This window comes from Pagrus pagrus, assembly GCF_965226575.1.
Source record: "Pagrus pagrus genome assembly, chromosome: 11".
In the NCBI taxonomy this organism is placed as follows: Eukaryota; Metazoa; Chordata; class Actinopteri; order Spariformes; family Sparidae; genus Pagrus; species Pagrus pagrus.
This window is the reverse complement of record NC_140195.1, coordinates 18,111,258-18,371,144: the sequence shown is the minus strand read 5'-3', so window position 1 is coordinate 18,371,144 and position 259,887 is coordinate 18,111,258. Positions and strand designations below refer to the sequence as shown.

At 42.8% G+C, this 259,887-nt stretch overlaps 6 protein-coding genes across 25 annotated transcripts; 2 read left to right on the top strand and 4 right to left on the bottom strand.

Moving 5' to 3' along the window:
• Window positions 1-55,099: 55,099 nt before the first annotated feature.
• Window positions 55,100-190,415, bottom strand: rerea (arginine-glutamic acid dipeptide (RE) repeats a). 4 transcript variants are annotated; one of them, XM_084365680.1, is made up of 23 exons: window positions 190,106-190,415; window positions 159,659-159,725; window positions 133,683-134,187; window positions 124,528-124,598; window positions 99,654-99,759; window positions 97,402-97,498; window positions 94,976-95,080; window positions 88,696-88,744; window positions 87,156-87,280; window positions 85,128-85,227; window positions 84,039-84,137; window positions 75,226-75,306; window positions 64,095-64,257; window positions 63,899-63,991; window positions 63,194-63,393; window positions 62,771-62,932; window positions 62,568-62,681; window positions 61,095-62,473; window positions 60,223-60,445; window positions 59,414-60,131; window positions 57,639-57,779; window positions 57,350-57,530; window positions 55,100-57,262 (listed from the first exon to the last, which is right to left on the bottom strand). In XM_084365680.1, the coding sequence occupies exons 3-23, from the start codon at window positions 134,041-134,043 to the stop codon at window positions 57,229-57,231; spliced, it is 4,602 nt and encodes a 1,533-aa protein (XP_084221806.1). In that variant the 5' UTR covers window positions 134,044-134,187; window positions 159,659-159,725; window positions 190,106-190,415; the 3' UTR covers window positions 55,100-57,228. The 4 variants fall into 4 exon arrangements, with proteins under 4 accessions (XP_084221806.1, XP_084221805.1, XP_084221808.1 ...); XM_084365679.1 differs by having other exon boundaries at window positions 57,639-57,809; window positions 190,106-190,414; XM_084365682.1 differs by lacking the exons at window positions 94,976-95,080; window positions 97,402-97,498; window positions 99,654-99,759; ... (2 more) ...; window positions 159,659-159,725; window positions 190,106-190,415 and adding an exon at window positions 91,295-91,490.
• Window positions 190,416-193,415: 3,000 nt separating this feature from the next.
• On the bottom strand, window positions 193,416-203,379 carry eno1a (enolase 1a, (alpha)). Of its 2 annotated transcripts, none has more exons than XM_084367386.1 (12): window positions 203,251-203,379; window positions 200,693-200,787; window positions 198,602-198,697; window positions 198,406-198,464; window positions 197,590-197,659; window positions 196,537-196,670; window positions 196,162-196,384; window positions 195,561-195,758; window positions 194,450-194,651; window positions 194,254-194,362; window positions 194,050-194,108; window positions 193,416-193,939 (listed from the first exon to the last, which is right to left on the bottom strand). In XM_084367386.1, exons 2-12 carry the CDS (start codon window positions 200,775-200,777, stop codon window positions 193,876-193,878), a joined length of 1,299 nt encoding a protein of 432 aa, XP_084223512.1. In that variant the 5' UTR covers window positions 200,778-200,787; window positions 203,251-203,379; the 3' UTR covers window positions 193,416-193,875. The 2 variants fall into 2 exon arrangements, with proteins under 2 accessions (XP_084223512.1, XP_084223511.1); XM_084367385.1 differs by lacking the exon at window positions 198,406-198,464 and adding an exon at window positions 198,087-198,145 and having other exon boundaries at window positions 203,251-203,314.
• Window positions 203,380-211,851: 8,472 nt separating this feature from the next.
• On the top strand, window positions 211,852-216,787 carry ca6 (carbonic anhydrase VI). Its single transcript, XM_084367735.1, has 10 exons — window positions 211,852-212,007; window positions 212,535-212,714; window positions 213,171-213,319; window positions 213,884-213,979; window positions 214,979-215,045; window positions 215,129-215,286; window positions 215,404-215,530; window positions 215,666-215,749; window positions 215,844-215,876; window positions 215,966-216,787. Exons 1-10 carry the CDS (start codon window positions 211,917-211,919, stop codon window positions 216,592-216,594), a joined length of 1,614 nt encoding a protein of 537 aa, XP_084223861.1. The 5' UTR covers window positions 211,852-211,916; the 3' UTR covers window positions 216,595-216,787.
• Window positions 216,788-216,871: 84 nt separating this feature from the next.
• slc2a5 (solute carrier family 2 member 5) lies at window positions 216,872-225,103 on the bottom strand. The gene is made up of 12 exons (XM_084367736.1): window positions 224,832-225,103; window positions 224,624-224,722; window positions 224,376-224,536; window positions 224,164-224,288; window positions 223,130-223,282; window positions 222,922-223,047; window positions 222,653-222,840; window positions 222,364-222,474; window positions 222,147-222,248; window positions 219,202-219,277; window positions 218,865-218,992; window positions 216,872-217,252 (listed from the first exon to the last, which is right to left on the bottom strand). The coding sequence occupies exons 1-12, from the start codon at window positions 224,877-224,879 to the stop codon at window positions 217,028-217,030; spliced, it is 1,542 nt and encodes a 513-aa protein (XP_084223862.1). The 5' UTR covers window positions 224,880-225,103; the 3' UTR covers window positions 216,872-217,027.
• A 3,601-nt stretch (window positions 225,104-228,704) lies between these two features.
• Window positions 228,705-236,606, bottom strand: gpr157 (G protein-coupled receptor 157). Its single transcript, XM_084367084.1, has 4 exons — window positions 235,994-236,606; window positions 232,723-232,936; window positions 231,148-231,342; window positions 228,705-230,655 (listed from the first exon to the last, which is right to left on the bottom strand). The coding sequence occupies exons 1-4, from the start codon at window positions 236,368-236,370 to the stop codon at window positions 230,437-230,439; spliced, it is 1,005 nt and encodes a 334-aa protein (XP_084223210.1). The 5' UTR covers window positions 236,371-236,606; the 3' UTR covers window positions 228,705-230,436.
• LOC311265434 (glycine N-acyltransferase-like protein 2) lies at window positions 235,974-255,925 on the top strand. 16 transcript variants are annotated; one of them, XR_014623588.1, is made up of 10 exons: window positions 236,180-236,269; window positions 236,659-236,745; window positions 239,552-239,781; window positions 240,313-240,563; window positions 244,217-244,479; window positions 245,042-245,193; window positions 253,174-253,281; window positions 253,358-253,492; window positions 255,224-255,345; window positions 255,475-255,925. XR_014623588.1 is itself a non-coding variant. In XM_084367085.1 (10 exons), the coding sequence occupies exons 2-5, from the start codon at window positions 236,676-236,678 to the stop codon at window positions 244,226-244,228; spliced, it is 414 nt and encodes a 137-aa protein (XP_084223211.1). In that variant the 5' UTR covers window positions 236,180-236,269; window positions 236,659-236,675; the 3' UTR covers window positions 244,229-244,479; window positions 245,042-245,193; window positions 253,174-253,281; window positions 253,358-253,492; window positions 255,224-255,345; window positions 255,475-255,925. The 16 variants fall into 16 exon arrangements, 11 of the variants coding, with proteins under 11 accessions (XP_084223217.1, XP_084223211.1, XP_084223216.1 ...); XM_084367085.1 differs by having other exon boundaries at window positions 239,626-239,781; window positions 240,313-240,488; XR_014623585.1 differs by lacking the exons at window positions 236,180-236,269; window positions 240,313-240,563 and adding an exon at window positions 235,974-236,064 and having other exon boundaries at window positions 236,656-236,745.
• The last annotated feature ends 3,962 nt before the right edge of the window (window positions 255,926-259,887 follow it).

Sequence of the window (259,887 nt, the reverse complement as noted above, 5' to 3'; positions counted from 1 at the left end):
ACACAAACAGTAGCAGCCTTAAATCAGACACACGGAGATGGTCAGGATCACGGACGTCACGGTCCACCAGGTCTACCCATGACATCACCGGCAGGTCCACGCACAGGCGGTTTTATGTTCTCCTTGTGTGTCTAAATTCAACCGTCTATTTGTCACACTCCACCTACAGTGACACCATCTCGCCCTCTCTCCCCGCAAACTTATACTCACCTGCTGCAGTCGCTTCAGTGAGCCAGAGCTAAAACTGTTCAACAGTGTGTGCACAGCCGTCGCTGTTAAAGCCATCCCCGAGATGTCACAAAACTTCTAGCAGCAGTTATATTTTGTTTTTTTGCATCTGTTCTTTAGAAGTACAGAGGTGAGCTGTGAAACCTGTTGATGACCCAGTTCAGTAGGTGTTAACCTTCTCAAGCTGCTAATCACAAACAACAGACAACAGAAGGAGGTGTGATGTTGTCTGCACAAACGTTACAAAAAGGAAGATGTCTACCTTTGAAACGTTGGACTCTTGTGACCTGGCTTAATCAAAGTGCTTTGGTTGTTAAACTCCTCCACTAAACTTTGTCAATGCTTCCTTGTTTTTTTATTTAATGTTTGGGTTGCGAGCAGGTGTACATGTGGAGAATTTCTAATGTAGTTATGTGCAGCAGTTGCTGTGAGCTTGTTGCTTTAAGTAAAGTCCTCCGCCTGGAAGCAGGTTTTCTGAAAGCACTTTCTCTCCACGCTGTCTGCAGGGCATGTTCCCCTGAGCTCCTGGAGCTCGTGAGCAGGACCACATCTGACCCCCATCAGTGGAGAACCACCCAGGTGGATGCACCACCAACACATGGGATAGCCATTCCAGCAGCAGAGGTGGGGTCCAGAGCGCTGTGTGTCAGGGGCCTATAAATCAGGCCAAACTGCCTCTGACACACACAGGAAGGAGGCACGCCACACCGCAGGCGGAAGCGGTGCACGGGAAGGCCAGAGACCACAGCCTGGCCAGAACTGGTGTATTGCCTGCAGCCAGGAGCAGGCAGGCAGTACACACGGCAGACAGTTACAAAAAAAAAACATGTAAGCTACCTCACCAAAGACCATCACAGATCAGAGACTGACATCTTTCCTTTTGGAGCTGTGCTGTCTGAGGGGATGTAGTGGAACAGATTTTGTTACAGAAAGTTTCCCTTTAAGCAGGACTTGAAACTAATGCGTCTCACTGTCTGGGACGATTGTCCCACTTAGCAAATTACAAACTGAACTGAGCACTGACTACATAAAGCAGGAGGAAAGCTAGTTCCTTGTTAGCTGTTAGCAGCCGATGAGCAGCAGAGTCTGCGGTATGTTTGGCTAGCGGCGCTAATAGCTAACAGAGTTAAATAGCCATAAGAGCTAGCAGTTTGCTAAACACACAAGACAGCTAACGGAGCTAATAGCTAATAGAGTTAAATAGCCATTAGAGCTAGCAGTTTGCTAAACACACAAGACAGCTAACGGAGCTAATAGCTAACGGAGTTAAATAGCCATAAGAGCTAGCAGTTTGCTAAACACACAAGACAGCTAACGGAGCTAATAGCTAACAGAGTTAAATAGCCATAAGAGCTAGCAGTTTGCTAAACACACAAGACAGCTAACGGAGCTAATAGCTAACGGAGTTAAATAGCCATAAGAGCTAGCCGTTTGCTAAACACACGAGACAGCCAACAGAGCTAATAGTTAACGGTGCTAAAAATAGCCATAAAGGCTAACAGTGCCAAACACACAGGACAGAGTTTCTGTCAGTTCAGTTTTTTGTGACATCACAACCAGTTTACAGTGAATAAATGTACTCAAGTACTTCGACAGTAGAGTACATTTTGGAGGTAAAAGTAGTGTAAATGCTAAAACTTTCAACCAACATACAAACAAAGGAGCCTAAAGAAAACAGTGTGGATTCACTCCAGGACGGCTGAAACAGTTTTTCAGGACAGTTCTCAGGTGGTGGTGAAAAAAGTCCGTTGGGAGCTCTGCTTTAAATCCAACACACTCTGAAAAATGAAATTGAAAGGCACCATTTGTCGACCAAGACTTCACTTTTAGTCACTTCCCGCAAGTAGGCGAGTACCCAAGAAGTAGCACTGACATAAATCACGAGCTCCTGACATTTATGTCGCATGTTTGCAAAGCTTTTCTAGTAAGTGGAAGACTACATTTCAGATGAGAAGCTCTTTGATTCCTTTTTTTTTTATCAAACCAGCCCTCACCACATGTCGAAATGTTTCGATGGAAACCTCTCTGGTACGTGCGTTGGTGATGGAGGTTGCACCATCGGGAGAGCCCTGGTGAAACCAGTCATAAAGGGGACACCCATGCCCACTCTAACGCCCACTCCAGGTCTCTGATCGTGACTCATTCTCAGCGGCTCATCACGGAGGGTTTCCCCAAACTTGTACAGTGACGACACTTTAACTTTCACATCTTCAAAAATCAGTTCGGTGTTAGCTGAGTCGATTTTTCCATCAGCCTTTGTGCCTGTTTTATAATAATGTTTGGTGTTATTGGGAAACCTTGTGTAACCTTTCTACCGGGGTTAACCTTTTCTGACTTCTTGATTATTTCACAACAGTGTGGAAGAGTTTTGTGATTGTGAAAAGGAAAGAAAATCCCGCCTCCACCACATCTGCTCTTGCACATCATGAATTTACAGTGAATAAGGAAATCCCAATATCAGTACATAGCTATATTACAGAAAACATGTATCTTGCTTATTCAAAAGCCAGTTACTTCTGTGTACATTATTTGTGTTCTCACCACACAACTTTGAAAGACTTTCAATTCTAGTCCAAGACTTCAGTTATCTTTTAGAGCAGAAAATAAAACTGCAGGCATGGATTCTGATAATCTAGCTGTAATATTTAACAGAATGATGATACCTCTTTTTAATAGTTAGAATAGCTGTGGTTTTAGATTTCACGAGAAAAATGATATGCCTAAAAGGACATGAACACATTACTCAAAATGCAAAAACACAAGCTAATCTTGAGGGAGACACCGGTGTCTCTTCCTCTTACAGTTTCTCTATTACTAAATGCTGCTTCAAGTGTGATTAGACGAGTGAGTCAACAACACAAAACCTCTGTGATTCTCAGTGTCTGGCACTGAATATCCACAGGAAGAAAATGAATCTATCAACGAACAAGACAAAGTAAATCTGGACGGAGGATCTTTTTAGGTGAGACACGCAATCAACATTGAAATACATCATAACCTGGTCCCTTGTGTTATTAATGATGTTACACTAATGTTATGTCATACAGACACTGTCAATGTCACAATGAAGTGTTTCTTCTATCTCCAGAAATTTAACTCCGTCGTTCTTTCTCTTTCTTTTCTTTCTTGCCAGTTTGTGTCTGTGTGACATCTGTATGAACTTGACTTCATGTTGCAGCAAGTGTACTGAAAAGTGGTCGAGCCACTTCACTGCTGCACACTTTTTCATCTCAGATGTCAGTAAAACTCAGGGAAAAAAAGTCAGAAAACATTTCATTCAAATAATAAATGATTGATTTCTGCTTTCTGATCAACCATTTTACCATTTTGATTGTAGCTTTTCCTTTTCGGCACACCGATGTGTATATAATGAAGATCAGCTCACATTAGGGGTGTCGCATTATTGCGATACTCACGATCATCGCGATATTAAAAAATTAAATATTGACATTGTGTTAATAATACACACATGATAATATCGTCTGAATAATCCAGCGAAGATGTTCAGCCATGTGCATCTTTTGTTTATGACTTCATCTGGTTGCCTTTTCACTCGCAATTAAGTGTATTGTTCTTTCTGTGCACTTTCAAAAGTTATGGTTACAGACTCTCGCCAGCTCCCTGCACTATTTTTGAGGGTAAAAAAGAGACAAAGCACACAATAAACAAAGTTAGACAGATTTGATTTCCAAATTTCTATAGATATCGCAATAATATTGTTATTGTGACTTGAAAATCTTACAGCCCTAGCTCACATGTAAACAATCTAGATGACTGTCTTGCAATATAATGTTATATTAATAATGATAAGCTGCATGTGTGGCGGTAGGTATCGTGGATCAGCACCACCATGGACAAACTATGGTGATTAACTATTATATGGTCATACAACTATGAATCATTTAGCCTCTGTAAAATGTCAATCACAATTTAGATTTCATAATTACTTCTTCAAATATCTTGTTTAATGTGTCCAAAACCCAAATATATTCGATTAAAAGTGATATAAAAAAGACACACATGCTTCCATTGAAAAGCACAGACCTGTGGATGATTGACATTTTCATTCATCGATGACTTAAACAATGACACAAGTACCAAAACTGTTGGAAATGATCGATTGACTCATTCTTTAATACAAACGATGATAGAAGGAGATTATGTGTTATTCTACATCCAGACTTCACTAGTTTTGGAAACACATTCACACCACTTCACTCTTGGCCTCACTGAGATCAGTCTTCAAGTCTACAAACTACAAAAGCTGTGCACTGAACACGTCGAGGCCGGCTGCTTAATAATAAGCCTGAAATTCTGTCCTTCCTCAAAATGCATTTCACGTCCATTCCGCTTCTCCTCATCGTCCGGCGAGAACCCCCTTGACGCGGCCCCCGCCTCTGCGCCGTTGTTGGCAGCGGCCCCGGAGCCGCAGCGCTGCCGGCGGGGGAGAGAGGTAATAAATAACCCGGGGAGAGGAGCGGAGACCGCCGGGCGGTGCACAGTCTGACCTGACAAATACTCACTGGAAAACCATCAGAGAGCGAGAGCCCACCCCTAGCGCTTGGAGCCAGCCTTTCAGACATGAGCTGCAAAATATATAGGCCTGCCCCTACTGGAAAAAAGAAAGGAAGACAGACAGGAGCCCCCCCCTCCCTCACATCCAGACACCACCGGAGACATGGCGAGAGTAATTAACTATTTAAAGAAGAGTATGCATTTCTTTAGAAAGCTATGCTGTATTGTCTTGTCTCCTATTTCCCCACAGAAATATAAGAAATGATCAACCTACTGGAGGAAGTTAAAGAAAAAGAAACTCGTGTTTTGCTTGAGCCAAAGACCCAATTACTGTAAATTTAACCAACAAGTGATTCATAGTCTCAATTTAAAAACTAACGCTTAAGGTGCCAGTTCACCTAAATTAGAAATTAACACTATTTCCCACCTTGCTCTGGATGCATCTTGAGGTGATAATCAGGAATATCGCTTAGCTGATTCTGATCACATCAAAGATTCGTAGTCATTGTGTAGTTTGATAACTTTCCTGAGGTAATCAGTCATATATGCGTTTAAAGTCACTTTGTATGTGTATAAGCTACAGCTGAACATTCCCATGAACGATTACATTGTTGTTTTGAACTAGAGTGTGTCCCCTCAGAGGTACTCATTAGCTTACCACTGTAGTCGCTGCCGTTTCCCACTGTCGCTCTGACCCACTGAAGTCACCCAGCCGACAAAACTAGCCCCCGACATCACCGACATACATCACGGTGCCAAGTTTAATAGGCTCTTCATCTCCGCACCACGTCTGTAACTTAGCTGTGTCAGCCTCAGAAGCTTAAAACAGTTCGCCGGCTAGCTATACTGAGGAAGGTAAGCTAAGAAAATGCAAGTAACAACAGAACAACTGAAAGAAACACTAACGGCGGCTGCCAGAAAAGAAAGACCGCTGCCACCAATGAGTGTCTTGGGTTGACCAAACAGGGCATGTTTAGTAAGAAGATAATAAACTGGACTTGGAGACATAACGTTAGCGCAATGAGCAGTGACAAACCACAAACAAACAAACCACAACTCTAAGGTAGCACACTCGTTTTTTTGCACTCACTGGTGAAGCACCTTTTAAATCACGATATTACGATAGGGCTCAGTGGTCGAGTTCAGCCATCAACGCTATTTTGTCTGAGAAATCTCCAGGGCTGACTGGCGATGGAGTCAGGCTGGCAGTCTGGCACCACAACAAATAATACCACTGAGAAAGGTTTGTGACGAAACGCAGACTGTTGTGTCTTGAACCAACTGGACGCGCTACACCAGCGTCCTTCATGGTTCACCATTTCATCTTTCTCTTTTCTTTATGCAACTTCTTATTTCTGTGCTATAAGAAAAAGCTAGAACACCTCTTGTTTCAGGTCAACCTTCTGTTGTAGTCGATACTGTTTGTTAAGTCTATTAGCCCCTTTAAAATTGTGCTCCCATTTCTCATTTTATTGAGACTTGAAACTTCTCTGGGGTCCTGGAGGGAGTTTAGCTCTCCTAAGTTGGAATTTGTGGAATTTAATATCAGAAAATGTTTCAGGGGATACAGTCTGTGGGCTTTGAGTGAACTATGTTAGCAGACATGAAGAAACATCACACATTAGAAGGGAAAAATGTGGATCAGAGCGCTGAATTTCTGACAAGAGTCTTTGGAAAGCACTAAATTTGGCGTTTCAATACCCTCCATCTGGTGGTAATGCTAAACACGACATCGTATTTCAAAACTTTTTTGTACTCGCTGTGTGTTTCTAATTGCTCACCAGGCGGTGTTTTTTGGCCACTGTGTGCAGTCTCACAACAGCAGCAACCGCAGCAGCCCCTTTTTCAATAAGGTTTAAGTTAAATTTCCCCTTCGTTTCGGGTTTCAAAACATTTTTAACAGTGTATGGCCCTGAAAGAGCAGAGAGACCCCAGTGCTATTTCTGTGGTGTAACCTAGGCCTTAAGCTAAATCTTCACAAACTGCTCGTCCAAAAACTCCCCCTAAAAAAAATCAGGTTTTAAACTGAACTAGTGTGGGACCGACACAGTCCTGCAACTCCAGAATTTCAGAGTTGGCAAGCAGGCAGGGTAACATTAGACCCTGGTGGGGAGGAGGAGGGCTGAGGGGGGGTTTATGCTGTCGTGCCGGCGCCCTTGGCCTCCCCCGGCGGATCTGGGGGGTCAGGCGGCTGTCTGTGATCCCACACAGCGGCTCTTCCACATGGGATTTATTTTCTTGCTGGATGGGCAGGCAGGCGGCCCAAGAGGATTCTCATTTTAGACCAGCGTCTGTAGCTGTCAACGCCAGCCGACAGAGGCGAGCGGACACCCGACCCCGAGTATCCTCCCTCAACACTCCCCTTTGGACTCCCTCCCCTCCTCCTTCTATTCCCTGTTCACACACAAGCACATGGACAGCGCGCGCACACACACACAGAAAATAATGATCTCACAGCTTCTTCTTTTGTCTAAATAAAACTTTCACTGACACAAAGATGGGGCTGGAAAATTACAAAATTAAAAACTCAGTGCGATTGTTTATTCAGTTTTCATTTCAGGAGTCCTTATCTCTGATTATAAAGCTCAGCGGTGAACTCAAAGCTCGAACGAGCAATGAGCCAGGTCTATCTAGCAAAAAAATGCACCGCGTCTCCCCTTCCTCCCCAGCGCCGTTAATAATTTGTGCAGTAAAAGATAGCGTGCCTCTCTGAGTTTGTGGGAGTTATTGGCACAGTATTCCCCACCATATTTGTGCGAGGCAGTGATAGGAACATAAATTATTTCTTATCTCTTCCGCAATCCATTTTTCAAAGGGCTCACTCTGTGTTTGAAGGGTAGCAGCACCAGCAGCCAAAGCCCAGATAGTAGGCTACATTAGCCTTCAAGAGATCCGACTTAATGATTTCAAACAATGCAATAAGAACAGAAACCCGTTGATATGGGCAGTGCCATATACGACCATAATTTAAGACCAAATTAGGGTCCTGGAATCCAACAAAAGATCAAAACAATGGCCAGCATTACCACCACTACAAAGGCAGACATTGTTGTGAGGTTATTTGGTTAAATGCATAGCAGTATAATAGAGGATGTAAGTGGTGAGAACTTGGATGTTAAATGATGTTTGAGAGATTCTACAGAGTTTTGTGGCAGACCGAAGTGGACTCGAACTTGGAGTTTTCAAGAATTTTCAAAGTATTATGTTCTTTTTGTTCTTGGATGTAAAAATATTCCTTCAATGAGAAAGGTTAAATTCTGTGTTCTGTCCACTGACCTGCAAAATAATCACCTACTACAAAATGCTACCACCAGTCTGCACTGAAATAAAAACAGTCTATAAGCACACTGATGACTTTGGAAAGAAGCAAGAGATTCATCCTACTGAACTGTGCGGTTCTGAAAGTCCTTGTAAATCACACGAGCCACTTTTCCATAACGAGGCCCCTTTGGTGCTCACCAGAGGTCAAAAGTGTTTCTGTCCGTTGAAAACATGCAAAAAGAAACACAGGAAAAGTTTTGAGGGAAACTGAAAAAGTCGCATAATGACTTGGCCCGGCAAGACCTGTGAACACAGTTCTGGATGTGGACACTCAAACCGCCACCATTGTTTGGTAACTCTTCACAAGCGCTGTCAGCTATCACTCTCAGTAATTTAGATATATTCTAAAGTTCAGGCCGATCTGCAGAGACAAAATGACAAATGATAAATATCAAACCCCCTCTGCAAAGCATTAACGTCTGCTTGCAAAGAATAAACTCTAGCTCTCCCAGCTACTATTGATTTTTTTTTCCCTGTGTGATGTGAAACCAGCAATCAGCACTGCGGTTCGAAATAGCCCTGAAACTGGAGCCGAGACGTCGATGAGTCGCCAACACATTTCAATTAGCGAGCCGCCCTGGCCGATCTCTCCCCCGGGGCACAGAGCACAGAGGGTCGGGCACACCCAGCCCAAGTCCACATATGGTCCTGCGTTGGCTCAAATGAATCTGATAAGACACAGAGGGAGGATTTATGCGTGCCACAGCCAGCTATCTGTCTATTTCTAAATCTTGTTCATTAAGTGCAAAAGACAAACTTATGTATTCGCAGGTCAAACCGACCTCAGCCTCTGAAGACCTCCAAAGAGTGCGGTTTGTTTGGGATGTTTCCGGTGGAAAGACGCAGGCGGAGCAGTGGGACAAGACTCCACTGCTGCAATATGAGCCAGTGGCTGCTCACATCACATGATTCTGAGATGTAAAATAATGGTTTGTCAACTGTTTAACTTTTATTTATTTGAACAGCCCATCCAGCAAATGGTTTTCATTTATAGTGTGCCTGTGGCAATACTATCTAGTGCCTGGAGGAGGAGTGACTATTCACAGCTTGATGTTCTGTACTTGTGCCGACTTTCAGTGTCGGCTACTTTTATGCAAAATGATTTTTTTGCTTCTCCGTTACTCTTTTTTATGAAGAACTTTGTTGTTTGACATAAGCATGCTGAGTATAGGGAAATCTCTGCTTTGTTTAAGTTAAAAAGGACAAAAGCCCAACAAATTGCATGCATGGGCTTCAAATACAGGTATGTTGTTCGAGGACATGAAAAAAAAAGTGAAATGATTGTTTTTCTAAAAAGGTAAAAATAACCAAAGGAAGGTGATTTTTGCAAGAAACTATTTTACTTAAATTTATAGGAAATGGACACAATTTGAAGGTAACTATCTTTGGCTGTAGCGACTACCTGCCATTGGCAAGTAGTTCAGTTAGCCATGAAGGAGGTGATTTACAGCGACTATGATTCTTTGCTAATTTTACATCTCTCAGCTGAATTTGAGTTGGCTATCAGATCTTCTCTTGCAGTACAAAGTGGTCTTATGTGACAGGGGCCGGGGCTAACTGGTTAGCATGCTAACTTCAGTAGACAGCTCTGCAACACAATAGATCTTTGACATTACGTGAACACTGCCGTTTCTTCACATTTGAACGTTTTAAATAAATTCTGACCATGTTTTACAAATTGCCTCTTTCAAGGTCAAGTGTGTAGGATTTAGTGCTGAGGCTGCAGATTGCAACCAACAGTAGAGGTAGCTGTTGAAAATACAAAAAACGCAAATATCTTTCTCTATAGAAGTATGTTTTTTGGTTTGTATGCCCTAGGCTACTGTAGTAACACGGCGGTGCAACATGGCAGACCAATTTGAAGAGGACCCACTATGAACAAAAGGCTCATTCTAAGGTAGCAAAAATATAACGATTCTTAGTTTCAGTAGATTACACACTAAAGAAACTACGATTATGAATATTATATCCCCCTAAATCCAACACACTTGACCTTTGAGCACCATATATAAACAAGTCAAAATGTTTTCAGTTCTCATTTTACTTAATTCTAATCAAGCTACATCGATCAGCTGTTTGTCAATCAACCCAGCATAGCATTCTAAAGCTTTATTGTTGTTTGTTGTTGAATAACATCATATTAAAGCAAATGCTCTGACTGTTGTAAAGTAACCAGGACTGGCTGTTTAATCTCAGTGCTTTTTTGGTACTGACTAAAATGTGTCTACAGTACAGAACAGTGAAAATTGTCGAGCACCGAAAGCTGGCAGGGAATATTCATTATCTTGTTTAAATGATTTATTTTTTTCACGATTGATTATGCTATTTTACTCAGGCAGCTGCTTGTGTTTAGACAACATTGGAGAACTTTAGCGTCTGTTGTAAGACAAAAAAAAGGTTTTGGGGCACAAAAACATGTTATACATAGATTTCTCTAAGTAAGATATTGTGGGAAGAAAATTTTATCGAACAATTTCAAATCATTCTAAATCTGAAGAGTAACACAAGATAACTGGATGAAAAAACGTCTTGTGTGTTTGCCTTGCTCTCTCTCTCTCTCTCTCTCTCTCACTCGTGGCCATGTTGTTTCATTCTCTGACAGCTCTCATCAACAACAGTCTGGTGCTGGCGTTGTGTGTGCATGCATGCGTGTTTGGGTGTGTGTACGTGCTGTACATTCTCCACTGAGGGGCCAGGGGGTTACGGTGGAGCCACGGGGCCACAGCGACAACCCGCTGCCCCCCCTCCTCTCTCTCAGCCTCCCCCCCTCACCCCTTCTGGCCCTTTGCTCCTCGCCTGGCTGGCAGCCCTGCATCAGGCAGACACACCACAGGCTCTGCCCCCCCACCAACACACACACACACACACACACACACACACAACACTCGCTCCACCAGCACCCCCCTCCGCGCTCTGGGCCGATCGATACAGCTCTTCGCCTTTCATCTGACCAGAGCTTTGGAGGAGCCGCACTTCCTGAAGAAAACCCAATACAGCACTCCCTCTCAGGCTGGCTTATTCTATGTGTGTGTAAATGTGTGTGTGTGTGTGTGTGTGTGTGTGAACTGATGCATGTCTACATGTACATGTGTTTGTGAATGAGGATGTGTGGGTATTAAAGGCAGAATCAAAGTTCACATGTGAGTTGGCAGATGTTGTGATATATCAATTAGATGAAAGAGACAAATATAGGTTTTGCTTGATTGGATAGGTGATGAAAAGACATATGATCAGCTGCTAAAATAGCAATGTTACACTGGAAGGAGAAGTATTGTTGCTTGATGAGAGCTGCTCTGTTGCACATTTTGACCAGGATGCAAGAAAATCGGAGAAAATCCTCCAAGCTCATTTTATGGGGTCAATTTTTGCTGCCCTTAATGTTATCGAAATATGAATTCCTTTAAGCTTCAGAGGGTGAAATAAAGTTCTACCTGAGCTGACACTCAAGTCTCTGAGAGGGAAGTTCAGTCTTAGTGGAAGATCCTTATAAATTCTTCAAAAGCAGGAGAGGCAACATTCATTTCTCTCTCTCAATTTCTCCTCTGCTTATCCGACAGCTTCCTGTGTTGTTTGAGGATTGGGAGTCTTAACTCTCTGTCTCTCTTCTCTGCTTATCCTACAGATCTCTGTGTTGTTTGTAGACAGGGAATCCTAACTTCCTGTGTAGAAGAGGGAGAGACCGAAACTCCTTGCTCAGCGCCCAGGTGTTAAACAAGGGAGGCTTCAGGTCACGTAGAGGTCAGGTGAAAACACCACCTCCCGGGATGAAAACATAACACATGTGGAAAACTGTTCAGGAGGGCTGGTAGTATTTTACAAAAAGACAAAAAAGCAGGTTTGACTGAGCTCTTCATGGGTTCAGAGAATTGTACCCAGTCTGAATGGAGATTTACCCAAAGTCGAGATGGATTCAGAAAAATAAACTCAAACAACCTGATTCAAATGGGACCCAAATCTGAACGAACTTCTGTTGAACTGGACTTCAGTTTGGGTCTTAACTTCAAGTCGAAGATGATTAAACACTCACCGCTCACTGGTGCACTGTCTCTCTGTAGCCCTTGTGTTTGTCCTCTACTTCATATCCTCCTCCAAACAGTACATCCCGGCATAAAAACAACAAACACTTGCAACCAGTAACTTCACAACATTTCCAGAATGTATTTCTGTATTACATGAGTTGCAAGACATTTTTCCCTTTGAAACAGAGGCAGTTTTATTCTTCTGTGGCACATGACAAAGACTTTATAATTCTCTATGTTTAAATATAAAGCACAGTGAACTTTATTGGGAATGGTTACATGTACACTGTTTCTATGTACTCATGTTAATAAAACTAACCAGACTATGTCTATAAATTGCACTGCATGTTTTAGGTAAATAAACATATTTATAGTGCATATTAACTGAAATATTATTACAATTTATACAAAACCATCTTGTATAAAGTCATTGGTTGTTACTCAAGACTTGGTTTGGGTTTATTTGACCTTGAGAGAAAAAAAACAATAAAAAAAGAGGGTGGCAATAACTCCTAGGCCCCGATTACACAGAGACTCTCTGCTAAAGGCATGTCACTTCAAAAATGCCTTAGAATAGCCTGTTTGGGCGAAACAGCGTACTGTGTCTGTGGAGCCAGCCATCATATGTAATTAATGGTAAAAGCAGTGCCACTCTGTGCCTTGTGCTGAAAATATTTAAACGCTAGAAAAACATGTTGTACAAGCGCAAGAGAAGAGCGTATATAGTTTACCATAGGAAAACAATGGTTTTGCTGGAAATGCATTTCTAGCAAATCATCTCGGTGTTAAGATACACAAGACAAATCAAAAATTTAAACTTGCTCTGGCAAATGCTCAATTTGACAGAGATTTGGAGGCTCGCTCGAAGACCCATGTTTCCTTGGGTCATTTCTAAGCAGTTTTTGCAGTGAGGTTGGGGCGAATTGTCCTGCTGGTTGGGGCACTGCCATCGGGGAGTGCCGTCGCCATGACGGGGTGTACTTGGCCTTCAACGGTATTTGGTTGGGTGGTGCATGTAAAGTGGCATCTGCATGAATCCCAAGACCCAAGACTTCCAGAAAGAACGTTGCATTGTAATGAGACAATCGATGTTATTCACCTCACCTGTTAGTCCTTTTAATGTTCTGGCTGATCCATGTAAATATACAGACATAGATGTGGTAAGTAGAGGGACTCAGAGGGGAATACGTGAAACTAGAGTTCTTGGTAAGTTCGGAAATCAGTCTGAGCTGTCACACTCAGTCTGGGCTTATTGTCACCGCAGACTGTCAGTCAGGGAACCTCTGCATTCACTGCTCATGGCCAAAAGACAAAGGCTGCAAAACCACTTCAGCGGTCGAAGTGAGCCGAAAATCCACTTCACATCAAGTAGGATGAAGTCGACCGCTCAGAAACTCTGTTTGGGTGCCAATGACACTGCAATCCATTTCACAGCTCCATAACGCATTTAGTCAGGTTTTTCCCAATGTTACATATAATTTCACAATATACTGTTAAGCTCTGGTAGGATGTCTTTCAGAGATTAGTGTAACAGGATTTCATCAAATAAACTGTATAGATTTCATCATCTATACAGCTTATTTTTCTCTTTTAAGTAGTTCTTTAAGCAGTGGGACCCTTTCATGGTCCCACTGGTCTCTGTTGCTGAAGACAGAGCATCTGGGTCAACAATCATTTATCTATCTTATCTGTTAACTTTAGGCTTGTTGGGCTGCATAAAGATTTGTCACTTCATCATCAGCTATAGTTGTGAGTGAGTCATTAATCGACGGTTCTTGGCCTCTGCAGCAGTCTTTCAGAAGGGTTAGAGGTTAGGGACTCAAAAAGACACTGATTGTAGTGGACACAGTTTTAAGTACGTTGCCAGGTGTCTCTCTGTCTGTCTATGGCAGATTTTCTCAAGGGGAGATCAAAATTGTTTGGAGTTCGAAGATAGGTGTTGTCCGACCCACAAGTACCGACAACTCATGTACTGATGTAGTAATGGCTACTGAGTACTTAAAGTTTGGAACATAAAAATGTTGATGGGTGTCACGTCAGGTGTGATCCCACCACAAGACAGTGTCAAGTTTTTTTTTCCATGTAGCTAGGACAATAAAGGCTTTAGTTAAGTGAAGCAGTGTGCCTCAAACTTTTGGGAAATTTAACATACAACTTTTACATCCTGTTATACTGTGATTACAACCATGAATTATGTGTGTAACACAGTAAAGCTAGAGTATTAGGTTTAATTTCCTTTAGCCTTCGGTGATTTAAGGCTAGCAATGTGGGAAACCCTTTTGGATCAATGTGTCACAGTTCCCCAGTCGCAACCAGTAGGTAGGTTTTCGCATTCTTCCCACTCTGCTGACTTGGTGTGAATGCAATAAATAAAGTGATAAAAAGCCCTGAAATCCAACAGGTGTGAGAGTTTCCTCATCAGTTTTAAACTAAGAACAGAATCAAACTTTTCGTATCCAGAAAACTTTGATTTCCTTCTATTTTGTTGGAAACGGTAGGAGCCATTTTCATACAGGTACGTGTAGAGGCACATGCTTGCACACCACACACCCATCAGAAGAGCTCCAGTCAGGATGTTGTCCGAACAGATGTTTAGTCTGCACTGAGCAGTGCACTGCCCTCTGTTTTTATTGGCCCTCTGAATCAACTGGATTTCCACAGAAGCACCATTGCCTTGGTCAATACGTCCTCCCCAACCTGACCCACACAAACATACGCCGAACCTTTGAGGTAGAACCTTAAAGGTTGAAGGAGCAGGGAAGGGAACATAGGCTGGAAGCAGGCGAGCTGCTGCCAGATCCACGGGGCCGCGGACGGAGCCGTATAAACAAGTCTGAGTGTGGCCACCAGGGATTGGTACATTGTCCCAGTGGAAACGTCTGGCCCGAGATGACTCAGCCTCCGACACTGCATAGTAGGAGTGGAGAGACACTGCTCTGTCCCAAACAGTTTCCAGACTATCCAAAATAGGCCTGTTAATCCCTGCCTGATGGTAACCAAATGTCAAGTGAAGGATGAGAGTGTTTGTCGGTTCTAACATTATTTCCCAGTCAAGACAGAAAACTTCCAAACCAGTGGTCTGGGCTGCAGCTCATGACCGTAGAGGTTCTTCCTGTAGTTATTTACCATGTGTAAAGTTAGGTGAAAGCATGGCATCTGATTTATGCATGTGTTTAGTCTGCATGCGAGTTTGCAAAGACCAGTAGAATTTCTAAATTCTGCATTCCTCAGGATCAAATTCAACAAAATCAAATTATACTGTCTTGTGCTCATTTTGGTGTGCTTATAAAAATAATCTGGGAACTGCAACTTTTCACGAGCATTTACTTATTATACATGATAAATGAGTGCCAATCAGGCGCCCCAGCACTGAGTTAAATGCAGCCCTGCTCTCTGGTCTGTGTCAGGTGCGAGTTAAGGACACCCACTGCTATGTCCGCGGTCAGGGAGAGGGAGGACAGGAGGTGGGCCGGGAAGGAAAAGGGGATAGGATCCAGGAATGCACGGCAGGGCGGCTGCCTTGGCAGGTAGATGAAGTGAGGATCACACAGGCCGGCGTGGGGGTGATTAATGCGCGGGGGAACGCACGGGAAGGAAAACAAGGCCATAAATCAGCCCCTGGGCCTCCATGCTAATTGTAATTGAAATGAATTTGTCTGGCCCATAGTGCAGGGAATTGCAATTGCTATTGACCAATAGGGCCCAAGCGGTCCTAGGGAGATGAAAGGGGGAGTATGGTGTGTCCGTGCCAAGATCAATGCATAACCCAGCACTGGTATTTGTGTCCCGTAAATAAAGGTGGTTTGGGGGAGAAAACATGTAACAGGTGAGTTATTGTGTTGGCTCCTGTGCTAACTTTGGTCGATGTGATGATGGAGCTGTTACTCAGGGTATAGTTCTCTGACTTTTGGCCACAATTTAGATGCGAGTTGGAATTGTTTAAAAAATAATGTGAAACACACGGAGGTAAGGCTACAGAGGGGAATCACTCCTGAGATTGCTTTAGCCCGGCACATGTTTTTTTCTGTTTTTGCTATTGCCTCAAAATAAAGAGTGTGCAACATTGCCCTGTGAGTCTAAGAAAACTTTAGTGGTTGCTATATAGCCTCGATGTAGCCTACTGTATTCTAAGACCACAGTGCTGCAACACCTCATGCATGAAATGTCGAGGAGTCAGCCTTCTGGCCTGTTTTATTTAACCTCAATCCTCGGTCCACCTCCATCAGCTGAGCAGGTAGCTCCCCATTCATTAACGCAACCTCTCACTGACTAATTGGGACATGCTCAGACCTGTCTGTGTGTTTGTTTGTGCATGTAAAGTGTATTTGAGGATAGAGTATGACAGGCCTGCTAAAACAGGCACAACAAATGCAATAAAATACACTCTGGTGACTGTAAATGTAGCATTTCAGTATTCATTCCAAATTATGCCATTATAGGACATAAATAGTTAAATAGCTATTTTTTACAGACAGAATCATTTGTCTTTGAGGTAAAAATATATTTCTCCTGAAATAAAACTCTAAATGAACAACCTTGCTCAAAGCTAAAAGCAAAAGTAGTCTTGGATAAGAGGAATCCATGTTGCGTTGAGCACCCTGCAGAGTATTCCCTGCTCTACTCTCTCTGGGATTTGGTCTCCATGTTGTGATCCAATAACATTTCCCCATGAGACTGCGGATAGCATCCCAACCTCGCTGCAGGAAAATAACATCCTCTTCCATTCATACACAGAGGAATACTGAGTTTCATAACATACCCTCATCAGGACATGCTTTAATGACACTACGCAGGCTACTCATTCATACCTTTTTCACTATTGCATATGCAAACACTCTCACTGTGAGCAGGAACTACAGAGCGAATGTTGCGGTACATGTTAGGCGATTCTCGGCTACATGTTTGAAATTGCTCAGAAGATTTCACATGCTCTGCGACAAACTACACAAGCATTCACCCCCGCAATTTATAGCTCTTTGAACCTTGTGGGTGCAACGAACAATAAGAACAAAGCATTGTTTTTCAATTGTCTGTGACAGTGTGGGCTGCTCAGCGCAGAGGCCTTCGCCCTAACTACTGGGGCTGCGTTTGCTAAACGAGCCAGAGCAACACCGCGGAGCCCACAAGGCTCCACGCTCTCTGATACGACCAGGGGCTTTTCTCTGCCTGCACACTCCCTCCACCACCTTACCTCCTTCCCCCCATCCTTTCCCTCCGTCAGGAATCTATATTTCATAAGCGAGCTGTGGAGCTCCAGTGCCCAATTATCAGCAGATAAGGCGCAGGAAGCCCTGGAGCGCCGGCACGGCTATTTAGACGGGGAGGGGGGGAAGGAGCTGGAGAACGAAAGGCAGGCAGGCAGGCAGGCAGGCAGGCAGGCAGGCAGGGACCCAACCCCCCAGGGGCACTTCGCCCTCACCACGCTATTTTTTTCTCCTTCTCTTTTTTTTCTTTTCTCTCCCTCGTTGACAGCCTCCTCCTCCCCCCTTTACCTTAGCGGCAGGGTTCAATTAGTGCCGGCGGCGGCTAGAACCCGCAGCCCCGCTCAGCCCGGGAGCTGGAGCCTCTATCAGCACACCAACAAACACGCAAGACTGAGTCCAACTAGCAAACTGACGTCAAGGCAAGTTCTGTGTTACTCTCACAGGCACATGCACATAGACACACACACACAATCTGACAGGCTTTTAGTATCTCGGCTATGAGCACAACAGGGTCATCAAAATAAAATTTTTAGTAAAAACTGTAAACTTTTTTCTGCATTTTTTTTCCTGGAACCAGAACATGGCGGTGAGGATGCACTGCTGGCTGTAATACAATGACGTCTCCATAGAGATCTGTTACAGATATTTATTGTTGTGTTTGTCAGACTAATCTTTGGGGTAATTCTTTGACCAACTGTAAAATCATCTACAGCAAGTATTTCCTATTTTTTCACCATTTCTCAGATATGCTGCCTCTTAGACTGGCACATTTAAGTCAGGACTTTTCACGCTCTTCCGTGGCCCCAGACCTCTATTAGCGAGGGGGTAAAACTCGATGTGCCTCTCACATTTTCAGACCCCAACGAAAAAACTCGCTCAAACCACCAATGCTGAGCAAGGTCGGCCAGGGGTCAGGCACAGCTCATGGATACGAGACGGATATCGATTCGCTGGGACAGGCCGCGAGCACACATACACGCACTTTCTTTCCCCTCCTCTTTTTCTCTCTTTCTCTACAGTCACAGGGCAAGCAGCAGCCAATAGATCAGCCAGGGGCAGGAAACGGCCTGGGTCAGAGGGGACAGCGCGTGTGCGTGTGTGTATATGTGTGTGTGATGATAAGACTAACAGCCTGCTGAAAGCCGCTCTCACCCGAAGCTATCCAGGACCTTCAGGCTGTGCCGAATCACCTCGAAGCAGCAAAGGAAAAGAAAATAGTTCTGACTAAACAGTGATGGAGTATTCATCTTACTGCCACTGATAGACATGCATCTACATGCACAAGCTCTTCTCAACACGCTCTGGCCAGTGTTTCTGATCTCCTGTAATCGCTGTTTCAGAGTGCCACACGAGTCGTTGTTGTTTGTCGCTCTTTCAATCAGTTGGAAGTTGATATTATGGAACACTTGTCACTGCAGGAGGTTGTTGCTGTGCGCCGTTGTTGCTGTCGCCTAGTGGCCCGTGTTAGGGGATCCGCCAGTGGCAAAAAGACCCGAGCAAGGCTTCAGCAGCCCCGGGTAGACTGGAGGCTCAGCTGGAGTCATGCACATACAGCGTCATTGGTGCATGGGTCGTCGTGTGTGTGCACGTGCCATGTATGATTGCTGTGCATGAGTGAATAAGTTAAGTGTTTGTCAGAGTAAGTGTGTGTGTGCAATGTGTGCTTAAATGCGCACGTGTGTGTGTTTGTACTGTATATGTGAGAGAAAGTCAGGGGGCAGTGAAGCGGAGGAGGGCAGGCAATGCTCCCAGGCATAGAAAGCAGGCCAACTCCATCTCCCACTATGGAGAGCTTCAAAGAGATGGGGTAGTAAAGGAGGGATGGTAGAGTACGCCAGGTTTTATCAGTAGAGTTTTGTGAGATGAGCTCTTCTATTCAAACTACACCAACAACTGCAACACACACTCTTGAATATAATCTCATATTTTTGAAATTGTGCACACTGAAGTTTCTATTATCTCTGAATCCTTTTCTGCATTTCATTTCCACTTAAGTATGGAAGGTGTGCTCTTTCTTATGCAGGAAGTGCAAAAAGAAAAATAATAATTTTCTTTTCCTCATGGCTATTTTATTCATCTCCTGCTGCAGTCTTTCAGCCTCACTACAGATAAATCAGGTAGTTTAGACAGAGAGAAGGAAGGAAACAAGCCAAAGACTCAGAGATACAGACAGAAAGACAGTCAGGGGGAAGCGAACTTCCCCCGCTGACGCTCTTGTTCCACGGTGAGAATCCCCCGGCCAGTAGCCTCAAACATCTGGTTCCAGTTAGCTCTCAGCGCTTTGACGCGTTTCCTGTGCTGCTGCTCCACACAGCCACGGCCACGACGCAGCCCTCCCAACGCCACGACAGCCAAACACACAATCAACCCCACGTCTACTGTATGTTGAAACAAGCCAGAGGAGGTTCATGCCGTACTGTCGTTTAGTGTCGCTGAAAAGCTTTTCAGAGGCACCAGACAGTACGTTAACAAGATCTAAAAGTACAAGACGTGGGAGTATTGACATCATAACCAGAGTTACACTAATAATATGTGACATTTCCAAATGTCTGTTTTGATGCCATCACATATTTATACAACAGAAGAGTGATACTCAATTCATGAAACCTATTAGAGAGGCAACTGTTTCCATGTATGAATTCTCTGGAAGAGAGAAGTGACGTGTTTTATTTCAGCAGCTTCAACAGGAAAACAAGGACAGAGGAACAGATTGATGGTTCACAGCAAGCCTAGTGTACAGAGCATAGACAGTATAAATAGTAGACACTGAAGCCAATGCGAAAGCGCCTTCAATATGCATTCTTTCTAATGGCCAGCAGGGAGGCGACACCACTGGTTTCAAAAAGAAGTCTGATTGTATGTAAGCTTATGAGAAAATGACCCTACTTCTCACTTGATTTATTACCTCAGTGAACAGTTTCTTAATGAGTTTATGTTGTCAATCAGTAGTTTCAAGTCTTCTTCAATAAAGCATGACATTCATTCTGTAAATTATGGTCCCATTTAGAATAAGACAAACAGAAGCGCAGGGTCTGCTTAAAGGTGTGACTACCATGTGATGGACAAGTCGCTACCATGGCGTGTCCTCAGGTTCCCAGTCAGAGCTTCACACTGTCATCAAAATATTGTCACTTCTGGCTCCAAAAAAAGGCCAAAATGAGGCCAAACTCAAGGCTTCAAAACGGTAGTCCACAAACTAATGGGTGATGTCACGGTGGGTCAACACTTGCAGAGAAAGTGACAACTAAACTTAGACTGAGAGAAATAGACTGATAAGATGAAACTTTGCAAACTGATACAATTTGCTGTCAGTTATTAGTCTACATAAACCATTTTCGCAGCAGGTTTTCTGACCTGTCATAGCAGAAAAAGAACAGGTGTTACTAGTAACATTAACAATGGTCAGCTCAGTACCATTATGTGTCCCAGTAATCATAATAATGAGCAGGCATGCTCAATATCAAGACCCTGACACTGGGTCACCTTAATTAAATACAGTCGTTATTAATGATATTAATTACACCTGTGCTTTTCCTGCTACATGTCAAAATGTCTGTTGAAGAACTTACCACTATGGGCCAGTTCCCACACTGAAACTCACTTTGTTAGATGACTTTACAGTTTCAGGTCTTTTGTGTGTGTTTTGTTTACAACAAAAACTTTCTGGACTGATGTTAAGGTATTGTTTTAATCTTGTTTCTGCTTTTTTAGATGTTAAGATTTCTTGTGAAGCAATAAGATGCTTATAAATGAAGAAAGGCAATATTCCACTTTTAATATATGCATAACTGTGGAGCCCATTCTCACAGGATCTCACACCAACACCGTATGAAAAATAATGTAGATTGCATGGATTCAATCAGGAATCAGGATCGCCTAAACAATATGTCGGTTTGTCGATATTGGCCTCTCACAGATATATTGGTATCGGGGTATATGTTGTCCGATATGAGCCAGTATAAAAACTCCTCAGTGAAATTTTATGTTTCATTTCACTGATGCCATTTTGGACAATCCTGCCTTTTGATAACCACATTTGAGGGATCATCGCAAAAAATGTGTTACATGTTTACATTTTTATATTCTGTCTATACAAGAGTAATGGCACATAATACAATATCAGGATGTTTTTACTCCCTCAAATCGGTATTAGTATCAACATCGGGCCCAAAAATCCAGTATTGGTCAGAGTCTAATAAAGACTAAGGTCAAAGTATGTCCAATTATTAGGTCCAACCTTATCCAAAATAAAGCAAAAATGATCATTTAGAATCTGAACTTTCTAATATGAAAATGTCATAGTACTGTAATAAAAAACAGGCCATCAGTTATTCTAGGATACATAGAATAATAAGATATCTTACTATCGAATCTGTCTGTGACAGAAGCTGTGTGTGGCATTCTGCGGGAAATGTCTGCTACTGTTTACATTTTGGTACCTGAGCCGCACTGAGGCAAATTCCTGCCATCTACATTGATATGGCAATAAAGTACTGAAAGCTTGAGTCTGATGCACAGTAATAAGGACGCTCTGAGGCACACACTATATTTTGACCTGTCAGTTTTAGGAACTAACAGCACAGCATGTCTTGTCACTCATACTGCGGAAGACTGCAACGTTTCAGTGCAACTACCCACTAAATCAACCGCAGTGCCTTTCAGTGAGGTGATTCCCTGTGTGGGGGAGTGGAAAAGGGTGACCCCTGAATGGAAAATTGGTATGAGGGGTTGAAAAAAGAAATCATGAGCCCACACAGCCCTGCTGCTTAGGAGGAACACAGTAACCTCGTAGGCCGCGACGGGGATTACGGGTAGTGAAAGTGAGAATGAGGGGGTGAGAGGAGAGAGAGAAACAAAAGTGCAACGAAGAGGAGGTGAAGATACAGGAAGGAGCTTCTCAAAGGCTTTCCTGCGTTGGAGGGACTCCCTACACCACGCAGATTCTCTGTAAACAAAGTACAAAGAGGATTCTCTGAAATCATAGTGTGACTGGAAATTTACCAACGTCGTCTTCACCTACTTCAATACAAAGGCCATGCTCGTTCTCATCTAAATTTACTTGTGGTAAGCTGTAGACCAGAAATATTGACATACAGGAAATCTATAAATCGAATTTCTTATTAGTGAGTTTTAAGAGTTTTAACAGAAATGTATAGTGTATTCCTTAGCATCTCTCTCAACCAGCAGGAAATAATAACACACACCTCTCTATCCAAATTCAATTTAGGCTAAAAACATGTTTTTTTAGACTCCAAAAGCCCTGCTTTAATTGCTCCCAATCGGGGGTGAGCATGAGCAAACGAGGACAAATGAAAGTTTAAGGAGGCAGTATTGATTTGTGTGGAGGTCAGGGGTAGGTCAGCCCTATCAGAGAATCAACAAACAGCCGCCAGCACCTTCCTCAGCTAAGCCAATCACCTTATGACCTGGCCAAGCCGTTACCATGGCAAATGACCCTGAACCACACAGACCATACACTCAGCTCCGTACTGAGTGAAAGCAGCAAAGTAGAGCTCCGCAAAGATGGTGCAGCTACAGCAAATCCTCAACTAAAGGCTGTTAATTATGCTGTTGTGCTTGGCATAAGCCATGTCTTGTTTTAGTATCACCCTCCAGGGCTCAGAGATAATTCATCATTATTGTTCATTGACTTTCAGGGGTATCCAACCCAAAGATTTTGCGGTACAAATTAATGATTCCAACTAAACTGCAATTCAAAAATAACAAATTAGGGATTTAGGGTTTTGTTTTACACCTGAACAGAGTTTTTTAAATCATCAGAGTGGAAAAAACGAACAATTGAAATGTTTTACAAGGGATTTTGTATAAACATGTACTTTCACTTTCTGATTTACATAATAGGGCTGTGCTGGAGAGCTTTGAAGCTTAATTTACAACAGTAACATTCAATTTTTTCAATCAAAAATAATTCTTGCATGTCTACTCATTCTGTTTAAACCCCGTTTCACTGCACAGTTGCAGGTAAAGATTAAGCTACACAAGAGATGCAGATATGGATTTTTTTCAGCCAATACTGATAACCAATATTACCTGCTTCTCATGGCCGGTACTTGGAACATGCTTTGCAAACTGAAATGGTGTTTTCTTCCTCTGAAACTGTGAAAAACATTCATACCGGCAAGGACATGTTCGGCTCCTTCGTCTACACTGCGTCGCTCTACTCAGTCGTAGCAGTTTGACATCATGAGTGCTACTAAAGCCTACTGCACTTGTTCTTCTCCTCCTTCTTCTCATTCTTCTCTGTGTTTATTGCCGAATCATAAACCTATTTTTAAAAGGTGCATATGGCCACCAACTGTAACAGAGAGTGCTTGTTAAGTCCGCAATTTAGTTTCATATTATCAGCTCCATTTATCGGCTCTAATTTCATTATTGCCAGACGGCCGATAATATAAATTTCCCATTATCAGGCCAATCATTTCATCAGGGTAACTCCAGAGTATTGTAAGTACAAAAGTCAGAGTTTATTGGAAAACGATAGATATAATCATTTCATTAATCATTTATCTAACAAAAGTACCATAAACTACATTTATACAACCACAATAACAAATCATCTATTTTGACTCTTGTATTATCACAGTAAATTACTTAAATCGGTACAAAAAACGGGATCATATTATGTCTCCACATTCGCGTGGTGCTCATCGCTCCATCAAGACGTCATCTCTTTTCCTACAACTGAAAAAATTGCCAGTTTGATCATTTATTTACATTTTTATATTGTTCAAGGATTTTGGATGGCTGATGAATTTAAAAGAACAAAAAACAAACCATCATCGGAAAAAACATTCCTTTAAATATTTAGATACTGACAGCAACCATATAGCGCAGCCACATCACATGTCCAGCCCCTTCCTGGATGATCCATGATCATCCTTTTCTACCCATTTTGGAGGACGAAATTTAAGATTCTCGTCTTCACCCAGTCTTTCCATCTTTCCCTCCTACTCCTCCCTTCATCCCTCTCTCCCCTCTTATACCCCTCCTTTGCTCGGAGGCAGGCAGGCGGTGGTGGTAACCAAGCCTCTGGCAGTGTGTTCCTATCCTGCAGGAGCCCTCAGGTTCCAACCTGTCAATATCCCAGGCAGCGTCTTGGCTCTGCTGTGGCTCAGTTAACCTCCTCACCCACTGCAACCGCACGAGGGGCTCATGTCCCCTCTGCCAGCCCAGAGACAAGCATGATCTCCCCCAACCCTCCTGCCACCACTCCTCCTCCTCCTCCTCCTCCAATCCAGCTCCCAAACCACACACACCACCCTCACATCCGTAAAGGGCAGCACCCTGGCAGCAACAGCAACCAATATGGCAGCTGACGGCAGCTTTCTGCCCGCTGACGTCTCTTAGATGTTTTGGATGACGGTCTTGTTGGAAGCTCACAGAGGGTAAAGGAGGAGAAGATATTGGAGAGGGAAGCTTGGTGACTAAGGTCCCATCATCTCACCATCTGTATCAATTTCAGTGAGAGGAAGGGTCTGTGTGACAAAGAATCGATGTATTAACACGCTGCTGAGAGGAATTTTAGAGTGATGTAAGGAATGTAAGTGTGAAGTTGTGAAAAAGACAGAATGTCAAGGGGATGTCTTACTTTTGGTGTGTGTGTGTGTTTGAAATAAACACACAGGCCTGATCCCAAGCGTGGTAACAAGCGTGTGGCAGCATGTCACCGTCCCCCCCATACTAACACTGAAAAGGCACACACACACACACCCACACACACACGCACACACTCCTCCGTGCCTGACTGCGAGGCACCGCGGCTGTCTGCTGAGAGCTCAGGTTACGGCCAACCGGCGGGACAGACTTTATGGAAGCCTCTCTCCCACACCCACTCTCCCCCTCCGCAGGGCTCCGGAGGAGGTATCGGGTTGCCGGTTCAGCGCCGGCCAGGCTTGGTGCTGGCGGCGGCTTGTGATCTTGGGTGCCTGTGTGTATGCGTGTGTGTTTTATCTCCCACTCTTCGAGGGTATCGACACACAACGCTGCTGTCTCCTGCAGGTATGTAGGTGTGATTTACAGTGTAGACGCTTCACACTCATGCACGCACACGCAAAATCTGACCTCTTCTTCTGCTCCAAAGTGCCATCAATATTCTATACTGCATTACACAGTATATGTGTATGTGTATGACGAGTAGTTTATAGCCAAGTTAAAAAGAAAATGAGTTCTTGCTCACCTCTAGGTGTGTCTAGCAATGCAGTCACATGGGTACATCAGAGGTAAATTAAATTTTACTGCATTTTCTGAGACGCTAGCTATGTTTCCATTTAATTGTCAAGTGAATTTGAAAAAAAAAGAGAGAAAATAAAAAATTCCATCAACTGGTTTGAAGTGTATAATGCATAAAAGATGGTGGTATAGGATACGTTACACATGGCTGAAATTAAAGCAGCTCCTCGACACAGGAGTAGAGGTTGCAAACCATCAATAAACCTCAAAGAAGAAGAAACAAAACCAGTCGTCTTAGCCAGCTATGAGGAAAAAGTTTTGTCCTTGGGTGAATCATGGCCCACTAGGTTTGGGCACGAGGAGTGAGATTGCTAAGGGTTAGGGTAAAAATGTTGGGGTATGCCAATCAGAGGCAGAGTAGGACGGGTCATGCCTTCAACATAAAAAAACATAACGCACCTACAAGAGAATTTCCAAGAATCTTGTGGAAATATCCGGGAAGGCGATGATGGTGGACACACAGTGGAAACAGTTGATAAGTCATGTACGTTTTTTTCAAAAAAGGCAAACACCACCTCATGCTTGAGCTTGAAATTGACGATGTCTTTTTGAATTATGCCAGTTCCATTTACATTTTGTAATGCAATGTTTCAAAATGTAAATAAAATACATTGATGGAAACACCGCTAATGTCAGGGTCAGTCTAGATCATTTACAGACCTTGGAGTCAATGGTTGTTACTGGAACTACTAAATAATCAAATGTTTGGTTTATTTAGATTATCAGAGACGTTTTCTCTGGAAAGATATGTTGCCGCTGAATTTTGTCATTGCAATATTTCAACGCTGTGAGCACCATAAATAAAAATCCACCCACGTCCTTTGTAATCAATGAAAGCAGAAATCTCAGTGAAAGACAGAGGTAAATAAAAACTACAGTATGTGATATGGTAAATAAATATGTTTAGTGAACGGACCCTTTAAAAAGGAGCACTCCACTGAAGTAGTATTGAAGTGTAAATGAGACCCTGGGTCTCAATGAGATCTTACCTGTATAAATAAAGGTTAATAAAAAAAAATAAAAGTATTATACTGTATTTCCAGAAAGTTTGGGGGGTACGCAAGGGACACATTTTCTGAAAGAATGATCAGAATGGACAAACGCCCAACACTGGCTTCTACACTTCCCATAATGCTTTTTCAGATTGACAAACTTCACTTGAACCACAGAAGACATTATACAACTACAGTATTAGACAGCAGCACTGCCTCGGGCAAGTTAATTGACATGTAAAATTGATGAAGTGCCCCTTTAAAAAAAATATTCCTATGTTTCATTACCATCACAACTATACATACTAAACAGACAACCATCCACACAGCATCTATACAGCTTTCAAATCCCATGATGCTATCTGAGAGAAAAACATATCTAGAAAGCTCGCTGTTGTCCATTTGCAGGAAGGAGTTGTGAGGAAGGTGCACTCGCAGGTCAACATGGAAGCCGCCATCTATATGCAAGGACCTTGTGACGGTTCTGCCGCTGGCTCGCTTGCTAGCCCAGCATGGAACGGCACTCATGAATAATGCACGGGGACATCTGCCACCCCTGAATTATAGATCTGTGGAGGCCCAGCATATGGGAACAGCCCAGCAAGTGCTAATGGCTAACTCCCCATGACAAAATATGGGTTAGAGACACATGAATGATAGTCGGGTCATGCAACCTTTCAGTCATGAGAGTGTGAGGTGGATTGTAAATGTGATTATTTACATGTCTGCATGTGTGTGTTGATCTGGAATGAGGGAAGGCTCCAATGGATAAGCTCGTAGGATTTCGATGATATGACTAAACAACCATCCAAATCAGTGCGGTGAGCAAGGCACTAAACCCCAGTACGTTTCGGGCATGTGGCTCTATAGCTGATGGCGCACTCAAGACGTTCCCACAGAGGGAAAAAGTGACAAGAAAATTTCCATACAGGGTTCAAAAAAGTCTCTGTTACATTACAACACACCAACATGCTTTTTCTTAGCTAAATTCAGCCGAACCAGTGGATGTAGCTTTAAAAAAGCCTCAGAAACCCTCGGCCTAACAAGTGATGGCTAATGTCTTTGAGCCTTTTATGTAGGCCTCCTCCTGCTGAAGTGCAGCCTGCTTGAATATTCTATACTCTCTGGTTGCAAGTCCTGCTCTTTAAAGAAGCAGAGACGGGATGGGCAGTTGGAGGAGTGGGGGTGCATTTTCTTCCAGCCCAGTCGAGCGGGAGGCCCTGTCTACCGGGGACCAGTTCGATCTCCGCCTTTCTCTCCAGGATTATCCTCTTATCAGCGCCGCAAAAGCCAGGCTAAGAAGCGCCAGCAATTAGCCTATCTTTAATTAACGAGCACCTCGCTTCAAAACCACCCACGGTCCGTGTAGGCTCCCACTTGGAAGGCAGTCAGTGCGGCGTAAAGATGAGCAGACTTAATCTTGTTTTTGTCTGAGTAAGAGAGAGTGAGCGTGTAGAAAAGGGCAAAGTTCATCTTCAAGAGTCGCAGCATGCAGAGCGTCCCTCATGCATCCGCGCTCGCAAACAAGCCTTTCTACACCGCAGGTTTCAAAGGGAATCCTGCCACCCACCACTGTTCCACTTTGTTGTGCAAGTGTGTGTTTGTGATGTGTCTGTGTGTTCATTTGAGTGTATGCTGTAGTGTGTGGACGGATTACTGCACTCAAATTATGCTACCACTCACAATCAGTCACAAACTGAAATTTCCAGGCTTGCTGAAGCCTCCTTCAAATCGACAATGGAAACGTATGTAGGAGATGATGAGGGACAGAATTCCCCCCCATGAGCCTCAATGAAGTTTGGAAGGTCAAAGGTTCACAGCCTCACTCTGGCTTTTGGAGAAGCTTCTAGACTGGAGAGAGTAATATATACAGATGCAATAAAGTGACATGTTAATAAGAACACAAACTTTAGCAGCACTGGTTGAATTAGAGAAGACTGGGTCATCTGAAGGGGAACGGGAGCAAGATGACGGCCTGCATATGAAAAGAAAAACGGGGAGACAGGGAGAGAGAGCGCCAACGGTGCCCAGGACTGGCCTGGCTCTGGCACCACCAAGCAGGAGGGGCGGCGGCGGCGGCCCCAGCATGCATACATTAGCGGTGCTTAGGCGCACTAATTGCTTCTCACTTAGACAAATCTCCTGCAAATCACGGCTGCGCCGCCAGCACTGCCCGAGCCCCCCGGGAAGGAGAGACGGCAGGCAGGCGGACGGAGCGAGAGGCAGAGGAGGGGGGGGGGGGGGGTTGGCGAGTGGAGCGTGTGTACCAGAGGCGCCTCGGAGCAGGATGGAGGAGGAAGGAGAGATGGAGGAGGAGAAGCAGGACGAGGGGGGTGCTCCCATGAGAATAGAGAGAAACGAAGAGAGAGAGAGAAAAAAGCTCCAACACTTCAAGAGTGCCTCTCTCTCTCTTTCTCTCTGCTCATCCATAGTCCGGGCTGAGTGCCCCCCCCAACCTCTTACACCCCTACCCTCAGAAGCCCCACCGCTGCTCCGCTCCTTCGATGCTCCATCCCTCCATCCCCCCTCTTCTACCAGCTCTCAGATCTCTGCTCTGCCCCCTTGCTCGCCCCTCCTTTCTCTCCCGCGCTCCCTCCCTCTCCATCGCTCTACAGAAAAGTGGAGGAAAGATGAAACTCTACAAAGAGGGAAAAAAATCAATAACACAGATGGATAGCTGGATAACAGGGTCCGGCATGCTTCGGCGGTGAGGCAATCCAGAGGGTGCCCACACAACTTCCACACAGGCGGAGAGACGGGCAAAAACAAGGCGCTGGGATGAGGGTGGTAATCAGCCTCAGGAAGCCAACATCACCCACAACACACAAGTACACACTTGTTAACACACAGACACATACTACAATCTATGGTTATACCAACGCAAAAATCAGCCAAATCTGCACAACGGTACACGTAAGGTATAAACAAAAACAACCGCATGCACAGAAGTATACATCCTATCCTCAACCCACCACAGCTAATTGGAGGAAAGCTACAAAATAATAATAGTTATCAGGTAACCTGAGGTGAAAGCAAATAGCTGTCTGTAGCAGTAACATAGATATCATACAGAAGATCAATATTATTGCAGGTTCTACATTATTTTACTGGGGTTATTTGAGATATTGGGTGGCTCAAGGCAACATATCTGTTAGAGGTGGTTTAAGGTACCACTTGGCCCCATCAAGAACGATGTATATAATACTCCGCACAAACACTGCCTGCATTTTAGTATTCATTATCAAGAGAGGAAAGCAGGAAGCTGGAGCTAAGTCACCGGAGTACATTTATTTTGTACTTTTTATGAGCTTGGGTAGTTATTTCCTAAACTTTCTAGCCTGTCAGTGAGAAAGCACGGCTCTCTAGACAAAGATAGGTAGACAGGGAAGAGACACAGTGGTCAGCTGTCATACCTAAATAAAAATATATAGATGACAGTTTACACATGGAAACTTGCCTCTACTCAACCAGAAAACGATAGCAAAAACCTCAATTTCTCAGAAATGTCTACTTCACAGACAATCAGATAACTTCTTCAAGCTCTCCAAAGACAAAATTTACTCCAGTCACTCAGACCTCTGCAGCCTTGACGAGACAGATCTAGGTAGGTAAGATTAGTTAATTTCAAACCATTCTGGTTATGTGTGGTGAGTGATTATCCTTACTGCCTGTAGGGGGGCTACATGATTTTTGGACTCGGAATAGTTTCTCATTGTAAAAGGGGCTCTTTGCAACAATTTGTTGCAATTTACATGTATTAACCACTTTCTTATTGGCCCTATCTGAGCAGATTGTAATGTGACATGAAAAATTAGACCTACACTGTCTCTCTCGGTTGCCTGTACAAGCCTGTGGATGACATTTTTAAAGTTTTTTCATGCTGCTGGACTGTGGATTTCTTTGTGAAGGACTCAGGACGGATTTTCCATATCAGACCAAAGGTTGTGACCTTCTCAAGTGCCTCATCTCAGAGCCTTTCTCCGCTACGCTAACAGAGAGCAACAGTAGCTACCGTGAGTCTAGAAATGGAGTTTGCAAACATAAACTAACGACCAGCTTCCAGCACAACACAATGTTCCACAGAGCCCCTTTAAATTAGTATGATTGTTATCATTTTGTATACAGAAAAATGAAATCAAGCATTTATAGCCACACAATCATGTGTTGAATTTACCTGATATTAGCTTAATGTGAAAGCATGAACTTGCTTGGATGCATTTCTGGTTGTGATTAATAACTGATAAAGCAACTTAGGATTTACAGATTTTTCAGTTGACTTAATTCAAGGACTACTTGAGTGGCACCGTACAACACGGTAGCGAGTAAAGATCAAAAATGAAAATTGAAATCTTTCAAAAAATATACACAGGACAAAGAGGAGGAAGATATCATCTTGGCACAATAAAACGTCTACATGTCTGTAATTAAAATTGAACTTTAAAGTTCAGATTTAATGAAGCAAAATGTAGATATGGTGTTAATTTTGACTTTAAGCCTGCTTGGCATCAGGCATGTTATCAAAGACTTTACATTGATCATTGCAGACTTGCTTCATATAACCAAATCAAGTGAATTAGGCCATGATAACAGGTTATGAACATGAATTATCAAGTTAGATTTTGGCATTCACTGCAAAATGTAAAATGGAGGCCAACGATGTCTCTTAGTAAAGGTCTTGTTTATCTAGATAATCAGGTTGATAGCTCATAGTAACATTTAAATTCATCAAACTCTGGCATACTCTACCTTATGACGGCCATCTTGACATCTTCTGACAACTTTTGGTTGAGGTTTCAGGTGATGTGGATCTGCTTGGTCTTTCCTCCCACTGGAACCAGTTTAGATTGAGAGTTCGATGCTCATACCAACTGTGGGAGAGGTGAAAGGGCGAAGACTTCCATTATAATGAATGTCAATGATGACCCCCCATCCCCCATACACACACGACACATAAACATGCACATACACATTCCACCCCACTCTCCTCCTACAGTCCAATCTTTGTGGAAATGACTAAAATTACTATAATCCTCTCTTGGGCATGGTGGTGATATTTTCTGACTCGGCAAAGAGTCGTGACTGTGAGGTGGCCATTTTGAAATCCCCCCCTTAAAGCCAATGGAAGTGTTTTACAATGTGTTTAAGACAAATGTGTGACATTTGTTCGGTTATGAACTGGCCACTTTCTATTATATAATAATAATAGAATTTAAAGACGCCTTTCATTCAGTGAAAAGAACCAAAATGGGCTAATGTATTGAAATTGAATCACATTAATTAAAACCACGTTCAGGCTACATAATGTGGATGGGATGTCTTAAACTAACTGCTGGTCAGACGAACAGTTAAAATACAAGCGTGATTTATGTCCAGTAATAACAATACAAATTATCAACCTGCCACTACAATAAATCACACTGATGATGGAGGTGATTGTAAAATCAATTTAAACCACCAAATTATAGTTAATTAACAGGAATAATCAAAATATTGTAACTGTTTAGCTTATTCAAAGCTGAAGCCTCCAATTATGCTGTTTATTAGGTCTTTTCTGAGATGATAAATCACTAGCACCACCTGCTGTATACTATAATCCAGGATTAACTGTTTCCTGGGTTTTTATCAACACTGAAGTACAACAAGCTCCAACACATTAAAAACAAATTATTTGGTCACAGCTCCATCTTGTGGAGAGAAACAGACATCTCACCCCCGAGCTGTCACTTTGACAATATGCAATAGGTTATTAATGATCTGACCGGGGGGATTTTTAATAATACAATTGGTATATGCTCAGTTGTTATTATTATGCAGCTCAAACATTTACAGTAGATGGAAATATATACAGTAATAGAATAACAGACTATGATATAAACAATATGAATCCTGAAATTATTTTATTTTGGCGACCTATACGAAAAATGTAACTGATATACTGGTTAAATGGTGATAAATATTGTGAAAGCAATACAGTTAAACAGGCTTTGTTTAGGATTCTACAATGAATCCATTAAAACTGTTCGGGCTGGAAAATAAATATTGATGTGACTTAAAATAAAAGAGAAAGAAATGTGTCCAAAGCCAAAATATTGGACTGATGTTGAATATTTTATGGGGAAAAGACTTGCTGAACAATACAAGGTAGAAACATGTTCCTTTGTTTTACAAACTGTAGGATGGAAAAAGGTTTTTGTTATTGAATTACAACGATGGTGGGACAACCATGCCAATATTGATATTTCAGTATGTATGAGAGCTGTGAAAACATCCATTTGCTAAATTAATTTATGTGTTGAGCTGAGTGGAGCTGAGCCCTTACGAAAACTTAACTTATTGTAGATCGTGCCAACACTTTTATTTTTATACTCATGTAATTTTAGAGGAGTTAAATAAATATTGTGAGTTCACCTGGACTAAAAAAAAAATCCTAGAATTGGGACTGCTTATAGAAAGGCAGAGGGAGGATGGACAGATGGCTCTGCCAAATTATATGTGTTATCATTAGGCAGCCAAAATCCAAAAGCTGGTATTTGGGGTCCAGAGGGAGGTGGATAAAGAACCCCTGTCAAGGCCAAACACGGAGCAACACTCCTACACCCTGGTGTTACTGAGCTCTCTAATCAGTGCCCTGCTGCCACTGAGCAAGTGCTGTTTTATTAGCAACAGTGTTGTGTGTAGGGCTCATAACATTCTGAGCCAATTTAAGGTTGTAAACAGTTGTAAACAACTTTTTCAAGACTCCTGTTTGGGGTAATATTCAGTTCTCTGCCTCCCTCATTGATTTGGCTTCCCAACTGTGGGTTAGAAAAGGTGTGACATGTGTAAAGGCCCTCTTTAGAGAAAGTGGTTTTGTTTCACCCCCAAAACTGCCAGCAGAGTTTGGCATTTCCTTGTCTGACCTTTTCTGAGTTTGTAGGGAAAAAAAGTCTCCATCTTTCTGATGAAGACCTGCTGGAGAGTTGGACAGAAGAATGCTTGGAAAGTGAGCCATGGCTCCGACATCCAATGTCATATGTTTGGGTCCTGTCCATGGCTGAAGGGCCGGGGTTATTGATGGCCTTTTAAATGTATGTGGCAGAGTTATTGATCCCAAAACCTCTGATGACCACATGAAGGAGGTGGTCTCAGAGGACTTTAAGATCACTGCTAGCCAAGCTACAGTGACCTTCTCTACACTGCTAACTACTGACTTTCCTCAAATGGAAAAATAAAACCTATACCACCGTCTCATGAGCACTGGCTAGAGCAGATAATACAAACTGTATATGTACATCTATCAGGACACTGGACTTGTACCCTTTTAAGTTAAGTTATAGTACTTTCATGTAACTAAAGTGTCGTAGTCGCAAGCCATCTTTATTTCAAACTGAACATTTTAACACGTTTATATGATTAAAAGCCATCTTAGTTGTTTGTCCTGGGGTACCTCAAACAGCCAGTGTCAGGATATCCTGGACACCAGAGTGGGACCGAACACAGCCTTCGAGACAAACGGAGGTCAGTTAGACAACGATTTATAGTGGCTCTGACCAGGATTAATACTCGACAATGCTTCAAACTAAATCGCCCCTTTAAAGTATCACAGTCGCCTGTGTTACAGAATAACAGTGTTACACAGCTAATTTTATTTTGTATATTCTGTTGTATGGTAGTTTAAAGTACGGCAATACACCATATCTTTTAAGATCAACATATGTTTGTGGTGTGTGAATGTTCTGGGTGAGGAGCAGCCTTCTGTCCCGGGCCATGTACATCCCATACCAAGTTATAATGTTTCCACTCAGGGTGCTTTCTGTTGCGCCACTGTAAAAGCTGAGTCAAATCAAGTCAAATGTAACTAATGGCCAAATTTAGAGATAAATAAAATTACACTGGGCAGGAAGTTTACAAGAAACTGTGATCTGATGTGAAATAACTACAGGCTTCAGCTAATCTGACGGGAGCTATTCACAGCCAGGGATAGCAACAGCGAAGAGTGTAGTGAGCCCCTATATTTGTGTAGCTACCTTTGAATTCAGGATGTCTTAAAATTACACTACTTAAAATTAGTTAGGGATATTTTAGTGTTTCACTTATTTGTTTATTCTTTGACATTTATATTCTATCTATATGCCCAACTCATTTTTAATAAGTGTATATCTGTGAGTATAGTTTTTTTTATAATATTTACATAGTTTTGCTTAAGTAAGGTTCTGAATGCAGAGCTATTTTCACATTGTGGTATTGTTACTTCATTAAAGTAAAGTACAAAAGTACAAGATTTTCTTCTGAGATGTAGTGGAGCAGAAGTTTAAAGTGGCATGAAATGGAAATACTCATGTAATGTACAAGTACCTCTGATTTGGATTCAACTACAGTAACGTTACTTGAGTAAATGTACTTAACTTGTCTCCATCAGTTAGCGAGCTAGCTAAAGTAACTTATGGTCTACGATGGTCAACTAGCTGTGTAGCTAATTAACTAAGTTTTCAGGAATGTTGTTGAAGATTTAACTACAACATTAAAATGGCTACGTTGTGATGTGATGCCTGGTCCCATCGCCACGGCTGTGTTTCAGGAGCGACCGTTGAGAAAATGAAAGCAAGGTAGCTAACGTTAGCTAATGATGATGTCGGTTGTTAATGAGAAGACTCAACTAACTGTTAGCCTAACTAGTTACTTCTCTCCACTTAATGTTAGCATAATGTGTGTGACTACTACTTTTGAATGACTCTGATTATCGTGGTCACTTACCGACTGTTGATAAACTGCAATTCATTTTTTTCAGTCAGGAGACTTTTTTTTTCAGTAGGAGACCGTCTGTGCACCTGTTGTGATTAGCAATGTCATCCTGACAGAGAGGCAGCAGGAGATGGGTGAGTGTTTCTCATCACTAGTGTTGTTAAATGTAGGCTACACAGAAGTCACAGCCACTTGACTAAAAGTGAAGATATGGTAATGAATTATTACTTAAGGTCTTAAAGTATCTGATATTAAATGTACTAAAGTATTGAAAGTAGCCCAATTTTCTGGCAGTATATGGAAGTAAATGCACTGAGTTACATTCCATCCCTGCCTGTCACCACCCATTATAACCATAGACTGTAGAGCCTACTGCATAAATAATAGACTGAAAAACAAATAATTCAAACAAACCCTTCATTTAAGTTGTAGGCTCATGTTGTACTAGAGAAAAAGATGCACGTTTTCTGGAGAATGGACCCTTCTGTTTTTAACATTTAGCAGATATACCTGTAACTAACCTGAGCACATAGTCCACAACACTCATGTATTGGCTACTTCACACACTAGTCTGCTGCTGGGTGGGTTGATATTTACACATAAACTATAGTAAAGAGGTATGGTTGCTGGATTGAGTCTATTTATGTGCTTTTTACCGTGAGTCTCACAGGTATGAATGTTTTTCATGTTGTTCGAGCCCTAACCTAAGGTAATTTTCTGTCACTATGTGATAGACAATAAAGTTTCTTGAGTCTTGAATTTACTGGAGGGTGTTGAAATGCATTCTGTAGGGAAATGTCTTAAGAAATCATTAAATAAAAGCAAGAACTAACTCTTTGAATGCATTCGACACTAAAAAGATCTGTATAAATATATCAAATGTTAACTTTTCCATAAACATTTGCAATCAAAAGTGATTATTCATCATCATCTTCTCTCCCCTGTTTGTTAAATTAACGTCAAACTTCCCAAAAAATCATGTGTATTGCTGATTTTTTTTTCTCTCAGTTGCTCAGTGCATAACTATTTTTAATGAGGAGTCCGTACCAAAAAAAAGCATTTCCCCCATACCGAAAAATATTTTCTCCGTATACAGTAGGCTACAGCGAAATCACGCACATACCAGGCTGCCAAAATGGCATAAACATGACTCAAAACTTTAGAAATAATTGGCTGAGATACCAACTGCTTTCCCTACCAAGCTCAATGTTGAATGATACTCCTTCTAGTTAGTTATATTGCAACTGTGGAGCTGCCCAGTGCATCCAATAAAAATTGGGGTTTGTTAAGGAGTGCCCCGCTAAAATCCTGTACTTTCCATTGATTGTCCACTAATGAGCACACTCTAAAGCAGCAGGAGAAGACAGAAGAGTTTGAGATGGTGCTGCGGCACCCTCTGCTGGACCATCAACACTGACAACACACAATAACAACAGTGGAAACAACAAACATTGCACAATGTTTGGCAAATGATTTTCTGCAATCTGGCATTTGAGATTGAGGTAATAGAAAATATTTACTGTACATGTTTGTCTTAGGTGGAAAACTCTTTAAAGAAAGGCACTGAGTGTTATTGTCGACTGGAGGATGTAAATCCAAACAGTCAACACTGCCATAATCCTTATTCATCTGCAATATCTATTGTTTGTCTTTATTAATATAGAACTAACAAGTAAAAGTAATTTAGTCCAAGTCTAAACAAGTCCCAAGTAGTTTTTTCTTGATGAGTCAACTGAAGTAGGGTCCTTAGATAAGGTGTCCCAAGTCATGCAGTCGTACCTGCAGTATCCGGTCTTTATGAAGAGAAAAGAAAAGTGCCTGTCTTATAATGAAATTGGCCAGTTTAACTAACTTGTTAAAGGAGTACTGTATGTAACTAAAAACATGCAAAAATAAAATGAACACAGACAAGCAATTTGAGTCACAGGTCTCTAACTTCCAAGTTGAAGTTTAGTCTCAAGTCATTTGTTTTCTGTCAAGTCAAGTTGCAAGTCATTAAAACAGTGACTCAAGTCTAAGTAACGATGACTTCAGTCGACATCTCTAACAGAGCTATAACAGCCGTTCAGCCGCCAGATTACTCTTTTAATGTAAATATTTAATCAGAAATATTTTATGGTAATTCCAAACTCAATGACACAGTTAAAAACTTTTACATCATATTTATTTTGTAAATGGCGTCTCGTGACCCACCTGTAGTACCTTCACAGCCCTCACCGTACTGTAATACAGTAAAGCCATATATAACACGGGATGTCAGATATAGTGTAAGGTCAACTGTAGTATACAGTATAACATAGTATTTGGTACAGTACAGCAATATAACATATGAGATATGATGTAGTATATTATAGTATAATCCAGTTTTTTCCAAATTTCACTCAGTGTCTTAATTTGTCTTCTAAAACGTATCGATTCTTCTATGGAGTCTGGCAGGTGTCAGTTCCCCCAGTCTTGTGATCAACAGTTGTTCTTCTGGCAGTTGAGTCTTATAAGATGATTACAACATAAACTTATAAGCACATCCAGAATTACTCTTGATAAAATCTTTTAGGAATGCATTGCAATTAAAGGATAAGTCTGACAATACTCCATCTTTGATTATTATTGTAAATGAATCCAATGAAAAACCAGCAAAGACTTAATCCTACTAATAGCTCTCATCTTTATACCCAAAGCCTAATATATCTTATTCTAAAGTGCCATAGACCTCCACCATTATTTCAAAAATAACATGTTACGCTGGGTTCACATATAAGAAATACATTCTGTACTTCGCTTCCTGTCTACTTCCTGTTTTGCTAAAAACTACAGTACCCAGCTGCTTCAGGTTTTGGCATTTCACTCTGAGATAATAACAGAAATTAGTGTCACTCTTATCTTTTAGGCTAGTGGCTGAATAATATAATATTCATAAAGTTTAGTTTAGTGTTTATTACTTTTTTGATCTGAGGCGTAGTAAGTCGAGGTGTACTCAAAAAATAAAACATCTTATTCAGCAATTCAGCTTCCTCTTAACTGCCGCCCCCCCACACACAGTTATACAACACTGCAGTACAATAAATGAACATTGTACAATAAATGTGATCTCCTTTTCAGACACTTTTCCCAGATGCAGCCTCTTTCTCTTCAGCTGCACGCCATCTTGTTAGACTGTGCAGTAAGTGAGGCGCACACAGAGGCAGTGGAGCTGGTTGGTTGGTCGGTGTGGGGGCGAGAGGTTCGCAGACAAACAGAGTGTGACGGGTCCGCTCAGCCAAGTCGGGACAGAGGGTCACGCTTATAGCAGAGCTCGAGACAAGGTCAGCCATGATGAGACTGACAAGCAACACTGGTGGAGATTACACATGATAAGCCTTTGTTCACCCAGTGGCCTCTCGCCTGCTCTCATTTTCCCTTCCTTCCCCTTCACACACAGGCTGCCTTCATATCTCTTACACAATGTCAAGTGTTTACCATTTTATTTTTGTTCCGCTGAAAGCCATTTGCTTCGTTTAAACACCTCTGCCTCTCTGCAGCAAGAGCAAGGACATTTTTTGCTTTAATGAGGGCACACAGGCAGCACAAGAGACAGCTTTTACTACCTACTTTATTCAAACACACCACGCACCTACAGATGCACGCAAACACATCGAGAGCAGCATCTTGATTTAGAGAGCTTACACTGTACTGTTACGAGCACAGACAGTTAGCAAACCTGCCACACTTGACTCCCACACAGTCACTGAGCTGTTTCTGTCAGCAGTGAGTGGGAGAACATGGCACCACAGCGTGTTTGCTGACAGTTAGGGAAACACACACACACACTGCGCAAACACAACATTATCACTGTTTACACATACTGCCTGTTGAAGCTCATATATGCACAGAGCAACTGTGCAAACTGCAATAAAACTTACATCAGCCTGTGTGTGTCCACAACAGCTGGTAATTGTAGGGGGAACCAGACTGCGTGGGCCGGGTATATGTGTAGAGAAAGTGTCTGTGCAGTTTGTCGGGTTGTTGTTGAATGTACAGGAAATACTGTACGCAGTATTTAGAGGTGCAATATGTAAATAAAGGAATTATATATAGGAAAACAATAAGAATTGGCCACATGTCGAATTCCTACTTCAAACCAATAGGGGGCAGCATATCACCAGAGTTAACGTTAAATGCTGCTAGCTGTAGGTGCCATTAGCTAGTTAGCTCAGTTGGCCATGTAGCTAGTGGTCCGGACTGAGATCTGTAGCATCAGTGGAGTGTTGTTACACCGCTAGTTCAGCAGCTTTGGACTGCGACGGGATGGGGCTAGCTGGTTAGCATGCTAACTTGCAATGTCGTAACATGAAAACTTATATTGCAATGTCGTAACATGAAAACTTATATTTCTTTGCATTTTGTTGATCATTTTTGGTTGTTTTGAACTAAAATCCTTACATATTGCACCTTTAAAGCAGAATATTAATAGTAGGGAATCTTCCCGGCTCATTCTGCTCAATGGATCACATATATTTGCCAGAGTTAATTAGTTTTCAGCTAATAATCTGATCATATTTGCAGCCAGACAACAGTAGAGCACTTTGCCAACTCAGATAATGATGCTGCAGGCAGAAAATTCCAATTAGTTCAGTGTTCATCTGCCTGAAAAATAGACATTTGGTTCTAAAAATTAGTCAAACTTTGTGTTACCATTCATTTGATCCGCGTGTCAGCCAGGGCAAATGTTTGCATGTTGTATTATAAATAGACAAACTTTTCCATAGAGCCATTTATGTTTTTTTCCACTAGAGGACTCTCTGCACCACTTTCTATCCAAACAGCATCAGGAAGCACAGTGAAAGCAGGCGTGTTGGAGGGGTTACAGCTTGCCCTGAAGAGGGCGGCCTTGTCAAGAGCCGTTAAAGAACATTTGAAATACATCATCCTCTGCTCTCATTATGAATTAAACAGCACACACGCTCACTGTACAACCACAGTATAGAGAAAGTAAATGCTGCCATGCAAACAAATACCTAGAAGTACCGATTTTCTTTTTAACCTGAGCAGGAGATGATCAAAAACACTAATAATAGCACCCACAACTGAGAACAGCACATTAACAAAAAGTCAATCAAATAAAACTGAATGAAGACAAGCTGTAAAAACGGTTTAATGGTTGACTGCAGCCCCTGTGGCAGCGCTGTGTTGGGCTCACTCAGTTGTAACTCGTGTGGTGTGCTCGCTGCTCTTTGTTCTAACCAGAGCATATGCCACAAGCCCTCACTGCTTTTCCTCAACAGCTGCTAAGCCCATTAAATCTGCAGCCAGCCACCGGAGTGGAGGGCTTACAGGGAGGGAGGAGGGCTCCACTAAACCATGTACTGTTCCACCATAACCCCAGGGGCTGCACCAGAGAAATGTTCAACATGAACATAGATAATCAGGATGAGCCATACACTTCCCCTCTTGATGTGTCTGCTCTGCTTGCTATTATAGTAAACTGTTTTTCTGTTCAACAAATTCAATTTGAATCAGATTATTATACTGTAATGTCTGTTATATGTCTGGATCTCATGATTGGATGATTATTAAAGTGATATAGTCTGAAGCAAACGCAGGCAGTTTATTCTTCAAGGTGCCTCTGAAGGAGAATTTACGAGCAGTGTGGTGATTATCCAGCATCCATTCTGCATCATTTAGTGAACTAACACTGCCTGTTTGCTCTGCAGTCCTGCGCCTCAGGCTCTGGAGCTCAATGGCTCCCAGTGCTTCTATTTGCTGTGCTGCAGGATATCACAACACTATTCATTTCCAGGCTTCACATCACCTCATTAAACTGACCTGTCCCTCTGCACAGTACAAGGCTTTCCTTTTTGAATAATAAAAAAAAAACACTGTGTACACCTCTTTTATTCCATCTCAGTTTGGCTCATTTCGAGGCTCAGTGATTTGCCTGGATTTGCTTCACACCTCCATCTCGAGGGGGCTTCAGTTTGTCCATAACCTCGCTGCTCTCAGCTGGTGAAGAGCTCCACAGCCAAGGGATTAGCCACAGCCTGTGATTAGCAGCCCACTGCTGCACCCGAAGGAGGGTTTTAGACTCAAATCACAAACACTGCCTACAAGCCTGGCTCAAAAAAAGCTCAAAATACAACATATTCATTTGTATCATTACAGAGATATCAAACGTTTCATTACATTCCATAAAAAATACTTGCATGCAGTTTTATGATACAGCTGGATCAAATATTAAGCTCCTGAACTCAGTGTAAAACCACATGTTCTCTATACAGTGAACTTACAGTACTGTAGTATTCTGTGGTAAGAATAAACATGCAGGCCTGTAAAGGAACAAATTACCCATTGACGGATGCTTTTATCATAATCTGTCACAAATAAGTCATAAAAACTGTGTAACCATCAATGTTGTAAAAAGTACCTCACAGACAACTTTAAAATATCACTTTGGTTAAAGTAAAAGTCACCCAGACAGATAGTTCATGAGTGAAAGGATTAAAGGAGCTCTGTGGAAGTTCTGTGTTGTTCTGGAAGTTAGTTTATGCAACGTTAGTTACTGTCGCTCTCTGTTAGCGGAGTGGAGATGAGAACGTGCATAAAGTCACTTTCTTTGGACTGTCGCAGAAAATCTGACCCAAGTCCTTCACAAGGAAATCCACAGTCCAGCAGCATTAGAGATCATATTAATAAAAAAAAATCAAAATAAAACATCTACAGAGGTTGTAGAAAGTTGCAGAATAAAAGTATCTCTTTTTCTTGAAAACATTATTATGATTGTGAATTAATCATCTTAAAAATATCTGCTGGGTCCAAAATGATTGTTTTGTTTTTTGTTTACATTTTTATAAGAATTCTGATCGTTTGTTCCTGCATCATCATCCATCTAGAGTCTTGGTAATTGCTAATTTTTTGAAAAAATAGCCTGTATGAAAACTGCCCTAATGTTAGCTTGCATTAGCAACGTTAAAGTAAATTATACATATATTTGCATGTAATATATGCAATGGAATGGAATGGAATGGAATGGAATTAAGTCTTTTCTTTTAACATTTTAATATAAAAATGTTAAATATATGAACAAAATGTATTGTTTGGATTGTACAATATTGCGTTCTCCTTTGTTATTGAGCATCAAAAGCAGCTGTGCTCGTGTCCTTTGTTGAACCAATCCTCGTCACTTCAACGTGGCTAATGTGCAGGCTTCACACTGATGAGTTCAAACAGGATATAAAAAATAGCAGCACAGACACGTTGATTTGCTTTAAGCCATTTTAGCCCGCAGCCTTATTATCCTGTGAAATGGAGCAGAAGACATGTGATGAGCCAATAGGTGGAGAGAAACCAGGCCTCAGTGTAAAATATGTCATGGCGGCGGGGCTGCTGGAGAGGGTCTATTACCGCTGAATCTTCCCACAGATGCTATTTTCACCCAAGATAAATTGTACTCCTGAGCAGGGACAAATATTGTGCTCGCCGCCTCTGCTTTTGATAACCAAGGTGAGCGAGGAGGCCTGGAGCAGCATGCATTTAAACATCTTCCTCTGCCAGCTCCTCGGGTGGTGCTTGTCCTCAGGGCCTTGAAAGCTGCCCGCCGGTGAGTGTATCGGCCGGCAGCCCGCAGTCGCAGTGCACTCTCTTCCATGGACTCGAGCTGAAGATTAATTACATAGCGGAGGTGAGGGGAAAAACAAAGGCCAATCCATCTGCGTCAGGGCAAGTGGACAGCCCCCACGACGCAGCGGGTGAATGCACTGACAACAGCATCTATCACAGGGACGGCCATTACACAAACACAAGGTCAGGGTGCTACCTGTCTCCGAGCCCCCCAGGCCACAGCATGGCAACCCCACCTCTAAGCCTCTTGTGGCCCTCAGACCACCTTTTCTTTGCTGTTTTAGTTCTTAGATCAACAGGAGGGGAGGAGAACCACACTGCAGAGGAAGCCAATACCAGGCTACTCCGAGGTAGCAGGCGACTGACAGCATGTTATCAGTCCTGTCCCACAGACTGATGATAGCTGAGGAAATTGCTGAGGAGTAGAAGCCATTTACTGGCTGTGATTTATTTAGCGTTGGTGCTGTTGCTACCCTGAGACAGGCAGGCTTTATAAAGCCACCACAGCAAGTATGACAGGCCAGGGTCGAACCTGGTTTATCTGCCTGACAGGAGACTGTGTGGAGCTGTTAACCTAAAACATATTAGACCGGTCAGTTCATGGCAGTGGCATCTGATCCCCAAATCACATCTGCGGGGCTCGTCACTGAAACTGGTTGATTGGCAGAAAGTTAATTAAAATAAATGTTGAAGTAAGTGATTAAATATTCACTAGGACTAGACCTGCAACAATCAGTTGATTATATTTTAATTATGGTCAACTCTTTCGATATCAATCGGTTCAGGTCAATTTGATGAAGTACCCAAAACTCATACTTTGTGTGACTAATGGTCAGTTAAAATATTACTTTGGCAAAAAGGGGTCGGATAATCTGTATTTTTCTGATCATCTGAATCAGTGGGGTTTTAGTACAATACTAACCTATGAAATGGAGTGGAGTGGAAGTATAAAGTATGGAAATACTCAAGTGAAGTGCAAGTACTTCAAAATTCTACTTAACTACAGTACTTGAGTAAATGTACTTAGCTACACTGCATCACTGCTACCTTTGGGTCGTAGACAAAACGAGACATTTAAGGACGTCATCTTGGGCTTTGGGAAACACTGACCGACATTTTTCACCATTTGCAAACATTTTATGGATAAAACAACAAATCGATTAATCAACAGTGAAAATAATCTTTTGTTGCAGTCCTAACTAGAACCTGACTGAAATATTGTTTCCTATTAATAATACTTGTGGAGAATATCACACAGTTGTTGTCTTCAAACAGGATTTAAGTAAGTTAAAGTTTGGTCAGTCTCTCCGCCTCCTGCTCATGCAGTAAAAGAGAAAAGAAATGTTCTGGTATCCCTGCCTACTTTATCCAATCAGGACAGATAACTCCATAGAGAGGCGGTCCTGTCTGCTCGGGAAACACAGAGAGCAGGATCCTCCTGTTATTGTACCAACACCAGCAATGGTGGAACAAGGAAAGCTACCAATTCCAGCGGCCCCGATGACGGCTTAAACTACCAAACAGGCCGAGTGAAGAAAAACTCTTGAAAAAAAAGAAAGGAGACGAGCAAGTGTGGTGCTGTAGAGAGGAGGGAGGGATCGATAACTGCAACACAGACAAGAAGTGAGCTAAAATGACGACAATGCTTACAGCAGCTTCAACTAATGGATTATTTACATGTGAAGTACTGCTAAAAAGTTACTTCATTAAATGATTAGTTGATTTATCAGTGGACACAATAGTCATTGACAGTAGTTTTGTTGGCTGAGTCGTTTAAAGATATAATATGTAACATTTAAACATTCAAATGTTTAAAAACCAACTCAACCATTGTTGAACATTTTGTTGAGTTGTGTACTTATATAATCCAAAATGTGTCCCAACAATGTTCAAACCCAGAGAAATCATCTGGTCGCCTGTTGCTATAGCAGCCGGGGAAAGATCAGCTGATACGTCAGAGAGTGACGAAGGAATTCAGTGAACATGACGAAACATAATGCGAGCAAAAAGACATTACCTCAAGTTTCTACCTGAGTCACGTCAGATAAAAAAACATTTGCAATGGTGGTAATTTAACAGTGAAGACAACAACTCCCATGATCCCACGCTGCCTACATCTCTCTGATTGAGGGACTTCCTGTGGCAGAAATGACATACTATGCGTTTAAGATTTATTGCTTTGCTCTTTATACCGCTGCAAACTGAAAATCTTTGGACGAAAAAAGCTCTGTGAAGACGTCACCTCGGGCTCTGGGAAATTGTAATGACCATTTTTCACCATCCCGACATTAACACTAAATGTTTAATCAATAACAAAAATAATCGTTAGTTACAGCCCTAAGAAGGAGTATGGATGAAGATCATATTTGGCATCTAGATTATGAGATCATCACACACCAAGGTCAGCACAGCAGAGGCAATGATAAGAGACAGTAATGACATTAATAAACTTTCCTCCAGAGAAACTTAAACACAGCTCACCATGTTTCTCCTGCTGGACACCTCAGACTACGAGAGCAAAATGTTCTCAAGTACGCACGTCCTGTCTGTGAGCGTCAGCCGTGTCTAATCCCCAACAAACACACCTTCATTAGAGTGGAATAAACCAAGGAATCCACCTCCCAGGAAGCAGCAGGCGTGTTAAATTAACCCTAAAGAATTCATAGTTTGGAGCAAACAGTCTCCTTTATTCAATTTTATTGAAAAGCAACAAATGAGCATCAGTGTACATATTTATACAGTCAAGTTTGGCAATGAGCAAAGCAGAAGCATTCAGTGTTCAGAAGTTTGGATGTAATTATGATCTGAAGAAGAAGAATGAAGTAATTAGTCAAAGTCAGTGCTTTGATTGAAAGTTTTTTAATATACACGTGCGAAGAGGAAGTGTGAACAAGTCGATCTGGTGTTTGTTTAGTTTTTGAGAATGGGCTGCGTTCAGGACAAAAGATTCAACAGATACAGACACTCATTCATCCCCACAGCCACCACCCTCCTCAGTGCAGGGAAAAGGATGAAGCTGTCCATTATGAACATGTCGGCCCAGCTGAAGGACGATTTATGGCGATTTTTTATTACGTTGTCACTGGCACAGTTTGTTGATGTACGTTGAATGTAAATCTCTGCTGCTCATACGTTGTGCTTATTCATGTTGATTCTGATTCTGGTGATGTCGCTGGACAATTTTACTGAACACGATGATGTATTTTTAACTGGTCATATGTTATTTAGCAGGATGGCAGGAGCGTCATCGTTGTATTTTTTAAATGTTTGTCTTAATGATTTTGCTTGTTCATTGATGTAGTGCTGCTGAGCCTGTATGTTATTTAATGTTTGTTATTACTCTTTATGTTGTATTCTATGCGGTAAAACCAAGTGCTCTTCAGGGACAAATAAAGTTTAATAGTATAGTAATACATGTTATAGTATATATATAAATATCATAGCAGTTTATAAACTTCAACATCAGAAAATTGCTGGCAACTTCCCAAATAGACATCAACGTGTGTTGAGATATTCCTGGTGCACCCTTTCAATTTTTTAGTGAGCAGCTCCTCCATTACCTTTGTCTAAAGGTATACCATGCAGGATTTTCTTTACAACATGCTATGCATATATATACTGTATATGTCGCCGTTTAACAAGAATTGTCAATAAAGTGCTGAGCTTATGTATTTTTGTAGGCCAACCAGGAAGTTAGTATCACCCTGCTTCCTTGGACAAAAAGCCTTTGGGATTTTTCCCTTTGGTTTTGGATTAATACAGCAATTAAAGGGGCAATATGTAGCTTTGGAGAAGAAATTCAAACTTAGAAATGTAATATTTAAAATATTAATGAGGTAATAATACAAACTCAGAAATGTTTTCTATAACTGAATAAACAAGCTGTTCGTACTGTTTGAAGCGAGAAAGGTGGCAGGGTCCGCCAAATATAAACAAAGTAAAACAGTATGACATTGTGTTGTCAGTTTGTTAATTCAGTCGTTTAAACAAAGAGTGTGTTTATTTAGTGTGTTTAGGCATAAAAAGAAATCAGTCAATGAAGATCTTTTAAAATGTCTTACCCAAAACTACGTAGTGCACCTTTATGCTCTAAAGTTTATCATACCTACATGTTTTTTTCAGCAAGATAATCCTTACAGAGGAGCACCACTTTTTGGGGGGGCTGTACGTGAAATACACAGCGTTCACATGACTTCAATGGTTCCACCACAAAGCATCGACTACACTACACAATAAACTGATAAATCTACAAGTTGTAGAGTTTGAGTTTGAATAGTTTGCATTAAAGTCCTCCTTTAAAGGATATGGGATTTGGACATAACTCACAATATGCACATTAGCACATGCAGCACCACTTAGCTTAGCTTTGGTGAAGTGAAGCTGTGACCCTCGTCGTTTTAACAGAAAACCTCTCATGATGAAATGCTGTAGCAAGCCTTTCATCTGCAGTGGTACCAACAAGTGTGTGAGCAGAAGACAGAGTGAGGCTTTAATGGATTAAATAACCCTGGGAGAGTGGATGTAGCAGCACACCTCCAGTTGTGTGCCTGAACTAACAGGTTGGGGCATAAATGTGATTTTCAAAAAGCTCACAGGACTGAGGTTTGTTTTCTCCTCATAGAAAGTGGCTCACAAATCAGCTTTTTATCCGGTTTAAGTGACTTTAATTCTCTTGGCTACATCCGCTCTGAGTCTGAAGTCAATAAACCTGGTAGGAGGCGTTGTTTGTGAGCCACGTCTGACAGTACTGTCAGTTTTCTGTTTCTGGGAATGAGATTTTACGTGAACATTTCTCCTTAAAATATAGAGACCTTTAAGGTAGAACTGGAGATGATGAATAACATGATGTAGTTTTTCATCTACTCCATCTATTATTTAATGTGCTGTATCTATATTTAATTTTTTCTGAGTAAAAGTTGTATCACATTGAGACGTTTATTCAGAGGATCAGTTTTATATATATTCCCAGATATTTTTGTTTATAAGAATTTAAAAACATCCAAAAAATGACTTAATACTAGAATCTGTTTTTTGTTGTTTTTTTTTTGATAGATTTTCAGAATAATGTCTCTCAAAAAACCCCAAACAAATGAGAAAATATACAGAGGACCTAACCTTACCAGGGCGGTAATGCCTCTAGTTGTGGTAAAACAACATTTTGTTTGAATAATGTTGAATTCAAAGGTCAAAGATGTAGTTTTAATTCAAAAATGAGCATTTAAACTTGATGCAACAAGTAAGAAAGACAGTCTATGATACAGATATATATTCCAGTTTACTTGAAGCAAAACCAGTCTAAAACAGAATGAAATGCTACCACCTGCACAAAGGATCAGAGCAAACTGAAGTGAATCAGGAGTGAATAAGTGCTGGGTTGTGCTACTATTTTTTGTCATTAAGTCCGTAATGTCAAACAGGCCCTTGAATCGTACCATTAACCTTGTGTCTGTGCAACTTGGTTTGGGATTTATTATCTACTTTCTGGTTTAAGGACCAGCAGAATTTGTTTGTGAATGCAAGAGTAAAACAAATCTGTTTCTGCGTTACAGGAGGTTATGAAACCCTCATGACTGCACATTAAAGGGGTTGGGGGTAAGCCGCATGGCAGTATGCAGACTGTTTCTTAAAGCCACTCTGGGTTTCGTCTGCCTCCAAGCAGCGAAGTAAATCAGATGACAGCCTGAAGTCTTATTTTCATCTGAAAAATAAATTTGAAGGAGTGCGCTGCCAAAAGAACCAATATCTCCACTGTCCCAGTATTTTGAGATGACAGCGGAGGACATTTTTGTACACTGAAGCCCCAGCAGTCTCCTGATTTTTTTTTCACATTTTCCACTGGGTGAACAGTGAATTGAAACACTGTGAAGAAGCTGAAATGTCAGGTCTATGTGATTCTGACAGTGCGCAGACGCCGCGGAAAGAAACATGTACGAGGACAGTTGGAAGGGCAATACCCAGGGCTCAGTGTGCTGCAGAGTCCCACCGAACGTTAAGTCTCTGCCAGCTGCATGTTTTATGACAACACATTAAAGAGGAGCCTGGAAGTCTAGCGTGTGAGCCTTGCTTTGTCTATCCTCTGCCAGCGAGGAACCGAACCTGGCACGCTTTATTGAACAAAGAGTTCCTGCGACTCTGGCTACAGGCTGTTCCCTTGAAATCGAACTCAAGACAATAGAAACAGGAGGGAGAGTGAGTGTGGGAGAACGAGAGGCGGTGTGTGTGTGTGTGTGTGTGTGTGTGTGTGTGTGCGGTTTTGCGGTAGGCGTCTGCAAAGGCCTCCCGAGGGCGTGTGTGTTGGAAGTGAGGAATGCTCGGGCCGGGCCAGTGGCTGCACTGGGTTGATCCGCTGGTGCAGACAAGGGGGAATCCAGAGAGGCTATGACAGGAATGTGAGCGCAGGATATCATTAGAAGCATGGGAGCTGCAGCGCAGGCCTCAAACACACAGCAGGCTGCAACACAAACAGATACACACAGATAAAGTGATACGGACACACACACACTGGGAAAGTCATTACTGCACACACACATGGAGGGACTGAACATTAAGGGTGGATCAAAATGGCAGCCGACTCCTTGGACATGAAATATTACGCTGTGGTATGCAGAGCTGCAGTATCCTCCCCTGCTTCATGTGTTTCTTTTTCTTTTCACTGGTGTCCAACCATCATGTGATGCAGAGCTCCAGTGTTCTTATGAGGAAAACAAATTGAGAACTCCACCTCGACTCTCTACTCCCTCCTAAACGCTTCACTTAAAGTAGAACGCCCCCTCTTTTACACATCAAAGTGTGTTCACAGGTCGTGGGGAGTACTACTGTATATGTGAGGAAAGTTGCGTAAGGGCCCTGACACACAAAACCAACATCGAAGAGCTAGCAGTGAGGAGGGCTGACAGTTGCGTCGCCTCTGGTCGCCTGTGTTTGACCACTTGAACACACCGCAAGGACTAAAGCTGATGGACAACTAGCTTATGCAATCTGCGCCTGAACCAATGAGCTTGTGGTGGACTACTGCTGTATATCTATGTCAAATTCCTTGTGTGTGTGTGTGACGATGCTTTGAATAAGGATGTTGCTGCAAAGAAGCTATAAATGGTAAAAACGTGGATGCTTCACATACACACGTGTTCAACCTGGTGTCACAGAAGGTCTCAGTCACCACTGCTGGAGAATAGTGTCACCAATTCAGTGTCTGAGTTACTGTGAAATATGTTCACAATCTCCCCCTCGGTTCCTGAATAATCACCACGGTCGCCTGAATAAAATGTTAGCAGTTAACATTTCTGCAAACAAAGTACATGGTCAATTTATTTGTCTTTTTTTTCCTACAACACAAAAAACTAGGTTTGAGTCATTTTATGCTACTCTCACAGAAATAACAGTCTAAATTATAAAATGGAGTGCGGAGACTGAATTGAGGAGTCTCACAGTCTGAGGAAAGAAGCTGCTCTGTAGTCTGGTGGTACGGCAGCAGAAACTTCTGTATTTTCCAGATGGCAGCAGGGTGAACAGTAGGAGATTCAGCCTTTTTCCAATTATCGGTATCTGTGATTTTTCTGCCAGATTGCCGATAAAATAAACAAATTCAAAAATGTGCTACTTTGGCTCTGATGCAGTGTCTCACACAATGTCCCGCCCACAACAAAAACTGATTGGTAACACGTCACAATTAATAGCGATAAACACTGAATAATCAAAATCTGCAAAGCAACTACATGTATCAAATAACTGTAGTGGAGTGGAAGTATAAAGTAGCAGAAAAAGTAAGTAAAGTTCCTGAAAATTGTACATAGGAACAGTACTTGAGTAAATTGTGCTTTGATTTCATCACTGGTCGTTTGAAAGAGTTTGGATTCTACTCACATCACACATTACACTCACATTTATACAAGTTACAGGCTTCATACCAATGCTGCCATATCGGGAGGTGGAGCGGATGATGGTGGAGTTCAGCGAGGGGCTGCCAAGCCAGTGACCGCAGTACAGGAGACTGCATTTCAACACTTAGAAGTGTGAAACCACTGGATATTTCTGACAAAGGACCACAGCGTTTTCAACACTTGAAAAAAGGACACCACTGGATATTTTTAAGTTTGCGGCGACAAAAAATAAATAGCTGCTGTTAAGCAGGCATTGTGACATCTCCAGGCGTGTTTGTGGCGACCAAAGCAGGTATTTCAAGCCAAAACATGATCTTTTCCAAACCCTTACCAAGTGGGTTTTGGCCCTAAACCTAACAAGACCATAAGCACAGCGTTGTCACGACACAACTGAACATAAAGAAATGCAAAGCCTCAACATATGTGTGGTTTGCAGAAACATAAAACGTCACCACTTCATCATTTTATTTTATCAGACATTCATCGTGGCCCAAACCATGTTTTGTGAGGACGCAGTGACCTTTGACCTTCGACCCCCAAAATCAAATGAGTTCATCCTTGAGTCCAATCAGACGTCTGAAGCATTCACTCAAGGCTTTCCTGAGATATTGTGTTCCTGAGAATGGGACTGATGGACAGCCTGAAAACACAATGCCCAGATGCATATAAACTGTGGCTGATTCATGCATCAGAATGAACCGGACAGGAGCAGAAAGACTCATATATTGGATGATAACTCTAAATGTTTGCCAGAAGAGATCCCTAGACCGTGAAATATTTCCTGCCAGATCGTTCTGTCTGTTTCAATGCGTCAATTAAAAAAAGCGCATCATCCTCTCCTGTTTCCTTTTCTACTTAAAACCACAGTTAGCTTTTGACCTGGCGGACCACACACCAGTACACACATCTCACTATATGGACTTGTTTGGTGAGGAGGGAGATGATTACAGCCGGGGGAGAGGATGAGAGGGTCAGAGACACTGGACAAACAGCGGGGTCGGTTATCTGTAAACCTGAAGGATGTTTCTGTCTTTCATGAAGCAGCAGGTTCGTTTCCTCGGCTGCCTTTACTCTGACTTTACAGGGAAAGTGCTTGAAATCAGATGGCAACACCACAAGTATTTTACCATATAGCAGACTTTCAAAGTTTATCCTCCAGGTGTAGTTATCATTCCAGTGTTTTACAGGAAAACCTCGCTGTGACCTTTCCTTGGGAAATGAAGGCTGTCTCGTTGATATAAATATTCAGATGTCTGAAATGCAGGGACCAACCTTGTTTTAAATAAAATGCATGCATGCATATTTGAGATGGGCTCATTTGCATTTTAGATGTGTTTAATTACCTTTATTTGCATGCATCAAATTCCTACAGCTGTGCTCAATTCATTTAGTGGAGTTTTCACATAACCAAAGGTAGCTTGTTTTGTAAATGATTGAATGTCGATCCAGCATTCTTCATACGTGGAGTTATCCAGAGTCAAATGTTGCCGTTTCCATAAGTCTGGATCTTTTGGTTCTTTGCAGCTGGTTTAAAATTCACCTGTACCTGTTGTCATAGCAACAAATCCTCAAACCTTAACCTGCAGAAGTGCAGGATCATGACCAAGAAGTCCCATACATGAACCTGATTTCACATGCAAATAACCGGCTTTGTAAGATTTATAATGAAGGATGTTGATTTTAGATGAGACGATGCAGGTTATTGAGAAATCATGATGATCTGTTGGTGTGATTAGCAAAATAAATGTCCGTACAAACAACTCACTGCTGAACTCACCTTGCTGAAAATTGATCAGACAATTAAAGCTCATTCATAAGAGATTTAAGAAATGTTTCATTTCCATAGCAGGCTTGTGATTATCACTTAAAAGTCTCATTCTTGTCCATTGTGAACGCCCACCGGTCGTGCACCAACATCACCTGTCCTACCACAGTTATTACGTATTTTGGAGCCCAGTGTAGAACAAAATTACACCAGTAATAATGCAGGAACACATAAAATGAGACTTAGTGTATGGCCATGAATCTATTGCCCCAGTGCATGCTGGGCAGTGGAGGAGGAAGTAGTCAGACCCTTTATTAAGTAAAAGTACTAATACCACACTGTAAAGTCCTGCAATAATATGTTACTCAAGTAAAAGTACGATCAAAAAAATCTTCTTCAAGTATTAAACGTACTCACTCATTAGATTATTACTCATGCATTCATGTAAACTAGGATTTTGCTGGTTGAAGTGGAGCTCAGTTTGAACTATTTTATACAGCGCTGACACTGATCATTATTTTCATTATGGATTAATCTGCTGATTATTTTCTCCATTAATCGATTGTTTGGTTTGTAAAAATTCTGAGAATGGTGAGAAATGTCTTCAAACTTACCCAGAGCCTAAGCGACCGTGCTTGTTTTGTCCAAGAAACAGTTGAAACCTCAAAACTTTTTAAAAAATGCATAGAGATTGTTAAAAGTAATGGAGCAAATCTTTACATTTGAGAAGCTTGGATCTATGAAATCTCCGTCAGTCGACTAATCAATTTACAGATTAATCACTTCAGCTGTATTTGTACATTTTATGTGTTTGTTAGCAAACATCTAAGTTTATATAGTAACTAGTAGCTGTAGCTGCCAGATAATTGCAGTGGAGTAAAAAGCACAATAATGTCCCTCTGACACGTGGTGGAGTAGAAGCAGAATGTGGGGTGAGATTAAAGGATAAGTTCACCCAAAATGAAAATTCAGTCATTATCTACTCATCCCCATGCTGATGGAAAATGAAGTTTCTCAGTCCACAAAACATTTCTGGCCTCATACACTTCCCCGGAAGCCCTGCGATCCCAAATTGATTTAAAAAGACTTTATCTAAAGCCTCAATGCGTAATATTGTAAATATTAAAATTCTGAGTTTGGATTTCTTCTCCAAAACTACATAGTGCTGCTTTAACATGATTATTTCATCATGATAACTCAGCCTTTAAGCCACGTTTGAAGAACAGGGCCAAGATAAAACATGGAACCAGTGATTTCATTTCTGCGCCAAGCACATAAAACGTTGAACATGGTGGGTGTTTCTGGGAGAACACCAGACATATGAAATATCCAGTAGCCTATCATGTCTCTTGTATATCTAATTCAGCCGGTGGATGAGGAACAACACCAGCAGAAGATTTGCTTTCTGTGTCAACACGGCTCATTTTTACATAAACAGGGTCCGTGCTGCAGCCGCAGAGCGACCAGCCGAAGGAGCACAGCTACCTTCCGACTGAACGCACTAATGGCATGTAGGCTCCTCTCTGCCACTGAGCATCACACTCTGCAGCAGGCAGGCAGGCCCAGCGGAGCGAAAGGAAAAAGGCAGGAGGACAGAGGAGATGAGGAGGCTCTATGTCCGAGAGACCAGCTGCAACAGACACAATAACACTGCGAGAACAGCACAAGACATATTGCTATTCAGACAGAAGGAGCGGATTTTTTTTTCTGAGACTGTGCATCCCTGTGTGCATGCCTGAGGGGTACACACAGTATTATGAGAAGGATTTGAGTTGACACAAGTCACAGTCGCTCCATCGCCGGTGTGGAGGAGGAAGAGGAGGAGGAGGGGAGATGAATTATTCAACCAGCCAGTGCTGCTCGGCTCTGACGTCTTGTTGTGTCTTATGGGGAGGTGAGGCAACAACAAGCAGCACCTCCTCACAAGGCGGGCCGTCACATGACAGCCCCAGGATAGAGCATCCAAGGAACCTCGATTTTCCCGAGGACAGGGCATCATTTCAGAGAGCAGCAGTAGAATAATAGCTCCCTCTCAAAATGACAGCCCATCGCTTCGGCACAGCATCACAGATTGCTGGTCTATCACTCCACACACACACACAGGATGAAATGACAGCCATGCCCCGCTGATAGCAAGGCATCTCAGCCTGCGTAAGTGTTCCTTCTGGCTTAGCCAGGCTTTGATGTTATTATACCATAGCAGTGCAATATTCAGCTCTGAGATTCACTACCTGCTGCTGAGGTGATCTCTCAAAGCTCGGTGTTTGTGAAGCTGAGGAAAAACGGGGATGCTTGATCTGTTTCTTTAACACGTTTCTCCCATCGAGCAAAAATTCTATTATTCAAGAGCAAATGTAGGACATGAGTATTATCAAAACAGATCCACAACAGTCCCTCTGCTCAGCTGGAGAATCACATTCACAAATGTAAAAAAACAGATGGAGTTAGGAGTGTTTTTCTTTGCCAAATGAGCAGTGAGTAATCAAAATTGTTCACCGTTGAAAGGATTATTGTCTCGCTGCTGCTGGGATTCAGCAGTCTGCGTCTACAAAGGAATGAACAGGATTCATTGATGTATCAGAAGACACACAAAAAGAAAACAAGTCGTATCTTGTGGTGTAACTTAGTCGTTTATTTTAATTCCACAAATTTTTCAAAAAAATTACAAAATACTCAAATGGAGAGAACACAGGACTCACAATTTTTCTTATTATTTCTACTTTTTGTTTACATTGTGTCATCCCATGGCGACTACTCATATATACAATAAGCTTCAAGATACCAGTATATATATAAATCTTAGCAGTCAGAATTTACATTCTGCTATTGCCGCTTTGAAACGAGAAGCTAAACCATTGACAACACTTAACATCAAAGGTTTTGGAGACACAAAAAGAGGGAGTAAAAGGCAAGGGAATCGTCAGGAAACGAGGCAAAGATGATGATGATGATGAGGAGTTCGTCGTCAGGAGAGAAGACACAGGAAGATGGCGAGACAGAGAGACAGGTTGTTGTCAGGGACTTTTTTGGACTTTTTAAAAAAAAAAAAGGGGCTGTGAGTTTTGATGATGTTTACAAGTGTGTAAATGTAAATTATAGTGCTCCATGGGTAGATATGGTCACTTTTAAATGCAAGAACAGTTTCTTCATTTGGTTTAAAGAAAAAAACTCAGCCACAGTTTTCTAAGCGTCCACGACAGTTCAACAGTCTTAGTGCATGGAACAAAAGCAGAACTCATGTCATGGCTACAGCAATAAAAAAAAAACAAAAAGAAAAATTTGGGCTCATGTGCACTGGTACGACAGGTCAACACGACTTGTAACAGTCAGTGGCACGTACACACACAGCACTCCCGAGGCTCAGGAGGTTGTGTGTATCCCTAAGGAACCAAGGCAAAACATTGTGAGGAAAACACACACATTCATACGCACACACAGAATCATGGACCCTCTACCCTCCTGGTGGTCACGTGTTGGCAGGCCCCCCTCCTCTAGTGTCACAGTGAACATTATTACAGCCTAGTCGGAGGATGACTCGGTCGGATATGAGCCCTGCGACAAACGTCATTGACCGGACCAGGTGATGAAAAAGACAAAAAAACACAAAGCATTCACACATTTAAAACAATCCGTAAGTCCTGTTAAGCTCCCGTTGAGTGAAGTTAAAATTCAGGTCCCGATAATTTAAAAGAACTTTTCTTCAGGTCAGCCAAATAAGTTTCTGGTGTCCACATTTTTAAAATCCTTATCAAAATCATTCTCTATAAAAACAAAAGTAATGAAGTATACCTCCATTCTGTAGACTTAAATACTGATTTTAAGCAAAAAAAAAGGGTAAAACCAGTTGGGTGGAGCTCAACAATACTCTCTCAGTGCAAACATTTATCTTATTTTTTTATCTTTTAAATCCATGGCTTCAGTGTGCACTCCAAAGAAACCTCAGTGACTTACTGCATCACCTCTTCAAGTGTTTTAAATCATCAACTCAACACGTCGAGTTTACACATTCTGACAACCGTCTGCTTGTCGAAGGTGTGTGATGGATGGATGTGGGTGCGACAGGTTTACATAGTGTATGATGTGGGACTAAAATCTAACACACAGTGATGTCAGAGGAACGTCACAACTGAACCACAACTCTCTCGGAAACTGCTCATATAATAATGCCATGGTGCTCCCCTCTGAAACAAGGGATAATGCTTCAAAACAATTATATTGGAGGTTGAAACGACTTGGTTTGGAGTCCACACCTAGTAATAATAATAATTATAATAATAATTATATGTTTATATATACTATTTACAGACTCAAAAACGCCATGCTGTAGCTTTTCTTAAAATTATGAAAAACCTCCAACAATGTATTAAAATAAATGTTGAATTTAAGATAGCACTTGTTATTTTTCCATAAACGGCCTGACCAGTCTTGTCTTTTTTTTTCTTTTGTTGATAAGCACAGTGTCTTGTTCTAGCACCTACAAAAAAACGTCAGGGAAGCTTGTCATGCAGGAGTCTTGAGGACGTTGTCACTACTGGCTATATACCAAAGATGTCTTGAAATGTCAATGTCTTGAAAAAATAATAATTAAAAAAAAAAGGTCCTTGACAGGAACAGAAACCAAATATCAGAAGAATTCTCAGACGATCCACTTGGCCTTTTCTGTTCTTCGAAACTGAATGTAACGACTCTGTAACAACTTCCCGTGTCCTGCACCTGTCAGTCACTGCCTCCCTTGGCTGGTTACAGCTGCTTGTCACTCTCCTTCTTCAGCCGGCTGAAACAAAAACAACATTAAGCTTTAATACACATACACTCAGTTTATATAATGTTTTTTTAGTCTGATTGCTGTTGCTTATCTGACCTGTAGTAGTCCTCCTGGCCAGGCAGTGGTCCTCCGTGCATGTGATGGTGGCCGTGGAGCCACTGCTGCTCCATGGCCAGCCTCTGGAGCTCAGCTGACTGGGCATGCATGGCCTGCAGCTGGTGTGCTGCGGACATGGGCGGTGGCAGACCTCCTTGTAGTTCCCGAGGGTATGGAGTACCTGGAGGAGGCACAAACCAAAAGATTTGATCAGGAGGGTCTGGCTGATGATTGATAGATTGGATGTGATTTTACTGGTAATGAGTTTTGCAACTGGCAGAGAACTTACCGAAGACTGGGTGGCGCAGCATCTCGTGTTCATGCGGCTGGCCGAGGAGTGGGTTGGGGATGGCGCCGGGCGGGTAAGGGAAGCGGGCCAGGTGATGTCCAGGTGCCAAGGGATCTACTGCCAGGGGATGACCCCCCGAACCTGGAGGACACACAAGACATTCACCACCCCCTTCTGGCCGTCAGAGTCTTAGATTCAAGGTACACTCATTTTACATTTTCAGTGTATCACAGACAGTGCATGCTACAGGCATTAATGATACGCAGCTTCATGTAATGTTACTCCACTCAAGGCTGACCAAAAGAATTCAGGGACCACTTACTATATATATCTGTACAGCAACTGCTCGCCCTATCAGGAACTTAATGAGGATGTAACATACTTTTATCCAATCTCATGCCAACCGAGGGTATAAAATGTGAGGTGAACTTTCAGATCACATGGAAAAAATCTACTACTTAAAAAGATTTTAGTGGAACTATAATTAATTTTAAGTCCCTTTTTTCACTCTTCATGGATGCCCTCTGCTCCATACTAGAAAAGATCCTTAACTAATCTTAACCTCCTTAAAAAGGTCATATTTGTCTGTGTGTAGGTCGTTGTTGTGTATTATTTTACTTGCTTGGAATAAATCAGGTGAACCTCTTGTTATCTACTTTCATTTTAGCCAGTTTTTCCAAGATTCTTCAAATAAAACTTCTCTTCCTATAACCTTGAACTTCATCGAGTTAAAGAAAACAACATCCTGTAAGTGCAGATGTATTTCTAAATATATCGTAGAATTGGCACGGTTTCAATTAGATAGCAATATTTCTGCTGCCTCTGATCAAAAAAAACATTACATTTTTTCCAAAATATTTCACTGTTAAACACAATATTCTTTTCAGAATACTTTCAAAAGCTAACTTAAGTGGCTTGCTATCATTTTAAATAACAGAACAGCTTGTATCCTAAAACTGGTACATCTTAAATAGATAATTTATTTGTGGAGTACCCCAAGGGTCTATCCTTGGACATTTTTTAACTTTTTTCTAATGGTCATATATCTTATATTTGTTCTGATAATATAGATCCATGACAAAAATGTATAATTTCAAAATACGACACAATAACACCAATATCACACAACATTAAAAACATAAAGCTAAAATATCGATATATCCATATACAAATTTGATAGGAGTAACTATCAAAACATCCATGTATCACATGCTGAATACGTCATCAAAGGGATGTGGAAGAAATATAACTATAACTATATATACATATATATATATATATATATATATATGTACACACGAATGCAAAAATAAATATATACTATAAAAACATTGTCATGTAAGGTACATATTTCTTCCCATTTAAAAATATTCATATGACTGTTTCATGCATAAAGAGAAGAACAGACAGTGAAAATGTACTAAAATTCTGAATCATCCATTATAGGAAATATAAAAAACTACTCAGACAAAATGGTTGCTATCATAAAAATAAAACAAAAATCTTTACATTATTTGCCAATTTGCATCCCATAGTAACCAAATTCTCAAACATTTTGGGTAACACAACTGTGTTTGCCAAATAATGACCAATTAACAACAAATTATATATGTTTTAGAGTGCAACCATTCAAATTTGTTATAATTTGAACATATATATGAATACAATAATATATAGAATATTATAAAGTTTTTTTTTTTTTAAATCTATTGTGTAATTGTGTAATAGTGTTAAAGACATTTACATGTATGTAAACAAGTAGGGCTTTCTTTTACCTTGGTGAAGAGGATCTTGCTGGTGGAGGTGAAGGTGGGAGTGAATATGTGAGTGCTGGTGGTGGTGTGGCGTGACGTTGAACATCTGTAGACGAGCGATGGGGTCATTGGCCACTGTGGCCATCCTCTCAGCATGGAGTCTCTCTGCAGCCAACCTCTCTGGGTAGCTCATTTCTGGCCGCAGCTGGGGCCCAGCTAGGGCCAGCCGCTCACGCTCTAATGGGTTCAGGCCTGGATGCAAGGAGGCGAAAGGGTGAGGTCCAGCCATGGGGGGCAACGTGATGGCCCCATGCCGGGCAAAGTGCTCCATGGGATTCGTGGAAGGGTGGAGTGTGTCCATTTCTGGAGGCTTAACCTCGAAACCAGGTTTCATCCTCTCCCTCAGCTCCCTCTCACGAATCTCCCTCTCTCGCATCTCCCGCTCTCGTAGCTCGCGCTCCCGCATGGCCGGGTCAGCGTTGTACAGGCTGGGCATGTGATAGGCCAGAAGGGGGTCTGCGGGGTTGAGGGACACAAAGAACGGGTGGTTTCGATTGGTGGGGGACATGACGTGGGGTCGTGCGTACTCGCTGAGGGTGCGCAGGGCAGGGGTGTCGGGGCCGATGTACGGAGGCACAGCTGCAATCGTGGTGGGGGGACCGTCGTAGGGTGAACGCATGTGGGCGGGGCCGACCATCTGAGCTTCCATTCTGCCCTCATGAGAGGAACACGAAGCTTTCTGTGAGGGGACAAATTTCATGCTTAGTAAGACTTAAAAGAAAAAAAATTAACCACTGTCAAACAAAAGGGAGACAAACAAAACCACTCACCGCAGCTCGTTCTGCTTCCTTTTCTCGTTCCCGCTCTCTTTCTCGCTCTTTTTCCCTCTCCCTCTCTCTCTCCTTCTCTTCCCTCACTTTCTGCTCCGCTTCCCTCTTGGCTTTCTCCAGAGCTTCCTCTCGCTTCTTGGCCAGTTTAGATGAAGCCAGGGGAGTGAAGTATAAATCTGTCCTCGAACATGAGTTGTAACCCCGGTCCAGGTGCTTGTAGAACCTGCAGTCATGGTAGAGAACATTTAACACATTTACTCACAAAAAGGAATGATTATCTAGTTCATAAATTAATACTCGTTACAAAAATACATAAAAGGTTAGAGCCACAATGTTCATGTTTAATTTTAGATTCTGAATGGCAGGATAATGTCCCTTTAGATGGATAGACAGCTTGTATTAGCTCACACTGGTCCATTATTCAAAAGGAAATGAAAAACTCCCTCAGCATTCACTTTTGTGGCTATGTTGAGTATGTATTAAAATCCTCATTGCTATTCATTGGCAGTCTGAGAGCCACTTAAGCACAAGGCAACTACAGATACTCATATTCAGATGCCTCAGTTCACTCGCATCTCACTGTAATTAATCTCCCTGCTCTCCATCCCCGATAATTCTGAGCCATCAGCCACTCAGAGCTCAGGGCTAATTGTGGCCTTGGATGCCTGTTTTGCTGAGGACATTCGATTTGTTGCTTACATCAAAGCCTTAAAATCTGAAGGCAGGGACTCTTTGTTGTTGGATGTGTTTGAGAGCTAATCAGCATCCCCAGACAAGACAGTAAGCAGCTCAACAGACTACTGATGAATAACAGCGTGTGCAGGTGTATGTTCTCCTCTTTTTTGGGCACAGATCAGTGTTTGTAGACGTACCGTGCTGACTGGCTGGCATGGCTGGGGGTGTTGACGACAGTAGGCTCTGGGGAGGGGCTTCTCTGTGGGGGTGGAGGGCTCTCTGGCTCTTCCATCTCGTCCAGAGGCTCTTCTTTGATGTGTACAGGTGGGAGCACCGGGCCCGGGCCGGCACAAGTGACCGAGGCAGGCAGTGGCATAGAAATGGAGGAGGATGGAGCGGAGGAAGATGGAGGCTGTATGCCAGGCATAGAGTTTGATGAGGATGGGGGAGGGCCGGTTGGAGGTAGAACTGTATTGAAAGGATGAGACGAGAATGGCGGCTGCGGTGGCCCGTTTGGGTGTGAGGCTGCCGCAGAGGGCGGCAGAGGAGGAGCTGGAGGAGGTTGGTGGCTGGCTGCTGGCGGGAGGCTCTGGGACTGAGTGAGAACCGGAGGCTGAGCTGGAGGAGGCTGAAGCTGCTGCCCCTGCGGCATAAGCTGGAGGGGAGGTGGGTGTGCCGATGGAGGATGGTGGGTGGATAAAGAGCTGAGGGGCTTGAGGGCAGGAGGTGGAGGCAGGTTTGAAGGCATCTGAGGGAATGGAGGCGCTGACACGTGCGGTGGGTGTTTGTGGGACTGTGGGTTGGGTATCTGAGGGATGGGTGTGGTTGGCGGAGGCTTGATGTGAGGCATGGACATTGGGGCTGGAGGCAGGGGCTGCTCTCTGGGAGGCTGGCCTCCACTCTGAGCAGATGACTGGGACTGGGAAGGGGGCGTGTGTGGCCTCTGCTGTGATTGGCCAGAGATTGGCAGGGGTGGGACCTGAGACTGACCCACAGGGAAGCCCTGAGGGGGCATGGAGTGAGGATGAGGCATGTGTGAGGGGCCAGGCTGTAGTGGGTGTGGCATAGGAGGCATGGGCCCGTGATGCGAGCTGGGTAATGACTGAGGTGGGACTGGTGGGCCAGGAGGGGGAGCCTGAGTCATAGGTGAATGTGGAGAGGGAAGCCTTTGAGGGTGGAGCGACGCTCCTGACTGAATAAGAGACATCGGGCTTGCTTGGGGCAAAGGCTGGGGAGGTAGAGAGGTGGAGGCCGCTGTCGGGGAGACCTGTGGAGGCAGTGAGGGGGCTGAGGTTGTAGGCGGAGGGGGTGCCGAGGAGGCGGCTGAGGTGCCTGGCTGACACTGGATGACCGGAGGGTGCTGGCTCTGCAGGAGCTGCTGCTGCTGAGCGGAGGAGTCTGAGTCGCTCTCATTGTCACGTGGGCTGGGGATGCTCGGGGAGGAGCTCCGGTTGTCCTGGTCAATGTCTTTAGGATCGCTACTGAGCTCCTCGTTGATGCTGCGCCCATCAGAGCTCTCGCCCTCGCCTTCCCCTTCCCCCTCGCATTCTGAGGGCGAGTCTGGCCGACTCAGCTCCTGAGGGACAGAGAAGAGAGAGGCATGAGTATCATAACACCAAGTCAGTGCATTCCATTGAAACAGAACAACAAAACAAAGACCACAAACTCACTTGTGTCTTCGACTTTTTGGCGCTGGCCCTCTCGGGCTCCTCTGTGTCTGAGGCTCCCTTCTCTCGCTGCCGTTTGGCACTCTTCATAGGTGAAGGAGGTTCCTCTTTTATCTTCTGTGGAGTCAAAGCAGCAGAGCAATTAGGGTACATTTCACAGACAAACGTGCATAGAAAGACAAAGTTGGTGTCTATGCTGTGTTTACCTTGCTGGGCTTCTTCATGGAGTCTGTCTTGCTGTCAGTGCTGTCAGTACTTGCTGCGCTGGGTGAGGTACGTCCACTGGAGCGCAAATCCTCGTTGGTAGGCGAGGCTCTGCCATCGGGACTGGCTGTCTGCTTCTTTCGACCACTACGTAGCGTTGACATCTGTTAACAAAGAGAGTCAACATAAAGCACGGCGGCTAAATACAATTTTGATAGGAGAAATGAAGATCGACATAGACCATGCGCAAATCCAACCCGAGTTTATGGAACAATGCATGTCAGTCTGCCCCTGTTCTACTTGTCTAGAGAAGATTAGCCTCTTGCTTTGTAGTCTGCTCTACATTTCTGCAGGGATAACTCTGAAGCTATGGTGCCTGAAGGTGAAAATAGAGCAATAGATGGAGAGCCAGAGTGTGCGCGTACCGAGCCTCTGTTCCGTCGGGTCCTCATGCTATGCTTCCCGCTGAGTCCATCCTCTTCCTCTTTGACAGGTTTGAACATAAATGGCGGTGGGTCCACAGGCTTCTCGATGGGGGGCAGCTCACCGTACTTCTTGAAGTGAATGCGGCAGTCTGTGCACAGCAAGATGTTCTCCCGGCCCCCGTGGTGCCAGTCCTTGGAGGCTGAGGAAAGCCATTTACAGTTGTGAAATAACACACTCTCACAGGCAGCGAGAAACACAGAAATGATCTCTGAACCACTGCTATTGCAGAATAGAGAGAAAGTCCTTAAGTTACTTTGTAGTTCAACATCTAATGAGATAAATATTGTTTTTAATGTGTAACTCTGTCTTCTGCTACATTGTCAATCTTCATTTTCAGTCATGTACTAATCTCTACATGGGTTAGCACTATAAAACCAGAGTTATTAGCCACCCTTGTTGTGATGGCTGATCAGATGGGAGCCTGGCACTGAGAGCCAGCTGTGTGGAAAGAGGGGAAGGATAATGAGGTGGAGAGAGGGAACGAGCTGTGGGCTCATGTCTGATTTGATCAAATTAGTTCTGACATCTTCTGATGCCCATCTGTCACACAGTGCTGTGTTGTGCAGGCCCACACTGATCCTAATCAGGACAGGAATAGCCAAGCAAACCGTATCAGAGTGTCTGTAAAAGGAACGTGGTCTTACTGGTGGTGAAACAGTGGCGGCAGGCGTAGCCCTTCAGCTCCTGTTCGCTGTCTTCGCTGTCAAAGTCATCTTCGCTGGCTGAGCTGAGATCCACTGGAAGAGAGAAAACACTTCAAATACATCGCTCCGACACCAGAAAGTATCAGGTCTCCTCCTCTCCTCCCTGGCAGACAGTGAAGGGGTCAAATATACTCACAGAACTCGCTGGAGGGGGGGCGTGAGGGAGTGTTGACGGGAGTGGAAGCGGTTCGCGTCTTGATGCGGCGGAAGACGGGCTGACGGCGGTGTCTGCGGTGGGCTCGACAACTGGCTGCCTCGGGGGTCTTCTTCCAATAGTAGTAGAAGGTGATTAGCTCTCCCTGAAATGAAACACAAAAACAAATGCTGTAAAAATATGCAACAGAACACAACGTAAGGAAAGAGGCATCACGTTTGACTTCAAGGAGGTGACTGAATTTAAAAGGAATTAAGGTCTATTATCCAAAGTTGTTGAGAAAATTGGAAAAAAGTCAGTGAAATATGAGCAGTTAGGTTGAACAAAACATGTGGAAGGTACACATTAGCAGTCTGCTCAGTATTTCACAGTCAAAGGCCACAGAGCGGGTGAGTCCAGGCCAGGATTTGTGGCTGGCCGGGCATGTTTGTGCTGCGGCCCTGTCTGTCCCAGGATTAGGCGAGGAGGCTCACTGAATGCAGGGATATTAGGATCAGTGCATTGGTGGCTGCCTGGGTGGCAGGAGCTTGAATAGGAACAAAAGAACATGTCAGGCAGAGCTTTGGCGCTACAAATAGGGAGTGAAATGGCTCCTCGCCCCTTCACTGGAAGAGTCAATTGAACTTTAATCAAACATTCGGAGGGGCGCGCTTGCCAGCGAGTGAGGCGGATAAATCCACTGTACAAAAGGCCGCCAGGAAATCAATACCCAACTGAAACATTAACACATGCAATCATGGATCAGAAAGCACTTTGCTGAGGCAGCCTGTGCATATTAACCGCCGCTTTCCGGCCACGCTCATAATAAACAAGGCTTGAAAACTGGCAACAGGAGTCAGGGACAATTATGTAGTTTCCTGTTGGGCTTTGCCCTTTTCCTCCTCGCCATGAACTCTCACTTGTTAGTGGTCCACTGGCTCTATAACAAATTCATGAAGGTGTGGTGTGATTGCTGGCTGAGCAGTAAGTCACCTGTAATCTTTAAAGCCCAGAGGGCGCCCATCTACTGTTTAAGGTCTGTCAAACAGCTGTTCAACAAAGCTCCCAGAGTTTAATGGCTATCGATTGTTTGCCTTCTTTGCTTCAGCTGAGAAACTTGACATAAATTAGTCAGTGCATTTCTGTCTGAAATGCAATAACAGCTTTTCAGCAGCAGCTTAACATCTATCAAGAACAAACAATGGCAGGAAAGGATTTGATGAAATGGTGGAGTGTTTTAAACGGCTATAAAAAGCTTCTCACTCAACTCTGTTTTAACAATAAGAGAATAAAGCATTGAAACAAAGCCAGCAATAGAAAAGGCTGCTGTTAATGGAAAAGTAAAGGTTACTGCAGCTTTAATTTCTTTTATGTCATCTCATGAAATATAAAACTACTTGTTGGTATCTTGCTGTGAGAAAACACAGGTCAGAGACTGGCCGGTACGTGCCCTACTTTATCGCTTCAACAAATCGTGTGAGTATCTGACATTAAGTCTCTCTCAATCACTGCTTTGATTGGCAGAAAGTGCTTGACTCAGAGGGCTTAGGCCTGTTTAATAAGAGCTCCCTTTATGTGGCTCTTTGGGGGAAATTCATATCTAGCAGCGGCTGTAGCGCTCCGTCTTATCAAGCAAAGCAGTGCTGGGAACATTTACTGAGGGTGTCTGAGCTCAATGAAACCTTCTCACATTTCAGGGTAAATTAAGGTGCTGCGCTGTGTTATGGCAAAGCTCTGGCTGTCCCGAGCCACACAGCCTGACTAGGTTTTTATTTAGACCTCAAGACTGCTGCAGATGAGCACACCTGGAGAGCTGGGAACGATTCTACGTGTAGACAAATCAGTAGGGCTCCTAACTGAAATTTGAAAACCAGTTGGGTAAAGAAGGAAAGATTAACCTTCTACTTGTGTTTACAGTGTTCAAATGACCCCGACAGCGCAGCTAATATCACCAAAAAACGCTTGTTTATGTCGCCATGTGTTTGTGCATCTATGTCAGGCTGCTAACACAACTTTCTGCCCGTTTCCTGTGCGCCTCCCTCCCTCTCCAGCCTGGCCGGGCAGTTGGGAGGGCAGGGCGCAGGTGCTAACTGAGGGAAGGCAGGCGTCCTGATGTGAAATCTAATTGAAATGTGCAGATCAAAAGTGTCGAGTGGTGCCGAGCGCTGGCTTGGCTCTGTGCTTAATGACTGTTCTCAGCAGTGCCTCTCTGCCTCCTCGCTGCAGGCTGACAACCGCACGGCCTCGACAACAGCTTGGCAGACAAGGAGAAAGGTCACCCTGCCTCTCCATCACTTACACTGTGTCAAGTACCATTACATTAGGCAGGGGCTAATGAAAACATTAACTTGGGCTTTTGAATGGGAATAACAGGTGCACTGATGAGCCTGCCCGTAAATGGAAAGGGGGAAAACAAAAGAGGCGGCTCGACAAATTCAGAGTAAGCATGTTGAGTTTACAAGTTATTAAAAATCCATGGCAAAAGGTGCTCTGGGCTCTCATGCATAATGCAGAAAAGCTAGAACTTTTTGTAATGTTTGTTATACATTTTGCCTCGCTGACGAAAGAAAGATTGATGTCTGCAAGAAATCACAGGCGAGACTTTCAAAGTGGAGCTACATATGCTGTCTGTTGAAGATGAACGTGGCATTCCTGTGGTTGAGACAGGTTTTGTGCTGTAAATTAGTGTCAAAGGGAGATTGACAGATTACCTCTCAGCCTTCCTGCATGTCAAATTCTGCTCCCTTGAAGCCACATACGTCTGATCTCTCGTCTTATCTGTACTGTTCTCTATAAGAGTCACTTTGTCATGCTGCCATATGCCCACAGCAATGCTTAAACTTTCATTACCTTGTGTTTCTTTCTCTACGATTGTGTGTTTAGTGTGTAATTGTTGAAGCTTCCGAGTAAAGTTGCCAATCCTTCATAAAATAAAGACGACAGTAAAGAAGAAACTATTCCAGGAACCTGTCTCTAAAACGGTTCACCGGTGTCCAGTAAAAATTCATTGGAAATACTTGAAATAGAAATGTAGATTGGCCCTGGCCTCCGCACCATAATTTCTCCCCCAAGTCCACTAAATCACTGCAGAGCGGTACAGAGTGTGCTGCTGCCGCTCCACAGAACATGAGATAGTGACAACATAAGCTCTGTATTATAAGGCCTTTTAGACTGCTTCCATCTGCAGGAGCTTTCTGGCCGGTGGATTATCCGACAAGGAAAGGGCTTACCCTCCTATCACGACACTCAGGGCTTCCATTCCGGTTATTGCCACTTAAAATGGTCGTCTGCATACAAGTATGGATGTGTGAAATGGATGTGGGGTTCAAAGATTATGTATAGCGAAGGCTTCCTTCATGCTCAACCATCACTGAGAAACACGGTGAAGATAGTCTTTGGTTGAGCAAAGATTTTATTCTTCCTCAATTTGTTGAAATTTGAATTAAATAACTTTAAAAATAATCAGCTCTCTTAAGAGTTATAGCTGCAAAATTGTAGAATAATTGTATAAATCCTGTGCCGGCATATAAATACACTTAAAAAAAAAAAAAAAAAAAAAAAGAATATGCAATATTTAAAAATTGTTGAAATCATAATCAAAACAAATGGCCAGCACATCACCTGCGTAATCGCTAACTGCTGCTAACCTTAAATGTTGTTAGCTTGTTAGCTCGATTAGCTGTGCAGCTAGTGGTCCAGTCTGGTAGTTTGTAGCGACAATAGACTGTTGGTGTTTATATCGCTAGCATGGGATGTCTGACCTGAACGGGATGTTGCTAGCTTTTTATCATGCTAACATCAGTATATAGCTCTGCAAAACTATACATAAATGTATAAATAAAATATTGTCAAATACCGTTATTTCTCCACACTCTGGTGATAATTTTAGTTCATTTAAAAAAAATTAAAAAATCGACAAAAACTCAAAAAACATATTGCACCTTTAAGTCAACAGGTGGGTAGAGCTGCATTGATTTGTCAATTAATTGATCTAAAGAAAATAAGTTGTCAACTATTTTGATGATCAATTTACCGTTAAAGTAATTTTTCAAGAAAAGATCCCAAACATTTGCTGGATCCAGCTTCTTAAATGTAAGGTTTGTCTTGTCTTGTCATTTAATGATAGTAAATGAGGAGTCTTTGGGTTTTGGACTGTTGGCTGGACAAAAGAAGCGCTCTAAAGACGTCACTTTGGGCCCTGGGAAATTGTGATGAGCACTTTTCACATGTTTTTTTGAAATTTACAGACTAATAAAAAATAATCTGCAGATTTGCTGCTAAAATAACACTTATTTTCATAAGTGTTATTTGCAGCATTGCAGGTGAAAGAGTTAGAATTACCCTCCATCTCTAGATAAAAGCTATTTTACAAGTGTTGTGATGATGTTGTAATTCATAAAAAATAGTTTTGTATCAGTCTAAATCTGTTTGTAGGATATAGATTGAATGAGGTTAACAACGAAACCGCTGTAGATTACAGTGTAATAGTTGATGCAGGTTGGGACTGAGTGGGAGTGCAGGATCCTCCACTGGGGCTCGGTGGTCCTGTGTGCGCAGGCAGGGCCGAGGGCGAGGGCTAAACTCATGTATTTACACCCTCATCCCCTCTCAGGCCCAGGCCTGAACAGATGGTTTCTGTTTTTCCTGGCAGATTTGTGACAGAGCCACAAAAGGCCCCTGCTTTGACATGGAGCCAAACGGTTAAGGCCGTTACTGGCAAGAGCAGGGGAAGGAGGAGAGAACAGGGGAGAGCTGAGGAGGGGGAGGGCCGAATGTGGAGGAGAGCCGAGAGGGAGAGGGAGGAATAAAGAGCCAGCAGAGGATAACAATGGACAATCAGCATTCAGTCCGACCACAACCCTTCCTTAAAAAAAGTCTCCCAGCAAATAAAAATCTCTGGTAAAAACTTAACTGTGGCAGTGAGAGTGGGGTGAGCAGGGAACATGTGACTTCTGGGTTCTGGTGGCTGATAGTGAGTTGTGTAAACATCCATTAGTGCAGCATGAACCTGTGCTCCTCCTGCTCACTCCAGTCTGCAGCCCGAGGAGGGAGGACTGCTTCCTGATTCATTTCAGTGAGGTGAAGAGGGGGATGTGTTTCTCTGAGCTAAATCAAACCAGGGTTTAATTATGTATGTGCTCGACCCCTGGACTTGGTATTCTTCATCATCCATGACAGGTTGTACAGTGTATCGCTTCACCGAGTGGTGCTTGACTTCTCTATCATCCTCATGCTGACTGTAACTGTAGGGGGAACTTTGTAAACGCTCGTGTGGTTAAGCAGGTCAGAAGTGTACTTGTGATGACTAAAGGGCCATTTGACATCGTAAAAGTGCGTGTTTATTTATCTTGAGTCTTTTAAGTGCATTCCTGTTCAAGTATGTGTAAACTTTACACGATACAGATGCCGTAAATATGATGCTGTAAAACTTCACTATGAACTTGTCACATGATATACAGCAAGTTAGCTTCATGCTACAAGTTGATCTGGGATTTGCCATTTCATTTTCAATAAGTTAATGTTAATAAAATAACAAACACTAAAATATGACAGAGCATAAACATAATCTAATTATTGATAACTATTTTGATAATTGATTAATCATGTTTTTAATTTGTATGTATAAAAAGGAAGAAAATGCTGTTTTCAGCCTTTTCAATATGGAGATTTTCTGCTTTTCTTTTCTTCTTTATCATTAAACTGAATGTCTTTGGGTTTTGGACTGGAAAAAGAAACATTTAAAGACATAATCTTGGACTTTGGTAAAATGGGATGGACATGTTTCATTATTTTATAGATTAATCGACTGATCTAGAAAATAATTGGCCGAATAAAAATCAAAATAAGCGTTAGTTGCAGCCATAATATAAGAACAGTTCCTGCAACAAGGTGAAATAAAAATTGTTTTGTTGAATTTCAGAAGAAAGTTGTTTTGGATTTTCCCAATCTGAAATTAGTAAAATAAATTAAAGCATAACTAAAATAATAATAATAAAAGTTTTATTCCTAATGATACTAAAGCTGCACAATTCACCTGCGAGTTTGAGTGAAATAAAATCCAGGGTTCAACCATTAAAGCTCTCAGCCACATGCAATGTAGTAGATTCAAAAATAGACCTCCAGTGCAGCGATGCCTCGGAGCCCATTGGCAGACGGCGGAGACTGAATAGTAAAAGGACCTTGGCTGGTGGAGCAGTGTATGCGAAAGGCAGTTAAATAGACAGCCATTCCCTGCTGCGCTGAGCCTTTCTGCCGGAGAATGACTGAATAAGCTCTGCTTTCACAGGTCAGGGATGCACATGCTGAAGAATCAGCACTCGTGTTTTTCCTGCTGTAAGCGCTTTTGCCAATGAAAGCAGATTGGAAGGCAACAGTGCCTTTTCTGCTAGAGGGTCGATCCTGCGCGTTCTGCTGATAAGCCAGTTCCCCAAAAACCACAACATGAAGCCTAACCAAAGAACTCAATTACACAGGGAGCTCCGGCGCTCCGTGCGCCATCTATTAGGCTGAAAAAAGATTTTGCCTGCACTTGGCCGCGCTGTGGTCCGCTGAAAGAACATCAATACATGCTGGTTGAGCTTCCGTCAGCCTGACAGTGATTTCACTGCCTAAACAAGTTATATCATTTACCAAACACCAAAGCGGTTCTGTCACACGACTGACAGCTGCTGCCAACTGGACCTGGCCCCTGCAGTTTGGAGCTGGTTTAATTAGTGTTTCAACCAAAGTATTTATAATCACAGTCATCCCCAAGGTTCTGGCTGCTGAGCTAAGGACATGGCAATGAATTCAATTTGACGTTTGTACAGATTGTACCAGGGCAAACATCTGCTGTGAGGTTGTGTTGAGAGCACTGTTCTCCTGTTGGCCATCCTGTAAATGACAGGGCCTGAAGGGAGGGAGGGGAGGAGGGGGCTGAGTGCTCTCTTTTCTCAGAGAAAAAAAAAAGGATGCTGCCAGAGCTGCTCAGCACATCACAGCGACACCAACGAGGCAGGGTTTTGAAAATCAGATGCAGGTCGCACATATGCCCTGATAATTACAACATCCTCTACAGTCACAGTGACTTTGGTGCCCTTTAATGTTCCTTCACAATCAAAAGCTAAACGAGGGCACGCATAGTGCTGAAAGTTATGGCTATATTTTTTTTAATGATTGCTGCTTCTTGCCCTGCTGTTGTGGCTGTTAGCTGTTCTAACACACTGCCACTGCACCTTTCTGTCTTTTCCACCTCCGTGCCAAAACAAAGCAGGAACCGGCAGCATAAAAACATCTCCGTGAATCAGTTGTGCATTTTATTCTTTTTTTTTTGCCCCTGTCATGTAGCTTTACATGGTTTGCAGCTGATGCTTTGCTGCACCAGGCCCGGCTGACTGTATAACTAAAAAGTGCATTACATTACCGCATAAACTAATATGAATAAACTTATTATAATAAATGTTTAATATCTTAATTCTTCACATGATTTTTCACATAAACAGAAATGGTTAACTGTGTTGATGCTAATGGTAATTCTGTGCAGATACACTGTTTGAACTTTAATATTTAAACGCGGAGTAAAGGCGAGCAGTCACGAGAGAATAAACAACAGGATGCAGCCTCGAGGGAAACCTGAACTGATAAACATGCACACATAAACAAAGCTTTTGTTCTACGCTTGTAAATTGTTTTACAGCGCTTCATTGGGTTTATTAGATTATGGTTGTCCTCAGTTCTATTGTGAAACATTTTTTATGATCTATAAATACACAGCACACTCAGTATAAAGTCAATAAATTACTTAAAGGACAAAGCATATTTTACTTTGTTTCTTCATTACAGTGAAAAGACGTGTTATGTTATAATATATCTTTGCACATTATTATCTTGCTGTACCAGTGAAATGGTTCAGGCTGAGTTATGGATGGAAATAAACCAAAACTTGAGCCTCCTAATTTGATCTAATTTTCAACTGTCAGTTTCTCTGTTTGGCTGTACAGCAAACAGAGCTGTAGCTGATACAAATCTGTTCGGCAAATACTGTCTGTTGATATCCGCTAAAACCACGGTTTTATGAAAACCCCTCCAGTGCAAATATGAGGCGCGGAGTTATCTGTGATCTGCTGTTTCAGCATATTTAGCTGTTTAAACACTGGAAGCAGCAGCGAGCTCGTGTTCCATGACATCCTCTCAGTGGAGTGAAGGAAATGGTGGCAGCAAAGCCAGTTGCAGACGGTCAGACGACACACCCACTTCCCCCCTCTGGGCCTTTATGTGACTTTATATAAAGCATTCCTGAGTGTTAGTCAGGCCTGGTGTGTTTACACAGCGCTGGGTGCTTACCCTTGGCACTGGCTGTTTGAGCCGCGCTGGCGCTTCGGGGGCAGCGCGGCTAATAGGGGCTAGCGGGAGGAACAGCGAGGGGCAGAGGCACTGTGCTGGACCTCTGGATAGCAGCTCAAGAGCTTCATGCTCTGCAATCAGATCTCGAGGACAGTTGTCTGCTCACTTGAGGCACGGACGCCTTAATTTCGGCAACATTTTTCGATAGCTTGTCATCAATGCTAGAAATATGTGCCCTGAGATATTATTGTGCTCATGTTCTAGATTCAGGATTTGGGAATATAAATAACTGCAACTTTCCTGTAACGGGTATTGACTTGCACTCAGATCAGTCTTACAGCACAAAAGCAAGTTTAATCATAAGCAACTGTGCGAAAACAACCCAGGTTTTTCAGCGTCTATGTTCCACGCTACCCTTCCCCTATTCCTCCGGTTGCTGCTACCCTCCTCTTGCTCTCCCAGTCATTTTCTCCTCTTTTCATATGTTTAAAGGGCAGTTTATTTTCCATTTGCAGAGGGAAAATTAATCTGTCTCTGCTCTGTGGTGGTGGCAGGCCCAGATCCTGGAGGAGGTCTATTACCTTTCCTGCCAAGTAGACTCCCCCTCCAGGTTGAATTACATTAATACCTCCTTTATAGCCAATCAACTGGACGAGTCATATATTTCAAAACCAGTAAAAAATAATTGAAGAAACCTCTGTGAGGAAACTGTATTCATACACTTTAATCTCTTATTCAAGAGGGTCAAATTGGTTTGGAGGAATAAAAAATGTAGCATAAAGGAGGTGACGCTAAAGAGTTCTTGAGTAAAAATATTACATGATGTGTGTGTGTGTGTGTGTGTGTGCGTGTGTGTGTGTGTGTGTATGGGGGTGGTGGGTGTTTGAGAAGCAGGGCTGACATGTCCTCACAGCAGACGAGGAAATGAAGTGGCGAGAAGTATGACAGACACCTTTGATTTTCCTTTGATGTCTGTGTCAGCACTGCATCGGCACACTTCCAGCAGGAGCAGCCTCACAAAAAAACAGCAAGGCCTGCACTGCTTTGTGAATCAAATTGCATATCTAGGAATAATCTAACAGCTAGCACACACTTTGAAGCTACGTGTGCATGTACAACATGTTCTCTTTATTGCCGATTACAGCAGAGATAAAACTCTGCGCTTGTCATGCTCTTAAAGAGTTTTCCTTGCGCAGATATACGAGACAAAGATTACAGCAAAATACTGTAACTCAGCTTAAACTGGAACAACATGAACTCTGTGTGGCTGACATGTTTTGTGTTTAACATAATGATCACATTTAATAAGGTCAACTGTTGTTAATCATTGTTAGGCCGGGATTTGACCCATTAAATGAGGCACACAGTTGTTCGGTGCTGATTTACACATTGACGCGTGCGCACAAGCAAGCGCGCACGCACACACACACACACACAGAGGAGGGAAACTCTGACAGGAGGAACAACCTCCTGCTCGTGTTCGTAAACAACACAATTAGCAGAGCTCCTTAAAGCCTGACAGATATTTAATCACTTCGTCTCAGTCAATCCCAGTTCCCCCAAGTGACTGACAAACCTTAAAACTACAAGAACACAAGAAAAGTTATAATCTAATCCTCAAAATAATTAAAGGGACAATGATCTGTGTTCCTAATGTAAGCCAATTAATTCAAAGTACAAATCTGTGACCTACTTCCACTCACGCTGGACTGCAACAAATTGGAAATTAATATTTTCTGATGCTGTTAAAGGTTTGTTGACATCAGTCATGTTCGCAAACGAAGGGGCCAATATTTTCAGCTGCGATCAGTCGAAAAAGAAACAAAAAATTTCACATCTTAAACCCAAAATCTTTTTTGGGTATGTGAATTATCCTCTAATTTAAATGAGAAAATTAATTAAAAACAAAGTACAACATGCTGTAATCAAAGTTGTATCTTTTGAATCTATAATTTAACTTAAACATAAGTTATAATAACTGTTTCCTTTAAAAGCACAACTATCACATGTTTACATGAAAGGCTCCCATCATAAAAGTGCTTTTTAACTAGCGCGGAAGCCTTTAACGAACAGTTAAAGGTGCACTACGTAGTTTTGGGGAAGAAATTTTAACAATAACTGTTTTAGTTTGTTTATATGTGGCGGACCATGCCACCTTTCTAGCTTCAAACACAGTTCTGAAGACCTTATTTTCCCCTGAGAACAGCTTGTTTATTCAGTTAAGGAAAAAATAAATATTTCTTGAATTATTACGTCATTAATATTATAAATGCTACCATCCTGAATTTCTGAATTTTCCCAGTACGACAAAGTGTACCTTTAACTACTCTGAAAACAAAAAAAATATCTCGAGTGCCGCTTTAACACTCGAGCACAAACATGAGATAAAGACGTCTCCTCTTCAGCCCTGAGATGTGCTGTAAACACAGCGGCTCACATCACATCTGCACTGCTTGTTTACTACTTGCTAACAGAGGGTGCTAATTAATGTTCAGCATGTCACTTGTAAGTGTAACTGTCTGTAAAGTACATTTAACATTTTCCCCTCTGAGGTTTAACAAGTTGTTTTTTTTATTTTCCAGACTGTCTGAAGTGAATCTGACGATACTGCAGCAGTTGTTGGCAGGCAGCACTTACTTCTTATCAATAAGGCCTCTGGGTTAAAAACCAGCCACGCTCAAAATATCACACTAAAAATGTTTTACTGCTCAAGCAAACCACATGTACCTCATTTTATCCGTTTCTGTGCAATAAAACAAATGACACACACTGAAAAAAGTTCAGCAGTACAGAGAGAAACACATCGTCTTACCGTTTCTTTGTTGGGCAGCAGCTCTTTCCGGATCCTGAAGAAGTTTTTGCCAAACTGTCTCAACCCTTTAATGAAGCGCTTCTGCAATTTTTCACAGAGGAAGAGAGAAGAGAGAAAAAAAAAGAGACCCAGTTACTATCTGTGAAGTCAGCTAAACCGACCGCATAAAGTTACAGGCTCGCACCACGACAAAAAACACTGTTTTCATTTTGCTCGTCTGTGGTTGCAGAGGTTTGATGTGTATCTACAAAACCTCTGTAGTCGTTTAAACTCGGGAGAAAACACAGCCATGTCAGGGCAAAACGAGAGAGGAAATGACAAGTGAGGCAGGGAGAGACGCTGAGATTATGCTCGTCTTCTCACGTGCAAAGAAAATACGTACTGAAAAATATAATAAATTATAAAAAATACATTCAATAGGGTTCACGTTGAACATTTTGTTAATGAGACAAGAGAAAAGTTTAAAGTGAAAACCTGAACTTGAGAGTTAAAGAAACAAGAAAATGCCTCACAGTGCATGTTGGACAGTTTCTATTTTGTCTGTCCATTTTAAAAGCACAGAAAACATGTCAAAATGTAAAAAAATACATAAAAACCACCTCGTATGAAAACAAGGTTAACGGCACGATGACAGAAATTGCTACCTCATAACATCGGATTTAATCTGACATGAAAACTGAATGTGGTCACCTCACCTCTGTGGGCACGAAAACAACAAGAAACAGAAAAGGATAAAAAGCAAAAAGCTGAACAACCTAAATATATTCCTTCTCCTTTAAGAGGCACAGACTGCGAGCCATAAAAAGCGGAGGCTGAAAACATTCATAACCAGCGAAGCAGACAACCAACAGATTTACTTTCTTGTTCCAGAGGCGAGCCCCGTTCCTCAGTGATCTCAGCCAACCGTTTCCACCAAGTAACTCCAGCAAAAAGCAGGGAAAAGTCCTCAGGGAACGCAAGACAAATCTCTACATCCAGCCACAGGTAAAGGGAAAAATTAAGGGGGCAAATCCACAATGTCTCCGAAGGTACACTGCTTTTTTCCCCCTTTTTTTACAAGCAAGAAATAGCTTGTCACTCTCTGCTCTTCCACTACAAAGGGGAAGGCTTTACATGTGATCTTTCTGCAAGAGAGCCTCTGGTTCGCGGCAGGCTGGAAAACCCGGAGTGGAGTCCCGCGCTTCACGTTAGTGCCGCTCATTTCAGCCTGCTCTCTATCCTCTAACGCTGCATGAGCAGGCTTCATGTCTCTGTCCTCCCCCACACGGGATGAGCAAGGCCACTGATTGTTAGTAAAACTACACTACAGCAATCCTTTAAATGCGTTGGGTTAAACACGCACACAGAGGCACAAACTCAACTCGCTGGCAGCCCGAGAGGGGAGGCAGGCTGATTTGTGTGGAGAAAGGTTTTGGACATGGTGGAAGGAGACAAGTGAGAAGGAAAACCAGACATGGAGTCTCTGTCCCGAGTGTGAGGAGTTCATTTTCCATGCCATGTACAGTATATTATGTAACCACAGAGTGTTTACATACCCAGCTTTGGTGGGGAACAAAGGCCAAATTTGCAGAAGTAACACAGACAGCTGCAAAACACAACTGGAGGACAAATTACAGGCGAGAAAGAGAGACCTGTGTCAACAAAAGGAATGAATGACTGTCTTTATCTTCTTTACACAAACACAACTAATAGACTAAAGTTTGTGAGTTTAACTGTGTGATCATGAGGAACAAAATATGAAATTATAAGTTAAACCAGACTAAATAATCAATGTTAGAGACCTGATCAAAGGCGAGATGTGACAACTGAACAAAAAAGAAAAAAGAAAAAGAAAAGTGTCCCATCAGTGACTCATGAGACAGCAGCTCATTTGCATTAATCAGACTGAAGGTGTCGCGGTTGATTAGCCAGTAGATGGAGCCGTCTCCAACACAAGCGCTCCCCCACATCCGACACCCGTCTCTAACCACTCGAGGGGTTAAGAGCAGATTACCATTTGGAGGAATGGTAAATCAGTCAAACTTCCACAGAGCTACATATAACCACTGCAGAGGTTCAGAGGATCAACACTGAAGGGCTTGTTTGACAGACGATGACAAAACTGAGTAAATAATCTAAAGTTTCACAAAGGCTGCACAAATATTTGAATAATCCTGACGCGAGACGAGTTAGTCCTGGGGATACATTTCGTGGAGGTGTTTAATGTCTATTTTGCAGCGAGGCGAGAGTGCTGCATCTTCACCTGAACTTCTAGTCAATCAAGAAGTATTTGAGATAAAGCTCAACCTGACACAACATATGGCTGCAGGTGCACAAAGTAAAATGAGAGCATATTAGCAAAACATAAAAAAAGGCATTTATGGAACAAGAGAAAGAGTATTCTCAGAAGAGGAAGGTCTTTAACTGATTTTTGGAGCCAGAGGGATTCTGCTGACTGAATTGAGTTTGCTTACTCGTTTCCTAACGAGGCACCGTACAGTAGAAGAGTTGTGACGGTACGACTAGGCGACAATTAGACCTGCCCATGCAGCCTGCCCTAATTATGTCACCTTAATTATGTTCCCTCGCTGTACTATTTACACAGTCTGTCCGTCCGTCTCCATAGAGGAGCTGTGTGCATGCTCCCTCTCTCCTCTCCCTCCCTCCCTTCCGTTTTCTTTCTCTCGCTGGCTCCCTCCCTCCCTCCCTCCCTCCCCTGCACGTCGGCTCCAGTTTAAGGCTCCATTTCAGCTGCCTGGGCTCACTGCTCTCCAGCCCAGCTAATAAATCATCCGCCAATCTGCTCCCTGAATCGCTCTGCCCCTGCTCCGATTGCTCCAGCCCTCCGTTGCTAGGCGACGCCGTGACGGAGGAGGGGCTGAGAGAGCCCGAGCGAGCGAGAGAGCAATAGGAGGAGGAGGAGGAGGGGTGAGCTGGGTGGAAGCGCTACCAAATGGCCATCCGCTGTGCAGAAACAACAGGCTTCTCTCTCTGAGTGTGTTCCAGAGAGCTGGCGCTTTTCACCCGCCCCAAGTTTCCCCCTCGGCGGCTAACAGAGCGCCATTGTGAGGCTGGAGAGGAGTCATATAAAAGGAGGAGGAGAACGAGAAAAAATGATTCAATGGGCCATTGTTGTTCGTGCGCACTTCCTGCTTGAGAGTTGATTGTTGGGAGTTGTAAAACTGGTTAAGATAATTCAGACATATGCACAAAGATGGTATCGTGGTGACAAACAGAGCGCTGGCTCACGCATGGAACATAATTCCTGCTAAATGTCATTCCATGAAAACACTGACGCAAGACCGGCCAACAGCAAACAAAGCCACTTTCACTCAATATGGAGTCATTATAGTTGACTCGTTGTTTAAAGCTGACCTTTCAGAGCCTGCTGTGTATAAACCCAGAGGGCTGGGGACAGTCGGTCGGCTCGCCGAAAACCAAAAGGCTAAAAGCACTGCTGTCTGTTATGAAATAGCTGCAAGTAATAAGATTGGCTACAGGGTGCCGAGAGGAAATCACAACATGCTTGAAGAAGAGAGGGTGAGACCGCACTGACAGACTAGACTACCCACATCCTCTCTGCACTGACACCAAACATAAAGATAAACATCTATGTTTAGACATAATGAACTGTAAGTCGATGTTAATAGATATATATACGCTTTGATTAGAAGCTCTTCTTAAATCCAAAAAAATACTTTTCAGGAGCCTTACGCTGACGGACCACAAGGCCTGTTTTTATATTTGCCCAATAACATGAACATATTCTGCCAACTTTTAACATCCTCTGCTTCCTTTGGCTTGCACTGACACAAAAGGTGACAGGAAATTCCAGCGCACACCCATCCTGCCTGCTATTTAGTTTCTAAACAACCCTAAAAAGCATTGCTGGCACTGCACCATAATGGTGATAAATGCACTGTTGACACTAAATCTTTGGGTGTAGCAAACAGAGCCCCCCACCCCTGCTGAAGTAAAGCAGCTCATCTTGACTCTAAAATAATCTACAGCCTGCAGCAGGGGATGTTGTGTTTCATCTGCCTGTGGTGTTTTTGGTCGGGTGGTGCGTCTCAGGTCTGTAGGCTTGTGTTCAACCACTGGGGGGCCGCCGCTCTCTCCTCTCCCTAGTCTTCCTCCTCTCCTCCCTCCCCCTCCCACCCCGGTGCTGTCGGCGGCCCGCTCCAGTCATCCATCAGCTGAAGACACAGCCGGAGATAAGCCGCGGCACAGCGCAGCTGGCTGAGGAATAGACCTGCCGCCCCGCAGCAGTCATAGATCAGCCTCTGTGTCTCTGACATGGCGACACGCAGCACGACCACCGCTGCCGCTGCTGCCTCTGATTGTTTATATGGCACCTCCTGTTGGTCGATGCATTATTAGCAAGCATCTTCTTCTTCTTTCTTTCTTTTTTTCTTTTACAATCATGGGTGACTTCATGTGAGGAGACGATTTCATTTTGCCAATCGTCGAGGGCAAGAATCCTCTGATGCCCTTCACCAAGTGTGCAGTCAGGGCGTGTACAAAGGAATCAATGTGATGATGCAATTCTGACCTTACTTTGCAATTTATTGAGACACTACTGAATAAATAACTTTTAGAATAAAATCAATTCATTTGATGCTCTTGAGATGAATCACTATAGGTGCCTTGTCTTAGGCTGGGTGTGAATTTAATATTAAATTTTTATGCATCAGGAGAAAGATACCATATATCTGTATATAAGTATATTTAATTAGTTTTTTACCAAAATGTTACATGATTTATTCTAATAATAAATGAGGTAGCTTGGTAGCATATTATATATATTTTTAAGACTTTCTGACACATAATCCTGTTTAAAAAAACCTCTGTTAAAGATAAGATGGACAGTGGAGCTGAATTATGAGACACAATGACATCTTTACTGTATGATATAACACATTTCTTTACCTTTTTTAAAAAATCGGTTTTATTATTTTCACTTTTATTTACTCATTTTGACACTTTGTGTTTTGTGTTATTGTTTCATCTTCTCTTAAATCTGGGCTTCTTTCTGTTTGGCTTGACTGTTTATTTATTTGTCTTCGTGCATGTCCTGATTTTGCTTTGTCAGCCAAAGCACTTTTTAAACTCTGTTTTAAAAACTGCTATATAAATAAAGTCATTATTAAAATAAATATTATAAAGTCTATGGAGACTAATACTCTACATGCAACCAAAACCAATGTCCGTGTTCTCATTAGCTTCTATGATTTCCTTATACTGTCTGTCCAACTAATAAATGATTACATGGTAAATATTAACAATATTTAACAAACCTGTATTTGCCACTTTAACAACACGCAACTTTATCTCTTAACATGGAGCGTGCACATTTTAATCAAAAACCCACATCCGTACTCACCCATAAAGTGTCAACAGTGGCCACCTGCAGCCCAACATTCAGTCAATATAAACCTCGCCTTTAGTAACAATCTGTAACAGGAGTTTTCTGTTCTACAACGTAGATGTTGACAACCATTTCCTGTTAGCTAATTGTGGTTTCACACTTTAAAACAAGTGGTTATTTATACAGGAGACCTACTCAGTGCTGGAACACTACTTCTGTTTCACAACAGAGGGGAAACAGAAGGGAACAACCTGTGTGCTTTTCACTTGAAGTGCTTTCTGTTCCTGGTTTAAAAAGAGATTATTTTTGCTGTGGACACTCTCCCACAATACAAAAAAAGGATGAGAAGACAGCTGTGCGTGTGTGTGGGCAGTGAGGACTGATCTGGCTTCTGATAAAACACACATAAAGAAGTCTTGTAGTGGGATTGCCTCTCTCAGCGGAGGACTCCTCTGACTGTCTGAAACGCTTCAACCACCAATAATAACAGTAATTATATTAGCAATTACATTTTCCTTTTTCTTGGTGGTTAAATCAACCACTCTTTTACCCTCAGCACTCAACAGCCTGCTGAGTACATAAGCAAGAACTGAACAGTAGATGATTCTGGTGAAATATTTAGAGTTTTATATTTATTTTATGACGTTTGAGATTTTTCCTTGGTGAAATCTGTATTTATCACCTTTGAGCGGTGATGGATTTTCAGTTTGTGAAAGTTGTACTAATAGTCTCACAGTGAAAGATTGTTCAGGGGTTGACAGTAACAAATGTTATTGAAGTGAAATGATTTTCTCTGCCAGCCAGTAGAGAATAAAATGAGCAATGCAGCAATGAAACGGCTAACAAATGATCGTGGCAGCAGTGTCATCTTTCTGTGTGATGTGTGCGGGGAGAAATTATAAATATTATTCTACAGTAACAGAGTTGAGACAAGGTCCAGGACTATGTGGCAGCAGCTGCATGAGGAGAGACAAGAGGTGGGGTAAGGGAGGCAAGAGAAGTCAAAGGGGGGAGGGGAGGGTGACAAGTGACCCTGCAGACAGGCTGATTCTGTCATTCCAGCGGTCCCCGCTGTCACTTTTATTCACATCTCTAAAAGAATGTAGGGCTGGGGTGAAAAAAGAGCAGGCAGGAATAATGAAGCTCATCCTGGAGGGGGGATAAGATGGAAGAGGGGGGAGGAGAAGGAGAGGCAGAGCAAGGGGTGTTAAATAAATAAAGAGCAGCAGGACTGATTTCTCCGAGTGCGTCAAGGTTGGAGCTACATTTACACCTGTCCCTCAAGGCTGCAGGGCTGAAAAGGCACAACTGGTGCTCAGATCAGTGGGAGCCGTGTCCTCGGTCAGCCAGAGTCAAGATGCTGCTTCCTGCAGGCTGTGGACACTGTGGGGCAGGTGGAGCACAAACGGCTGCCTCCACCCGCAGACACAAAACACACAGAACTAGGCTGCCTGACAGCTCCTCCACTTCACTTACATAATGCTGTCTGAACATGATGAAACTCGGGCGTGAAACAGCGGTTGCCTTGACCGAGGTGACAGAATACATCAACTGGACGAAGGGTTCAAGGCAGAGCAAAGCTGCAATAAAATGCAATTTGATGTTTTGTAAGTGAAATTTTAGAGTAAAAAGTATGAGCAACTTAAAATCATGGTTTCTACAAACTAACAAAATAACCTGTAAAGGTTTTTGTTTTATATGTGTTAAGAGTTTTATCTGATGTAACAGTTAACATCATATAACATCAGTTTGATTATGTCTAGGGTTTAAAGGTGCAATGTGTTAGATTCTAGTGAAAAACAAACAAAAACTACCTAACATTATCACCAAATGTGAAGAAATACCAATTTTGACATGACATCTATGTATTGTCTGGACATGTGGCCAATTCAAACATACTGAAAAAATTCTGATTCAAAACTATCTTCATTTAAATGACTCAACACCAATTCATAAAATCCTGAGGTTGATCTTTTTTATATGCCTTTTCTGTAGGAAAAATAATTATATACAAACATCTACAACAATATATAATTAATTTCCTTATAGGCAGATTCTGACCGATATACTGGCCTAGCTTAGCTTTCATATCAGGGGATATAGCGGCTAATAACTAATAAGAAATACTAAAAGAGGTTTGAGATCAGTTAGAAACAGCCTGTCCTTTACAAGTTTATTTTTACGCTGAATGATGCTCTACTTTGTATACATCTTGGTCATAATTTAATAATAATTAAAATAAAAAATCCAGTTTAAGCTGGGCTATATTGTGCTATCATATGCTGTATCGTACGAGTATATAAGGCTCTATCATTACAGATAAATAAAAATAATAAAAATAAAAATAATGCAAATGTTTTTCCAGTTCAAAAAGCCAAAAGTGAATTACTGAAGTGAAGACTTTATTGTCTGAATCGGGGTATTTAGCTCTTACCGTCGAGCCCCGACTGTTCTACCTTCACAAGTGGTCTGTGGTAGACCTGCTGCGGTGGAGAGCGGCAGTAAAGCCTCCCCATCATCATGGCCGTACCCGGCTCTGATCATCTTCGTGCAGCAGTTTAGCTTGGCGCCGGCAAGCATACATAAATAAAGGCGAACTCGTAACCAGTCCACAAAAGGATGGCTGACTTAATTTGTTGTGATTCACTGTGGTCCTGCCGTGGGCTCTGGCTTTATTCAAATGTGCCCATCATGTTCAATTACAAGACAATTCAACCCATTCACTTCCACCGGATCTGAGCTACTGGACTCAGAGCTCGACAAAAGACTGCCATTACGAAACAATGTCAAAGTGGAAAAAGGGTGAATCACCCAGGAGAAGAAAAAACTAACAAAGTCATTTTTGGAGTGGAGACTTTTGTTTTCCTAACATCTCCAGACAGATCAGTCAGTGTTTGCTTTAAAGGAGAGCGGGTATACAAACATGTCTTGACTGTGTCATAAAGCATCAAGGTTTAACCCGCAGCCGTCTTTGACACGGTGTTACCCAGCTCTTTCATAACCCTGCTACCCCTTCATGATGTGGTGTTTGATCAGGCTGCCATTTTCTGACTCCAGCCCTTCAACAGCTGTGCTGAAATTCACATCTAAATTCAAATGGAGGCTAACATTAACAGCCCTCAGTCCTTTCCCCCCTTTCCAGACTTCCACGCTAAAGATTTATTCTGCGGCTGATAAACAGGATGCAGCTGCTCTCGGGCCTTGGAGGAGCTGGAAACTGACGAGTGTTTTTACTGATGTCTTGTGAGACCGGGCCAAGAAGAGGCTCGTTTTTAACTCTCTCTCAACAGCTCCCTCTTAAGACACAAACCGAGCTCTGACAGACAGCAGCTACACAAACAAGAAGTAACACCAAGAAAACTAGAGAATACGCTGAAATAACAGCAAAATCAATTTCTCATGTGTGCCGAGTTCAAGCATGATGCCTTTGTGAATGAGTTTTCAAAATAAAAGCATGTTCTCTTACCACTTCATCCTCAGACCAGCACTTCTCGATCAGTTTGGGGACAGGCTTCTTCACCAGGCGCTGGAGAGCTTTCCCTGCATCATAGCTGCTCTCGTGAAGCTGCGGACAATCACAACAAATATCAGCTTATAATTCCAATAATAAAACAATGCATATATATACACACTAAAAAAAGATACATTTACGCAGGTGCCAATTTTTTTTAAATGACATAAGGATGCAGAATGGTGCAGAAGGTGCATTTTGCGTGACAAAACACTGTTATAGTGAAGTACTGTAGTGCTGCAGAGATGACCTGGTCAACAAATATTGTTCTCGAGATGGAACAAATTATAACGCGAATGTCACATCATGATTTTTGTATATAAAATGAAAATTGAGATGAAAAAAATTATCTAATCATGAATCATGTCGCAGTTGTATTATCTGTCCAATTTATCACAATACCATTTTTTTTTTACCACATCGTCAGGCCTGCAATGACATCAGCTGCACTGAAACATTTTATCTGAGCTGACGATTTCAGACTGAACCTTTTTAACCAGAGATCTGGAAGACAACCAGCCTGGAAATAAACAACGCAGTGACAAAGGCAATCACCGTGCAGCTTTAAGCCCTGTGTCACATTCAAATGGGTGAAACAGGCAACGCTGGAGCTCTTCCTCTGAGAATAAACAAGCATTGCTCATTGGAATTGCAAATAGAGAAGAAGGTCGAGAGACAATGACCTGCCCGCTATGTTAATTTTCCAGTTTATAGAGTCGGAATATAAATGCCCTGTTTATGATGATTCTAATCTTTTTCTTGTGCTTGATTCCTCCGTATTCATTATCAATGTGACGGACAAATCTCTCATTATACCCTAATGTATTATGAGCCTCAGAGGCTGGGTTTACTACAGGGGGCTATTCTACTGGCTCGGGGGCTTTATCATTGCCCATCACTGTGGAGCTGCATCATAGCTAAAAAAACAAAAAAACACTGCAATTCAAACGCAGCGTTTTATTGTGAAACTCTGATGGACTGCCGTTTTTTTTCTGTGATGCACACTTCACTTCAAGTGTTTAAACTTGTTGCATGGTTACTTACAGTGTTAAGTGCATTTAATGTAGTGTCATCTCGAGAGGCTGCTAAACACCCGTCTTCTGTTGAGCCGCCGTCACACATCCCTGCAAAGGCAGCCATGCTCCTGTAGACACAACACACATGAAATCAACATTAAAAGCAGCCACAAATCATGTCTCATGTAATTTTAATCACGTCTCACAGGTATAGTAGAGATTAGGGATGGGGCAATATGCCCTTCTGCCTATTTGATACGTATCACGATACCTGGGTACTAATTCGAAATCTTTTGGGATTGGATGTAATGATTTATTGAGGTCTTTGTTTGCTTTTTTAACTCTAAACCATGGGGAAAAGTTCAATCATACACTTCTAGTAGCAGTATATCATGAGTCATGTTTACAAAAAAAATGCACATCACATGTAAGTGAGTCTTTCTGAGGTTTATTCAAAAGTATAATAGCCATACTGATCATAAAAGCGGTAAATAAAAGACTTTTCGAAGTAAACTGCTAAATTTAGCTGTTCTTGCTCATCCAGCTAGTGCCAAAAGGTATTAAAACTGCACACAGCAAGTATGCATGTGTGCGAAATGAGCCTTTAAATGAACATTCTTTACATATGAAATTAAACTCTGTTAAAAAAAAAGATTTACTTAAAATTAAAACATAAATATCAATAAAAAAAAACTGTTCGAAATAAAGAAGAAAGATCCTAAGAGTCACCTAAACAGATTTTCATCTTCTTTAGAAACATGTAAAAGTGTTGACGACTATTTACAAATGACTTCTTTCAGGTACACAGACAAGAAACCATTGCTGGCACTGCAATACGGCTACTGACACAATCAAACAGATTGTGACAAGACGGCAAATTATTCAAATGGGGGGCGACTATAGTACAGGTTTATGGAAAGCTTGGTAAGAAATGTAAAAACTAGATAGCTTGGTAACAAATGGAGCAGAGCTGCAACATTAGTCTATTCATTGATGGGTTATTTGACAAAAAATAAATTGGCAAATATGCTGTTAATCAATTCATTGTTACAAGTCATTTTTAAAAGTAAAAATGCCAAACACGTTGATGTTTGTGACAATTTGCTGCTTTTCCAGGTCTTATTGGTCTTACTCCAAGCAAACTGAATAATTTGGGGTTTTGGATTGCTCACATTGGGCTTTAGGATATTGTGCTTGGCATTTTCCTGAGTTCCATTTCCAGATGTTTTATACATCGGATGACTAGTTAATGAGTAGAAAAAACAAGAGGCAGATTAAATTATGGTAGCAGGAGCTGATGTAGCAACATCAGAGGACTTTTTCTCTTAACTCTGGGTCTCCTCTCCTGCAGTAAACCTTATTTCTCATAAACAGGTTTTACATACATTAATAAACATGTTTACTACACTTTGGTCAAAGCAATGTTTTGTCATCATTAAAAAGCAGATGTGATGCTCTCTGTATGCTTGTGCCAGATAGAAAAAAACTTTTACAACCTTTAGAAGTGCGTTATAATTCACAGTATATACACAAATACAATGTAATATAAATCTCTGTAATACTGGTAAGCAATAAAAAATAAATATGATGGTTAAATAAAGACTTGATAGAATTTCTACAACTCTGTCTGTCATCGTGACAGGTGGTGATTAATGGTGACAGGGCCTCTGACATCAACATAACATAGAAACCCATTAACACATATCACTTTCACTGTAACAACATCTCAGGGAGCACTGATGAAGGATTTTATCCCATGACACAACACCTGATGAAGTGTAACATTAGTAAGTAGCGTTAAAATACCACTCCTGAGACGACAAACATTTACAGACATTTGATGTGACTGATCTTCGGTATCAAACAGCTTCATGGTTGAGAGTGAAAGCCACAGCTGTCATGTCTGTATATCATTAAGAGCTCAATTTTTGCAACAATACTCTGAAATCAATACAGCGAGTCGAAGGGACATTTTGGGGTTACATATTTATTCTATGTAATCTTTAACCTTAGATAGTTTTCCCTTGAACTGAACTGTGTGTTTCTCTGGGCTCACCTTGCGGCTCTGAGGTACATGAGAAGATCACAGTCATTGACCCCCGGCATCCAGACCAGCTCCTCATTCTCGGTCACGGCCTGGCCACCAGGAGAGGGGAAAGGCTGCAGCTCTGGGAGCTTGGCCTAATTAGGTCCAGGGAGAAGGGGAAGGAGAGGGACAGATGGTGTCACACTACAAATAGACACAAGCTTGAAGAAATATCAGCTTTCAACCCCCTGTCATCAACTCTTCACTGGGTGGTGGAAGGGGCGACAAGTTCCAGTCGCAATGATTCGACATCTTTACACGACACAGAACTGTAGCACTCGGATGGATTTCTATGAAGAAGCACTGCAGATGAACTAAAACTTTCAAGATGCTCAGTGTTTTTGTTTGTTTGGTTTATAGATGGAAACACAGTGGAAACATTAATGGCTTCCTGATGTACTTTTTAGAGCCGACCAATATATCAGTCAGCCGATATTATCTTCTGATGTTGGTCCATCACAGACATATAGGAGATCGGAGTAGCTTTTTGCTTTTTCAGATTGACCATCAAATAAATTAATTGAAAAAATGTGCTGCTTTGGCTCTGATGCCTGATCCTTTCTCTGTCTGTAGTCACAACTCTGTGGTCTCACTCAAAAACAAAACCTAATGGTTGTCCGTTAGTGCGGCACGTTTGTTGTCCAATGTGCGCAGATACGATAACCTTTTTTTTTTTAATAGAACATAAAGCAGACAAAGTTTAAAACGTAAACTACCAGCGAAGTTTGTGGTTTCAGTGCACTGATGTCGTTTTGGGCAATTAAGTTTATTGTTAAACTGTAAAATATCGTGCCTCCACTTGCTAATATTGGCATCGACCCAAGCAATCGAGAATCAGTCAAGCTCTAGTTTGTAAACTCAAGCAAATTTGTGCGTATATACAGTTATTACACAACGCTACAGTACAGTTTCACAGGCTGGCAGATGCAAATGTCACTGTAAATAAGCATGCAAACTTAATGCAAACCAGAGCCCAACTTGTATTGCATCAGAGCACTGAGACAGTCAACTTCACTGGGAATTTAGTATTTATAAATAACACCAAGCATTTTTTTTATTGCATTATAACATTGAAAAAAAGTTTTGATCTTGGTGCATATCTGACAACATACTTTGATACCAATACATCTGCGATGTGCCAATAATGGCGCAATAATATCAGCCTCCAGAGATATTGGTTGGGCTCTAATAAGTTGCACACCATGATGAATTAGCGGATCTTACTACAGATGTGTCTTTTGTTTTAGATTTAGGTCGAACATTTTAGATGTTCTGCTTCTCAAATAATCATCCAACATGAGAACAGGACTGCAGCAAAGACCAAACTAGCTTGTAATTTTCAGCCATGTCAGTTATTTTGAACACATTAACACATTATCGTGCCACTACACATCTTGTTTAGATTTAGTTATCTTGAAGGGTAAAGCCATACCATGAATCAGACTAAATGGCATCTATGACGTTGAGAGGTATTGTTCACTGGCTGATGGTGTGCTGTAAGATGACTTACTTGGTGACTGGGTCCCACTCGGATTTCCCCTTGTGTGCTGTTTAGTCGCCTGACAAGAGACAAAGAAAGCAGATTGAAACACAATATTTACTTGGCAACATTTCAAAGCTGGCTGGGAAAAATCAGTCAGCATAGCGCCTGTTGAATAAGCGGAACAATTGCTAGACTATAAAGTCACAACTGGGTTTCAGAAGGGACTAAAGCTTCGAAGAAAATGTCAGAAAACTAACGATTCCTGTCCTGGACATGATCAAATACAGTGTGGGGGGACACAAGCTGTTCTCTTATCTCCATCTTCAAGTCACATGTGAGGAAAAAGTACATTGTTTTCTTCTGAAAAGCAAATAAAGATTTCAGGAGAACATTCTCTGCTGCATAGCGAGCTGAGCGGGGCACATTTGCAGGCCTGATATTGTGGATGCAGCAATAAAACAGAATCCCCTAAAAGAAGGAGGAGGAGGAGGAGGTGGAGGTGGGGGAGCTGGCTCTGGATATGCAGGGCGAGAGCCTCTGAAACGGCTGCCGGTACAAATGTTGGTAGCCATAGCAACTGCAATTTAATAATAGTGTTCGGATCTCCAGCTGCAGTGGATTAAAGAAAATGACAAGATGTTCCTTTTGAAAAGCCATTCCCCCTGTTGCCTAGGTAACAGTGCCGATTTTCATACAGGCGAGCGCGGGGCGGCCCAGAATCTGTCAGCGTGATTTGCACCCGGAGAAGCTCGCACTCCATCACGGAGACCTGGCGGAAACCTGAGAGGCCGCAGCCCGTCTGGTCTCTTTACGGTCCTCCAACCGCTAAACCCAACAACAGCTACATATTCTGCTCCTTCCTAACAGACCTCCTCCTCCTCCTCCTCCTCTCAGACAGTAATCCATATACTGTCGTGAACTATGGCTGACAGAAGCACTGGCACGGACCGTGTCAGCGCGGGCCAGAAAAACAAAAAACTGAATTTCAGCTGCGGTAAATGACCCCAGGCCTGCCAGGACCGTCTGCTGCTCCAGAACATATCGAAACACAAATACTCTCAGCAGACGACAACATTAAAACTAAAGCGATCAGAGTTTGGTCGACCACGAGAGACCAGAGCGAGGAATGGTACTGATAAAGATAAAATATGGTCGTTTCCTGCGACATCAGCACTTCAGATTATATTTTAAAAGGTTTCATAACGATTTCATAACACTTGAGGCCTACTTTAAGCAGCGTTTCCAGCGCCATTTTTTGCCTGAAAGTTTTAGTATTACGAGTGAGTGGCACGGATCTAGCTAAAAAACAACTACTTTGTTTCATTATCCTTTACATCTACAATGCTCCACTAACTAAGAAAAATGTTGGAGCACACTGCGCGAGCGTGACTCTGGTCTACGTTGCCGGCTGAGAGAAAGTTCTCCAAACGTGTTCCCTGACGATGTGCAGTCGGCCAGGTTTGGCAGGAGGCTGTAAGGATGACAAATGAGTGCCGGTGCAGCAGAATGAGAACAAACGGCGGAGTCTTGAGGACAGCCATGTTTTACTCAGGCAAATACCTGAGAGCAGACATTCAAGCTGGAATGCTGCACAGGTCCTGAGAGAGGAGGCAGAATACAGATGTATCGCAGCGGGGAGCTCTCAGGAGTTTCCTTTAAGGCTGCGCGCACACTTGAGCAAAAATATTTAGAAGGATGTGATAAAAGTCGGGCCGTGTTAATGTTGGGAACAGATCCAACAACAATACTGATGAAAAAAGGCATCATCTCAAACTTCTCTGACTTCTTGTTAATTATGTGTTCATTTTCCTCTAATAAGCTGCACACAGCTTGCTGCCTGATAACACACAGACACACAGAGACACACACACAAGTTCACATCTAACTCAGCATTAGTACACAATACTGTCAAATGATTACAGGCTTACATATTAAACCCAAACAACAACGTGACAGTCTGGTCAACTTTCTCTGTGTGTGTGTGTGTGTCTGTGTATGTGCAATCAAGAGTAGCCCCGCCCCCCTCCATCAATTTCAGCCAATCGCAGCGCGAGTCTGTGGCACACTGACATAATTGCAGCACGGCGAAAACAAACCCAACTCGGTGGTATTTAGGTGGCGTGACGAGCAGCGTGGACACACGGCAGCTGATAGCCGAGAGTGGAGGGAGCCGGCGGAGCTTTGTGTGCAGCCCGGCTGAGCTCCGTGCGCCATGTCAGCCCGGTTGTAAACAGGAGCTGCAAAATGGGAGCCACAGCGGCTTATAAGCGGCTCTTACAAGCGTCGTAAACGCATATCAACCGAACAGATGCGTCGCAAACACCGTGCATTCACCGGCTAGCGTGTTAATAAAGGTGTGACACATCAGCGTTGCCATTACGGCAGCACAATAAACGCGTAACGCTCTCGTTCTCTGCAATGACAGCCTGTCTGCTCCCTTCTCCTGCCGCTGACACAACGTGCACACATTAGCTCTCCTCGTCCCCGACGCGAACACAAACACAACACAACGGCGGCGATGCAGACCAGCTCGCACGCTTGTTTTTGTCCCGAGACCGAGCGAGACGCGCCGACAAGTCGCGCGGCGAGCGGAGAAAGCAGCACGAGAACATGAGCGCAGACCTACCTCCTGGGACTGAACAAATCGTCCATTTCTGACATCGAGCCCTAAGGTTGGGTGGTGACACTGTGTGTGTGAACGCTCGTTGGGTTGAACTCCCCTCTCCCACCTATTTCTAGGTGCTCAAAATGGAGAACCACGCACTCGCTCCCGGAGAGGTGTTCACTGAGCTTGTGCTGTGACCTCAGCCTGCACGTACAGCGTCGCGAGCTCGGCTCGCTCCTCCACAGACACTACTGAGCATGTGCTGCGACCTCACACCGGCGCGCACACACGCACGCAGAGGGGCAGGCAGGAGGCAGACACGCATGCACGACACGGAATTCATCTCTCCTCGTATGTCTGCGCCATAATAAACAAGAGTGAAATTGCAAGGCTGCAGACAGCCCGCTCAGAATACCAAACGAGCGAGCAGAGAGGAGGAGGAGGAGGAGGAGGAGGGTGGCTGAGCAGCAGGGCTCTGAAGGAGGGGGTTCCCAACCGGCAACACTAGGTGCCAATAACAAGGACAGCTGTCACACACGTGAGGCTCTCCAAACACCACCAATGGACAATAACAGTGGGAGTTCACCACCAATTAGGCCTGATCATCATGTGCAATAACCAACGTGCCCCACAAGTCCTTTAGATCAGACATGAGATCTATGAAACCATGCATGATGTTTAGATATTCACATTCAGAATATAGATCATATTTACCATTCTACTGTAGGAAAACAAGCTAGGACACTGAAGTCTACTGGACAAACTGTCTGCTGGTGCTCCCCATCCGTCCCACAGCATCTCACTACACTTCACGCTACTCAAAATTAGTCAGGGATGTTGGGATATGGTGCATATATGCATGTGCATGGATATGCAATAAAAGTCAAATAAAAATGTAACGCATTAATTTGGGGGAACAGTATTCACAAAACACAAAATAAGAAGTCAGATATGTCACAGAATAAACATTCAAGTGAAACAGTAAAAATATCCCTAACTAATCTGAGTAGTGTATTACAAAGACTGTTCGGCCATTTGAAAAAAGAAAACTCATCCAAAAAGACTGTTTATCTCCTCTCCACTTTCTTTTGTATGTATATATTAGTAAACTTGTTCATGTAGTGTATGCCTTCGTAAATATATGAATGTTTATATATGCATGTGCACATTTATGTGTGTGTGTGTGCACGGTACATATACGCACAATATCTAGTGCATGTGAAACTATGAACCATTATCTGTCTTCGTCTTTGTTTGTTTTGTTCTTTTTCTGTGTTGTTTCTTTATTTTTTGTTTGTGTGGATGTAATGATCAACCATGTTGCTGTCATTTTTTCCTGTACTTGACGTAATACTATGTATAACTTTGTAATTATAACTTTTTCTCTGAGCATGACAAAAAAAAAAACATTTATCTCTTATTGTTTCTAAATGTAGCACCTGAAGCAGCTCAGCATATTTAAAGAAAGCGATGTACAGTACCTGCACAGCTGTGTTGGATTGTGTCCACATGGCTGAATGCACCTACTGCAAGTCGCTTTGGATAAAAGCGTTGGCTAACAGCTCTAACCAACACTTTACTATAACTTCCCAAAATATTACCGGTATGTCCTGACAGACATGAAACTTGAGATAAACTAGAACTTATGCATTGAAGTTTGTATTTTTGTTAACACTAATACAGTCCGATTTAATACCGTAGATGAGCTAATGAACATACGATGGTATGATAACTGTTCATGCCACCGTATATCGCTGCAATACCAGTATCGGGAAGGCCTCTAATACTGCCTAAAGTGCTGGACGAGTATACGCCTGTTCAAAAATAGGAATAATATATAAGTTTTTAACACACTGGTATTGGATTGGTACTCATATTGGCCGATGCTAAAAGTTTAAGTATAAGAATTGTATCAGGAAGAAAAGAATGGTGTCTGTAGATCTCTAAATTAAATGTAATGTAATTTCATAAGCAGCCAGCTGAGTGGGTGTCACAAGTACATCTTATTAAAAGTCAGTTTTTAATCAAAACTCAATTTTTGAGCACATCAACATTAGCATCACAACCCAGCTGAATGGAATTCAGTCGTCATTATTCATGTTTTCCTTCCTTGATGTGACATGTGCATTTCATTATAATCAAACAAGTGAATTTAAACACCACCAATGAGCCTCAAGTAGACTTTTTTCATTCTAATCTTAATTTTAACATAAAAGATCAGTAATTCAAGCTTGACATGTAATTTGACAAATATCAACAAACGCCCAAACAATTAGAAAGCCGTGGGGGTTTCCCCCGAGCTCATTCTCCATAATTACACCACATTAGGACCATTCTTTGTGCCCTGATAACATTGACAGCAGTAATGAGCAGAGAGCATCATTAGACTGTGTAACCAGAGCCAAATAAACACGAGCTCATATACAATGAAACTGAAAATGAGTTGTTCATATCCTGTCTAACGAAAAATGCAGACATGTTAGCTGTGTTTATGCTTCTGGTTTATTTTTTTATTTGTCTTGTTTGTTTGGTTGGTGTTTTTGTTTGTTTGTTTTGTTTATGTGATCATGGCTCTTATGTTGTGGGGGTTTGGCTTGCATATCGTGTTCTTGTGGGTTTATAACAATATAAACCTGCGTGATGTTTTGAACTTTCACGTCAAGATTTGTTGTGTCCTGACAACCTAATAATGACACTTGCATTTATGCTACTGCTAAATTGCCTTTTGGTGCTAAACATTGTTTATATCTACAATGGTTGTATAAGGGAATTATTTGGATATTAAGTAGTAAAAATCTAAAAATTGGAATTTGTAACTAAATTATTTACAAATCAAATTGTTGGTGGTTACAAAGGGCTTACATCTGAATATAGGACATTACATATAGAACATGACATTAGCATCTTTTTGCTGTGCAGGTATGGAGAGAATTTTTGACAACGCGGGTCAGAAAAGCCATTGGGACAACTTTAAGTGCAATACCATCAAGGGTAGGATGTCTCCACGTCTCGACAGGCTCCATTCATTGGACAATATGAGCTCCAAGTTTGTCTTTAATTGGTTCTCTTGGTTTAATTTGCACCGCCTCTCATGTGTCAATAAGATCAATGTGCACTGCTCCCATTGATCTGGTTAATATTTGTGTGTGTTCATGGGGTAATTTAGCTCCATATTTATGTCTTATTAAACTTTATTGTCCAGTTTAAAACATTCTTTAGAAGAGTAATCAAAATGGGATCAGTGTAACCAGTTGTGTTGCTTTGATGGAGTAATTAAAATAGTTACATCTATATTATATTTTCAACAGTAACTACAAGTGATCTGTAACCTATTAAACTTCAAAAGTAACCTTCCTTACGGCAGTAATCGATTAAATGTTTGAGTCATTATTCGAGTAAAATGTAATGACGCTTAACCTGGTTATAGCCTCTCAGCTGTGAGGACTTCCTGCTTTTATTTGTGGTAGTAAACTGAATATTTTGGGGGATTTTTACTATTTGTTGGGATAAACATGTAAATTTGAAGATGTCCCCTTGTGAATTGAAGTGGGCATTTTTCAACCATTTCCTGACATTTTACAGACAAAAAATAATTGATTAGTCGACAAAGTAAATATTAGCTGCAGCCCAGCATTTCTGGCCAGTAGGATGATAAATAACGGTGGTGTATCAGTGGAACTGAGTGGACAGAAAGCTCCTCACCTGGTCTCTGGGTTATATCCGAGGATATAGAAAAAGGAGTCGATTCGGGCTTTGAACTCCCTGGCAGCAAAAATGTCGGAGAAGTGGGAAATGTTGCATTTCCCCCTGTGAGAGAGAAGACAGGCTTTATTAGACAACAACAACAACTACATGACAAAGTGATAGCCTAGCAGGAACACACATTGCCCTAATTAGAAGCTCTTGGGGTGTTCATCTGTTGGAGGTGACAAATACAGCAGCAGGTATCTCGTGCCTGTCACTGCCTGCTGACTTTGCGGTGAGACATCAGGCTCCGGCCACTGAACCCGTAAACACCAGCTGAACATGTCAGCCCGTCTCCGTCTACTGCAGCTGAGGCACGGGAGATCTGGACAGGAACTCAACCTGTGCGTCTCCCTCCCAACACGATTACCCCCCAGTGAGCTGAGGCTCTGACCACATCTTGATACCATTTCCTGTTTCCAGCACTCTGGTGTCTCGGTCTATCAAAATAACAGACATCACAGGCATATGGAGCTGGGCTGCCTCGCAGAGAAACAGTATCTTCCTCCCCCTGAAAAGATTAAAGGGCGCTAAGGAGGGCTGTCTTCGGAGAGCTGCGGCATTACAGCATCCCACTGGAATTCCCTCTCGTTTATCTAAAGCCTGGAGAATAAGTCAAATCAAAGGGTGCCTTGTGTAGGAGACGTTGCAGCTAATTTGCCCTGAAATCAGTGGTTTCTGGGAGACATGGCTTTGGCTGCTCACACATGGTTTTGGTTAAAGAAAAAGGGGAAGTGGGAGAGGTGGGAGGGGTGGTCAGACAGGAATGGAAAGACTCAGAAGCAGGAACACAGAAAGAAGGAAAACGATTGAGCCTGTATTCCTTTCTCCTGACATTAAGCACAGAGAGCGACTGCCATCAGAGGCTCATCGACAGGTGTGTGTATGGGGGAGTTGATGCACAGCCATTTCAATCAGTGTTTTAATGTAAGACAGCGTGAGACATGCGCCTCATTTATGGCTTTGCCTTTTTACACATATGGTGTATTCCTGCCGCACCTGCTCACAGCAGCAAAGCATGTTGTATTTTTTTATTCGTGAATGTTTTATAAATGCGGCACTGTGGTTTCTTTAAAACACAGCAGTGATGTATTACTATTACCATGATGACACTGTTCATCATCAAACATTTATTTATCCACTTGTATAAAGCTGCTTTTAACCCCTGATTTAGATGATTTTATCTGTTTAATTAGGTTAGGTTATTTAGGTTTTACTTATTTTGTCGCCCTGTGTTACACTTTATTGTTTATAGTCTAAAAGTATATTTGCAATTGCCACTGTGACTCTTTCATTCTTTGATATGTTGTCTGCATGTACAGCACGTTGTGACCGTTTTAAAAGATGCTATGTACATTAAGTTGTTATTTACATTTTAAAAATTCTTATTTAAAAACATCCTTGACTTTATCCTGCTGGCTTTTTGCAGGTGGCTAGGCAAGTCCAAACAATTTTAACCAAAAATAAAGATGTCAGAGTTCAACAAAAATTACCACCCTTCAGGGATTCAACAATAGGAAGAAACTCAGTTCGGTTTTCCTAATCTGTCCAGAGTAAACTCTCCTCTTAAACAAATCGATGAAGGATCTCGGAGAAAAACATCTCCTACGCTGTCGGAGTTTCAGTACCGAGGTGATCGTCTTCATACACATTTGATAAGAGTCTGGGAGTGCAGCTGCAGGCAACTGTGAGCTAGCTGTGTCATCTTTGAAGTGTTGTTTATTTTTCTTCTTTTTTTGGACACAAGCAAGTAGGTGGGGATGGAGAAAGAAATACTGGGTGAATCACAGATCCTTCTTTAGATTTCGATGATCATCAATGAAAGTTCATTTTGATTGATTTTCGATTTAGAATCGACATCACAAGACCCCTAAGAAACAAAGCCTATTACAGTTAAGAGTCATTCTTTTGTCCCCTGAATCTGGATCACAGTAGGCGAGTACTTTACTAAAGTTGTGTAACCATTAAAACACAGATGGTGTTACACATTAGTCTGTTTGAGTGTTATAGAACAGTATTTGGTGTCACAAAAAAAAAATGCATTTTCCATACAGTAATCAAAATAAAACACTAGTTAAAGATTATTATTCTCTGAATTAATTTCAGAGCCACAGAACTGGGATTGTTTACAGTTTAAAAATAGGCCACAACCGTGAACTCAACAGGCGAATGCAACAAACACCACAAAGATAAGCTGGGTGGTGTAACGGGGGTACTGTGCTATAAATGCCAGTGTTGCAATCTTAGCAGCTACGATGTTCCTGGACCTTTGGGGGTGGATAAGAGAAACTTCAGCTTATATTTTCTGCCACAGCTAAGAGAATATAACTCTCCCAGTTTTTGTGTGTGAGCACGTATATATCTGTGTGTTAGTGTTTGTTTACCTGAGAGCAGCAGCATGATAAGTGTCCACATAGTCGGAGATGAAGAGCTCTCGACTCCTGACCACCGGGTCTGTGATAACCAGCTCCCGGCCAGAGTCTGCAGGAGGAAGAAAAACACAGTCGTACTGAATACAGATCCACATTATGTAGAATGCTAAAGACAACTAAATTCATTCATCTATGACAAAGAGGAAACAGAGATAAAGTAGTTTGGGTTGTTTGAACTCACTAATAAAATCATGAGCACAGTTCTGCGTACACTCAAGTAACAAGTACCTCTGCGGAGGTCAATATTATGCCACATAATTCAATAAAGCCAATAAAGTGTGGTCCCCTGAGGAGAGGACATAATGTTCAGTTCTCAAGTGAAATGACCCTTCCGGGGGTTAAGACGCATCAGCAGCACCAGGAACAGCCGGCTCTCGTCGTTGACAAATGACCCGAGTTGAGGCGTGCTGTGGCCACTGCGCTCCGGCCTTGTGACATCAATTCTAATAATCCTGAGTCCCTGCTGCAAGGACAAGCTGCAGATAGAGGAGCACTGCGCTGCACTGAAAGCTGCTTCTGGAGGGAACGGCATACGAAATGTTTGGCTGATAACCTCAATGACTAACTTAACTAAAGTCCCCCCTCTGACACAAGTGATAAACTGAGGAAAGGTTTGCTGGCTGACAAGAACTGCTTACAGGATGTTTCAACAGGTGAGAGTGTGTGTTGTAGAGCTGCAACAATAACTGATTAGTTGTCAACTATTAAATTAATAGCCAACTTGTTTTTAAATGTGTTTGAGTAACATTTTAAGAAAAAAAGTAAAAATTCTCTGATTCCAGCTTCTTTCATGTGAATATTTGATGTTTCTTTTTCCCCTCTGTGACAGTAAACTGAATATCTTTGGGCTGTGGACATACCAAGACATTTGAGGACGTCATCTTGGGCTGATCGAAATTTTCGGACATTTTAAAGACCAAGCAAGTAATAAACGTTAGTTGCAGCTCTAATGTGAGACTGAGTAAAGAGTGATGATTTTTCTCCAAACAGAGGTTGAATGGAAGCAGTTTGAAGAGCAACACACCAAATAATCAACTAAATACAAAAGTAGAATATACAACAAATGGTCCATGGTGACAACGGTCAGCTACTTACAACAACTAACACTTTTAAGTCAACAACGTTGGGACAACATTTCATGTAATAAAGAAGGATTGAGGAAATGTTAATTAGGAATTTTAGTAACCAATCAATTAATTAGACGTTGAGGGAAAGCTGGAAAGCTCACTCAATTTAGAGAGTTACAGGTACAACTATGTGATGGCTTTATTAAACAAGAATAGTGCTGTAAATCATAATATTATCAATATCACAGTGTGGCCAAATGCAACATCCAAAACACAGAAACTTAATTTTTTTTTCATGAAAGGTAAAATGTGTGAGAACGAGTGTTGTAATGAAGTACTGTAGTGCTGCTGAGATGTTAAATGCTTTTCTCCAGATGTAAGAAAACCTGTTTGTTTTGTACAACAACAAACGTCAGATCATCATAATTTTAACAGTTTTTTCAGTTTAAATTAACATTATGGTGCTATAATGATCATTTCCACTGTTTTAATATCTGTCAAAATAATTGCAAATATATATTTTTTTAAATCATGCAGCCCTTTTCAAGAATGTGTTTGTGATTTTCTTAATTAAGTATGACTAATACACAATAGAGTACGGTGATATGTAGCTCAGCAGAGGCTATTTTAAAAAATTAAACTGCTTTTTCATCAACTGATTGTTCAAACTATTAGACGACATGGTAAATCAGATTTTCCTCTGTGACCTTTCTGTCATCAGGACTTAATATTCACTTGTTAAAAACAGTGATGGTGCTTATGTTCCTGTAGATGTGTATGTGTTAGAGTGTGATGAGTCCACTGGCACTGATGGTGTTGAGAGTGTGTGCTCAAGGGCCACATGACACTGCGGGTTATTAACACTTGACAGCGCTGCTGTCTGGCCTGAAGGAGCGTTACCCGGGGAACAGCATGGAGCCATGGGATTGGCTGGGCTGCCTGGGACATCGTCTTCTGGTTTGTGTTTGAAATGCAATTCACAGCTAGTTCTTATATATCCCCCAACAGGCTGGAGAGCTGAGGCAGGTGTGTGTGCATTTGTGAAGCAGAGAAGTGTTGTGTTAAAGAGCGAGTAAGTGTATTTACTTTCCGCGTGTGTCTGTGTACTGTGAAATTGCACATGTGCAGCAGCCTCACCGTTCTCATTGTTGCGATCCTGCACCAGGTGCTGGTAGACAGAGTCGGGCACCTCTGACTGGCGGTAGTACCATTTCACATTCATCAGCAGATGGTCCCGTTTACTCTGTAACACAGAAGAGACACAGAGCGAGTGAGCAGGAGATTAAAAAAAAAGAAGAAAAGATCTCACACAAAGATAAACAGACATCATTTTGTTTGATTACGACGTCACAAACTGGCCTCTTGGCAAACAGCGAAGCTGTGCAGACGCACTGTTTATGACTCACACACGGGCTGATGCCAAAAAGCATGCAGAGAGACCAAGTCAATTAAAAAGGGATTGTGCAGCATTTAGAGCCTTAATAAAGTAAACAGTGGGATGGCCGTCGCTGGAGGAAGTGTGGAGAGAGAGGAGCCATGAGGGGGGGGTGGATGATGTTCAATCTCTGCCTCCTACAACTCAGTCCTCTTTCCTCTTTTAACTTAACAATACTCAAATGATTTAAATATACTATTAGGGCTTTTACAGTTGACCCATGCACAGAGACTGTATCCCTTTACCATGCTTTGGACTTTATACTCTCCAAGTGCTGCCACCCACTGGCCTTTTGATAAAGTGCAACTCAACAAAAGGCTTGTAATCCTTTACATGACCAGCAAGTGGCAGCACTGAGGTGAGAAGACAGCTTTTCCAAGACCAGTCAATGAAAAAACAGACAGGGGAGGAATAAAAGAGGAGAGGGAGGGTGGAAGAAAATGGTAGAAACTGAGGCCAGCGCTGAGGTGAGGGATGAAAAGGGCAAAATACTGTTTTCATTTCATGTTATGAAATATTTATTGTGCCTTCACACGAGCCCAACTGACCGTCACAGTGGTCTGAAAGAACATTAGAGGGACTGCTGGGCTGGGGTGCTGGACTGCGACACAATCCTATTGGCCCCAGCCATCTTTATTAGGGACTCGCTGCACTGCACTAACTGACTGAGACACCTGCACCACCGCTGACACCACCCGTGGAGCAGAGGAGGAATGAGCATATGGAAAAATGGAAGAAGGGAAGAGAAGTCTAATGTAATGGAAGACAGACAGTTTCACTTCCGCTCTTTCTTCCAGGCTTTAATTGTATCTGTGTGTGTAACTCTCTCTCTCTATGTGTGTGTGTGTGTGTGTGTGTGTGTGTGTGTGTGTGTGTGTGTGAACAGGAACATGAGGTCAGAGTAAAGATATTTAAAGCCTTTCGAGTACATTGTTCTGTTATGTCACTGGGGAGGAGGCTGAGCACACGCAGCCAAGCAAATCATCACCTCCCTAAACCCTCAAGCCCACCTCTGGTTTTCCCATTCCTCCCTCCCTCCTCCATCTTTCTCATTCCAACCGTCCACTCCACCACCTCTCCATTTTCTTTCCCTTTCTCCAACCTTGAGCAGGGAGGAGGAGGAGGAGGAGGAGGAATGAGTGAGTAAGTGAGCCTGGACGTGTTTAACAGCAGCTGGCACGCAGTCAGTCAGCTGCATTTAGTGCTCTGGACGATTGTGCATGCAACATCACACACAAACACACACACTTTTGCCTGTTATTCGACAGAGAGCCATACTGATGGAGTGAGACACAGACCCCCTGAGCACGTAGCCATACTGTGTGTGAAGAAATGTGTGCAATGACGTCGTGCCCCTCCCTCCTCGCCCTCCCTCCCTCCCAGCAGTTGGCCCACCCATCCCAACCTCTTGTCTATCCAGTGTATAGACACTGTGTTGCCTTCTAGACTAACAAGGCTGCCTGCCACAGCAGAACGAGTAGTTATCCGGTGCTTATACATAATTAATACTTTAAGGAGACTGTAAATGCTGCCAGTGTGCTACCTGAACATTTCATTTTCTGCCTGTAAAACCACAAAATCAAAGGGATTTCACAGAGCCGGAACATGGAGGCTGATGCAAAAACAGCAAAGCACAAGCGGGCAGAAAAGACGCACACGCTCGTAGTTTCACACCTCATTCATGAGCCTGCATTATTTCAAACCAACCAAACGAACCAAAGCAAGAGACTGAGCGAATGTCACTTCAGCTATCATCAGTATCCTCGTCACTACAGAGTAGCTGCCGCTCTCCCGAGCAGATTGCTGTTCACAGCAGCGTTAAGCCCTCTCAGGCAAAAGAGGGAGGGAGCCGGAGAGAAAGACTGAGAGTGCAACATATGGAGCACGTAGTGGGAGTGAAGCATAGCTTTCAATTATCACAATTCTATAAACACGCCGGGTGGAAAAATGAGTAGATAACGCAAGGAGAAAATGAAGGGGGATGACAGACAGCTCAGGCTCGCCGCACCAACTACTAGTTGTATTGTCTGGGTTTTTGCTAAGCCTGCCATAGAAAATAACAGAGAGAGGACGTATAAGAGGGAAGCCACAATGCTGAATTGATTAGAGACATTCCACGCTGCCTGTAGAGAGCTGAGCCCCGCACAACGGCAGCCATCTTTGTCTGTCCTGCCAGAGGCTAAACATGGCCCTGCCCTCCCTCCTCCTGGGCCCTAAACCCTGGGAATGCCGCTCGCTGCGGAGAGGCCAAAAGACTTACTAACCCACTACTGAGAGAAAGAAATGAAACAAGAGGGGGAAAAAAGAGAAAGTGCAAGGAAGCAGAGCAAAGGAGATAGAGAAGAAGGGGGTGAGGAGAGGAGAGAAAAGGGTTGGATTAAGGTAGGAGGAGCAAGACCTTCTCATTTCCTCAGACTTAAAATTACAACTATCCTCCTCCTGCTTTACTGAAGCCCCCAGGGTACAAGGCTACCCCTTTATTCATTGAGGAGATATAAATCTGAGAGTCATGCTTTGGGGCTGAGCACAATGGCACCTCCTCCCCCCCCCTCCTTTCCTCCAGTGGCTCAGCCTGGCCTGTGGCATTCCTGGGCACACTCATCAGACAGGGGTTGGATTAAAGGAGGGCCTCTTCTTTAAAGGTTATGCATTGGCCAAAATACTACAAGATTTTTAAGTATATCTCTCATAGAATAAATCCAACACGAGTTACTATTAATAAAAAAACAAATCAATGCATTCATCGCCGTCTAGACAAGCCAGGCATTGTGCGAGTCGGTTAATTCTCCCTCTGACTCGCTAAAGGTGGCTGGCCCCTTGGATCCATAATGGCTGTGCAGTTTTCTTTGTGTGGCTGCATGTGTGCGCAGTCAACTCTGGAGCTGGGGCCCCTGTGTACGACTACACCACTACAAAGACTGAGGGGGGGGGGAGAGAGGGAAATACAGAGGGCAGACTTTTCTTTTAACAAGCAGAGGCTTTAAATGTGAAAAGAAACCAGCTCTGTTCGACATACACTTTAAAAAATGGACTGAGTGTGGAATTAATTCCAGGTTTACAAGTAAAAGGAGTGTGAAATCAATACAGTGCTTTTCAGCGCAAAAGCCAATGACAACTTTAATACCTTTCGGTGTTTGGGAGAGTGCACGGCGGCGGCGGCTACTTTCTCACGTCTGTTTGCAGTGGCCTTTACAATATGGTCGTTGCCTTGCAGCCAAGCTGAGCTGTGACAAAAGTAAGGGGAACGTTGTTGCAACCTGTAACCCTCAAACCTAATGCCCTATTCCTCCCCCTCCTCCCCCCTGCACTGTAACACAAGAGCTTTGCTTTAAACAAAACCAGACCCTCCCGCTCCCACACGACAGGCCCCCAGTGCACCTCGTTAACAGGAAACCTCTGTTTATTTTCTCTGCTTTTCAAACACTCTCTTCTTCCTCTGCTAACCCTGTTAGTGACCCCCTCCTCTTCCCCCCCCTCACTGGTGACATCAGCAGCAGGATCTATGACTTCCTTCAGGAGGTGGCAGCCAGGAGTAAGGAAGGAAAGACAGATCCCCAAACACACAGATAAAGGAGACGGCAGAGAGGGAGAGAGGAAAAGGAGGGAGGGAGGGAGGAGGGTGGAGGTCAAACAGACAAGAGCAGCAGCCGCGGCTCAGTGTTAGCAAGGAATGTCAAGCAGTTCAGCCAGGCTAGCAGTCTGCTGAGCTAACAGCTTGGTTAGCTAACGCCCCAGGGGCAAGGGGAGGCTCGGGTATGGCGGATCAGGGCTGGTCGCGGTGTGACATTGACAGGCAGAGGCTCAAAATGGCACACAGGGCGGGATTGTGGGAGTGTTCACCTCGCCTGCCGCAAGGGGAGAGTAAGCACAGCCCAAGAACAAAAGGCTGATTGTGGCATTTGGAGGCAGAGATGGGATCTGGGAGGACTAATCTGCTGCTCCGACATGATAAGATTAGAGAGGGGAGGCAGGAAGAGCTTGGCTGGGAAGATCACACAAACACTCGCATAAACACACACACGCACAAAGATGATGGATCTGATTGGAAGGGTTTTCCACTCGGCTTTCTCCCTTCCTCATTTTCCTTCTTTCTCTCCCTTATTTTCTGCCGCTCTCTCAAAGACAGAGATATCTGCCAGCACACCAGCACTCAATAAGCACTTCCATCTGGACGACAGCACACACACGCACACACACACTCGAAAACTGTATGTGTGTGAATGTACACTGGTGAGGTACAAGGGATCTGCTGCGCTCACGCAATCTACGACATCTCAGTGACTGACAAAGGAGGTTGTTAAAAAGAAATGCCAGCATGCTGCGTGAGCAAACACACACATACAAGCAAATGCACACACTCTCTCTCTCTTTCTCTCTCCCTCTCTCTCTCTCTCTCACACACACACACACACAAATAACAGGCTTTCAGGATAAGCACCACTATTCTTCTCCCAACCCTGCAGTAGAGCGGGGCAGGCTGGGACTCTGTGTCAGAGGTAAGAAAAAGCACCTCTAAATCAGGCTGTCAGAGGCAGCAGCAGCAGCAGGAATCCACTCCGCAATCCTCCTCTCTCCTCGTGGGCTTCACAGTGAGTGCTTGGCTACTCGGGGGGGAAGGAAGGATAGCCTGTACCCCCAAGCATCCTCCTCTTAAGGCACATATAATAACACTAAACAAATGCTGATTACAAATGTTAGAGGAGGAGACGTGCACGGCCTGCTTCCCCCGCCAAACGGAGAGAGTGTGGGAGGCAGAGGGGGAGGTGAGGTGAGTCCCAGCTGTGGCGGCGGTGCTGGCAGGACCTTTGCGCCGTGCCTACACAGGGGTGTCTCTCTCTCTGCCTCTCTCTGGCTTGACCTGTTTGGATATTAAATCGCCGCCCTCTGCTTTGAACACACTGGGCCCATCTGTCAGCCCGGCTCCATATTGGATTGGATGAGCTTTAGCCGATTCAAAGTGGGCAGATTTGCTCTTGTTGCTCTTTGTGTGTGTGCGCCGCGTGTGTGTGTGTGTGTGTGTGCGCCTTTGAATACTAGCCTGCCTTAAATTTAAAAGCCCCTTTTCGAGGAATCAGACAGGAAATCACTTCCTGAAAGACTCCTAGTGCAAATTGACAACACACAGCAACACATCTGAGGATGTTAACAGGTCCTCCTGTCACCCGCTTAGAGGAAGAAGGGACTGCGGCAGAGATGGAAAGAAGAAAGAAAAAAAGGAGAGGGGAGTCACATGGAACTCACAGATGACACTAATTAAGACTTGAGGGCTACTATTGGTGGATCATACTGCCAACCACAGGCACACTTCACACACTGGAGAGTCACAAGCACCACACATGACCACAGGACTAACGTGCTTCATCTCTCCTTTATTTTGAGAGAATGTAAACTAATGTCAGAATTAAGAAGAAAAATACGTGACGCTGACCACATTGCCCTCCTTCCTGACAGAAAGCGGCAGCGGAGAATGGAGAACACTCGCCTTGGCTGCTCGCTCCATAAAATAGCCCGGCTGTGGCCAACTCAAATATTTGTCTTCGCCTCCAACACACTTCTGCTGCGCGCCGGTTTTTAGTCAAGAAATTTAAGACGAGTTAAGTGATGGTACGGAGAGCGCAGCGCCGTGAAAGGCAAAATGAGAAGAGGATATAAAGAATACAGTCACTAATGATGATCATTATCTGCAGACCACAGGCACAGAGCACCAGGGACCTGACCACTTGTGTTCACTGATTTAAGCTACACACAAACACACAGGCACTTCTTATTCTTTTTCCTTTTTTTTTTCTTTTTTGGAGAACACAGTCAGTCAGAAATCCTTGCAGCACTAGCAGGGTATAGACTAGAATGCAGATCCAAGTGAGACTTCAAACGCTGGGCTGTGCGAGGACAGATGGAGGCGGTTAGGAGAGCTCATATCTGGGTGTTCAGATCATAATACTGACTTTATTTCCCAAGCTCTCCCTCTCAGCCAGACATACAGTTATAGCCTGCCAGAAAACATTGTCATTTCTGCCTTCAGCCTTTCATTTAGCCGCTTCAAAGCCATCTTGCTTTGATACCTGGCTTCCTGTGTGTGTGTGTGCGCGCTTGAGTGTGTGTTTGCGTACAGCCCGGGATGTTCTCTTGAGAGCAGAGACTTGTCTGGTCTCAAGGTAATACCCATGAGTCAGGATTCAGAGTTAGACTCAGACACACACAGAATAAGACCGAGGAATGCCGGCGTTCTTAGGACGACACAGGCTTCCTTTGTGTTGTGCAGAGTGTTTAAATGGTTTGGTGTTTTGTTTGGAAAGCTATTTGCCTGTGATCCATTGTGTTAGCTTTGCCTTGTTAGCATAGCCTGGTGAGCTAATGAGACGTCTTACTAATACCGACTGGACTACTGCTGTGGAGGAAGGGGGGGGGGGGGGGGGACTGCTCATGGAGAGGGCCGTGCAGAAAGGCTATGAATATCAGGCTGTGTGTGTGTGTGTGTGTGTGTGTGTGTGTGTGTGTGTCATATTGGACGCATGCCCAGCCGGCTAATCCGGACCCTGTGTGTGTATATGTGCATATAGGCAGCCTCATGAGCAGGAGAAGGAGCTGTGGGGCTGATTGAGCGCTGTAATGGAAGACAGGAAATGAGAACGCTCACTTAAGCCAATGCTAATCGATCTCCCCGTTGGTATAATTCACACACGGACACACGGACACACATACAACATGTAGGTTAACGCAGTAGTTATCAATGCGCAAAGCGTTGGGATGTGTGTGTGTGAAGGGTGGACAGGTTGTGTGTACCACTTCAAAGACTGAAGATTGGGGGAAAAAAAGGAGCCGAGTGTGTGTTTATGTGTGTGTGTGTGAAGACTTTTCACCATGTAAGAGCAGCTGTCAGGCCATCAGAGGAGTGTCTATAGGGAGTGTGTGTGAGAGTGACATAGAAACAGAGAAATGGCCAGGCTTCTTGTGTGTGTGCTGCTTTGTATGGTCAGCGCACATCGATTCACGGATAATAGGAATATTTATGATCCTCCTAACACGCACCAGAGCTCATTTCCGCACACACTCACACACAGGAACATCTAGCGTTTCTTTGTAAGAAACACAAACACATACACAGCCAGGAGAGAGAGGAGTGGCCACACACACGGAAGCAAATAAGCAGAGAAGAAGAGCGTGAGCATGCAAAAACAGATCTTAATGCTGCGTGTGAAACCGGACAGACTGCATCGCAGGAGAAGAGCTTGTATCATCATGAGCTCAACCAGTTGTGATTGTATTGTTTTATCTGGCCACTGCTTCTGAAGATATCCATCTCTCCTTCTCCCTCTCTCCCCCCCCCCCTCCTCCTCCTCCTCACCACCCTCTATCTCGGTCTCTGAAGGTGACCTTGCCTGTCTGTCAGTCTCTAGCGATGACACCGGCCGTATCAGTAATACATCATGTTAGCGGTGTATCAGCCAGATGCCGCACAAGCCGAGCAGTGGGTGGTCTGTCAGGCACGCTCGCTTTGTACAATATGCAAATAATCACATGCAAATTACCTATCCGTGTGTGTGACGACATATCAGTGTCGATGCAAATGCGGGAGGCTATCAGATGTGTGTGTTAACAACAAAAGATTTACAGAAGTTATGCAGGCCTGTCACCGAATACAGTTACAGCTCACAAAATCACAAGGTTACTCGCAGCAACTGTAACTGCAGAATGCTAGGGAGGAATGTGATTATAACACATGTGCGCGCAAACACACACACACACACACACACACACACACACACGCACACACACGCACACGCCAGAAGCTTTGAGCAGCCTCCTGCTGTGCTGCAACAAGAGATGTATTGTAGACAACACAGCTGCAATAACAAGGCAGGCCCAGTGCTAGAAGAAGCTGTACTGCATGACTCTCAGTCTAGACGGGCAATAACAGCCACCATATTGTAACCTGACTATAGATAGTTTCTGAGAGTGTGACACATTTCAGTCCGTTTTTAAAACATGTTTAATTCTACCTGAGAATGACTTTAAACTCGCAGTCAAACACATTGAATGCCTCATTTATTCAATCACTGGATAAAAAACAAAAAGATGAAATCAGTTAGGAAGTCCAAAGGCATTTTTAAAGTGATGGGAAAGGCTGAGTTGTTCACGATGCTGTTATAGTATTATTGACTGAATTTTTAATGCTTCCCTCCTACACGATTAGCTCACCACTAGAGATTTTACATTTGCCAGTGCATAAAAATCAAAACATGTTTTGCCTTTTTCGTTTATCTTTAACTGTCACGTTTGTTAGATATTGCAGGAAGGAGCTAATGAGCCAAAAAAAAAAAAAGTAAATGAAGAAAATAAAATAGCAACAATGTGAGCGAACTACTGTTGTTTTTAATTATCTGATCAGTGTTCTGAAACTTAAAAATGGCTGGTGTAAGAGAAGATAAAAGGGGAAGGAAGGTACAAATTATTGACGGCAGATAACCGTGTACGCCCTGTTCTGCATTAGCTGAGCAAAGATGCTGTGGACAAATACACCTTTTGTGTACACCTGTTAAAACTTTAGGAAGCCGCTGACATCTTCCAAAATGTGAGATGTTGCATTATATATCTGTCATTAACTTCTTCACAGGAGGAAGGCAGCAGCAGCTAAGTGAAGCTACTAATGTGAAATTGATCCATGATTCACTTTCCTTGTTTATTTTTGGTAAAACTATAATGGCGACGTACCAAGAGAACATTCGGATGCAAGGAAACCAAAAAAATAACGGATTAAAAACATATTTTACGCCCTGCAAATCAAAATTGCAAAAACTGACACAATAAAATACACATGGTTAAACAAACAACGCTCGCTAATGCCAAACACGGGAAAAACATTGGAGTCATGATGAGCGTAGTGTGTCAAACACATTGGTTATCGTTCACACACAATCACAGGCACAAACAGGGCGCCCACAGAGAGAGAGGGAGAGCGAGAGCGAGACAAAGAGGTTGAACAACACACCAACATCTCGACTCTGTGCAACCGAGGCACATCAAAGCCTTCTCCGCCCATTTATCTGTGTGTGTGCCTGTAAATCAAACAGCATACTTTGAACATGCACGCACGCACATACACACACAAGTGCGTGTGCACAGGCTCAAACTGCATTAGCTTTGTGCAGCAGCAGCAGCGGCAGCAGCAGCAGCATCCAGGGCTGGGTAGGGGAGGTAAAGGATTTTGCTGTAGACGGGGGAATTACTTGCCTCAGCTCACTCTGTCAGGGGGGAGAGGGGGATGACTGTTTACCCGCAGTGAGTGAGAGGAAGAAAGAAAAGACAGAGGTCAGTGCAGTGTCTGAGACGGTGCTTTCTTCTCTGCAAGTCACCTACTGCTTCACTTTCACCCCTCGCTTGCCCTCCTGCCACCATCATTGAGAGGTGACACATCTCGCTATGTCTTTAGAAATAGCTGCGAGGTGTTTAGATAAGAGTTCAGGTCAATGTAATTAGCTGGAACATCGTGTTCAGGGCGAGCTACTATACACAGGGACAGAGGAGGAAGAGGAATAAATGCACAAACACGTTGAGAGGAAAACCAAGTCGTCCCAGTGTGACCATATGGTTTGGATGGGACTTCCTACCCCGCCGCACAGGAAGTGTCCGTTTACAGCATACAGTTCAGTTGTCCGCCATCACATCCTGTCTCCCAGCTCTAATGTGAAGCCTGCTCGGCTCAGCCCAGTCGTGGCTTTGAAGTTAAATCAAGCAGAAAGGAGACACAGTTCACCATACCATGCAATCAGCATCAGCATGAGATCTGGTAGGGCGCACGCAACCCTCAAATGACAAAGCACCGGCGGCATACAGCGAGAGCTCCGCGTGCTAGTCTGGTGCTTGTGTGTGAACTGCTTTCAGCCCGTTTTGTTGGCAGATTCTCACCTTTCCCCCCCCCCCCTCCATTGTGCTGGTGTGATTGACATCCACCTGTCCTTGGGTGGAGGGTGATTAGGTGTTCTTACAGCTGGCTCTTTGTAACAGAGTGGATGCTTGTAATAGATTGTGCGTGGAGGTTGATATGATAGGCTGATGATGGAATGATCCAGCAGACATTGACTTACAGTCTGTGGAATACAACAGGGCGGGGTTATTGATGACTCTCTTAAACAGCGGGTATCATTGCCACGGCAGCCCATACATTATCGCCGCGCTGCCACACCCCCGTATCCAGCCCGGACCAATGGGGAGGCGGCTGCCGAGCAAACAATCCCCAGCAGTGTTGGAATGGTTGAGGGAAGAGGGGAGAATGCTAAATGTGCCACTTCATCTGCTGATTGACACAAAGCCTCTTGTTTACCGGCGCCACGGAGATTTGCATCTTTTTACCGTCGCTCCTCCCTCTCCTCTTCCCTCTCATTTGTGCTCTCTCCTCTGCGCGTTCCCCCCTTCACTCCCACAATCCTCCCCATTTGTGGCAGCGCTGCATGAAGTGGATATTACCCCACCCTGCTGCTATGATATTGATCAGCCCCCTCCCTCTCCTCTCCTCCTCCTTTCTCTCTCCTCTCTTCATAGCCCGCTGCATTGATTCCACCTCTCCCTCTGAGCCCGCCAGCTAGGAGTGATTACACACGCTGCTCACACACAGTGATGCGAGCGCACACACACACACACACACACACACACACACACACACACACATTAGTGAGAGTCTTTGGCGGGGATGTGGGGATGTGTAGCCTTGCTTTACTTTAAAGGCTATAAAGCTCAGCGGCTGCTGCACCAGCCTTGTGAAAACACTGCTTCTTTTCATCCAAGGCAACCAATGACTGCAAGCTTAGCATGACGCATTACCATAATAAATATCGCTGTTATAGCTTGTTAGCATAGCACGTCAGCAGGCTGGCGTAAATTGGGCCGTTGCTCTGGTGGTTTTTGTCAGGCTGCTGCTAAAGATGGCTGTGGTAGGGCTTGACAGGTGGGCTCCAGACACCTTGTGATTCTGTGCAGAACCACAGAGGGCTCACACACACACACTCCTTATATGGGCCTGCACTCACCAGCAACAGACTAGCAGCTAGCCCACTAAAGTCAAAGCAGTTAAATGAAACAGCACAGAGTGGGTGTCAGCACTACACAGGCAAAAGTCTTTATCAAAGAGACAAGATCAGCTGTGTACAGTTGTAGCAGATTTGAAGTGGGGAATAAAAAAGTAATGCTCGTCTTGCTGAGTGGAGAGCTACGCTGCCTCAGTGAATTTCCACAGCAAAAGCTGAGCTGGCCTAAGGTTTTGGATGGGGAGTCCTAGCTGATGAGCTAACAAGGGGCAGTGAGGGCTGACGCCACAAGAACAGCCACTTATCTCTGTGTAACCTCTCCCTGGCAGCAGCAACAATCCAGCGTAGAGTCTAAAGCAACAGGCCAGAGATCCCTCATATTATACACACCCTCACTGCCATTTGGCATTTAAATGGCATTTTAGCGTGGCGGCAAACTGTTTGCACCTAATTATGGCCGGTTGCTGCTGTGTCCTCAGTTAAGTGGGAGTCTCAGAGAGCCATCCAAACAAGAGCCGGACTGTTAAATCTTTTCTCTCAAGGATAACCAATACGTCTACCTTCAGGCTGGATGTGAGTGTTTTTTAAGGGGCTCTATAACATGTAAAATGTTAACAGTGCATACAAAGACAAGAGGGGGAGAGCAAGGACAGTGTGAGTTTGATCAATAGTAGTAATCAATATTCTCCCTCTGTACCTTTCACTGTTTGAATTAGTACTTGTATTGCACTGCAATGTAACCTCTCAGACAGGCTCAAAGTCACTTTATTGCAGAGTGTGATCCGATAAAGAAAAAGTCTTACATATACTTGCAATCAAGAGACGATTAGCAGCTGCAAAATAGCAAAAGTAGTGCTGACAAATAAATAACATTATGACTCATTATAACTCAAAGTAATCGCATGTAAAAAAAACCTACTAATGATCCTTAAGAGATGATGTTTTGGGCCAAAATGTACTCCGAGAGACAGTCAGCCATCTGTTAACAGCAAGCACCATCAGTCCCCTACAGGTCCTGTCACAAGTCTACAGCTAGAAGAGTGTAAGCATGAGCTCCGCTGCGGCGCACACGTCGAAGAAATGAGGTGTGTGTTTTGTGTAAATGTGTGTATCTTGGCTCTGCGGGGAGGAGAGGACGAGAGGTCACCGTCTACACAAGGAGCACACCTCTACAGACGGGGGTCTCAATCACCTCCAACACCCCCTCCACACACCCTCCGCTTGCTGATGGAAAGAGCCTCTCGCACTCATCCGCCAACTCCATTACCCACTCCGACGGGGCCGCACATTAAATCATCCCATTTCACCTGGAGAGGAGGGCGAAGGTGGGAAACAGAGAGGTGGGAGAGAGACAGGAGTTTTTTTCCCCCGTCCTTTATTTCTGGTGTGTGAACCGATTCGGACATGCCCACGTGCTGGGCCGCTATCTGTAATGGGCCCAAATCAGCCCCCCCACCCCACCCCATCCCACGATGCCTTGAGGCGCAAGATTCATCACGCGGACCAGACAGTAGAGGAGAGGAAGAAAGGAGAAGTCAAAGAGAAATAACGTGGAATAAGGTGAGGGATGCCGTAAGATATGAAAAAAGCAAATGATGGGAGCCCATAAAGAGTTATTCACCCTCAAATGGGGCGGGCATTATGGCAATCTATAAATGGGCTGTTAAGCTCAATAGCCCAAGGTTAGCTTGTCGTGACGCTGCTGTGAAAGTCTATATAGATGACTGCATTAGTAGCCCTACCATAAACACTCAGCCAGTACCATCTGGATTAAAAATGTATTTAAAAAGCTCTGATTATTTCAATTAGCTCCAGAGCGAGTGAGAGGAGGAATTAAGCGACACATGGGCTCCAAACACAGATTGCCTTAACAACTGTACAGGGGCAGAGGAGAAGCCATTGGATGAAAGACATGGGGATTTGACAACTGTACAAAAAAAAGGGGGACTTCGGGGAGGTCTGTATTTTCTTAATCATTTTATTAAGATAATTTACCAGTAGGCTTAATAACGCAGACTTTCCTCCCTCTACTCCGTGCACAAGTGTTAACTGCCTGCTGGAACAAAGGCGGCTCTGTTCACAAACACAACACTGCCAAACTGTTAAGTACATTCCTATAAAGAGAAGAACAAAGAGCGTTTGAGCGTGGCGGGAGCAGAAATGAATACAGCTACTGAGGGGATAGCACAGCTCAGCCCTTTGATGCCAGGAAATGTCTTTACCATCGCGGATAGTGTTTATGCTGCTTCATAGCGTACTGTTTGAGATCGAGGCAACAATAAAAATCAACTGGTAGTGGCGAGAAATCTCAGCAGAGATGATGTTCGGGAGAGAAATGGGGCTGAGAGGGAGGGAGAGAGGAAGGGAGGGAGGGAGGGAGGGAGGGAGACGGGGGGGGAGGTATGTGCTGCAGACGAGTCGAGGAGATGGCTGGAAATTCAGAGGTCTGGACCGGATGGTTTTTGGGAAGCACAACACACGACTTGCACAACAACACAGGAATAATGGAGTGTGCTTTGCGTGTGGATGCAAGTCACAAAAGTGCACAAGCACCTATGCGCACAATAAATGAAGTGTGTGCGCGAGTGTGCTGGAGCGTCTCCCAAGCCCCCTGCAGATGCGGTTCCTGCAGTCAATGTGATCCATTGGCAGTGACAGACAGGTAAACACAATTTAGACTCGCCCATCAAAGCACATGCAACACCAGTCACAGCCACTGCGGGCGGAAATGTGACGCACTGAACAGGAAAACACACAGTCCTCCCTCCTGTGTCCCTGAAAGACCAGTCTAAAGCTGTCAAATTTGAACAACCTGTTCATCCTGGTTTCATAAGTTTATATTTTTTTACTGTATGCACCAGGGATTGACCATGTGTCATGTGTGATGTGTTTTTTTTGGGTTTTCTTTAGAGCTGACGACGACAATGATTATTAGTAATCAAGGAACTGATACATTTGCAGTACAAATGAAAATAGGCAGTGATGGAAATGAACTAAGAACAATTTACTAGGGTACAGGACTTAAAACACCCCTCCAGTCAGTTTTTCTACCCGTTTAATGGCCGACCTTCTCTCTAAAACAGAGAATGTGTAAATGGATAAATAGATGAGCAAATGTATTAGGTGTGATTTTCATACCAAGCTATACCTTGAAAACAATGTGTCACTGCAGCCCTAGTATACACTACTGCAGATACTCATCTTTTTGAGTGCTCGGTGAATCTCCGGGGATATTAGTGCATATAATAATAAAGAGGATTTCACAAGCTACTAAAAAAGACCTCATTTGAGTGTAAAAGCTTGAGTTGTGGGCCCTTCAAGTCTCCTGTTCGCTGGTTATGGATCAGCTCAAGTGTCTAAATCTTGATGACATGACTGATAAAACTCTTGCTTCTTGGTTTTTAGAAGGAGAGCGGTTTTCCTCGTTCACATACTGACTGGACTGCATTGTGCTAGAAAAATTGCATATGAGGGCTCTTAAAAGAGAGCGATATTTCCCTTTCATGATCAAAGCACGAGCATATGTGAGCCAGTTGCGTTGCATTAGATCAACAAGCGCTCAGATATGGAGAGGAGATAAAGCCAGCAGTGAGTCAAGCTGTAGCACATGTACAAAATGTCAGAGGGTCTGTGTGAGACTGCAGTGCTGCTGCAGGGGAGCCGCTGGAGATGGCAGCCTGTGGTGATGTTGCTGTTGTTTTTAAGGGCTGTGTGAGGCAGCGGGCTCCAGAGGTACAAAGTGTAGACATTCCTCAGACCTCACAGCAATCCCTGAAATTTCCTCCTCTCGTGTCTGCTCCCCTCTCTGACCGATGCCCTTCTTCCCCTCTTTCCTTCCTCGCTTTGCTCTCTCTGCTGGCAAGAGTTAATTTGCACCATGTGTTCTTTAGCGGAGAAAGAGGAAGGGTGGGGGAGGTAGGGCCTGAGTGGAAGCGTGTGAACCCGATACCACTGTAAATCTCCACTTCCATAGCGTTACCCTCTCGCCGCCCCTCCTCCTCCTCTCCTGTTCTCTCTCATTCTTTTTTTATTGGCATGTCACACATTGGACAAGCTGGAAATTACACCGAGCTGAGCTGAGAACCAGTGGTGAAGCACGCCAAATACCCACTTAAGCTGAGAGAGAGCGGAGAGGAAAAGTAGAGGGTGGAATGGAGAGAAAAAAAAATAAAAAATCGGGGACAGGAGGGAAGTGGAAATGTAAAGTGGGAAAGAGGAACAAGGAGGTGGGTTAAAATTAGCTGCCCATTTTCAGAGCAGAGGCCAATCCAATTAAAGCTTGACCAATCCACGCAAATGTGTTTAGTGTCTGGTTACGACACTCAGCGCTGGGTGGCCAGCAAAGACAATACAATCTCCTCCAAATACTGTACTAACAGATACTATTTGAGATACTCAATATCAGCAGAGACAAAATGAAGGGACTCACATGCAGCTCCAGAGATTGTGAGACGCTACAAACATTAGCCTACTTCAAAGGACCCATCACCCTCTAATTAAGAGGCGACCCCCTATGGAGGAGTGGACCGTTTTCATTTGAACAGGAAGACCTGGTCAGGTAATGAAACGGGCCCTGTCATTAAATTCATACACAACGACCGGGTTGAAAGTCCTGCAAGTTTTTGAGAGTGTCAGTTTCTACCTGCCTTTCTCTGCGTCTTTGCTACATTTGTTTTCCCACTTTCTCATCAAAGCCGGTGCCAAAGACGATAGCACTGTCTGTTTGCTCTCCTGCTTTAAAGATAAAGTGTAGTGCTGCAAGCCGGAGCGCAGTGAATTTGCTTCAGATGTTAGTGAAGACATCAGAGGAGACATTTTCACTTGTGATGTGCCAGGAAGAAAAAAAAGTGTCAGAGGAGCCGCTGAATATTTCAACAACTCAGCAACAAGGGGTGAAATTAGCACTTGGATATATATGCAGGGCTCAAATGTCAGCTGTCGCTGAAAAATGACGTGACAAATTTGCATGCATCTGTGTGTATGTGTGTGTGTGTGTGTGCAAGTGAGAGAGAGAGAGATACAGCCGAGCCGGTGAAAGTAAACTCAACTAATGAAACTCCAAGGGAGAAGAGTGGGCAAAAGGCTTCACTGCTGAATAATTTAGCAGTGGTGGGTCAAAGAGGTGGCTATTGATTGAGCTTTTAAAGAGTCTTATGAAAATGCTGTGGCCGCTGGCCTGGCCCTTCAGCCCAACCAACCCCCACTGTCCAGAGGCTGCACCCTCTCCATCTGGGAAGGTAATCACCACTCATAAAAACACACACACACACACACACACACACACACTTGCACACACACAAAACCCCATTTTGATTTCAGTCTGTCTCTACTTCCCTCCCCGCCCGTCTTCAATCCTAGAGAAAGAGATCGTCCTATTGGCTGAACAACTAGTTTCCATAGCAGCATTTAGCTAATGCACAGGGAGGGCAGTGAGGGTGAGAGAAAAAAAGTGTTATCTGTCCAAAAAGATGAAAAGAGGGCGATATGAGGGAGAGAGGAAGCGAGGAGCCAAGGGGAGGCTTGGATAGGTTTGGTTTTATACCCACGAGCAGAGCTGAATACAGCCTCCTGCACTCGCCGAGTCTGAACTGTGCTGTTATCTCAACCATGCCATTTGTATTGCTGTATTTATTCATCGCTGCGCTCGTGTGGACAATCAATCTCACCTGCCTCCCCAAAGAGAGACAGAGCTGTGTAGCTGTCTGAGAGATGCGTGCCTGTCTCCATCTGATTTGAGAAATGCACAGAGCTGGCAAACTGACACCAGAGGAGGACTCGCACTTGTCAGACCCGCAGATTGTGTCTGCTTAAGAAACATGCTTGCAAAGAAACAGCAGCTGCTGCAGCTAGTGACCCCGACACCTCAGCTAAATGACCTAATGTTACTCCAAAGAACGGCATTAATAGCTTCACCTCAGTGAAATTTCAAGTGTGCGGAGACAGCGGAGGAGGGAGGGAATGAGAGGGGGGGGGCAGGATTGGTGGGGTGCATACCTCCTCATAGAGGAGCATTAATCAAAACGGTCACAATGGGGAAAGTCACCCGATACTGCCAAAGCAGCAGTATAAAATCCTTTGCTCACAGGGTCTGGTCACAGCCAGCTGTGAGGGAGGAGGAGGGGAGGGGGGGCTATTTGTCAAATAAAAGCAGGTAATCTGAGCAGAATTAGTTTGTTCAAATCAAAAACATTATTCCACTTCGTGTTAACCTGCTCCAGCCTACCGCAGTTAAGAAATATAATGTCAGCAGCAATTTGTGGTCTGTTTTCCTTTTGTAGGTAAGTGACAAAGAATGGCCATTCACGGTTTAGTAGCTGTTGTGCTGCGGTTCTATTGCTTTAAGGCTGCTACTCAATGGGGAACATTACAGGCAGAATGCTTCAATCAAACAGCTTGCAGCAGGCTCGGCTGGCCGGCCATGTCTATAGACGCCGAGATGCCCTTGTCAAAGCTGCTTCCTCACAGAGAGCACAGAGACAAGCAGACACTTAAGACGGCCCCACACACACACACACACACACACACACACACACACACACACACAACAGTGAAAGGCTGCACCTCCACATGTTCATGTCTGTGAAATGGACCAGTTCGCTTACAGCAGCTGAGTGGACCGTGGAATGAAAGGAAGAGCTGAGCATCACACACACACACACGCGCGCACACAGGCACACATACAAAATTGCCCCTAATGAGGGTAGCGCCCCTCTCTCAAGAGATGGCAGCGGCTGCTGCTCCACTCGATAAATATTAACAAGAAGTGCGACTGATGGCGGTGCTCACTGATCCATAATTGCATTTCAAAATGTTCGATGGGGGTGGGGTGGAGGGTGTTCGCGAAGGGAGAAACGGGGAGATAAAAAGAGGGAAGTCAGCCTTCCAGGCAGTGACAAGAGACGAGTGATGCCTGTCTAGTCAACCTCTTACCACCATCTCGATGGCTCAGCGCCAATCAGAGACTTTTTGGTGAAAAAGACCCGCACAGGTTCTGCATTACAATCTTGACAATCTTCCTTTCATCGACTGCTGCATGCATCTAAAGTCACTGTGACACTGTAGCTTTATATAAAAATCTGAGGAGGGATCAGAGGGATGGCAGGGAACTCCACTTACCAATGCCACATTGTATATTAAGTGATTTTCTCCCCCCGTCTTTTTTGCATGGATCTGAATATGCGCAGACAAGCTAGCCGCAAGCTAATTAGCCAGTGGATCTCATTGTTAAGCTAATTCTCTGCATTTTGGATTCCATTAGGACTGTACTCAGGCTCCACAGAAAACCTAATAACTGCTCATGTTAAGCATGCGTATTTATGCACATATATTTGCATCTTTATCAAACATTTTTAATTATGGGCTTTGAATAGGTGGCATTTTCCAAGGCTGTAAGATAAGCACCAGCTAAAACCATCAGGAAACAGTTGTGTGAGATACTATTACCATTCTGTGCGCCTGTGTGTGGGTTTGTGTGCGCAGTGGAGGTGTACACATGCTGTTTACACGACAACTGGGAAAGCTATGCTGCTGTATCTATCCAACACAAACAGGCATGTTGAATACACATGTAACCACACATGGGCAGTGAATTAGTCCTGGTTAATAATATAATGTGAACTTTGTGGGATTTTAATTTTTGCACCATTGTTTTAGGTCTGGATCATATTTAAAAACTCTTAACCACAGAAGAAGAAGCTAGATAAATTACTGCCTGGAAATTTTTTCTGCGGCGTTTTAAATCTGGATGTTATTTTGTGCATAATTAAAAACATGACAGCACATTCACAGTCTTTGTTTTCTATTATATAAATAGTTGTGCCTTGTTGCCATGCTAAGTGAAAAGTGTAGAAAACTACACAAGAGTAATTGTCGTTTTTATCAGTTTCAAGCTACCTGCTAATTAAGTGTTTTGGCTTTCTAATTCCATCAATCAAATCAAGCAAAAAGAAATGAGGCGATTTTATACAAACACCAGAAAAGTTCACCTGTCGCATGGCTGAGTGAACATCTGATAATCACACATGCTATTCATAGTTAAAACGAAGCAAAAAAAAAGAAGGTGTTACAAATTATAATGGCAGCTAATAAAGGTAATAGATAAGTGCAGAGCTGACATTCATTATGAAAGACAGTTTAATAACATTTATGCTCAATTTGCCATTTAAGAGAGTATATATGTATAAAGCACATTGTGTTACATTGATTTGTATAAAATGTGCTATAGAAAACAAGTTTGATTGATTGACTGATATGGTAAGATCCCACAGCTAGGATACACTAACAATACAAGTGATGAGGACATTGCTGATTTCAGTCCAAACAATTTACTATATTATCAGTGGATATTGGCCAATCACAGTTAATTTGTTATTGGTGCACAAATTGTCTAATATGTGATATGAAAACTGTTTTTGGGAGATCATGATGCAGAAAAAGAAGCTTGGGATGATTTCTGATTGAAAAATTCCCAGAGAAATGTACTGGTTACTTAGACAATTAAGTTTATTGTTAAACCATAAAATATATTGCCTCCATTACATATCCACATCATTTGAGGGGTCATTTACAAAAATGTGTGCATATCGACCAATATACTATTTGGGAATTTTTTCCCCCCTAATATCGGCATCGGTCCCAAAAATCCAGTATTGGACAGCTTTGATAATTACCATGTGTGCCCTTGATAATGAGCCAATAGAGCTGCAAAGATTTGTCAATTAATGAATTATTCAATTAAAAGAAAATTAATTCCCAACTATTTTGATAATTGTTCAATCGTTTTTCAAGGAAAAATGTCAAACATTTGCTGGTTCCAGCTTATTCAATGTGAGTATTTGCTGCTTTTCTTTGTATTTATGACGGTAAATAAAGAGTCTTCAGGGTCTTGGATTGTTGGTTGGACAAAAGAAGCAATTTGGAGACATTTTATAGAATAAATTATTTACCTTGAAAATAATCGTCAGACTGATGGATAATAAAAATAATCATAAGTTGTAGACGTATTAGGTATCCAGAGGTCATACAAACCCAGCATACACAAATCAAGCATGTAAGATACGAGGCCAAACACTAATCAATAAAAGCTAATGTTTATAGGCAATTTGTTTCCCTTTCCAGGCACACCTTTTATTTTTACACATCTCATTAATTAGATCGATTACTCTCAATAACACACACGTAGGCTGTGCACATGTGGACATTTTTGATAAACGCACGCCGTCACAGCGTGTTTTCAATGGACACACGTGTGTGAATGATAAATCGTATCACAGATTTGCTTGCGCACATCTCCACAGAGGAAACCGAGCATGCTCAACCTTGAGATGACTATAACCTAACACAGTGTCTATAAACTGATGCCAAGATGAGAGGTACAAAAAAAACCAATACAGCACACACACACACAAAACACACAATCACGGATACACACACAGTACACTGGTTCTATGACAAAGAAAATCCCTCATCCTTTTAAGCTGATCAGGGCTGCAACATATGAGCTGGACTCCTGGCAAGATAATTGCATTGTACATGGCATCTAATTAAATGTCCATAAGCAGGGAGATCCAGGAGTAGAGATGTGTGTGTGTGTGTGTGTGTGTGTGTGTGTGTGTGTGTGTGTTGGTGTGGCTAACAGTGAGAGAGAGGCTGCATGTGGGTGTGTGTTGGTGTACTGGGCTCCTCAATCCCGCGTTCCCGGAGGGAAAAACGCGGCAATCACTCCATTAGCGAAAGAGGGAGGGAGACAGGGATGCTGGGAGAAAGCAGAGGGAGTAAGAGAGAGGGATCTGGGGAAGGAAGGGAGGGAGGGAGGATGTAACACAGCTGACTTGGCCAATAACAGCAAATGAGGTTAGATACAAGCAGAGAGGGAGGTACGGGTGGGGGGGTTTGGGTCAATGAGCGTCGAGGACATGGACACAATGACTAGAACATGGGATGGGAGGAGGAGGGAGGAGGGAGGGAGGGAGGGAAGTGAGTGACAGCAGATAAAGAGGAGTGGGGTTGAGGGAGGGGAATGAGGTGCAGAGAGTGAGTGGGAGAGAAATGGAGACAGAGGAGACAATCGAGGTAAGAAAGCAGGATGGATGGGTGAAGCCAGGGTCAATGGGCAGATACGGCTGCAGATTGTTCAGTGCTCAGTCGCTGTCAGATGGCTTATTGTCTTACGTGCTCAAGTCTCAACAACAGGAAACTCACAGAGGTCTGAGTGTGCATGTGTGGTGCTGAACCAGATAAATATGTGCACAAACTGCATGATGATAACAGAAGTTGCATCACAGGAACATAAACATGATGATTAACAAACTGTACACACACACACACACACACACACACACAAACGGATATGTCTACAGTCAGTAGGCTCACTGCATTACTCATTAAATATAGATTGTAAACACATTACAAGGTCATGGCACCGGGTGTAAACTGAGACCAACTCTTTGGGGAAAACAAACTGGCGGACTGTTGGCCACCTAAGTGAAAGAAAATAAATTGACAATTATTTTGGTAATTGATGAATCCTTTTAATCATTTTTCAAGCCAAAAAGTCTCCTTGAATATAAGGATTTCCCAACCCTGACCATTTTTCTTCTTATTTATGACAGTAAATAAAGAGTCTTCAGGTTTTGGACTGTCGGCTGGACAAAAGAGGCAACTTGAAGACGTTACTTTGGGCTCTGGGAAATTGTGATGATCAAATTTTCAATGATTTTTAAATGATTAATCGTGAAAATAATCTGCAGATGATTCAATAATGTTATGACATCTTCCCCTATTTTCATAACAATATCTAACAGTGGCTCCATTTCGAGTCTTGCTTGTGTTTCATAGCTCTCACGGTTAAAATGGCCTCCTACTGGTCACCTCTGTATCTGGGCAGACATTTTAGGAGAAAGGCAGGAGGAGGCTGAAATCTATATGGCTGGATCAATATGTCACAGAGGTTATAGTGGGCACCCACAGCTGCTGCCACTGTTGAGTAAACAAACTCGGGGGGAAAATGATTGTCCTCCAAGTCAAAAATGACCCCAATAATGGTGCAGAATGGATTTTTTTTTTTGCATGTTATTGCTAAATGACTGTGTGTGTGCATGAGTGCAAGCAACAAGGAAGCATGCACACATGCAACAAGACCGGTCTCAGAATCATCACGACGCAGAGAAAGATATAACGACACATAGAGGCGGGTTTCAATCCTTGTTCTTCCCCACGCAGGAGAGATTGATGGCTGCATTCAGGATTTCTACACACCACTAATTGGATTCACAGGTCATTAGATAAAGTACATGAGTGAGACCGTTACAGCCTAAAGACTGAGGGAGGAGAGAGAGAGACAGGAAAGAGGAGAAGGGGTGCGTGAGGGGGCAATATTGATGAGGTTGTTTGGTTCAGGACCAATGAAATTTCCTCCCCCTCTGCTGCGCCTCCAAAGCCCGGTTCCCCCGCTCAGAGGGGGGTTGATCGATAATTTGTGCGGCAAGAAAAAGTGGGGGGTTAGAGGCAGAGGAGCGGAGGGATGAGAATGAGTTGACGTCTACGTGGATCTCAAGTTGCCTGTTGTCTCTCCTTTTCAATATATTGTGGCAAGAGACGGAAATGAGATTACGCTGTCCACAAAGAGCAGAATGAGCGTCTGAACGGGTTTTTTCTCCCAAAGGCACAATGATGTGCCCCAGTTTTCAGAGCAGGGTGACGGTGTAGAATCGAGGGTTGGCCAGCTAGACTGTTTAAACCAACGTGTGCAATTACAAAGTAAATCAGCTATCATCCTAAAAGAGGATTTAGTCCTGGTCGAGTAAATAGAGATTACCAGTTTTAGATGTAGCTAGCGTAGTGCCAGTCTTTTGTGAGTCGTAGCCCGGCGACAAAGTGAGCTCATTGAAAAACGCTGTACTTGTTTAGAGAGCCAGCGGGGCTTGTTGTTTTAACATAGGAGGACAAGGGTACAGTCTGCTCAAACACATACAGGCATGCAGATGGCTGTTCATTAATTACAGATGGATGGGGGGAGGGAGCAACAGAGAGCGAGAGACAACGAGAGAGAGAGAGAGAGAGGGAGAGGAAAGAGAGGGAGAGAGAGGGGTCAGCTAATGGAGCCAGTATTCTCTCTCTCCCTGGACAATTACCTCTGTCTGCCCCAGACCTCTTCTGGCGCTCTTAATCAAGGTGCAGGTGCGTGGGTTTTTGTGTGAGCAGGGTGTGTGTGCGCATGTGCGTGCACGAGGAGGGCTTCCTGCCGTCCTCAGCACTCTCCAACAGCAATCCGATTAAAGCCCTGCTGCTGTGGGGCCTGGCTGTCCTCCCCGCTGCAAGGCCTGCAGCTCACCTTAAAACCCTGTCTACACAACAACTGCCCCTCGCACACAGAAGTATTCACACATGAAACAAATGTGCCTACACACTTAAATGCACACACACACACACACACATACACACACTATTCCACCTTTTTCAAAAGTGGTGTGTGTGGCCTCTGAGCTGACCTCCCATCATCACCCTGGCTGTTGGCAGCCATTACTTTGGCCCCCTGGGGCCTGGCCGCCCTCTGTGCTCTGCTTAGACAACCAATCTGTTAGAAGACAGGCTATACTCGCTCCAGCAGGGTTAGACGCTGCTTCGTTTGGCAACACACACCCATCGATTATATATTCCAGGAGTCTTTGGACATCAAATGGCAGCCACATTACTGCAAACCTGCACAGAAATGTGTTCCCAGCAGTTGGGACACAATTAAAAACGGTCACCTTTAGTTGCATAAAGGATTTCGGGCTTGAAGGATGAGTTCTCATTTGATGAATTTTGACTAGCAAATTTGTCAAAAGAAAACACATCTACAGTGCAGCAAAGTATTTAAAATCAGATTCGACTTCCCCTTTAGCAAACAGGGAATGCATTGTGGGAAAAAGTAATTGTGTGCGTGTGTGTGTGTGTGTGAAACATTTTAGGTGTCCCATTGCAGAGAAACCACTTCACTAAGCCGTCCGAGCCTGATGAATCAGCCGTTCTCAGCAGCAAATTAAAAACTAATTTCTTTCTTTATTCAGCAAAAGAGGCAATTTGGCCACATTAGGTTGTAAAAAAAAATCAATTGAAAACTGGTGAAGGCCTCCTTCATTAAATCAATTAAGTGCATCGACAAACATCTTTATTTCCATTACAAGCATTATTGCACTGCCAGTGGATCGCAAAGGTGGTTAATATTAAACCCTGATTGTCAGAGGGATTTTTATTTTGCCAAATGACCCTTTAAAAACAAACCTCAGCAAACAAACCAATTATAAATCGTATTTAACCAGGATTTGTATTCAATTCTCATCAACAACAAAAATGTGCAACTCTGCACCCATATACACTAATTATGGTGCACAAACTATCCCATCCCTGATTGCTTCGGGCACTTTTGCGCACTAGAACAACAGTGGTGTTGTTTTCCAGCCTTGGGACTCACAGGATGGGTGGGTGGATTAGCAGTGAACGCCAGGGTCAGTGTGAGGACACGAGTACATGAAACAGGACAGACAGGAAGTGAAAAAAAAAAAAAGCTACTCACCAGCTTGAAATCCTGAATGCTACAAATGAAGTAGGGAGTGTTGGGCCGACGACTTTCAATGTACACACAATCTGCAAGTGAGAGAAAAGAAAAAAATTGAGCTAAGTTGGAAAGAAGATGTTCACACTTCTCAGAGCTTTCATGTTTTTATGCAGCCAGACTCGGTAATATATTATTTTGCGTGCTGTTACCTCTGCTGAAAAGACATTTTTCTCCTTGAGTCAAATTCAATTGGAATGCGAGTAATAGGATTAAGGACTTTTGGAGCGCTACAAGGTTGCTTTTCCAAAGCAAACATTACGCCCAAGGGGAATTATGTTATTGTTCCACTCCATTTATACACCAGTGAGCAATACTGGCTTTAACCCCATTCCAACCCCCCAGACATCCCTGCAACTCCTTCCTGAGAAATGACAACTTCTGTCAATGCACCTCTACATGTCCAGTTAGCTTTGGGTTAGCTTCCTACTCCTCCCTCTCCGGCCTCTCATTCATGATTTAAAATGTTGCCAAATTACATAACCCTCGCGAGTGTTAAAAGCAGCCCTCTCACATCGAGTGTGAGGAGGTGGCCCTGGCCTGGCTGCGCTGTTAAATTGGATGTGACTGGTGGTATGGCCAGGTCGTGAACCCTCATCTCCTTAACAAAAACATTCACGCTGCAGAGGACAAAAACACACAGCCACTTCTGTGGAGAAGAAAAGGGGGAGGCGGCGGAGGGGAGGCGGGGGGCATGGCTAATGGTTACTGCTAAGCTTGGCACAGTACTTTCCAGAAACAGCCAAGGGTTAGAATTATGAGAGAAAACGAGATTTGAATTCACAGGCGTCTAATTAACATAATAGTTGCCCGTTCACCGAGAAGCAGGAGGAAGAAAATCAGATCTATTTTGGTTAAATAATTACCTGTAAAAGACAGCAACCAAAAAACACGGACACTTAATTGACTGGGGGAAAAAAAGATTGCACATGCTGAAAATTGACCTTTTATCAGATTGCTCAGTAAGCAATCGAACAAGCCGTCTGACTGCTCGCAGGGCTGGTTTTGCCTAACGTTAGGTGCAACAGAGCGTAGCACTCTTGCTAACATTAACACATTCACGAGGCCATGACGACAGACAACAACTTGCAGCTTTGTGGTTTTTTTTCTTTAAAGCCACTGTAGGTAAGATTTTTACTGACAACACACACTGCTGGTGCTCATTTCACCAAGAACACATGCTGAGCTGTCCTTTGCAAAAAAGCCACACTTTCCCCCAAACAAAAGATGTGCGGCTGGCTTTTCCCTTTCTCAGTGACTGACACTGCCATCATCTGTTATTTATTTGTTTGTGTCAACAGAGTTATCGATCTGGCTGTGGTTTATCTTACCGCTTGCAGAGGAAAAGAGGGGTGGCAAAGATATTAAATGGCTCTGACACCCAAGATACCATTTGTAGAGGGGCTGGTGTGTACGACTGCGCCTGTGACATCATGGGCTTTGTTTTTTGAGAGGCTGTGTGTGTGTGTGTGTGTGTGTGTGTGTGTGCGTGTGTGCGTGCGTGCGTGTGTGTGTGTGTGTGTGTGTGTGTGTGTGTGTGTGTGTGTAACCCCAGGGTGGGCTTGTTATCTGCTGTGGGCTGAATGAGCTGTTCTAAGGGGAGAGAAGGAGGGAGGGGGGGAGTTTATCGCCCTCGCCGGCTCTGAGTGACGCATTATATCTCTCTCACTACTGCCCTCTTCTCGCTTTTCCCCTCTCCCTCCTCTACGCCAACCCTGGAAGTCATTTACAAGATAACATGAATGAAAATATCCATCAGTGCTATTGTGTGATCTGCAAGCAACACAGTGTGAGTGTGAGTGCTGGGAGAGAAGCGGGTAGAGAGGGAGGACGAGGAGGAGGAGAGAGCAGGAGGGAGGGAGTGGGGGGAGGGCAGAGAACAAAAGAGACTAATCTGAATGAGATGACATGTTTCGGAGGAGTCAAATCGGGGGAATTAGGGTTTAGTGTCCCTTCACCTCGTCGGCACATTCATTTAGAGGGGCCAGATCTCCGTGTCTACACCCCGGAGCACATCAACAGGCATAAAGAACAGACGGGGAGAGTGAAAGAGATAGGTGGTGTAAAAAAAAATAAATAAAAAAAAAATAGACAGGGATCTAGTTTAATCATTCGCAGACAGCAAGCGAGTCTATTCTTCGAACGTCAAAAGCACATTTTGAATTCATCCTGGGCACTAAAAGTCTGCTACCTCAAGGGCATTTCTCTGAAAGCGACTATAACACGAATCTCAATGAGTGTGAAAGTTAAAACCGAGTTAACGCTGCTGGCTTTTGAACGAAAAAAGGAGGCTACGGAGCTCAGGGAGGTTTGGTTGGGATTGTGGAGGAGGAGGGGCGGGGAAGGGGCTCGTCGAAGCGGGCCACACGGTTCCTCCAGGGTCTGCCTGGCTTGTTAAACATTCCTGCCATTTTGTGCATTTGGAAGTGGGTCTCCTCGCTCAAGTGGAGAAGTGGAAAAGGGGAGGGATGAGAGGGTTTAGCTGTGGTGGGGGTCCACGGAGGAGGGGGGGGGGGGATGGGCAGCTTTTTTAAGGGTTGAAGTGTGTGCTCGTTGGATGGATGTAGCCCTCTCTGTAGGAGGGAGAACCACAGCAGGGCCTTTGTAGTAGAGAGCTCTCACTCCCTCGGCAGCCGTGAGTTTAGCTTCTTCCACTCGCCTCCGCCCTACAATCCACTGCCGACCGCCACTCCGCCCGGACAGACAGAGAGCGGGAGAAAAGTTCAATATTTCGACACGGGGAGATAATCACGAAGCTGCAGAGGGCAGCTCCTCAGACCTGAGCAACTTCACTGAAACCTGATCCTGAACATTGTCGCTGCAGAGTTCAAGCACTGGAATATTCATTGTTATAACCTCCCGACACACACACACACACAGCAATTTTCTGAGCTGTAGCTCATTGTTCAGCCAGCCATTCTCTTACGGCTGCCAAGCATGTCTAATCTAAAACACACCTAGCCTCAGCAAAAGAGCCGTGTCCCACTAGCTCTGTATCAAGCAAATAAGATGCTGTTTAATTTGCTGCAGGATTTCAGCGGAGGGGAGGGGAGGGGAGGGGAGGGAGTTCTTAGATAATATCAGCTTCTTTTACCAGCAGCCAACAATGGGAAAAGTCACATTGTGAACACAGGCATATATGCCAATGTTTTGTAAACAGCGATGGGGGGAAGTGGTGGTTGGTGCTGCGGAATGAGATCAGCTAAACAAAGCAAGAATGTGAGCATATTTTAAGATACTAGGCGGGCTTATTAAATCAAGAGGAGCGTTTGTTTAAGCTGTGCTCGCAGGTGGTGAGTGTTAGCCATGAGTCAGGACGCACCTGCATTGTTAAAACATGGTGCTCGGCACACAAACGCACACACACGGCAGAGCAGTGCGCTGCTTTAGCGAAGCTACCCCCTCGAGTCTACTGATCCTAAAATTAAATAGCACGAGGAATGCAATAATGGAACTGCAGGGGTGTGAGGGGACTGGAGGGCCAAGAAAGACAGAGCTTGGGAGAAAGAGGGAGGCTGGTGTTATTACTGATCCACCACCGACCACAGAGCCTCTGCAAGGGAGGCCAGCTGATGACCATGGTTGCCTTGTGCCACTTCCTGCTGGGTCATCCCAACGGGGCGGCGTAACAGGCAGTCGTGGCCTGGAGGCACATGGATTCTGCACCGACTTTCCTTCCTCTCTCCTCGTCCACAAGCCCAACAACTCTCCCTTCTTCTCGCTGGAAAGGCAGTGGGAAATACCTGGCAAGCGATACCATCAGCTCTCTACAATAGGGCAGGCCTACAGCTGACTGAGCTCCTAGGGGAGAACAGAGGCTCTTTGACAACACCCCCCCTCCCTCCTCCTCCTCTCCTTTCCCTCTCGGCTAGCCCACGCTTTCTCATTTAGCAGTCGGCAGGTGGTTGGATTTCACTAAAAAGCCCTTTTCCCAGAGTCTCCAGCGTGGGGAGAGATGGGAGAGCAGAGAGGGCTTTTTAAAAATAGATCTGTTCAGTAAGCGACAGGCTACAGATTCACACTGCTATGTTTCAATATGAGATGACTCCAAGGGCTTGTCCCTCATGTTAGCTTCACTGGAAACCGCTAACTGATCGACAGCTAGCCTTTGTAGCGGAGAGGATGTGCTATGCTAATCGCCCTCTAGCCTACGGTGTCTTGGCTCTAGAATAACCAATCCAACACTGACTGAACCGCATTATACCGGCTTCTCAAGAGGACCCGTAGTGAAAACAATTTGATGTCTTGCTCTTCTATGAAGAACTAAATAGCATATCAGCATCGACACAAATATATTTTAATTAGGCTTCATTTAGCCGGTGTCCTATTTATTCTCTCTAACTCTCAAAAGGTGTGGCAGCTCACCCAAAACAAAAATATCTTGGAAAATTTCCAGCCACTTTATTTATACTTGCAAGCAGTAAAACCTATGTTTCAAAAATACATCACAGGCCAAAATATTTTTAACAACCGCATTAACATTTTCCATATATAGCCTTATCTGTCTGCAATTCAAGAAAATATGCCAGTGGTCAGCATCAAGTGGCCTGCTTTGCATTTTGCGTGTTGTGAAAAAGTGATGATGAACAGAACTCCCTCCATACTGGTGAGTTCATGATGTACATTGTGTCTCACACATTTGAACCCATTCTTCATCGCATTGATTCCCCCCCGCTTCCTCCGATGCTTAGTAGAAAGCAGCAATGACCCGAGGCACATTCTGTTTGCATTCATCCACAGTCACCCCAGTCGCATTATTTAAATTTTTATCTGGTTCAAACCTCATCTCTTTTGTAGTCTCTTAACTTAAAGTATCTATAAAAATCATTGTAAGAGATCATACTTTGGCTTTAAATCTTTAACTGTACACATTGCCATTATGCCTTTAAGTGCCCATCGTTGAAATGATAACCCTGTTCACCTCTTTCAATTTCTTTACATCTAAGATTCATAGCCAGGTTTATACCAACAGGCCAGGGGTGGGAGTTGAGCTTCATAAATTATTCGTTTAGATTTGGTGAAGCCATACTCCCCTCACTTTCAGACACTTGAAGTGTTCTGAGTTTTATTCTTGGTTTTCTGCGATTCCCAAGGCTCTGAAGATCATAGGAGGCTATGAATTTGCTTTAAGGAACACTGATTGAAAGAGACTGGAGTACATATAATAGCTTAGGCAGGATATTCATTTTAACTGGCACTGAGGTTGAGTGTCCTATGAATTATAATCTACTTTATTCTTACTATTAAATCTGAAAAAAAAAAGGCACTTCAGTTGTACAAAAACGATTAGCATTTAGGATTTACAGAATTCACTTTTGAATTAATGAATGAAGTTAAGGTCATTTTTTAAAAACTCCAAATGAAATAATCTAACAATATCTAAAGGTTTGACGTATTAATGCAGCTAAAAAGGAACAGCCAAGTCCCCACAACTCCTGTCCTGGTAGGACAGCCTTAGTGGAATAATATTTTATATTTTTATAAAAATAGAAAAGTTATAAATTGCAGTGAATGTCGTTAAGAAATGTCAGTATTTGCACTGATACTGATATTTTGCATCATTAGCACCAATGGCAAAAAACGTTATATACAGAGTGAAGAAAATTACAGTTGACATATATTGCAGAAAGAAAAACTGAAGCCCTTGCAACATGTCAGTTTGTGTGACTGCCAACAGTTGGTCCTGACTTTAAAGAAAGGGGGAGGAAGGGCTGGTTATCCAGCTCTACATGTGTGTGTCAGGCATACTCCTGCCGCATAGCTTACTGGGTGTGCACATGACACACACACATACACATAGACATACACATACACTCCCCAGGGTTCTGTGGTGGCTGCGGCAAGAAGCGCCAGCTGTCCACATCAACAACTCCCCCAACACTCATACACACAAGGTGTTTTTTTGTCAGACTAGCCTGCAATCTCTCTGTGTTACACACTGCACTCACTACACAAAGCATCACTTTCTAAGAAGAAATAACTAAATTTAATCAAGTCCATTAGTGCTTGTGTGGCTGTGGCACCCATGTTGTGTAACTTGTCTCATGTCTGATAAACTAAGGTAGAAGGGCAAAAGGAGTGGGTGGTGGGTGGTTTCCATTAGCTCTCTCCATTTTCAACAGCCAGTCAGTTGGGGAGGAAGGAGACATGCTGTGGTCGCCAGCCACCCGCAGCACCAAGCAGAGTCTTGCTGCAGTGGAAAGAGGGGATGAGCAACCTGGACAGGCTATGTGTGTGTTGCAGGAGTGTGCTTGTCGTAGATAGAGGCTGGGTCTATGACTGTTAAAAGCACGCCTTGTATAAGTGTGTGCATGTATATGTGTTACAGTACTCTTCTGAGAGTGCGCTAATACTGGTTATCAGTTTGCTGTGCATGTGTGTGTACCGACATGTTTTTTGTGTGTGTCCGAGCTTCTAGGGTGTCTCCTATTGATCCCCCCATGGCAGTGTGTATAATCTCCAGAGAGAGGATCTATAATCTGGGGTGGTGGGGGGGTGGATGAGTGTAGAGAACAGGCTCTGGAGGTGTCTGGCAAGGCCTAAGGAAGTGGTGAGAGCTCAGCCACGGGGCACAGATCGATTTGGTATGTCTGCTTGCACTGCATTGGGCTGTTCGCCCCAGCAGCCGACCATACAAATGACCCAGGACACAGTCCCCCGGCCACCGCCGCAGACACACTCCTCCATCCTTTTTAAAACAGCAGCAGAGCTAGATTTAGCTGCGGGCCCACCTATCCTACCCTTCCCAATCCAATCGATGTGCACTAAGCCGCCTGAACCCATCTTCAAGGGATAGAAAGGCTAAGCAGAGAGATTGGAGGGTGGCTGGAGATTGGGAGTGTGCAGACCGTTTCAATACTAGCTTACCTGTTATTTCCTATGTGATGACATGGGCCTGTATGTTTCTAAAGCGCCCTGTGACAAAAGCAATCAAAACAGTGTTTTGGTTGGGAATTTCTTTCGGTTTCTGCCCCGCTTTCCAACACCGGCTTTTTCCCTCTCAACATTTCTGGGGCGGTGCAAATCCCTCTCCGAGGGTGGTCAGTTTTACATATTGTGTGTCACTAGACGGCTATAAAGGGATTTAACATTTAGTAAAGCATAATCCATTGCAGGCTTTGTGCCTGCCTAAGCTGCACACATCAAATCTGATTGCAAGAAGGCTGCTACCAATGACCAAGCAGGAGGAGGAAAACATGCACTACACACACACGGGGCTTATCACTTGAACAATAAGCAGAGGAGACAGCAGGAGGTCAGTTGCTGAGGTGGAGGATCTTCCATGTTGACAATGGGAGGTAAATTACAAACTAGTGTACCGGTGCTGGAGCCACTACTACCCAATCCTGGCTCATCCCTTATCTAAACCAATCTAACAGCTCCAGTCTATGAGGTGGGAGCGGGTTGTGACACCCAGGCTGTTCTAGACCTGTCAAGATAATTGAAAGAGAAGACAGGAAACATAAATATTCCCCATCAGCCAGACCCTGGCTGCGCTGTTCGCTCGGATGTGGAAATATAAATATTCGGCGGGGCTAATCCACTGAGACGGTCGACTTTGTTTATATGCCTTTTGAATGTTTCATTGATGTGACTGACTGCTTCCGTTTTTTTTAACCCCTCTCTCTTCCTCTCCTACCACCCACCCCCCCTCGCTCCGCATGGTTAACTGTGAGACAAAGCGCTGGTGCTCTCTCTATTAAACATGAAATGCGGAGCAAAAAAGGCTTGAATGGAGTCCACTGCAGAGCATTAGAGAGACAGAAATAGAGTGTGAACAACAACAAGGATTGGGTTCAGTGTGACTGCTTGCTTGAGGACCTCCACTGATACCAGCACAGAGATAATTTAGCCAACAAGATTACGCAGCTAGACTGAGAGTGTAGGATGGGGAGGTCTGGCTGCTTCACTGCAGCTACTGGATGTCGTCTGTTTAGTAGTTGAAAAGAAAGAAAGAAGAAGGGCTGTGTGTTGGATGCGTGTGTACGGGTAGGTAGTTGTAGACTACCTAACACACTGGCTATAATTTCCAGCGTCTTCACATTAAGCCCCCGAGCAGTACAAGCCACCCCTCCATCCTCACCCCCACTACTACTTGACCTTTTGCTAGCTGCTAGATAAACGAAAAGACATGGCGGCAATGATTTAGTTGCAAGGCACTGAGAAGAAGCCGAGCAAGAGCAGGCTGCACACACACATGGCTAGCATAGCCTGGCTTCCTTCTGACAGTGAGTGCTGACATTCCCTCCTCTAATGCAACCAATTTATAAACAGCAGGTGAAAGAGAGGCCATGTTTACAGCTGCGGAAAAGGTTGGTTCCCTTTTTAGCCTCATTCAAACGACATAATAAAGACATCGCACCGCAGCTCAAACATCTCTCCAGGAAACCGGAGTGACTTTTGGCCTGAGAGGAGATAGCATACTTTCAGAGAGTCAGATGGTGTCGGGATGAAATCATTATCATGGCTGTCGTCACTATCACATCATCTACTGAAGCACCACTTTGCTTTATTGACTTAGACCAAGACAAAGCACAGAGTGGGTCAACTTGGAATTGATTGTATGATGCATCAGGTCTCATCGGGAGTACTTCTGCTCTTAGGGAGTTGCTGCCTTAGAGAATATTCAATCCCTCAGCATCTTTTTGCAACAGAGATGGTGTTTGTGACGCAATAACCCAGAAATCAATCATTGATTCATTCAAATGTTTCAGACAAGCTTATTCAGGGTATAAGTAAACAAGAGAAGGTGATGTTAAGAAGGTGTGACTACACTTATCTAGCCATACATTAGTTTGGTCTCAATTCATTTTTAATATCAAGGGGGGCAGACCAAAATGCCTCTGGGCGCAACTGGACAGACCTCTGACCAATCAGAGCAGCGAAAGATGTGAGGTGTAACTTTTCAAATCTAGAACCATACCACATTATTAGTTGTGACTCGCCCAAAACAGGCCAGGTTGGGTGGGAATCTGTCTGAACAGGAGCGGAGCCAAACTTACCTGCCAGAGCAAATAAAACATGAGCTTGGCAGATTCGTCTGGTTCCCAGGCTAATCACTTAACTTGGAAATTGATAAAGAGAGACACAATTAGATGAGCAATAACGTGGCTTACCTCCGGGTCTGTAAACAACATCGTCTTCCGTGATGAAGGACGTGATTTCTCCGTTCTCTGTGCGCTCGTAGCGAGACTTCTTCTTCGGCGTCTTCTTTTTGCCCTTCTTGCCGGCCTCCTCGGCCGTGCCGCTGCCCCCGCCTGTGCTGCCATTGTCGTTGTCCTCGTCTTCGCTGTGCTCGCTCTCTGCATAGTTCTTGGCTCCGCCCTCCAGCGTACAGCTGCGTCGGGGCCGGGAGCTCTCGCTCTCACGGTCGCCCCCGTCTTGTCGCCGGGACTTACCGGCCTCTCTCTTGTCCCGATCCCTGTCTCTGTCTCTGTCCCTCTCTTTCTCCCTCTCCTTCTCTTTGTCGGCCGTCATGATCCGCCACGTGCCTTCCTCAGTCCTCTCACGGCTGGGCCTCCGTGAAAGGTAGACTGTGAGCCTGGGCTTCAGTCTTCTGAATTTACCAGTCAAATCCAGGGAAAATTTGGCCACACCAACAACCCCAGTGTTTCAGAAAAGCTGCAGATGAGAGAGAAGAAGGTCAATTAGCATAACCCAGGTCAATAACTATTATTCTTTCAGTGCAGATGACACATTTACTAAACACAAAGGGTTGTTTTGTGCTGGAAGAGATCTTTTGTGGTTGAGAAATACAAGATTAGTTCCTAGAGATCAGGCAGCTGTGCTGACTCTTCTCAACATCACAGTAATTGTTGGCACTCCCCTCCACAACCATGTATACTCTGGAGAGCACTGTGTAGCTTTATCAAAGAACAGAACCTTCCAGCTTCCTGCTCAAACATATTTCCATTCTTTCAGAGAGGCAGTAAAACAGAGTTATTAAAGTGTAAAAGAACGGGAAAAAAAAGAGAGCGAGACAAGCAGAAAGAAGTGCTGCGTGTACAGTATTGTAACACAATAAGCTAAAGGGAAGTCGTAACTGAATAAGCATAAAGAAGGTGGTGCTGCATTGAGGATGAGGCACTCAACCAATAGAATTCCTCAGAGATAATGTGTCGAGGGGCTTTTTCAGCACAAGACGCTGCTTGTCTTTTGCAATGCCACGGGAGAGACACAGCGTGAAGCTCAATGACAGAGTTAACTGGCTAACTCCTCTGCAGACCATCTGTGATGACACCAGGCTCAATTCTTACTCATCTGTGTGTGTCTTAGTACGTGTGTGTGTGTGTGTGTCGACTCTGGTTCACTGGACTGCACCCCACCCCAACCCTCTGCCCCGGCTGACAGTCACCGCTGTGGTTAATGTGAAGTGACAGCTCTGGAGGGAAGAACACAGCAATCCACTGGGTAAGTGAAGGGAGAGGAGAGAGGCTGAGCCAGTCATTTGCCATGCCCAGTCCACTGCCATTTTCAGCTATCGTCTTTCACTCAAAAAGGAACTCAGCTCCCGCTTTCTCGTGCCATAATGAAATCCTCCATAAACGGCAAAGTGGGCAAGGCTTTAGCGGCACGCTGTCTGCACTACACTGCCCTACACACTGCGCCTGCAAAGGAGACTTCTCACTTACTGCCACTGTTTGCCCCCTCCACCCCCACCACAACAAATTAACTAGAAATAGTTATTACAGCCCCCAGAGGGATCAGACCACGCAATCAGCACCCGCGTTACCATGGTTGTGATGGCAAAGTGGGAGCGGGAGGAGGGAGAGGTACAGATTGAGCCAGGTAAAGTAGACCCAGCTTTGAGGTAAAATTATACAGCGTGGCTGCGAGCGGACGCAGGTTTATTGAGAGAGTGTGAGGATAAGAATAGAAGGAAAGAGGAAGGTGGAAGAAAGGCGCGCACACACACACACACACTAATACACAATAAAGCCCGTTTGACAATGGCGCTCCTCAGCAGCGGGTGCTGTCATCTCGTGAGCAGACACCAACTGACAGGGCAGCTGCTCTTGTCGTCGGCTTCTACACAAACACCGGGCCTGATTAAACCGCAGCCTCGTCACAGCCCCATTAATCACCTAATGATGAGTTACCACGGCGACCACTGGGCTGCCAGCATACACACACACACACACACACACAGAACACATTAGTGCACACGCAGGACGGCAAAGGGCTCCGGAGAGACTGAACGCGCATGCGTGCCGCGCGAAGGATACACACCTCCATCGGTGTGCCAAAATACATACTGTGCCCCCGCTTGTGTCCATATCCAGCAGCATGTCTTGGAGGTGTGAGAAACATGAAAACATTGATGAAGGTAGCATTTGATAGCACAGCTTTAATCCTGGGAGCTGCCAGAATCTGTGTATGAGCTAAGCACCTCTTCTCTCCTCTAATCAGTAACATAAGCCTCTTCCACTGAAACCAGCGACGACCCTGAACTGTTGCAAATGGAGGGCTGGCCCATTCTCCTTTGATGTTGTGGGCCGCTATAAGCTGCTATAAGTATCTTTACAATCAGGGTGCTGTTAGTTTGCATCTGGATACACTTACTCCACATCTTGTATCTCCAATTTCCTTGCTGACGTTAACATAATTGTGTTTATTAACACTCACAGCAAAAGAAAATGATCATGCTCATATTCAGTTGTTCTTTTATTGGGTCAATTAACAATGTGTTCAAGAGTCTATTGTTGCCCATCAGTCGCTGTCGTTTGATGCAGATAAGGGAGCGGTGTGAAGTTGAACGAACCGAGTGAGTAAAAAGCAGTGAGTCACAGTGAAGTGAAGTAGTAACACTGTGGAAAGAAAAAGCCATAATGTATTGATGGCTGACAGGGAAGAGAGTGAGGGAGAGAAAGTGAGAGAGAAAGGCTCTCCACCCACTACCGGGGAAACAAAGTGCTTAGTAGAAAGCAGCGCTGGCTGCCTGGCCGATGAATAACACCGTGAGGGGGCAGGTGAGGCTTGGAGCTATTACACATCAATCACTGGGCCGGGACCCTTTGAAAGATACCAGCTGTCTTAATGGAAAAGAGAAGGAGGGGGCAGTGGCTGGAGAAGGGGTTGAGGGGGTCCCAGCCAACGTCACCTAATCCACCATTTACATTACTTCGATGGAGTCAAGGGCTAGCAGCCAGCGGGGCCCCCGCCCAAATACATTTCTCTTTTCCGTGCCTGTTTAAATGAGACCTCTGGCCTGAAAAACCACACAGTTTGTGGCTCGATTAACACATCATCCCCCACAATGGCCACACAGCAGGTTCTTGTTACTAAACACAGCTTTTTTTCGTTCGCCCTCTCCCTCTCTCCCTCTCTCCAGAACAGCCTTTTAAAAAGCCATGTTTTATTCATTCCAATCACTCCCACATTTACCCAAATCCATGCTCATCTCTGTAGTTTTAATCAAAACCTGTCTAAGGATAAACACCCAAATCATCACGCTTCGCTTCAGTACCTATACAGCCGTAGGGTGTCTTTTTAATCCTGCCAAATTTTAAGTAATTGATTATCTTGGATTATGAATTTGCAAAAAAAAACTGGACATTTATTCACATGGCTTCTCATAGAAGAAATAATGGCGAAACCAGGAATATGTCTACATTTAAATGCAAACCAGAATCTAACAACAATATAAGCAGCACAGTGATCCACTCAGTTTTGGGAGAGAGGCTGAAAAGTCATTCATGGCATATTCAATTGGAGAATTATGAAGTAGCAAAATGTGATTGGCAAGGATTTAGGGCCGGCTTTGCAAAGGGATTGAATGAAATACTCGCATGAATACAGATTAGAGGAGAACAATGTTAGCATGAATATACACAGGGTTATTAACAATGAGGGCAACTCAAATTGATCCGAATAAACCAGCCAGATCCTCGGCAGTGCACGGATCCTCGCTGCGGTGATGTTGAGCTGCAGCAGGTTTTCGTCAGCTTCAATCCATTACTCAGTGCCATCTAATCTAAGCTGCCATCCAAGCCCCCCTAGAAACAACAGCACAATGAAAGGCTCAGCTGGAGGCAAGGGGTAGGCCACTTCATAAAGGGATTCTCTGTGGTCTCTGCACCCTGCCTGCTTTGTCTTACCTGGTGCAATCATGGCTTGCTTTATTCTCCGAGGCCCTCTCTGTTTTAGTTCACGTTGGCAGGGCAAAGACACTTGTCTGCTCCACTTGTTTTTCAATTCACTGATGAGTAACCACATCTTTTTTCTTCCCTCTGCTCAAGCCGTGCTCACAAAGGCTCTATTTTTAGCTGGCATCCGGGGTTAGTTTAGTAGGTAAAAGCCATGCTCGAGAAAAGATAGCTTGGGGCTTTCCAACATCAACATTTAAACCTGCCTAGAGACTCCCATGGTAAAAAGGCAAAATGCTGCTGCACAAGAGCAGATTCTCATGCACAATGACAGTGTGCAACAATAAACTATCACTGTCGAAAACCATTTAGACAATTTACAGAATCTCCCCCGGGCCAACAATAGCATCCATTACTTTCCTTTTTTTGTAATATAAACCGATAGCCACTAAGTCAAACATATTCTCTGTCCAACAGTCCACAGCCACAGAGGATCAGACCGTGTGCTCCGCAGGGTCTAAGCCTCTACTCCATCTCTAAAAGAAACCTAAATCCTACTCTAGTCCCTGTTTGTGTGCTCTCCGTGAGAGCTCCAAACGGCCCTGAGGGGGCTGCTCCACAACCCAAGATGTCCATTATCTGCAGGGCCTGTGAGCAGGACTTCATTTCACAGCCTAATACCAGCTACTTCAAGACACGGTACTTCTCAGTGTGCCACGTTTGTGAGGCTGGAGCAAAGCTGAAGGCCATTTCGGTGGCTCTGACTGCTTTGCGCGAGGCATCGTGTTTAGACACGGCTCCAGAGGGAAAATGCCAGGGTTGTCCATTGTCACCCTTCGCCTTTCCTCTAAATGAGGCGCTCTTGAGAAATGTAATCGTGAGCGGGCCAGTGAAAAAAGGACCTTTAGCAATGTGTCATTGATAAGAGAGGCAGGAGAATGTGAGCTATGTGGTGGTAGGCAGCGCTATCATGAATGTGGCTCTTAATTGAGTTTCCCTGTAAATCTATGGGCTGTGTGAATAAAGTGCCTGATTCCAAAGGATTTCTAGTGTCTTTCACCTCTGGAGAGGCAGTGACAATTCAATTTTTTGGTGAATTATGCTGGTGTAAAGGAAAGCCAGGGTCAGGAGGGGTGTAAATATGCACTGGGGACACATTCAAGCCTGATTTGTACTAAAAAATATCTGTATCACATATGTATCTTCAAACATTTATCTCTATAAAATGAACGGGGCTCTAGCGAGGGGAGGAGGATATGAGTTACATGACATTTTCTCAATCAGATGTATGTAGTAAAAAGAGATTTACTGGGGGAAGAAAAAAAACCCTCCAACAGTGGGTGTTGAATGAAAGGACTCTTGAGATTTTAATATTTGAGCACTCAATCATGTACCACTTCTACTGATATTCTGCAATCAAATATCCCCACTCTTCCTCGCAGATCTGCCTATCAGCTTAACGATGCTCTCCGTCAGTTCAACTCCAACTGGTAGTCTAAATGAGTGTGGGAGAGGAGGAGGAGGAAATGTATTCATACAGCTGCCCTACATCCTCCAGCTACTCTAATCACTATGTCACACAGAGCGACGTGCCAACACGGAGGAAAAAACTAACATAAATAGATTAGAGTGACAGATAAGACAGCTCTGAGGTTTTAGACTGACAGCGCGGGCCGACGGGGGCACTGAAGGATGTCTTTAAAAACAGCTCCCCAAAAACAAAGCCATTAGGTCAGTACACAAGACCATTTTTCCGCCTAAATTATTAAGCTATGTGGTGGCAAACCCTGCTCCATGCTCGAGCAGATGGTCGGGGAGGGGGGGGGGGCAATCCCTCCATTCAATGTCTTATAATGATCCGAGCCAAAAAAACACCTCCACCTCTAGATACCGCAGGATGGTATTACCTCTAATTAGGAAGGGCTATCATTTCACATGCAAACGCCTCTCCTCTAACCACCAACTGCCACCAAAACCAACCATCACAATTGGCTGCCATGACAAAATACATACAACAAAAGAATTCCTCTTCTATGCATAGCATCCCCCTCTTCTTTTTTTGTTACCCTCTACATTATTTTCAGCACTCTTTCACAACTCGCACAAATAGACACCGTCAGTGAACGTTCTCCAGTCGAAGATGTGATTGTTCAAGGAAAAGGACGCCTTTAGAAAGCAGCCAGCGGGGGGGGGGGTGACTGGGGGAGTGGAATATTCAGCGTAGCGTTCAGCCTTGTCATCCACCATCTCAGTCGTGCAGGCCAGTGATCCCATGCAGAGGGGAAAACACCCTCTGCAGTGTGTATGAGGAGAATAATATGAATCATGACTCTATGAGGCCTCCGTGCAGCTAGGCATGCTTCTTTTTAAACTATAGCCACAGACAGGGCTGTGTTGTAAATGTTCTGGATTCCTCTACCTCATCAAAAAAAAAATCTATGGAGAAGTGGGCAGGAGTGATGAAAACGCTGCTGGAACAAGCAGGATCTGAGCCCAGAGCTCCCATATCCTCTGAGGACAGCTCATAAAACATGCAGTGGCTGGGACTGGGCCTCTTACAGCAGTGGCATTTTAGTGGACCCAGCCACACACACACAAACACACACACACACACACACACAGGTAGGCTACAAATACACACAATTAATTTTAAAGAGTCTGAAGGAGTCAGACCTGTGTGGTTTACTACCTGAACCACAGGCGAATGCTCATGTCTTAACCTAAAAATACACATCGGCTACAAACCGTTTTCCAAAAAACATCAGCAGCAGCAGGGGCCTAGAACAATGCGCTTTTGGGAAAATATGAGAGCAGAGGCTGGATATTACGCAGTGTACAGTAGTGATCCACAGATTAACTCTGCCTGTTCATGTGTGAAATGGAGACTTGATCCCTGACTGATAGTGTGCTACGCCTCCAGCAAACACAAGCTGCATATTTTTCATCTTTCCAAACACCTAACAACTGCAATATATTGGATTACACATTGCATCCCTCACCGTGCACCAAACAATGGCACATTAAAAATACCGCCTGACACAACACGGCCCCTGTTGTCTTTTTTTAAAACGAAAGGTGAGCGCAGATGGCTGTGCGGCTGAGTTGCTGTGAATAAGCCTCAGATATTCTTGGAATGTTAATGTTAGGCTTTAAACCATGGCAGTCTCACCCACTTCTCCTCTCGTCACTGGGCCATTAATGACTAAGAAAATACTACTTAGCTCTGCCTGTGCCAAGAACACACTCTTTTAAAAAACACAGAGGAACATCGCCTGAATTATTGCTTGATATTTAAAAACAGCAGGAGAAGAAATGCTGGAGTAACCGTTTCTACTGCACCCAATTACCACAATGCTATGAGACACAATTGTTAACTAATCCCATGCTTGCATTGTGTTTAAGCACGCCATATGCTGCGCTCATGCATAGGAAATCAGCCTCTAGCGCTTGTGCCGTCGCTTAGTAGAAACCTAGGAGGACAGGTTTGTGGAGCTACAGTCTTGTTAAAATAGCTTCCCACTGCATCTGCAAGCTTATAAAAAGCCACTGAGAGCATATTCACTACAGTGCGGCATTCATCTATGTGTACACACACGTGTCAATCTAAAATGTGTAGGCCATTGACACACGCGCACTCACAGGCACGCACATACATATATAACAAAAAAAAAAAAGCTGCCGCTGCTGAGCAACTGTATTTGCAGTCCAGGTCAGACTATGTGCTCAGCCAATAAATGGCTGGAGTGTAATGTGCCTTGACCTTCTATCTGTCTTTCAGCAGCTCCTTACATATATTGCTGTCTCTCCTCATATATCACTCGGGCAAATGGCGCCCTTCACCCTGCTCCCTCCTGTCCCCTCCTTAAAAGGCTGAGGGGACATCTTTGCCTGCTGTACTCAACTGACAGCACTGGCAGCTTCCTCGCTAAGCACAAGGGGAGGAAGGGGGGGAACGAGTCTCATCGAGGGGAAATGCTGCAATGAATAATTATGTTTCATAACATGCGCCCATCCCCCCCCTTCCTTTATTAGCATCAAACAATAATTAATGGGGGAACAAGGGGCACTGAGGAGTCTGCTTTTCGCTTTCCAGAACAAGAGGGTCAATATGCCCTTCAACCCCTTTCTCTCGGCTCACCGTCAGACCGGGAGACATCTCATCCCTCTAAAAACATGCTCTTAGCTTATTTATGATGCCAGTTGCTCTGCTGGAGAAAAGGCGGCTTTCCTGCTTCGCTCAGCAAAAACCGGCCGGATCACTTTACGCAGCAGTTCACTACTTCCATCTCCACACCTCTTCTCAGCAGGCCAGCCCAACAATTCAATAATGAATATGAAATGCCTCCTAATTGATGTCTATGGGAGTCGGAGCGGCTGAAAATACGGGCTATTGGACATGGGCTTGACTTGATTAAGTTTTTGTTTCACGTAAGAAAAAAAATAATCTCTGATCAGCAGTAGCAAAGCCAGTCCTGATCGAATTAGCTTTGCACTAAGAGCTCCATTGATCTTGGCACTCATCTGTGCAGATGAGACCCGGAAAGGCAGCTGGTAATCCAATAGCAGGGAAGGGAAGTGCTTCAAGGACTCTGCTGTGTTTACCCACCTATTTCCTACACAAAGAGGCAAGACGTTAGTGCACGCCACTCACCGGACTGATTGGAAGCCACGGGGCCATGGTAGCTCCAGTGAAATGAATGAGAGCCGCAGTGTGACCAAAAGCAAGGTACTTGAAAGCTGAAAGTAATTGCTTTCGCCATAGCTATCATGTAATGAGTAAACAGGATGAATCAAGCGGAGCCTAGATCAGTGTTTAAATGAGCTGTGCGGTCACATTCAAGTCCTAATACAGGCTTCGCTTCATAATCCTCACCGAAAAACATCTAAAAGCAGAGCCGATATCAATTTAAAGCTTCTTTTCACTTGAGTGTTAAAGTGTAAGGTTAAAAGAATCAATGCAGGGAAATCTGTCTTTGCACTGTGATAACTTCATTGCAGCAGGCATTGATGCAAGCCTTCGCAATCAATTTTGCATGACATGAATGACATCAAACAAGAACCCAGAGGGCAGGGAGCATGTGAAATGAAACGGAGCAAAACTAAGGTAGTAAAGGGCAAAACATACAGCTGTTTTGCTTGTGGAAATAGTTCAAGTGGAGTATGGCTGAATAGTATCGCTGTCGTGCATTAGGTATAGTGCTGCCACAACAGGGCTCTCTCTCTCGCACACATACACAACCGTAATCCATCAAGGATTCATGAGTGAATGCTCAATAACAGACTGAGTGCATTTCTCTCCTTCATATCACTGCAGCAAGAAAAAGAGTAAGAACTCTTCAGCAGCCCACAGACACACCACAAACACACACTACTCTCATACCACACTAATAACCTTGGGCTGTCTACCAATGCCACGACTTTATGGAATAGTATGGGCTCTAAATAGAAGCTCCATTTCTCACCAGCAGTCAGTAACAGCTCTATTTCAGCCACCGTGTCATTAAATATTTATCTTACTAGAGTTGCCGATCATACCAAGGTGATAACCATTTAAAAATCCAGATCTGGGGGGCTTTTTCTACCCCACAACTCACTCCACCACTGCCACAACAAAGACCCATTTTTTAAAAGGATTATCTACAAGTGTTCCTTTAATCAGCGCACGGCAGAACGGCAGAAATCCCTCAACAACAGTCCCAGAGGAATACCTTTCTCTGAAGCCCTATCAGGCAGAGGATCTCCTTCACCGACAGCACACTGAATGAGTGGGAGTGAGTGTGTTTGAGGATGAAAACATGTGCTGCTACCTTGCTATGATGTCCTCTCCAACAATCTCAGAACAAAGGCCTCCATTTTGAAGTGGAGTTGCGATGGCAAAGCGCTCTTAAGGTCCTCTGTTACTGTGTCTCCCATAGCTTTCCATCCTCTTTGTTAGCCCACTGTTTGTTATGCTAGCAAGATAAGCCACTGTTGTGGGTTGCTGCTGGGTGTACTACAGCAACCGGTGTACTGCTTGAGTGCCAAAGCTGACAGTCTGTGGGAGGGATTGTGGGCGTTATAGATCACTAGGAGACAGATGTCCAGCCTTGCCCCGACGCTGACTCAAACACTAACCCTAAAAACCGTGCGTTTGCAAACTGGACGGCTTCCTGGTGGTTCTTAAGTTGATCTTTATCGGACCAATCGAGTCGGCTCACTTTATCACAGCGACTTTCCTCTTTTACTGGCTGAGCAGCTTTGTTATTTATGAAACATAAGAGGTGGAAGTCTACTCCGCTACAGCCTGATAAACATTACAAGCTGTCGTGTGCGGGCAAACAAGCAACCTGATTATGGGCATGCAGAAATGGCATGGGCTCGAGCAAACAAAGAAATGCGAGGTTTGGATGAATGCAAAAACATGAAATGGATATTGTGAATGCCTCTGGAGAGCGGATGACTGGCAGGGCATTGGCAAGACACAGCATCATTGTCTACCACGAACGCATGGAGATTCTCTTCACTGGACTAAATAAGTGTCATGCTCCAATAAGCAGAATCAAACCCTTTGAGCATCTGTTGTCTTTAATTCTCCCTCTCTTTGTTGTACAGCGCAGCATCGCAGTTAATGACTTCCTCAAGATCTCCATTTTGCACATACGATTTACATGTTTGAAATGCTTAGTTGAGCAGGCAGGGGTTTGTAAAAGCGACCATTACTGCTGAGCTGACTCCAAAGAGTGTTTGGATAGAGCCTAGAAATTTAATTTCAAAAGCTAGGTTGATCAAGAGGAAACAGACAAGGTATCAGCACATTGCCTCTCAGTTCCTCCTGGTTTACATATCTGGATTGTGCAGTCATCCCTTCCAGAGAGAATCACCGCCAGCTAAAACAATTACACCACCCTCCCCCACCTCCACCCGAGCACAAGCCTCTCACCGACTGCCTCGACTCGGCTTGACAATCAAGCCCATTAGATCTTTCTGTGAATTAAAGCTAGTTAACTTAAAGCACTGACACACATCAAGAATAGTCATTAGCCTGTCTTTTTAGCATTAAAAACAGGAATGATTTGCCGGTTCAGAGAGATCATCTCCCTACATGCAGCCCGGGGCAGCCCTTACTGTCTACCTCATTATTTTTTAGAAGAACAAGGCCGCTGATGAATCCTGTTGGGTTAAATGTAAGGTGCTCTCGTTATGACCTGGCTTACACACAGCGGCAGCAGCAGACTGCGTTAAGCTGCTCTGCTTACAGACAAAAGAAAATGGAGTAAATCGCCAGCACTGTAAATATACGGATAAATCTCCCTCAACTAAGCTGTAAAATCAAAGTGGAATTGTTGGAGTACATCACTCCCACGCAGCTGCACATTCTGCAGTGAGAAAAGCTGTCAAATGTTGGCTTTCCGTGGATACTAGCTGAGCTGACAAGTGCCAATGATACAACCATGAGTGATAAAGACATTCCTGCTTAGAGAGAGGTTTTCCAGATGTGATAAGTCTGCAATGCTCCAGTGCTTCATTACTGGATAGAAAGAGGCTGTTGCTGTGTTTTCCCCATTTACGTTGCCAGGGTGACAAATGAAAAGCAGTATCACCCGCACAACTAATCAAATGAGTGAGTGACAACAAGTCAATATTTTCTCATTGTGTGGACAAGCAATATATCTGCACAGTAACGGGCTGTGCTTCGAGGCTTAGGCGATGCTCGAGTCACAGCATTATACGGATAATGTGCCAATAATCTGGCTCGGTGTGGCTCGCAAGACCAGCACCAATAAAGACGCGGTATCAAAAGAGAACCTTCACCAAGTATGGGCTAAATTAAAAACTCACCAGACATTGTCTAGACTCAAACGAGAATACTCTCATGTAATGGGCTACAAGCCAACAAAGACAAAACTGTAATTGGACATTGATCTGTCGAGGTCTAAGGATAAATAACTCAACAGCAGCCACAAAAAGAGCGGTATATAAAACACACAAACCTTACTGAGATGTAAGAGAACTGACAACTACAGGCACTAAGTAGTATGTGCTCAGAGAATCAGATCGTATCCATTTTGCTTTGATTCCTCAGGGCTTACCCGTCATTTTTTAAAGACATCTTCTTGGGGGAAAAAAACAGACAATTAGCTTCCTTTTGATTACATCCTTGACAAAAACCCTCCCTTAACACCAAATGGAGCAAACATCATCTCTACAAGCCTGGTTAAACACCAGCAAGATCAATGGGCAAATTTATCAACAAATATTACCATTCGCTGCCTGGCAAGTAATCATTAAGGAATGGCACTGATGCATTATTCATTGGCTAATGTATAATTCAGACTTAACAGCAGATTCTATGCATAAATAAAGCTGTGATACATTTGAACACATTAAATGTTTACTTGCTAAAATAGGAAATGAATGCGCAGCATGAACGCTTCCCCGCTGCTGTCACTCGATTATTTGCTACCATTCCTGCGGATGAAGGGACGTAAGGTGGGTACTGGGATATAGACTCTGACAGCCCACTCATCATAATACAAACACTTAACGGACACAAGACTCCAATGTCTGCTGGGGAAAAGGGACATTTAGGAGTAGCTGATTGCTAAGATCAGAGAGCGTCTCACTTCTTAAGTGATGTGTTTGAAGTGTTTCCACAGATGTAACTTCTGTTGAATAATAGCGCGCAGTTTAACAAATCGGCCATTTTCACTATAACTAGCCCATTTTTATTGATCTTACTGCTTTTCATGGCAAGACCTGTCCTACTCTGCCTCTAATTGGTTGCCCTTCGTGATTGGGTTGGTCAGGTCTAAGCATGAGGAGAGCGAGACTGGTTAGGGTTCGGTTAAGAATATCAAGGAAAGCCAATCAGAAGCAGAGGAGGGCAGGTCTTGCTAAGAAAAGCAGTGGGATCCATAGTAACACCTACCTAACTGGAAAAGTGTAAGGCTACCATACGGTGGAGCAGTGACACTACACGAGCTTGACTAATCCTGGTAGCATGTTACGTCTTACACACAACAACAACAACTGGTGCACTGACAAAATGTTACGGGTAAAAATTGTGTTCTATAATGTCTGTGGCGCATGCTATTTTCATGGCAATTATTTGGTTTACAGGGCATACTGAGCCGAGGAAGTCACATACTGAACTGAACGTCCTGTACCAAACATTTAAAATACACGTACCACTACATCGCTCATGTTTAAGCATCAAAGGGGGATCGCGAGGACGTTCTTGTTCAAGTGTCAGAGCTGGTGTCAGAGGGACAGTCAACAGGGAGGACGAGGAGGCAGCGAGGGCACACAGCCTCCATCTGACGGTGTTCAGAGCAGGCGGCCCTGTGGGGACCGCCATTCCACTTTATGACCATGCACTGAATTAACAAGGCCAGATGTCCCCCCACTTAACATGTGTGAAAGTGCCCTCCGATGGGCTCAGCTGCTTTAAGGATGTACAGACAAAGAGAGGGGGGAAAAGTAGACGGGGCCTATTTTCAATTATCCCAATTTCTCACTCATCGTTGGCTCCTGAGGTTTATGTTAATTAAAGATATCGGTCCTTCCTCTGCGCACAAAACAAATTAGATTGGAATTTTCTATGAACAATCACTTCTCCAGTCCTTCATCACTCTCTATTTCAGTAGTCACCCAGCAGAGGGTACTGCCTCCTTAGCAGTGTTTCATGTGTACAACTATGTCAATCAGTGGCTAATGTATTCTAAATGCGTCACTGGTAAACCACTATCTGCAAGGACAATAGGTCAGGACGTGCCGAGCTGACACGTTCCATTTAGAAATGAACCTCGTCGAAAGAATCAACAAGACCTGAAGAGATTTATCATCACTCCTCAAAACCATGAGGTTGCTTCTGTGTAGGGGGATGGAAATGATTCCTACAATGGTATGGAGGCCATGACTTCTCATTGATTTTCCGCCTGGCTTTATGACAAGGCGGCTCTCGTGTGTCTGTATTGTTGGGGCGATACCTTTTATGTGGCTGATGTACATGCAGTTAAAACAACCAAAAAGCCGGCGGTGTGATTCACAAACGCTTACCTGATCGGCATTTTACAAACTGTTTGTTTTGTAATGGCTCAAACATCACATCTGTTTTCATTCACGTGCCTCATTATAATAACAATTGGGTCATTTCTTTGTGATTGCAATGCAGCACAGTTGAGTCATTCAGACTATTACCCAAATGGATAGGATATCAAGACCTCGGCACACTCACTCATTAGAAAGAGAATTAGAGGCCCGCCAACACTGCATCAATTACAATTTCTCCGATTCTTTACGCATTACATCACACAGTTTAAACAAAAACACACAGACAACCGCTGAGTGTTTTGCTACCAGCCAGAAACTGCCATCATCCTGACACAGGGAGGAAAAAAGGGGGCAGAGACGCAGCGTGGTGCAATCCCAGTGAGGACCATCATGCGAGCAGATTAAATAACGTTTTTCCAATGCCCTGTCAAACATTCAGCCGCCTCTGAGCAGCTAGACAGCCGTTACAGCCTCACTCTATGAAGCATCTCTCTCTCTGTAAGGTCGGAAACAGCCTCTTTGATCCGGATATCGCCCCTCAGATTCCTCAGAGGTGACACTCGCCCGTATGTGAGCTGAATGTTTACTAGCTCTCTCTGTACCTTGTCAGCGGTGAGACTTGTGTTTGTGGAAGGGCGGGTGACTCACACCGCTACTATGCTTCCCCATGGTTTACATGAATCAACAACACAGACTGCGGACTCAGACCCAGATCAAATTGCACATCAGATTTAATTTCCCACAAAACACTGGTATGAAGCACTGCAAATGGGAGATGATGTAAAGTGATAGCGACAGCAGTATGGCAGTGAGCACATAATTAAGATTTAGCCTGCTATGTTCTCATTCGATAGCCGCCTCACCGTGAAACCCTCAGTGCTACTTTTCCACAAAACAAATCCCACACTGCAGAACAACTCGGGCTCGTGCTTACAACTCCATTAAGAGGGGCTGACCACTTCCTCTTTCATTCAGTCCACAAGTGGTGAAACTAAATGGATATCCTAACCCTCTGGGGAAGAGAGGAACATGCCATTTCAAAATGTGTTCAGAAAGACAAGCTACGCAAGTTTTCCCACATGACCGTGTAGAACGAGATGGGGACTGTGATTGCACCCACATAACCAAAATGATTTCTGTCACACTACTGTTTACCATTTTCAGTGCAACTTAGAAAAGGGCTAATCCTCGACTGAATCAGTGACCACTAAACAAAAAAACATTCATGGTCTTAAAAGGAAAAAAGCTTTAGTGGGTGACCAGAAAAAACCAAAACAGGAAAAGCCTCAGTGACTGTTTTTACATGCACACTAGTTTTCCACTACTATACGTGACAGTGCTCAGAATTTGATACAGGTCATGTAAACTGCTATACTGTTTGGCTATCCTGAATTAGGCCAATCCATATGTAGCATTTCCAATTAAGACATGTGGAATTTGCCAAGATTATTTGGGGTTTCGGAGCATAATTCAAACATGTATACAGCCTATTTGGAAAATGCAGTGTGTGACACAAGGCCTCCTGCCTGTTTAAGGTCAGCTCTGTGCGTTGCACACAAACCAACTAGCCAACAGTTTGCAAGGCTGGAGTATAAACGGCCAAAAGGAAAGCGGCAGCACTTTATAATTACAATCATTAATAACTGGTAAATTTGTAGGCGTAAATTCACTTAAGAATTATTTCACATTTAACAATAAAATGCTTTGTAAACAATTAATAAAGCAACTGTTTATAATACTAAATACTTACAAAAAAATCATTTAGATGGCCATTATAAAGTTGCAAATGACGTATATAAAACCTTTACAATTGCATAATAAGCGGTTTATAAATCATTTAATTCCTTGTAAACACTGATAAACAGGAACAAGATATATTCCTTTTCATTAGCTATTTTAACAGCATAGCAATACTACTGTCTTTTACTGACCAAGTGGAAAAACTGGAATATTCTGAGCATGTAAACAGTCAATGTCACCGATATGAGTGGAACGCTCACACCCTGTCTTGTTTACGCTGCCATATTGCAAATAAACTCATTTGTCAAGTGACATCACCTGAAAAATCATCGATAAAAAGGGAAGTGAGGCTTGTTGTCTGTTAAATATTCACACTCCATCTGTTATTGACATCCAAGTCAAAGATTAGATAGAGAGCACCAACACTTCAGCGTTGTGACTCACAGTAACTCTAAGAAAGACAACCATTGTTACCATTTTAACCATAATTGCACCTCGTGACTTATACAATGTACCATCTTCACAGTGCCGTGACTTTTAAAACGCTCAAACATTTTTTTTTCCACAGAGAGAAATGCCCTTTATGTTCCAGCGACCATCCATTATCTGCGGCGCTTGTGCCATACATTAGCCCGCGCGGTGTCGTCCCACTCAAGTGGATTAATCACATCTGAATCATTAAGCTTGAGGTCACTTCTCAGCAAGCAGGAGGGAGCAAAAAAAATGCCACAGGAAGCTGGGCATGATGGAGATTAGCTCCTCACAATTAGCAATGCAACATCTGAGTCCATGTGAGAAACGCAGCAGCGGGGGGAGGATTGCAGGAAGGGATTGTTTTTATATGGCAGAGATTGAAGGCAATCACTGCCTGCCCCCCCCCCTTCTTCTTGATCTGAATCTTGTTCCAGGGCCTGTAGCTCTCTTTGTGCTTATGTGACCACATACCCTGCGGATTCAGCTTCTGACTGGAGTCACATGAAGACTCACTTTATGACTTACTATGACCAATTTTACAGTGATTTAAGTAAACAAGCCCTCCTCCCCCCCTTCTAGTATAACTGGAAAACATTAGATAAGCTGCCTTTCAGACAAATAACTGTAGTCTGCTTTCAAATCCTAAGCTGCCCCCCTCCTCAGCACACACACATCCCACCAGCCAACCCCCCTTGCTCTTTTCAACAACAGGCACAGATCTCCCCCTCCTCACCCCCCCACGGTGAGAGCTGCATGTGCTGGGGCCAGAGTTCATAGCCTCTGGGGTGCTGAAAGGGGGAAGTCAAGTTAATTTGGTGGTCCTTCAACAGTTTGCAACCGGTTCACCCGCTCTCCCACGCGCTGCACCCCCAACCCTTCCTCATTTCAAACCTCTAAACTACTTTCCATTATTACAGTCCAATAATCAATTTATGACAGGAGCGCGGCTGTAAATCCAACAGCCAACCCCCCCTTTCATGTGAAACTTGGGGAAATCCCACCCGTCAAATTTATGTGCCACTGACTCATCAAGACCTGTTTCAACATTTTCTTCCCTGTCAGAATGCAACTTTTTCTTTTCCTCGAAGTTGATTGACTGCTCAACACACACACTTAAAAAGTACTCTTTTTTTTATCTGTCATGTGTTTCCTTGCCATTTGAGCTCTCCTCCTTGTTTACTTCATCATTCTCACTTTAAAACCATTAGCTGCTGTCTGAAGCCCTGTAACAGGCTGGGCCAGGGTCATGGAGGTTGCTTTGAGGGTCCAGAGAGAGAGAGGAGAGAGAGAAGAGCCAAGTTTTACAACAATGCAGCCAACTTTGAGCTCAAAAACATTTGACTGGAGGTCACACACGCTTCCTACACACATTTTAGCCACTTTTAGGTCAAAGTCTAAGTGCCACCAGGATTTAGTCAACACTGCTTGCTCGAAAACATTTTTTTTTTTTTTTAATCTCACACACATTGCTCCCCCTGTCTGCACCCTCCCTCCTCCTCCTCCTCCTCCTCACCACAACCGTCCTGCAATCTTTTTTTGTATTCAACTACTCACCCGCCAGTCTGGTGATTCTTGGAGTCCCAGAGACTGCTGCAAACAAGTTGAAAACGCGATCCTTGCCCGAGATGACCCACCGAACTTAAGCCAGCTGGGTCAAATCCAAGAACCGGGACCAAAGCGCTCGAACGCGGACACTTTTTTTTTTCTCCTTTATCGGTTTTTCTTCCCTTCTTTTTTTAAAACCCTGCACGGACGGGGCTCAGGCAGGCAGGCGAGCACTTGCTTCAACAAAAGACGGTTTCACTTTACTGATGGACTCTTCACGTCCAAGAAATCGCCGAGCAAAAAAAAAAAATTAAAATAAAAAAAGGCACTATATAACGTGAGCTAGTCCGGCTCCCATTCCCCTCCGGCCGCGATGGTAGTGTCCACATGAGAAGTAACGCGGCGCTGATAGTTGTTTCGAGGGGTAGGAAACCAGTGAGTTCGCCGTTTACAGGCTCCGCTTCCTTTTTCCACACACACACGCTCGCTCTCTCTCTCTCTCTCTCTCCTCTCCTCTCTCTCTTTCCTATGCACACACACGCACACACACTCCCCCTATCGCTCCCTCCTCCTCCTCCTCCTCCTCCCTCCTCTTCAGCTGTTCAACAGACGCATCCACATGGCTGACCTAGTCTTTCTTTATCCAGACACTAGTGAAGGAGAATTACCCCGACCACACTCAACACAAAAAAAAAAAAAAAAGGAGAGAGAGAGAGAAAAAAAAATCAGAGCGAAACAAAAACATGGACTGGATTCAAATAATCGCCAGGGACAAAAGGGTGGTGGTGGTGGTGGAGGTGGGGGAGCCAATGTGGCTGTTGATTGATGGCAGCCCCCGTAGGGAAACGCTGCGCGCACAGTGTGTGTTGTGTGCTTGCGAGATGCACGGCAGCCAAAAGTGACCATCATCAAGGATCAATGGGGGAAGAAAAAAATAGAAAAAAAAAAACGCTTATGGGAATGTGAGTGAAAAAAACAGAGCGAGACAATGAAAGCTGGGAGTAATAGTAGAAGTGTTTTGTAAATAATGTCTGCACAATGACAGGACTCCATGCTTAACATTCAGAAAAGGAAGAGCTACACCGGCTGGCTCTTCATTTTCATGACTGAATAAACTGAGCAAACAAACTGACCTTAAAGGACGACACCGTTTTATACTTCTTGTTTGTTTATATGTGGCGGACCCTGCCACCTCTCAAGCTTTAAACAAACAGTGTTCTGGACCTTATTTTCCTCCGAGAACGGCTCGTTTACATATATTAAATATATCTTGACTGTGTGTTTTTATTAATTACTGTTGTGAATATTTAAAAAACTGAGTTTGAATTTTTCTTCTCCAAAACTACATAGCGCCCCTTTAACCACATAAAAAAAAATGATCCTTCCTTAAACGTTATGATTTTGCATGGAGAGAGAGAGAGAAAGCGGCTTGAAGGCTGCTCAGGCTTGTGGAGCTCATTTGCATATTTGGATAATGAATTAATTAGTCACCCCACCCATTAAAAAGGCAGAAACAAGCCGGGATGATAATGTGAATAGTCCATTAGCAATATTTGGGAGGCTGATTTTAATGCATCACATCAAAAAAAAAAAAAGATGTGATGCTGGTTATTTTTTCCCCCCAAGGTCTCAGAACTCATTTTGTGGTTGAATAATGTACACTACGGTTTGTTTTGTGTTTTTTTTCCCCCCTCACACACACATTAGGGGGGCGGGGGGTGCGACAAAAGATGGACCGCATTAAGTTATAAATTAATAGGATGATTTCCATTTTACCGAGCCAGTCGCTTGACACATTTTCATTGTCTTAAACATGATATTGGATCACTGTCAAAATCCAATTAGGAAAAGCAAATAGTTTGCACATTGGGACATTTTTTTTTTTTTTAATGCACTAAAGCCGGGCAGCAGGAGAGACAGGCAGCGAGGATCAATAGCAATTGAGTTGAGGGGTGGTGTGCAGGGGGTCCTTCATTGTGCTACAAGCCATGTTGGTCGTCTTCGTTTCAATAGCAGAGCAGGAGGAGGAGGAGGAGGAGGAGGAGGAGGAAGGTGGGGGGTTTGTGCTGTGTAACAAAGTGCTGGTAAAACCTTCCTCCTGAGGCAACTGTCCTGAGAAGTCGAACCTCCACCGCCCCCTCCACATGGTAACCTAACACCACCGCAGCAGCAACAGCTCCTCCCTTATCACAGTATGTATACATTTCACAAGGTCAATGTTTATGATATTTACACACACACAAACACGCACAGTCTGCCTCCTTTCCTGAGTTACACAAACATTCAGCGGCTGATAAGAAGGCGGAAATGCTTGTCTCTTTGTGTTTAATGTGCAATCACAGCCTAAACATGACCACAATGGCAGTTCGGGCTCCAAAAAATGATTCTACAAGAAGAAACCAGTCGAACGCCAACATCTTCAGCAAGGCTTAAGTTGGAGCGGTGGAGAGGGTGAGTGTGCAGTGAATCCTCTCTTGAAGGCAGAGAAGAGCAAAGCTGGATTGGCTGGCTGGGCAGGCTCCCCTCCCCGGCAGATGAGATCCCATTATCAGGCGGACGAGAACTCCACCTCCAGGATTTCACAGCTCCACTGTTTATCACATGGCTCTGTCAAGTTGGGCACCATTAACCGATAATGAAAGGAGACAACCGGTGCAGTTACAAGCAAAGCACTCCACATTCTACAGGCCTAAGCATGTATCTGGGAAGCTGACTGTGTCTATTCAATTCTGTTCAGCATTCAAACGGCCCATCACAATACCTTCTTCCCTGAGCAACCCCTCCATCTACAGCTACGGTGCCTTCTTCCATCCCGGCAGAACAAAAACCGGTAACTCGGAGCCTGTTTCTGAATTCAGAGGGAATGAAATCTAACAGAGCCGCGCGCTGCTCGAAAGAGAAAAGAGACGATTTTCTGTGACACGCTCTTTTTCCTAAAGATTATTAAAAGGAGAACAATTCCTTGTATGAGCTAAAAGAAAGAACCAGTATGAAGGAAGCAGAAGAAAAAAAAAATGGCACAATAAAGCAACACAAACTATCATTCTGAAATATGTTTTCTTCATCCACATCAAGCATAATTAGTACAAGTGTTACTAAACAAAAAGACTGCAAGACTGCCACTGAATCAAAGGCCAACATGCCCCCTCCTCCCTCCTCCTTCGCTCCCTCCCTCCTCCTCAGTCTGACTACTCCATTTATGGTTTATAGGATTCTGTAGCCACTTACGCTCATTAAAAATGAATACTTAACAAAAGCTGTGGCTGACACACACTGTTTGCTTTAGCCTGATTTTCTCCACACTGGAGAAAAACAAGCCTCTCAGAGGCAGCAAACACCAGACAGAGCAGGCGGGAAAGAGAGAAAGTGCTCGAGTAAGTCAGCCAGTAGCTGAAACAACAGAAAAAAGTGACATGGATGACTGAGCCAAGCCTGTGAGAGACTTGGCAAGCCTCAGAGGCCCTGGCCTCTTAAGCACTCATATCTAGTAACTTCATTTAATACATTCACCAGGGATGAGCAGACGAGTTGAAGGGGAGAAGAAAAAAAAAAAGAGGGATTGGGAGAAGAAAACAGACTTGTAAACCGAGAGGAGGGTTAGGTTGTTGTGGTGGTGGCGGTGGGGGTGTACTTCAGAAGCTTCGACTTTAACACATGACTAAATCTCGACAGTGTAACAAGCTAACTGCCCTGCTGCCAAAACATAATACAGGAGGGGGGGGGTGAAGCGGATGTGCTAGATTGCACCTTGAGACTGTTTTACCATTCTCGGGCAGGTATTATCTACAGGAGCCGCTCTACTCATATTAGCAACTTGAACAGCTTTTCCAGATGGGGCTTTTAAAGCAGCGACTCTCTCTTCGCCACACGTACTAAATCCATAAAGAACAAAGACTCTGTGTGACTGCTGCTTCAAGTTACTGTTCCTCATGCTGACGGCAAGTGCTGATAGCCCCCCCCCCCTCCCCTCTCTCTTCTCTGCTGGCAGGCAAGCAAAAAAAAGCTGACTTCAAATCATTCATTGCCCCTTTTAGCCTTCATGGATTCTTAAGAGAGCACTTTACAAGTTGGGGGAATCCAAAGGGAAAATAGGGTCTTACACGACTAATTAAAACACAGACTTTGCCTTGAGGGGGCTGAGAGAAGGGGAAGCAATAAAACAATCCTCTCCAATCTCCCAACAAAGTGACTCAAGGAAATTGCTCAACTAAATATGGTTAACTGCACGCTTGTGGATTTGAAGAATCACAGTTTTCAAGGAGTATTGCTTATGCTAAAAAGAACAGCACTCGAAAGAGTAAATGTCATTAATGAACAAAGGAAAAAGGGGTTTTAAACCACGGATGTTGCACTTTTTCTCTACACGGGCAAGCAGCCGTCATCAACATGTCCTTTGGAGACAATCCAAACAGACAGCTAGCAATTAGGCTGCTACCTAGCAAGCCTTTATTTGTGATCATTAACAAAGTTGTAAAAATGTGAGGGAAGCCGAGGAATGGTATTTCACTTTAGGCAATCAGCGCAAGGTCTAGCCTCGCATAGCTATCTTGTTTACATAGCTATTCACAGTCACATTTGGCAGCCTCACAACACTCTGAAAACCAAGACACTTGTAGGCTACATATGTCTAATCTCTTTGCCAAGCTACACAAGCTACTCAAGAGAGTGAAACTTGCTTGCAGCAGCCATTTGGTAAAACTATTGCACATTCAAAAAAAAGAAAAAAGATTGTAAGTAAACCTTATTCCAGATGGAGGTAGCTGCCACCTGGCTGACAAATCGATGAAATGCTACCGAGAGGAAGCACAGCAGCTTCTCTTTAGAAAACACAGCAAAGCCTAATTGCTCATTGATATATATACAAAGAGAAACAAACAGCTTTTAATAGAAGCTTTCGCTACGTCTGAGAAGCCGATAGTTTCCGTTAGATGACAGCTTTCTGAAGATGAAGAAAGAAGCCGAGGTAAAAGAGAATCGGGGTGTGAAATGTTTATGAACCAGAGAATAATCAGCCAGCTCTGTATGGCCATAAACTCACAAACATAGGAAGTGAAAACAGCCACAAACAAACCATGTAATACCTTCGATTGCTACTTCACTGAGGCCCTGATTTTCCACATTCTTCAAGCTCTCACATGGACTGTCCGTCTGATTCTCCAGGCAAAAACAGGGCCTCATTCATCTGAATAAAAGAGCAGTTCAGCCTTGCCGTGGCTGCACTGAGAACAGACTCTGAGGAATGAGACTGTATTTCCAAGGAGGGCCACAGAGAGAGAGAGAGAGAGAGAGAGAGAGAGAGAGAGAGAGAGAGAGAGAGAGAGAGAGACAGAGTGCAGGCTGTGGCTAAAAGAGGAAGTTTACATTTCAGGCAAATCCTTTTGTGAACAAAGACACAGCAAGATAAACAAACAGTACATGTGTCTGATGCTCGGCTCTGGAACCGGTTAGGAAAATCCTATTGCAGCAGGGTGAGACTGTGTTTAAACTTGATCGGCAGTCAGCGAAGCGAGTGGGGTCCGTGATCGTGAGAGCAAAACAGAGAGAGACAGAGACAGAGAGAGAGAGTGGCGGTTGGGGTGTGTGATTCCTGTGTGGTTACTGTCTCTGAGCTAATCTGCTCAAATAGCCAGTGACTGCTCCATTTCACACGGAGCACATGGCTGTATCACCTCCACACACTGCCACCCTATGGACGAGGAGGGGAGGTGCAAGGTTTCTGGCTGTTGCTGTGCTAAAAGAGGAGGTGGAGGTGGTGGTGTGTGAAACAAAAAAAGAATTAACTCCCTACGCTCCCATTCATGACATGCGTATTAAGATACTCAATATGGCGCACAAAGCTTTCTCCCTTCAGTACCAACACTCAGAAATTCAGAAATCAATTATTCTCCTCTGGTCACACTTGGCTGCTCTCACTGTGTAAGCTAATGATTCAGCCATCTAGTTTACAGATAGATAGTGATAACTAGAATAAGCGCATCCATTATAGGTCAGAGGTACAAAATTCTTGACTATTTCAAGCTAATTTCTCACATCTCGAATTTGTCCCCCTCACATTCCCTTTTTCTTCCAATTTGGCATGAATAACAGCAGTGAGAAGTAATCTCAAAAGCAAATGTACGGTCGAGCATGTCAGCGCTGGGTGCGGTGAGAAAAGGATGTGTTACTCACAGAGACGCCGCGTAGACCGGGGTGCCGGGGCCGTGTTGTGTGATTAAACTGTTTTTTGGGAGCGAATGGGTAAAAATGTGTCTGTGTGCAGTCGGAGCAGACAGTTTGGAGATCAGCGCTGAGGTCAAGAGGAGCCACTTAGCTGTGCTTTGGCCTTCCAACCCCTACAGCGTTCAGAATCAACTGCTCCACTATGGGAGTAGATAAAAAGCTTGGCAGCGGTTCTTGCAACTAGAGACTACAGCTACATTTGCTAATGTGCGCGGGCTTTATTTATGGCTTTTTAAAGGTACAAAATGGAAATTAATGGGAATAGGTAGGAAGGTGGGAAGCTTGCTCATTAGTTAGAATATATATTAGGTTAGCCTCACTGGTGCGGATCCCCAAAGGCACTAAATTCTAGGGGCTTATTATAAACAAACAAAGCAATAAACAATACGGGATAAAAACATCTCTCAATTACAACTTAACCGTGAAGGTCATTCAAGATTTTTTTTCCCCCTCCAACTATTATCACTATAATTTCACAACAGATTTAAACCAGATGTGATGCTTTCCCTCTTACCACACGTTATTACAACAGCATTGAGACAAGAAAAATAGCTGTCCTTTTGATGTCCCTGGTGAGGAGATAATGTGCCGAAAACTGAGAATAATATGTTCGGTGTCATTGATGATTACATGGCAAGCTTGCTGCTCTTTGTCTTTATTGTTTGGACTTATGAATCAACTGAGCATGGAAGTGTGTTTCTCATTATGCTGCTGCGGCCACACAGAGAATTACTACTCAGAACGTGGTGAGCTGGAAATTCTGCAAATTGCTTGTTTGGATGCACATATTCTGCATAATGCATGAAGCATCTAACATATGATAGATTGTGTGTGTGTACGTGTGTGTGTGTGTGTGTATGTAAAAGATAGCAGCCAAGTGGGAGAGACTGGGGAAAGAGAGATAGAGTAACGCTGTTGATATTCGATATTGAGCAGAGTGGAAACCTAACATGCAGCACACTAACTGTCTCTACAGAAAGACTGAGGGGAACAGACAGAGGAGGTTTGGTGCAGCATTAGCTCCTTCAGTCAGCTCCTGGAACAGGGATGGATGGAGGGAAAGATGGATGGGTCGAGCTCTCTCTGTTCCTGCACACATCAGCAGCAGGAGGGCAGGGATGCGCGGAGGCCACAGCGAGCCAATTACCAAACTCATTAAGTAACCTGCTAGTCGGCTTTGAACTGCAGCCCCCACCACCACCATATCGTGGCTTGATTCTCTGCCGCTGTTGTGGACATTCAGATAGGCGCTGCTCTCACTCTCGCACCTCTTCAAAAAAAAAAAAAAAAAAGGCTGGATAGGGGAGTGGAAATGGCAACATGGTAATCACACTTTCACTGGAATTAAAAGTGCAGTGCAGAATCACAAGTGGAACTGCAATGACAAAGACTGGCATGACGTCTTCAAGCCGCCAAAAACAGCATTGCACTGGGTAGACCTGGGCAGAGGTAATGCACTCGTGAAATATAGGCACAAACACAGGGGTGGGTTAGCATGAGTTAGTAGTTATCTATAATATTCAAGCACTTTTCAAACCTTGAAAACACCACAATAAAATTCAAGCGTTTTCAAGGATTTTCAGTACTCTTATGAACCCTAACAGTTAATGCTGCACCTGACGATTATTTTCATAAGCAATTAAACTGCTGATTATTGTCAGACTGTATTAAAACAATGTTTTACTCTCTTCATTTACTCTCATAAATGACAAATAAAAGCAGCAAATCCTCACATTTAAGCAGCTGGAACAAGCAAAATGTCTGACATTTTTTGCTTTAATTGACTGAAATGACTAATCTTCTTTCGATTGACTAATTAATTCATCAACAAATTACACAGCTCTGCTCACAGTGAGGCTAAAAGCACCAAGGGCAGGTGGAGAACATGATCAAGGTCCACTGGGTGGGGCAGGAATAGAAACATTTTGGGGGAAGGAGAGGGGGGTTAGGGGCTGTGTTAGTCAGCACTCCAGTGTCACAAAGCATTGTTGACTAACCTTGACTGCATTCACCTCCTAGCTCACTGCCACATTGCCTCTCAACAAGTATTGACACAACGACAGTCTGCAAGAGAAAAAAAAACGAAGGGGAAAGAAGAACAGACACACACACACAGAGGACAAGGGGAGAAAATATGAATGATGTGTAAATGGAACAAACGAGGTGATAACAGCTTGACAGTAGAGGTGTATGCATGGGTGAAGACGGCTGCCATATTTGGCATCATGTTAAACACATGGTGAATACAGGCACTGAAAAAACATGAAGGTGCACAATATAAAAATAATACCATTCACAGTGCAGTTAACATTTCTATGAGGAGATTGCGAGCCGGTATTCTATGCCCGTATTCATTTCCCTCTTCTCAATAAAACCTCTCTGGATACACGCAGATCTAGGCACTCATGCTTTCTACACACACTGTAAAACACACACACATATACACAAAGAATTACACACACGCACAGTCCCCCACCCCTGAACCTCCCCCATTATCCCATGAGCCCTCTCTTCTCTGCCTTGCTTGACAAGAGCTTGGAAATAAAAACATCACAGCTCTGCCTCGCAGCACCTGTTCAATAACATTGACATTTCACATTCAGCATCCGCACACAGAGATTCCCTGCATTTACTCTCTTTAACACCCAGAAACGCAACACACACACACACACACACACACACACACACACACACACACACACACACACACACACACACACACACACACACACACACACACACACACACACACACACACACACACACACAGCTACACCAATCTGCTACATTTCACTGTAAGCATTATAATACTGCACAGACGGGTTGTGTATATGTTTGTATTTCTTTCCAGTGTGTGTGTAAGTATGGGGTGTTAGAATCCAAGTTAATGGGAGGGTCGACTCGTCTACCCTCCCATTAATTTAGATCTCGATTTTAACAAATCAATCATCTGGAAACAACTCACTCATTAAAAGAAATTGATTGTTACATATTCGTGTCATTCTTTTCATAAAACTGCTCATTGTGCTCAATTATGATCCATCAAAAACTTACGTCTGCTCATGTGACTCCACTCAAAATTCCACTTTTTTGGTGGCTTAAACTGAAATGAATGATAAAAACAATTCAGAATTGTTTTTCAACACAGTTTAAAATAATAGTTTAGCCTATGTGTTTATGGTATGTCATTATATTAAGATTCAAACATTATCAGGAGAAAATTAAGGACACTTTACGGACAAGACAAAAGGATTAGTAACGGGCTGTATGACTGATATATGTAGGATTTTGTCTGAGTCATCAAGACAAAGGGCTGGGCAATATGGCCTTAAAATGATATTGCAATATCATAAGACTATGACGCAATACAAGATATAAATCTCGATATTTTGAAATTTCCTCAAAATCATAAAAAGGACTGGGTGCCAAAATCAAATATTACAACACACAGGGCTAAGTTATTAGATAGTGTAGTATAGATAAGCTACAAAATTATCAGTTCTTTTACCAGTACTTTAACTACACTCTTAATTTTAAGTGCAGTAAAACCTTTGCTTCACCCTAGCTCAGCTATTAGTATATCGTTACAGAACAGCTATCAGTATGCTCAAACAAAAGCCGTCTATATGTAGTCTGCTCTGTTTAGCTTTGTAAAATTTGGCAAAGCCCCTCCTCCCTCTACCAGCAGTACACGCAGGCAGTGAATCACATGATTGATACTCACTGGTGTCTGTTCTTCATTCTCTCTAAACTTCACTCAGTATTTTGATGTCATGAAAATTATTTTATTGACATTGGAAGTCTGTTTCCAGTGATATTTCATTGAGTTTACGGTAAAATTACTGTTGCTGCATAGAAACAATGTAGTTCGACTTTCATTCAATTCAATTCCTTTTCTGAATTTAGTCTTTTTTTAAATACTGTAGTTTTATATGATGAAAAACAACTGATAGAACACAAGATGATAAACTACTAATAAATATGCAGGGCACTGTAGGATGTAGGATTTTGTCTGAGCTATTTTCCTTTAAAAAGGAAGGTGTGGCTCTTATCTAAACCAATTATTTGTTGACGCTACAAAACAAGGTAACATATTTACCACCAGATGTACAACGTGATCCTGTTTGTTATTATTTATCTCCTGCTTTTGATGCAATACGCCTCCTGATTTCAGTCTGCGTTTTGAAGTGAAATGGTCTGTTCCTTTTTGAATTTGGAAATAACACCAGGTGTGCAGTGAATAAAATACAAGTATTTCCATCCGTGCAATCTCAGCGCTGTTCAACAGCACAGCAAGCAGGCTGGTATGCTGTCAAAGACGGCTCAAATACGCACAACAAAGATCCAGATAAGCACATAATATTCACATTCACACCATGATCAGCGATTCGGGGGGTCAGTCACAGATGTTTGATGTAAATATTTGGCTTGATTTTTCTTGGAGATGCACCGTGACACTATAATGCATGTTTTGGTACAATCGTCACCACCTGAGGAGAAGATGAAATGTGCAGAGCGGGACACCTAGTGCCAGGGCTCAATGGTGTCACCAGGTGCAGCCTAACCTGGGTGGCTGAGCAGGGACATCTGTTTGACGGCATTAGAGCCATCAGAGCCATGCCATAACCACAGATTAAATGGCAGTAAATCTGAGGATTAGATCCGTGTATGAATAGCTCACATCGATTTTGCAATCCCTTCAGTAACTCTGGGATTTCCACTCTGACAGACAATGTGGCTATCAAGCTAACAAACACACACACACACAAACACGCACACGCAGAGACTCATCTGTCTTCTAGTTTTTTAAAACCCTATAAAAATCAGTCTGTGACTAACTTATCTCTGTTTTAATCTGCTCATATCTGGGCCTAGAGGCTGTATCCACACAGCACAAGGCATGCAACATCATTCCTTTAACAAACTGCCCATCCATCCAGTCGCTCCCACCGGTCACAACGGAGCAACTAAAACAAGCTCAACAGGCCTAGAAATGTCTATTCCTATATTGTAGCATGTGTGCTCATGTGAAAGATCACTTCCACGCACTGCAGGTTGAGTGTTATTATAAGTGAACAGCATGGGCTGATGTGGACGGTGACAAAGACAAACTGGCCTTTCCTTCCTCAGCAGCCTGGTCTCAGTTGTAGTTTGCCAATATGCAAACTCTCACACACACAGGCTAAAATTTACTTGACCCAGACGAGACCTTTGTGACACGACAATCCCAAAATCCTGCACTGAAATCCCAATCCCCTCCGACCACCAGGGCCCTGCGGAAGCTGGCTGACATCAAAGACAAGCGCTTTGCTTTCATGACTTCAGTCCGCCTCTCAGTCTGTCTGCGTCTCCGGCTGTCCGGCATGTCAGAAAAAGCCATTATTTCAACACCAGGCTCATGGTGACCACATTAAACACCTCTACAAGACAACATGAGTAGAACAAAGGCAGCATCTCCACTATATCCATACTCTCAGAGGCTGGTGTTAAAGTGTTAGGATTAAGGATGTGTGGGATTAGGTTGTTACACTCGCTAGTCGACACGCGAAACACTAATCAGTTCTTGAGCTAAAACTAACGATTATATTCATTTTCAATTAATCTATTAGTTGTTTGGTCTAAAAAATGGCAGAAAATGGTGAAAAAGTCAATAAGTGTTTTCCTAAACCCAAGATTACTCTACACAACCAAAGGATATTCAGTTAACGACCAGAGGAGCAAAGAAACCAGAAGATATTCACATTTAAGAAGCTGGAATCAGAGAATTTTTTGTACATATAGCACCTTTAAATTACTTATTGCAATGCCAAGTCTTTCTTATCAAATGTTGTCTTTTACAAAAACACCATCTGTTACTAATAGTTAACAACGCCGCTATACTGTTAGATCAAAGACGTATTTACGTATTCAACATGTGACTGCGTCTGGCCAATGAAATGCCGTTTTAATAATATGTAATAAATGTAATAAACACAATATATAATTTCTGTCTCTAGGGGTCTGACAATCAAAACAATGACAACAAAGGAGTAGTTTGATGATGTCATGAAGTAGCAAGGGATCATGGGAGTTGCTGTCTCCAATGTTAGAAAACACCATTGCTGATGAAAATCGGTCTGACGTGACTCAGAAATAGGGTTCACAGACGAGGTCATGTATTAAATCTATTAAATATTCGACGACTTCTTCCTCTGACATATCGCTCGGTACTTGCCTGCAATTTGTAGTGACATGAAATGCACATTACACTGAGTAAAATTACAGATTTTTCTGGGTTTGAACATTGTTAGAAAAATTTGGGATAATGTAAGTACACAACTCTAAATATATCACAAAGGTCTAGCTGCTTTTATACGATTTGATGAACAAATGTTACATATTATACCTTTAATCAGGCACATTTTTTTATTGTCTCAATAAATGGTATTTGTCAACTTTTATCAGTGAGTTTTTGTCATGTGTGCCACATATTTAAGCAGCATTTAAAATATAATTTGGTTATTCAAGAATGTGATTAACATTTCAAATGGCAACAGTAGGTTATATTTTTGTGTCAATGTTTAACCCTGTAGATTAAATTGTGCTAATTTTTGACCGTTTTTTGACTGTTTTCTTACTTTTAGTCTAGTTGACTGGTCTATGGGAAAGGAAAATCAGTCCCTAGTTCAGATATGAGCAATGACTCCAAAAGGAAACACACTGCTAAAAGAAATTTAGTTCAAAATACAGAATTAGACCTGCACCTCTACAGGGAAAACGCACTTGGGGCCAAAGAAAACTGGGTAAAGCCTTTAAAGATCATAGACCAGCAGCATAATCTTGGCAACCATATTTGGCAAGCGGCAGCATCCTGCTTCCCTCATCCAAAATGGCCGCACTGGTCATCATGGCTGACCTTAGCCACCTATCAAGCCAAACGAAAGCAATTACCTGGTGATTAGTGTGCGTTGTGAGGCAGCTCCATTAACCTTTGAGAAACAGAGTGTGGAGGCTGCAGTGTCTAGCCAAGTGGAACGCTTTCCTTACTACCTCCAGAAGAAAAAAATAAATAAAAAGACATGAGGGAGGTGAGTGAGAGAGAGAGATGGAGAAACTCAGCGTGACAGTAGAGCAGCTCCTATTAGGTAAGCACATTGAGCCGTCAGGCCGGCACATTCATCAACACACAGAATGCCAGTCAGCAGCACCAGCAGGCTCGCCCGCCGCTCTACTGTTCCTGTGGTGAGGCGGGGAGGAGGGGAGAGTGACAGGGAGGCATTTGCAAAGCAGATTTGAACCGTTCTCCCCAGCATTTGGCAGTGCAAATGTTTTTATGTATGGCTCGGGTGATTTCTACTAGCGTTTCCCCTGCCCTAATAGATCGGCCATGGGACGCTAATGATATCATTATCATACACGTGCTGTAATTGTCTGGACCCAGGGTGTGCCAAGATCAATGGACGGCAAAATCTGGATCGATTGATTAGTCTGCCGCTGTTAAGCTGCTGAAACATATTTTGCGCACAGTCAATGTGCTGTTGGATGAGCACTGAATGAATTGGGTGCTTGCCTGTTTTCAGAGTGCAGCATCCAGACATGGGGTTAGGCAAGTGGATCCGTGCCATATGAGAAGTGAGCCGAATTGGCAGGGCTGATCGGCTTCCTCCGCTCATCTTAATGTCAACCACAGCCACTACTGTTCCACACAAGGCTCCAAATTAGGGCTAAAGCGACTATTTAACATTCCTGACAAAGTAAAAACAAAAATGAACACTTGTATATTATTTTCTATTGTGTCTTTGTCATTGTGAAAAATGTCAAGCCACAACAATGTCAAAGTGGTTTTATTTTGAGCCTGGGAGCATTCAAACTTGCACAGTGCGCAAAGGCAGATGGTTTTGTTCTACATGCATGGTTAAACGTTTGAACACAAAACATCCTGGTGTGGAAGATGGAAAAGCGTCATTAAAGTAAATTACACTCTTCCACCAGCACTGTATTAGGGTTAGAGGACATCGTGTCATGTGATTTATATTCGAGTAAATGCTTATTTACAGTGTAATATTAAAAACAGTCTTAATCTTGAAGCACTACTTTTAGATGTGTGAATTGTCTGCAGCCCATACAGACCCACATGAATGGGTTTGTATCAGAGACACCTTAACAGTGCATGACATTTTCAAACATTCCTCTTTTCTTTAGCAGCATGGGGTCAGATTTAATTTTGGATAATATGTTCTGATCTATGCAATCATTTCATTTGTTTTGTGTGTAGGCATGAATGTGTGAATGCTTGAGGCTTGCTCAGGATTATCAAATTACATGTACAAATGTTTGACCATCGCTTTGTCCAGCTGTAATCCAATAAATAAGCCTAGCAAACAACTTTATGAAGCTTTAAGTCACATTTGCAACGATTAGTTGATTAAACAGTGACTTAATTAATTAATCAATGGTCATTAATTTTAGCAAAAAAGGAAAAAATTCATTGGTTTTTTACTTCTCAGTTCTGAGGATTTTTTTTTGTTGCTATGATTGTAAACTAACATATTTTTAGATTTAGCACTGCTGGTACAAGACATTTGAAAATGTCTCGATGGGCTGTGAGAATTTGTTCACAACCATTTTTCACAATTTGCAGACAGTTTATAAACTTAACGATTAATTGATCAATCAAGAAAATAGTGCATAGATTAATCGATAATAAAACTAAAGTTTAGTTCCAACCCTGCTTTAAATTTGGTCATGGTTCAGATATTAGTTAAAGGTACTATTCACCCCAAAATCAGAAATACACATTGTACCTATAAATCCATCTGGATAGACATTTGGTGTGAGCTGACGAGATTTGGAGATAATGGTCGTAGAGATGTTGGCCTTCTCCTCCAATATAATGAAACTAGATGGTGCTCAGAGCACCAAAGGAATACATGACAAACTCAACAGCAATGTCTTCTTCCAGCAATCATGACCCCATTTCTCAAGATAATCCACAGACCTTGTTGTGAGCAGTTTCATGTAGGAACTATTTTCTTTCTACTAAACTGCAACCCCCCAACGGCATCACCGCTCAGAAGGAAGTGTGCATCAACTCATCAATGAGAGGCTTGTGCTCGTGACAGCGAAAAATGTAAAGATTAACGGTGTCCTCAGCTGAGCCGTGACATTAGCTAGCTTAATCAATTAGCCTCTCGTCAGCGAGTAGATGCACGCTTCCTTCTGCCAGGTCATATGTTTGGGAGGTGTAGTTAAGTAGAAAAAAAACAAAAAAAACTGAAACGGCTCACAACAAGGTCTGTGGATCAGAGTAACGGTCATTTTTTGGAAAGTTTGAGTTGAGTTTTGCAATTTTTTGTGCCATCTAGTTCCATGATATGATTAGATAGAAGGCATCGGTAAGGCCAATATCCCCAAAACTCTGCAACTCATACCAAAACAATCTAGATGGATGAATGGTACTACAGGTAAGAGGAAAAAACATGAATTATTGATTTTGGGGTGAACTGTTGGAACAAAAACAGCCGACATTATAATATAAATCAATTCCACACTGAAGAAGAGAACAGAGTCTCAAAGTGACACCTCACTGATAAAAATCTGCTGCGCTTATTGCAGGGCTATTGCGTTAGATTGCATTATATTTTACAGATATTAATTTATTGTGTCCACCTCCTGAACAGCGTTCACGCTTGAATCATGAGCCCTCTCGTCTTTTCCTGCCACCGACTTGGTCTCAATCATGACCGTAATTTGAGAGCAGCCTGATTGTGTTAGGAGGAAGTTGATTGCGCTGATGAGTAGAGAGCTGCCGAGGAGAAGAAAGTGGGCCATCTACACTGAACAAATAATCACATCAATGACAGCCGGGGTTGATATGAGTTTGTCAAAGAGACTGTACTTTTTTTTTTCTTTTGTCACTCACTCGATAAAATGCAAACTGGACAGAAACGATGTATGAATTCATCTCTCCTCCAACCTTGAGATGAGGGCCTTGGCAACACTTTTGCAATACAGCAGCATCATCTAAATAACATATTACTGAGGCCAATCTGCACAACTCCATGTGTGGCTTTGCCCCGTCATCACCCTACAGGCAGCATGATGCAACTTATTCCAGCATACAAAGGCTAATGCAGGTAAACACTTAGTGGACTCGAATGCTTGACACTAAGCTTCCCGGCATACTAGCTAGCTCGAGTGGGCGAGAAATGAACCTTGTTATGTGTCCTGACACTGGGCCCCGCTCCCCGGCAAATAAAAACATGCCTCTCACTTACTGGCTGCCTGCGCCCACAGCCCCATACATCAGCATTATAAAGGAGCTCGGCAGCCTCAAGGTCAGCTCAATTTCCTCCTGCCGTTATGAAGTATCAGAATCACAGCGAGAGGGGGCACCCACACACATGTAAAGAAATGATTTAGGGGAGCGAGGGAGGGGAGGGAGAGAAAGAAAAGAGAGAGGGGGGATTTGGAGTGTGAAGGAGAGGTGGTGGGTAATACAATGGGGAACTGTGACAAATCACCAGGAAAGAACTAGCCTCTTCTACAGTGGGGATGTGTGAGCGCGGGGCATTTGTGAGAAAACGTAGAGAGCATTAAGCCTACTTGCTCGTTCCAATCGACACAGTAAGGAAATATAGTAGGCTGTGGTACAAGTAATGGGATTGAACAGTTTTTGTTAAACAAGCTGATTCTACTTGCGTAATCGCTCAAGTGTAGTCTGTAAAAACTACAAAGCAATTAGGCCTACTGAATTATTGTTTCAGAAAAATGTGAATGTTTACTGTAATTAAATTCTAAGCTGTTACATGGGCATTACAGCAACCTAATGCAAAATAAATGTCTTTTTTTTTCCTTTTGAGATCTGGGCCCATTCATCACATGCCCAAGCAATTTGATAAATTACACAGAAGCATGAAAGCTGATCATGTGCATGGCAGAGAGCGCAGTGTGTGTGTGTGCCTCCGCCTGAGTCGGCAGTCATCCTTGGCTGCTTCAGTGGCTGAGGTTTGACATCTTCAGCTAAGAGCCTGGGGAAATAACAGCAAATTCACTTAATGGCACCACCTCATCTATTCCTCATACAGGGGAGAGGAGGGAAAGTTCCTCGAGGTGTTACAAAATGGCTGTGCGCTCTCGGCTGCGCTGCCGTCTCTCCCGTCGGTGGGGGTGCAGGTGTGTATGGGTAAACACAGAGCGCGTCGAGATCTATCACCAGCCTTGGTCGGCCACCAGCTGTAATTTGCAGTCAACTCTGACCCTTTGCAAAAAAAAAAGCCGCCGTGAAGCTTTTTGTGGCGACGGCGCAATCTGGTTTGATGTGTGTGTGGTCGCATACGAGTGTGATCTCTGAAAACGTATGCGGAGCTAGATGCAGTGACGACGTGCATGGCTGCAGGTAACGTGCATGCATGTTTGTGCAGGTGGAACTAAGCATGTTTGTGTGTGTCTGCAGGGAGCGTTAGAGAGCCAGAGGTATAATGGCCCCACTCCATCTTTGTGTGAGGTATTGCAGAAGAATTCAAAGCAGAGCACAGCAGCTGGGAGGGGGCCGGGGCTGGCTTTGCTGTTGGATAACATCTCAGGGTAACAGCAGGTATGCTATCAGTGCAGCCTGAATCCCTTCAGGGCTATTTTCAGAGCCCCTGACCCCTGCATGACTGGCTGGATGACGTCTCTGTGCCAGCAACACAGGAAGAGCAAGACCCAAAACCACGTTGCTGCTTCCTCTTGGCTGCACAACATTTCATTCCTGCAGCCCTGAACAGCTCTGCTATTGTTCAGATGTTTCACTATAAAAGACTCAACGGCTCAATGACTGTTTACAGCGAGTGCAATTTGTCAATATTCTCCCCAATTGAGACAATGCTCTGAATAACAAAAGGCTATGTAAACATACTTTTTCCAATTACCCTAACCTGAATACAGTCATCGTCGGAGAGAGCATAATCACATTAAAGGCATACATTCCAGCTGTTTATTCAACAGCATTTTCGATATGTGTACACCTCAAAGGAATGATGAATCACAATTGGAGTTTCGACAGTATTTCGCAGCAATCCAAGTGCTAGATAAAACGGGCTCTACCATCTGACTCGGCTTTCATGTAGCTGCAAGATGAATAGTACAAAGCGCAGTGTTATTGCAGGATCTGTACAGAGGCTATAACACAGCAGCAACATGACAGATGATACGGCTTGAGGCTGGAGGGAAACTGTCTTAGCATTATAACATGGAGGAGGCATCTTAAGATATTAATTGGGCTCTGCTGGGGGGGCATATAAAACGGGAATTTGTAACGCACAAAACAGCTAATATAAAATATACATATGTACAATGAGGTCAATTGTGAGATCACTGCAGTAATGATAACTATAAATGCAATTATTTGCATTATCAATCAATCTGCAGATTTTTTGCTCAATAGACTGATTATTCCTGAATGAAATCACCTTTTTCTAGAGCCCAAGCTGACATCTTCAAATAACTTCTTTGTCCGACCAACAGTCAAAAGAGATATTCAGTTCATGGTTTATATGTTAAGATGAGAATAAGCATAATAATCTTATAATTAAGAGCCTGGAACCATCATAAAACTGATCATAAAAATGATTCTTCTGTTGATTGATTCATCATATCAGCTCTAGAGACTAAGTGGGGAGCAGACGGTCATTTAGGCTTGTCATGATAACTACTTTTGGACAATGTAGTGTCCCAGAAATAATTGCGATAAACAGGACTGATGTAATTTAAGACCATCTTATGCCAGTGATATAATGAAAAAATATATAAGGGCCTTACAATGCAAGTACACCCTTCAAACAAGCCTAATACAATATCCAATGAAGCATGTTTTAATCCGCTAGACCCAGATTTTTAATTGGATCTACATCAATTTGTAACAACTCATAGATAGCAGCCACCAAAAATATACCTTTTTTTTTTTTTTGCTTAATCAAGATCCATGCATTATTCCCTGAGAAAAATCACCTCACAATGCTAAAGAAAGAGAGAGAAAGTTCCTCAATCCGTCCCTTTATCCGGATCGACAACAAAAGTTAATGGGATTTAATCAGGGCTGAAACCCATCCTCCATCCAAGTTTCATGAAAATCCGTTCAGTAGTTTTTGTGTAATCCTGCTGACAAACCAACAGACACGGACGAAAACGTAACCTCTCTGGCATGGTCAAATAAATAAATAAATATAGTAAATAAAATAAATAAAACAATACAACCAAAACAATAAATAAATAGTGGGAAAAGTGCTTAGGTGCTGTGCCCAAGTCTTTTAATGGCAGGAAAGTTATTTTGGCTCAAATGTTGGTGACATTCTGAAATAAAATTATAGAGGTCATAAAAAATGATCGAGGTCATACACATTGATAAGCCTATAAGATATGTATGATAATATATGTACAATGAGGCCTATGGTTATGATTTAAAATGCAATGATGTCTCGTCAAGCAGACATGTCATCATCAGAAAAGCAAAACATTCTCCTTGTCCAAACTAAAACTATCACTGCCACACTGTGCTCTATATTAATCTATAGCAGTAGTGTCTGTCTGTCAGCTGGTTCATATGTATCAGTGAGTGCAGTGGTGATGGAAGTCTCCTGCGTGCTTTTCCTCTTTCATAAAGCTCCCTCTCCTCTCTGCATCTGAGTGGAAGGCTTCCCACTACTCGACTCCCCACGGTTTCCTCGTCAGCCCCCTCTCCATCTCGTCTCCCCACACCTGCACCTGACACCGCAAGCGCTCTGTCACCCACCTCTCCTCCTCATCCCCCCGTGGAGAAAACGTTCAGCCCCGCCCAGCTAGCTCCCAGCAGCCCCTGGGGCATGGGACAATTAAAAACAGGGCAGGAGCTCAGTGGAGCTGTCATGCCGTGTCTCAGATGGGACCCTCGCTTGTATCTCTGCAGAGTTTTAGTACTGGAGCCCAAAGAAAATAATATACTGTCTGTTGTACTTGAGATCAACATTCACTGTAGTGCATGCTGATGGCAGCATATCAACACCCTGAAAGCAATGCAGTCTGGCTGGGGTGATATATTTGGCCTTACAGTATTCAGATAGTGTCTGACTGTGCACACACACACACACACAAACACACACTATAGTCTGGTGTCAGCCAATTACAAGCCTGCCCCGACTGCCCTTGACTACACTCACTAACCTCCCTCCACAATCCATGTCAAAACCCTCTGCACTTATTTTTCGCTCCCCTTTTTGCTTCCTCTTCTTTCACTCCTCTGTCTTTAGGGTGTGAAATATTTAGCAGCCCCATCTAAATACACCTTCAGGCACCGAGTCAGAGCTGTCTCCCTGTTCAGGTAAGAAGTAATGACAGAAAGAGAGGGAGACAGTGGAGGAAGGGGTCGGCGTAATATCTCATCAGCATTATTAAATCATTTCCCCCCTCGGCACGCAGTCCCTGGGTGGTCTTGGCGTGTGTTATTTCTCAGTCAGGGTTCAGTGGCCTCGGCTCCTGGGGTTGAGTCTGGCCGCTCTGCTAGCCTAGCGCTGTGCTAAGCAGGTGTCAGGGGAGTTTCCCCTCAATTAAGCAAAGGTAAAGTAATGCCTCTCACCGTGGCAGCGCCATGAATACATTAGTCTTGCTGTCACCACGGGCTACAGCATCGAGATGCATGAAGAAGACAGACAGCTGGCTGCTTCAAACACTGCTGAGGAAGCAGGTTAAGGTAGTACTGTATTAAATAAAGGCTTATATCAGACCTCTGATACTAAGCAGATGAAATGGCCGACAGGATATGATGTGAAAACCTTAATTTAGGTGGATGAATACATCAACCTAATCAATTCTAATATATACCAAAAGAGTAAACAGTGTAATAACATTTTGTTTCAGAGTTAGGCTAATGAGTCTGTATTAGCTGTCTGAGTGGATGACACTGGAGGACACTGAATCCTTGCTGTGTTAATTAAAGCTCAATGAAATGATGCAGATGCAAAATTAGCATGACCCACAGCCTCGGAGAGGGATACTGCCAGGATCTCTCTGTTAAGTTGTTTTCAAGGCGAGGCTTGGAGAGAAAACACTTTTTATTAGAAGCCGAAATAAAAATAAATCATTTTGACCAATTATCTGATTAACTAAAAGTGGCAAACATCTGAAGAATCAATTACCCCCACGATTAGCACAAAGAACTACTCTCTGTACGTCTTTATAAATATATGATTGAAATTATTTTTTGGGATGTTTTTTGCTTGCTTATAAGAAAACAATGGTTACGCTTTCAAAATAAAAAAGGCACCAAAACTACTTGGTAAGGTTCAGGAAAAGATCATGGTTTTCTACCCTTCCAACCCCAACCTCCTTCCTGCTCTTACTTCCTTTGCTCCCATCTTATCGCCCCCTGCCAGTAACGCTATCCCTAACACGCTGTCCTTTAGGGTCTAGTACACGCTTTGGCTTGAGACTGGACTGCTCATTACACGTCTGTCAAGTCTGCACTGACCTTGGAAGATCGGTTTTTAAATGTGAATATAAACCATTCAGCTTCTATTTGAACCCGTTTTAATTGAATTGTTTTAGTATCTTTATCTTTTATGAACTGTATTTGTAGGGTTAGGGTTTTATTTTTATATCTGTTATCATTTGGAATCGTTTTAAACTGTTACTCGGCACCACTGAAAACGAGGGCCTGTCCTCAGTGATGTTCTAGTTTAAATAAACTTGATGATAATATCAATATCAGGTTGTCTCAGTCAGCCTTGACATATTCAGCCAGCACAATACAATCCCCTTACTATTTTACTCCACCTGACAAAGGCAGCTGAAAACTAGGTTTATAAAAATATGTCAACAGCAGCAATAACGCCTTCCTTTGTCAGTCTTTATGTGTGAGTATTACAGTGTGCTGGACAGGCGTATTGAAAAGGGCTGATTGATGGCTTCACTGTAGACTGTCTGTCCACCTCTCTCCCTGATGAGACATGTCAATGTAAAGACACATGAATGCAGCAGCCTGTCCTCCATTTTCTCCTCCTCTCCTCCTCCTCCCTTGTCAGAGGCGGGGAGAATGACGCAGTAAATACAGATGCTGTGTGTGTGCACCGTAATTCTGGGGCCCTGCTGCCTTTTATCTGCCATGACAGCTTCTGCTGCTGTCGAAATCAAACGCCCGGGCGCGAGGAAAAAGCTAGTATTCCCTTTAATAAACTGCCAGGCAGAGCAGCAGCATAGTGAGAGCAGAAAAAGGAGGCACTCAGCTCTACTCTGCACTGGCCAGGCTTGGCTAAGCAGCGGCTGAGGGGAGAGGCGAGATAGAAATGGGGAGAGCACTCCTTCAGGCATTAGTTGGTATTATGCCGTTCACGCAGAGCTCAGGCATCCAGCATCAGTGCACTTAGCAAGAAGCCAATCGGTCAGCGGGGAGTCACGGGTTCTCGGCGGAGATATGCACACTGAGACGAGGGCTGATGGAGAGGAAGGTGGAGCAGCACAGTGAGCACCTGCTCCAGGACTCGAACACAGCCCCCATTCAGCTGCCAGGGTCAATTAATTACATCCCTCTCTTAACGCTTTCCATTAGGATAAACAGAAATAAATGAGGAGCGGTCTGACAACAAGGGGGGCGCTGAACCTCCCCCAAAGCAACATGACTGACCAGCTCTTCCTTCTGTCGATTAATCAATTAGTGAATTGGGCTCAAACTAAGATGATTTTCATTATTAGTATATAAGAACTATAAAAAAATGGACAGTCCAAACCCCAAAGATCTTTCATATGCCATCATAAATGACAAACAAAAGCCACAAATTCTCACATTTACGAAGCTGCAATCAGCAAGTGTTTTTTCATTTTTTCTTGAAAAACGATTATCGATCATCAACTTAAGCGTTTCCTCTGTTATCGTCTTGTAGCAGTGGTGACAGAGTCATTTTTGGTATTCGTCTCCACATCCATTTTTGTCGGTCTATTGGTTTTTGTTCAAGTGCTATAACTGACTGTAGCACTGACTTTTTATAATCTAGTTATTTGATCATGATTAAAGGCATACTCCTATGCAATGGGCCTTATGCTTGTTTGTTATTTCTTTCTTGTTTTATTGTAGATTATAATATTCAGTTTCTAATTTTATCTAGCTGTGTCGGTAATTTTCTTACAGTGGTGGTCCAACACTGGAAACACTGGCTGCAGCTATTAGTCAATCTACAGAAATTCAATTAATTTGACTTAAAAAATGTAATACTTCTGTTTTTGTTTGACAAAATATTAAATTATATTTAAGCTGTTATATATAAATTCATTACTTTGAGCTGTGGATCACTGTGAAGGGAAGACTACAGACTCAATCAGGACAACATATTTGATAGATTAATCAATAATCAAAGTAAGCTTTAGTCGTAGCCTTGTTCAGTGCATTTGCTGTAGGACAGACATATCCTCCCAAATTCTCACACTGACTCATTCTGTGTGTGCGTTTGCGTGTGTGTTGGACAGGAGGATGAGGAGCGCTGCTGCTTTGGAAATAGACAGCTTTTTGTTCTGACCCCACAGCTGTCATGAGCATAAGAGAGCCAGTCACTGGCAGCTCACATAAGCATTTTACTTATACACACACACGCACACAGACAGACACACTCGCTCACACACACCCTTGACACTGCAGCAGGGGCGGGACAAGAGGGTTGTGCTTTAGGTGCCGAGACCCCTGAGGATACAGTTATGATGCACAAGTGCATTAGATGAAGAGGCAGGAAGGGGAAATCACTAAATACCTGGTCAGTGTTTAGATTACCGGTCCACCATGGAGCCCCTAACACCATTAACGTCCTTCTTTATAATCCAATTATAAGCCGTGTGTGTCCACATCAATCAGCCGTTTTCATTTGAGCCTGTGGTCTTCTTTATCACCGTTACTGCTGCAGTAATTGAGGCGGCGCTATGGAGAGGCTGTGCAGTTTACCTCCGTCTGGGAGGTCAAGAGGAATGCAATTGGTTGACAATGATTATGCTCTGGCTGATTAGGCTATGGGCTACCGCTGAATATTTAGCACTGATTAGACTAAGCCCTGTAGAGAGCCATGTGGCTCACTAACAAAGGGGACGAGCCATAGGGCAGGGAGAAAAGGCTAGCAATCAGCAGAGACAGGCTATCTCAGACTTTTAATGTCCGGATCAATCGGACTGTCTGATTTTATGTTGTGTTTAGCAAGTGGTTTCATGATGCTGTTATTGTGAAGCAAAACAACAGCTGTGAATAAAAATAATTAGATTGAACTAATATCTCATCAAAACATAAAGCTTTAAATACAACTTGACGGCTTGACTTTGAAAATTGTCAATTACGGAGGTAAAAACTTGCATGGTGTAAAAAGATTTAAACATATTTCTGTCTAACAAGAAACAATCCACACAGCTCACGAGGGACGCGAAAAAAAGATATAGACACATTAATAAGTGATGCACAAAATGGCTCCTCTAATCCCCTTGTGGAGATGCCAGCACTTTTTCCTCATCAGTGATTGTGATATTTACACAGAAACTAAAGTGATTGAAAGAAGGGGAGAGGATGGATGAGGGAACATGGGATAGATGTCGAGAGAGTGTGAAAGAAAGACAAGTGTAGTGAAAGTGAGAAGAGGGAAGGAGAAATGACCAGGAGAATATGACAGCAGGGAGAGCTCGAGGAGGGTGGGAGAGAAGGAAGGAAAAAACAGATGGAGGAAGGCAGGGAGACGTGCACTTATTTGCAGAGGCTTTAACTGTCTTGATCCTCAATGAAGAGGTGAAACTGATTAGGTTTATATCAAACGGCTGCTTGTAACACGGTGCCTGTCGCTGAGAGAACAAATCACAGTCAAGTCAGGTTTCCCCTTTTTTTCCATTTGAAAGAGCCGGCTCTCTCCTCACTTGTCTCTCACTCTCTCCTTTATTCAATGCCGTGCAGCCTCCTAAAGCGCAAGCTTGTCAGAGTGACAGATGCAGACACCACCACTGACCTAAATCACTCTTTTCCAGCATATTAACCCCTGTGTCGCTACACTTTTTACGCAAAACACAAAAACATACCAGCCAACACACTGCTCACCACGCACTGCACAATGACAACAACCTAAATAAAACCCCACCCTGTTGTATTATCACCCTCCTCCCTGAATGAAGCCTTTTCTTGAAGTGCCTAAACAGGAGGAAAAAAATAAAATCACACCGTCAGGCTAAATAAATCACTGTGCGCCGTTCCTAGAGGGACTTTTCTATCCGGCATAGCGACAAAAAAAGATGTGAAGAGGAGAGCCAAAAAAAAAACATTTTTGGAAAGGATCAATAATACTTTAATTACTGTAGCCCATGTTTATGAAACGCAATAATCATTCATTAAAGATGCAGACAGCGGCAAGCAGGCGGCCGGCCGGGCGTCAAGGCTGCATGCGAGGGTAGGAGAAGGGAGGGGAGGGGAGGACTGGCGTAAATGATTCATGGTTTGATATCTCTCCTGTATAATGGGCTCCTCCGGGGAGCTGCTGGGGCTCCACTGCAGCGACTGACTGACTGCCTGCCTGCCTGGATGGCTGCCTGGCTCCCTCGCTCGCTCTGACTCTGCCCAGGCTGGTTCTGCCACCACTGCCTGCTGCCCAAGATTAAAAAGCCTTGCCTACCATGAAAAGCGGCTCAGTGAAAACAGAGAGCGGGGACGTGCACATACACACATAAAAAGGAAGTGACTTGATTCAATATCGTCTGACAAAGTATCTGGGGGCATGAAGAGGGAGGGGGGGGGGGGGGGGGGGGGGAGAGAAAGGAAAGGGGAGACAAGAAAATATCAAAATCCTTCCAGGGAGAAAACATTGGCTGCAGAGATACTGGGGATACTTGTAACATCTAATGGGAATATGGGAGCATTTCTAAAGCCGTCTCCCTTCAGCAGCCTATCACCCTCCCCCCCTCACCCCCAGAAAGAGAGAGGGAAAAAAAATGAAGAAATTAAGGTTGTAACGTGTTGGGCTAATCATAACATAGACAGTTTAGTGCCATCTCGCATAATTAAATGCTTTGCACTAACCACCTAATGCATACTAATTTGGAACAATCCACTCCTGGAGTTGGCAGACCATGAAGCTCCCTGCAAAGGAGGTGCTCGTTTCCCTCTCCCCGTGTGCATGTGTGTACGTGTGTGTGTGTGTGTGTGTGTGAGAGAGAGACACACACTCACCGATTTGCAGAGGAGTAAGGTGCTAAAGGTCAGGCCGTGGACTTGAAAGAAAAGGTCAAGCATTATTACAACATGACTAAATAAACAGCTCAGCTCCCCTGCTCCCCCCCTGCAGCCGCTGTGGATGCTGGAAGTCTCTACCTACATGTCGTACTACCTGCCTGTCTGGCTGGCTGGGATTCAGTTTCATCCCTTGTCTTTATCCACATATCCCTCCAGCTCTAAGACAGCTGACATGAGGACTGTCATATCCTGCCTAGATTCTTATCCCCCGCTGGCTTTATTGCTCTCTTCCTCCTGAGTCACAAACACACACACACATATATACACACACAAAGAGAGAGAGAGAGAGAGAGAGAGAGAGAGAGAGAGAGGGAAGCAGGGCTGCTGGAGCGTGCTTTAAAGCACATTAATATTAATTGCAGCACTAGCTGGAGTGATAACACAGACAAGATGCCCCTGTGAGAGAGCCGGGTGCAGGCAGCCCCCTGCTTTTTGTTAGCAGCACTACTCATCTGTTGGATGGCCATGGTGAGACGGCAGAATGATGAGCATTTCATCTTTGAATCGCTTGTTTTATATTAGAGGGGGCCTACCCTCGCCGGCGAGGGGAATTTGTGTTTGTGAGTAGTTACTGTGTGTGTGGGCGTGTGTGTGCGTATGTGTGTGTGTGTGTGCATGAGCGTGGGCGTGCGCTGAGTGATAAAAACTAGGCAAGATGAATTATTAGGCTAGTGGCTACATCAACAGCGGTAGAAATGTGCTTCAAATAACACAGAGTGCTTAAGCGATCCTGCTTTTATCTCCCCTACTACTCCTGGCTTGGCTACCTTTTATGTCCTCCACACTGAACTCAATATTCTGTGAGCAATGAGCTCTGCTAAAGATGTAAATAATCTGCTGTCCTGGGGAGAGAACCGGCTCTTTCACTACAGTGGAGTAAAAAATATAAATCGAGTTGTAGCCCGGGTGCTGAAGCCCATCTCCACCTCTAAGCTTCTTTCCCCCACCCCTGTAGAAATAGCAGGCGGCCGCAGGCATCAACACATGACAGCTATATCTCCACAGTCCTCCATTTTTACCTCTCCCTATCTTCTTTCCTCTTTTGTCAATTGCTATTGAGCAACCTGACGCTGTCTTCACCACCGCCGCGGCGCAGTAGTGGGTTTTCGCTGTGCGGTTCTGTGCTCCTTTTCCGATTTCCCCCAAGACTCATCAATGCCCCATTACCAAGTCAAATCAGGTGGTGCTGCAGAGATTTGCAGAGAACCCGGGCTGCACGCACACACACAGACACACATATTAGGGGATTCAGTCAAGAAGCCTGGGAGGTTTTCCACCAGCGGCTCCACAGGATCACAAACAGGGCGAGGAGGTGAACGGAGGAGAAATCACTGCCGGCTAAATGCTCCTGAGTGGTTTATGGCTCAGAGGGGGCAGAAAGGGACACAAAGACGTGGTAATGCATCTCTCTGACACTCCTTTAAGCGCCAGACCAGATTGTTATCTCCCCGGCCCGCTAGTCACACATTATTGTTTCTCATTTCACGTGTCACAAACAATTAAAACACGGCCGTCGATTCCGGTCCCTCGCTACTCATTTGCTTATAAACAAAATCTAGAAAAAGAAAACACACTCATATGACCTCCGTCCACCTCCCTATACACCCACACGTACAGCCACATTACTAAGCTAATTCCCCGAGAACGTCACACCTATTTCTCACTTTCATCGTGTTTATCTCCCCGAAACAGCAAATACAAGGTGGACGAGCCCTGTGTAATGTAAGCAGCCACGTTAGCAAGGTAGCTGCTTACAGAGAAACCTAAAGAGAAAAAAAGGGGGGCTGGGGGGGGTGGGACAACGTGTCCTTTTAGTTTTCTATGCCTGTTGTCATCTTCTTCACAGCAGCAGCTGCACAGGCAAGACAAAAAAACTAACTCTGGGGAAGAGTCAGGCAGAGGGGAAGAGAAAAAAGCAAAATAAAGCAGCATTGTGCATTGTTTTATGTAGAGATTTTCACAAGCCTGTCGTTGATTAGAGAGAAAAAGGCTGAGTGCTAAATACAGAGGGAAACAGGGAGAAGAAAGGGAGGACTTCTAGGGCTGCCAGAGGTGGTGGTGAATCTCTTCCCTGTGACAAAGCTGTCGCACTGAGGAGTGAAATTTAAACTCCTGCTGTCAGGAGAATTTTTTATCTTTTATTACACCGTGTGTGCATGTGTTTACACGCTTGTGCATGCATCTATCAGAGTGCACGGGCACGAGCGAAAACCAGGCGCCAACCTTCCTCTTGCCTACTACATTCGGCGTTTGCAGCCAGCGCTGGCTTTGTGCCGAGCGGATCGTTTGCTTTGTGCCAAGAATAAAAGGAAGAGCCTGCAACTCTGACAGCGTTCTCCTCGCGCTCAATCACAATCATGAAATCTGTGCACAAAACAAAACATCCCCAACCTTGATGAGCGATTCCTGGGATAGTGCCGCACCATCTCGCCTGCCAATCGTGTTGTTTAAAATTAACCGCAGCGAATCAAGATGGAACGCTGCTCACTAGAACCCTTGCAGTTGGACTTGTTTGAAATGTGACAAGCTCTTAATCAAGTCGTCATCAGAACCAACCCACTAATGTAAAACTGAAGAGGCTTTTAAGAAGAGCTGAAGTGAAATAAGCTTGTCTATACAGAGAACCAGGCCTCAGCTATGGCATGCCAAATAGCATTTTCTTCATTTGAGAAGGCGCTGAAATGGGGAGAGGAGGAGGAGGAGGAGGATTTGGCCTCCTAGCGTGCTGCTGTGCCCCAGCTCGGCTAAGTGACAGTGAATCCTACAGTGAGTCGATTTGCTGCTTTTGAGTGCCTGGAAACTTGTCTGGCAGAGTGCCTCGCAAGGGAGAAAGATAGATGGGAGAACGGAGAGGTGGGGGGGAGCTTCACCTCTCGCTGTCTTCTATTTGTCCGTTCATCCCTGGAGGCTTTGGTACAACAAAGAGGGGGAGAGGCGACAGAGAAAGAGCTCTGCGGCCATCCACAGACAAAGCAAAAGCGGGAAAGGACAAGTTTACAGGTAAATAGTGAGAAGCAGCTGGCTGGGAGCTGAGGTGAGCTTGGGTTTCAAACAATCAATCAGTCCTCCACAGCAACAAAGACGTGGCTTGGAGCTATATAACTTATTTTGTATTAAAGCTACTTAACAGGCCTATAAACTACAAGAGCTTTGGTTGCAGCAATACATAACCAACGTATTACTGAATGTCATGTTCAAAGATTTGCGGCGCTGCTGCACAAACAAATATCAAGTGTGCAAAGCAAAGATTTAACCTGACTTTCAACTCCACAGATGATCACACAATGCCGTTTGAATATGGGCGGCTGATGACAGGAGTAATTTGCCACATGGCTGATTTGAAAAGGAGGCACTTGAAGATGACACAGAAAGACACTTTTATTGTCATCTTAAAGAGGATCTATGAAATCAATGGGAGGAGATCAATGCTGTCTCTCTCTCTCTTTCCCTCCCTCTCTCTCTCTCGCACTTTACATAAGCAGCAATAACCATCACAGAGGCCATCATCTAGCTCACCGATTTCCTGTGCAGGACTCCCAGACACCTCAGGGCCAAGAAAAAAGACTTCTCTCACTCCATCAGTGCAACATCCACAACTTCACACTCGAGGAGGGTGGCGGAGGAGGAAGAGAAGGAGAGGAGCCGAGGGGGAGAAAATACCTTAGGCGAGCCAGAGCCAGATAGAGAGGGCTGGAAGGAAGGATGAGAGAGAGATGGAGATAGAGAGAGGTTGCGGGCGGCTAGCAGAGCGTCTTCATTAGAGTATAGCAGCTACTGTAGCTCTGGCACCGACTAGCCAAGCACTCTAAGAGCTGCTCATCCTCTCAGTTAATTAGGATTTCTGCTGCTTCATTTTGGGGCGAGGGACGGGGATGTTGGAGGCTTGATTGCCTTTTATTTCCCAGCCTAACAGCTCGGCTGCCTCTGCCGCTTTATTAACAAGAGATCTTGCAGATTTACAGCTCCGCGGCAAACATCAATTTCAATAATTACAAGAAAACTGTTAGCGGGGACACAATGAAACACACACACACACACTTTTTCTCGCTCTCTCTCCTTCTCCACCATCACCACTCCATCGCTCCTCCTCTCCCCTCCCCTCCGCCTCCTTCAGTGGATCCAATTTCCATAGATGTGCCCTTTTCATGATTGCATATTATAAACACGTTAAAACACACACTGATTTGCCTCAGTCACACTTAGCACTTCAAACACTCTACAACCAATCCGTGGCCTGAAGGGCAGAGCAAATACTGTGAATGTCACATTTACATTCAACATTCGAACCTCAGCATTTGTGTTGTCACAAAACAAAACGAGAGAGAGAGACGATTTCTCTGCGGAGCAATTACAGCAGGCTTACACGAGGTACTACTACTAGAATCAGATACATCATCATGTGAATTAATGGGATAAAAACATCTTTGGAGATATATGGGATTACGAGAACAAGTCATCTTTTATAGCTCTATCTTTACACACTGGCATCATGCCTAGCATTTGATTTCACCATTTGACAAAGTGCATGTGTGAGACTGAACTGAATACTCAGACAAAAGCTACAATTGGGAAAAGAAAATAATAGAAATCAGCCTTTGAAGGCAGCAGACTCGGAACAGAGGAGCACCGATTTCATTTGAATAAAATCAATAATTGTGTTGACTTGCAGTGTATTGCCTTCCTGTCTTCTCATCTCGCTCGCTAATGTTTCTTTCATGAGCCAGCCCACTGCTGGTGACATTATAGCTACAGCACTTCCACAAGTCCCCGATGGATCGGTGAAAATGGTTGGCGTAAAACACAATTAGCACGGTCCATATGGCTGCTAGTGGAGGAGGAGCAGTAGAGGTCCCATGTGGTCCTTATAGAGGCCCGCTCTTTTGTTACCTTAAAGATCAAACTGTTGTCATAATAATGGGGCCGATTCAATTCAGCCACTTGCTTTTTGTAAAGCAGCAGCACGACTTCAACAGATCCTCACACTGCGGAATGACTCTCGGCAAATAAATTGACCAACCTTGGCTGATAGTCTAATCAATAGCTCCTTCATCATGATTAATGGCTCATATTGGATAATGGGGGGAATTTAATGTGAGGGGAGCGTTACTTCCTCATTTCAGCGCTCAGTCCTATCGATTGGTTATAACCCCCCCTTTTTGACCAATGGAATGTGCTGATAAGAGAGCAATGTGTTCGACCTATGTAAACTGAGCACAGAGAAAATGATTTACTGTGCTTTGGGCGCGTCTCGTTCACTGATAGCTCTGTATGCCCTGCCTGACAAGCATTTTCTTGCCTGAGAAACGCAGACACCTTTTACTGAGTAGAAGCGAACAACAACAGCTTGAGGCAACAGATTTATTACAAATTGATCTATTAGATAGCACTGCTGTGCTTCGCTGTTTTCTCTCTCTCTGACAGCCTTTCCCCTGATGGTAGCTAGAGTGTATCAGAGTTGAAGTGCTACAGTGGCAAATCTAAACCCAATCCTCAGAACTCATTTTCTCTGTGCTCGCTGCTGGAACTGGGGTACAGAGACAAGATGTCCATCCCTAAAACCTACACTGGATCCAGCTGTAAGTCCCAGCACCTAAACTGAAGGCTCACCAGGCTCAATAGGTGTGCCCAACCTGCAAGGGCGAGCAAGGGCACAGTTTACTGGAGGCACCTCGTGAACAGGAGAGTGGAGAGCTCCACAATGTCACCGGGGGTCATTTCCTTATGGCTGCATGAATCCTGAGCTCAACACCGGCTTGGGTGCCGTCTCCATTAAAACATCAGTCACAGGTCTGGGGCTGTGCAGCTCTGCGAGCAAACTGTGGCTCATGTGCACACTCCCAACATCAATGCACTGCCTGTATTAGTCACAGAGGCCACAGAGCACAACCAGCACATTGTAAAGAGATGTGTGTATGATCTGTCTCATTCACAGTGTTGAAAATCAATGTCCTGCACACCCAATACTGTACAGAAAAAACACAGCATAACAAGCCATTACAGACACGTTAATTAATGACAGAGACGTATGCTCCTCTGGACAATAGACAGCTGTTATTGACACATCTCTCTATAAAACAATCAATTACACCAACTGCATGATTTAGACTTGCTAATCAAGGTGGCTTCTCATTAACAAATGGACTATTTACCTTAATCACTGTGTCACGAAATACAGTAGAACTTTACACTTCACAAACATTTTAACACACAATTCTATGGAACTCAGCCTAAAAGGCTGGACAGTTTATTGATAGTATATTGTTATCCTATAAATCATATTCGATTTTAAGCGTAGTTGCAGCCCTAATTGTCAGGGTTTGTATGGGTGTTGAAAATCCTTGAAAATGCTTACATTTTAATCTGGTGTTTTCAAGGTTTTGGATAAAGTGCTTGAAACTGCTTGACACTGTAGCTAAATTACTTTCATAATAATTTGTTTTATATTGGTTCAGCCAGGTTACTTAGGATGCCAAATCTACCTACAAGTCAGTTGACACATTTTGAAATACTGTCAAACACTATCACTAAACGTATTTTTGGTTGTTTATAGCACCATAACATTTAATTTAATTTGATTAGGTGATTCCTAATTTTAAGTATATATACCTATTACGTATATATATTCATATGTATATACAGTATATATACACACATATATATATATATATATATATATATATAAATATATATATATTTTATATACATATACATATTTTAAGTACCTATAGGCATTTATAAAGTGCTGAGAAGATTTCAAACTATTGAGATGTATAAATTTTGTATCATGTTATAGCCTAAAAATATAGCAATATCATTTAAGATCAGATCTCCAGCACCAGCCTGTAACTGGTGTATCATTAGCCAAGCAAATGAATGAAAGCTCAGTAAACATTCCTGTGTATAATGGGTCCAACACACTGACAGAAACCTAAACTGTCACAGGCAGGAATAGAGTATGACATGTTCACTTATGGTTAAGGTTCAGCTAACAGAGCAAGGGGGTTCAGCAGGTTATGTAGCATATTTAACAACATACTGTCTGTGCTGAAAAATACTGCTGTCAATAGTAACAATAAGCGTTAATAGAAAACTGCACAGACCCCATTGTGCTCCTTCCCTTTAATCACCTCCATCTTTCATCTGTGCTACAGAAGAAAAGGAGTGCACGGCGAGAAGGGCTTCCGGATGGAGTGAATGTGTGTGTCTGTTTAAAAAGGGCACCATGTAAAGATGTTGAAATATTCTACAGAGAGTGTATATGTCTATATAAACATCTCCAGGCAGGCAGCTGCAGGGGGTGTGTGCAGTAAAACACTGGTATGCATTGTTTGTGTTTCTGCACCACTAGCGCCATGCCGTGTCATTACATGAGGCAATCTCTTACCTAATCAGCACTGACACACACACATACAGCAGCAAAGCACTCCTCCTCCTCCTCATCTCTCTCCCCCTTTCTCTCCCTCTCCTCAGGGGCCAGCCAGCTGATCCTACACCATTTCATTTTCCTCTTTTACTGAGATGGCAAATGGCTGACTGTTATTTTTGAGCACTTTCAATTCATGCTTTTTGGCACTGTAATTGAGTAAGTGCTATTATTAGCCAATCTTGCCTGAATCCTTAAAAAATAGGCTATCATTGGCGTGCTATGGTGTGTTTTAACTAATAATTAGTGAGACGCATGAGAAATGTAATAACGTGGAAGACTAGGGCAATTATTATTATTTTCATTGTTGATTAATCTGTCGATATGAATTGAATGGTTGTTCCGTCTATAAAATGTCAGAAAATGGTTGATAAATGTCGAACAAAAAAAAGTTTACCTCCTCAAATGTCTTGTTTGGTCCACAACCCAAAGATATTCAGTTTACTGTCAAAGAAACCAGCAAATATTCACATTTAAGAAGCTGGAATCAGAGAAATGCGACTTTTTTTTTCTTGTTATCAAAATATCAAATAAATAATTTAATAGTTGACAACTAATCGCAGCTCTAGAGACAAAAGAAATCTGCTGCGTGCAGTCACTATCTCCACAATTATTTCATGTATTCATTGTCCTACATTTTGCTGTTGATCCACAACTCTTACAAATGCAAGAGCCAAGCCTCCATTTCCAGTTTCCACACACTCACTCTATTGTACAACCCCTCGTGTACATAAATCACAGAAGACACTGAAATGTGGCGAGTTGCAACACTTTTCAGCCTCATAGCCTCACAGCCACATACAAATTTGAACAAGGCAAATATGAAGACAACTTTCTTTTCTTTTTATATAGCTGTACCTAGGACCTGCCAAGAGGCTGGCAACACCACCAAACCCAACGTGTCTGATTAGTTAAGATGTGAATCCATGCCAGGCGGGCCCCAATAAGACACATGAAGACGCCATTTGCAGGATGAACCGACTTCACCATGGCTGAGCTCACAGCAGATCTGATCACATCTAGTACATCAAATACCACCAGCAGTATGTAGCAAGACAGCTCACAATTGTTAACATGGATAGCGCTTGCCGATGCTATCTCCTTGGCACAATTGTGTGGAGCTGCTGCGGAGCTAGGCCTGAATCAAACAAAGATGAGATATGATGCAGCATGCTTGGATCTCCTCTTATGAGAGGTGAAGGGAAGCTGTCAAAGAACACAAAAACACATCCAGCGTCTTGCCTCCTCTGACTTGCTGGGATAAGCCAGGAGGAGGAGGAGGAGTAGGAGGAGGGGGGAGGGGGGTATGCTTGCCTCATTTCTGCCAGTGTGCCCTGTGCGTGTCAGTCCAATATCTTAAAACAACACATGCAAGGCTTTGCTACAGCCAATTACCCAGCTCTTGGCACAGGAACTGAAAAACATCTTCGGAGAACAATAAAGAGAGCTTGGCTTGTTGTGCGTGCTGTCAGTAAGTGCTGACAGATTGTTATTTTTAATGAATATACAGCACTTGAATGGCCCATCAAGAGGTCTTTGAGCGAACATTGCTCCTTTGTTCAGAGCATTAATTTTCTATGTAACAGCCAGATATCTTGCAATGAAACTGCTATCAAGTGCTGTAACGGAAAAAGCTAAATCAGTTTATCCACTTGTTTCCGTATTGTCCACTGCTTCCTCTTTGCAACAACTGTGCAAAGTCATTATAATATAAACATAAGGCAACAGACTGTCTTAATTACAAACCTGATGTCTCAGGACGCTTGATTAAACATCATTTCCTGTGTTGGTTCTGTCAAGCAGACACTTCACTGCTTACCTATGTCTCCTGCCAACATAATTTTATATTGTATGTGAAATCCCTGAGCAAAACAGTCTGGAAGAAAACAATAAATCAGCCTAATCACCTTTATTTGAAACACAATAGCCTTTCTGTAAGTAAAATGCCTCTTTTTTTAAAATACAGGCCAGCCACAGCGATGACAGGTTATAGCACCATCACATACCGCAACACAATGCCTCTGAAGTAGCTCTCGAGACTCGAGCCAGCCATTATAATGGAGAATCATCTTTCATGACAATTCATGGCGCAGGAAAAACGCAGTGACGGCATCTAGGTGAAAACCAGCAAGACGCCATTGGAGCACAGCGTGTAAACATTGAATTCCCGAGCATGTGTATTGACAAATCATCCACAAAAAAGGGGAGTCAGAGCGCAGTGAAAGGGGTTTTTCCTTAACATCGTCTAGCCTTCCATTTGCCACATAGTGCTCACAGGGAGCTGCTATTACTCAAACACCCATTAGTCATTAAAGGAAAATAGCAGGGTTATTACAATTCTCTTATCATTGCTCCGCTGCTGCTGCTACAGCCACCCAGCTAGATTAACACTCAATGGACGGAGTGTGTCATTGGATATGTAATTTTACCCACTGCTGCTCTTGAGATCCCATTCAAATTGAAACACTATAAAACACCCTGACCTCCTCTGACCCCTGAACTAAGCAGATGATGTGAATTTAAAAATGACTTTACACACTCTAACAAATAACAGCCCTGGAAAAAAGAAAATCACACCACAAATGCTCCGTTTTCAGCTATTCTGAATTATTATCTTGGCTGAACCTGAAGAACGCTCTCCCAACAGAAAAAACATAAAGCAAACATTAAGGTGCTTTTCTGCCAGAGCTGCTCTTAAGCAGTAATCAACGTATAGCCTGTAATAGCAGACCTCTGTAACCTAACCTTGCGAGTTTACAGTCTTAAGTGGTAGTTTAAGCTGCTGGCAGCCACAAAAACATCGGATGTGCATATGCAAGATTTATGGAGATAAAGGTGTATACAAAGGTGGCACTTTAATCACAACTGCACTGGCTTGATCCAGTTAAATCTATTGAACATTTTTGCATTATGGGCCACTATATAGTTTTGGAGAAGAAATTCAAACTCAGACTTTTACTATTTACAATATTAAAGAGGTAAGAACACATTATAACTGAATAACAAGCTGTTCTGGTCACAAGAACACTGTTTGAAGCTAAAAAGGTGGCAGGGTCCGCCAAATATAAACAAAGTAAACCAGTATGAAATTGTGTTGTCCTTTAAAGACGGGCATGAAAAAAATTAAATGTATTTCCCAAGACTACATAGTTCACCTTTAACAGGTGTATTTTTTTTAAAGAACTTAGTATTGCTTACGAAACATTTCTGGTCACGTGGGTGTGTTTTCTTACCTAACCATCTGTTACTAAACTGTAGTGTGTAACAGACATTACAGGCATACATTATGTGAGTATGAACTTTGTTTTTCAGTTCAATGACCCCTGTCTACACAGTCATGTCATCATCAGGAGGCCTGAACTGGAGGTAATGACTGAAAAGAGTAGTGGTGTAGTTGTCTAATGTTAGGTTGTTTATAGTCTTCAAACATAATGTGGTGTTGAGCATGTATATGTTTTACAATGCAGCGCCGCCAGGATATCAGAGAATTCATTAAACTTTCCCTTATACCCAGCATAACGACATTATGGCACTTTGACGAGTAAAGAAGTGCAGGCTTTGTTGTCAACATTAAATTAACATTTCTTTCAGCCGGCTGAAAATAGCTTGGCATTTATGGAGCAAAACAAATGTTCCTCAATCCTTTGATCATTGAGCAGAGTGTGTTTTCATTAGTTATGGTGAAGTCCACAATTGTGCGGGGATATGTAGCCTGTAGGGCACAAGGAAGGGAATAAGTCAGGAGTGAGTCATAAGCACTCAATAAAAATAATTCACTTGCTTTTAATAGTTCTGCCTTTGTGAATACAGATATGAGAATGAACAGAAAGCATCTCAGGAATCTGACTTGCGGGACAGACTATGAATGGTTGCTGTGGCCAAATAATGTCAGTGAATTGTCTTTTGTTTACTACTTTCAAACAAGATAACTTAGTCAGAACTCAAAAATCCCACTTCACTGATAAAAGAATGAACCCAGCAAATATCACTATCCTTGAACCTTATGTAATCACTACTACACTTGTCAAATGTTTTGAACTACTCAGCCTGCCAGGACTGAAGTGTTAATGCCAATTCTGCTGATTGTATTTGTTGACAAATGTCTCCAATCAAGCTTTTACAAGCCTTGCAGCTTTGTTTTTAAAAGTCAACGTGAGTGTGCCGTTATCCAGCGTTACATTTGTTAAAAACAAGCCCGAACCAAGCTCGGAAATGATCACGTACTGTACGCTAAATAACAATAATTGAGCAAAAGTCAAGCAGACAAAGACAGCAAGTTAGCTTCGCCAGCTAACGTTTCCATGAGCTAATGACAATAGCTGAATGGGCTCCGGCTACTCCCTGGAACAGAGCTACTACACTGGGTGATTCAAAATGAGAAAACGCTTGCTGTGAGGTACTGCAAGGTTACGTGCACGTTAAACCCACAAAGCGTTTAATAAAGTGCAGCCATGTTGTGTGTGTTGCATGTGCTCTATGCTAACCGGTGTCAACGAGCCGTTTCTATCCAGACATTACACTGCTCCTGGCTGGCATTCCCAATCAGTACTAGTCACTGGCGCTAGCCGCTAACGTTAGTCCATGGTAACCAGCAACAGTAAGGGGCAAACAAGTCCATCAGCTAACTAGCTAGCTGATGCTAATAGGCAAATTAGCCAAATAGCTAGCAAGCAAGGGTGTACGTTAACAGCCCAACGTTTACAAACTGCTCCTTCATATTTGTCTTTTTTCCCCCCCTCGCTTGCTGATGAACGTCAAAGGCAAAGAAGACGGCAGGTTGAAGCTCACAACACTTACCTTAGAGAGCTTGATCTACAACATCTGTGATTTGTTTGATGAGAGACTGCAACAACAAACAATAGCAGCAGCAGCAGCAGCAGCAGCAGCGGCAGGGGCAATTAGCCAACGTTAGTTAGCCAAGTGTCGCCACTACACAGAGTAGCACAGCAGCTGCAGTGCCACCTGTATGTATCTTCTCTTATGTAGCTATAACGGAGCGCACCACGTTTGAGACAATGCTGTCATAAATGATGGACTTGAGAATAAAGAGGGAGTAATCGTTGCCGAAATGCTCAGACTAGTGTGTGTGAGGGGCACTCAGCATGACAGCATCCTTCTTCATCTTGGGGTGAGAACAGTTGGGGGGTTCTCAAAGTTCAACCGGTAAAATATCGTCACCCACTGGCCAAAAGAGGGAACATCCACCGAGAGAGGGAGAGTCCTCCTCTGGATGTCTGCTCTGTAACAACACTGGCTCTGTCTTCATCCTCATAAACCTGGGAGACTGCCAGGCTATATTTGGACTGTCACTGAGCCCACAAGAGTGGAGTGAAACAGAAAAGAATAGAGTTTATCTTCATGGGTTTGAGGGAACTTCAGTATTAATACACACATATTAATATTAATAAGAGGGTTGTTGGAGAGTAATATGACACAATCTAACAATAACAATAACACAGATAGACTAGATACATGCAAAGAGAATAGAGTTGATTTTAACGCCTGACACCCGAAAGAGCAGCAGACAATAGAATAGAAAGTAATTTCTCTTGGTGGATTTGAGGGAACGGCAGTATTGATGTGTATTAATGTATATATTTTAAGACATACTGTAAATATACACCAAAGAACAGCAGAACCAAACAGTAATCAAGGCTATGCTGTAACAGGTTGATATAATTAGGAGAGAATAAGATGACAATAGAATAGAATAGACTTCCTCTCGGTGGATTTGAGGGAGTTGAGATTTCTTACATTATAAGTCATACTGTAAATGAATAAGAGGATTTTAGGAGAGCAATACAACAAAATCTAGAACAGCAACAACCAAAAAACACCTGACAGAACAGAACAGAATAGATATTAACACTGGAGACGATAAAGACCAGCAAAACTGGACAGGAAACAACCATATGCTGTTAAAGAATAACTTGATTAGAAAAAAATCGTATGGCAAGACTAGAGCAGAATAGAATTCATCTTGATAGATGTGAAGGAACTGCACTACTGCAGCAGTGAATATATACGGTACATAATGTACATTATATTATAAAAGTCATACTGTAAACGAATAATAGAATTGTAGGAGTGCAAAAAGACAAAAATCAAAACTAAAATCAAAACAAAACTAAAATAAGATAAAATAGTCAATAATAAAATAGTTTATAATTAAAGTATGAATGTAAACGTCAGTCACAGTATAGAATAGAAAACAATAGAACATACATTTTACGAAAAAGCAGCAGAAACTGCACTGGGTGCTGTTTTCTTGGCACATGCACAATATGTAGGCAGCTTGGGGTATCAAAGGTCGGTGGTTGGGTTTCACCTTAGTGTTTTTTTTTTTACGAGTATTATCTTTTACCACTATTGATTGGTGAGAAGTGCAGTGGAAAGCAGGTGAAGTGGAAAAACTGGCCAGTATGTGTTGAATTGTTTGTATTAGACTGATCATGTTTAAATGATCCTTCCGTATAGTTTAAGTCATGGCAGTTGTAGTGCTTTATCAACTTGAAAGGCCCACAGGGACTGGACATCATGTATTTGATCCATTCATGAGTTCTTCTGTTAAACTGAGCTGCAGTTAGACGGAGCAGCACCAATGATTTAAGTTTTTAGCTTTTATTTATCTGGTGCATTCGGGCTGAGCACCAGGAGTTTTCTCTCGTGTGGCCTGTTACCGTAGTCAAATAAGTAAGTAAATATCAGCTTGCTGTTGATTTTAGGTGGCAAACTGGTGTCACTTTTATGGACTTTATATTTCTATTGTTATATCTACAGAAAAATGACAAAACATGCCTGCACATTTTGATGAAGACCAGTTAAATAATCTGTCAATTAGGGCTGCAACTCACAATTAATCTGCCTATTGTTTTCACAATTAATTGAATAATTGTGTAGACAATGAAATGTCAAAAAAAATTGTGAAAAATCCTCATGACAATTTCCCAGAGCCAAACAAGACATCTTCAAATTGCTTCTTTTACCCAACCAACAGTCCAAAACCCGAAGATGCTTCATTTGCTGTCATGAATGTAAAATAAAAGCAAATCCTCACATTTAAGAGGCTGGAACCAGCAAACGTTTGACATTTTTCCTTGAAAAATGACTAAAACGATTAATTGATCGTCAAAAACATTAGCGATGAATTTTCTTTTGATCGACTTATCAATCTATCGACCAACCGCAGCTGTTCCTTCAATGTCACTGTGGTTGGGGGTTAAAACATTTTGGGTGCTGCTACTTTCTTGTCCACCAGGAACATGTCAGGGAAGTGTACTGCCTGAATCTGACCACTGGATGGCGCAGGTCTCAAAGAAAAGAAATTGAGCGCTGCGGTCTCATAGAAAGTCATGTATTTTAGGCTAGAAGCCACACTCTTGTATCACTTTACAAGTCACCCAGCTTTGCTCTTACTGTTTTGAACTCTCTGTGAAAACATTATTGTGAGTCCATTTAAGTGTGAAGAAGATGTGTTGCTAAATGCAATCTGCAGCTGCTGATAGCCACAGGATGTTTATAGATTCTGTAATATACACTTGGCAGTTTCTTTGTACCGGTGATTTGTTATACATCTCCTTGGTGACGGCTAAACAATGGAGGTAGGTTCAGACAGGGCTCACACAAAGTGAATTGGTGTGGCACGGACCCAGCTGGCAATCCCCCCTGGTACCATACAACTGGTGAATAGACCTTCATTTATCTTGGCACGGCTTGCGTACAAAAAGAGCTCGCATAGAGCCTCTGGATTCTTTCACCCAGGGGGCCAGAAATGGCGTCCCAGAGCACCGAGCTCATGTTTCTGCCTCTCGGTGGCACTCAGATTACATCAAACACTTCACAGCAGTTACTGAGGAGGCTCTTTACTGCAAATCCTCTCACATTATCTGCAGGAAAGCTTTGAATCCTAAATGATTTGTGATTTTGACCTTGTCTCATTTGATAGTGATCATTATGAGCTGAATTGTAGATTCAAAAACCAGAGTTTCTTCTTTGTTTCCTCTCTTGCGTCTCCATTAATGGTTATAGTATAAATCTTTGAATTGATTTGGGAATTGTAACATTTTAAGATTAAAAGTTGAACACACAACAAAAAAATGACAAAACATTTCAAACTATATTGTTTATTACATATTTCTGCCAACGCTTACAGCAACACAAGACCTTGTCAGATGCGACACATTGCACACAACAGTACTATCACCACTGCTTGAGGCAGAGTTGTACTAAAGTTACAGTAGCTCAAATACTCTGTGGAGCACCAAGAATCACTACAACTCACGAGAAGCGAAACAAAAATCTCTCACACAGTTACACGGACACAAACATAGGGACCAACACTATTCAGGAGGAGCTAAAGCGTATTTTGAGGGTGAGCTGAGCTGTGGTTGTACTAGGACGTACTGTAGCTTCTCCAACGCCACAGACCACAGACTTGGACCTTGTATTTCAGCTTTGTTCTCTCCATCTTCTCTCCAGACCGGGCAGGCGACCTAGCGTGGCGTATATGTGTGGGGGTTATTTATTATGAGCAATGAACACACAGAGGCCCAAGGAGCGAGAGCAGCTCAGATGGGGTGCCTGAAGTTCTGGCCGGCGAAACGGGCCTTGTCGCCGAGCTCCTCCTCAATCCTGGAAGAGAGGGATGATAGCTTGTAAGATAAGACGGTTCTGTGGTGGTAAACGCACAACTAATATGTTAAATAAGTTCAGTGTCAAGCTTTTATTTAGCCATGACTCACCTGAGCAGCTGGTTGTACTTGGCCAAGCGCTCAGATCGGCAAGGAGCACCTGTCTTAATCTGGGAAAAGAATTAAATGACATATAAGACTCAATCTGTGAGGTAAAAGCTTTGAATAGTCTTTAACTATTCTACTTAGTCTCTTTAAAAATCTCAACATTACTGACAACACGCAAATGGACTTCAAAATAAGACTGAAAACTACCTGTCCAGTGCAGAGACCAACCACCAGGTCAGCGATGAAGGTGTCCTCTGTCTCTCCAGAGCGATGGCTGACCATCACACCCCAGCCGTTGCTCTGGGCCATCTTGCAGCTAAAAGAGAGAGACGTACATCCCTGTTAATACACACATATAACAGCTTGTGTAGTGCGACGGTGGCACTCTGTTGTGGACACTCACGCCTGCAGGGACTCTGTGACGGAGCCGATCTGGTTGACTTTAAGCAGCAGGCAGTTGCAGGACTTCTCGGCCACACCCTTGGCGATACGTTTGGGGTTGGTGACTGTGAGGTCATCACCCACCACCTGGATACTGGTGCTGGCTGTGAAATTGGTCCATGCCTCCCAGTCATCCTGGTCAAAGGGATCCTCAATGGACACCACTGTAAGATAGGAAGAAGATAAGCAATGTTACAGTCATAAATCAAAGCACTGTTTTGGAATCCAGTGTTTAAAAGTAAGTTTTGACTGAAACCTTGAACCTCCAATTACTGATTTTTGTAGCCACTTGGGGGCAGTAGAAACAAGCTGCTAAAAGCGCCACTGTTTTCACCAGCTGGCTGCTGACTGAGACTGTAGTGTGCAGTGAGTTTTACAGGATTTTCACAGACAACAGTGACTTGTTCTCGCCAAAAAACAAAGCTTATGAGAGAAGTGAGAGAACCAAAATCACGGAAGTTCTTCTTTTTCTTCTTCTCACTGTATTGTATGTCTGCACAGGCCCAGATGTTGTTTGTACATGTGATTACATTGGACAGTTGCTATATAGCCAATGTCTATTTATTTAAGTAGTTTGCTTTCACAGAATTGTACTTTCTTTAATCTAGTGGTAATTACTTTTATGGGGTTTTTTATTGTTGATTCTCTCCTGATCAGTGAAGCAGTGAGTACTTTAATCACGTTTTATCATGTTTGTCTGTCGACAGTGTTATTTGTTAAATGTGAGTCACGACAGATCCCTCGTCTTCTATGTAAACCAAATCTACCTTTGGGTACAAATAAAGTAACCTAAACCTGAACCTGAGACAATGCATACAGTCATCCATCATGCAGACTGCATGTACACGGATGCAGGATCTACAATTTTAAAATTTTCATCTCACAATTTATGTAAAATGAATTAAGTAGACATGACCCAGTCCAGTCATTTGAGACTGTTCTTTATGTTTCGCCTTTTTTTTTTGTTATACTAAAATCATCTCTATAATATCTTAAGCTTTTGATCTTTGAGATCAGCAAGTTGTACGAGGTTCAAGGCTATGAAGAAGATTTGTTCGTTGTTAAAAACCCACCGGGGTAATCTTTGACAAAGCTCCTGTAGAGGTCAGCCAGCTTGTCAGGGGAGATGTAGCGGCTGGGGTCGTCAGGAGACTTGAAGTCCAGGTCATATTTGCCAGCCTTGTAGAACTCAGAGGCAGCCACATCCATGCCAATAACGATCTTGTCAGTGTAGCCGGCCTTGGCGATGGCATTCTTCAGCAGCTCCAGAGCTGAGACAATAAACAACATACAATGAGTTTGTGGCTAGATATGAATATAAAACATTCCTTTTCAAAAAATGAGTCAAGACTGAAGACTCTGCTCCACTGGGGCATTTGCCATATCAGCACCTTGACCTGACACTGGAGTCAGAGGCGGGTAATGCACTCGGCACCGAGTGGAGGCCTTAATTTAGAAACCATCTGTCAGCCCAAGAGTGACATGATAAGTGAAGAACTTCCCTGGGAGGTCTAAGAATGTAATGCTTTCAAGAGACTCCCTATGACTAGTTAAAGGCACACAGTAATAACTGTTAATGAAGCTCTTTTCTTAAAAAAAAAAGTAATTTATTCAGTTGGATCTTAACTTTGTCAGCTTGTATTGAAACTTGTAATGTAAAGTGTTTTCTCTCACCTTCCTTGTTCTCCAGGATGTTGGGGGCGAAGCCTCCCTCGTCTCCTACATTGGTGGCGTCCTTGCCGTATTTCTCTTTGATGACATTCTTCAGGTTGTGGTAGACCTCAGCACCAATACGCATGGCCTCCTTGAAGGTGCTGGCTCCCACAGGCAGGATCATAAACTCCTGCATGGCAAGCTTGTTGCCTGCATGGGAGCCGCCGTTGATGACGTTAAAAGCCTGAAAGGAAGCAGACAGGATCCCCTTTCAGCTTAATGCAATCAGGACTGAATGTAATGACTCTTAAGATCAAACATGTCTGTCCTACGAGCATTACGAGTCTCTATGAAGCCTGTGATACATGATTTAGGTAATTGCACTATCATGCTCACAGGGACAGGGAGGATGACTTCAGGGTTGCCAGCAAGGTCAGCAATGTGGCGGTAGAGGGGAACGCCCTTCTCTGCTGCACCAGCCTTGCACACAGCCAGGGAGACACCCAGGATGGCATTAGCACCAAACTTAGCTGTGGGATAGATGAAAAAAATTATTTCAATATATTGTGTATATTGAGTGTAATTCTTTGAAGAATCCATTAATGAACCAGTATTGTCTTCTGATATCTGTATTCTTCGGTGATTATTTTCTGGACTAGTTCAGCAAAAGTCAATAATGTATGAATGATTAATAAATAATAAGGTTCTAACATAAACATAATGTATGAATGGTTATTGTTTGTTTGTTATTTTGTAAAACAACATTATGATGTCATTATTTTAGAATAACAGGCCCCATCTTAATTAATTTCAATGAATGTTGAAAATGCAACTCTGTGTCTGTCTGGAATCACTACATAATCCACTCATTGACTACTACCTACGTATCATTGTGATTTTATGTTAATAGTTGTTGTAAAGTAGACTTCTGGTATCTAGTAACTCTTCTTGTTTTGGTTATTAAGAATTAATAAGTTATAGAAAAGGTAAGATCAAGATTCAATATTTTAACAATGGCGTAGCCGTCAGTGTTTAAAAGAAAATGTAATTGAATCCTGAGCCTAAAAATGGAAAGTCAAATCGAACCCTAATTGATTCTGACAGGGCTCCAGGGTGAGACTATTTTGGTTGCACATGCACCCAAAAATCTGTGATGTGTGATTGAACATTTTCATTGATCGCACCGGTGCGTCTGAGATTTAGAGGTTCATTTTTCAACAAAGGAGATTATTGCAATTTCTTGTTGCATGTGATATAAATGAAGAAAATGATTTTCACCCTTTTTCCCCCCGTTTACAATCATTTACATAATGTGTTAAGAAATTCAGTTATAATGTATAACTGGGTGCACATAAATTAAATGAGGTGCACCAGTGCAACCAGTGTGAAAAGTCTGGAGCCCTGTCTGATATTATCAAACCAGTCATAGTATATAAAGTAGCATCTTACACTTGTTGTCTGTGCCATCCATGTCCAGCATCAGCTTGTCAATCTTGGGCTGATCCACAACAGTCAGATCCTGGATTAGACATAACAAGACATGTTATACTGTTCACATGGAAACAAAAGTTGAAATAGGTTTTCATATATTAAAACTCGTTAGTTCAGAAGAACACACCCCAGTAATGTTAGAATGATCACAGCATCTCAGAATAATACCACTGAAGCTCTGCTAATGCAATGGCTTACAGAATACATCTTTTATATTAACGTAAAGGTCAAAAAACAATTACATCAATGTAAAATATTCAGATAAGGAACAAGAAACAACTGCTCAACATGACAGGTTTATGCAATGTCTCATCACTTTGTTTTAAAATCGTAAAGCTGCCAATGTTACTAATTTTTGTGGAACAAGTTCCTATTGAATTTTCAAGATACATGAACTAATACATGAATTAAGTTTTTTTGCACAGTTTTATTAGTCAAACAATAAGTGGTCCTACCTTGCCCACCAGTGCAGGTGCAATTGTTTTATTGATATGCTCAACAGCTTTTGAGACACCTGCAAGGGACAAGCAGACCATGACTGACCCAGACAGGAGAAGTCCATGCAGAGCAGGCGAGACAGATGACCACAGAGCACCTCACGCAAACTTATGTATGAGGACATGTGAGTGTCTCTGATGGGGAGACTATTATTTAGCCATTTTTTTATGTTTAGATCTGTGAACATCTGTTAGAGCCTGTCAAGATTAGTTTCTTCATGCTGCGGGGCACACCGGTATGTGAAAGAGTCATCCTGTTATTCCACACTTTATTTACCTGGTTACACAATGCAGGGGCCAAGAATTCATTTATATATTTAACTGCTCTTTTGACTCCTAACAGGAGGAAGAAGAAAGATGGAAGAATTGGAAATGAAGAAGGAAGACACAGAATGTATAGACGTGTTGAAATGACATGAAAGATAGCAACAAAATAGAGTTTAGTGAGTTGAGAGTGGGAATCAATGCCTTACCTTTGCCCATGTAGCGTGTTTTGTCATTGTCACGGAGCTCCAAAGCCTCATAGATGCCAGTGGAAGCACCGCTGGGTACTGCAGCTCTGAAAAGACCTTGGAGACACAGAGGACATTTGGTCACTTCCTAAACTGCTGTTTCATGTCGCAAAGGACTGAGTTGAAAAATGTTACCATGAGAATCAATATGTCTGACTATAAACTATGTGATTCATATGTGATACACAGAATCTGCAAACACAAACATGTCTGGGAGTGTTAAGTGCAGGCATGGTTGATTGATATTCAAGGAGCCACAGCAAGTAAAAGGCAATGCGGGTGACATCCAATCAGCTTAAGGCATTTCCTGCCACAGTAACATACATCATTATTCTGTCCAGCCTCCACAGAGAGAAATAAAGCATGTGAGTAGAGGAAGTTGAACTGGCTGTGCGGCAGAAGGCTGTGATGTAACAAGGGAACACAGGCTGCCAACTGAGCATGTGCAGTGCATCTGTGGAAGGATGCCAAGCCACACCCATATATAAAAGGATGGCCAGTTTGGATTCATTCAAGGAAGGAGAACTTTGGTGGTGAGGAAAAATCTATTGAGTTTGCTCAGTGGACCGGCGGGGATGGTGTGAGTCTGAGGGGATTTAAGGCTTACTGTAGGACAGGAGGACAGAGTTTAGGAATAACAAATCATCTGCATCAAGACATCACCTGGCTGCCGCTGGGGGATGCAGCTGCCAGCAGCCAGTCTGGTTATATAAACTGAGAAGTCATGCTACCATTGCATGATTAACAATCTATCTGGTCTAATACAATCCAAATATTCACTGAGACGGTCTTCACAGAGTAAATGCATCATGCACAAGAACATTTAATTAAATAGCTTTCTATTTTGTGCTACTAACCCCACTAAGCAGAGGATATAACAGTAACAGTGAGTGTAAATGTCACTCTAGATTACCAGAGCTACTGAAGCGGCATCATTCTGAGTACAAGCATAGTATGCCTGTGACCGAGAGGCAGGCTGGTTACGTAACAGCAAAGCACATTACAGTAACTGTATGACAGATGTGCTCTGGGTGCAGCACACTCGGTTAGGTCTAATGATGCCAAAACAGGCCTGGCTGACATAAAAGGGAATCCTGTCACAAAAGAATAAGGGTGCTATTTACAGTAAACTAGACCTAATGGAGAGACGAGCGGGCTGCAGAAGAGAGCAGTCGATTCCCGGCCAATGCATTCTAGGCAGTGTAGCCCGTTCCACTTCCATGTCAGTGGTCATTCAGGTTGCTTCATTAACATTCTCAGGACATTTCATCGGGTTGAGCTCTTCCATTGTTTTAGCTCTCAGAGCAGAGCAGCTCGTCAAAAGACTTCAATCACAGTCGGGCCATTAGTTAATTGAGTAAACTGATCTCAAGCTTAGGCAGACGTGTCAAACATTGCAGGGTTTGGGTGTTTTATGCTCGGCAGCTTCACTATGTAATCTGACATACAATTAGGTTAGGGAAGCAGATTTCATTTACCCAACATCTCTAGCTTGCAGCCAATATCAAGGATTCCACTCAAGTCGTAAGTTTGCTACTGTATAAGCTTTTGGTGCTCACAAACAGGAACGATTACAGTAACAGAGTGCTGTACAGGCAGTGTGATGTTACAGGGGCTATTTTAACACATTCACCATCTGATCTGATGGACTCTGGGTCTGCAGCTGGCAACAGTGCAGGGCAACAGAGATGACACACTGTCTTGACGGTCCTAATCCACAACTTGACTAAATTTCGCATGCTAGCCAATGGAACATGACACAAAAATGTATGAAAATGTACTTAAAATATGATGTTTTAACTTCAGCATTACACTAACTAATTACAGTATATTATAAAAAATTATTATAATATACTGTAATTAGTTAGTGTAATGCTGAAGTTAAAACATCATATTTTAAGTATATTATGGATATGTTCAAAGTACCTGTTAAACAATGTGTAGATGTTTAAAAACCACTAAAGTTTGTTTTGTTATGACCCTCTGTTGTCGGCTAGCTAGGTGTGCCATCCTATTCAGTACATAAAATCATATGTTTAAGTCATACAGTACCTTTCTTGGTGTACAGATCGACCTCCACAGTGGGGTTGCCACGGGAGTCAAAAATCTCGCGAGCGTGGATCTTCAGGATGGACATGGTTCTGGATCTGCAGAGGAAACAGAGAAGAATGACATCAGTGTTGTTCAAAAGTCTGAGCAGACACCCATTACCCTGCACTGCTACTTACTGAATTAAAGCTACCTCAAGACAAACAGTGACTCGGCAAAAACTTGAATGCTCAATGACACAGGAGGGACAAAATGTAATCTAATAAAGAGCTCGAGAGCAATAAACCATCCACTAGATGCATATATATATTAGCTGTGCAGGCCACCTGAACCAACTGATGTGGGCTGGTCAGGATGGCAGAGGTATTAGTCATAGAAGGGCGTGGCTTATGCAGCAAAAAAAATCTATTCAAAGTCAGTTCAGTTTACTTAATATGACAGATTACGCACCAGCATTGCAAAATCCTTTCAAAACTGAGCTGAGAGCACTGCTGTCAAACAGTTGAGTAAGAGCTCTTGATAACAGCAGTGAAAACTCACTATAAGGAACAATAAGTGAATGACTTGGCACAATGCATGTCTGGCTTCTTTTTGTCTATTGTACTGATATGGGTCAAGGCCTGAGTAGTGGTCCAATCTCATGAAGCCTTCATTATCTCTCCAAATACCAGCAGCCGGGGTCAGACAGTCTGCACGCCCACCGCTGCACTATTGATTCTCAACTGTTATATCTAACTGTCCTGAATCTGCACCAACTTGCTCATCTACCCACTCTGATTGCATGAGTGAACTCTGGGTACAGTCTGAGCTGGAGTACAGCAGCACCAATGGAAAATCCTCTGGCCTTAAAAGTCTGTATGGAAACACGCCACAGGCTACAGCCAATAGGCAAAATCCCCCAAAGTCAAGAACGCACGTACCATGATCTCTAGTTGAGTGGAAAATTTGACAGTTTAATGGGACTGGGTATTGAACCCCAATACTTTTTTCTAAATATCCAAATGTGTCTCTGGCACCGAGTGTCTAAAACTGTTAAGTTAATCAAGTTTACAAGTTGTATGTCTCGGAGATAATACAATTCTCGTATAGTTATTCTATGATAAGATCATACCTGATTTAAATAAACAGTTTAACGAATTAAGACTGATATATCTTTTGTTTCAACAACATAACAATTTGTTTTCTGTAGGAAGAATGAAAACAAGCATTTTATATAAAAACACGCTAACATTTCTCAAAGTAAGATATCAAAAAAGGTACAAAATGTTACTGGAACGGAAACAACAACAAAAGTCCAAAAATATAGACAAAACAATAGGGGGTTAACCCATTAACCAACAACAATAATCAATTAATCATTTCAGTCATTTTTCAAGCAAAAATGCCAAAACTCCCAACTTCCAGGAATTGTGAAGATGCATATCCTCATGCAATCGCTCATCTTTTGAGACCAAAGACTAAATATTTTGGGCTTTGGATTGTTGGTTTTACTAAAGGGGCTATTCAAAATAGTTTCAGGCAATTGTAACGTGTTTTTCATTATTTTCTGACTAAATTATCAGTTTATTCATGGAGAAAGTAACTAAATCACTCAATAAAGAAATGATTGTTAGCTGCAGCCCTAACATATAGACATGGATTCCTCCTATTCCTTTTTGTTATTGCTGCAGGTCAAGTGTAAACGTGGAGCTCAAGGAGGTAAACTGGCAGCACAAAATGGCACCCACAGATAAATAAATAATAAAGGATTGACACCTGATATGTGTCTATGCATGTTAGTTTGGCATAGCCCTCAGTTAGGCTACATTTGTGTCTGTCAGGAAGCCATATTTGTGTTAATACACATATTAATAATAATTAATAAAAACAACACCTTTAAAACTGCAGTAATGCACTTATAATCCACTAACTGAGTGGCTCTGTCAAAGTGTCTCCTGGAGGTATGACAAGTAGAGAAATGAGTGACCATCATAAGAAATTACACAATGAGTAACCCTGCTTCATACAGTAATTTTCCTACAGCCGGTGGACACACCCCCATGTCTGCTGCAAGCAACTGGTAGCACTCACTGCCTGACTCAACATGTGCAGCCTGTGACAAAATCTCACATACCATCACATCCTCCAAAGCTTTACACAAAAGAGACACATATAGTGGTTCTTCATCAAATGGAGAGGACTGCTGGGAGTTGGACTTGCAACTTGACGCCCCTTTTCCCACACACTCTGCAGCTCTAAATGGAGTGACCTCTCGCCAGCTGACGGCCTGGTTTAAAAATAGACGGTGGGCTACAAACTACTCCATCCTGCGAGCCACTAAAACATCAACTCAAGAAGAAAAAGGCGTTTGTAAAAACAGGAATAAACCATGAGAACTAGCTAACACAAGGACAAGACTGAGGTTATCGTCGAGGATGAGGAACATCATGTACACATTTATAAAAGAGAAACTCAGTTTATATTAACGCACGCTGACTTAGACTGGCCTCTTTTAGTCTTTAAAGCTCCTGTCCTCAGCAAACATTTCATTTTAAAAGCAGAAATAACGGAGTTAAAGTTACCTTTCCGGCCTAACTGTGTGCAAGGACGGTGCTGTCTCTCTCGTGCGGGCAGGCAGGCAGGCGGAGAAGGCGCTCGTGACGCCTCGGGTTGGATGATAAGCGGACGGAACCAGGAAGTAACGCGGCGGCGAGGAAGCTGATTGGCTGGGGATGACTCACGAGGCAGAGAGTGCGAGGAGAGACGCACGTTCACCATCAGGAGTCAGACCTCACATCGTTAATGAAGGAGGATGCGGAGTTTTCTTTTGTCTGAGATAAACATTACTTTGATTACATATAAACAGAGAGACAGAGAGAAATTATTTTTAATTGAGGTGAATTGTGGGAAATGTAGTGATTTTTCGCGTGATGATGAAAGAGGCAGTATGCGGAAAGATGACGCAGTGTGAGTACGTGCAGAGGAGCAGGCAGGAATCTCCGATGCAGTGGTTCGTTGTTGGTCACATGACACTTGTGGTCACGTTTTCTGGCTCTGACTTTCCTTTTCCCATCACGAATTTTATGAGATGTATGGCACGAAGAGGTGTGTGGGTTTCTTACAAGACCACAGGGCATCGTTGTAGTCCTGTAGGCTGAAATATGTCCAGACGTCTGGAGCAAGACTGGCTGACAGATTAATTGAACCGTTGTTTGAACACAGCATATCAAAAGGGGTATTTTGTCCAGCACGTAGTACCAATGGGAAGGTTAAAGATGCTATAAAGTAGGAATATTTAAAATGTTTTGTCCTTAATATCAATTATTATTGTCAATAATCAATTAATTATCAATGTTTTATGTGTACCCTTCCCTTATACAGACTGAAATTACACAAACTATGTAGTTTAAAGAATGGTTGCACTCATTCACGTGGAGATTGCAGTGTTGAATCACAGCATGAGTGAATACTGGGTTTCCCTCCCGCACATCTGACGTCTCATCGTCTGAAGACGTATTGATCTCACGCAGCTGCGCAGTGCAGTGAGTGCAGCATCCACAGCAGAGCAGATCAGAGCTGCTGTTGTTGCTGCTGCTGGAGCTTCAGTGTGATGACAGCCTGCTGCAGTGACCTTGAGACTCTGCCCGTGTTAAATCCAACTGCGCCATCTGCTGGACAGATGCTCTCAGTATAATGTCACGGCAACAAGTGCCTCCAGCAGACATGTCCAAGTTTGGAAGGAGGTAATCATCAACACAAGGACAGAGGAATGTATTGACTCAGTCATGACCAGCTAAAAAAAACACCTTTTGTAGTATGTTGTGATTACGCCTATGATCAAGAATGTCCTTTCTATAAACAGTGTTTTCTGAATAAGCTGGTGAGTTATAAATTAGGAGCAATGTGAAAATGTCAAAAATAAACTTCATGTAGCCAACTTTGTTCATGTGCTCAGCATTTTTGTGACAGTGGTGGGAGGAGTGTTGAAATAAACTAAGTAAAAGTAGTAATACCAAACTTGGAAAGTAGCCTAATTATTCACAAAAAATCTTAATTAATTCCTAAATCCTAGTTAATTGAAGCACAGAAGCATTTTCAACTAAATGTAGGTAAAGTATAGTAGCTATATCTGTCCTTGTATTATGATTGTATTTGTATTTGAATGTACCCGTCGCTACGACAACCTAATTTCCCTTCGGGGAATGATAAGGTTATCTGTCTATCTATCTATCTATCTATCTATCTATCTATCTATCTATCTATCTATCTATCTATCTATCTTTTGCCACTATTACTTCATATATTATGAACTGCTTCATATTTCATAAACTGACAATATATTTAGTATGTAAAATTTTAATCTGCAAGTTTAATGGTAATTCCAGTTGTCAGATCAAAGTAGTGCAGTAAAAAGGACAATATTTTCTTCTGAAGTTATAAATATAAAGTTGCAGGAAGTAAAAAAGAAGAAGCTCACTGTATTTATGTGCAGTTCTTGAGTTAATACTTATTCTCCACCATTGAATAATGAATTAAACAATTAGTTAACTGACAGAAAATTATTAAATGACAGTTTGAGTTGAGTCTTTTTTTCAGGGCCATCCAGCTTGTTTCCTCTGTCCTATGTAAATAACATAAACTACTTGATAATGGGGCGCCCCAGTATCTCAGTTGGTAGAGCGTGCGACCCATGTACAGAGGCTCTCTCCCCCATCCCACCTCCCATCATCGCCCAAAGCCTTCCTGTCAATAAAACCATGAAAAGGCCTTTAAAAAAAACTTCTTGATAATGGCAATATTAGCATCTTAATTAAGGGTGAGCTGCACTCCGAGACAATAGACCTCTGTCACAGCAGAAATGTTGACTTATCTTAAAAAAAGGAAAAGCGCAAGTGTTTCTAATAACATTTACAATGGCGTTTTTCTTTGAGTGAGTCATGGCAGTGTGACAGCGAGCCAGCATCACCAGTACCAGGAACCTGAAGCAATTAAGAGGAATTCAGCTGTCATTACTTTCTTTTGCGCATTTCCTGCTCTAACATGTCAAAATGTCTTCACCCCTAGTGCGTCCTGTTCTGTACAGGCCATCTACGGAGAGAGGATTTTGTAGAAATCTGCGCTCTTATCCAGCAGCTTTGCAGTGAAAGAGACCACAGTTTGAAACTCACGTAGCTGCACATTCTTTTCCCTCGCCTCACAGCTTGTTTGAGAATGAAACCACCTACAGTATGTACCTACAGTATATTCAGCAGGAGAGGCAGTGCTGAGGAATATGAAAAAGCTCAGTTGGATTGAAATCCTTAATCTAGCACTAGTCAAAGAGAAGATTACTGGGCACCACTTTCTAATAATGGTTGCAGTGGTTCATAAGTAATTCAGAAATCCCTTATAAATCATTACACGCCTTTATATGAACAATTTCTGGATTGCAAGATTGTGAAAAATCACTCTTGCTGGTGTTTAAACTCCCTCAGCATGACATTCATCAGAAAGATTACTCTACTCGACCTTCAGGAAAACAGCTGCAGAACATCTGGACCAAAATAAAATTATTAACAACTTATCTACAGCTGCAGGCTCGATGGATTGTCTTCATCATTGACTTGTTTACATTTGAAACAGCAGGATTGCTGGTTTATTAGTAAGACAGCCCCACAGGTGCCTCGCTGGGCCAATGGTTAAAATCTCATTGTCAAAGGTTCAATTCCTCACTGGGGAACCGTTGTTGCATGTTGTACCCCTGTTCTCTTCCCGTGTTTCCTGTCTTCATCTACTGGCTGTCAAACAAGATGTCCAATATGCCACAAAAAAGTAATTATCACTGACATACTAACATTGATACGTTGACGACTTATTGGTAAGTGAGAAATTCATGAAACTTATTATTAACGACTTTGTTTGGATTTGTTACGGCAGAATTGATGGTGTAATATGCTTTGCTTTCTTGCTGAGTGTTAGCCAGCAGCTTGCTAACTTGGCTTAGCTCAGCAAAGCTTTGCAAAAAGGCTGGAAACAGTTCAGTTTTCAGTTTCAGTTTGTTTAATCAGTACAAGAAACAAGTGTAAAAATGCCAGTTCACTGTTTCACAGGAGGTTATGTGACCATGCACAGTAACTTCCCCTAGTTTGTGCTTCTTGCCTGTTGGGTGCCCAGGGCCAAAGATATTTCCTAAAATGCATATTTTTAGCATATATTTTACCAAAATGTCAACCTCCTCCTTAGAGTCACACATTTACTTTGACTGCAGCCAGTCGCCTGGTGGCAGCTTGAGTTTTTTACCACCTGAGTGATCTGTGCTCTGCAAATATGTAGGTCACCATTAGAAAGCTGCACCAGGTTGTGAGGAAGCATTGTAAGAAAGTTAGTAACCTGCATGTTGCTGTCAGCCCATTTAAATTTTTTTTCCCATAACCGAAGCACCAGCCGTCTTTGATGTTACATTAAAATGTCAGGCGGTCTGCATGGAGCTGGTGAGACGCCAAACCAGAGAGAAGCCTCGCTCTGCTGCATAGTTTTGAGGAAGTGACTAAATCTCCATCTGTGACCTCTGGCTCCAACACATACCCAGACAAAATCTATGTGAAAGTCAAATATATGGTTTTCAGATCATTCACGTCAGCCTGCAACCTTATCCTACACAGAATTCATACAGTTTGGTCTTATGAAAATGTCACTGCCGCTGATCGGCAGCTCACAACGTCAGAGACTGGAGCTTCAGTGACTCAGACTGTGGTTGAACTGGGCAGCTTCCATCTGTGTACTGTGCAGCTGTGCAAGTCAGTTGTTCCTGGAAAGAGTCTTTGTCCCCAACAGACTCTGGTTAAAATACAAGTAAATGAAGACTTAAGACCTGTCGATTCGTATTCATTTATTTTTCACACAGTTTTATGGTTCCAAGTAACACAACTTCCCCAATTAGATGAGTTTGCTTGTTTTGCGTCGTTGGTTAATTTCTGGAACCTTATCATCACCACAGATAAATAGAGATCTATCACACACAGTTTCAGTTGCACCAAAAACAACACAACATGTTTTTGTTTTTTTCAAATGCATTTCTTTGCATCCTCCTATCTCAAGGAACTTTTTGGTGCCAGTGCAGAGAAAGAAACATGAGAAACCCACACGCATACACATGACACATCATTTTTCTGTCATTTTTAAAAGCTGAACAGATACTCCGGTCCATTAATACCTCATGTTTTGAAGTGTTGACTGGCAACCACTACGGCATTTCCGGTAAGAACACAATAAGACAGTGTCCACTACTAGGTATTTTAATTAAGCAATGCAAAGTCTCCTCTCTTTCCATTAGTGTCAGTTACGAGTGGATTCGACAGACAAAAATGAAAAACTGATTCAAGTTTGCAAAATACAAATGAGTTGCAAAGGTGTAGCAAACACAAATCAGCTGTTACATCCAGTACAGAGATTCCTTCATTTTGCATAAATGCACATAAATATCCTCAAGGCACAAGGTAAATTTATTTTTACAATATCAGGGTTTTAAAAAACGAAACTAGTCATTTTATGCTACATTCACATAAACAAAACAAATTATACCGAGATGTAGGGAAGATTAAAGAAACACAAAGGCGAGATAGAGAGGTAGGCCTGAACATAGTTAGGGGTCATGGGTGGGAAGTGTGCAGACAGCTGGTAACCACAAAAGAAAAACAGAACAGCTCACAGCTGATGGCGAGAGATACTGAGATGTTGCAGATAAAAGAAGTGGTGCACAAGCAGTGAGGTCGGAAACAAACACATTGTGGGGATAACGTATCTCTTCACCATCATTAATGTGTGTTTGCATGTGTGAATGCATTTGTTTATATAGTGTGACATGTGGTGGGAATGTGTGTATAAATGCTTATACTTATACTTTTTTTATCGTTAAGGTTAAGTTTGATGTTTTCTGCCGTATTGATCTATTCTTAATAACACTGACTTTAGTCCATCAATCCCAACATTTCATCCCAATTCTCTGTTGAGCAGATCAAACTGTAAACGGTTACTTATCCTCATGTTTGTCGGAAGCTACTGTACATCAAAAGTCAAGGCAGAGGGAGACATGTGGTTTGAATCAGCCTGTTAACTATATTGCCATCACAAATCATTGAAACTAGCTTATTAAGTAGGTTGTGGGGATTTTTCCCAACATAGTGCTGGAAGAAATTGGAAAATAAATTCTCATATGGATCATAAATGCAAGAAGACACTGTAAAGGTCAGACTGTATCCCATACTTGAGCACTTGCAGCCGAGAAAAAACCTTGTTCAACTAACTCTCTAATGACAGCGGTTTGTTTTGATTATTTGTTAAACAGTTTAACAGCAGTCTGTATACAGTCTGCAGCTGAATCATATATGTCACGCTCCCTATATGTAGTCTTTAAATTGCTAGGCTTGTTCTTGGCTGGTACAATTGCATCATTAAAGTCCCCAAAACCCTTAAAAACTATGATTGTCCTCAAGGCAAAGATAAACCTGGTGATTTACTGTGGAAGGAGACAGCTCCGCTTCATTTATAAGTGCTGGTGTATGCAAGCTGAGCGCCGAGGGGCCTCAAATCTGTGGCTTTTTAATGATCTCAGACTTAGGGCTTGTAGAAAACACTCTCTTGTCAGTCCACCCGTAAAGGTCAGTTCTGTTTTCTCCACCTGGACTTGTTTAAAGCAGGTTTTTTTTTAATCAGCCTTTAGGTGTTGATAGCCAAACACAAAAACAACTGGTATCAATCAAGTGCAGGCTGCAGAGAGGCTGTAATTCAAGTCTGGAGAGGATGTGATGTGATGGGAACAATGAGACTCTTAAATCAAGGTGAGTCCTTTGATCACCTTCTAATTCAATCAGTTCTAACGCACACACACACACACACACACACACACACACACACACACACACACACACACACACACACACACACACACACTCCCATGAGAGGGCTCTCTTGGACTAAATTGAGTCCTTAATTCCAAATTTATTGTCCCATGGAGAATTTAAATTGCATCATTACTGCAAAGGCCAAATTTAAATCCTAAATCCTCCAATATTAACGTGAGTTAGACGAGAAGAACGATACCACTCTCATGTCTGTGGGTTAAATGTGTACCGACAGTCGGTAAGCCAGTTATCTTAGCTTAGCATAAAGGGGGAAACAGCTAGGCTAGCTCTGTTAAAAGGTAAAATCAGCTTATCGGCAACTGTAAAGCTCAACAATCAATACTTTCTGCCTCAAAGTAGCTCTAATGTTGTTTTGTATTTTAATTTGTATTAGTGATCTGTTTTCTTTTTAACTTTTGTTAAAAAGTTAAAACTAGTGTTTTTGAGTGCCATGAAAGTGCACTATAAATAAAATGTATAATTATTTTCATTCTTAATCTCAATCAAAACAATGAAAACAAAAGACAAAGTTTTGCTGCATTCCATTGCAAGTCCTAAGTCAATATTTCCAGGTCGGTATTCCCGGTTGTTTGTATGGCAAGTCTGACAAGCAACAACAGCAGCTGATTTAACAGCTCAGGCCATTATCAGGAGGAGTAGACTCATATCGCATGCTCGCAAAGACTTCTATCAAGTATTAATTAACTGAATGGAAATGAAAATGGCAACTACAGAGTTGCTGCTTTACGTTTCACAACACGATTAACACACAAAGTACAAAATGATGAAAAGGTAAAAGGTAATTGTTTACTGTGTTCTTGCCATACTGATGGGATGTCAACTGTGTTTATGTCTGTGAAGTTGGGCTTAGTGGATCTTCCGGTTTAGAAATTCTGATTTGGATGGCCGGTACATTGCACTTTTCCGTGCCGTGGGTAACTTTTTGAGTTCAGTGGAATGCGTGAGATCATGGGAGTTGTTGTCATTAAAGTTGCAATGTGTAAGAATTGACCACCTGTTGAGATCACACACAAAAGAAATGGGGGGCAGCAGATTGCTGGAGTAACCGCTAACTGCTACAAACTGTAGCTGCTGTCAGCAAGTTAGCGCAGTTAGCCGTGCAGCTAGCAGTCTGGGCTGGAACTTTGGAGAAAGCAGGGGAGTGTTGGGGTTGACGCTGCAAGCACAGGAGCTTCAGACCGGGACGGCTGGGGCTAGCTGGTTAGCATGCTAACTTAAGTATGCATCTTTGCGAAACAATACATAGAGGTCATAATGTCAGAATGTTATTTACATTCTGTTGAAAATAAAACACGTACATATTGCACCACTGCAGATGAAAATCTATCTACGTGTCTCAGGCAGAAATGTTGATGGGTGAGGTAATGTGATAAAGTTTTATTCCTGTTAGGTTTAGTCATTTTCACCAACGTCACTGATGAATCATTCTCTGAACCGCACCATTACCTTAGTGAAAACTAGGAAACTTGGAAACTCTTGGGTTGATTTAAGGACACAACTTATAGGTCTAGTCTTTCATGGACATTTTAGTGCAGAAAAGTTTAATGTTATATGTTTAAGTCTCACACTCAGTGAACCCCTTACGGTCTTTATGCTAAGCTAAGGTAACCATACAGAAATGAAAGTGGTATCTCACCCAGTTCTCGGCAGGAAAGTGACTTAACATATTTCCCAAAGTGTTGAACTAATCCTTTCAAACCCTTATCAAGTTGTAGTTCTTCCCATAACACACTTATTTCACTTTCCCTTCTATGTGTTTCCTTCATCCATAGTTGATCTGCACACTCACTCAAAACCCCCAGAGCTGAACAGTTGGCATTTAAGGCTCAGGTGGACATGTTGCGACTGGTGTGCATGAACAGGTGATACATGTCATGGTATCCGAGTATTTACAATCATTCGCTCTCATGTCTATTTATTCACTGGTGTGTGTTTTTATCAGACGCCATCTGGGGTTTTTCAGAGTGACTCTGCAGCTTTACCAGCAAAGTGGCAGCTGTTTATTCGAAGTAAGCGAAGTTGAATTAATGTTAGATACTGAGTCATGACTGTGATCCTGCACAGAAAGGCAACAATCTGAAGTTGTTGTCTTTATCTCCTTGTCATACTTTGTTATTCCAAAGTCAAATATGAAACTCTAAAGATAAAAAATCTGAAGTTGCCTGTTTAAATATCACAGTGGAGAGTCAGATAGTCGGTGAGACCTGCTCACTATGGGGCTGCTGGGAAGCTCTGGGCGTTTTCATCGGAGGTTTCAACACCTCCCTTCACTCGGAGTTTAAATGTAGAGAGAAAATCTCTGTGAGGTGTCAGTGTCCTGCAGAGAGAACAGAGAGAGAGACGCAGCGATGGAATTTTTCTCTGCGTTTACGTCCGCTGTTTTGGTCTGTGTTGTCAGTGCTGGGATTCCTCATGATGGAATACACTGGACATACACAGGTAGGCTTTTTTGATTGAAGAACTAAGGAAAAACAGCCAACTTTCATGCGTAATTTGCGCCGGATTTGAAGCTTTTTTCATGCGTAAAACGTGCGCCCCGGTCTTACCAGTGCTAATTTGTTTTGGTGTAAGACAAAAAAGCTGCACATTTAAAGCTTTTTTCTCAAGCTGTGTCAGTATTATCACGCTATTAATAAAGTTATTCGACATTCACCCGAGGAATTTGGCAGCTAGTTCGTCCTTGGTGGCGCGCGCCAAATACCTCGGATGACCTGACTGTGGTTACACCTGGAGCTGACCAGGACAGAGAAGCTAATGCGTGTAGTTGATCATAATATGGGAGTGATTAGTACTATGGGTAAACACATATCAGCTGCTACAATATCCAGTTGAGCAAGTCCTGTGCGTGCCAGCAAAGCCAACAACGTGTGCCTGGTTTTAATACTCCGCAAACAAGCGGGACAAGTGGGTGTGGGTGATTTTTACAATGTGTCAATAGTTTTCGGTCCTTGATCTGATTCCCACAGAGGGAGCTTTGGACCAGATGCACTGGCCGACCAAGTACCCCGCATGTGGCGGCAAGAAGCAGTCCCCGATTGACATCCAGCGGCGCAGCGTGAGACACAACCCGGACATGTTGCAGCTGGAGCTGAGTGGTTATGATGCTCAGAGAGGGAATTTCCTCATGTCCAACAACGGGCACTCCGGTAAGAGAATCCAGCTGGGAGAAAGTGTGTAAATGACTCATTTACTCACCGCTGAAGCATCTCTAGATCCTGAGGTATAAACCACATTTTATGTGACTGCTGACAATTTGAATGTGAAAATATTCACATTTTTTAAAATGATGTCATTCTTAATCGATTCTTTTGTGGTTCACAACAAAATCATGTATTCTTGAAACTTTCCAGAGTTGTGAAATCCATTACAACATCAAGTATGCACAATTTCCCCAGAGCAATGTTGTTGCATGGTATTGATTTGATATGAAAAGTCTGCACTGCATTTACTCCTCATCAATGATAATGATATGTTAATGATATGTTCACTACCTAAAACAAGTCTCAACAGTCTGTTATTTGTAATTTGCATATAGAAAAACTAGAAAGCGAGTGCAAAAGAGAAACACTTTAATATCTAAATATGTTTTATGTTTCCACCAGTTCAAATTGACCTGCCCCCTTCTATGGTGATCACCGAGGGCCTCCCAGGAAAATACACAGCTGTCCAGATGCACCTGCACTGGGGTGGCTGGGACCTGGAGGCCAGCGGAGCAGAGCACACCATAGATGGCATCCGCTACATGGCAGAGGTTGGTTCAAAAAAGACTGACTTTAATAAATTCAACATTGATGTTAGTCTTGAGGAAGCGAGACAGGGCGGACACTAATTGTGACACACAAACATCCTCTTTATATGAAAGCCGTTGCAGCAGTTAGATGCTTTAGCAAAAATAAGTTTCAGCACTGCATTAGTTGATTACACTGCATCAGTTCACTCCCACAGTGTAGAACAATGAAGTACCATAAGAGATCGCCAAAGTATGTCGGGCTGGGATTGCATCAGTATGGAAACCAGAAGAGCCGACAGCTTTTAATTTGAAAACTGATCCTCGCCCTTCTTTTTTCAATTTCATACCCGCCTACATGTTAATGTATTTGACAGAGGCCCTTCTTCTGAATATTTTCCTGATAATATACCTCTTACTGCCTATAAGTCACTCTTACATTGCTTGTTCTGATGAATTTAAGATTTGAACTTTAAACTTTAAAGTGTTCTGTAATGTCTGATGATCTGCCTCTTTTCCATTTGAAAAGCCGGTCATCGGGCATACTTTGGCACCTAACCTGTTCTGCATTTCCACCTTGTTTTCCAGCTCCATGTTGTCCATTACAACTCTGACAAGTACAAGAGCTTCACTGAAGCCAGAGATAAACCAGATGGGCTGGCAGTGCTCGCCTTTTTCTACGATGTACGTAAGCTACACACACTTTTGTTCACTGTCCTCTATGTTCTCCTCTGTCCAAGATCGACAAAGGTTGCCAACACTATTTCTGATACATGACCATCAATGCTGTAATAGGAAGTTAACCAAAAAATAGTCTTTGTTGTGAAATTACCCAATGCCCCCTTTGAAGTGTTTGATATTTTGTTCCTTGGTCATCCTGCTGAGTTGAAAGGCTCCATTGAGAGCTGATTTAAATGAAGACATAATGAATAAGTGCTTGTTTCCAGAGTAATGCTCTGGATCTCAGGCAGCCAGTCTGGCTCTTAGCTGGGAGAGGTCATTGCTGCAGCAACGCCACTGCTGGCATTCACCACAATAGCAGTACACTCAGTACATACTGGCTGAGAGTTAGTAGACAAACTCAGTAAGTAGCAACTGATTTGTTGCTGTAGCGGTTTAAAGGTAAACTATGCAGGATTTGTATGTACAATGTTCTCAACCATCATTTATCACGCACCAGTGGTATGTAGCAGTTTCTGTATCCTCAGACAACCAGCCTTCTGCATGTTTTTTCTTCTTTCTTTTTTTTTTTTTTTGGTCTGTTCGGGAAGTTTCTGAGCTTCAACCTCTGGGCAGTGAAGTGTAGCCCTCAGCCAGTAGCAGCCATGACTCTATAAAACATGGCCAGGTTACATTGCTGCCTCCATCTCTCTCCTCTGCTCTCGGTCTGGCATAAAGAGCTGCAGGTCTGTGTGACCGAGAGCGGGGCTGAGCTATACTGTATATACACACACACACACACACACACACAGAGCAGAGAGGAAGGCAGGGGACAGAATGAAACCTGCACTTCAGCTGTAACTACCTTGAAACAATCAGAAAATATTTGTTTGAGTTTATTTCTCGTATTCACTCACACATTACGTTTGGGTCTTATTTTTGTAATTGTGTCCATCATCCCTTTCTTCTGTTTTGACTGAACCTTTGAGCTTTAATTTTAACACAGCTGTGGTTTACTTTCAGGATGGACATTTTGAGAACACCTATTACAGTGATTTCATCTCCAACCTGGACAAAATCAAGTATGCAGGTGAGGAACTGCACAAAAAGATGAGCTGTCCTTGAGTTTTGTGTTTGAGCCGAACATGATTGATTTTTCTTTGATCCTCACAGGTCAGTCCATGAACATATCGCACATCGATGTGCGCTCCATGCTCCCCGAGAACCTCAACCATTTCTTCAGATACCAGGGCTCCCTCACCACTCCACCCTGCTATGAGAGCATCCTCTGGACTGTGTTTGATACACCCATCACTCTCTCACACAACCAGGTACAGCAGACAGGAAAGCCTTTAATTTGTCATGTTACAGCTGTTATTTATGGAAAGTGACTGTCACTATTTCTAAGCTTATTTTGAGTATTATGTGTTTTTTTCTTCTTTTTTCAGATCAGGAAGCTGGAGAGCACTCTGATGGACATTGACAACAAGACCCTGTGGAACGACTACCGCATTGCCCAGCCTCTCAACGACCGTGTGGTGGAGTCTTCTTTCCTGCCGCGCCTTGGGAAAGGAAGTGTGTAACTTGTTGTGACATTGTGATTACACAATCGGGCAATATCATTTATTCCTCAGAATTGAGCTGGGGCATGACGGAGCATGACCGAGTCTAATCCTTGCTCTTTTTTATATTCACCTTTTGTCTTTTCAGCATTTTGTCGGCAGGATGAAATCGAGTCCAGGCTCCTGAAGATCGAGGGTCTGATAACGTCTCTTGGAAAGCACATTCATTCAGGTGGGAGAGCTCTTAATCATAGACTCTGTTAAAAATGGCTGGATGTGAAATGAAAATGCCCATAATTACTCTCTTTCTTAATTATTGCCTTAAGGTGGACTACGCAACTCAAGGCCGACCAAATATGGTGAGTCCTTTGTTTCCAGCCATGACTTGTGCTCACTAGATGGACATTTCTGGCTCTCCAGTCTGATTCTATTTTATTTGTCTTCCTAGAACCTCGTGGCCTGTTTCCGCTGGTGCTCGACTTCCAGGACAAAAATTCTGGTAGTTATGCCTTGGCCCACCTCAGCCATCCCTTGGACCTGAGTTCCTTCACCGTCTGCATGCACGTCCTGCCTCAAATGGATGATATCGGCACTGTCATCTCCTACTCGGGCAACGGCAACGACAATGAGCTGATGATCTCCATCAGGAGAGATGCAAGAGAGGTGGACCTCTGGATCGGCAACGAGTTTGTCAACCTGCCGCACAACTTCAGGTCCCACGACTGGGCCAACTACTGCATCACTTGGTCGTCCAGCACTGGGGGCGCCGAGCTGTGGATCAATGGCATGGTGGGGGAGCAGCGGTACCTGAAGAACGGTTACACCATCAGCCCTGGGGGAGTGTTCATCGTGGGCAGAGACCAGGATGGATATCTGGGGATCACTAACGAGAACGCCTTTGTGGGGAAGATGACTGATGTCAACCTGTGGGACTATCCCCTGACCACAGCAGACATCCGCGACCAGATGTCATGTGAGAGGAACAGCACCATGGTGGGAAATGTGTTCAGCTGGGGGACCACCAAACTGGGTCTGTATGGAGGCTTGCAGCTGGACAATCAGTACAGATGCTCTTGAAGAGGCTCAGCTGCTTCTGTTAGCGCAAGCTTTAAAATGTCACTGATGAATTTGAAATGTGTTTGGCATGTGTAATGAAGAATAAAATGTCTTTAAGGGCACCTGAGTCAATATTTAATGCAAACTGCATAATAATGCTTCCAACATGTATTGTATTCATATATTTGCATCATTAATAAAGGTTTACAAGGGACTTTTTGGTTTGTCTCATGACTCAAGCACCTCACACGCTGCACACATCAAGTTCCACACTATATTTAAGCAGTAATAAATTACACAAAGACCAATAGTAGCCACAAACAAACAATACATAAAGAGATTGTGTAAGAATTCCTTGTATAATAAAAAGAGAGGCTAAATTAAAACCTTTCCAGTCCATTTCAATACCCCCCAGAGCGGAGACTTCCTCTCCTCTGAATGCTCCCATTTGTCTTCAGAAGGCTGTGACCCTCAGTGCATCCTCCAGGCTCTCTTTGCTCTCTTTCAATGGCAGATCTCCATGGCCCAGTTTGATCTCCACTTTGTTCCTCTTGGCGAACATCTGGCTGATCTCCAGAAAGGTTTTGCTCTTGGTCTCTGGGACCACCAGCCAGATGTAGACCAGTGTGACCAGGCAGATGACAGAAAAGATGATGAAGCTGTAGGAGCCCAGACCCGCCTGGAGGGAGATGAGGGAGAGGAAATGTGATCAGTGTGTCCTCAAGATGAAATGTTGCAAATATTTCAGAAAAGGTTGGTTGGATTTAAACCGCAGAAAAGGTGAGGGGAAGTGTGATTTGCACGCTACTTTTGTTGGAAAGCTCTTCTTTTAGTTTCTGTTATTCAAACAAATTCCTCCCTTGTTTGCAGTTTGGTTTGTAGATTATAACTTGAGAGGAAGTAAACATGAGTCAAGCATCATGTTTATATCTAAGATTACAACACCAAGTCCTGAGCAATGCCTCCTCTGATGGAAGAAACATGATTTGGGAATAAACGATTCTTAAAGATTCCCTCCAAGTAAGAAGAAGTAAGACTTTATGTCTGATGTGGTTTAAAAAGTATAATTATTTTGTGAAATATCAATTAAAAAATAAAAAATCACAATTCAGTTCTCTGTCGCTTACTTAATCATTCTGCTCATTGAAGGTCAAACAGTCAAGTGCAGCATCAACAAGCAAAACACATCTTTGAGTGCAGTAGGAATAGAGCACTTGAAAATAACTCTCAATCTTTGTAATGTGTAGATTTTAAAATTGCTTGTTGAGTTTCATTTGAAATTATATGCTGTCTAAGTAGGATTAGTTTGTCTGAAGGCTATGAAAAGTATTTCTAGTTTGTCAATGAAAATTAATTATTTTGCATTGACCATTCAGTATTTTCTATTGACTTCTTGTCATCTGACCCTTCAGAAGTAGTTAGCCATTTTGGAAAATGTGCTCAGAGACAGAGGGAAGGATTGATACCACTCTCATGTCTGTCTATCAAATATGTAGCTACAGCCAGTAGCCCTTTGGCTTGGCTTAGTATACAGACTTGAAATGAGGCAAACGAGACAGAAAATTGCTACAGAGACACAAAAGTACCACAAAGAGACAAAAGTGCCACAAAGAGATGCCGGATTTCTGTCTCTTTGTGGTAGGAGGGTCAGCTCTGTCCTGGACTGTCCACTGGACTCCATAGAGGTGGTGGGTGAGAGGAGGATGTTAGCCAACCTGTTGTCAATCATGGACAACACCTCTCACCCCCTGCACCAGACTGTGGAAGCCTTGAGCAGCTCTTTCAGCAGCAGACTCTTACACCCACTGTGTAAGAAGGAGCGCTACCGCAGATCATTCATCCCCACAGCCATCAGACTGTTTAACTCAAGCACTACATGAACAGTCACTTTCCACCCACTTGTTTGCTTTTGTAAATATCTTGTTTTTTCCTTTTATTTTCTATTTAATATTTCTGTTTTTCTAATTCTTACTTGTACTGTTGCACCTCGAGCTGTTGTAACGTGTGAATTTCCCCGTTGTGGGATAAATAAAGACAATCTTAATCTCAATCTTAATCTTAAACTTGCTGACAGAGATGAGAAATCCCCTTGCCTTGCCTTGAACTAAATATTTGCCTGTAAAACTGAAAACTGAAGTAAAGTGATTCAAAATATGAAATTATCAGATCACACTCAGGAAGGGACTTGGAGTTGATGTTTACGCTTCAAAACATCTGTAACTAATTACAATTCAAAATAATAAACTTTCATTTCCCCCAATGTGAGAGTTCTTAGAAATTGTGTAACTGACCTCTAGGAAGGGGAAGATGAGGCCAACAGTGAAGTTGGAGAGCCAGTGGACGGAGCCTGCGACCATGAAGGCGGCGGGCCTGGCCGACTGCCTGAACATCTCAGTGGTCACCACATAAGGAATGGGACCTAGAGAGATCCCACAGATGTGGTCAACCACAAACAAAACACTGGAGACACATCATCAGTCTTTAGGGTCACAGTCAGGATGCTCATGTCTCAGATTTACAACATATATCATTACATGTCTGCTCACATCCAAACAACACTTCAGCTAATGGAGCACCCTTGTTGTAATCAGTGTGTGTGTAAATAACCACTGGCGGGGGCAGACTCACTGGGTCCTATGGCATGCCCTATGACGTAGATGATGACACAGGCGATGCTGACGTAGGGCATCCATGTCACACTCTCCTGTCAACACAAACCAGAAGCTGTTGTTATCATTAACCGGTCACACTGATGCTTTTCTTCACTTTTTTCCCTTTAAATCGTGCCTTTGCTCTGAACTGAGAACAACTGCCTGTGTGACGGTGTTGGATGCAGGTGAGATTACAGGGTTAAATGGGGGCAGCAAAGTCTTTGTGGTTCTGTCTAATGGCCGGTGTTTCTCATACGTTTTGTGAGTCTGTGTTTATGTCTCAAAGTTCTCATGACCCCAGCGAACAGACATGTCAAGTCAGCATTTCATTTTCCAGACCAAGCTCTAAATGTATGCTATATAAACATTACAGTAGTAAATTGTATTGCTGCTGCTTTGACTTCATACTCCATCACACTGGAATTTAACGAAACAGTGACCATGAGGTTAAAGTGCTGACTCTCAGATATAAATGGATGGTTCTCTCTGCCATGGTGACAGCTCATTTCTAATCTTTTTTTTTTTGCACTTTTTTTCTCGAGCCAGATTGTCATTCGCTAACCTCTTCTGTCATCTCAGATCCTGCCAATCCCCCTCTGGCTGCAGTCGAATAGTCTGTAATGCTAAGGAACATACTGACTGAGTGAAATATCCTAGAAAGGAAAAGGAGATAATGCCGTACTACAATTTCTTGCAGCCCTAGTGTAAGTGCCGCTAGATTATCTTAGCACTGCGGTCATCTTTTCCTAAGTCATTATGAATTCCCCTTCACATCTTTCCTTGACCGTATGATGTTTTCCATCGAGCTCAAGGAAGAGTGTTCAGGAAAATACAGGGTGTATTTCACCTTTCGAGTGGTAAAATGTGGTCCTAGTGACATTTTTTGTAGCGGGATCTACCACAGAAGCAGTTTTGAGTACTTTACCAAGTGTCTGTCTGCCTGTGGAAAAGATTGGAATGGTCCGACCAAGGGGGCCGGAAGGGGGGGTTGCCCTCTTGCTTTACGCTCATGGCACACATTCATAGTCCTGGACCAACCTTTTGTAGGGGAACTACCACAGAAGTGGCTTTGAGTACACTGTTAATTAACTTTACTTGAAAAAAAAACTCGACTTGGCACTTAAAACCAAACAAATATAATGACCTGTTCTTCAGTATCATGAAGCCCAAATTTAAAAGGTATGATGTTGTTTTGTCACCAGACAGTATTTCTTTAACCCTCATATGACCAACTCTGTAATTATGGATGACATGAACATGAAAATCTCTCCTGTCTTTACCATCCATCTGACTTAACACAGCATCAGTCATGCTGGTGCTCTGCGGTTGTGTCTATACGTTTCATGTCCTGTTATGGTGCCTGCCTTTTGGGTTTTCAATTTTTTTCTTCTGCCTCTTTGGATTTGATTGCCTGTCCTGCTTCATTGTATGTTACTGACCTCCTGCCTTGTAAACTGGGGATTTACTTGACAGGTTCTTCCTGTGAGTCCTGTTTTTGAATCCACACCCTGTGTTACTGAGCCACAACACACACCCATTTAAAAAAAGACTTGATCAAAGCACAGAAAATTTACATAAGATTAGATTTTTTTCTTTTACGTCACACTGGTAGATAGTTTTTATTCATGCTTGCTGGTACTTATTCCTGTGGTGGATCTGGAGGATAGCACAGGAGTTAGTACCAGAGGGACCTCTGGTGGATCCACCAGAGGTCCCTCTGGTACTAACTCCTGTGCTATCCTCCAGATCAGATCAGCTGCCTGCAATCAGCACTCTCCCTGTTCAATCAGTTCATCACCCTGTGGGAGTATATTAGATCTTTACCTCTTGGCTCACCTTCTGTTTGAAGATCTTAGTTTTTGGTTCTTGACTGCAACCATGTACACTCAAAAAGAGGGAAGGGTCATTACGTCACTGAATCTTGCTTTGACAACAGAATGTGGTGTCAGCTGTATTGAAGTCAATGGTAGATGCATGGAGAAAATGCAAGAAGACACTTTAGAGAGTAGGTCAACCACTGATTACTTTTCAGGGCTGATAATGTTGTGACCAAACTGCGCCCGTCTGTCCCAAAATCAGTCATTAACCTACTCTTTGAAGTGTGTTCTTTTATTTTCGGAAAGCATTTCTTCATCAGAAGTCTCAATGCACCTCCCATAGACTTTAATACAGCTGTCACAACAGTCGGGCACCAAAGCAAGATTCAGTGACGTTAGTTTCCTCCTTTTTTAGGTTCCTTGACTGCTACCAGCCTTAAATTTAAGGATTTTCGTGAGGTCTCCTGTGTGTTTCTGTGCTTCAGTCTTCTTTCTCTGCCACCGTTAAACTTTTATGGCCGAATCGTAAAATGTTCTCGACCATCAAGGTGACAGACCTTGAAGGGAGTTGGTTTGAGGACTCAGCAAAAGAAAACAGGCACGATGTAAAGGTGGAACATCACCAGGGAAAGTATAAAAGTGTCTACTGATGTTTGGGTTGCTGACTTTCAACCATATGTCTAACATGATGACTTAATATAACTATATTCATTTGTACTTTACATATTGGTCTGTTACAATTGCAGGATTATGTCTGCAAAAGGCTACAAATCTACCAACACAATTCACTTGATGTGGATGTAATCTTCCTCAAATTAAAGGTAAATGTCGGCACTTTGATCTCTAAGTCATTGTTTCATTTCAAATATAATTTGCTGGATTACAGAGCCAGAGCAATCGATCTGTTAGTAATCTGTTCTTGAAAATTAACCAACGACATATAATAAATCTGTCCTGAAACCCTGTATGACTCAGTCTCCACAATAAATCTCCTGACCTCAAGGTTGAGAAACAAATCTGCCGGCTTATTTGGAAGCTGAGCCACTCGAGGGCAGCAGAGTAACGTGTTGAGGCTGTGAACCACAATGATGCTTTCACATGGTACCTGGAAGTTGAGAGCGACAGTGAGCAGCACACAGGCTGCACAGCAGATCCCAAAACCGCAGAGGAGGAGCAGCCGTCGCCCCGAGGCCTCCACGATGAAGACCTGGTGAAAACAAATTCACTGTTCAGAACATTTGTCTCCTGCTGATGTGATCAAACACCAGATGGTAGATTTCAGCTCCTCCCCTCAAAGGTTTACTTGTTAACAGGATACCTACAGCAGCTATGGTCATGAAGACATTCACTGCACCTGTTCCCACAGTGACGTACTGGATATCATTCTCCTTCACTCCTGCAGTGGCATAGATGCTGTCTGCATAGTAGTAGATCTGAGGAGGGAGAGAGAAATGCCGTAAGGTTAAATAATTAGCCGAGAATTTATACTGTAGTTATAAATGGCAGAATGAAGTTGTTGTTGATGCACATTGATCTGTGTTATATCTGAGACAGAGTCAGTGTGGGCATCGGTGGGTCAGGGACAAGGACAAGGACAACGGCATGGCTCACCGCATTGACCCCCGACAGCTGCTGGCCCATGTTCATGATGATGATGGAGACCAGCTGCCAGCGAAGGGAGCGCTGGGACAGCAGGCTGAGCACAGACAGACGGCCCTCGGCCCTCTCCGACTGGTCCTCCAGACGCATCTCTGACAGCTCTTCATCCACATCTTCGCAGCCACGCAGACGCTGAAGCGCTGAGGATGACAGAGCATACAGACTTCCATAATTTACAGCTTCTGTTGCTAGTTTTTGAGGCAGTTCTAGTGTTTTCTCACCTTTCTTTGCTGTCTTTTCATCTCCTTTCTGGATGAGCATGTACCTGGGGCTCTCTGGGAAGAAGGGCAGCAGCAGGAGCTCTATCACGGCAGGAATCCCAGTCAGACCCAGCATGAGGGGCCAACCTGGACACAGAGCGGACAGAGACTTTATACAAGTAATCGGCTGTCATTATGTGCTGTTTCATCTAATCAATGAGTATTTTACCTGCACTGTTGCCCAGGATGTTTCTGATGCCCAGTACTTGTGCACAGAGGATGCCAATGGTGATGAAGAGCTGTGGTATGATGCCGAGGGCTCCCCTCAGGTTTTTTGGAGAGAGTTCTCCCAGATACATGGGCACCACGTTGGATGAAAGACCTGCAGACAAGAAAAAAAACACGATAAGTTAATCACAGTGGATTTCCTTTATCATGATAATCAATAATGAATATCCTCACAAGTGTCTTGAAGGCCCCATATTATGCTAATTTTCAGGTTCATACTTTTATTTTGGGTGTCTACTTCAAAATGTTTTTGTGCTTTTATGTTTGAAAAACATTATTTTTCTCATATTGCCCATTGCTGCAGCGCCTCTGTTCACCCTCTGTCTGAACGCTCTGTTTTAGTGCCCGTGTCTTTAAGGCCCTCCTCCTGAGATGCCCAGTGTACTCTGATTCGTCAGCTCTCAGCCCACTCTGTATCTCCTCTGAAGGTGTTTTTGCAACCACAGCCGTACTTGGGGCGTGGCTGAGGGCGGAGACTGTTTGTGACATCACAACATTTTTGAAGTCCTTGCCCTTGCACTAAAAGTGCTTGATTTTGCCCCTGACAGGCTGAGGTTATCTTAAGTGTCTGACAACATTACAGAGACAATTCCAAGATGGAGAAGGAGATGGAGCTTTTTGTTAAAGAGTAAGATCATTTTTGTAACGATGAACACAAGTCTCATTCAAGGTGAGTCATTACAGATCATCAGGTAGACATTGGTAGACATAACTTTGAAGGTCGAAGGTGCCCTAAAGGATAACGTTGAGGTGGTCAACTGGAACAAATCGAAAATCTTTTGGTACTTTTGAAGTATTAACACACCAACACATGTGAATAAAGGGCCCAGGTTTAAAAATACCGTAATTCCTCTTTAAGAGTTTTTAAAATATTTTGATGATAATCGCGATAACAGTGTGAATTTCCAGGACAATCTCGACATGAAATGTTCATGCATACAACCATGATAACATGACCAGTTGAACGTATCTGACCTGCACAAATTCCCACTATGAACCTGGCCACGATGATGATCTCATAGGACTCTGCGATCTCACTGACTCCCATCATCACCGCGGGGACGATGGAGAAGATATTGTTGAAGAGGAGGGTGCCCTTCCTGTAGCAGAGTCACATCAGTCAAACAAGTCTACACTTTCTAGTGTGATATATCCACTCTCAGATGGTGCTTAATGTGTAACATTACCTCCCTAGTTTGTTGACCAGAGGGGCCACCATCAGAGAGCCGAAGAAGCCTCCGAGCGGGTACATGGACACAGACAGAGACCACAGCAGAGTGAGGAGGTTGTTCTCCATCGGGCTGCCATAACGCTTCAGGTAGGTGGTGTTATAGAACTGCTTCATGAACTAAAGGGAGAGAAACACATCATCATATAAGTGACAACAACCTTTATATCACTGTGAAGTTACATTGAATATTTTTGGTTTGGTTACCGTTGATGGAGAGTTGATCACAGCAACATTATATCCATACTGGAACGATGAACCAAACGCAGATATGAGCGTCGCCAATGCCAGGACCATAGTTAATCTCTGTTGGGGGACATCATGTGAAACCTCTTTTTACAACACAACATCATGCTTACACTATTTACAGACAAAACCAACATAGATGTGATGATCAGAATTGGCATTAACTCACCCCTCTCCCCTCCACAGGCTTCCCCCAGTCCTCATTTTCCTTCGCCATGGCTGTGTTTGGACTCACTTTGTGTAATAATAACAGCTCACTTTGTCATTCCTGCACCACTGGTCTCTGCCTGCCCCTTGGACTCGAGATCAGAGAGCGTAGCGGTGGTTTACAGCTTGGCTTCGGTTATTGTTTTCATGTTGCTGACTGTGCTCTCGGCTTCAGGAAATTTTGTATGCAATAAAATTGAGATATATTAAATAAGGCCCTGGGCTGATTCTTGATATCTGAGACTTTTATTGCAACTTCAGCTAAATGAGCTCAATTGATTGGAGCTACAGCTGTCGTTAAAGGCTGGCATTATGTTATCATCATAATGATAACGCCACACGAGTGTCTTTATTGCTTATCCACCTTCAGGCTAGATTACAGACGAGGTGTTATCACTAAATGACGACACAATGCTGAAATCACACACAGTCGGAGAGACTTCAGTGTGGATCCTTGTATAATCTGAAGGATTTATCTGTTCTCACGCTGAAGACAGTTCATCTCACACACTGATTAGCGAATAGACTAATTTTCTGCAGAGACACAACAGCTGCAAATCTCTTTTCATGTGTGCTCTGTCTTTGCTTCGTCACGTGCTGCATTGCCTCTTATCTCTAAAGCTGTTTGTCAATACGACGGCCCTGAGGCTGTTTGCTCTTAAAACTGGATGTTGTTTGCTTCTGGTATGCCTCACTGCCAAAACAAGCCTTACATGTACGTCTGAGAATGGATCATGCTGGAAGGAAATAGAGTCAGAAGTCAGATATGCTCAGAGCAAAATATCACAAAAGATGTACTGTTAAATAAAGTAGTCAGTATTTTCTTAGGAGACCACTTATATATTTTAATACTGTTAACTAAAATCAATGCAGTGGTGTAATCTTTTAAAGGAATAAGGAAGACCCCACAGACTTATATAGACTGCTAAAACAGCTTGTTATCAGGAAATCTTTCCATCAACATTAAAAATAAAATAGTTTCGATCCAGCAAAATGTTTCAAAAGCTCAGTGTTTAAAAGATGCAAAAAAAGTGGTTTTTTTTTTACTCCAGCTGAATACAGAGTTGCAGGATTTTATGGAGTTTCTTGCTTGGGTTGTTTTTACTAGATTTAGCACAAGGGTGCAATAAAATCAAGCTTGCTGTCACATTCTGCCTCTCTCTCCCTCCTCCGGCCACACTTTCACTTCCCCAGACCCCTTCATTGTCATCCTCTACCTGTCCACCAGATTCTCTCAGGCTTTCCCAACCGTCTCACTCGCCTGTTTCCACTTTCTCTCATCAGCCCTGCAGTATTTATCAGGGTTCCCACAAATTCAAATTCAAGAACTTTTCAAGGACTTCTCAGGACCAATATTCTCAAATTTAATGACCTGACACAACATATTTTTCAGGCACAAATGAAGGTTAATTACTGTTACAATGCCGAGGACTTTTATAATCAGAACTAGCAGGCATTACAGAAGGACACAGACAATAATTAAACAGAGAGAGGCCTGAATGTGTGAACGTTTATACATTGTGTTGTGTTACAGTGCTCTGTACAGGTACAAAATTGTACTAATTACAAAACGTTAAGTTAAATTTCTATATGTGCACAAAATTTAGAAATTCAAGCACTTTCAATGTGTGTCCATGACAATTTTCAGAAACTTTCAAGGCCTTGATCCCCCTAATATACAAACTCTCAAGGGTTTTAAGGACCCACGAGTAGAGCCTGACCAATATATCAATATATATTGGCATCTGAAGTTTATTGTAAATATGTAAAATATCCTGCCTCCATTGTATGTCTTTGTCACAAGTGTTTTATAACCACATTTGAGGGAGCATTACAAAAAATGTGTGTGTGTTTAGGCCGATATATTGACAGTGGACATTTTTACTTACCTAATATCATATCAGCATCAGCCCCACAAATCGAGTATCAGCCGAGCTTTACCTTTGAGAACCCTGCGGTGGTGTAAGGTAGTTAAAACAGGCTGGCTCTTACGATGGTCCCCATAGAAAGTAGTTTGTCAAAAAAACACAGAGCCCTTCCTCTCTACCTGGACTGTCTTCATTTGGCTCCTTGCCTTGCTCCCTTGTACCACTCAGATGTGTGACAGCAGCTACATGTATTTTGAGGAGTGAAAACTTAAAACATGACGGAGCCATTTGCAGGATCTCTCATTAGGAGAATGCACCCATGAGGTCACACTGAGATGATAATATAATAATGTTTTCTCATGGGAAACAAACGGAAACTGTGACCTTTTGGCCTCAAAGGAAGAATGAGGAACACATGAAGACAGACGGACATTGCAGCGTGAGCTGGGACATTTAGGGAATATATAATCTGAAATGTTTTTTTATTACATGTGTAAAAACTGTTCTGTCAGATCTAATTAAAACGTCCTGTCGCAGCTCTGACCTACTGCCCATTACCTTTGGTGGACAATGTGTTTGACAATTGGCTCCGAGAACGACTGACGCGGCCAAATGAACAGCCTGTGTTGTGGCAAAAAAAGGCTTCCATTAACTTGACTAGTGAATGGTCACCCTGCGCAGCGTAGTACGGCCCTCTGGTACTCTTTAACGTAATGAATTAAGTGGGCAGAGAGCCAGCAGAGGAGAGAGCAGAACCCTCATCCTTAAGTGTTTATTAAGGCTCCAGTTACCTCAATGTCAGCCAAATCTCTGAATGCACACAATGGATTAATTCCTGCAGGAAATACAGTAAGTGTCGGTCCTCTGTGTGGCCTCTGCCGTCCTCAAGGACAGAAAACTGTCCACTGGCCGTTTTGGATGTCATCAGCATAAACAGCTGCCTCCATTTTCCCAGACACGGTATCCAGTGCTATGTCAGTGTTACTGATGGTCCTGAGGGAGCGAACTCTGCACTGTGTCGCATGAATCTAGACCACAGATAAAATTAGATTGTATGGAAACTGTTGATCTCATAAAAACTGCGTATTTATGTTTTTAATATTTTCAGTGTAAACAGTAAAAGTCTCCATGTTCAGGATTAAATGTATGAGAACTTACTGCCCTCATGAGATCAGTGCTGTTGCTGTGTAATGAAAAGTGTGTCTGACCTGATATAAAGGCTTATTACAGCAATATCATGCACCTCTACATTGCCTAATTCATCAAACAGACCAAACAATACCTCCCAAAATAAACACTTGCCCTTTGTGAGAGTCAAACTTGAGGATAAGAGGAAATTGGCTGTCAACATGGTGCAGTTTCTCCTTTCTCACCTTTCCCAAACATCAACACAGTAATGAATCTTATTTGAATGCAGGCCTGTTAAGACTCAATGGATCTTAGACAATATTTTAAAGAGCTTGAGGAGGTATTGTCGTGATTGTAAACCAGGTCAGTCCCATGAGGTTCAGTGGGTTCATACATCTCGTTGGTATGCATTCGGCCTGCAGCTCAGTCGGGCAAACAGGAGCCAACAACAGCAGGGGTCAAAGGAGAAGTGAGGCGCTGGTTTCAAGGAGGAAGGATGGCATGTGATGATGATAGGTCATGCATCCTTACCGCAATGATCGTGATGATGTAGAGTAAATTTTGGTGACATGTTGAAAAGCGATTGGCTTTTGCAACTGCTGTCTGAAAAATGTTGCAACTATGAAGTGATGCAAGAATAAAAGGTTTTGACAAAGACATCAAGGTCTGGCATGAGCAGCGTCAGACAATGTGACTGGTGTATATATTGAAGTGAATTGAACACGGAGATAAAACTGTGTCCATATCTTATTTTCATTTATCATATTTTAAAACGATAGCCAAGTCCAATTCTTGCATACAAACTTTTTGAATAGTCACGTTATACAGTACGCTGGAAATAATTTTATATTTTTTATATCAGAGTCACGCTGTAGAATATGTTAAACGTCCAGTGTGTAAAATTTAGTGGCATCTACAGGTGTGGCAGCAGATTGCCACCAATGAAATACCCTTTGTCTTACCCCTTCTAAAGTGGCCACAAGAATTTGGAAAAAAGGCAAGACAGTGTTTGGTTCGTCTGTTCTGGGCTACGTTAGAATCACGGCGGTGCAACACAGCGGCCTCCAGGGACGAGGACCGCTTCACTCTGTAGATATAAAAGGCTCACTCTAAGGTAACATAAACTATTCTTGTTGTTTATCAACACAATTATCAATATCATATTCCATTTCTACCGATAGCTCGCCCTAAATCCTACACAATGGACATTTAAAGTGAAAAAACAAAAAACAAAATCAATATCTTGCTTCAACGATGGCTGTAAAAGGTTAGCAGTTTCTGGGAATAAAAGAAGAAGTGGAACAGCAGCTATGGTCAGCTTGAACTCATTCCAGTTACGATGGATAACAGTGAGAGGTTTCCACTTTAGATAATAAATGTCAAAACATTCATAGACTAGAATTACCGCACCGCAGTTGTATGCCTCCGTGCACCGGTCACAAGTTGCTGCTCCTGAGCTATGGCCTTGAATAATGGCCACAACATTTTTAGCAGCACATTATGATGCCACAGTGAAGTTGACCTTTGGGATATGAAGCTAAATGACATCTGTGCCTAATTCGAAGAAATCCCTTTGATGCGTTTCTCAGATATCGGATTCAAAAGATTGGGATGCCATGAGGTCACGGTGACCTTTGACAACCAAAATCCCATCAGTTCGTTGTTCAGTCCATGTGGACATTTGTGCCAAATCTGAATCTGAATTTTGAATTTTTGTTGTTTGCATTTTGTTCTGCATCCTCCACTAAATAAAGATTTCCTTTCTTATAGCTTTAAAGCTCTAGAAATGAAATGTATTGAGCCATATTTTAAAAAAACAATGACTGAGCACACAGATCGACAACAGATTACAGTACGGGGAAGATTAAGAATACAGGAATGGAATGATTATATTGATAAAGTCTTTTTTTTCCTGCTGCAAATCCTCTATAACTGATGTGAACTTTAGCTTAACACATTAAGTCACATTAAGTCTGTTTTGTGCAATTTCTTCAAAGAAAACAGCTAACTTTTTACAGCCAATAGACTTTTATTGTCATAAGTTATCACTTCAAGCTTTCTGTGAAACTGTAACAATAACAATAAAAAGAACTTCACCTCAAGTAAAAATTCTAGAGTTGTTACAACTTAATACCTTCACACACATTTTCCCATTATTACAATACTTGAATACTCAGTAAACAAGGTAAAAACTGAATATTCATCTCACAGTGATACCTCAGAATGTAAGTAACTTTTATGTAAGTGAATCCACACAGTACACGATAAATAAAGCTGCTAATGGTCTTTCACAGAGGGCACAAGTGCTCAAAATGCCACCAAAACACATGTAAAGAGAACTAAAACTGCACTTCGGAGTTTGATGTAACACCCATCTATCAAACTACAATATTTGTGTGCAACATATTCATACAGTCAGGAAGCATCAACATCATCACCCAGAGTGCAGGCATGTTGACTTCTTCCTGTGACACATGCTCATGTGGATGCACCTGTAGAACCGCCAACCCTCGCTGCAGGCACTTCCTGTAATGAGGCTCAATGTAAAGCAGAGACCTCCAGAGTCTAGTATCATCTATCAGTCCGGACTTGACTGGTGCCGTCTTCTTCTGTGTGTGCGGAGGTGTCCTGTCCTGGCAGCAGCCTCGGAGTAGCGTCATGCGAGTACTGCACGTCCGCCCGACACTTGTTGCAGCAGCAGAGTGCGGTGCAGAGCCGCGTGCGGATAGGCTGAGTACACAGTACAAACATGATGCAGTTGGCTGCTCCCTGGGAGGTGTTGCCAATTCCCTGTAGGGTCCAAAAATAAAGTGTTTAAGGGGAGTATGGCAGCAAAAATTATCATATTGGAATAAAATGTCCTTTAATGGGTTAAAAATGTGAAAAAAAAGTATTAATATCTGACAAAGACAATATCATATTATGATTGCAGCTAATGACAGTAACAAGTGGACATTCAATATCTTTATTTACTACAATATATTTTTTAATTGACTTATACAATATTTTTTTTATGAAATATTTGATTACTATATCAAATAAACATATTTCACACACACACACACAATATGATGCATGCAGAAAGCATTTCACAATGATGGCGTGATGATTCACAGGCTTGACAGCATGCAGTCACACCATCATAAGTTAAGTTAAATACGTATACACCCACACATATCTGCTGTCACACGCCCAAAACAACTCATGCACACAGACACACACACGCAATCTAAAAGGATGAAGATGCACTGAGCAGGAGGAGTACACCACAGATAAACTCACATGTAGAGTGACCAGCAGCGGGTGCTGTCTGACCAAAGAGCCAGCTAGCAGCAGGATGAAGCGCACTGTGCTCCAAATGCGCAGGACGATGAAGATAATGGGAATGAGTGTAAGCTTCACATCAGCCATGGAGGAGAAGGAGTGTGACTGCGGCCTGTTGGCTAAGATGGGACGGTACTCGGACAGGGCAGCATGCTGCGTCAGACAGTTGTTTTGTGAAACATGAAGAAAGAATATAAATAAAGAGAATGAGATGTTTTCATCAAGGACATTTAAAATGTAGTATCAACATGACAGCTATTTGAGGCAGACATGTTTATGCAGATTAGAAAAAGAAAAATCGTCTGTTTTGCTTTTATGTTCTAGTTGTTTGGCGTTGTCCTCAAAAACTTGTAAATAGATTTGAAATCAAATTTGAAATTCATGTCCTGAAGAAAAACCTTAAATTTTTGTTGTGGATCAAGAGGCAGATGGATGACTTTTTAAGAGGAGATATTTAGCCATACTAGCAGCACAGCTCTATGGCCATGTTGTTCAGTTCACCACTTTGGTCATGACTGACATATCTCAACACTATTTGATGGACTACAATGCTTTTACAGACATTCATGGTCCTCAGAGGATGAATCTATCTAACTTCTGTGACCCCCTGACTTTAGGCTGAACAATTTATCGAAATATAATCAAAAATCGCAATACGGCCAAATGTGAATTTTAAATTACAGAAAGCTGTGTTTGATGAAGGTAAAATGTGAGACAAAACACCATTATAATGAAGTACTGGAGCGCTACAGAGATGCCCTGGCCTACAAATCTTGTTCTGCAGATGTAAGAAAACATGTTTGTTTGGTACAGATCAAGACAAATGCCACATCATTATGATTTTAATAGTTTATTGTTTGTACCATATTATGCAGACTAACCTGATGTTTATGCTGGTAACCTTTATGTAAAATATCTTTACAACTATTACATGGATTGCCATGAAATTTTGTAAACGTCTGTGCCCAGATGATGAATCCTAATGTCTATGGTGCGTTTGTTTGATAAATAAACAGACATGTGTATCATTACTATAGCTGAGGTGTGTGCTCTCTGAGAAGAGATGCAATAATAAGTTGATTAAAAGAAAGAAAAAATCAAAAGAAAATAATGAATTGCCAACTGTTTTGATAGTAGATCAATCGTTTCATTCATTTTTCAAGCAAAATGTCAAACATTTGCTGGTTCCAGCTTCTTAAACGTAAGTATTTGCAGTTTTTCTAGTTCATTTATGATCATAAATGAAGAGGGTTTTTGTTATTTGGGTTTTGGACTGTTGGTTGGATAAAAGAAGAAATCTGAAGATGTTATTTTGAGAAAATTGTGATGCGCATTTTTGACATTTTTTTTGACATTTTAGAATAAATAATAATAAATAATTGTTTGTTGCCCTATCTCTGAGTACTTTCTGGTTTGAATTGTGTTTAATGTTTATATCCTGACAGGTTATTTGACAGAAAAGGAAATCTTTTAAATACATGACTCCACTGTAAGACTATAAGAGAACTGGTAAAATCCTGGTTTGGATCTCACCGCTATGTAGATGTGTCTCTTGATCAGGATGTAGAGGACAGGAAGGGTGAGATAGGCCATGAACTCCCAGATCTTTCCGGTAAGCAACATCCACAGGACCCCGTCAGGAGCACCAATAGTGACCCAGCACCAGCCCACCGACACCTCTGATGCACCATAGCCAATCTTGCCCAGGGACACGGCTGCAACGGTGATAGCCAGTGGAACTCCCCAGCTAGAGCACAAAACAGACAGAGGATTAAACTTGACTTCCTCAAAAGTTTAACAAAACACCCTACCTTTAAACATCTCCAAAAAGTTTCTAAGTAATTGTTCGTTGGGTTCAGCATTAACGCTGCACAGACATGTGACACCATGTGATAGATTACTTTGTGCTTAAGGCCTGTTGGTGTTACATAGTTCATTGTGCAGAGTCAGTGCAGAGTCATACCAGTTGTGATGCTTGTGTTCTGTGCATCATAAAACCACAAAGTGATTTCAACACTTTGAGGGACAATGTTTGCTCTGCTTCCCCCTGAAGTAATGCCTCCTCTCTTAAAACACCAAATTAAAAGAATACTTTTAAGGCAGTATAAGCTTGATCACTGGAAATACCACAGTGCTTAAGGCCTTGTTATTTGTGTGTGTGTTATGCATACATCCCCTGATGAATGGCTCTGTTGTGCGATCTTCAATTCAATGGAGCATTTGAGAATTCACAGAAACAGAATCAGAATGACAACAACCACAGACGCTGCTGCGAGGCGCACCCAGGGGTGAAAATGTTCTTGTGTCCAAAAATAGATCAATTATACAGCGAGCACAGTGAATCAACTCCCTCCTCACATCTTCACAATCAACATGGACAGCTCATTAATGTGCAGAAGGAAAGCTGACAACAGAGGACGTATGTGCTGATTCAGAGCATTCAAAGTAGACTGGAGCTTATAATGAAACAAGTGGTTTGCTTAACCTTTTAACTTCTTTCATATAGATAGTTGTTAAACAGTGAAAGCTTGTTTTATGAGGGTTTAATCCTGACAAACCCAATCCTAAAGAGTTGTCTGGCTGTGATCTTTCACTGTTTTGGTAATTGTGGTGGCTAATAACTTTTAGTACATAAAAACATACATAATATTATTGCTTGCTCATCAGGTTTGGGTGGCAATTATGCTTAAAAATAAAGAAATATTGCTTCATTTAGGGACAAATCAAATTCTACCTACATTGTGTAGTATATCTTGTGTAATTTAAATGACCAAATCTAATAACTATGGCAATCTAATTTTGATTAAATATGATATATTCAAAGTAAAGAGGAATACATCTTGTTAATGTCAAAATGTCTGTTCCTTTGTGATGATTAAAGGGAGCTGATTTCCCCTAATTGTTATTTTAAAAGTTGTTTTATCTTAAGGCAATAGCAAACACGGGAGCAAACATGATGAAATGAAAATGGCAAAATTAATGTTATATATCCCATTTCCATTTGAGTTACGTAATTTCTCCTCATTTACTTTAGTTACATTTGACTACAGTGTCACTTTAAATTAGATATGAAAAAAGGTACAAATGAATCAGAGTTTTATTTAAGTCAACTCTTGCACCAAGTGAGAACAATTTCCATGAACCAGCAGACGAGGGCAACAATAATTCCATGTCAGTCAACCAAGTCAAAACATTCCCCCCTGTTGATGTCAGTCCATGTCTTTTTCATCTAATTTCATCACCTGCACAAAGTGAGACAAGCAGTTGCAGAGAATTTCCTAGTGTTACTCACTCAACAACATAAACAAATAAATCTGAATGTTTGCTTCCTGTAGGAAGTGTAATACAAAGAACATGTAATGGAGCAGAGAACAGCTTGACATTAACATGGGGAAGCAGCATTCAGTTTCTATGATCCACGTATCTACAGATAACCCAAGTTCTGCTCCAACTCTCCGTTCTTTTTAAACTTTCATGTTTGCCACTGCATTTTATTAAATACAGGTATTCATTTTCACTCCAGACCAGAGTGATGTTGTGTGAGACACGTGAAGTGTTGTCGTGTGTGTGCACATGTGCATTGTTACAACCAGTATCTCAGTCTTTTTTTTGTTAGTAATCTTCAGTCTTTTTGCTGAATGTATTTGTAATTCAATTTAAAAAGAAAGTTCTGTAACTTAACCGGAATACGGTTACCTTTTTTTTGTATCCAGATTACATAATCCTGTTACATGTACTCCCCAAGCCAGGCTTTTCACTTCGGTGTTGGATTACTTTGACTGAATTAAAGGGGAATGTTGGACCTTGGCAGAGGTATGCACTCTACTGAGTGCCATTCCAGTATTGCTATGTGTTGTTTTATATCCTGTTTTAATGTCTCATTGAATTGCCCTGTATTTGAAAGGTGCTGTAGGATAAACTTGCCTTGCCTAATTAAAAAACAGATTTAAACATTGCTACAAAGACATTAAAGATAATTATGTCGTTGTGAGACATAATTAAATCATAATGGGACTAGACTGTAATTTTAAAGTGATAATAAACATCCTACAGCGACAAAAAAATAAATAAAAGGTTTCTTTACCAGCACTCATTTAGATCTAATAGGCCATTTAGTTAGCAAACACAGCAGCCTCCATATAGTCGCATTACTACTTTGCCAAAGCAGATAAACAACTGGGAAGTAACTTTAAGTGTGATTATTGTGATAACATTGATGTCCCACTGAGAGATGGAGCTTAAAAAACACTATCTGGAGACCTCAGTTCAAGATCAAGTTAACCTGCCTCAAAGCAAGTTTTTGCATCAGCTGGTCTATGAACACATGTAGATGTTTAGCAGTGTCTGCATTTGACATAATAAAAACAAGTTATTTCTTTTAATTTCACTTAAACAAATGCGATAACTTGCTTTTCAGTGTGTTTATCTGAAAAGAGGCCAGCTCCTTTAAGAAGGTTACTCCACGCGCGGTGGCTCAGAACACCCCTTGGCCGTGTTGCCATGGAAACATTGTCCTTGGCGCTGCCATAGCTGCGAGGCTAACTTTATAGCCTTAAAACTTGTCTTTATTATTTTCCATGAATAAATTAGGCCAGTCTAACACATGAACTAAGCTGAAACAAGTTAGTGTACTCTTGTTTTTAATGAAGCAGGCAGCAGGGGGCTTTAATTTTTTGTTGTCTCACCGAAGCTAACTACGTAAACTTGACTTGTCTAGTTGCTAGCCCCCCAAAAAGTAACAATAGCCTATAGTTAGCATAGCAGTCACGAAGAAAACTAACTTAGACCCAACCTACGCACTTACCTGACGAGGTGGAAAAACAACACCAGGCTGTCAGCGACTCTTTGGCTGGACCTCACGATGAAAATATACAGGTAAACAGCGATGGCCATCGTCCAGAAAAAGGAGCTGGTGTTGGCGAAAGTCGATATCGCCCCCTGAACGATGCAGTCCACCGAGTTGGTGCGAAAAACTCTCCAGACTCCATAGGCGTATGAGACGGCGGAGAGCCAGTCAGACACCGAGAGGTAAACCAGGAGCTTCCTCGGAGTCGTCCTCAAGTCTGACCAAATAATGTAGGTGAGGATGATGAGCGAGGAGCCCAGAAACGACAGCGCGCACGAAAACAAAACGATCACCTGCTCAGACAAGTACACATCTGTTTGGTTTCCATTTGCCATCGTTCAGTGTGATTACATATGAACTACGGTCCCCTCATGTACAAAAGTTTCTCTGTCAAACAACATCCCTCCGACGAGAAGACTAAACTTTCTCAGTCTCTTCGTGTAGGAGGCATTTAAAACAGAGTCGAGCCTTATGACTTCACAAACTTCGTCCATTGCTCTTAAGGGAGCCAAACAAACTTTCCTTCAGTGTTTAACCCCTCCCTCCCCGCCTCTCTCTCTCTCTCTCTCTCTCTCTCTCTCTCTCTCTCTCTCTCTCGTTGCACCATCCGGAACCAAAAGCAGAAGTCAGTCAGCTGGTCATGGGCAGACTCATAGACTCAAGTCTATTTCAGTCTAATGGCCTGTGCTTGTGTGGCCTTGGTAAAGCTAGTAAGTTTATCACACAAAAACAGATGACAACTTGTATTTTTCCTGCCCATGCATGTTTTTTTTTATTAAACTGTTCTGTTGCGCCATCTGTCATTTCAGGCAAGCTTAACACAGAGAGCAGTTCCCACTACAGAATATTACATTTTTTTTAATTATTATTATTGGATTTTCACATATAAATAGGAAAAAGGTGCCCATAAAACAGTATTATAACGGTCCCATTCCTAATTAAGGCTTGGCAATGCAGTAAAAGTGGGTACCACTTTTTAACAGTTGTGGAAAGACTGTACTCAAATACGAGCACAGTTACATTACTGATATATTACTCAATTAAAAGTTAAATTACTGGTATTAAAATAATATTTAAGTAAAAGTACAAAGTATTCTTCTCAAACAAAAGTACAAGTACCCAAAAAAATGACTTTTTTACAGGAATTTGAGTGGATAGACTTATGTTGATTAAACTGTAGTTATTAGTTATTTCACTGTTAAACAATTAAATGACTTATAAACAAGTATTAAGCATTTGTAAAGGTTAAACATCAGTTGCAATGTCAAAATGTTTATAGATGATTATACAGTGTTTATTTACCATTGACAAAGTAATTGTTTTTTAACTATTAACTTAAGTTTGATGAACTATTAGTTTGCCATTTATTCATTATAGACAGCACAAAGCGAATAAAAGCGTACATAAAAGCCTCATCAGGTGAAGTAAGTCAAGCTAAGACAGTAAAAGCATCCCTTAATAGAACTAATGGTGGCTTGTATTCATTAATTAATTGCAAAATCATTTCTGAAAATAAGTGGAAGCCTGGAGCCAGTTAAGTTTATGCTCAGTGTTAATCTAAAACGGGGCATTTCCACAGTCTGTTCATGTGTGTAAATATTTTATGAAAGCACCTGTAGTTGTCCCCCAAAATATAATTTGGATTGCAACTAATGAATGTTTTCATTATTGATCAATCTTTCGATTCATTTTGGGGTTAACTGGCTTGATTACATGCGTAATAAACCCTCTTGAGAATAAAATGCCTCTCACAATTGCTAAGAAACCAAAAGTGATGTCTTAAAATTGCTGGGTTTGTCCAACTCTCTGCAAAATCCCAAAGTATTAAATTCATGGTTCAATAAAACAAACACAAAAAAGTGGTAACTGTGATTGTCAGTTTTGCTCAGTAAAAAACTTGAATGGTTAATCAAGTATAAAAAATGTTGCCAATTATTTTTTGTTAATTGTTAACTAAGCATTTCAGCACTAATTACTGTATTATGAATATTAAGGTATTCTGCATGAATGCATGAACCGGCTGAATTCTAACTGAAACATCAGATTGAAACAATGCAGATGAAGCTCATATTTCTTTTTTTAAATGCAGGTCACAGTAACACATCGCATTACCCATCCAGTATGTAAGCGTTGAATTGTAGGAAAACCTGAGTTTGTCGCCCTCAGTGAACAGGAAGAATCTCAGCGTTCTGGGGCAATGAAAGGAATTTAAAAAGGAAATTATAATGCAGATTTAATTAAAATGTGCTGCTGGTGGTCACCTTTTGCCTCAAAGTAAATTTCCTCGTTATCAAACAGTTCATTGGGCTTACGGGCCCACCATCATAAAGTAAGCATTTGTGACATTTTGAGTAATGAGTAATGCCGTGAGCAGCTGTTCATTTTTTGGTGGCCTTATAATCGTGGTTTTCCAAAGAGTTGAAGAAATGTAAAAAGATGTAAAGCCCTAAAGCAGCTTCCTTGTGTGAGAGCAGGCTTTTAATGTTTCTGCATTGCTGCAGCCCATAAAAATGCAACCCCTTTTTTTGTGTTTGCAGCAATGCAGTGGCGCGTTGTCTTTTTTGTCCTGCAGTCTGCTGCAAACACATCTGCATTATTATCAGCATCAGTTTTACAATACACAAAACTGTCCAAGTGTTAACAATTAATTGACTACTATAAAGGCAAAAGGGGTTTCTTGGCTCTTAAATCAGGAGCGCAATATACAGTCAGCTGTGTCTGCATTTGCTCAGTGAAAAACAAAATTAGTGTGCACCTGGCATCCAGGCCGTTCTGCCTCATCTGCACTCATTAGTTGTACTGTGCTCGCATGGCAACATCATTTTTTCAAGGGTCTCAAAGTGCTTTTACACAGTGCAACAACACAAGTTTTTTCCATAATAACTAAATGCGTGTGTACTCTGAAAACAAACGAGGCAAGTGAATAAATTTATGTAACTTTAATTTCCCCCGCTTTTTATTTTTACAGTAATAATTAATGACACAAAGACATTATTAGGCTGCAACTGATAAATAAGAATCAACCATGTTTAATATTAATGTGTTAGCATCCAGAAAAAAGTACTTAAAATTCATGAAGCAAAATGAAAAACAACATGCATCTACAGCTTAAAAAGAATCCCAAGTCATTGTGAGCCAGGCCATTTTTCCTGAGTGAAAGGTATTTTAGACTTAAAAAAAAAATTGGATGTAGGTTTTACAAATTGCTGCAGTGCTTAATGAATGCTGGGAGGTTGCTTTCAGTCACAAGATGGCAGCAGAGGATAATAAAAATACAACACAACGTGTAGACATTTGATTCTTTCATCCAATTGTAAATATTGTAGAGGCTGTGAAGAAAAAGGCCATGCTCTCTTAGTTGATCTATCTTCAGTTAATTGTGTATCAGGTCCACTGCTCTTGTTAATTTCTACAGTGTCAGCACACATATGTAAAGAACTTACAGTAGCAGCAGGATCCATGTTTGCTACAATGCTGATAATGCAGTTTTTCTCCCTGTGCCGGCTGTGATCCCAGGGCCTCTTATTGCGAAGAATTTCTGCGGCAGTATACTTGCTGATTGCTTCGTTCTCACTCCTCACAACAACCAGCTAAGACACTGCCAGAGAAACACCCACAGGAGCCACGTCCAACTGTCCGTCCCTCCACCTGCCGACTGGTCTTTGCCGTGGCACTTCCACCTGTGAGTCTGGCACTGCGGACGCTCACACTTTTCATGCCCAGCTTCATGGTGCAGTGGTTGGAAGGTAACGGCCTCACACTAAAACCCCTGGGGGGTGGCGTGGTCCTATGCCAATAGCCAGAAGCTCTATAAGAGAAATGGGGAAATAATGATTGAATAAGAATTGTTTTATGGATTAAGACTGATTTGGCCTGATACATTTTGATGTAAAATGAATATATATATATGGTTGGATTCACTCTCTCTTTGGAAATCTTGGATTAAGATTTAAAGAGGCACTCTCTCCTGCCCAACTCGGCTTTATATAACTGCGGTGCATTGATGCTCCACTGCCCAGAGTGACCCAAAGCTTGTACCCAAACAGATTCTTGATACTCCTCTAGCCTTTTTTGCAGCATCACTTTAAGTGCACACAACTTGGGCAAACACAAACACCCCCGAACTAAGAATAGACTTGCCATGACTCATGATTTTGCAACAAAAAGCTCAGTTTGATTTAGCTCTCATCTATTTGTGTGTGTGTGTGTATCTGGCGTGGCTATCTGTTCACATGAGCACTATATAATGCAAGTGTCTGTGTGCTTGTGTACCTAAGGGACAACAGCTAAAACCCCCTTGCTATCAGTTGCATTTGCTCGCTGCAGTGCTATTTTTGGGCCGGCTGACCATTCCATACTGCCCTCTCCCTGTGGACTCTGCTTTGCTGACAGGACAACATGGATACTAGAGAGCGATCTGCAGCAAATGAAGGAACAGGGAATTATTAAGGAGGTAGAGAGGTGTCCGGAGGGAGGTTTGGAAAAAAACACAGATGGATGAACGTCCTCTACTGGGTGTACCTTCACTGTTAGAATTCGCAGCAAGGCTATTTGTAGCTCCCCATGTCTGCTTTTAGTGTATTTTATGACGCATTTTTGGTTGTATAACTGGAAATTCCTTGCATGATTGGTGGTTGGAGCATTTTGACCTTATCTAATGTCAAAGAAAGAATTTAGATACTGTTGGTGATGCTCTGATGTAAGTTTTGACACGATAGGCCCTGCTGATACCAACACTAAATATTTATTTCCCTGCTCCTCTCTTACACAAGTGATGTCCACTGACAAACACAGGAGCACCTGGCCTCCTTTCAGTGGCCAAACGGCAGCATCTGTGTCTCTTTGTGGCAAGCCAAACGCTGCCTCCACTGAGCACATGATGACAGGAATTCCTTCCTGCACAGGGCTTGATGTAATCCCTAATACAGGATTGAGGAATGCCAGTGAAAACAACACCCTGCTTGCTAAATGAATGAACTGCCTCACTGCATCACATGGCAAACAGCAGCAGCAGGAGCAGCAAAGAGCCTCGACTCTCAAAACGTGTCAACAAATATGTTTCCGGCCTCAGGTTGGCTCCAGCTTTCCTGACAGAATTTCACCTTACTTTTTCTGTATTACTGGCCAAACAAAAAAAAGGTAGTGAATAGTACAGTATAGTAAATAGTTACTAGTGTGAGGTGTGGATTGATCTCGCATGAATTGATTTAGTAGGTGACCTAGAAAAATATTGAAATTGACTAGAAGGCAAAATTGCTTTAAAATAATGTTAAATTCACCGTAATTTAGAAATTACGGGTCCAAGAAAAATAAATAGTTATCACTCAGGCAAAGTATGCTGATGTAAGGGAGGGATATTGGAGCAAATATGATTGACAGAGATCCAGATGAAACAACACGAATACAACTGCATCTAATGATTCATTTCATTAGCGATTACTTTGACGATTATTTTCTTATTTAATAAATAAATGACCTCTCCTTAATTTCAAGGTTGCTTCTTCAAATGTCACGATTTGTCTGACCAAGGGTCTAAAACACAGTGATGAAAATTACTTAAATGACAGTGGGCTCTACAATCTGTATAGCAAACGACATCCTCTTTCCTTTGACCTTTGATTCAAGTGAGGAAAACTCTTGTGAATAAAAAAACCCATTGTAGTGAATTTGACAGAGGCTGAGAAAATAATTTAAGCTGATGAGACTTGTTTAATTTTTCAGATACCAGAAGTGATTTAAATCAGAAAAAACACTTGTTAATTAATGAAATTTTCCTTCAAAGTTCAAAGTACCATAAATTAGCTTATCTTGTTAGATGACAGACAAATTGTTAGAAAGTAAATTACTGTATGAAAAAAAAAAATTGTTATTGATGTGGCAACTTTGAAGTATAGACGTGCCTCATTACACCCATGTGTGGAAACCAAAAGCTTTGAAGTTTTCATAAAGATAAAGATATTTAAAAAACATTTATTATACATTTATTTATACATTTATTTTAATATGTTTTAAGAATTAATATTGGTCAATTTATTAAAGTACGAGAGGTGTCACATCTACAGTATGAAATATAACAAAATTGAGATGTGTTTGTTTTTCTTAGACTTGCATTCATGAAAGTACTGAGACTCAGTTCTTACACCAGCAATTCTCCCTAATAAATCTGTAGTTCATGACATGTTCCACCTACAGGCAACAAAACCTCCTCAGCAATGCAGTAGATCTCTCATCACATTACCCAAACACAAAGACACACATGAGCCGCATTTCCACCTCAGGAACTTCCCCAGGGACCATGAATTTTTTTGCATTTCCACTGCAGGGATCAGGGTTTAAATTAATATCTGGGGTTATTATTTTATCCCCCAAAAGTCCCTGCTAGGGGGGTAGTACTTTCCAGAAATACAGATCACATAAAATACAGATTTGTTGAACCCTCACTGGGAAAGTTCACTTGTAAAACAGCAATTTAAGAGTCAGAAGCAGAGGGAAAAGTGATTGAATAGTAGATAAGAATTAAACGAGATGAAGCAAGACGCTAATATAATAATTAACTAAAGAAAGTATTTAAAAAAACACATGAATATAATTGCACAGATGTGGATTGCACAGAATACAACCAGGAATTGCACAGGATAGTTGCATGGTGTAAATATAGACGATATGCTCTCTCTCTCTCTCTCTCTCTCTCTCTATATATATATATATATATATATATATATATATTCTGTATATAAGGATACATATACAGACTATAAAGCCTGATAAATCATGATAACAACATTAAAAAATGATATATAAATATATATATGTAAGTTTAATTACACAGTGTCAATATCAGTGTGTGTAAAATGCATATATATATTATATGATAAATGTGTATATAATGATGAGTATAATAATGTGTATATATAATACAGTATATCATGTTTAAAATGTATAAATGTCTTTAAATAGAATATATACCTGATATAAGTAGTGCAAAGTAACTAAACGTTGTGGGTGGGGCTTACAGCGCTGAACATCTCTGATTGGTCAAGTACATGCAGCATTTTATTACAGCCACCATTTTTAAAAATTTGCAGCCTCAAACCACTAACCCACGTTTTATTAATTGTATGTCAATGGAATGATGACGATTGCGGTGTCTTCATGCGCAAAGAAATTTGTGTAAAAATAAGCCATGACCTTTTCACACGTCAGTGGACTAATTTGCCTAATCTTTATGGGTCTTTAGGCCGAGATGGAAATGCAGACATCAGTGGGTAGAAGGAACCTTTTTAGTTCTTGAAACCAAAAGTTCTGGGTAAACAGCTATATATAATACACACCCCAACCGCAGACCCACCTACACTTTCTGGATCACACTCTCCCAGCTACCCAACATCACAAACCCTGTGCACCCGTCCCTCCACGCTCCTCTCTGCTGTGCATTTCTTGGTTGTTCCTGTGTCAGCTAACAATGCTCAAACAGTCATGCTTCTCTGCTCCAGTTCCCTTTCCACAAACCTAATCATCTTATGGCCAACAATGACACTAGTATTTACTGTACAGCCATGTTTCTGAACGTTGCTTCACATGATGGCATGCCTGATGCCGGAGCCAAGCCTCTCCTGAGGTTTATGTAGCAAAAGTATGTATATAAGTTTTGCTTTTTAGACACTTTAATTTCAATTTGGGAATTGAAAATCACTACTGGAGGCATTTTATGTCGAATATGGAATATGATTAGAAGTTTAAAAAAAAGCCTGGTCTCTACCTTTAGCTGTACATTTTTTAACTATTTTGACAGGCGTGAATTCATTTCAACAGCATTCACACATCAGTATTGCATGCGCAGTTAATAATTCAGTGGTTTTGAGTATTAACCACAGTACACGCTACCTATGGTTACCAGAAAACAGAGTTGCCCCAGTAACTATCTGCAGGCTTGACCACACAAAAGCAAAATACACAGATCATAGTACACAAGACACTAAATGATTATCTTTTTAGTCACTTGAGTGATTAATGTATTTGAGTTTTGACTGCAGAGCTAATCAGTAACATGACGCTTTTAAGTGCGACAGCGTGGACAGTCTGACAGCATGTCTTTATCTGCTTTTCTATGTACATTGTGTGTAATCTTATGACACCCTCTGACTGAAAATGACCCCTTTTTTATTCTCTGTATTTAACCAGATCATGTTGTGAGAAATGAGGAACTCTGTACTCTTCATCTGTCTGGTTTCTGCTTTTTCGGAGAGGAGACGTGGCCTGCTGGGTCTCCCGGTGGAAACCAACTTTCATTCTGGCCAGAAGAGAAAACAATAACAAAAACAGCTGTCCTTCTCTGTGAGGATCAAACTGTGGTCAGACAATGATCGCCGAGTCCCCAGGGGCTTGTGAAAGGGTCAATGGTGGTGCTCTGTCTGTGAGGAGGTTACTGTGCCACTGTGTGATTGGTAAGTGTGTGTCCGGGTGTATCACTGCATTCAATAACCTTTTGTATAGTTACCATGGCATCGGGTTAGCATCAAGACTCGGCTTGGACGCTTTCACAACACTTAGAGCTGTATACTTCAAATTAACATGTTCTCATTTATACTTCAATCAACTTACAGGCCTTATTAAGCAGATCTGAAGGCCTCATTTTAGCATCTTTTGATTTCCCCACACTAATTAGTCTTTCTGGAGTTTGAAAGTAGAGGTGCTCTCTCTGCAATAACAATTAACCAAGACGCTTGCACAAGTGCTCAGTTGTAATATTATATGTGCGAGGCTTTTATTCGCACACAGTTTTGACACTCACCACGCAGCCAGGCAGCAGTGGAGTTCTTCCATCCAGGCTTGTCTCCAGGAGTGCACTCTGGGTGTTGACATCAGCAGGAGTCTGTCCACCGGGGCTGCAGGGCTCTCCCATTGTGTGGGTCACTTCACACTGGCAAAGTGTTGACCACAAGCTTCTCTCTTCCTCTCTCTCCCTCTGTGTCTCTGTGGATGTCTCTCTCTCTCTGCTCCACTCAGGCAGCACAACAAGTCAAGGCATGTTCCAACACGCCACCAACAGCCGGACCTGGTGTATGAGCCTGCTCCTAGACCAGAGGGGGAGGAGCAGAGGATCAGAGAGAGGGGAAACCCAGGAAAAAGACCCAGCATGACTCAGCCTGCTTCAGTCGGTTAGCACACACAGCTTTTACTTTCCACACTCAACACATGAAGGGGTTATTGTGTGAACATACATTAAGATTGATTCTCTGGTGGACAGAGAGCTGATGTGAGGTGACAATGCCAACCGGCTGAAAAAGTGTAAAAAAGAAGAGCATTTTTGAATTGGTCTGACTTGTCAAATCATCTTTGTTATGTCAGGGATCATAAAGAACAGTTTGCCTGCAGGGAGTGACTTCTTTCTCCTCTTAGCCTCCCTGTCCAGCCGGTGGAAGTAGCAGCAACACCATGTTCTCATTTTTTGTCCCGGCTAAGGCTAAAACACTCCGTCTTTAACGCTGTAAGCTGAACGGATGCTAGTGAAATTGATATCTTAGCTACAGTATTGCTCTTCATTCATAGTCTTATTAGCAAGTAGTGCTGTTTTATGCTTTACACAGCAGAATGAATAGTTTATAGAAGCTGTAACTGGGCACCAGCACAGCATACTAATGAAAGCTGCTGATTCATCAAATCATGTTTCACAGTAACCCACTGTAGGTCACATCAATTACAGATGAAGCCCATCAGCATGAATTAAACTACTGGGAAAATTTTGAGGAATGTATACGCAAAAACTTGTGAAATATTAATATTTTCCCAGATCTGTGATGTTTAATCATGTCAAATCTGAATTTAAAAGCAATGTATTAATGCAGCAGAGAAAGAATCCTCTATCTGATGGATCAAAGAGCTATAAATACAAATGTACATCTATGTACAGCTTAGCTACTGACACATTAAACTGTGTCAAATGTGCAGAATCATCACCATCCACGAGTGCTAATTATGCAGAGCCGCTCTGATGCTAGCCAGGGTTTTTTTTTTTTTTTTTTTACTCGAGGAGCGGTGATGCCAGTTCATCACTGCTGTAGTGGAAGTTGATCACTAGGCAGATTCTGGGTGCAGTGGCAGGAACCAGCTCAGCAAATCTCACCTGCTACAATATGGTCTCAGTCTGGTTGCCTGAGCATCTCTTAAAGCAGCGTACTGTACATCACTGGTGCTGCTCTCCACTCCACTGCAGCCCGTCAACAGACTGATGACCTTATCAATGAGAGAGCAAAGTCACTATGATGTTACGCCCAGAAAGAACTCAAAGGGTCGTCTTTTTCCCCCCCGCTGAAAGCAACTAGAGCAACTTTGTAGAAAAGAAGAGCAGCAGAGGCGTATTCGCCTGCAGACACTTGCTTTAATTTATTAGAAGTGGTGATGCGGCACTGCACTGCACAGCAGCGCTTTGACAAAGTGCCAGCAGTAGTTTCACCAATTGAGTTGGTTTAATTTATGGCAGCATGACACTATCTGCTGTTTGCACAAGAGTGAAATGTGGACAGCCTGCACTTTAATAGCTAAAATCATTACATAAAACTGGAATTAATTCATCTTCCTACCTGGGACAGACTGCAGCTGAGGCCTCACACACCTGAGGGGGGCGGGGTGGGAGGTGGAGGGGGTGGGGGGAGAGGAACCCCTAGCCCAGCAAGTTCAAAGCTTGCTGCATTGATTACATCATCGGAACTGGAGTGCTGGAACGGGACAATGCACCATCGAGAGGAGGGGGGCAACCGGCTAATCTCACCATTGCCTCCCTGTGGAGCTCCATGAGCAGTGTGTGTGCGTGTGTACGTGTGTACGTGCGCACGTGTGTGTGTGTGTGTGTGTGTGTGTGTCTTCTGTCTCTAAACTCAGCTCAGTCCAGTCCAGGGTGAGACGGCCTGCTTTCCCTCACATTTACCACCAGTGTGTCACATGACCGAGGGGCTGTCTGTGTCTGAGAGTCTCGATGAGCAGCCCTGTGAGTGTGTGTGCAGTAACGTCTGTGTGTGTGTGCACGTGTGCTATTCGCGGCCGGCACTGCAGGAACTCAGCTGCTGCAGGACACTGCAGGATTGCTGTTCTGCTGCTGGCTCACTGGCTCTTGGTTTTTTTTTTTTTCTCTCTCTCTCCCTCGCTCTCTCTATTCACTCAGGCAAATTGCTCAAGGAGGATGGTGGGAGCATGTGCTGCATACTTTTTCAGCAGGGGAGGGGAGGGGGGAGGGTGAGTGTAGGAGAGAGGATGAGGAGGAGGAAGGGGGGGGGGGCAGAATCACAGAGGTGCAAAGCATGCCGGTGAGGCGCTGTGCTGGGCAACTGTACCTCTGAGAGAGACTACAGTAGAGAAATTGGAGACGAGGCAGGAGGAGGAGGGAAGAAGAGGAGAGAGGGTGGGAGGTGGGGGGAGGGCAGAAGTGAGGCGCAAGGAACATCAGGTGAGTGCGGCAATTTCCTTTGCTGGCAGTGCAGCACCCACCCTCAGTGAAAGTGCGAGCCATAGAACTGCAGATGTTCCAAGATGATGTCAGGCTACGGATGTAGCGCGGACCTCATGTACATTTAGCTATCGCCCTGTTCCCCCGCACTCACCCGCCTGCAGTGGGGAGAAATCCAAAGGCCAGAGAGATGCTCTGGACTTCAGCCTCACAAAGAGTCCGATGACGATGCAGGGCCGCTTTTCAAGGTCTTAGCACAGTTACCTGAGGTGAACTCAGAGCCAGGCGAGAGCCAGGCGAATTGACCTGGCTGGATCCATCATCCATACCTCCCAGACAGGTTTCACAGCACAATTTTCAAGACTGACTCACTTTTATATGAAGCTTTTCGCCCACTAACTATTTTTACATGGCCTTTGAAAGGGCTCGCAGTCGAGCGTAGACAGAGCAATATGGCATAAAAGACAAAAGTAGCAACATCGACTTTTAGAGCAAAAGAGTTGCTGAGATACTGCAGCGTTGATATTACTGGAGTGGATGTTCTCTGAGAGACCTTTTCATTTCTGTTTTTATCCAAGAGACAAATAAAACTAAAATTAAACGCATACACAACCGCCTCAGTACTTTCCCTCACAGTATGTGCTAAACTCCCCAAAAAGAATCTTAAAGAGCTGCGCTCTGCCCTGAAATCCACTTTTAGGACACCAGAAAAGTCCCAGTAGCTAGTGCACAACTTCATGACTGCAGCACAGCTCCCCTGTCCCATGCAGGCCACTGTAGCCTCGTCCTCATTTCCGCATTTCAGCACTCAGACACTGACAGCACAGGACCACTGACACAATAGATCCTTCCTACCAGTTTCCAGCATCATATTCCCAACTAACACATGCTGCTAAATATAAACCCACAACTAGCAGAAAAAAGTAGAGAGCTCAGGACTGTCTGTTCTTTCCTTAAAGCTAAGTCAGCAAAGATAAAAGTCTCCTCTACTGAAACGAAGTCTTCCATCCTGGCTAGTTTTTTTTTTGTTTTTTTTTGTCCTTGTGTCAAATGGCGAGTCAGCCGCTATCTGACACGCCGGCTGCTATTTCCAGCCTGTACCATGCGTTAAACATGGATGAGGGAGCAGCAGAGCCTGACTGCTAACTGACTGGCTGGCTGGCTGCTGCCTGGTTATTGCTGGTGCAGAGGAGGCTGACACTGATGAGACAGAAGCAGCCGGGAGCCTCCACACTGCAGGCATGCACACCGACATATCAACTCCTGTAAGGCTGATTTAGGAAGTATACCATCCGATGCAAAAGGAGAGACAGACATTAGGAGACAACATGCAAGGTAAATAAGACTAGAGAGGAAATAAAATGTATACCTACAGATGAGTCTCGGACTGCATCGCTCACGGGGCGGCGAGGAGGAAAACTTCTCTGCACTCACTCTGAGCCTCATGGTCGCTTGTGATGTGCCTTCATGGCGCGGCAAAGTTGACTGCAGCATTGCCTCCTGAACAGAATGACATTGTTTGCACTCTCTCTCTCCCTCTCCCTCTGTCTCTCCCTCACTCCTCCTCCTCCTCCTCCTCCTCCTCCTGTACGCTCTCGCTCCCCCTCCTCTTCTTTGCACGCTTGCTGGCAGCATAAACTGCACAGCTCAGCAGTGTTCCCCCACTGCCGCAGCAGATCCTGCATGAGCTCTGCGTATCTGAGTGGGATGGGACTTTTAAAGGGGAATGCAACCTCCAGGGTCAGTGTGTGTGCACATCCTCAGTCCATCCTCCTCCTCTCCTCCCCGTCCTCCTCTACACCCTCCCCCCACTCCCAAAAACACCCCTGAGAATCATCAGTGTAAAGGACTCCTCACAAGAGAGAGCCCCTCCACGCACGCATAACTCTCCATCCCCCTTTAATTCATTTTCACACTACAGCAAAAGCTGCTTTGAGATATGAGTGTGCTCAAACCTCAGTGAGGAACAGTTTGCTCCACAGAGAGGCCATCTCCTCTGGTGTGATTTAGAACTTGTCAGATTATTTCTAAAATCTAATTTCCTCAGAAAATGCCTGGAAGGATTTCTCCTGCTATGTTTTGAAAAAAAAAAAAAGATGTTGAACTATTAAAAAACGTACAAGGAGGAACAGAAAATGTGACAGTTTAAGGCTGAATTAAGAAAATCACAGACTTGGTCACCAGTTTTAAATAAAAATGATCCTTTGACACCTGGTGATATAGTAAAAGAAATGTGGTTATTTATTTTACTCTAAAGAAATTGTTTAGACCATGTACATCAACAAAACACAAGGCACACCACAGGAGAATTGCACACAGATCACCAAACATTTTGAAAAATGAGCAATAATAATGCAATCAGTAAGTGAATATCGCTGCTATCTCAAAAGTCGCTCAAAAGTTCACAATTCTCACAGGAACAAAATAACCTTCACTAAAAGTAAAATGTCCTTAATCTGCAATCCCTTATACCTGCCTTTCATTACCCACGGTGCACTGCACTACTGGTGCTATTCTGCAGTGCGCTAAAACATAGAAATATCTTTGACCAACCAAATTTGTCTTGCGCGTTGCACAACTCTGTGAGAGTGAGATCATCCATCATTTAGTCAGCCAATAAGGTTGAACTTCTCTTTCTGCAATGTCTTTACTACACAAAAATGCACTCGGCAGTTCACTCTCTCAGCTTTCTGTCTTCCTTTCTGTGATGACGTTTGCAGTGCGCTGCATGGGTTTTTGTATGGAGAATGGTGGCTCCATTATAAATTCTGTGCGTTTTAGGCATCAGCGCCTTGGCTGTTCTCTGCAGCAGTGCAGCGCTCTCTGCTTCTCACTGCAGGAGCCAGGCCTTTTTTTCCCCTTTTTTCTTCTTGCATGACTTTGTTCTGCCTGGGACCCCAGGTGAACCCTGCGATCTTTTGTCCTCTGGTGCATGCATCTCATATTAACCTTGAACCCATCAAGTCAAGGTGTATCCTCACCTGTCATAAGAACATTAGTGTTTGTGTATTACATCAAGGCTTTTCTACCTGATTAGCTTGTATCTTTGCCCTTAGGAATCCTGAACAGATTGCTGAATCAGTAAAACTCACATAATGGATCGTCTCTGATTGTTGACGATCTGCTGCATGTCCATATCAATCAGTGTCAGCTTGAATCATAGGTGTGCATCGTGCAAAAACTGTCAACCGTCAGCTGAGAGAGCGGAGCATCATCCCCTGCATGTGCGATCTGCATGCAGCGCCGCTACTGCATCAGCCTGCAGAGCCTCGCAGCATCTGTCCTCTCCTCTGTACTCTTTGACACCAGGGAAAATGCCCCCGCCAGCATATCCCTCACATAGCCCACGCCATTTTCAGTAATGGCATCCCCTGTGATGAATAAGCCATGAGGAGGGGCCCTTTTACATGTCCTATTAGATTACCTCGCTATGCTTTACCTGGATACTGTCACCTCATCGCCTCTGGCTCTCCACTCTTCTTAATATTCTCTCTTGTTAGCCCAGCCAAGGGCAGAATGTGTAAATGTGTGTTAAGGCTCATAGATCATACGAGTGCCGAGATTCAGAGTTGAGTCATCTATGCAGCTCATTGAATGTGTACACACACGACTCTCACTCATGTTTATGATTCGCATTAAGACCTTGGAAAACTGCCTGACTATTAGGGGATTTTGTTGTTGAGAGGAACTGTTTACCTAAGGAAGTGATTGTTTTTTTGCGCCCTGTATCATAGCAGGCCATCGTCAATGCCTGATTGCCTGACTTATCAGACACAAGCTGTGACGTAATGTTCATCTGAGGGGAAAAAAAGGGATATCTGTCACATATAGACATTCTTGACGCACGCAGCTATGGGAGTCGAGCTGGTGAGTTTGCATGTTTTTGTCTTTTACCATTCACAGTCCATTCCTCGGCTCCATTGATCTGTCCGGAAAAGATAATAGACATATTGATTTACAAGCTCAGCAGCTTGCTTGGTTTACTCATCAGTTCAGACAAATTCTCAATAGTCCTCAGTCGAGGAGGAGAATTGCCTTGACTGACAGCTGACTCCTGGGTCTATGAAACTTTTTGGGTGCACATGGCAGAATTTAGCTCTGAAAACCTTGACAAGATGTGAAATAAAAAAGGGCTTCAGTGAGTGTAAGTGATTAGGTGGTTTTAGGGGCTATCCTTAGGGGAAATCTGACATTGGCGATGAAAAATGGAGTCAGAGAGGAGGTAATTGAAGCTAGCTAGCAATAAATTAACTTCACAAACATCTTTTTCTCTCTGCTGTGCTCAGTCAGTCTGGCATAGAGATAGACTGAATGATGGGAGGTTGTAGTGGAAGGTGTTTCACTGCGCCAGTGCTTCTTTGTTGACCTCATTTTGTAAAGCCGAGCAGATTCCTCCCAAGGCCAAGTGGAGTGAAAAAGACACACACTGTCAACGACAAAAGAGGCCAAATGTGGTTGTGCAGAAATGTGCACACAGAAGTGCAAACTGTTTAACACTTAGACTGGTGAAATCACAACAGATATCGTTCATTTTGCCGACAAGGAAATCCTCCTCTCTGTTTTATCGAAGAAGCACTTACGACATTACTCACTGTGTTATTAAAGGCAGAGCTCGATATGTCAAACATATGAAGTGCAAAGAGTCATCGGTTTCTCCCTCAGTATGAGACAGATAGTAATAAGAGGTGTCTGATGGATTGACATTATGGTGAGTGGCTGAACTTCTGACAGCTGGCTGCTCGGTTGTGGAGAATGAGCAGCGGCTCTGTCAGTGTCAGCAGCACCCAGTTTGCTCTTTGCACATACGCATAATGCACAGATCAGCCTTAACTGAGACTGCCTTGATCAGGCCTTCACAGACCCGAACTATACATTTAAAGCATCGCGGTGTAATATTTTCTCTAAATGTTATGTTGTGTCATGTTGATGAAAGTTCTCAGTCGTCCAGGTCATGGTAATACTAAGTGCTAAATTGTAGACAACTGGACTTGTTTCAGTTTCTTGAAGTAGTTTCACCTCTCATCTAACTAACTGGAGTTGCAGGCTTTAAACCTTGTGTGGGTGCGTCCTTACAGAGTCGTTAGGGCCACTTGGGAGTCGTTGACCCAACCGGCCTTCGTTTGGGTCATTGGGGCTAGGTGAGTCCAGGTGTGAGTGGTTGCTAAGCTGTCTGGGGAGGGAACACAGGACAGCATTGTAGGTGGATGAATCTGTATTTCTGTTTTTCACGTTGAGATGCCTGCAGTTAAATATGTACATTGTAGAGCAGGTAATGTAAATATTACTTTGGACTTTGTTCCTCCTATCTGTAACATTAGAATGGAAATTCTCATTAAGCTGTATACCAATTTAAATGGCTCCTTCTCACAGCCATATTACACTGAAAAACAACCAAAATGATCATCTTGAAAACACCTGAGGACCTCACGTTGATGCAAAATATCTTTCGCAGAGAACTGCCACACTCCATCAGTGTAATGCTGCTCTTTCTTTAATGAAACATTAATATCTGTGCGATAGAAAAAGCAGAAAACAACTTTGTGTTTAATATAAAATATAAATATTGCATGATGAAATCTAATCTACTGAATATACTGGAGTCTCCGGTGTTTTTCCTGTGCCATTTTCATCTGCAGAGATGCCGGGCAGCTTGTTATTTTTGTCTTTTTTCCCCACTGCATTGTGTTCTGCGTTCCAGGTTCTTGGAGGAGTGTTGCATACCCTCCACAACAACTCGTGTCAGCTGGAGATGCGTGTTGACTCCTGGCCTACATTCACTACTGCCATTTGTTATCGTCAAAAACAGGTATAGCACACAGGGACAAAGATAACTTATAGGCTCCTCCAGAGTGGCCTGTTGATGTCTGTATCTGCCTGTGAAGCATTTCAGCAGCAGCAGCAGCAGCTTCGGGGTGATTCCTGACATATGTTCCGTCTTCAGCAAGAATCAGCAACACTGGAACGTCTGCTGCTTAATGAGAGAGTCGTAAACTGGAGGAGTGGACTCATGTTCAGAGGTAATGTGAAAAACTGAAGGCATAACATTCACTTAACTGATGTATTAGAGTGTATTAAATGTTATATTTTATGTACATATACATTTCATTTTGATTAGCACCCGTAGCAATACACAGTATTCCTATAAGTAAACTGTGATGCATGGTGCAGATACAGCCATCAAACAATACTTTATTTTACTGCTAAATGTTTTTAAGGTTAACCTCCTTCATTCACAGAAGACATGAGCTAAGAATGTCAAGGACAGGGCTGTAGATATTCTTGTTTTTTAATAGTGTTAGTCATTAAAAGACAACGCATTAGTTGTGAGTGAGTTTCTCAGTACTTTTCAACTTACCCTGCCTGTCTGTACACTGTGTCTCAAGCCCATTAGTTGCTGGTGAAGACGTAAATCTTTATAGATCGATCACAAGTAAACATTTAATTTAAAGAAAAACTGGCACAGTAATTTCCTAAAACGGCAGGGCATTGTAGTTTTTATCCAGTGTTACTCAAACATGAGAAAATTATTTTTACCTGTGGATTAATACACATTTGGTGTGCTAGTGACGCAGGGGTCACATTAAAACAAAATGCAGTGGTCATGTTCATTGTAAAGAAGGAACATGCCACTCAGTGCAACAGTGTGTCTGACTGATGTGTTTTTAATAGTTTTGGATAAGAATAGAGGTCTGTGGCAAAGAGGAATAAGAGATATCAGGCCTTGGATAGAAAGTTGTATCAAGTCATTGTTGATTTTGGTCTTTAGTGAGATTTTTTGATGAGAAACATCAGAACATCACTAGACTTATTTTTTTCCAGTTATCTGTGTTTGAGCTTGAAAATAGTACACAAAGAGGTTGTCACATCTAACAAAATTCAGACATTTTTCTCTGTGAGTTGGTCCATTAAATGCTGACAGTATTGTGTAAAAAATGGCCAAATTTCAAAGGTAGCTCCAAAACTATTTGGTGAAACTTGAATTAAAAAGTGTACGGTTGTATTTGTCTGTTTATTCACTAAATTTTGTGAGTTTATTTTCTATAGTTGTTAGACTAAGTAGTGACCTCACCGCTTTCACATCTGACGCTGCAGTGGCTATTGGTATAAAGTGGTATCAGGAGCCAGGAGAGCCAGGGCTAGCTGGTTAGCATGCTAACTTAACCACTGATGTTTCTTCACATCCTGTTAATTGTGTCAGTTAATTTTTTGATGTTTTAAACAAAAATTCTGGCCATATCTTACTCTGCTCTTTTAATGTTGTAACTTAGTGTATAATTCAGTATAGTGCAACACACTATGTAGTTTTATAACAGAGAAAATTCAATAATATATTTTTAAGCAATTACTGTCTGCACCTGTAATCAGGTGGTTCTACAACATGTCATGGTTAGGGATGCACCTGTCTGATATCCTGAAATGATATCGACGCAGTACCGACCTTATTAAGCAGATCAGGTATCGGCCATAACACAATTGATTTACTCTTTCAATGTCTCTATAAAAAATTCTAGTCACTGATATCAGTTACATTCTTTCATTGACTGTGAGCCACAGCAATCCCTGGCCTCACGTTTCCTCATATAAAAAATATTCCATTGAGTTCTATGCAGTGTGATATACAGATGTCAAATTTAGGAAGAAGAGAGCTCTGGCATTGGAAAAGGTGTTTAGAGACAAAAATCTGGATCAATGCATCCCCCAGTATGATGAAGAAGGTAACTTTTAAAAAATGTTTGTGTCTCTGAAAGGTATACCAAGCTCACATTGTCAGCTCATCAAAGAACTCGCATCCCTCAGTGGACTCTATCATAGAATATGGGGGTTATCACACCTTCATCCACCACATCCCGGAGAAAAAGAGCTGCCAAGAGTGAGTTTTAGAAATGTATTCATCATCTCAGATCAAGGTAGCTCCATTATTTTTCACAACTGAGTGAGATAATAAATCATGATATACATTTCCTTGATTCATTTGTTCACATTTTTCTCTGCGGCGCAGGAAAGTGTTGCCGCTGCCAATTTCCATTCTCAACGAGTCCCACGCTGAGCTCATGGATGCTCACTCGCCTTATGGAGGCAGCCAGGAGAGCCTCAACCACGTGAGAGCCTGCATCCGCCATCTGCCAAACCACTGTGTGAGGGATGAGACTGGCCGACCTGTGTCCTGGATGCTGTCTGATGAGCTGTGTGAGCTGAGGATGGCCTACACCCTACCAGAGTACAGACGGGCCGGTCACTTCCTGGCTCTGTCTCTGACTCTGATTGGCGGGATGAGCTCCGTGTGTCTGTCTGTCTACTGCCACGTCCACCAGCAGAACCAGGCCACTATTAACGCTGTGACCTCACTCGGCTATGCTGCCTGTCCCGGTATGGAGAACATGTCAGTGCAGTTGACAGATGCGGAGTAAGGCAAACTAATGACAATAAAGTCTGTTGGATGATTGAACCCACACTGGAAAAATAATGTTTTATTGTAAAAACAGAAAATTTAACAATTACTTTTCTTGTTCTTTGAAATCTGTTTTCCCTGCAGCACTCAGAGGATGCTGCGCTTTAGACAGTTTAGTCCATTTCTGAAAGCAAACTCCAAGTAGAACAAACTCCAAAATAACATTTTTTGTGGCCTTAGGGTGGATTTGATGAATATGCCAGCCACGCTCCTCCTTTCTATTTACGAATGTCCCTCAATATGAAACAATTCTCTGAGAACAACACAAATCTGTCTTCAGTTTGACCCTCCGGCGTGTGCCGAGCGGCTTTTCTTGAGGAAAAGAACTCTTAATCTGCAGATCACCCAAGGAGGCTCTCCTCCACCTGGGACCCTTCCCCGGAGGTGTGCTGTTTCACTGCTGATTGCCTCTCTGTGTTTTAGCAGCAATGCACCATTCAAGTCTGCAGGCAAACTTGACAAATGAGCAGCGATCTGAGCAGAGGGGATGCTCGTACTGCACCACACATCCTGTCCCATCCACATCCCCCTGTCCCGCAGTGGTGCACCTCTCCTCACTGACGCCCTTTCCTTACTCTAAACCAGCAAGCGCTCCTCTCAAAGTCAAACGAGTATAGCACACACTAAATACATGTTTGCTGACGCGTGTACGTACACAGATGCGGTTAAACGAGTGAGTAAGTAACACAAACCTGTACATTCCTGTAGCTGCTTCTGCATTGTACATTTATAGCTGCACAAATTACCATACTTTATCCTTCTGATACTTAGAATAATAAGTGAGTGTTTTACTTTCCATTTTGGAATATTTTAAAAGATCATGACTGCATGTCCATAATAATAAGTAGATAGAGCTGAAACAATTCTTCTATAAAATGTCTTAAAATAATGAAACATTATGTTGCAAAGGTGACTTATTTAAATTTCTTGTTTGGTTAAACCAACAGTCCAAACACCAAAAGATATTATATTTAAACAATTGATTGACTATTAAAATAGTTGCCAATGAAGTTAAAAGCAAAACATTTGTAAATTTAGTGTGTTTATCTGCCAAACATTCAAATGTGATTAACAGTTTTTGCAACATGATTGTTGCGAAGTATTCTCTCAAAAAGAGAGCCAAACCTGGTGTAATAAATCTAAAAACGAAAGAGGACTGCTGACATTAAATTAAAAGAATAGTGTAAAATGCTTTCTGGGCCTTTTGATCAATATAAAATACTATGTGATTATAATTAACCAACCAGAGGTCGGTTTTCCCAGACTGAATGATTTTCTAAACCTCACTGTCCGTGCACACTCCTCTAATAACTGGTAAAGATTATTTTTATTGCTGTCCAAACATTTCTGCTTTACAACGCTGGACTGCACAGGTCTTATATTGCAAGCCATCCACTGAAACATGAGATGTCTTCTCACCTACAGCATGAATCTATTTGAGTGTTCAACCTCCAATACAGTCAAAGAGGTGTAGGGCGATTTAAAAAAACAAAAAAAAAAGGCTTTAGGAGGATTTTATGCAAGCTGCATCAGCTGCAGATCTTTACTCATCTCAAGGCGGGTTTGTGAGTCAGAACACAAAGTACCTGACGGCTGAACTAGTTCTTCATCAGTATGGTGCCTGCAACTGCAACCTCCACTTGAGGACAGCATCCACCCACTGGTCCTCCTCAGAAACTGCATCTCAGTACGAGTGAGGAGCGGAGTGTCTGACGCAGCATGCGATCATTCACCTTGGCTGCGTGTGCTGCTGCTCAGACTTGCCTTGGTGCAGCTGTCCGCACAAACCCCCCCCACCCCCCACCCCCTAACCCCCTATAGAGGCAGTGCACTCTGCCAGCCGTGGAAGTGGGACGTACTATCGATCCTGCTGAAATGATGGTTTCTAAAAGGGAGGCAGTAAGCATGTCTGCACTCCCCTCCTCCACTGTGGAGGGGCCCTGAGATATCACCAAGCTCAGCACATTGCACCATCACCGTATGGGAAAATGGGATTTTCAGCGGGAGACGAGCTGAGGGGAAGGTAATTCAAGTCGCCAAGCTATGTTCCTCACCGAGGATGTAAAATGAGCCATATTACCTTCAGAAGCCTCACACAGTGGACAAATAAGGTCATTTTAAATGTCCTATTAATTCCAGTCTTTGTCACAGAGAAGATGCCAAGTGAGAAAATGTGCATGATTGCTGAAGTTAAGGAGGATGTTCATTCATTATTCAACCGCCCATCTTTGCAGCTTTTAGCACTTGTTCAAGAGCCATCATGTCTCACTTTTATTGTACTATTCTGCAATTATTCTGAATAAGTGACAAAGATATCAAGTATAGTTTTATGTAGACAGAGCTCACAAGATAGTGTGAGGCTCTAGACCTCAAGCCAAAGGTGTATATTCCAGAGAAACCACTAGATGGCACCAATGTATGAGTCTTTCCCAACACTCAGGTGAAATTTGGTGCACATGTATGCAGTGACTCATACCGGGCTGCAGATTTAGAGGAAATTCTGAGCAGGGTTTTATAGCTGCTAGTGTCTGGGGCACAAAATAACACTAAATATGAGTTGATAATCATTTGCTGGGGTCAATTTTTATGGAAACAATGAGTGTGCTGCTTGTTTCCACTAACTGCATGAATGAATCTTGCTGTTGTAAAGGAGCTCGTGTTACTGAAGATATTCGCTCAGAAGATGAGAAGTGACTGCATCAGTTTTGTGGCACATGAAGGTCCAGTGCATGGTGCGTCATGCGTGTCAGTCACAATACTTGACATTGGCCTGGGGTCAGTGTGTCAGTCAGTGACTGATGTTTAGGATCACAAGTCGTCTTAACATCATTCTCTGCTGTTTTAAACCATGTCAGCGAGGGACTGAATGGCCTGAAGGTCAAGTTGAATAACAAAGTGCTCCAGTGTTTCAGTCTTGTGAGCATTGTGGGTCACTGGGGCTGTCGATAATGTCACGCTCCTGCTGAAGTTGGGTCATATGGGATGTGTGCGTACTTGACAGACTGGAGTATGAATTATCAATTATGGTTCCTTTTCGCCGTCACACATCACATGCATGCCCTTTGGACAGAACATAACATATTACTGTCCTTTAAATAATTTTAGAAGGATACAACAAAACAGAAATATCCTACCTTTTTTTAGCATAGACATTATAAAGATACCATGCACTCACTGTGAATGTGAAGTCACAATGTAGAAGCTCAAAGCAGCTCTTTATTGATTAATTATAAATTATTGTAAAACTTCTTTTCAAACTAAAAGAGACTGTGAATGAACAGTGGCAGTGTAATTTCCTACCTGACTTGTTCAGCATGTGAGCCCAGTGTAGAGTACACACAAAATGATCCTGAGCTGCTGATGCACTGAACTGAAGTCAGTTTTATATTGGTTAGTCTGTTGAATGCATATTTTCCGTCTTCCTCCTTGCCATGATTACTACCATGGATATATGATGTCATTTATATATTTTGGTTTTATTTGAGTTATATCAAGACTGTGTGTTGCAGCTTTGCATGTAGTAATAAAATAAGTAAATCTGGGAATCTAACAATCTATTATATTTTAAATGAATGTGTGATGATTCAATATTTAATTGCACATTTTCATGCAGCTACACACATTTAACACATTCAACATTTAATAAGTAATTTGCCCGACTACCACCTACTACAACTACCTCTGAAATGTGTTTTCTGAAATGTCGTGTTTTGTTAAAATGTTTGTTTTCAGAAATGTTGTATTTTGATAGTTGTGTTTGAGAAATGTCGTGTTTTGTTAAATGTTGTTGTGTTTTCTGAAATGTTTGTGTGTTTTGTGAAATGTCACTGTGTTTCGTTTAATGTTGTGTTTTGTTGAATGTTGTGTTTTCTGAAATATTGTTTTTGACCCTCAGGGCCACTGTAATGTACAATAACAAGTTCAAAGTTCAAAGAAATCTGACTAAATTTTAAAAACAATATT

Bases quoted from the DNA above. Each gene is read 5' to 3' on its own strand.
- rerea (XM_084365679.1), bottom strand. From the start codon at position 134,043: ATGACGGCCGACAAAGAGAAGGAGAGGGAGAAAGAGAGGGACAGAGAC. The intron at 64,258-75,225 runs GTAAGACGATGT...GTTTCATTTCAG, and splicing joins TGCTGCCCAACAAAGAAACG to GGAGAGCTAATCACCTTCTA. The intron at 63,394-63,898 runs GTAAGACCACGT...GGCTTTCCTCAG, and splicing joins CCGCCACTGTTTCACCACCA to CCTCCAAGGACTGGCACCAC.
- eno1a (XM_084367386.1), bottom strand. From the start codon at position 200,777: ATGTCCATCCTGAAGATCCACGCTCGCGAGATTTTTGACTCCCGTGGC. The intron at 196,671-197,589 runs GTAAGATGCTAC...TCTATCCCACAG, and splicing joins GGATGGCACAGACAACAAGT to CTAAGTTTGGTGCTAATGCC. The intron at 194,363-194,449 runs GTGAGTGTCCAC...TCTCTCTTTTAG, and splicing joins GTCACAGAGTCCCTGCAGGC to CTGCAAGATGGCCCAGAGCA.
- ca6 (XM_084367735.1), top strand. From the start codon at position 211,917: ATGGAATTTTTCTCTGCGTTTACGTCCGCTGTTTTGGTCTGTGTTGTC. The intron at 215,046-215,128 runs GTGAGGAACTGC...TGATCCTCACAG, and splicing joins GGACAAAATCAAGTATGCAG to GTCAGTCCATGAACATATCG. The intron at 215,287-215,403 runs GTACAGCAGACA...TTCTTTTTTCAG, and splicing joins TCACTCTCTCACACAACCAG to ATCAGGAAGCTGGAGAGCAC.
- slc2a5 (XM_084367736.1), bottom strand. From the start codon at position 224,879: ATGGCGAAGGAAAATGAGGACTGGGGGAAGCCTGTGGAGGGGAGAGGG. The intron at 224,537-224,623 runs GTAACCAAACCA...CTCTCCCTTTAG, and splicing joins TGATCAACTCTCCATCAACG to TTCATGAAGCAGTTCTATAA. The intron at 218,993-219,201 runs GTGAGTCTGCCC...GGATCTCTCTAG, and splicing joins AGGGCATGCCATAGGACCCA to GTCCCATTCCTTATGTGGTG.
- gpr157 (XM_084367084.1), bottom strand. From the start codon at position 236,370: ATGGCAAATGGAAACCAAACAGATGTGTACTTGTCTGAGCAGGTGATC. The intron at 232,937-235,993 runs GTAAGTGCGTAG...TTTGTGCTCTAG, and splicing joins TTGTTTTTCCACCTCGTCAG to CTGGGGAGTTCCACTGGCTA. The intron at 231,343-232,722 runs GTGAGATCCAAA...TGTCTGACGCAG, and splicing joins AGAGACACATCTACATAGCG to CATGCTGCCCTGTCCGAGTA.
- LOC311265434 (XM_084367085.1), top strand. From the start codon at position 236,676: ATGGGCAGACTCATAGACTCAAGTCTATTTCAGTCTAATGGCCTGTGC. The intron at 236,746-239,625 runs GTAAGTTTATCA...CACAACAACCAG, and splicing joins GTGTGGCCTTGGTAAAGCTA to CTAAGACACTGCCAGAGAAA. The intron at 239,782-240,312 runs GTAACGGCCTCA...TGTGTACCTAAG, and splicing joins CATGGTGCAGTGGTTGGAAG to GGACAACAGCTAAAACCCCC.